The sequence below is a fragment of the Mytilus californianus genome, unplaced genomic scaffold (genome assembly GCF_021869535.1).
Source record: "Mytilus californianus isolate M0D057914Y unplaced genomic scaffold, xbMytCali1.0.p SCAF_11, whole genome shotgun sequence".
Lineage (NCBI taxonomy): Eukaryota > Metazoa > Mollusca > Bivalvia > Mytilida > Mytilidae > Mytilus > Mytilus californianus.
The window spans coordinates 20,824,450-21,112,807 of NW_026262593.1; the positions used below are offsets into that span (position 1 = coordinate 20,824,450).

A 288,358-nucleotide genomic window follows, 5' to 3' on the forward strand; every position below is an offset into this window, starting at 1 on the left:
TGGGTACAGGAGAACGACAAATTATAACGTTCAACAAAATACAAAATTCCTATAGGCTTGCATACAGAATAATTGAAAACCACGAAATTAAGTATCGACGAAAATGCATTTTTTTCTTATAACCACGAAAATTGGTACCCACGAAATTAAATGAATCCACAGCAAAGCCAATAAAGTGTACTACTGTTTCAAACACTTAATATTGGCATTTTGTTCAACAAATGCGTTCTTTTGAATGCTGTGCTACATGTACGAATATGTGAACAAAAGGAGATATATGATATATTAGTTTTTCTTTCTTTAGATTTAATTTAAGTGCATATGTTTAATGATAAATGATAACTTTTATTGTCTCTACACTAAATCCGTTGTATGTGTACTGATTGATATTTTATTCTGGGAAAACATGATTTATTGATAAGTTGTAATTTGCTTTAAACTAGCTTTCAGTAACTGCGAGTACTCTTACATCTGTAATTTGTGGGTAGCTTTTTTTTTCTTTTTTTTTTTTTATATTTTTATCTTTTTGTTAAAAGAAAGGCGAAAGATGCCAAAGAGACATTCAAACTCATAAGTCGAAAATAAACTAACAACGCCACGATAAAAAATAAAAGGACCAAAAAACAAACAACAGTATACAAAACACAACATAAAAAACTAAAGACTGAGTAACACAAAGCCCAACAAAAACCGGGGTGATCTCAGATGCTCAGATCCTGCTACACATGTGGCACCCGTCGAAATTGTAGAAATGGAATGGATAGTAAATAATTGATGTCATAATTTTATAAGACCAAATCTTTTGACTAATTTTACAGCCAGACAAATGTCATTATATGGACTGCAAACATGTATTTTGCACTCTGCTTCACTTTTGGTTATTTTAAACAATATAAAGGATATACATGTTATAATTCAACAATTATGAGCATGCAACAATAAAATTAAAGTAAGAAATTGACCGAAACAATAATAAATAAATAGATAAATAAATGAATAAAACAACTTTATGCACATAAGATGACATTGTCTATTACAAGCTTTTTGTAATAGGGTTGCTGTTTCATTAACATATATCCCAAATAATAAATTCATTCACATGCAAACAAGAATTTTGGACAATAAAAAACGCAAAAAATATAGAAAGTTTTTAAAGTTGAAAAGTGCATAAACGCTTTTAAGAACACAGTTATTCTACTGCGTAACATACTTTTTGTAGCTTTACCATTTTTAACCATTGGTTTGCGGTTTTTCTCATCACGCCAGCTTGCGATAACGGCAGGTCTATTATCAGGGACGTCTTTTATCATCGCAAGTCTAGCCAATTCAGTTAAGGTACTGATCTTAACATATGGGGTAATATTAGGTAAGATACCGTAAGTTATAATATGCATGACAATACTATTCAAAACACATATAATTGCAAATAACAAAAGAAAAAAAGGATTAATATTTTTATTTTATTCAACAACAATATTGCACACGCTGTTAACAATTACTCCACTGACACAGCTATCTCAGTGAAGGTCCCCTTTTCATTATACCAGAAGTTCAGGGATTCTTCAGGTAGATAAAACTGTATATTGTAAGTCGTTTACAAACATCAATAAGTAAATAATGTCATTATTTTCATGTATTTAAATCATCTGTGTTACTATTTTAATTATTATGGAGTAATAAAATGATAAATATATTCTTAGATCCACACAAACAGCCTTATTCCATATTGGTATTATTGAAGTAGGTTTTTCTATATGAATATGATTTGGATTTTGAATAAAACAGCATATTTACCTGTGGAAAAAGTATTTTAACCGCGCTAAAACAATTACTATCTTTTGTTTCGGTAAATATGTGCTTTAATTGACTTTTGAAAACTGATATTCACTTCGTCCTCGGTCAATATAATCTAAACAGGTTCATTTACAACGTATTTACCTCGTCAAAAGTCCATAATTGATAAATATTTACCTCATCGAAAGACAGTAATTGTGTACTATTTCACATACTAATAACTCATGAAGGTTCATGTACTTGTTTTTATATGAATACAAGATATGTATTTACCTGTAAACATTTACTGAATAAAAAAGAAAACTTTATAAAAGAAATAAGAAGCTTACGGGCGCATTCAAAGCCCATTATTTGTAGAACGACTGACAACTTCGAGGCCGAAAACGAAAAAGATGAAAAGACAACAGTACACATAACACAAAACCGTAAAACTAAAGTTTGAGTAACACAAACCCCTTCAAAAATTGAAAATGAACTAAGGTGGTCTGGGGAGAGGGCCCCGGGGCAGTCCTTGTTCATTTGTGGCAACCGTCGTAAAACTTACTTTGTCACAATATATTGGTCCTGATTTATTCTTTTTGGAAATAGCATTTATGTATAATACATATACAAAGCAACAGCGTATAGTGTATAAGGTACAAAAATTTACAATAAAGAAAATATTTTCTATGTTCAAAAGGGTTACAGTAGTTTTACCCTCTGAGAGGTCATAAATTTGGGTTGAATATTTAAAAAAAACAATTACTACTGGGACTGTGTTATCAAATTTCCCTTTAGTTGCTTTAGACAGATGAGTTTTCCTTCAAATACATCATCGCTTCATGAAAGAAAGCTACCAGGTGTATGACTTTTTACGCCAAACACGTGGTTAGTCTACATAAGACTCATCAGTTGAGCTCGAATATACAAAAAGTTATAGCGTTGATACGCGTACCATGAAATGTATCATGTGTAGTAAGGACATATTTCAAACTTGAAGTACGATCACACGAAATTCATTGGATTCATCCACTTTGCATAAAATATGTTAGGATAATTTTCTTATGAATATATCAGTACTTAAAATCAGTATGCAAATATCAGTTTTGTTTCAGGCATTGCATTTGCTCTATTACATGGACCAGTTTCATACTTGATTGGAGTTTATTTTGTTAAAAGGAGAAATTTAGCTCAAGCAATATCTGGAGCAGGATTTGGATTAGGAGGGCTGATTTTTCCACCTATTTATACCTATCTAATAGAAAAGTATGGACTGAGAGGTGGTTTATTAATAACAGGGGGAGTTCAGTTGAATATTGTTGCATTTGCTTTACTTCTGAGACCACTATCTAATAATTGCTTCAAGGAAAGGGAAACAAAATGTAAAAATCAAGAAAATAATGAAGATATAACAGCTTATAAATCTGAACCAGAAACTCCAGTGTCTCCTGAAGAACTGCAGCATTTTTTGGACAAAAAGCAGAATATTGAGGAGAACTTTGATTTTAAAGTGAAAAATGAAAAGTCAAAATATCGCAGAAGTAATATGTCAAATCAAGTTTATGAACATGAAGATACTGAAACATGTAAAAGTTCATATCTTAAAAACACATCCAAGGATCCCAATTCACCAAACTCAGAGAGTAAAGTTTGTTCTGGTATAAGAAAGTCCTTCTCGTACAGGCTATTACACTGGTTGACTATCATAGTGGATTACACCCTATTCAAGCATTGGTTTATGCGTGTTTACATAGGAGTCTTTTGTATTGGTTCTATTGGAGTAATATATAATGTTATTTATATAGCACCATTTGCAAAAGATAATAATATTAGTGTGAACGAAGTTGCAATTCTCGTCTCAATAGTCAACACATGTGACTTTATTGGACGTATTATAAATGGTATTATAACAGATCGTCAACTTCTGAAGAATTATCAATCCGTTATCTTAACAAGTTCTATAACAGCATTGTGTATGGCATTAGCTCCTTTATACACAAAATATTGGCACTTTGTAGTTTATGGAGTAATAAGTGGACTAAGTGCAGGTTCTCTATTTGCATTGAATCCGGCAATTATTGGAGATTTTCTTGGAATGGAAAATTTTAGATCAGCAATGGGGATACTTTTGTTTGGTGAAGGAATAACTTCCGGTCTAGCAGCTCCATTTATAGGTAAGACAATAGATTAAAACTCTTAATTGATTTAATTATCTAAAAGTCGTGGTGTTGACGTCAATAACAAAGCAACAAAATGACACAGTTTAACCAAAGTTGACATCTACAGACAACATTAATTTAGATGCGTAAAGTTTTGAACATGGGCGAAGATTATTTTTTAGAATTGTTTCGCAATTTGATATCTGATTCTAAATACCACCATTAAGGACAATGACAGTCAGTGTTCACTCTCCATAAATATTTATTGTTTGCATATGTGTGTGAGGTACTAAAGAGGCGAGGATTAAGACCCGCATGACGAAAATATTTTATTATTCTTTTTGTTGTTGCAGGCTTTTTAAGGGATGTAACTGGAAGTTATGTAGCTTCGTTATATTTCATGGCAGCATGCAGCTTGATTTCTGTGATAATTTTTGTTGGAGGTCTTTTAGGGAAACGCCGCTGGACATTAAGCAACAAACAATCAATTAATCCTGGGAAACGAACATCACTGTGAAAAACATATAAATATTAGTAAAGGTTTTATGGAGTATACACCAACCCAACAACAAAAAATGAGGTCAGCATTCTGTTATCAGCAAAAGACAAGTGTTTATGCAATATTTCAAGCTCTTAATCGTTTTGAGTCTGCGATATTTGTGAAGTAATCAATCTTGTGAAGGGGTCAACTTGCTTAATTCTTGATAGTCCTTTAGCAATTTGCAAGATTAAAAAGAACAACAAAAGTAAAGTAGTTTTTAATATTGATAATTTCATTGTATTTAACATTACATAAATAAATAAATGTGTGGATTGTAAATTAGTCAACATGAACCAAAGACCAAAGAACCCGGATGTGAACAACTACAGGTCAACATACGACCTTCATCTATCAGAAAACCCCATACCGTATAATAAGCTTTAAACGACCACGGAATGATAAAATGTAAACCACTCAATAAAGAAAACCAACTTAATTTGTGCTAAAACAATTTTGGCAGGCAACAATCAACGATAACACCTTTTCAACATGCACCTAACTTTGGAGAGACACATAATTGATATAGCGGAGTTGAACTTATTTCTTTCAGCACTCACCTCTCTCACTGGCCTTGGACAGTGGTGTAACATCACTACATTAAAAAACATTTAAAAGTCAGCAAAGATACTAGGCATATAATATAGTCCGCGAAACGCGCGTTTCGTCTACATAAGACTGATCAGAAGCGCTCGATTGAAAACAATTAGAAGGACAAATCAAATACGAAGTTGAAGAGCCTCGAAAATCGTTAATTCCGAAAACCAGGTGAAAAGGGGCTTTATGTTTCTTTTTTCCGTTTAAACTTATTATATTTACATGTATTACGTAAGGTAGTTTTCATTATTGTCCATTTATCGATCTCTACATTATATATATATTATCACTAAAACCAAACATTTCTATGCTGTTACTACCAATACATTATATCTTCTATTCTAAGTTTCAACTGACTAAGGATAATGAAAATCCGAGCACATCGAATTTTTGACTGGGGTATCATAATTAGCATCAACCATATATTTGTCCGTGTTTCAGATAGATCAGCTTTGTAGCTAGTCAGAGTTCCTCTTTCATATTGTCACAATATTTAATTGAATATAATATTCATTGTTATAAAGTTTCAATTACACTTGAGAATTTCATTTTTGAGTGAAAAATTTGATAATTTAATGTCATTCTTATTCAAGAACTCATTTTCACTTTGCATTTAATGTTATTATTTTTGTACAATTATTATTTGCAAGCATTATATAACAGAAGATGACCAACTGTAGCATTACTGTGCTAAAGGGTTGGGTTTTTTTTTGTTTTTTGTTTTTTTTTTTTTTTTTTTTTTTGTTGTTGTATTTTGTTTTTGCTGTTTTTTTATTGTGCCTTTACTTTCGTTATATTATCTAGATACATATAAGCAAACGCGGCCAAACGAGCTGTTTAATGGCGTCCGTAGTCTGCCCGGTAGCTTCCACAGTTTAACCTCTTTGAGATTTACTCAACCGAATAAAATGAACCAGTCCAAGGTGTCAACTTCTCTCCCCCCCCCCCCAAAAAAAAAATCATAAAATACCAAAACAATAAAACTGTCATGGTCTATTCTTAATGATTATCTGACATTACCAAGGGAAACTTCCAAGGAGCGACCACACAGATATGATAATACGTTCCTGTGAAGGTCCTTAACTAGTGTTGTTACTACCTTGATGACGTTTCGAAGTCCGAAATGGCTACCAACTGAAGTCAAATTTTTGCATTAAAAACTATATTGGAAATTAACATTTTGCTTTTCCCTTCAACAAAAAAAGTAGTAACTAAAATACCGAACTCCGAGGTAAATTCAAAAAGGAGAAGTCCATAAAACCTGACAAAATCAAATGTTTGACTATATCAACCAATGGAACGGATGGCAAACAACTGTCCGAAGGTAATGGTGAGTTAAACTTGGTTTTATAGCTTTTTAGTGAAATGAAAGCAACAATACAGTATTGCTCTATAGAAAATATTAACCACCTGACGTTACCTTGAACCTAATGAAAAGACCAATATGACTTCCTGGGCCAAATCTGAACCAATTATTCTAATTTTCAAAAATACTCTTTTCAAGAACCACTGAACCGATTGAAACCAAATTTACCAGAAATTTTTGTGAGAGCCTTAAAATTTCGTTACTTTGATTTCTTTCAAAATAGCTGCAGGTATACTTTAAAATTGTTCAACTGGTCAGAAATTTTAACAAACTGCTGTAGAAAAAGACAGTCAAGTGATGTATAGTGCAAGGTGATAATATAAAGCATACTTACAATCCTATAAGACTTTTCTTCCACATCATTGATATTATGAAAAATCAGTCTTACATTTTCTATTCAAATTTTATTATAATTGCTACGAAATGTTCATACAAATTTTTTTTCGAAAAGTCTTCTATATTCATAAGAATCAGACATCGTTTGAATTAATACATCTTATACTAGTATTCTGTAAAATATATGTAAAACTACAATACGTTGTTGATAAGTTTCCATGGGGGATAATCTAAAATCATTATTTTTTTGAAATATTGATCTTATCTCCCCTTAAAACTTCAAGAGAACATATTTAAGCCTCGATTATATTTCACCAAGTATTATAGAGATTAATTCAAAGAAAGCTTTGTAGCATGCATGGAAAGACACCATTTTATTAGAAATAATTCAAAAGCTTAAATTTGGACATTTTTTTAGCAATTCAAAAAATACTACCTATCACCTTTTGCATGACAATTACAATAAAATTTGTATAGAAAATGTTAGACAGATTTTTCGTAATGTGGAAGTGAAATTAAAGTCTTATAGGATTGTAAGAATGCTTTATCTTATCACCTTGCACATTCACCACTTGACTGTGTTTTTCTACAGCAGTTTGTTAAAATTTCTGACCAGTTGAACAATTTGGTTTAATTTAACAAATTGCAATTTGGTCAGAATTTTGAATAAACTGTAATAGTTGGAGAGCAACACTTACAGTCAAGTCATAGTAATTTGGTCCAGACGAAAAAAATAAATATAACTTCAAGGACCAAAAGGTATTCAATCAGTCAAAAATTTTCTCATCTTAAATCAATAAACCAATTCAAACCTCACTTCAAAGATACGTTCCTGGTAAGGTTCTTCACGAATGTTATTACTTTATTGCTGTTTAAAAATAATCAAAATGACGACTAGATGATGTCAAAGATTATGTTCATGAAGTGACATTTTGCTTTTCCTTTTTAAGAGCAGATGAAGAGAAATGAAAGTAGTCCTACAGCAACTAGAACATTCTGATACATAGCAATGCAACATTTAAATAATGATACTCAAGTACATCCTATATATCGTTTATAACATTCTGTTTTCTGCTCTTTGGTCGGGTTGTTGTCTCTTTGACATATTCCCCATTTCCATTTTTCATTTTATTTTGATATAAAGAATGCTAAGACCAAAGGACAAAGATATTAGGAACAATTACATGTCACCAACCATGAGCAAAATCCATATCATATAATAAACTATAAAATGGTGGCGACGAAAATAATTAAAACTATTTAAAAGTGAAAACCAACTGCCTGATTTATACTGTAACATAAAACAACGAAAAATAATTATGTGGTCACCATTTTCTACCATATTGAAAGAGGAATCTAGTTTTAGGTTATACGACCAGGTTACATAATTTAAGAATGTATTTGAATGACTTGATTTCATGAAATCATAAAAACTTTTACAAGAAAAAATATATATATATATATAAATAATAGGTAAATGTTTTACTAAATCGATGTATCTGCTTAAGATAAGTTAAGTGTATGCACAACTACTCTTACATTCAGTCATTGTTCCTAAGATGCCTACAGTTGTAAAAAGTGCTTATTTTCTCATTAAGAAACTATAACCACATCTGACAACAATGTCGACGAGATGTTTGATCGTGTGCTCGAATTGTTAAATCGTGTACGCAAATGTTCAGTTGTGATCTCGAAATGTTAAATCATGTAGTGGAAATATTCATTCCTTTGCTGGAAATGGTACATCGTGTGCTCGAAATATTAAATCATTTGCTTGAAATGTTTATTCGTGAACTCTAAATATCAAAACGTGTGCTCGAACTGTTCAATCGTGTGCTCGTAATGTCAAATTCTCCATTTCAGTTTTTTTCTATCCATGAAACGGTTCCTTCTCCTAATGTTCTATCTAAGATTGAAAAAGTTTTTTAACCTTTTTTGTGCAGAAATTGCAGAAGTTTAAAAGTGTTGTTGAGCAAATTACATGAATTATTGTTAAAAGAAAATTGTTGTACTCGATTTTCATGTTTACTTTTATCTTTATCTGCATTAAATGTTGATAAATAGCCAAAATTTGGGCTGAAAATTATTAATAAATATACGACAAGCTTTGTTTAAAGGGACTTAAAAGAATAACAAAAAACATTATTAGTTTAAAAGGATATTTCACGCGTTTGTAAACTATATTTCTGTTACATTGCTCTTTTAATGAACAGATATATCATGTTATGGAGGGGTATTTGCAAAAAAAAAAACAGTCAAAGGACTGTGAAATTTCCCAAGCCGCTAGGCGAGGGAAATTTGATCCCTAGACTGGCATTTTTCGCAAATACTCCTCCATAACATGATATATCTGTTTAATTACACCGAATAGATTTTGGTTGAAACTGTCTGTACAGGTGAAGGGAAATCGTAGTATCGCGGGAATAATCACATGTACTTATATACGCGTTAGTGCAGTCTTTTTGTAACGTCATGGTATCTATGTATAAACGTCATTGTTATTCCATCATTTGTATAGGCATCTTTTTTCCTCTTTATATGTATATCTCTGACATTTTTGTTTACAGTTTTCGGTTTAATTCAATCAATAGTGCTTAACCATGTTGTCTTAATAATCGGGATAAAGTGGGAAATGTTCCGAATAATTTTTGCGGGAAGAGGCTCGCGAGGGTAAAAAAGGAATATCCAAAATGGCAAATACCACGGCAGAGAGGTGAATTTGAGGCAAATTCACCGGCAGTGGTGAAAAACAGTCAACTTCGTTTTAAATAAGGAAAAAAGGTAAGAGTTCCATATGGCACCCCCACCATACTAAAAGAACACAATAATGTATTACAGTTTATTCCGTGGGGGTGCCATATGGAACTCTTTCCGGAAAAAATGTTAGAATATGCGAAAATAACACTAGCTAACAACCAATCAAAATCCAGCATTCTTATATAAGGTGTAATTAGGTTTTAAAGCTTATCACTGCTGAAAATAGTTAAACTAGTGGCAGAAAATTTGATACATTTCTGTTTTCAAAACCGTGTCGTTCTAAAGAACATCTAAAATTCTTCACTTTCAATGTCATTTTAACAGGTTTTTGCTAAAAAAAAATACCTTATTAGAAATGACAAATGATCATGCAAAAGTCGACAAAATTTAATTATAAACAAGTATATTTGATCTCGACTACATTTAAATGATTCCCTCACGTCTATATCTGTTTCTAGAATTTTGTAAAAATAAGAAATTTAACGGTAGAAACTATTTCATTCGAATTGCATTTTACCTGGGACAAAATATATTGTATAATAGTCGCAGATTTTACATAGATTGACAGCAACAAAATGGTAAATTAAAGATTACGTGATAGCTTGTGAATACAATTATGGATTTATTTTTGTTAACATTGTGTGTGTTCATTTCAAGCATCACTTTATAGTAAACGGTTTAAAGTGAGATTTGAGTGATTATGGTCACGCATCCAAATGGACAGGCGTGTATATACATGTAAATACTTTGATTGTTGTTTTTATGTGTTTTAAAGATTTTACTTATACCCAAAATAAACTAACATTTGTGTTTGTAATTCGGGAGGCTGAAGGTTTAATACGTTATAAAGATTGTATTTATATCTAGAATTTACCAACATTTTTGATTAATATTCAAGAGGTTGTAGAGAATGTAGATTTTGTTGAATAAAGATTTGGAAATAGCACTTTATAGCATTTTATCAAGGGTTTTACTGCCGGACTTGAGAAGTCAAGGGATGACCCCAGTCAACCTGTGGGAATTTCTGTACACACTTTATAGTTGTTTTCATGTTTCTGTATGATTTGTGTTGCATTAATTGACATTCTACACAAAAACGACATTTCCCATCTGTTTAGAATTTTGATGTTATGTCGGTGAATAAATATTTTCGGAAGACTAATTTCTTTATGACTTTCCCTAACCTTGAACAGTGATGTAACACTACGACATGAGAACAAACTATAAAAATCATTTGGAAAGAGATAGACTCATCAGATCGACATGAACAACGAAAAAAGAACAACCAAGAAAAAGACAAAAGGTACACAGTACCGATCAACCAGTACTCACAGTCACTGAAAGCTAGTTCAAAACCAAATTCAATTTATATTTACAATAATCCATGTTTTTCCCGACTAGAATATCAATCAATATACATCGAGCGGATTTAGTGTAGGTTTATTCAAATGGTTAATAAGTTTATACGGATCGTTTCTAAATTTAAATACTCTATAAACAACATCAACAATACAGTTGGCATGCAATTATCCGTTTGTGATAAGGTGTCTACAGATACAACAAAACTTTCCAACCAAACTTTAAGAAATATGTCTTATTTGTAGGGGAGATTACTATTAAAATATTCATCAAAACGTTTTTAAATTTTAAGAGTACGGGTAGATGAAGAATTAGAATCACGAGGATATAGCTCATCCCGAATGTTCTGTCCGACAAAGAATGCAAAAAATTATATATCAATTCACAAGGCTTGGGTATATAGATTTGGAGATGATAGGCCTTACTGGGATAGATAATTGATGCAACAATACAGGTTGTCCCACTGTGAACCCATGTGGAATGTCCGACTTGCAGCGAAACAAGTGTTTTCCTTAATATGGAAAACTGATAAATTGTTGACCAGTATGGACGGTTTTGCCATTGGTGAACCTCATGAATTAGGTTAGAACAAATATAAAACATGAACTGATTCTATAATAAGAATTATGAGATCTGAATTTTGCCTCAATGAAAACAATAAATAAATTTGGGAGTTTAAAACTCACGTGCATGTATCAAAAATAAAAAGATTCCCTGTGCATCCCCGTCCTCATTCCGTGTGTCCCACATGAGTGAATCAGATTATGGAAACAGGACAAATGTCATAAATAATTGCTCAGCAATAACAAAATTCAGCATTCTGCTATAGCGGATATACGACAATTAATAGATCTTATAAAGGAACTTATCCCAAAACTCAAGTACAAACAAACAAAGAACATTTTTTAAGAATTAATTTTTATAGCTAAAATGTCCAGTCGCAAAAAGTTCATGCATATCAGACCAGAACTAATATAGTGGGTAGAAGATAAATTTAATCTACCACTTGAAAACTAATGGTACATTGAATAGGATAAAACATTGGCCTACATATATCATCTTTGAAAACTTCCATAGTGTTGTTACTTATGTTCCTTCACATGCAAAGAGATAACATCCTCTCGAAGACACGCTTCTTGAATTTATCATCGCAATGACTACCGTGACTGTATTCAAAAATCAAGCACAGCCACAGAATGCCCCACTCAGGGGCTTAAATTCAGACGAAAGTATAGATAACCATATTTCACATCACAAGATTGAAGTAAGCATACATCAGTTTTTAAACACACCCCTTGGGAAATACGAATTCTAAAACGATATCAGATGTTTGTCACATTTCTTCTTTGGTTTCGGATCTTTTAGAGTGTCTAACTCAAAGTCGATGAGTAATATAGTTTGGTCGAAAATCACTATATTTATATATTAATAATTATCATCGTTCGATTTAGTTCTCTCACTTTTCAGCGTCTTTGATTTTTAAATGTAGGAAAAACTAACTTTGGTGATCCTGAATCCTATTGGTTTCACATGGACCAGGGTAGCTGGCAAGAAGGTCTTCACGTGTATCAAGGAGCTGTTTACTTAGAGGAAACAACAGAAACCGAATATTGCGTCCGAGTTCTTGAAAATTCCGATCAGTTTCATAAAGAATTCTATGAGAATTTTCCAAAGGCTGTTGAAGAGGCTGCAGGTGAAGACTTTTATTGTTTCTCAACGGAGCATTTTGATTGGTATTTATCTAAAGTTTGTAAAATCAAGAAAGTTCCTGTTCCGAAAGTCGGCATTTTTTTGTGGTATTCCAAAACGATCCATGACAACAAAGGCACCTTTAGCTGGTAGACCAAATTCAGACCGATGACGATTCGTTGCTTTTGTTTGCATGGCACCTGCGATCTGGGCAACGGAACAGAATACTGAAATGAAAAAGAAAGCTTATACTGAAATGGTTGCTACTCCCTGAAGTAGCTCAAACTAAAGAAGTTTTACAAATGGTAGGAATTGAAAAATACAACTTTGACGATGGACAACCTAATGATCCAGGTTGGAATCCAAAATGGTTAGTAGACCCAACTTCACACAAAGTTAGAATCAGTGACTATTTTGCTTGAAATGAAAATAAAGGCGTATTTTCAACATATAAATATAAAGCAGAATATTAAACAGTATAGAAACACTGGTGTCAGCTTAGTACATATAACCCGGTGTGTGCTGTAAACTTATTGTTATTAAACATGTATTGTTGAATAACAGACAGTGATTCGCAGTTTCGATTTAAAATTTCACTACATTGGTATATAATGATTAGAGCCACTACTACTACTGAGGTGTTTCCGACCTTGACCACCAATTTAGCACGTTCTGTTTTTACAATTTGGGTTCTCTAATCCAATGATATATATACATTTGACTGCATTTCGGTGAGTTTAGGTAACTAACAATTTAAAGTTATACAATTTTGCTGATTGTCTCATGTGAATTACTAATATTTGTAATCCAATTATTGATTAACAACAGATCAATATAGCACTGATTTTACAAGTTTAATATATTCCACTCTCATTCTGTTATATATAGAGATTCTATTTTTCATCTTTTCTTTAAAAAACCATTCGATTAATCCATAAAAAAAATCTTCTTTGAGACAAAATTTACCGAATAATTGCATGCAGTGCAGATAGAAAGTTACAAGTGTTATATAAGTAGCAACATGACATCAACTTATTGCTGATTCCTGCTGTAAGTTTAAAGTCCTTTCATGTAATAGTCACATCTCTGTATCAGATTATTTTTTAAGATTTTATCATGTTAACTAATTATATTTACGCATGCTCATCTCCAAAATATAAACTAAATTCAGAAAAAAATTTCAATATCTTTATTTTGTCAAAAAATGCAACAGGATAGGTATCTCATAAAAGTCACACTTTGGATTTCATAGCATTATTTGTATGCAGCATTTCCAGTCTTTTGTTCAACAATTGCAACAATGAATGCCAGCAAAAATTCCAGAATTTATAGTACTTGCTGCTTTGGCTTCTTTAATTGATAGCGACCTTTTTAGTGTAGATCCAGCGAAATTAAATTGACGTTCTTCGATTGTTATGAAGTGGACCAAATTATTTCATTTCACTTAGCATGACTAATACGTCGTTGTTTTCCCAATTAACTTGTGTATTTTCATTCCAAATGAAACAACTTACAATGCATTGACTCCTTATAATAGATAAGAATTTCGTGTGTATTTTAGACTAGACGCCATCTAATATCGCATCTAATTAACCATCAAGATGGCCATCGAAGAATGCCGATTGTCATACGACTCTATATAAAAATAAATATTAAAAAAAATAATTTTTAACCCAAATGGATGTACATTGCATTAATATGAACTCGCAAATTAGTATTCTATTCCAATTGCACGCACTAAATATTGTGTTACTTTCCGTCAATTTAGTTCAAAACTCGGAAATATAATTGGATTATATAAATTATGAAGTAACATTAGTCAGTAAAGATGCCATCTACATCTGTCCACTGTAGAAAACTGCATACTAAGCTCTCATATCTTTCGGTTTTTCTTTTTTTTTCTCTTACTGCAATGCTATCATTAACGTATACCAAACATCTCCTTGTATTCGCAATTGATTTTTACTTAAAACATTCAGGAACCTGATATCACTTCTTGATATCTTCAAATCCCATTAAAAACTAAATGGGTACTAACTTTGAATAAATTAATATTTACGCTATACTGATCCTTTTAGAATATAAATATTCATTTCATGATATTACCTGCTGCAAGAAATGATATCAAGTATCTGTTTTATTTCCTGCTTATTTGTCTTCTTATTTGTTAGAAAATATTTAACAAAACACATGTTCAACATTACAACTTTACTCTAATACACTACAAAGATTCAAACAATTTCGCACACGGCAACTTTCCCAGTTTTATAGCATGTGGCAAAGAACTGGTTGCTATTTTTCTTGAAACGTATAACCCACGGTTGTTGTATTCCGATACTTTTGGCTTGAATAATTCTTACCAGGTTGCCGTCGTTACTTAGCTGATGTATATTTTCTGAATTATATGCACAAATATACACATTCCCATTACAGTCTGTGTCTATTCCTCTCGGGTTTTTAAGTTTATCATGTGTGTAAGTAAAGACTTTTGTATTATTTACCATTCTGGACACCTTACTTGTTCCATCTGCACAAATGTAATTTTTGCGGTCTTGCGCATCGATAAAAAAAGTGTCCCCGTTTGTTGTAGCTTGTTCATTTCTGACACCAGTTGATGAGCTAATCCAGGTTAAAGTATTGTTAAATGCAAGAATAAATTCACCATTGACATGACAGAATCCATGAACTTGCCATGTGTTATCAATTTTACAGCACAGTGTCATATCATGTGTATTGATTATATAAAAAATCTTAGAATTTGATGAAACCGCTGCTGTTGTGCCATTCATTTGATCTATATCGTATGGTTGATTTGGAAGCTTAAGTTCAGTGAGACGGTCTCCGTTGGGATTATACTTTAAGACTTTCGATGAATTATCATGAGTAAAGACATATTTATCTTCCATAAAAAGACCACTGATACGGACATTCCGTCCAGTAAGGTCAATAACTTTAATAACATTTATTTTCCCCGTGCGAAAATTTACGTTGTTACCGAAAGAAAACTTCGGACAACTTGCGTTGATTTCAACAAGTTTAACAACTCCAATAACTGCGACTCGTTCTGCAAATTCCTCTGCTATATTATTAGTCTCTAGATGCATGGAAACATTCTTCATTTCACTTATACCTTTTGTAAATACATCACCAAATGTAATCTTATTTTCGTTAATTCTATTCATTTCAAGTAAACACTGCAGTTCGGATCCATGTTGTAAACAGGTATCAAATATAGTAGTCCAGTTATCAACCGTATTCTTCAGACTCTCAAGTTTTGTTGACTTTTCGGAAAGTTTCAAACCTGCTTCCTTCTTCAATGTGTTTATTTCTTCCTTAACTTGACTTTCAATTTTGTTTAAATGTTTAACAATGTTATTCTTTATGGTACTTACTTTTGTAAGAATAGCTTCAGCCTCTTTTTCTAAATCGGTCGTAAGGTCTTTCCTGTTTTGTATTAAATCGGACAGCTGTTTGCTGGTTTGTTCTAGTTCTGTAGACAACCTCAATGCTTTTTCGGATTTTTTTATACCTGAAGCTGCCTTCTCGATTGTTATGACATCTTCGCATTTTCTATGCAATAAAGTGGCACATAATGTACATAATGGTTTAGAATGATCAACACAGTAAGCCTTTACTATCTCTCCTGAATGTTCTTCGAAATATATCAAAGAAGAAATGCTTACCGTTTCTTTGTTAGTAACAATATCCTTCAGCAACATGATCGGATGTTTTGCAGACATCTTAAATGATTTATGGCATTTTTCACAAGATTCACAAAACGCCTCTTCGCATACAATACACCAAGATAACGCATTTTTCGATTCATTGTTCGCTTTACAAGAGTCGCATGTTTTTACGTTTCTTCTTATTGCTTGTCTATCCATCATTGAAACAACAAAATGATTACCTGGTAATTTTTCAGCCCAGGTCTCCGGGTTACCGGTTGACTCTGCCATCAAAACATTCTGTCGACAAATCGGACACTTAAACGTTGTTTTAATTTTCTCCTTCCCCACGGTCGACAGAATGTAAGTGTTAATGCATGCCGTGCAGAACGTGTGGAGACATGGTAAATATTTTGGACCTTTAAAGGTCTCCAAACAGATTGTACACGTCAATAAATCATCAAAATTATCTGTTTTGTCTGGTGCAATCGCCATTTTGACTGACTTGACTTTAAACTTCCTTCTCAACTGTTAGATTGATATGTAAATTATCTGAGATACATTTAACTACACCAGATAAACTAAGATACACCTAATCGCAGTCTTACCTGCATATAAAGTTTTATAGCTATAAATACGTTACCATCATAAATTCTGAGTTGACCCCATTTGCGTCATTAGGTCAGATGGAATATCCCCGATAAAAATAAACGTACTATCACTGGTCCGGACATAAATTAACCCCTGTGAACCCATATTCTCCCATTCAATTTCCATCTGCGACATTGGTCACACGTATATTTACAGATCTAACAGAGAAGTTTTTGTTGTTGTAAAGTTTTTTTTTGAATTGCTTAGTTGCTTTTCAAATTGAAATTGTGTATTATTGGAAAATTATTCCCTTGTTTATATCTAATTTCTAGACAAAAATATTTGTTTTTTGACTAAATTTAATTATGGACTATAATTTGAATAGTCCTTTCGTCACTACTCCTGGTTCGGACTATCTCCTGGATGGGTCACTACCTTTAAGTCCCACCTAACTACCAGTACATTAACCGGAGTTTCGACAACGGTGTCTGGTAATGCTACCTATCCGATTCTTTCACAAGGTTCGGCCATGCATTTGGGGGGTCCCTACGTCAACTTAAGTGACTCATACCTTATCTAGGCCTGTTAATTCATCGGGTACTATTCGTTCTGTCCCAGGTACAGCTATGGGCTTGAAGTTGCCAGGTTCTAGACCCCAGTATCCTCTTGTGGGTATTTGCTTTCCAACTCGGGTACCCAACCTTTATCCTCATGGTCTCAGCCATCTTGGCCACAGTCTTACCCTTATGGTAGGTTTATGCCAAACCAACCTAATTTTTGGCCTTATAGGGACAATATCTATGGTAGTAGATTGGATTGTTGGATATACTATCCACCAGTAGCAGTATCTTTGACTCCTGCAGTAGCTTCTTCTAACCCTGTACCTGACTCTCGAGCTCAGTCTTCTAGCTCTTCTCGTGGTAATCAGGGTTCTGAGTCTGCACCATCCTTAGATGGTTTTCAGGAGTTACTTTTGGACTTTAATGAGTCTTTCAAGGCTGATTTTAGTACTCTATCCATTCGTATGTCTCTACTGGAGAATATAGTTTCTTCTCATCAACCTTCTCCAGCTGAGTCTGTAGAATATGATGAGAAGGAGGTTGACGAGCTTTCTGTTTCCCCTGGGAGTCAAGAAAGGGCTTTCATCACTGATGAGGATGTTGATAGTTCTTCTTCTCCCAAGTTATCGAAGATGGTCCCTGAGCCTACTTCTAAGTTGGCTCACCAACCTTCCACCAAGGAGACTGAGGATCCGACTTATTCCTTGAAGGATCTTAGGGATAAGGTGTATACCCTGGTGAGGGATGAAGCACATATCCCTTTTGCCTCTCCTTCCAAGCCGAAGAGACCTTCTTCAACTTTTGAAGCTTCCTGTGGTATTTCCCAGGATACTGTGACTTCTCACAATTTTTTTCCTGAATCTGGCCGTATGGCATCTGCTTTACAAATTATCAATGAAGGTATTGCTAATTCGGCTAGTGAAAAGGTTGCTAGAACAATATCTCTGGTTTTGGTATGTCTTCCTTTTCTGATCACTTCAAGTACAAAGATTTTGATATCTCTGATTCTTCGCTGGGTAGACTTGTTCCCATTTGTGACAAATCTTTTTCATCTTTATTGGGAACAAAGCCAGTAGATGGTCTTCGTCTCACTCAAACTGTCTGGGCAAAGACTGAGAGTCTCCTTCGTAGTGCTTCTCAAGTTCTTGGCACAGCCGAACATTTTCTAGCTGCAACCGGACATTTTCTTAACAGCGAAGATTCGGTTGTTCCAGCAGAAGTACGATCTTTCTTACTTCAACTGGATAAAGCTCTAGGTTCATCTCAGTTGCTTTTAATGGGTTCTATTGCTAATTGCGTCCTATCTAAAAGAGCAGAGTTTCTTGAAAAAACTTCTGTTGCTGAATCTTTGAAAGATTCTTTACTGAAATCTCCACTTTCTGACAAGATGTTTGGATTACCCTTAGTTCTACTAGTACTTATGCTTCTGGTGGTCCTCCTTCTTCTGCTAAGAAAAGGAAGAATAACTACGGCAAACCTCAGAACAAATCCCATAACTCCGGTAAAAGCTCAGGTAAGCCTTCTGGTGGTTTTAAGGGCCCCAAGAAATCTGGGTCTAGTACCTACGTTCTTGCCCCCTCGTACGTTATTGACAGCTTCCCCAGGGAAAAATTTACAACAAGTTCCTCAAAAATCAATACCAGTAGGGTGAAGTTAAGTTTGTTTCCTAAATCAGTGGAAGAAAATTACCTCAGACTGTTATGTGCTGTCAATAATTCGAGGGGGATTAACACTTCAGTTCAAGAACCTACCTCCTCTGACCTATCTATTCTGAACAACTTTCTTATTGTTCCCCATTTCAAAATGGAAACCAAAAGATCAATCAGGGCTTCAATCCTTCCAGGAATGTGGACTACCTCTCTGGATCTTTCAGATGCTTACTTCCACATTCCCATTTCCCATACTTAAAGGAAATACCTTCGCTTCGTTTGGAACAACAAAGTTTTCCGGTTCAAGGCTCTCCCTTTTAGCCTATCTACAGCCCCTTTGGCTTTAACCAAAATCATGCAGGCAGCTATAGCTCACCTACATTCCCTGTCTATTAAGATTCATTCCTACCTGGACAATTCCCTTCTCAAGGAATTTTGCCCAATCAAATTGAAGGTTCAGACAGATTTGGTCATCAATTGCTTTCTGTCCCTAGGCTTCCTAATTTCCTGGAAAAAGTCAGAGATAGTTCCTTCTCAAGACTTAGTTTTCCTGGGAGAACATTTCCTAACCAATCTAGGCCTAGTTCTCCCCCCAGAGGAAAATTTACAAAACTATGTCAGAAAATACATTTATGCCTGACTGTTTTATCAGTCACAGCACGTCAATTCTTGCAACTTCTGGGTCTATTGAATTCTCTGGCAGATGTAATTCCATTGGGACGCCTTCACATTCGTCCGCTTCAGTTTTATCTGCACAAGTTTTCGATTCCAGCTTCACAAGAATGGGAAGCATTGATTCCTATTACTCAGCCTCTATTTTCGCATCTTCAATGGTGGTTAGTATGGGTAAATGTAATGAGGGGCCTATCTCTGTCCCCTCAAGTTCCCAGTCTAACTATATTCACAGATGCCTCCACCCTCGGTTTGGGAGCATATCTGGAAGGGCTTACAATCTCGGGAGTTTGGAATCCAGATCTTTTGGAAAAGCATATCAATGTATTGGAAATGAAAGCAGTTCTGTTTGCACTGAATCATTTCCAACTGTCTCTAAAGAATCAGTCTGTCATTCTGGCCACGGACAACACAACAGTTGTAGCTTATCTCAAGAATCAGGGAGGAACTCACTCGCCTTCTCTTTATCAGATAGCAAGAGACATTCTCCTTCTGTGTTTTTAACTCCAGGTTCATCTAGTCACTACAAAAGTCAAAAAGTCTGAAAAGACCAGTTTTTGTCTGAATTTGCATGATTTTTACTCGACATTCTTAATTTGTCTGAATAATTTTTAAAAATTCTTGACATAGTATGAATTTGTCTAATAAGGTTCTTGATTTTTCTTGACAAGTGTCTTGACAGTATGAACATTGTCTTAAAATTTCTCGACACTTCCTGTATCATCTGATAAGAGTCTGGATTAGTCTCGACCAATTCTTGACTGTCTTAAATTTGTCTCGATCTGTCTTGACATATTCTTGACATTCTTAATAATGTCTGAATATGTCTCGACATATTCTTGACATTCTAAATAATGTCTGAATATGTCTCGACACATTCTTGACAGTCTTAAATATGTCTTGACACTATCTCAACAGTATAAATTTCGCCTGAAATGTGAACAGACTTATTCTGCACTGTTTATGACATTCTATTGCTGTTATATACTCCTTTTTATTATGGCTAAACTAAACTTTGAAGAATCAAGGATTAATTTGGTATAGTAAGATACCCTTTTGGTGCAACTAAGTAGTGGCATGGTCGGTCAACTGATAAGTTGTATGGCTGATTACAGGTAAAGCAATAACTTCTATTTGACAGTTGCGTGTACTCTGGGGTGTGGAATACCTTAATTTTATGGGGAACATCCTGTCCATGTGTAATACTTAATATGTTCCAACAGATGACATTACACAAATGTTTCTTCTGTTAAATGAATGATTTGTATATCATCATAATTTGCTATTTATATAAACCATATTTTGGTATAATAATTATTTACCATGATATCAACATTGAATATTATGAATGTAGAATGAAATATGTTTACAGTATGATTGGTTTGAATCATTTAATTTATAAGATTTAGGAATCAAAATTTGTAATTATTAAAAAACCCACATTGAAATTGTTTTATATCAACACACCCACATTTGAATTATTTTATACTTTAGATTTCATAGCCATATTTGCATTTGTAAAAATATTTATATACCCAAATTTTCAATTATTTTACATGCCCAACTTTTATTTTTGTTGTAAAGAAGTGTAACTTGAAACAACAGTATATCATATAAAGAGAAATAAAGATTAAAGTTATATCATGAATATTGGTCATGATTTGTAAAACTCAGAACTGTCAAGTAAATTTAAGACACCATTCAAAATGTTCAGAATATGTCGAGCCATACTGAGAAAAAATAAGAATGTCGAGAATATGTCGAGAAATTTCAAGACAGTATTCAAATGTCAAGAATTTGTCAAGAAATTTTAAGACCATATTCAGAATGTCGAGAATATGTCGAGTAAATTTCATACAAATTTAATATAAATGAGAATTTGTCAAGAAAAATTAAGACACAAGTCATACTTTTGGAGAATGTCGAGTAAAAGTTCATGCAAATTAAGACAAAAACTGGTCTTTTCAGACTTTTAGACTTTTGTAGTGAGTGGTGAGACATATTACGGGGCATCTCGATATTCTAGCCGACACTCTATCCAGATCCCTTGCTCCAGTAAACACGGAGTGGGAACTACTTCAAGTAGTTTTCAAAGCTGTGGCTCTTCATTGGGGGTCACCTCAGATTGATCTGTTTGCGACCAGTCTCAATCACAAATTTGTGTCTCCGGTTTCAGATCCGAAATAGACGCAATGAGCCTATCTTGGAAAGGAATGTTCGGGTACGCCTTCCCACCTTTCAGGTTTCTCGCCCCCAGTACTTCAGAAAATAGCAGGAGAGAATTGCAAGATCATAGTTATTGTTCCAGCATGGCCCAAACAGTCTTGGTTTCCAGACCTTCTGCGCCTATCGTGTGCTTATCCTCTAGTTCTTCCTCTGAGACCAGACCTTCTGTCTCAAATCAAGGGCAAGGTTCTTTATCAAAATCCAGAAAAACTTCATCTACACGCCTGGCTTCTCTCAGGGTTAGCCTCAGAAAGAGAGGGTTTTCTGAAGGAGCAACAAAGCATCTCACAAAGTCTGTCAGAGACTCCACTAGCCTTGTCTATGATGCAAAATGGTCAATCTTCTCAGATTGGTGTAGTGAGCGGGAAATCGATCCTTTCCAAGTCACTATACAAAAATTAGCAGACTTTCTAGTTTTTCTTTTTGAATTCAAAGGATTGTGTCCCTCTACTATTAAGGGATATAGATCAGCTATTTCAAGAACTATTCATATTTCTGGTGGTCCAGATTTTGGAAACAATGCGCATATTTCTCTTTTGGTTCGTAGTTTTAGTCTTGAAAGACCAAGACAAAAAACTTTGGTTCCTAAGTGGGACCTTGGACTAGTTTTATCTTTTTTTAAAACTTTCTCCTTTTGAACCAGCAGAAAAAATAGATTTAAGGTTTCTTTCCTATAAATGCTGTTTTCTTTTAGCTTTGGAATGAGAAGGAGTGAAATCCATAACTTCTCTATTTCTGGTGCTTGCCTACGATTTAACAGGGATAAATCTTCTGTTACTCTTTTAACTGATCCTGCTTTTTTGGCAAAGAATCAGATTCCAGATAAGGGTGCAGTACCAGTCGTGATTCCTGCACTCCCTAGCGATTCTATTTCTGTACTTTTATGTCCAGTAAGAATCCTTTCTATTTATCTGGATAGAACAAAGAGTTTACGTTCTGTTTCTAACTCAAAACTCTTTATTCCTATTAAAAAAGGAATCTCAGATCTTTCTATTACAACTATTTCTACTTGGATATGCAAATGCATATCTTTAGCTTATGGTTCTTCTAGGGCAGAACTTTTGGATATTTTTAATGTTAAAGCTCATGATGTTAGGGGTATCTCTACATTCTGGGCTCTGTTTAACAATGCATCTTTAGAAGAGGTACTGTCTGCAGGTTTCTGGAGAAATTAGAACTCTTTTATCTCTCATTACCTCCAATCTATGGCTACTTTTGCCGAGAGTTTATACTCTCTTGGACCTATAGTTTCAGCACAAAGATTGAACTTTCCTCCTGTTTCTTCTGTTTCAGGGGATTCAGCTTTACGTTAGATTCTGTTACTCAGAATTTATGATGGTAACGTATTTATAGCTATAAAATAATCAAATTTTAAAGTAAATTTGGATTTTATTAGATAAATACTTACCATCATAAATTATGGGTCCCACCCGCCTCCCCTTCATCCCCTTTCCTTACGTTTCTGTCTTGAGGAAATTGAATGGGAGATAATGGGTACACAGGGGTTTATGTCCGGACCAGTGATAGTACGTTTATTTTTAGTCGGGGATATTCCATCTGACCTAATGACGCAGTTGGGGTCAACTCAGAATTTTTGATGGTATGTATTTATCTAATAAAATCCAAATTTACTTTAAAATTTGATTATTTTTAAACTTAAGCACCCCACCGCACTGTGTAAATATCCGTGTAAATATTTGATCAAGCATTAAACTCGTATATCCCAAGTGGGAGTGCTCCGATATATAACGGAGGAAACTACCTGTACAGAACAGAACATTGTCATTTGAACTCTTAATATTTTCAACAATACACGATTTTAATTTTATTTTTTCAAAAGTTATTCCTCTTTAATATATATAATCTGGGAAGATTATATATTATGTCCCAGCAGAGACATATGTATATATGTCTCTGGTCCCAGTTATAATTTAAAAATAATGCGAATAATCATTTCATTTAAGTATATCTTGTTTTATATGTCTCTGATTATATTCTTCATGGAGAAATTTAAAGTGACTGCCATATTAAATATCGAAACGTGTGCAAAATGTTTTTTTGAAACTTATTTAGATACCAAAACGATGTCCCTCAACACCCAGCCATCATTTGATATTAAATTTTTGAACTAAAAAAACTCACTGAAAAAGATATAATCATAAGCAAGTCTCATCTTAAATTGATTTTGATAAACATTATATGATATTGAAGATACTGAAATGATTGTAGCATGATAGGGTAATTTTCATTTCCATAATTTCATTAAGTTGTTATTTTGATGTCCAAAGTTAGCGAATTGTTCATTTTCAAGGCAAATTACATAAATTTAGAAGGTGCATCTTTTTTTTCATCTTTCCTTCCCTGACTAATGATTTTTATATGACTGAAAAGAGGACGTTCCATTGTGTGGCATAGTGTTTTCTTTTCTAATTTTATATATAGTTTTCAGAAAAAAATCATTGAAAAATGCATTGTTTCAAAGAATTCAAGTTTATATTTTATTAAAACGGGGTTTATTGTATTTTACAAACATACATTTTCGGTACCTTGATATACAAATACGTATTATTTACCATTAAAGACAACAAAATGGGGAATAAATATTTATTAATATTATTGCATTTTTATGAGTTTAGTTAACTAACAAGTTAAAATTATGTATATATTTTGTTTATTGCCTCATGTGAATCCTGATAATTGTTACCCAATTATTGATTAATTTCAGATCAATACAGCACTATGTTGAATAGATCTCAATTGAACCATTCTTTTATTCTATATGGATTCTATTTTTCATTTTTGAAAGAAAATTACATTTGATTCATTCATAAAATTCTTCTTTGAGACACAATTTTCATTATAACTTTATGTAGTGTAGATAAAAAGTATAAAAGTAGCTCCGGAACAATGAAAATCAATTATTGTTGAATTCTACTTGACTCTTCAAGTCTTTTTATGTAATTATAAATTAAAAGTCTCAGCTCTATATCAGTTATTTTTTCAAGATGTTATCCAAAACTGCCAAACATTCAAAGTATTAGAAAACAGAAAATAAGTGCCCTGATAATTAAATCTGAAAAATACTTAAACATACAACTCATTACCGCCAAGTTGGCCAGCTATGAAGTCATTTTGTTCAGTAGTACTGGAGAAATTTGTTACAAAAATAATAAGTGATTCAACACATTCGAAAATTAAAAACATCAGTAAAGGTGTCACAAGCTACAGCTCATAGCTATCAAGCTGCTGACTTAAAATCTGAAGTTGTTCTGTTCAAAAGTACCAATGAAAAGTGTGTTTAATATATTTGTTGTAACCAACAGAATAGACATGGTGAATGCAATATAGCCCCAACTCCTAGAGGTGGGGTACAGTTTTTGTTTGTTTGAAATAGAGACAGATTTTGACATTTTGAGATTAGCTATATAGTGGCGTTCAGTTTTTATTGGTGGAGGATGCTGGAGTGCCTGGATAGCACTACCGACCTTTGGCAGGAAATGGGAAACATGTTATTATGTTCTACTGAATACAATATCATCAGAGCTGGGAATTCGAGCCAACACTCATTAAAGTTTATTCATTTATCCATTGACAAGTAACATGTTTTAAATTTGTTTTGCATTATCAGTCTAGACTTACTGGTCATTTAATTATTAAGAATGTTTTCCTAGTCATATTTACTTTAATATGCTCATCCTCACAATTAAATACTGTAAGTTCAGATTTTTTTCCATGATATTTTCATTATTGATAAAGATGTGAAGGGATAGGTGTCACAATAATAAAAATTTGTAAGGGTTCTGCGGAACCCATTGTCTCGCCTACTTTTGCTGTTGTCTATGTTTTCAGTGTGATAGGGGAATGCACATAATAGATTTACAGTTAATGAAATAAAACGTTTGAAATGTATGAAAAAAGTTATGTTGGTAAAAAATGAATACAGTATGCAATCAAATCTATAGATTGTCTGGAAGACAAAAGTCGCAGGCTCAACAAAAATGGGGAAAAAATTATTAAAAATTTTCCTCTAGATACTATCTTTTGATTGTAAGAAGCATCTGTCCAAGTTTGGTAGAAATCCAGGATATTTTAAGAAAGTTATTAAAATTTTAAAAACTTTAACCACAGAGTAAAATGTTGTGTTAACTGGCAGAAAAACTAAGTCCATTTATAAGTAAAATACGGATAAACAGGATTTTTTTTTTTACAAAATTTACTTCTGGATACTATCTTATGATCATAAACAAGCTTCTGTCCAAGTTTGGTAGAAATCCAGGACAGTTTAAGAAAGATATTAAAATTTCAAAAACTTGAACCACCGAGTGAATATTTGTGGACCCCGCAGACAACGACGAAATGTAGGATCGCTATGTCTCGCTTTTGCGACAAAAGTCGCAGAATCAACAAAAACTCAAGATTAGTATGAAATATGTTATAATGTGGCTATATATTAATTTTTCTTATGTTGTGTTGGTGTTTTTACACCACTGTCCAAGATTAGGGGAGGGTTGAGTGCTCATAAATATGTTTAACCCTTAAACATTCTGCATGGGCCTGTATAAAGCCAGGAGCCTAAAATTCAGTTGTTGTGGGTTGCTATCAGCGACAATTATTTTTTTATATTTATTGTAGTATAAATTAGGCTGTTTTCTCTTTTGATTTATTTCACGTATTTTTTATCCCCAGCATTTCTTAGTTTACTATACAGTAAGGGTTTTGCTCATTGTTGGAAGGCCATGGTGGTATGTTATTTTCACATCTTTGTCCTAAGGTCTTCATGAATAGTTTGTCTGCAATCAAAATACATCTCCATTTTTTTTTTATTCCTTTTCTTAATTCTACACAACTAGCAGTCAAAACATTGTTCAGATGTCATTACCCATCATGTTTGATTGATTGGTGTTTAACGCCCCTCTCAACACTATTGTGCTATTTCGTGGCTGTCAGTTTTTATTGGTGGAGGAAGCTGGAGTCCCCTGAAAGAATCATCGACCTTCGGTAGGAAAACTGACAATCCTAGTCAATTAAGATTGGAGTCGAGTGCGCCTGCCCTGTGCGGGATTCGAACTCACAACCTCAGTGTTGACTGGCTAGTGATACTAGACCACCCGGCCACTGAGGCCATCATGAAGAAATAAAAAGAGTTAATTTCATGAAGAAATAAAAAGAGTTAATTTTTTTTTAAAGTTTATTAGACAAGGTCAGAAAAATAGTAAAGTTTTATTTATACTAAAAAGTATAAAATGTATCACAGTCCTATTTTTTTTAATTTCTGAACCATACATTAAAAAATAATTATATAAAAATATATCTATGTAAAATTGTATTTTGCTGTAGTACATGTATATGAAAATTAAATTAATTTTGTTCATAAAACATTAAATATATATATATACAAAATATATCAAATAACTTAATTGAATTTGTGGACAGATATTCATCACATAAAAATACCCAACTGGACGGATTTCGTTTATCTCAAAATATAAAATGTCATTTTCAGGAAAAATAAAAGTCAAAATATCATAATATCCTATCAAGAAAAGAAAATTTTAAACAGAAATTTAGATAATAGACAGAAATAATAAATAAATAATATTTGTCCATGTTCAGTTTCCATTGTCCATTAAAATGAATCAGTTGTGATGAAATTCCTCAAAGTATTGGTGTCATTGTTCCGTCATATACTGATATTTTACCAGGGTCTGCCGTGGACGTCTGACTGTCACTGACACGATATGGAGATTTACTTCCAGATGACCGATCATCCTCAGATCCATTAGAGGGAGGTGTATTTTGGCCTGATGGACCTGGGGATCCTCCATTGGATGCTGGAGCCCATCGGGCAGCATTCTTGGACATGGGTTGTGGTGTGGAAGTACCAGATCCTGAGGACCCTGGTTTAGGTCCATTATTTGACATGGCATCAAGGTCTGCTGACAGATTGGGCTCAACAACTTCAGATGGATGTGGAGCAATTTTTGGACCAGAACTAGCTATCAAAGGATCAAATGAAGACATCATATGACGTTTCTCAATTTTCCAATCATCTTTTGGAGGGAAGTCCTGAAATGGAAAAATAATATTTTTAATTTTTAGTTGCAGAGATTATTTGGTATATAAAGATTTAAAGCCCAAATAAAAATAATAACAAACATAAAATAGATCTTTAATACAAGTCTGATACATCAATCATCTGTAATCTTAAGAATGTCAAAAATCCTACTTATCTTTAAGATTATTTAATGTGAAAAGTTATCATAATATACTAAACTATTCTTGCAACATTATTACAAAAGATTCATGTTAAACAAGTATATCACATAAATCTTGATAAAAAAAGTGCCAGCAGAGTAATTCACTGACTATCAATCCTAATCATTTGTGAAAGTTTATAGAAAAGCTATTAATGTATATAAAACTGACAACTTTATCGTAAATCATTATTATACATTCTTCCATTTGTCGAAATTAGAAACTTATTATTGAGCTGATCCCAGGAGTTTTGCCTTTTTACTATACAAATGAGCCAAATCATTTTTTTCAAGCTGTAGTTTGAATTCTATTATTTTTTCTATGGATATGATACTTATAAATCAATTAAGTGCAAGAATTGTCCTTCAAATCCCTTTTCGTTTGATAGGCTTAGTGATAAAGTTATAACTAGTCTAATTTATTGATCATTTATCTATGTATCTTGTGATCCCACTGAAAGTTGGGTATTTAAAAAACACCTGAACACTGCCATATATTAAGTTTCACATTTCAGAAACTTCTTTTAGTGATTGATTTTTTTATTTGACTATGTTTTGGTTGTACATCAGGAAATTTGATTTTGATAGAGCTTTGGTAGCATCTTTCAAGTTAAATTTATTCACATCTTGCACACTCAGGGTGATTAAGAGCTTGATAGAATACAGAATGGAAATGGAGAATGTGTCAAAGAGACAACAACCTAACCAAAGAGCAGAAAACAGCCCAAGTCCTACAATGGGTCTCCACAGCAGTGAGAAAATTCAGCACCTAGAGGCGGGCTTCAGCTGGCCCCTAAACAATAATGTATGATTGTTCAGTGAAATGGACGCCACACTAAACTATGTTATATCTAAATGTATTATGAAAAGTGATTTGTACATCTGAATGCTTTATGAAAAGTGACTTGTACATCTGAATGCTTTATGAAAAGTGACTTGTACATCTGAATACTTTATGAAAAGTGACTTGTATATCGGAATGCTTTATGAAAAGTGACTTGTACGTCTGAATGCTTTATGAAAAGTGACTTGTACATCTGAATGCTTTATGAAAAGTGACTTGTATATCGGAATGCATTATGAAAAGTGACTTGTACATCTGAATGCTTTATGAAAAGTGACTTGTAGACAATGTAGGTTAGAAAAATAATAGAGAAACTGAACATGGACAGTGGCCGAAACATCTTACTGTAAAAAAAATATATTCAACCTGGAGAGAACACTGCCCCAAAACCCACTTTTATTTATACTTATGCCACTTTGTCATTAGATATTGCTTGTGGTAAAATCTCTCAAAACACAGGCTTTAATAATAAATGATCATAAACATACAAATATAATACAAAACAAAACAACAACTTACCGTTTTATCTGGATTGTTAAAATCTGCAAATAAAATTGAAAAAATGTTAAAATAAACTAATTTATAAATCTATTTCCTTCTGAACTACTGCATGAAACAAGTAAATAAATTCTAGCTGTGTTTATTTGTGACTTCCAATCAATATAGTATACCAATAATATATTTTAATGTTCCAGCAAAGTTCTGAAACTTATATACAGAGAAGTAATGTAACAATTGTGATAAAAGAACAAATTGTGATTAAAAAAAACAAAATTCCATGATTCTACATTTTCAATATAAAATACACAATAAACTATGTATACTTGTAACACCATATCCAGCTTTTTAAAAACTTATTGCATGAGACTCAGATATTCAACCATGTCTCAATTTTAATGTGTTTCATTTTTCATGCCATATCAAAGGAAATCCTAAAGAAATTATGCAAATGGTACATTTATTTGCATTTCAATAAACCAAATATGGAGCACTTTTTACACATATAATACACATACCAAATGAAGGGTTGTCAGCTGACATTCGATCCGAATCACCCATGAAATCCCCAAGAGAGGCTTGTGATCCATACGAGTTGGCGGTGTCACCACCTTGACATAAGATGTACTTCTCAACCCATGGTATATGACTCCTGAAAGTTAATTAATGTATCATTTATTAATTTTCAGCCATAAAAAGCAGATGCACCTTATGTGCAATAAATGAAAACTTCACAATAAAAAAATGAAAGAACAGTTTTAGATATATAATAAGGTGTATATGATATGGCTCTTTGAATATCACACACAGTAACAACTCTCAACCAATATAATCCCTGGAGCAGAGCTCTTGGATTATATGGGTATCTCAGGTTGATACAGGTGAGATATTTAAAAAAGCTTTATGATATTCTCTAAATAGCGCAATATTTTACTTTTTAAATAATCATTTCAAGTTCGTGTATTTAAATTTCAAGAAAATTCTTTCATCATTTTGTGATGATGTTTCTCACAACTTTGACATCAGTATTTTGTATTTGTATTGTCAAATTAACAGAATCGTATAAAACAACTTTTGTCATAATTTGACTGATCTAACCAATAGTATCGGTAATCAGCTGTTGCCCAAAAAAAAAAAAAAATTCTAAACAGGCAATGAACATGAAAAAGATTATCTTTCTTTGAAAAAATCTGTTTGAGTAATGAATGCACTTTGTTGTTTCTCTTAAAATGTTTGCTATTTTTTTTACTATTTATGGAAATACTATGCTCATATACCATATGCATGTAACAAGAATGATTAGGATCCACATTTGACAATCAGATATAGAAATAGATTCACTTTCATTATAGATGTTGAAGATTTGAAGACATATCAAATACCGTATAGTGGGTTATTTTCGTGGGGTGTTAATTTTCGCTGAAAGAACAAAATCGCCAAAATAAATTCCGCAAATTTAAAAGTCCACATGCAATGGTATTGTATAAAAGTTTTGAATCCGCCAAAATATTTTGTATACCTTATTCTATGAAAATTGCGAAATATTACACCCGCGAAAATAACCGCCTATACCGTAGTTATAAAACAGAGTTAGTTCTAATAACAAAACTCCTTTTCCAGAACAACTTCATATTTAAAAAAAAACCAATAAAACAAAATCTCATTAGTTGTGTTACTGTCACATTGACCTATAACCCACATCTCTTTTTATTTACATTTATTCTCATACTAGGAAGTCTTAATGCAGTATTATTGTTTTTTTAGACAGATCGAAGATTATGTTGAAGAAAAATATTTCCCCAAACCACACCTCTTGCTATCACTGGTAGTGGAATAAAAATTTCTTTACAAACTAACTGAAATCACAAACAAATAATGGGAGATAACTCCCACAAACTATAATAAAGAGGCGATACTTACTCTCTTCTCTTCCATCTGTAAACTATTAACAGTACGATCACTACAATTAGTAATATGCCAATGATGATCAGGGCAATCATCCATGGACGCAACAAACAGTTTGGATTATCTTCAGGACATGCACACTCGTAATAATCAATGTAGTCATAACATGCAAATGGGTCTGGACAAGGGGAGCTAATACACTCGTTGATATTCTCTTCACAATGGATACCAGTCCAACCAGAGGCACATATGCAGTTGTAGTTGATATCAAAACTTTCTGAAGCCCTACGGTAGTGTTCACATGGATATGATATACTGCGATTCTTTGCTGAAACATAAACATTTGCATTTGAAAATATGCAGTGTTATCATACAGAAACAAACATGTTCAAGAATGGATTTAAGAAAATTAAATTAAAAAGAACCATCTTTTGAAATCATTTAAAACTTTATCATATAATATTTACAGTAGGTGTTCAATTAATAACAATGCTGATCTTTTATTGGCAGAAAATAAGAATACTTTGAATTCCCCCATTTTTCTTTCATATAAATATTTTGGTAAACCTACGTTCACATTCTCCTTCATTGCGACATGGTGACTCCATCACCGTGAACTGTATGGTAACTAGACGTGACAAGGCACCATTAGAGTCTGAGAAGTAAACTTTAGCCTCATCATAGCCTGAGAAGGAATAGTTCTGTACGTATGCCAATTTCATGTAGTTCCATTCATGCTCGTTTACTGGCTTCAATAGTGAGAGGTCACATGGGAACATCAAATTATCCTGTAAATGTAGAACATGTTGAAATGAACAATTTATTATGTATACATTTAGGGAGCTACCATTTGATTTTTATGGGGAGCTAGGATGAAATTTGAAAAAAAAGGCAGGACAGGAGTTTTGAGTAAAAAAAAAAAGGCAGGATGAGCAACTTTGCAAAAAAAAAAAGGCAGGATAACAATTTATGTCAAAAAAAGGCAGGATAAACTAATAAAAAAAAAGGCATGACCAAATAGAGTGAAAAATAAAAAGGCAGGACAGAGATTACACAAAAAAAAAAATGCAGGACAAAATTTTTCATCCTAGCCCCCCCATAGAAATCAAATGGTAGCTCCCTTATATACTGTACATTCACATTTCTTTTGCATGCATTTATTATTGTGATTATTGAACAAAGGACACAAATTCAAGGTCAATAATCCTTGTCATTTCAAGAAAACTGCATACAAATATCGCTATAAAATTTTAACATAAAAGTTTTTATTTCAGTGACACCTTATCCTGTGGCAATTTTCGCAATTATAAAAACATTGCAAACATTTGTGAATTTACAGTATGTTAATCTTCAATGACTGAAATAAATGCAAGGTAAATTCATTGGTCTATGTATATGTTCTAGAAATTCACTAGCAAAACTGCAAACCTACTTTTCCACACGTATAATCCTTTTAATTAAAGCGTAAGCAAACTAGGATTTGGCATTTTTTTCAATGTATTCAGACAAAATGTTTTTGTAATGTAAAATCTTAAGGTCTGTGTTTCACAAAAAATTTTGAAATAAAAACCCTTACAAATCATGAAGAATTTCAATCAAAACTTTTATGAAACCATAGCTATTATTACTGAGGGTGGTAAAGGGGGGTGCTTGCACGGAAAAAACGTGAAATAAGACATAATTTCACGTTGAACGTGAAATAATTTCTGTCATGAACGTTGCACGAAAAATAAAGACTGTTGTGAACCTTTTGTCACTGAGTCACTGTCTTCTTGTATATATAAACTCTCTGTTTTACTTGTTATTCCCGATTTAGTATACACATTGATGATGTAAATGGTTTACGGCTTTTAACTTGAAAAGTATTTCTTGACGATCCCTGCCAAGTATTTGAATTTTATTTGAAAAATACCGAGCACGCAAAATAAGCATTTGAAAATCACGATGCACGTAAAATTAAATAAGCAGAACACGTTGAACGAGGCACCTGTCTTGCACGACTGAACGTTGAATAAAAAAGTAAAAACACGTTGAACGTGAAATAAAAAACGGCGATCACGTTGCACGAAAATAACCCTTTACCACCCTCATTACTGAGAGTACATAATTAAGAGTTTCAATATTTATTTAATCTCTACTAAAATGAACTTACAGTCCTTTCTGTTACATTTGGACATGGATTTGCAATGGTGGGTATACTTGTTGAATTGTCTGTGATATTCATAACTCCACCGACTGGTTCCTGGACATTAAGCAGTAGTGTATCCCCTGATTCAACATCATAAGCTCCTAGTAATGCATACCATGATGGTGACCAGACATGTTCATTCCAATCATTCTTCTGTTCCAGATAAACCTGTAATTGATAAATAAGACTTAATCTATACTTAAACCACAATCACATCCTTTTTTCCACATATGTAACCTACCAAATTAAGACTTATTACAGGGTTTGTACTTACATGAGCAACACGACAGGTGACACATGGAGAGCAGGGTCTTCTTACCGTTTCAGAGATTCTGAGATCACCTCTGGTTTTTGGAGGGGTTCTATTTGCTAAGTCTTTGGTTTTCTTTGTTGTGTTTTGTATAATGTTGTTTGTCGTTTTTAGTTTTTTGCCATGGAATTGTCAGTTTGAGTTCGACTAATGAGTTTGAATGTCCATTTGGTATCTTTCCCCTCCCTTTTAAAGTCCAATAATTAATTCTGACATTAGGTCAATATTTAAGTCTTACAGAATTAATCTTGTAACTTTCAATACATCAAATCAATGAAATGACCAAGTTAAACCACTGATTTTCAAGATGTTTTCTGTTCGTTTTTATTTTTTTACTTTTCTGTTGCGCAATAATGAGTAAATCGGTTTGCAAAATTATATATTATTTTACATGCCTTTATAATTTTTGTTTCTATATATGGTAACAATGACCTTGATTTTTGACCTGTTGACCCCAAAAACTATAGTCTTAATTCCCATTTGTTTCATACACAAGGCCAGATAAAAAGATAACTATTCTTAATAACAATTTTTTTTCTGGGGAGAATATTTATAAAATAAATCAATAAATGATTTGCAGCATTTTTAAAGAAACTGGTTCTTCCTTCTAGAGTTGATTCAAAACAAAAGGGCACTACAGTTACCTGGCAACCACACTGGGTTACTCAGGGGAGACAACTTACCAAAACTGGTTCCGTAGGATCTGCTGGTAGTTGTGATTCTCCTAATAAAGTGAGGAAGATAGTTGGTGGATCTGCTATATCTGTTACATTAACAGTCAGCCATACTGTTACATTATTTGGTGGAATAACTGGATCAGTTTGAACTTCCTGTAAGATGACTGGGAATGTCTGAATACCCTGACAGTTATCACAAGGTGTGAACAGCAGTCTGAAAAGAGAAAAACAAATCAATACACAAAAAGTTCTCACAAATGTGTACAGCAGGCTACAGAGATAAACAAAATACAAGTATTGATTATTTTAGAAATGGAGTTACTTTAAAATTATTTTTTGGTATACCATATACCAATAATGTAAAATCTTTGATTCCTAGAACTTCAATTCAGCATTGGGAGATCAAATGTCAAAAACTGTATTTTACAATATTATGCTGCCAGTATCATGATAACTTACATTCCATCAACAGACAGGATTGGTGTTCCCATGGTATAGTTAGTGTAGTTACCAACCAGATAGAACTCAATTGTATCCCCCTCATCATCTGTAGCTTCCAACTGGTACTGTATTGTACCTGAAAATATACAAATAAATGTACAAATCATACATAGCTTTAGTAGCTACCAACTGGTACTGTATTGTATCTAAAATTATACAAATCACAGATAGCAATAGTTTATTTGAACAATTTAATAATTTTATGTCATTATAATACATCTTTTTATATCAAGGTAAACATTTTTTTTAAACTACCATAATGAGCCAAGGCTTCATGTTGAAGGCTGTATTTTTACCTATAATTGTTAACTTTTTATACATTGTGACTTGGATGGAGAGTTGTCTCATTGCACTCATCGATACCACATCTTCTTATTTATATTGACAAAACTAATGAAAGCGTTTCAATTTTCTTAAGTTCAAGTGTTTGCTTGTTTGTTAGTATTTAAAGCTGGTTTCAGTGAACTTGGCAGTATTATGGTTGCCAGTTTTTATTGTTGGAGATACTGGAGTACATGAAGATAACCACATCATTTTGGCAGGAAAACTGGCAATCCCTGTCAATTAAGAGTTGAACACACCTTGCCACAAGAACTAATAACATCAGAGTTGAACGCACCTTGCCACAAGAACTAATAACATCAGAGTTGAACGCACCTTGCCACAAGAACTAATAACATCAGAGTTGAACACACCTTGCCACAAGAACTAATAACATCAGAGTTGAACGCACCTTGCCACAAGAACTAATAACATCAGAGTTGAACACACCTTGCCACAAGAACTACCTTGCCACAAGAACTAATAACATCAGAGTTGAACACACCTTGCCACAATAACTAATAACATCAGAGTTGAACACACCTTTCCACAAATACTAATAACATCAAAGTTGAACACACCTTGCCACAAGAACTAATAACATCAGAGCTGAACACACCTTACCACAAGAACTAATAACATCCAAGTTGACAGGCTAGAGATCACTGCAGATCAATTACTTAGACCACTATTCAACTGGTTCATGTAAAACAGAAAGTTGCATTGGATTTTGATGGCCTCTATAAGAATATTTTCATTATACTCCACTTGTGTTAAGCTCACATATGGACTATTAAGGGACAATAAGTGAGAGAAAAAAAAACCTTTTCAAGTTTGGATTTAAAAGTTGAAAAACTTAAATGGCACTATCAGAGAGAAGGGGCTCCAAAAGCTGTCTAGAAATTTTTTCTAAAGACTTTTTTGTTTCCCATTTCTTACCTGCATCTTCTGACATATAGATTACATCTGGTACTGTAAGTTGGGGTTCTGAATTTGTAATGGATGCTTTGGCACTTGCCAGAGAAAACATTGTCTCATGTTTGAAGTATGGATCATTGACTGCACCTTCTGTTAAATCTCTCCAAGTGTTGCATACCTGTGAACATAGCAGAAAATATACAAAATTACACCTTTGCTGAAGTTCAGGAATATATTTTATTAGCATAAGTCAAATGAAACCTTAAGTATATAATGGAAGGAAAATGTACCCTGAAATAAAAAAGTAACACACAGAGATAACCATTGAAATGGTACTTGCTTTTGGCAGTGTAAAAATGAAGATATATGTTATGATAGTCAATGTGATAATAATAAAACAGAGATCAAAAGGACGAAAAAAGTACATAACAACATTCACAAAGCACATTATTGCCTGCAGCAATTAACAAAACCTAACGCATCTTGCAAATCAGAAAAAGATGACCTAAGAAGAATATGGCTATCATTTTTGAGACCCCTTTTCCTAATATAAGTCTTCACATATATCTGTAAATATACATCATTGGCTTTAAAAAATTTGGCTTTGAGCCTTCTTGATGAAGGTAAATATAGGAAAACGCATTAAATTAAGAAAGTTTAATTTTCATTGGAAGGCAATAACAAGCCTGAACATATCAACTTGTCTAGAAGTAATAAATCAATACAAATATAAACCAAGAATGTTGATGATAAATCTGGCTAATTGGATAATAAATCAATACAAATATAAACCAAGAATGTTGATTTTAAATCTGGCTAACAGGATAATAAATCAATACAAATATAAACCAAGAATGCTGATGATAAATCTGGCTAACTGGCTAATAAATCAATACAAATATTAACCAAGAATGTTGATGATAAATTTGGCTAACTGGATAATAAATCAATACAAATATTAACCAAGAATGTTGATGATAAATCTGGCTAACTGGCTAAATTTCAATAATCAGCTAAAGAGAATAATATTACAAAATAGTAAAAAGTTTTAGAAAATATCCTTTAATAGAGATCGTAAAGAGCAGAAAAAACAATCAAAAGCACAAACTCAACAGCCAAAAATTAATAGGACTGAACTTCTCAAGAGATCAGATACATAGACAAACTCTACAAATATGACAGAAATAAAATAAATATATAAATACCTTGACAGTGACAGTACCATCATTATTGAAGACCTCAGTATCTGTTTCATTACATGTTCTACTAGACTCCTCCCACACTTGTCTCACTGAAACATATAATATAAACTATTTCTAAGAAAGGAGGATAGTTTAAGACCATATATTTTTCAATGTTGTTTATTTTTGTTTGTAAATCTATTTTCTTAAAAGTTGCTGTAATCTGCTGTACTGTCTAATATTTTTGGTATTTCTGTAATACTTTTTATACTTAATTTCATCATGCACAATTGTTTTACTCATCTTGCTGTTGTATTTTAGCTTCTTAGATATCATATTCTTTAATGCAATTTTCAAGTGAAGTTATATGTATAATATTTCTAAGGAAGTAAATTTTCATTGAATGGATATTTTTATGCCACATCTGACGTCAAACAAACAAAGGCAATTTTTTCAGAACATAACAAATATGGATAATGTACTAAGGAGAGCTCAAAATTAAATGCCTAAATCTTTTCCCTAAACCAAATGGTTGATTGACTGTTGTCTGCATAATGTCCAGTGGTAAATATTTCAGGATGAGATTTAAATGAACTTAAGTTGAAGTATCTAAAGTAAAAGAAAAGTGAGCCACAATTCTAATTTTACCTGGATTCCAGTGTGTCAATATTGTCCTATTGCCAGAATCATGGGGTCCTGGTCCAGCAACATCACTGTATGTCATCAGAATAGGTCCAGGCATCATAATATGTCCCACAGATACAAAGGCAAAGGCAAATTCACTTCCATAGAATCTAGAACAGAAAATATCGACATAATTAAAAGGCAAAAAAAAAAACCTTCTCCGTAAATGATAAAAGCTGGTTGAGACATGTTTAACTGATAATTATACCATCAGTACAACACAACCATATAGGCTTTCAAATCATATAAAATTTACAATGTATACTAAAAGACAAAAGGAACACACCATCACCATTAAGTGATTGAAATGAGTCAAAATTTTGACAAAACATTTCTGAAGTCAGAAACACCAAAGTCTGTGAAATGAGAATTTTCAGTTTTAATTTCCAACATCCCAATAAACGCATTTTTAACTTTTAGTCTCACAATCATACCTTCCAAGCAGAGTTCTATCCACTAAATCAGTTGTAGTAGATGGATCAACAATATAAGGAACAAAATCTGTTGATGCTGCAGAGTCATAGGTTGCTGTTAACTCGTTTTGTGTAAGGATTGTAAAGGTTGTACTGTGTCCAGAAGTCAAATCTAAAATAAAACAAGAAATCATATGTGGTGATTATCTAAAAATACTGTCTATAACAAAATGTACAAGCAAAACTTTCTGACATGTACATTTATGTATGATTGATTGATTGTTAGTGTTTAAAGCCTCTTTCAGAAGTCTGGTTGAGGGGAAGATTTGAACATGTCTGTTCTTAGCTATTTTGAATTTACATTTTTAATTGAGCACAATAATTGTATTTCAAGAAAATATTTAAGAGTGCAAAAACATATTTTTTTAAGTCAACTTAGTGGATTGACTTTTTATACTTGCTATGCATATTAGAGGTGGCAATTGTTACATCAAAAAATTGTTTTGTCCTTTTTTTATCTTGCTAATACTTACTACTTGGTGTAACAATGACTAAATCATCTCCTACAGCTCTCTTCTTCCTTCTACCAGAACTTGAGGAGACTGATATCGTAATGGCCAATCCATTGAGTGATGTTTCTAGATCAGTATTGGCATTGGTTATAATGACACTTCCCATTGTCTTGTTAATACATCTCATGGCTGCATTACATAACCTCATCATCATAAACACAGTACGTCCTGGCTCCATGTTGAATACATTATTGGCACTGGAGAGACGGTCTGCTTCAGACAAACTTGTATTTTGCACAGGGTTTAATTCAGATAATCGTCTTATATTTACACCATTAATTCTCACGTATCCATCTTCAATCATGATTGTACCAGAAACATTGTATCCTACCCAAGTACATGGGAAAATGTCCTCTTTTTCTTCATCTGTTCCACAGCACAAATCTGAAAAATTTTTGTCAACCATTACAGTACAAGTAATATTCAACATCAGCCAGAGCTGAGCAAACTTACAACAAGTGTTTTCAATAAAAATTTATGGAAGTTGAAGTCTTAGAAGAAATCTTTACCTTGTTCTTACGATATGAGTTTTTCAATCATCAATTATGCAACAGACAATTCAAACTCAATAATTATACAAAAATGAACCTAAAATGGTTCACAGGTCATAAATGATAATAACTTTGGTTAAAAATAAAAATTAATAATAATTTCTTGATAACGAGCATGTATGTAAGGGTTGGAAGGCATCTTGACACAAATCTAACATAAAAAAATTGATTGGTACATAATGTAATTTTTTGTTTTATAAGTGATCATGGCTACCATTATCAATACAAGCCTTCTCATTACAATTCAATTTTCAGGCAAAAGGCCACAATTTTTTTCCTAAAAATTAACATATGCTCAAAATCTAAATTGAAAAAAAAACATAATATTCAACCGTGAGCTGCAACTGCAGTAAAATGTTCAGAATTTTTAAACATCAAAAACTAGATGATGTGCCTGAAAGAAATTCATGATGGGGCTCAAAAGGAGGAGAAAAAACCTCACTAACAGTACATCGTAAAAGCCTTAATTTTGTTTGAAGTCAAATGCCAGTAAAGACCGGGAAATATCAGGTTATATAATCACATTAATATACATACCATATCTATTGACTGCATCGTCATGACTAAGACTAAATTCAACACCTAGTTTGGTTGGATCAGTACTCTGCAGAGAATCTTTTGGAGTGACATCAGCTGATAACTGGGTAGCACCAGGTATAGTGGTATTTACATCATCTATTGGATCCTCCAAAAGTACAATTACACCTGTGAAGTAAGTCAAAGAGGTGTAATATTTGTAGTTTCCATTTATCATAAGTACAAAGCTTGATCTGAAAATTTGGCCTTCTTGGACAGCCAATAGTACATTAGAGCATCTGACGTTCTTCTTTTTATCTTTAAATATTTTACTAGAATATTTTTGCAATTCAACATAGTTTTTTTTTTAATTTAAATTGGCCACTTTTTGATATCAACATTTTGTCATCTTTAACCTTTTTCCATAAAAATGCCAATTTTTCAGTATCTGACCTTTAATCTTCTTCTACAACTATGACTTCCTAAACCATTACGATTTTATCTAGAATTGTGACTTTTATTCACATAAATCAATATTTGTCCTTAATACTAATATTTACTGAACGTTTTAAAGAAACTAGCTTGTTTGGCAAAGTGAATTGAACTGCCAGAGTCCATTAGATGAAAAGCAACGTTATATACCTTTAGTATCATTGTAGCTCACAACATGTCCAGCACCGTTCTCACAGATCAGAGATACATAGTATGTGGTATTGTGTTCCAAGATGCCTTCAAATGTACTGTTAATGGCAGTTTGATTGGTGCCTATAGACTCATATTCCTGTAGCTCTTGTCCGCCAACTGTTGTTCCTATGGCCCACTGATTTTCCTTAAAATAAAAGAACGAAATATAGCAGAGACATATAATATTTACAAATTTAATAACTTTAGTTCAAAAACAGCCATTGTAATCATAACAACATAAAAAAAGGCAAAAACATAAAATTGATTAGTCTTGTTGAGAGTAGAATATTTAAAAATATTATCCTTGCAGTAAATCCAGTACTTTCAAGCCATTTTGTATGCAGTCAATCCTGTACTGTTCAGTGTTTTATGTCATTGACAATATAAGGTTTTGTAACCAAATGTAGGTTTAATTTGAATCAAGTGCACCTTTTGCATTTATATATGCTTCACATAATGGTTGGAAAATAAATCAAGCACACCTTCTTTAAAGCAGGTATCGGTAAGACATTTTGTACTAACCACAATATCACTCTCTTCATCAAAACATCTCCAGAATGCCTTTATGGTGCTGTTGGATCCCTGATATCTGACAGGAGTGAACTCCCCTTGATCTACATCAATATAAATATCACTGCCCATCACATCAGGATCATATATTGGTGGTGTATCGTCAATGTAAAATCCATCTGAAGACACAACAGTTGTAACACCAGAACCAAGCACAGCTTTCACTGAAACAAATTCATTCAAGTTATAAAAAAAAACAAACACTTTTTTTTCTTTTTTCAATGAGAGTCAATAAATCAAGGTAAAACTTCCATTTTTTTTAATCCTATTAATGGATTGCATGTTTTATTCCTTCGGATTCAACACTTTTTTTTGGAAAACACAAAAATGTGCCCCTCAAGAAGGATGATCATATAATACAAACCAATGAACTATATAAGTATATATACTGATCTGATAACTGATCGACACATTATCAGTTGACCTTTAAAACACTGATAAAAAATACATATTGTCTTCTAAAATTAAAATGATCTAATTACTTCTCTATCCTAGAACAACTTAATCTCTCTTCAAGCAAACTGTTGTCATCTGTGCTTGTACACATGTTTTAATCTGTGAGATATTGTTTTACTGGCATAAGTTTCTAATTATAAAAGGAGTACTGCATTATTTAAGAACAGTGAATAAAAGATAAGAATATTAAAGAAATCATATGCATGGACTGAAAGAGGTTTTTACCTGTGAAATAATAATCTATTGTTTTAGTCTCATTGTCCTCCATTCTTGTAGCTGGCAGAGTAAAGTTGTCAAGCATAAACTGGTATAACACATGTTCCTCAGCATCACACGTTGAATTACAATTGTAACGTGAACAATAGTTATAACATGGGAGACACGGTGATATCATTTCTTTATAAGGAACAATCTCTGTGCCTAATATCGTAGTTCCGATACCAATTTCGTACTTAACTATTGGGTTTGTCCCGCCACGGAATGGAGCACCATATCTGCAATGTGCTCCTGGTTCAGGAGGTAAAACAACATTTCGGAAGAATGCCTTGGTGGAGTAGGGATTAAAACTGTCAACAACTGGTGGTAAATAATTGTTTTTAGGGAAAACATGGAAGATTAGGTCTGTGTCTGTACTCAGATCCCGTATGCCACATATTTTACTCCATAATACACCATCCACATACAAATAGAAGCACAATGATGGCTGCAAAATAAAAAGGAAGTAATTAAAATCCTGTGAAACATTAGAGTCAATAATGATAAGGGAAAAGGCCAAGCATTTAATGTGGTGGAAAATACATTATACACATTAAAATAATTGAGAACAAATTGATTTTATTAAAATTCATGCAAAAGATTGTTTATGCTTAGTAAATTCCTTCAACAATGTACTATTTTATAATAATTGAACTAGATTTCACATAATTTTTCTGCATCAAATCCTATCAACTTCCTGGATTCTTTTTATTTTACCCATCATACATAAAATGTTATTTCCTTTCCCAGTCAGATGTACAAAATCAATTTCCATCTATCAACTTTACATACAAAACATTGGGATTCCGGATGTCATAAACAATAAGAAGAATCTTAAACCAAAGAAAATAACTGCTCATTAACATTAATTATTCCCAGATTTTTTGTTTACAAACTTACATTCACAGCTTCGTCAGCTTCAAAGTCAACAGCAATCTTGTAAGTATGGAAATCCACTGATGGGTCAAAAGTTAGGACATCTTCTACCACTTGTGGGGGTAATGTATCATTGAAGATTCTACACCATGTTACAACATGTGGATCATCACCTATAAACAGAATGAACTCAAGTTGTTATATCAATATAAAAATAAGAAGATGTGGTATGATTGCCAATGAGACAACTCTCCACAAGAGACCAAATGACACAGAAATTAACAACTATAGGTCACCGTACGGCCAGGTTCTTTTTAAAAAAATCAAACAGTAATGAAATGGCACATGTCCTATAAAATTTTAATATAGCAGTCTATTTGCAGGTTGAAATAGATCAATATTTTGACAAGCCAAAATGGGAAACAATAAGATATTTATATATAACAAAAAAATCACATAAAATTACAGGCTAACACCATCATATTTTAAGACTTAAATAATCAGATTGTATGATTGTTTATCAAACAATGGTGGACGCTGTATAGTAAAGCACTCATAACTATGAAGCTAAAACCAAAGTGTTAAAAAATTAAACAAGAATATGTGTCCACAGGACCTATCATGTGTCCATGTTCAATGAACTGTGAAATCAGGGTCAAAATTTGACATACAATTAAAAGTTTGACTTACAATGAACATGTGTTTTATGTTTTCAACAACTTCATGGTATTAAAACTACCTTAACCAAAAACTTTAACCAGATATCCAATGGACTAACAGATGGAAGGACACACAGACCAGAAATTAGAATAGTTCCAATGGCTGTAAGCAGGGCATAAAATTAAGTATATCCTACCTGCAAAGATTTCAATACCACATGACGCTCGGGCAGGCTGTGTTGATAAATCAATAGGTGAGGTGACAGCCCCACCTGTAGGGTTTTCTACTACATGGTATGGAGATGAGGTGCCATTATTAACAACAGGAGCAGCTTCAGTTGTTGGTGCGACTACTGTACCGTTACCAAACTTTGCAGCTAAATATGCTGTACAGTTACAGGCAGTGCATGTCTATAATAGAGAATAATGTCAAACACTAAGTTATTTGGTTATGGACATTGTTTTGTCTTACATGTTGAGAGTTAAATCAAATGATAATTTATTTGGCTTAGGAAATTTCCTCTAAATAATGTAAACTGTTCATTTACTTTGCCAGAATTATGTCAAATATGCATACTTTGCTGATGATATTGATTTTTGTCTGAAAAATAATGAATTAATTAAGGTTTGCCAGAATTATGTTAAATATGCATATTTTGCTGAGGATATTAATTTTGTCTGAAAAATGATAAGTTAGTCAAGGTCAAATTACTAAGCTACAGGTATTTCAAATCATTTCAAGAACATATTTCTCATTTTCTATTAATGAAGGTCAATTTGTACAGTATTTCCCCTGAAGCCTTGCACTGTACACATGTTTAAAGGTATTTCTACTTACTGGTGGAATAGGATTCTCAAAACAGCAATAACAGGCTGTGGAAGCCCAGTCAGCCTCTGGAACATGATCGTATGGCATAATTTCCCCTTCTGGTCCATCCCATAACATCACAGACGTTGCAGCCATACCTTCACCACTGGCAGCCTTTATTTCAAACTGTAATTTAAATAGTTTCTAGTAAAACTGTTTGTTGTTGACATGAAGATATTGAAGCTACCTATACTATTTTAAAAAATTCTGGCTGAAATTTTACTAGTAAATTTATTCTATAACGAAGTTTTGTATTTATATCTTATGTCATTTATTAGTTACTAGAATAATTTGTTTTATCTCAGTTCTGAAAAAGAAAAAAAAAATGGTATTTATCATTCTATTGTACTTTACTAATCCATACACAAATCAAAAGAACTTATTTAGTTTTGAACTAACCTCCCATTCTCCTCCTCTTTCATAGTCAGCTTTTCTGTAGTATCCTCCCGAATACATAGTGTTCAAATTTGTATCTCTTGCCAACTTGATCCAAAGCTCATCATCAAAGATTTCCTTTCCAAGATTTTCTGTACGCATCTTAATGGGCCAATCCTGTCCTTTAGGATCTCTGAAGCCTATTTGCTGAAGCATCTTCCAGTTGGTATCGTTTACAATTGATACTGGACGTGTAGGACACGCTACTCCAAATGGAGTTGCCATATGCAGAATAGATCCTGAAATTTTTATTGAGAATATGCAATATTTAACTAATACCAATAAAGTAATCTTTTTTGTCTCCTGCAAAATTTATAGTTTTTTGTTCTTATAGCCAGAAATTATAATTATAAATTTGTGCATTTTAAGGGTGTAAAGTTTTTCAAATGATTAATACAATCCATTGAAGATGTCAACATTTCTTGGAATAAATAAAATATCAAATACAACCAGTTAAGTTGACATTTTGGATGGGGATCTTTGTTGAACCTTTAAGTTTTGTTGTCTGACATAGAGCAATAACAAATGATTTTTTTTTATTTTGTATTAACCAGTTTTTCAGTGGAGAATTGTCTTACAATGTTCAAACAAATTGTAATTCCGTAATGCCTCAAAGATAATTCTCTTTTTTTTTTTTAACAAACTAACCTTTGGCACTGTTGGGAGAATTAAACCAAACACGATCCTTCTTAAAATCCCAGCCATCAACAACTTTTCCAGGAGTTGGTTTGGTCATGTCTAATAGTATTGGTACTGATTCATCTGTTATGGAGAGGCCTGCTCCGTTTGTGATGATAAACTTCACACTTAGTGGTTCTGATTTCTAAAAAAACATAAATGTCATAAAATTAACTTTTTACTTAAAGACTTGAAATTCTCACATACACAATCCCATTAGTTAAAAAACAAGTGTTTGCACATCTTGTATGTTAACCAATGTTTCAGAAATAACAATTTTTATTAAATTACAAGTGTTTGCACATCTTGTATGTTAACCAATGTTTCAGAAATAACAATTTTTTTTTCAAATTACAAGTGTTTGCACATCTTGTATGTTTACCAATGTTTCAGAAATAACAATTTTTTTTCAAATTACAAGTGTTAGCACATCTTGTATGTTAACCAATGTTTCAGAAATAACAATTTTTTTTCAAATTACAAGTGTTTGCACATCTTGTATGTTTACCAATGTTTCAGAAATAGCATTTTTTTTTAAATTACAAGTGTTTGCACATCTTGTATGTTTAACCACTGTTTCAGAAATAGCAATTTTATTTACAAATAAGCAAAAATCTCAATCTGTTTATCATAATCATAAAAATACAGGTGTGATTGCAAATGAGAAAACTATCAAACAAAGATCTGAGGACAAGGTTGTGAACAACTATACGTGACCATGTCTAAACAATCTCTCCACCTCAATATCAGGAAGTAAGTTGTTCCCAAAATATACAGTATAATATTGGTAAAAAAATATTTAATTGTACTGTACAATTTATGATCAATAGAATAAAACTGAAGATACAATTTATTCTTACATGGAGGTGGGTAGGAGGGGTCTCATCCTTGATTCCCGAGAAAATAAATGCCAAATCCCGAATTCCTGTGAAAAAAAATGTGTTTGTTCCAGCATCACAATATAGTCAAATTCCAAATTCCTGAATTCCCAACAAAATATCTAGCTATTTCCGAATTCCCGCAAATAAAACGGCTCAATCCCATATTGCAAAAGGTCTTTCCGCCTCTCTTACAACACTAAGAACTTACATTAAGAGTTAGATCTATGAAACTATAATCTGTATAATTATTTGACAAGGTAATCCAGCTAACGACCATTTCAGACTCAGCAACTTCTGAACATGATTTATTTCTCCAGATTGATACTTGATATGTGGCTATATCAGAAACATCGTCAACATATCCCTCCCAATACACATATACTGATGTATTGGCTTGAGTGTATGTCACAACCTGAAATGTAAACAAAAACATTTTTTTTTTAGAAACAGTTCAAAAGTTATGTATAAAAATTAGTTTTTACTGAGCACATTGGAATGAAAGATCATCTTTTAAGGGGAATTAACTTTTCTAAGAACTGATCAAATTCAGAACATCAAGTCACTAATTTTCATTTTTACCTTAACTCTTTTAACATAATAAACATAATAAAAAGAAGATGTTTTTATTATTAAAGTGCAATATATGTCTATGGACCCTCCATAAATATTTTTAGAAACCAACCTTAATTCTATTGTAATAGACCTTCTGATTATTGATCCATATTTCTCTTTTAACAAAATGATGGTTGAATAATAACGGGTAAATGTTTAGCATAGAGTCAGTCATGTTTATCAATTCCCTTTGTCGACACAATATTCTGATTTTAATAACACTAGATGGCAATACAAAACATATTTAGCAGTAAATCTAGACCCAATTTCTATTAAGTAGTGGCATTCTGGTCTGAAAAGCATTTAGCTGTGTTACTTACTCCTTTAAAAGGCAATGTCTTGTGGTATTTTGCAATGTAAGTGATGTAACCTTACACGATTCATAATTAATTTGAAATCACAAATGTCCCTATTGTTAAATTAAAGTACAGCCATAAAAATACAAACCATATCATAATAGGGTCCAGTTTTTATCCTGCCCATGTCTGGTGGTGTTGAGTCCACAATAAATTCATGCATGACCATTCCACAAGCTCCAGATTTATCAGCACCTTTTAAAGAGAAAATAAGAATGGAGATTGAAATAATTGTTGACACAGAGATATGTCTTGTCTGTGTGATCTAATTCTCAAACTTTATCAATTTTTGGCACTGTTGATGCCATGAAAGGTGAGACAACAATGAATATACCAAGGTATTAGGAGAAATTTTCAGGTCTTCCACTCCATTTTCCTTTGAAATATGACAGTTGTTTTCTATTCGTTCTGTTTGTTGATAAAGTCTAATGTTTGATTTTGTCAGTTTTTATGGACTCCACCTTTTTGAATTTACCTTGAAGTTTGGTATTTTTATTATACCTTTTTCACCTTACAATAGACTATTGTTGATTATCAGTATAATGGACTGCAATATGCACTAACCAATGAAATCCATCAACAACCGCGTCAGATTGAGACTTACCCATAGCATACACATAATAGGTAGCTCCCTGTGTCAGATTGAGACCTCTGATTGTTGTAACAGTGTACTTGTTTATATTGGTGACATCATAATCTGTAAATAATTGTTTCTTCTCTTCAACTGTAGCTGAACCACCATCAATCTGTGCAAAATGGAAGATATTTAAAAATCATGCCTTAAAAAGGATGAGATAATGATCACACTTAATATTTCAAATTAAGGACAGAATTCACCTAGAGAAGAAGACTATGGATAGTGCTTTATGGCAATTTGTATGCTAATCACCGTTGTTGATTTTAATAAGATTTGATAAATATATGAAATTTTGGGTCAACATAACTTGCAAAAATGCTAGGTATTGTTCTTTAAATGTTTCCGCCAATTTTCTATATTTTTGATAACCTTTTTGACTTGAAAAATATTTGATAGTCTTAAATAATTTTATTCATTAATTTTCTAGACTCAAGACAGTTTAGGGCTTGACACATTGCAAAGAAACTTCTCTTTTTGAAGACTGAATGTTGATCTTAAGGTGTCATTTGATTTGGTGTGAATGTTGATCTTCATGTGTCATTTGATTTGGTGTGAATATTGATCTTTAGGTGTCATTTGATTTGATGTGAATGTTGATCTTTAGGTGTCATTTGATTTGGTGTGAATGTTGATCTTTAGGTGTCATTTGATTTGGTGTGAATGTTGATCTTTAGGTGTCATTTGATTAGGAGTATGTCCCACATCTCCATTTAAAGTTATAAAACAGATAATAATGAATAACTTACATATGCTTTACAGTTAGTGTTATTGGCATCAGAGTTGTTTGACAAAGCTACGTAGTACATCAAGATATCTAACTTGGAAGTAAATCCTTCAAACTGAATATCTAAATATGTGTCTGTAGCAATGAATTTCTCCATCACAAAAGCTCCACCTGTAATTCAAAACCATTAAAATTTACATTAGAAATTATTGTCGTTCAAAATAATTTATCATAAAAATAAATTAACTCTGCTATGCATGGTTGGGTAAATAAAAAGTGGTGTGCCAACCATTTTCCTCTCACTTTATCACATTTCCATGTTCAGTCAACAGCAAAATTCAGGTCAAAACTCTGATTTGGCATATATTTTTAAAAAGTTCACAGCACAATGATCATGTGCTCTAATTTTGTAGTTGTGATGAAAACTTCATGGTACCTTACAAAAAAAGCAAATTAACTGATATGGGAAAAATGAATGCAGGAAACATAATGCTCCTACAATTTCAAGGAGGAACAAAAATACATTCATGTGTAAATCATCAGGAACACAAAACATTAATCTTATAAACCTTCATAGATATTTTTCTGATTTTTTTGTCATTAGGGCATATTCTACACTCACAATCTCAGATCTTGATCTCTCTTGACTATAATACTATTGTATAGACTTACCGGTGACTCCTCCATCAAATCCGACCCTGAAACCATTTGACGTGACTGTTGCCACAGAGTATGAGGCACTGTATGCCTTCACTGTAAAATAGTAGATACCAGTAATTGGGGTCAACTCAAGGTCATAGAAAATGGTAGTTTTGTTTAGTCCCACATTTGTATATGGAACAACATCATCCCTGGTCTTGGGGAATCTTCTGTCTGTCCCCACAGCAACCTCATAGAACACTACTTCCTGATTAGGATCTTGTGAATCCAACTGTGCCTGGTCCACTTGCAATCCAGGGTTTCCTGTAAAATTTTCAGTTAAATTAAATTCTTCCTTCAAAATCATGTACTAGAAGAAATGTCAAAGATTTATTCTTTCATCCATATAAGTAAGTTTCAATACAGCTCTTCAAAACAATTCAGGGGCCTCGGTGGCCAAGTGGTCTAAGTAGTTGAACAACTGTATCACTAGCCTGTCAACAGTGAGGTTGTGAGTTTGAATCCTGCATTTAACAGGTGCACTCGACTCCAATTTTAACTGACTAGGATTGTCAGTTTTCATACCTAAGGTCTGTTGTTCTCTCCTGCCACACTGGCTTCCTCCACCAATAAAAACTGACCGCAAGGTGATTGACTTCTTTAATTTAAGGTACTAATTTTGTAAAATATAACACACTTCCAAAAGCTGATGGGAATAACTAAGTTGTTTCAATAAATTTTGTATTTCAGGTTGTTTTTTTTTTGTTTGCTTCATGATATTTCAAATCATATATTCTATCACTAGTATTGTTGCATTTCGTTCATTTTATCAATTCACTCAATATTTGTCTCCAACAAATCTAAAGTATTAATCATTCAGCAAATAGCAACTGATTTATTAAATTGTTATATAACATTACCTGATAACACATCCACTTGTTTCATGGCATCAGCAGGTAAACCAAATCCATCCCAGTTTGCATAAACAATTTTATTTGATGGTAAGTAGTTAATATCATAGCCAGTTACATCTCCATCAAACACCTTTCCTGGTAATAGTGGATTTTTCTCAATAGTGACACCATCTGATCTTAGAATGTAAGTGTAATTCAATTTATTGGTCACCTGTACTAAAGAGTAGTACATTTTTCCATTTTCCAAAGACAACCCATCTGTCATGCCATCAGTATTCACTTAAAAAGAAATAACAGAAAGTTTCATAACTTAAATATGTCATGTGATAACAACTAACATCCATTGGAAAAAACTCATCATAGACTTGATACGTCAAAAAATTATTTTTACTTCTTAGATGCTGCCTTCATAATATGCAATCAGTGAGAACAAATCATAACTGACTTATAAATATGTAGACCATACATAATTTTTCATTATATATTTTCAGTAACCATTAAAAAACAACTTACAATTCATTTGAAGCCAGTCTTGAATAACAAGACCATCAAGTCTTTGGATCTTCCATTCGTAGTTTGTAACTGGACATGGGTCACCTGACATATCCCATGATGCTCTGTAAGTATCATCACCAGACTGGAACTGACTATAAAAAAATAAATGATTTTAGAGATTATTAAACTTCATGTTAAAATGTCAGGTTTTGATTGGTTACTAAGAGGGAGATAATTTACTCATCCCATGGATGATACTCTATTACCCTTCACACAGACGCTTGATCATTGTCTGCTTTATTAAATACATATGGTTGTTATGTACAATTAGAAATTCAATAGACAGTAATAGCTGAGACAGTGATAGAGCAGATTGTTTCACTTACACATCTCCTACAGAATTCTCCAATACATCATTGACTCCCACATGACTAAGAGGGGCCATTCCCTGACTGAGGTATGACATATAGAGTCCATTGGCTGTTGCAACACTTGTCAGACTAGCTCCATTGATTCCTTTCACAGAAACATAAACCTGAAATAAATTAATTAGGAAAATCATCAATAAATAATATAAAGATCATCAGTAAATTCTCTACCTGGCTATAAATATAAATCTTTATCTTAAATCTATTAGATGAGACAGAAAGGCACTCTTTTTTTCATTCAAATTTAAAACAATTATAGCTGTAACTGAAACCAGTAAATTTTTCTCAAACTTATCTGTATTTCATTATAATAGATAATAAATTTCTGTAAGAGGGTCTTTATAATAGATAATACATTTCTATAAGAGGGTCTGGATGGGGGTCTTTCAATTTTGCATTCTTAAAACAATTTTTTTTGACCATTATTCTACATATTCTTTATATTTCAGCACCCAATTATTTTCTAATCTTTATTTTTTTGGCCTATTTTTCCTTTATTCTGCACTTTTGGCCCATTACTCTCTATTCTGATAAACCCCATCCAGACCTTCTTGCAAGGCAGCTGCCTTGGAAAGGGAATGTTAATTTCTAATCTCCATTCACACTCAACTGTAAACATTATGCATGCGTCATAAATTTGAACTAAACCTAAAATATTTTGGGGAAAATTTCAAACTTACCACTCTATAACCAACAAGATTGAGACCACCAATTGTATACGATCTGACACCATCTTCTAAATCTATGTCAAAGAAAGGTTTGATTTGTCCACCACCAGGTGTTGTTCCCAGAGCTATCTGGTACCTATGAAGCATTACAAAGACTTGTCAATATGCATAATACACAAGTGAAGAAACTATTGCATTCTGGGTAATATTTTCAAAAGCATAGTAAATGCAGAACAACAAAATTGATATGGCTTTATACCTAGTAATGTGAAATTATTTTCATTTTAATGCACTAGAAATAAATTACCCAAAATCTGTTAGATCATTAAACAGCAAACTGAGAACTTGGTATGTACATTTTGCATGCATTCATGCATCCATACATATGCTATGTCAGCCCTATGGAACATTTGTTGTATGGAGATGAGCTTAAATTTTGACAATTTAATTTCAGAGAATCAAACGATTTAGAATAAAACATTTTAGGCCTTCTGGTAATCATCTGCTCAGAACATTTCAAAAATCTCCCAAAAGCAGACATGTATATATTGCATTAGATTTGTATTTCAAAATTAACCCATGTCTGTAAATATGGGTGTGTACTCCCATCTAGGCATTGTTAAGACATAGTTTACTATATTTCAAGTTGGTTTTCTGAGCACATCCATAATTCCTGCAAATTTATATCAAGTTCTCAGGGGATCCCAGTGCAAAATGGAATTGTTTCCTTTGCTTTCTTTATATTCAGTAAGTTAGCAGACTATGAGAGGAATGGAACACATCACTGATTCTATTGCTAATCATTAAATAAGGTGTCATTTGCTAGGACCCTGAATCCTATTTTAAGTTTTTCAAGGTTTGTCTTTTAACTGATTATTATTGAAATTAACAATGAGTTTTTAGTATCTTCAACTGACCTTTGTACTCCAGATTCTGGATCTTGGAATGCTTGCCACGTGGCTGACACTGAAGTCATAGACTCAGAACAAGTGGCATCCAGCAAATCACATTCTGCAAAAAAGATATAAAAACATTTTTAAATACATCAGAAATACCAGTAACATCTTACTGACCATTTCACAAGAATGTGTCCATAGTACATGGATGCCCCACTCACACTATCATTTTCTATGTTCAGTGGACTGTGAAATTGGGGTCAAAACTCTAATTTGGCATTAAAATTAGAAAGATCTTATCATAGGGAATAGGTGTACTAAGTTTCAAGTTGATAGGACTTCAATTTCATCAAAAACTACCTTGACCAAAATCTCTAACCTGAAGCGGGCACAATCATTTTCTATGTTCAGTGGACCGTGAAATTGGGGTCAAAACTCTAATTTGGCATTAAAATTAGAAAGATCATATCATAGGGAACATGTATACTAAGTTTCAAGTTGATTAGACTTCAACTTCATAAAAAACTACCTTGACCAAAAACTTTAACCTGAAGCGGGACAGACGGACGAACGAACTAACGAACGAACAAACGGACGGACGCACAGACTGAAAAACATAATGCCCCTAGGTGGGGCATAAAAAGATGTGTAGCTACTCAGAATGTTCAAGCTTGAAGATTGTGAGATTGTATGGATAGGAAAAAATAAAATAAAATATTAGACCATAAGAAAAAAAAACACCTGAACAGAATCCCAAAATCTATATCAACTTTTATTTATATTCTTAAATTTAACCTTTTTAAAACAAATAAAATCTTCAGCATTACACAGATTTATTTTTAGACAGGTTTCCAAAATTCCAAAAAATATGTTCTTACCATCATCTGTGTCACATTTCTTTGCATTCATAGCTAATGTCATCTCAGTGTTGGTGACATCTACCCTGTATGTGGTGTGTAAGTCAATCACTTTACCGTAGGTTGGTGGAGTCGAGTCTATACCAATCTCAGAAGAGAAAGCATAAGCCTCCATATCAACAAAGTTTACTGCAGTCACTGTCACATAGTATTTATCACCATGATGTAACTTGTTACCAAGACCTAATTAAATAAACAAGATTTCTTATTCCTATGTAAGGTTAAATCATATATTTCCAAATTATGAATAAATTGTAACTCTAAGATGTCAAGACATATTAAAGCAATAACATGTCTCTAAAATTGCTATTTATTTCCTGAATATGCATGAAATACTTGCCATTGAACTTTGAGAAAACATCAAATATATTTTTCCAAACTTATCTTACCAAAAGATTTATCAATGATACTATTTGTTGTTTCAAAGTATTTGCTTTAATCTACCATTCTTAATTTATTACCACATTAGTTAAAACATTCAATTTGTAATTCATTTTGGTATGACATTTTAGACTTAGTTTATTCAAACCTGTTGTATGTAGTCAGTCTGTATAATAGTCTCATATTGTAATTTTCTTGTAGTCTCTAATCTTTTCTGAAATCTCGTTAGGTGTAAATATTTTCTGTAGTTTAATAAGGTGGTTGTTTATTATTTGTGTCTGAGTGGTATGCAAAGACTTTTATAAATGTATAGTGTCAGTGAACAAAACATTGTAGGTCACCAATGGCAGGCTTACTAAAAATTTTGAGTTATATTTATTTACCTATTCCAAAGAGCAAAGTTTCATAATGTAAGCCTTCCATTGATGAAATAAAAAGTTTAATGATCACATCAACCTGTATTTTACAGCTGCAATTTAGGTAAATTATTTTCTGTGTGTATCGATAAGAAGTCCTGATTATTTCCTGTGTGTATTGATGAGAAGTCCTAATGTCCAATATTTAGTTCAAGTAAACTCTCCTGATTGAGCAAATCTCAATTAAAGTCAAGACAGCAACCCACATATTTAAGCATTGTACACCAATTACCAGCTTCAAACACAAATAAACCAAATTTTACATAAGGGATATCTGTGTGTTAACCAAAACATAATACTTGCAAGTCACACTGGCTTAAAGCAGGAAGATATGTTAGAATAATAATTTTATTATAAACAATCAAATCAGTTTGGCCCTTGAGAAACACTCAGCATACAAAATAAAATTTTGAGTTCCTGCCTGAGCAGGTCAGCTTGCAACCTTCAGTGTAAGGAAGAACCTGCCTGCCCGACAATGCGCCAGCCAGGAAGTGGAGTGTCTCCACAGAGAGGATGAGAATAGACATCTCATCTGCAGCCGGGTTGTGCAAGGTCTGCATCAGGGGATAGCCCATGTGGTGCTATTACAAGTAGTAAGTAGCAGGGTCTATCAAACTGGCGCTGGAATAATTTTGATCAAATTTGTCCCCGAAATGCTTGGGGATGAATGAAATTTTAGAAATGACCAGTGATAAAATTCCATCAAGGAAATATAATAAGAAAAGAAAAATAAATATATCACTAGTAAAATTGCTGAAATGTTTCTCTTGTCATGAAACATTATTGAAGGTGTTAGGAAGGTGGATGGTGGGTGGTAAATTAAATAATAGCACTGTAAACTATATCAACTAGTCAGACTGCTATGAACCTAGAAAGTGATTATACAAAGACCATGCATATGGCTTCACACACAGATTGGGTACATCAATCATATAGGGGGAGGAGACTGACCTCACTTGGCCTTCAGAATGATATACTAATTGCTGTGCAATAAATTTTATAAGATCTGTTATCATAATCTGCATTTCCTCACCAAGAGTAATTGCTTGTGACATATATCTGATTAGGAAAAGATTAATGTTTTTCCTGTTGAGACTCCATAACCTCAAAATGTCAAATACCATAGAAATTATTCTCAAGCTAACACAGGTGGTCAATGATGTTAAATGTATCAATGATGTCAGCATCTTTCACCAGATATTAATTGTACTCTTGTTTGTATAAACAAAACTTATATTACATATAAGTAAAATATTTATTCAAACCTGTTGTATGTAGTCAGTCTGTATAATAGTCTCATATTGTAATTTTCTTGTAGTCTCTAATCTTTTCTGAAATCTCGTTAGGTGTAAATATTTTCTGTAGTTTAATAAGGTGGTTGTTTATTATTTGTGTCTGAGTGGTATGCAAAGACTTTTATAAATGTATAGTGTCAGTGAACAAAACATTGTAGGTCACCAATGGCAGGCTTACTAAAAATTTTGAGTTATATTTATTTACCTATTCCAAAGAGCAAAGTTTCATAATGTAAGCCTTCCATTGATGAAATAAAAAGTTTAATGATCACATCAACCTGTATTTTACAGCTGCAATTTAGGTAAATTATTTTCTGTGTGTATCGATAAGAAGTCCTGATTATTTCCTGTGTGTATTGATGAGAAGTCCTAATGTCCAATATTTAGTTCAAGTAAACTCTCCTGATTGAGCAAATCTCAATTAAAGTCAAGACAGCAACCCACATATTTAAGCATTGTACACCAATTACCAGCTTCAAACACAAATAAACCAAATTTTACATAAGGGATATCTGTGTGTTAACCAAAACATAATACTTGCAAGTCACACTGGCTTAAAGCAGGAAGATATGTTAGAATAATAATTTTATTATAAACAATCAAATCAGTTTGGCCCTTGAGAAACACTCAGCATACAAAATAAAATTTTGAGTTCCTGCCTGAGCAGGTCAGCTTGCAACCTTCAGTGTAAGGAAGAACCTGCCTGCCCGACAATGCGCCAGCCAGGAAGTGGAGTGTCTCCACAGAGAGGATGAGAATAGACATCTCATCTGCAGCCGGGTTGTGCAAGGTCTGCATCAGGGGATAGCCCATGTGGTGCTATTACAAGTAGTAAGTAGCAGGGTCTATCAAACTGGCGCTGGAATAATTTTGATCAAATTTGTCCCCGAAATGCTTGGGGATGAATGAAATTTTAGAAATGACCAGTGATAAAATTCCATCAAGGTCCAAAAACACAGATGGAACAGCTGCGTGCCCCCAAGGATTTAGGAGTGTGGACTTATTCACCTTCAATAAAGTCATGAGAAAAGAAAAAAAAAAAAAAAAAAATAATATAATAATAAAATACACCTGTTGACATATAAAATCAAAATAATAAAAATACATTTTGTAATGATAGATCAAATATCATGATGCTTTGTGTTAAGAATTACCTAACAAATCTTGTGCATACTTAATTGAAGAAGATGACACTCTTATATACCTGCAGTAACTATCAGAGGACCAGCGTCCTAGTACTTTGACCAAATGGTCTTCAATATGTGCTTTACCTGCAGTTGTGGCAGCTCCAATGCGTAGGCTATGACCATTATAGTGATCGGGATTGAAGCCACATAAACTAAGTACATGTTTAATGCAATTAATGAAATAATTTCTTTCTAAGGCTAAAGAATTTTGTGAGATAAAAAATGGATCAGATGGGAGATTAGGAATTAGATTTTTTCGAATTTGAAAATATTTGATTAAGATTTTATAAGGACAAATCTGATTTTGTACTTTATGAAGTTGAATATCTATACCCTTCCTAAAAGGATCTGTTTTTGACTGTTTCAGTTTCAAAACGGTCATATCTTTATGAAATGTAATATCTCCAATACATAAATTTACAGATGAGTCATATTGGTTGGCATTCAAAACTGTGAATTCTCCACATCTCATAAAGCCATAAAAACCTACTGTACAGGCTGTTTCTAGCATTAAATCAATAAAAGGGGTAAACACCCCATGTCTAAGACGAAATATGATTTTTTCTAAAATCTCAAAAGTAATAGGTAATCTCTTATGGTTCCTAGGTTTTTGAAGTTTTTTGACAGAGTTCAAAATGTAAGTGAGTCTATCTAAAGGTGTGTTGTTGTCAGATTCTAAAGGGTCTTTACAACTATTCTGCAAATACCTGTATCTTATTCCACATAAATACAATTTAATGGTAGAATACTGTAGTTTTAAGAAATGGAAACAATATGCTATAAAGAAAATTAAAATGTCTTCTGAAATAGGAGGTAAGAAATCATATTTGAAATTGTTCAGCAACATAAATCTCTCAAAATGTTTGAAACCAGTTTCATATGCACTCTTTGTTTTGCTTGCAATAGCAACGTCCCAAAGTTGATTAACTATTTTGTTCAGGACCACATTACTTCTGAATTGGGTGGGCACTGATGAGGTTTTAGTGCTGCATTTGGAGCCAGTCTGCGGAAACGGTTTATCTGTAAACGAGACAAAGCGTCACTTATTTCATTTTCATATCCTGGTACATGTTTCGCACTAAAATGAAAGTTATATTTACAGGCACACCATGTTAATTGTCGCATTAATTTCATGATCTGCAAGCATTTAGAGCGACCTTTTTTCACTATTGCAACTGTTGCCTCATTATCACACCAGAAAAGTATTCGGTTTTTTGACCATCTGGAATCCCATAGAATAGCTGCCACTACTATTGGGTAAAGTTCAAGGAAAGCCATGGAATAGTTTTTTTTCATATGGTAATTCCAAATTTCCTGACCATGAAGAATAAAACCAGTCTCCTTTATGATAACCTCCAAAACCTTTAGTTGATGATGCATCTGTATAAAGTTCCATGTCGAAACTTGAAATATAATATTTGTTGTAAAACATATTTACTCCATTCCAATTACTGAGAAAACGCAACCAAAAGTCTAAATCTGTTCGGCACTCCATACTTAGGTAAACATAATGGTGCAGATCATTGACGGTAGTTGAAAGATTAATTAGATATGAAACAAAAGAGCGGCCAGGAAGAACCACCCTTGAGGCAAAATTTAAATGACCTAAAAGCTGTAAAAGTTCCCTTTTTGTGCATTTCCTTTTCCTATATATTTTAGATATAAACTCACAAATGCGATCAACTTTATTAGTAGGCAGACGAGCTTCCATTTTTTCGGTGTCTAAAATAATACCTAGATATTCCAAACATTTTACTGGACCTAATGTTTTATGACTAGCTACCGGTATGTTAAGTCTCTTAAAAATCATCATCATTATAGCCATTGTTCTTTCACCATCTTCTGATGGTGAATCAATAGTTAAAAAATCATCAAGCAAATGTAATATGTTTGAAATTTTGTAGTTATGTTTTGCAATGTGGCAAACAGCTTGTGACACATGATCAAAAATTTTTGGACTGGAACGACAACCAAAAGTTAACCTAACAAAGAAATAATACATCTCGCACCATTTTATACAGAAAAGTGGCCATTGACTAGGAGAAATAGGACAAATTTTAAACGCGTCGGATATATCGTATTTACAAAGCCATGAATTTCTTCCTAGACGCAAAATGATATCTATAGCATCATCAATCTTGACATAAGACATTGAACAATCATTTTTATCAATTAAATCATTTATGCTTTTATGTTCATCATCATTGTGAGGGGAAGACAAATCTAATATTAATCGTTTTTTGTTTGAGTATTTCCCCTCTGCTACACCAATTGGACTTACCCTGTAATACTGAAAAGGGGGGGTGTTAAAAGGCCCATACAGGTATCCTCTTTCTACCTCAATTGATATTAAATCATTTGTAGCTTCGGGTTGAGACCTTGCTGAAAAACTATTTCTGCATTCCTTTGTTGGTAAGTTTGTTTCAGATATCATTGTATCAAAACCATACCGTAGACCATTGCATAGGTAACTAACAAAATCTTTGTCCGGATAACTAAACAATTCAAATTCAAGCTTATTTACATTAACCGGGGAAGTAGCATCCTTTGGAAAATCCTCTAAAACTAGTCATTCATTTTTTAACAGGTTTCACATTACTGTGGGAGGAACTTGGTAAATGGGATGTAGGAATTTTATTCTGCTCTCCACTTTTGTTGAAGGATGCAGGGGATGCAACTCTGCAATTTTGTTGGGAATGGGTATACGAGTTGCACTTAGAACAAATATGCTTAAAAGGGCATCTAGATCTAAAACAACCCCTGACACCATTAAAATGATTGCAGATCTCTTCACCCTTGGAATATAAACGGTTTCTGCCAACTCTGTCCGTATTGTCAGAAATAGGACCTGAATCAATGGAAGCTTCAAACTGCCTTGAAATTTTGTTAGATTGAGGCTGGTATTTGCCCGATGTTTGTAGTGAACAGAAAGCTGTTGTATGATCTGCCATATTACAGATTTTACAGATGTTTATACTAGCCCCAGCTGTAACCAAATTTAATATATCGCGATCCCTCTTGCTCCAATCTACTTTTACAAATTTTTCTCTCAACAAAGTTGCAGCTTTTGCAGAGAACATGTTATGGTAATCATAAAATTTATCTCCAAAAAAGTTGCAGATATCAATGATGTCATCTTGATAGGCGTCCAATTCGGCAAGCCTATCTGGAAAGGCGGTTGTCATGACCCTTTTATATTTTCCAAAAGCCCTAATGAATTCCTGCAAAGACAACTTTCTGTTCAAACGTGGATCGGGCCTACCTGAAACATTTAATTCTATACCATTTGCCAAAATATTATTTGTTTGGGGACATTCATATTTTGGTATTAACAGAGATGCCAAGTTAATATCCTTACCCTCAATGATCTGTTTTTGAAGCATAGGAGAAATAATATCCACATTAGAAAAAGAATCTGAACGCACTCCTTGGGATCCATGTTGAAAAGATGAGGCTCGCGAATCAAATTGCTGTACGCTGGAAGATGGATACACTGAATCCTGTTGTGATCCTGTTTGAAACATGGGATTAATATTCCGAACTTGATCCATAGGATTAGTTGTAGAACTTTGTGCTTTATACCACTGTTGAAGGTTGAAACCACTGCTGTCAGTATTAGTCCCTTTGTTCAAATTCTGGTTATGCTGATTTAAACTTTGTTGAAAACCACTAAAACAATGTGCCAACATGGTGGACATTGTATTCATACTGTTAAAGTTGGAGTTTTGCATTGGAATTGCACTGTGAAGTTCACCTGGATTACTGCTTCTTGCTTGTTGATCAACATTGATATTGTCCTGTTCTGTAGAGGAAATATTGTTTATATCCACTGAAGATGAGGGTTGTCCATTCATTGTACTCTGTGAAGGAACATCAGGTTCAGCACTCAAAGGACCTGATGTATCAATACTGTCAGAATTAGTCCTGTTTCGAGGAATCTGTGGTATAGCTATTCCACTTGTACTCGAATTTTCAATATACAACTGTTTTAGCACCGATTTTGATAAAGAACTTGGTGTCTTTATCCCTTGTTTCTCTAACTCTTCTCTCAATTTTTGCACAGTCCAGTTGGAAGGATTGTGTAAGTCCCATTGTCTATCAACATTACTTGAAATTTCATATGGAGAAGCTCGAGTCCTTCTTGGGCGAACACCTTTTCCTCTGCCAGGCATAATGTTGAAGATATTAAGTAATCCAAGTATAATTTAAATTAAATAATAGCACTGTAAACTATATCAACTAGTCAGACTGCTATGAACCTAGAAAGTGATTATACAAAGACCATGCATATGGCTTCACACACAGATTGGGTACATCAATCATATAGGGGGAGGAGACTGACCTCACTTGGCCTTCAGAATGATATACTAATTGCTGTGCAATAAATTTTATAAGATCTGTTATCATAATCTGCATTTCCTCACCAAGAGTAATTGCTTGTGACATATATCTGATTAGGAAAAGATTAATGTTTTTCCTGTTGAGACTCCATAACCTCAAAATGTCAAATACCATAGAAATTATTCTCAAGCTAACACAGGTGGTCAATGATGTTAAATGTATCAATGATGTCAGCATCTTTCACCAGATATTAATTGTACTCTTGTTTGTATAAACAAAACTTATATTACATATAAGTAAAATATGTATGTTTGAATCAAATCAAAGTAACAATGTTTGGATGCATAAATACTTTCTGAATTCTTGTTTGCATTTGGAAAATAACTTGTGAAGCACATCTCCTTATTTTGTAAAACTTAACTTATATGTCCTGGGTCTTCAGTTCTGATATTGAAATATAACTCATTTTAAATTGCATATAGTGAAATAGAAATATTTTTAAATTGATTACTGACTCCTACATCCTAGCTAGTCAGTTTCAGTATGAGTTAAAGCTCACCTTGAATTGAATATTGACTTATATATCCTGGGACCTCTGTTCCATTGTAGATATTATTTGAACCTTGCTGGCTTCCCATTGTAATGATGTATTTCTGGATAGGACTCTGTTTGTCCAGGAAGCCATGCCATGTACACAATATAGGAGCATTCAACTATAAATAACAAAGATAAAAACATTACATTTTTTAATAGAATGATTTTTACAATCTTTTACTTTTATTTTATATAAAAATAAGAAGATGTGGTATGATTGCCAATGAGACAACTCTCCACCAGAGACCAAATGACATAGAAGTAAAAAACTAGTCTCATTTTTGCATACAATACATCTTGCATCTTATATTCAAATAAAAAAAATTGTTGTTTTCTTTTCTGTTTTTTTTTTTTAAATTGATATCTTTTAACTTATGGCAAAGAAATTTAAAATTTATATGACTTGATGCAATCTTTAATAACTGATAAAAATTACATTTAAGCAATAAAACAACTAGAGTTATACGTACCCCAACATAATCAGGACAGGAGACAAAGCCTTCTCCTGGTGGAGTTTTGTCAATGATAACTGATCCTGTAGCTACTTCAGATACTAGTCCAGCTTTGTTCTCTGCCCAGATACTGATGATATTAGGTTTTCCTAAAACAAACACATATAATGAGCATTCAATATCATTTGTAGGGTGCCAATTTTTGTGGACTTTGTGGATTAAAGTTAAACTTGAATTTAGAAACACAAATTTCTATAATCTTGTATAGAAAATGTTGAAAGCATGAAATAAAATATTTAGGCAGAAACAATTAAATAAATAAATCCACAGTATATATTATATTTCACATCTTAAATAAGGCCAATCAATTACAGAATTATATGCATTGCGTAACTTGCAAGACGTTAAAAATTAGCAACTTCAATGCCTGAACTGTGTGCAGCACTCTTGATCAATCAGCCAACTAGGCTTTATATAGTTCAGGAGAGGAAAAGAATTTTTTTGTTTATATATGCTTCGTTTCTTCTAGTCACAAACCTTCTGTTAGAATTATACATGTAAGTATATCAAATGTTTAAAACAGTCATATACCAGACAACTTTTTAAATCACTAGGAGGGATTTTAAGGGCAAGAGGACCTAGTGCTCCTCTTATATTGTCATAAATTTTTTTAACCTACAACTATATTGTTTGAATGAGTATGTATGAGCTTAAATACCCTTTTAATTCATGTGAATGGCTGTGTTGAGGTGATTAGTTAATACAATAAAGTATTTCAAAATTCAACACCTCTAATGGGGGAAATCCAACATAAATCGTCAAGAATGGCTGGTCTGCAGTCACATAAGGGGTTAAATACTCTACTCTTATCACTATTCATCTGCCATTAGAGAATATCAAAAATTATTTATGTGTCTTAACATACCTGTATCAACAGCAGTAACGTAAGCCAATGGTAAAGTACTAAAATCCATGGATGAAATCTCTACCTCAACCATTGAGGCTATGTCCTGAGCAAATGGATAGGTTCCTACAGAATACCATCCACGTTCTATACCACTTTCTGTGTCATTGTATGTCCACTGGGCTGTCAGTGAGTCAGTTGTTGTCTGGTACAAAGAATTACCGCTAGTGATGTCCTGATCTGATGATGTCTTGTCTGTTAACCTATCAAAATACAATTATATAGTGTCAAAATAAAAATATGTATAGATAACAAAAGTTTCAATCCAGTGGAATCCCATTTTTTTCTACTAGAATTCAGTTGAACACAGCTTTCCACTGTATTTTCTTGAATAATATTTTACTGAATGACTTGAATAACTAGTATCTTTCAAAGACTCACCCTTTATTTTAGTATCTAAGACTTTTATTACAGGATGACATATGTAGAAACAGGATTAAATCTAAACAGATAATGATGTGTTGCTTTGGAAAATGTAGTGTTGAAACTTGAGTGTAAATACCATCACTCAATAAGTTATTAAAATTACCTGTCAATTATGACCGAAGGTGGTGAAACATCAACCATAAAACCATCAGAAGATGACTGCACAACATTTCCACCATTAGTGATTCCCCTGACAGAGGTGTAATACATGGTCTCAGGTTTCAATGGTAATGTGGCATGGGCATGTCCAGAGCTTGTTACTCCTAGTAGAGATGAGAATGAATATAATGCTTTCTAGTGTTAACATATACTGTCAATTATTGTGTGCACTTATTATTGCGATTTTCGAAGAATAGACAAAAATACGAGATTAGTTATTGCGATTTCAGGAAAAAGTACAAATAGATATATGTATCATATACCAGAATGCAAGATCTTATCATTACTCACTCGGTCGCATTATTCGCATTAATAAAAAACCTCGCAATAAATTCTGAATTTACAGTAGATAATGGGAAATGGAAACAATCGATGTGATAAAAATCTAAAACAAAAGGTGCAAAACTGTTTTGTCTGAAGGTACATTACTAAGTTTGGCTTGTTTCTGTCAAAGGATCTCTATAGATATTATGAATAAATGTGGAGACAATGATACACAATAAAAGTAATTCTTGTCCGTCAAGATTCTACTTACTAAGAATATTTGGAACTGTCAATGGAAGATTAATATGACTCAAAATGAGCAAATAACAAACGACACTTACCATCTCCTGCTACATTTTCTTCCTCTGAATGTATAATACCCTCACTCATGAATGGCTGTACCTCTTCCCCACCAGGTGTGGTACCCACGGCCCACTCATACATCATCACACCATGAAGGTGACTTTCAAATCCATCAAACTGTATAGTAACAGTGGTGGTATCCACTGTGTAGTCTACATCCACACCTAATTCTGATGAGCTTCCATCTGTTCCATCAGCACCATCAACAATAAGACCTGTGTATAATGTTCTAGGCGTTAGATTAACTCTATCATTACTTAAGACTTTACTGTTTAATCTATACCTATGATAAAGGTTTTACTTTTGTGATAAGGTCTGCATTATACTTTTAAAATAAAGATTTGTTTTCATTAAATTTATACATATATATATATATAATATTCATCTATGTTAAACTGACAAGAAGCTTGCCCTTTTTGTCAAGAAAATTTTGTCTACAATTCTATGGAAATTTGCTTGCCTAATAAATAACACTTGAAATTTAAGATTTCATTGAGGTAATTTAGCTATGGAAAATGTAGTGAAGAAAGTTAACAGTACTGGCAGCTTTAGATTGTATTTTACATCAGGATTGATAAATTTGTTTCTTTTTTTCCATTTGTGACTATAAAATTACCTGCTCTGTCCTCTTCAACAACAACAATAGGAGTAGACGTAATTGATGAGCTGAGTAATTGTGCTCCATTCTGGGCCTTTAGACTGACGTAATACACAGGCTCGTAGGTAGTAAGGTTGGTGATATCTAGACTAAGACCATTTATATATACATCATTCTCTGCACCATATAATGTCCATCCTAGTTTGTCTGTTCCACCTATAATAAAGAGACAAAATATGTTAATACAGTGTATACTATATAATATATGGAAACTTTCACACAATATTAGCATTATATGTGGACCTGGTTATCATTTCACAAAAAAGTATTTCGACAAAAATTTCAACAGCAAAACTGATTTGACAGGCTTGGTAAACATTTGAATAGATCATTTGTTGCATAGTTAAGGAAATAATTATTTTATTTAAATTCAATCTAAAAATATTTACCAGGAGTAGTTCCGACAGCGACTTCATACCCAATAATACCAGACTCAGGGTCAACAGCCAACCAGGCTGCCTTGATCCCTTTTGTATTGGCTTGCCACACATATCCATCAACTTTCTCCTCTACACCAGAGACTAGTGTTCCTACTTTCAACCACATGACCTAAAACAAATAATAAATGCACACAATAATTGTTGAATTCAAACTTTTTCAATAATGTTGACATTAATTAAATGAGTAAAACAGAAAATTAAAAAATATATAAGATTTCCATAAAAAAACATGTATGTAAAGTTTCTACAACATTTGAAAGTTTTCTTAGTGAACCAGAGGTTTATTTTTAGTAAACGTATCATTTTAAAAGTATTAACTTACAGAAGGTGATGAGGTATCCACTCTAACACTATCAGTTTCAAATACTGACATATGTCCTGCTTTGTTAAGGGATCCAACTCTGACACTGTAAGCGGCCCCAAGGTTCAGGGACATTCCTGTGTGAGTGTAGGATGTCCTTGTTGGGTTTCCCAATAGATCCATCCAGTCACCATTGGTTACTGAAACATACACAATATATACATTTCTTCATTTCAATTACACATTGATTAGAACATATTAGGTTAGAACTTTTCTTATTTCACATGGATTTAAATAAAACTTAAAAGAAAAAAGGCCTCACCTGAGCCTGTATCATTCACCTGGCAAAACTGGGTCAGTCTGTTAATTAGAAACATTAAATTCCACATACTAGTTATTTTTGTATTTGCTGACCATTTTTGCAATTTACAATTTTAGTATAGTTTTTGAGACAACAGCCAAAAGGTGCATTTACTCACTTTGGACAGCTTACCTCCAGATATTAGCTATATGATTGAAACAAGATTTATAGGAGTTAAATTAATTGGTATTATTTATATCCTGTTACCCAGGCATATTACTTATGTAGATTTGAACTTATTTTTTCATTTCAACTATGTGTCTTCTAGTGCCCTGGCATATATATTATTATGGTTTTGTACTAGTAATATTACCTGGGACAATTTGTCTTCTGGTACCCTGGTACTTCTCATAAATCTGTATTCTATAGTAATCCAGTCCAGATTCATTGTCTTCAAATTTGAAATTTGTACTTAAGGAAGTGGCATCAGACTACAAAAATTAATGTTAAACATTCATGAAAAACAAATATATATCAAAAATGTTTAAAAAAACTCTGGAAATTGAAACTTGAATTGTTTGTTAATTAAAAGACCAGATTCATTGTGATGAGAAACATACAACCTTCCCTGAAATGAAAAAATTCAAACTTATCAGAAAAATTATATAGACCAAGGTTGTCAAATATAGGTGATGATCTGCCATAACTGCTTCTTATTATTTATAATACTTATACATAATTATGATGGCTTGATAGATTCAAATGGAATTCCCCTTTCTAAAATTAACCACTTACCTGGAAGTCTATATCATCACCCTGTGTCAATCCATCTCCAAGGTAACTCAGGGCTGGAGGAGTTAAGTCCACAACATATGTATCAGTTTCATTTACGATGGAATTCAAAGCTCCGTTTGTTGTTTTCAGTTCTATCTTGATTCTATCTCTGTGTGCCAAGTGGAAATTAAGCCACCTAGCACTGGTGGAATCGTTACTGAATGTCACCCATTCTCTAATCACTGTGAAGTCGTTAGACATGTTTCTGAAATAAGGTTTTACATATCATCCTAATAGTTTGTTCTTACTATACAATTCATATATATAATAAAACCTACTAATATAAAAAATTATCTAGGTCAAATGCATGAAATGGCCTCACTTAGTACAAAAAAATGTTCCTAATACTAAGCAAAATGAAGATTTAGTACATTATAACACTGCGGTATAGTATTAAGAATGAAATTGTAAGAATTGATAAACATAACAACACATATACACTTACTGAGCACTGGACACTTGTACATCATACTGTTTGATAGTTGACTCTGGGTCATAGTAATCCTTCCACTGGGCTTCCACTTTAGCCTGACTTGATGTGAAGTCTAAGTCACCAAAATTATCCATCAATCCATCAACAACTTCCCCAGGCACCGGAGCAGATAAATCAACCAGAACTAGTAATCAAAATATTGAGTATGCATTTGAAAAGTGATATTTATACTGAGTATTTTGAGTGTCTTACATCTTTTAATACCCCTTTCTCAATACAAATCAAATATTTTTGGCAAAAACCTTACTGAAGGAGTAATCCGCCCAGCTGGCAGTTCTGTGTCATTGACTTGATTTATAAAATTTCTTGAATTCTGTTGATAAATTTATAAAGAAAAAAGAAATTTAGGTTCCAACTCCCTCAGGACAAACCCTTAGATGGTTTTGGTCCCTTTGGTCACTTTTAAAGTATTTCTACATCCCCAGATTTCAAATTTTTAGTTTCTGAAGTCATCTGCACAGGGTACATACTGTTGATTAATTTTTTTACATATTTTGGTGGATTCAGGAAAAATTGTAATTTTAAAATTAAAAAAAAAAACATTAACCTACTACTTTTTCCCTTTATGTGTATACAACATATTTTTAATTACCAACCCAAGTCGTTTTAAAAGTACCTGTACATTTGTTAATTGTAATTTTAATTACCTCCATTTGAAATAGATGAAATATTTAGTTGTCTTGCTGCTCCATTATAAGCCCAGACTGATGTATAGTAAGTCTTGCCATGTTCAAGATAAAACCCTGGTTGTAGAAGAACGCAGGCCTCATGTGACTTCTTGTTGACCTGTGTCAAGTTAGAAATGTCTGTTACATTTTCTAATGGTTCAGATCCTACACTAACCATGTAGAATGAAATTCCAGATTCAGGATCAAAGAAGCCTTGCCAGTTGGCACATATCTGTCAAAGTAAACAATAACAAATGAATGAAATACATTCACTTCATTGGGTAAATATTTTACGTTTTGATGAACCTGTTTAATAAATACAAAATGGTAGTTATACAATACATAGCTTTTCTTATAATACATTGTAAAACTAGTATTCATTGTATAAACTTTTTGATTTCAAAATATCATTCATCTTGCTTTAAATTGTCTTTGAAAAAAAATTAACCAAAGAAAACAGGCTTATAATTTTATATGTCAGACACATGTTGCGTCTACAAAAGACTCATCAGTGAAGCTCGAATAAACAAAGCTAAATAAACAGAAAAATCTCAAAGCTTACCACATCAGGATCTTTTGTGAATGCAAGATCAACTCCATATGTCTGTCCATCATAAACTTTGCCTGCAATTGGAGGGGTTGGGTCAACAATGATTGGTTGGTCTGCTGCTCTAATTGTTCTCAGATCCACTGTAATTAGAATTCAACTTCATATATAATTTATATTGAGGACAATTCCAGGGAAAGTAGTATTGGGGTTTGGACAGCACTTTATGTAATTTGTGTTGCTCCTCTTTTCGCCCCCATTACCTCAATATATCCAGAACAGTGCTTGTGACTTATTGATATCTTCTCTGGTAATATATCATCACATCAATAAGGGTAACAACATACTATAAAATGATGAAAAACTTAAAACAGATTTAAACTTGTGTATATGCCCATAACAAAAGTAATCTTTGACACACACAAGATAAAATCTTAATCAAGTATCTTTTAAATCAACAGCACTTACCATTATTAATAGCTTTGTTTTTGACCCATATTGGTATACCAGCTGTAATGGACACAGTAAGCGAAACAAAATCACTGTAATCCAGACGTGTCCACGAAAGTTCATAACAGTCTCTTTGGGTTAGTCCAAGACAGCAATCATTATATAATATACCAGATTCTGGATCACTGAAAACAAAGATATATAAAAATTAACACATACCAGTCTCTTTGGACAAGACAAACCCAGAAATCATTACTTTTATTTCACGTTGATAGCATGCCAAAGTCAAATTAATAACCCTGTTCTCTAATAGATAGAATTGCTGAGTCCAATTTCAAATGTGCAAGGTAACGGTCTGCAAAATAAACCCTTTCTGACCCCAAACCAGCTAGTCATTGCTCACAATTCTAAATGCTTTGCTGGGATTAGAACGTTTATTGTCTGATCTAGCTGCAGATAAACCCACAATTTTCATACTAGAGGAGAGTATGCTACAATAAGACTTACAAAGTTTTCTAATACTTACGATGAATTGTGTCTGAAGGTCAGGTTATACTGGAATTCATCATACCCAATATTATATAGCTCATATATAATTGGAGGTGAATTGTCAACGATGTAAGGGGTTGTGTGGCACACAGTTGTTGCTAAGGGACCTCCATATTTCACTGCATTCATAGATCTGACTGTAATGAAATACTGGTCATCTGCAAATATAACAGGCCTCAATTAGAATTGATTCTATCATTTAATATTCCTCTGGACCATTTAAAACTTACTCTAAAGTATGATGACCTACTCATATTTTTTTTTTATAAACAAGGCAAACTCCACTGGAGAGATATTCAACTATTTAATGGTGTAATAGGAGAACCCAATTATTTATATGTTGTAACCATGTCCTTTCTGAACCCTAAACTGTGCTTCTGAAAAATATATACTACATAAATTTTTCACAAAAGAAGACACAATTCAAGAATTTTTCTTTCCTATATTTTAGCTTTTTTGTATTGTTTGGTTGCTGTCTCATTGGCATAAACCCCAAAAACTCCCTGTCTGTATGATTTTGATATCTAAATTACACCATGCTTTCACATTCAAGAAGTCAAAAGAAAAATTATTGAAATTTCTCTGTTTATATACGGATAGTGGAAGTATGGTAATAAATCTAGTTAAGGTATCAATTGATAAAAAAATAAGTTTTTATATTTGTGAATAACTAGAAGTGCCTAACCCTGTATATAGACATGGGAGTTCCTTAAACATTCTGAATTATACTTATCAAACATTGTGTCCATTGTCCAAACCATGTTCATACATAAAGGATACTTATAACATTTTTTGGTCATTGATTTATCATAGCACAGTATCTCCTTTATGCTTTGTCAAACCATTTACATACCTGGGAGCTGTGTATAAGGTTCTGGTATAGGACTTATCATAGCACTATGTGTCCACTGAGATATGTCAAACAAATGAGCATGTGGATCATGATGTTCGTGGATTGTTTCTTCACAGATTTCAGTTCCAACAGTTATAGTGATAAAGAGAAGACCACTTTCCCTGTCTTCAAATCCATCCCAGTTTGCTAAAACAACAAAATAAATAACCATCAATAATAATAAAAAAAAGTCACCACTTTTCTTTGTTTACGACTGTCAGACTATGTGTGGAAAGGCATTCTATAAATAACATAATACATGTATGTTTCTGGCATAAAACAGCAGTGATCTTTTTTTTTCAACATAATTTTTTGAAAAGTTAAAAAAACCTCCTTTTTCCCTGACATAACAAGTCATAAAAATAAAAATTAACTGCTTGATATTAGAGTAAATATGAAGTATAATAAACTGTTGACACAGAGATATGTCTGGCCTGTCAGCATAAAATTCAGAAAAAGACAATCTGATGGACAACACTGCTAATTAATTCAAAGTCGCTGGACAAAATAGTGGGCAGAGCCTCGAAATGGTTGACAAACTGAGATCAGCAGCAATGTAACTTTATAGAAAATATTGTTGTCTATTGTAAGCAGTTCCATTCAAACAAACTTAAGCTGAAAACTTAACATTAAAAATTGTTAATTGAAAGTCACTGGACCATGACCTAGGGGGTAGGGGCTTAAAATAGTCGTCATTCTGATATGTACTGATAGTAATGCAACTTTATAGAAAATATCAGCGATCTTTCACAAAAAGTTCCTATCAAACAAACTGAAGCAGAAAACTTGACATTGAAAATTGCTTATTAACTGAAAGTCACTGAACCATGGCCTCAAAAAAGTCTTCAAACTGATATGTACTGATCGCAATGTAACTTCATACAAAATATCATTGATCTATCACAAGTAGTTCCTATCAATCTTAACTTCAGCAGAAAACATAACATTTAAAATTGCTAATTAATTCAGTCACTGGACCATGGCATAGGGGGCAGGGCCTCAAAATTGTCGTCAAACTGATATGTAACGATAGTAATGCAACTGCATACAAAATATCATTGATTTATCACAAAGAGTTCATACCAAACTAACTTAAACAGAAACCTTAACAATTGTTAACCCCATTGTGATTGTCATCATCGTAGTCGTCGTCGGAAAAGCATTCCCTATGCCTTACTTTCTGCGAGTTTTGCCGCAGGCGAGACTAAAACAAAATTTTTTTTTCTTGTTAAATTTTCATATATTTCTAAGGTAAAAATGTTTTTTCATCTTTATCTTCTTCAATATCTTTCACATTTAGGAATTTCTAATTAATGTTTCAAAGTTTTTGGTCTTGATAGTACCTTATAAAGGTTACAGTGAACTTGTGCAAGTAACTTGTGCAAATAAGTTAATTACTTGATTAGGTCAAACATAAATCTTCTCTGATTAAATACACCAGCAAAATTAGAAAATTTTAAAAATTAATCAGAAAAGGTTTTACATAAAAAAAAAAAAGTATTTGTAAAAATTGGTTGCTTTACAGTATTCCAGAAACATGTGTTGGCATACCAAATCAAACATCATTTTACCTGAGATATAATTATTCGCTCTCGTATACATCATGTCATTCATAAATATTGGTCCATTGAAAACAGCCAATGATTCTGGTCCATCTTGTATCACTCTACAAAATAAAGATAAAATGATAGTGTTCAAACTGTACGCTTAAAATCCTTAGGTTTAACAAATTTCCTTTAACAACACACTTTGAAGATATAAGAGTATAACTTTTTTTTAAAAAGTATTAAGAATAAGAGGCAGTAACCAAACAACACAAAAACTTCACCAAGTCTACACATAGTCTGCAAAACTAGATAAGCATAAGCCAATAACAAACAAGAATTCCCACATGATGTCATGCAAGTAAAGCCCAAATTGCTTCGTTGACCAACAAATTCATGCTTAGTTCTGGTCACCTGCCAATAAATTCCTGTTGATCTGATAATCTGAGCAAACTGACCCACTGTCCAAACCAGCCTCTGAACTTTCATAATCTCATAGCTGGCCAGTTTATAGAGATTCTACTGTAGTAAACATAAGTTTTATTGAAAAAATGAAGAAAGAATTGGTGGAAAATGTGGGACCACCGTAAACCATGTCTAGAACAAAGTATCCTGTGGTCACATAGACTGTAGAATCAAAGAGGTTTTACAGACCAACACCCAAATTAAAATTTTTAAAAGCTTGCATATTAACTTTTTTCTTTTTCTTTCACACAATTTCTTGCAATCTTTATCAATATAGAGTACATTGTTTTATATATATTTTACATATACCACTGGGACAGACAGAACAAATATATATACCTATGATTTTTAACTGCTGAATTTTCACCTCTACACCAAATTTGGAAGTCTGGTCTATCGGTTGGTACTATTTTTGTACTGCAATCTACCAGTTCCAAGTAATCAATGGTGCTGTTGTATATAGGACCTTAAATACAATATAATGCATGATTAATTTACTATTGAATCTGTTGTTGAAATCCTATTAAATCCATGAACTATAAATTGTTAGATAAATATTTAATTTTTTATCATGGTAATCATTACTACCATTTTTTATTTCAATAAAACGATAACTCACCTGTTGTTGGAGGAGTAATGTCCACCATTACAGCAGGGGTAGAAATAATACTCTCAAATCCTAAAGTGTTTATGATACGGAAGTTGAAGTAATGTGTCTTATTGTGGGTCAGCCATAAAGTATCATAATCAAAACTCAAGATCTGTCCAATACCAAGTCTTTCATAGTGCTGGAACAATCCGGACTGTGCGAGCTTGTAGTGATGACCTTCTATTCCTTCAAGCAGCTCACATGTAGCATTCAAAAAGTCATAATTGAAGCTCATACATTTGGTTTTTGGCAAATCTGCGCATCGTTTCGCACAATCCCCATGTGTAGCTTCCCTGGAGACCTCCCCTCCAAATGGTGCAATCAGTCGACCTATTCTGAAGTCTGTGAACATTTCCATAACTATATGGTTATGTGGATCATTACCTAAATGATAAATATTCAAAAATCAATATGGTACCGTATAATTATTATTTATTTCCATCAAAATTTTATAGCATATAAATTAAACTTAATTGGAAATGTTTTTCATTCTTAAAATAATATGTGTCAAAGTGAAAATATTTTATTTGATTGCGTTCCCATAAGGAGCTTACTATTTTTCAGGTGTCTTTTAATAAGAACAAATGATACTAACTGGAAACATTGTCTTACTGTTTGTTAAGCAAGCACATGTATACAATGCTATAGGATTACTAAACTTTTATTTTTAAATGTGTCTGATTTCATCGTTTGATATATATGTGTCTATAATTTAGTTTTAAATCATTTAAAATCTATAGTTTTATTCAACTGACCCTTTTGATGTTGAACATTTATAAAACTATGTCTTGTAAAAACACCCAAGTCCAAAAACCACATCAAAAGCTCAAATTTCTAAGTATCTATTTTTTTCTAATTCATTTATTGATCAAAAATCATGCATGTAATCTCCAATAATTTTTTTAGCCACCTTGTGGTTAAATCTGAATTTTGATCTTACTCCAAAATACAATCTGAACCTTGATCTTATTCCAAAAGACAAACATCTGAACCTTGATCTCACTCCAAAAGACAAACAATCTGAATCTTGATCTTACTCCAAAAGACAAACAATCTGAACCTTGATCTTACTCCAAAAGACAAACAATCTGAATCTTGATCTTACTCCAAAAGACAAACAATCTGAATCTTGATCTTACTCCAAAAGACAAACAATCTGAATCTTGATCTTACTCCAAAAGACAAACAATCTGAACCTTGATCTTACTCCAAAAGACAAACAATTTGAACCTTGATCTTACTCCAAAAGACAAACAATCTGAATCTTGATCTTACTCCAAAAGACAAACAATCTGAACCTTGATTTTACTCCAAAAGACAAACAATTTGAACCTTGATCTTACTCCAAAAGACAAACAATCTGAATCTTGATCTTACTCCAAAAGACAAACAATCTGAATCTTGATCTTACTCAAAGGACAATAAATATAAAACAATAATTTGATTCAAAACTAAAAAATTAACCCTTGTGATTATTCAATTAATCTAGACTATGTCTCATATACTTGGGATTTATTATTATTCATAGAGTACCTTGTATGGATGTTGTGAACAACAAATTTGAGTGTTCAATAAAGTACAAATTTTCTATAGGCTTGTATGCAAACAATAAAGTACAAATTTTCTATAGGCTTGTATGCAAACATTGACAAAACCATGAAATCAAGTATTGAAGAAATACAATCTTTCCTCCATCCACAAAAATACTTCATTCCACAGTATTTCTGAAGTGTGACTAAAAACTTACTTAGATCTGGTGGTACAAAGGCATCAGCATTTACATTGACAGTGTTCCATGGAATTACTTGATCCCCCCACACATCTTTTCCATATCCCAATCCAACTTGTGTCAACACTATATCAGAGTCTTCATATACAACAACAGATGCCTTCATCACTGCTGGATTACTGGTTGATAAAAAGTCTTCTGTGAATCGACCACCAGGAAGAGTTACATCATATGTGTTTAAAGAACATGTTGCCATGGAGCGCTCACCAGCATCATTTTGTGCATACATTGTAAAATACAGAGGGACCCCAGTAGCACTAAGTCTCTGAAAATACAACATCAGAAATTAACAAGACCTATACATGTAAGTATCAATTGGACTTGATGTACCACCTAATTACCTTGCTCATTGAACTTCAATCATTCTTCATTACATCTTGACCCTTATACATATTAACTGGAAACTTTCTTCTCTAAAATATATTCTGGATTTATTTCAAATTTATGGAGCATTCTTTTTTTGAGGATTTCATTGGTATAAAAAACTACCTTGTCTGCAGAATTTTCTAAAACCACAAAATCGTGTATCAAAGAAAATACTTTTTTTCTGAATCATTAAAAATTGGTACCCATGAAAATACATGAATCCACAGATGATCCAAGGTGGCAGTGATCTTCTTTCTGTATAGATTTTCATTATTATTTATGATGTAACTGACATAATTCATTTATTTAGATGCTCTGATCTGCCACTCTTTTCACAAAAAATCTTACGATTAAAATTGATCATAAATTATACTGAAATGAGTATGACTTACAAGTATTTTTATTCTTAAGATTTTTTGTGAAAAGAGCCGCTGAACCGGGACTTAAAACTAAGGAATGCATAAAAGTAGGTTTTCTTTGATATAATAGAAAAGAAAGAGTATGGGGTATACATCCATGACACAAAATCAGTACATCACTGCAAAATAAAAAATAAGCTGTCATCTGAATACTAGATGCAAGCATTTTATAAAAACTTGCCTCATCAACTGATGTCTTTGGTCCACCAAGAGTATGCTGGTTCATTACATCTTTTCCTCCTGGTACTATTCCGACATCAAGGAAGTAAGCCACATCACTTCTGTCATCCTCAGCACGAACAGCGATTTCAAACATTGGCTCTACATAGTCTCTACCTGCTATCTGGTCTACTTCACAACTTGCTGTTGCCTAAATATTTAAAAACTAGAATCTTACTTGTTGTAAGTGATTGGAATTTTGTATCATTTAAGACTATGGTGAAGTTCAGAATTTTGAAAGGTATAATGTGTTGCTCAATTAGATTTTCAATTTTCTTTTCCGTTTTATTTTTTGGTTTTTTTTTTATCATAAATTTCTCCACTTTTCTATACACTTTTTGTTACACAACTTTTGAATACCTTCTGAAACACCACGTATCTATGAAATGTATTCAAAAGTTTTATTTTATTTTCAGTTATGAAAATAAACAGAAAATAAAGTTTTCTAATAACTTTCAAGGTCATCTGCTATAAAATATAGAACATTTTTAAAGGACCTAAACAGAAAGTTCTATCCAAAAACATATATTACCCTTCTCTTTCTTCCTGGAATCTCATCATCGGTAAATGGTGATATATCTGGAGGAGTTTTGTCTTCTTCATCTTTCCTGTTGTCGATCAGTTTCTTGGTAATTGTTGGAGCCTTGTATGACCATAATTCAGCTTTAAACAAAGTTTTCTTAAACTTAGTTAAACCAAGATTGACCTCTAGGGTCACCAGGGCAAACAGTTTCAGTTCAATTGGGGTCAGTTTCAAGTACATAACCAGACTGTAAAAAACAATTCAGATATTTCAAAAATATTCATCAGCATGACAAAAAGGGATCAAGTTATGAGGCACTAGCCACATTAATTGAACACATATATCTAAGGCATTGGCAAAGTCAATAAAGCTTCTACAAAATTATTTTTTCAGGTCTCATTATAAAAATAATTATAAAAGTCCTTTATAAAAAATTGTGGTATGATGTCCAATGAGACAACTTTCCACCCAAGTTCAAATGATGTGGATGTAAGCAATTATAGGCAATCATCGTTTATTTCAAATATTAATTAGTCATCCACAAATTATTACACAATTGATTTAAAAAAGTATTTAAATATCCCCACACCAAACATCCAAATTTATGGTAAAACTGTAAGTGAAACCATTTTAAATATATTTCCTACTTACCCAACATCTAGAGGAAACTTATTGAATGTAATCTCAGCTGTTGTTGGGAAACGCAAGTCCATAATTCTTCCCTCTAAACGGAGTTTTCCATACAATAAAAATCCAATACCAAGTTCACCATAGACTGTCACTCCAGCATAAGGTTCTACACCACATATAGCTTTCATTTCTAACACCTTGGCTGCAATTTCAAACTTCATTCCGTAGTATGCTCCAGCACCAAATGCTAAAATTTTATTAATACTTATCTCAAAGTTTATTCTTACACTCAAAATAACAACTAATTTTCCTGTATGCAACTCTTATTTCCCCTATTCTGATCCTACTTTGACACATAGCTACAGTAAACATAATGTAATAATCATTGTTATTCTATAGTTTATGGAAAAAAGTCTTTGAGCGGATGGTGGCCTCAACACACATAATTTTTTATTATCACATAAGATCCTATGTAGAAATTATGTTCTTAGGGTCATGACCTTACAGAATGGATAGATGAACCAATAAACCATTTACATGTCAATTTGAAATTTAATCTTCAAAGAAATATTTCTACCAAAAGTACTCAAAACAGGCTTTTTCTATAATTAAATCAAAATTAAAAAAAAAAAAAAATTTAAATTCTATTTATAGTAAAGGCAGCCATATTGGTTGTACAAACAATTCTATTATAGGAAGGGCAGCCATTATGGTAGTACACAGTACAAAACAATTCAACAAACAGTGAATATCAAAGGATGACAATTCCTATCACTGGTGCTTTAACAAAGTTGTCTAAAGACAGGAGGAAACTTAGGTATGTTTGTAATGTTGAACAAGGTCAAGCAGAAAGATGTATAAATTTCAATTGTTTTAATAGCTCTGGCAAGTGTTATTATTTACTTTGAATTGTTTAAACATGCTCAGATGAATAACATTAAATGGATAAAAATATTAAACTGTTAGCATTCATATTGAAGATATCTTGATGGAAATAGGCAGTATAATTTGGTTGAAAAAAACATGTTTTTGGACTGAACATACAAATAAATGTATGATTACTTACAGAACTGCATTGGTATAATTCCTCCAACCAACATGTTAATACTATAGCTAAACAGTGTTATATCCTGTTTAGGGAAACTAAAGTCTCCCCCCAGTGTAAAGTCAAAAGATTTGAACACCTCATCTCCATTGGTCAGTAGCTTGGTAAGGAACTCGGAATACTAAAATTAGAAAATTGAAAAACAATAATGAATACCAAAGATCACCTTTTTTCATTAAATAACATTTTCTTTTTTTATCATTAAATCTACTTCATTCCATAATTTAACTATTTACCAAAAAAAATAAAAGAATGTGTCGGAGGACACGAATACCCCTGTTCAAGCTTTGCAACAAAAATGGGACAGACTGAAAGACAGATGGTCAAGGGTAACACTTAATGCCCCAGTAGCCTACAGCACATCATATTATAATTATATAACTAAGATTTACAGGTATCGTGTAAACAATTATATTACTTGTAATACCTATAGATCAAACAATATATAACTGGAGTTCAAAAATTTAATGGAGTCTTTGGACTTTTTGAAGACTTCAAGGCCTGAAAAATTTACAATGTTCAAGTCCATAACAAGATAAAGGGGAAATACTCAGGCTGCACTTACTTCAAACTCAACAGAGATATTGGGACCATATATTTTTCTTATAAATTTCAATGTAAACTTTAAAAGAAATGAGAGTAGGTTTACTTTTCATAAAGTTAATATTTCTAAGGATAATAATTCCCCAAAAAAGTCTTATTTTCAAAATTGAATAAGATATTGGTATTACAAATCTTTCATATCAAGTTTATTGAAAACCTCAATAATTACAAGGATTAGTGCTATCACAATGCATGTCTATTTTTCATGTAGTTTACTTCTCCAAGGGCCATAACTTCAATGAAAATTATCCAGTGGTACTCTTTCTAGTACTTAACTTATATTGATAATATTATCTTAATTTTATTGAAACCCATAATCAAATACAAGTAATCCAAAACTCCTTCATTCAACTTCAAAAGTGGAACAGATATATGGACACAGAGTCTAATGCTGACCCATTATCAAAAACATACCAGTGCTTTTGCTAAGTCTCTCAGATCTTTCATAAGCTGAGCCACCAATATTGGATCAACATTCTTGAAGTCCATTAAAGTTTCAATGTCACCAACTGTCATATTAGCTAACTTCTCTCCTAAAAGTTTGGCTCCAACTTCTGACAATCCTTGTCCAATAGCATAAGCATCCTTTATACCACTAACAGCAAAATCTAGTTCCTTAAAAATTTCTTCACCTAAAAAAAATAAAAGTGAGATTATGAAGACAACAAATAGTAAAAAATATAATTGTGTGGAATAAAATATTTCAGATCCTTGAAAAAAAATGGGGAATTGCAGTCCTTAACCTTTAGTTTTAAACCTTTTTTAGGTCTTTCCACTTTTCCGTGGAAAGACCTATTGGTTTTGTTCTGATTTTTTTTTTTTTTTCTTCCTCCAAATTTTTTTCTTACGCTGTATTTTTATTTCAAAAGATGTCGCTTAGTTTTTTTATATATGACATCATACAGTCTATATGCTTTTGAAACTGACCCTGTTTAACCAAAAACTTTTCTTTCTAAGAGTTATGTCCCCAAAAACTGTTTTTCTTGTTATGAGATCTCCTTCGCAATCGTAAAAGAAAGCGACAAAAATTTATTTTTCCAAATTGCTCGTTATATCCTCAGAATGTTATGTTTTATTTTGACCGAAGCATTATGAAGACTCCATATGAGAGTTATTCCCCCTTATGTATTTGAAATAAGTGATATGTTTTTGTAACTTGTAAACCATTAGTGATAGAGACCTAGGGTGTTTTGATTTGAGGTCCTTGGTCCACAAAAAGAAAAATTAGGCCAAAGTCAAAGGTCAAGGTCATGTTGTAAATTTTGATTTTGGCTTGTTATTACTTATTATCAGAAGCCGTTTAAGATATCAACAAAATATTTTTAAAAAATTGTTATATGCGACATGTCGTTACACATATATTTTGGTTGAAAGGGTATGTTGACATAAAAGTTTTTCCCCCCTCATATTTAAAACTAGCTGTATGGTGATATAACTCATTAACCATATATAGTAGAGACTTAGGGTCTTTTGATTTGAGGTCCTTACTTTATGACCTTGAAATTAAGGTCAAGGTCATAGGTAAATTTGACGTTCTATATTTTGACCTTTGCTTTAACTTTATGTCTGTAAATGATAGAGCCATGGGACTTCTTGCATTAAGTTGCAAGCCATATGACCTTGAAAAAGCCAACCAGAAGTGACCTTGTGTGAACTGGAAGTAGCTATTTATTTGATGTAAAAGTATATAGAACCATATATTTTTGGAATCAGTGTCAAGTAAACTATCATATTATACTGGCAGTGACATTTTTCTAACCGGAAGTAACAAAGTATCTCCCTTATTTCAAACAAAAGTGTATAGAATACTATATATATTTGGAATCAGTGCACAGTTAGCTATCATCTGACACTGGAAATGACATTTAAAACTCGATTTTTATATTTTCGTATCAAAATACATGGTTTTTTTTTTTTGTGGAAAGACCTTCAATTGTTCTCTGAACAATTGGTTTTTAATTATTTTATTTTTGGTTTTCTTGATTTTGGTGTTCCCAATGGTGAATCCAATTTCTCAATGCTAAAATAAACTAAATACAATGAATCATTTATTAACAGTTCACAATTTACCTCCCTTCAATGTGTAACTGAAGATCTTGATTCTTATTAGAAAATCACATTGTCTCCTCCAGGACTCAAACCAGAGACCCCTGTGTTACAAGTAAGCACTCTAACCAATTGAGCTGAAGAAGTACTTCTACTACTCAAGGGAAGCAATCCCATCACAACTGTAATATTTACCTCCCTGTACTGTAAAGGTTCCACTGAATGTTTCTCCACTCACACCAACAGTGGTGGGCATACCACTACCAAGAGCTTTAAGAGCAGACTTCCCACCAGTTTTTTCATCACCATCGTCAATATTTGTTACAGAATAATCTTTACTATTTTTCTAAAAAACCATTAAAAACAATCAACATATGTTACTATTAAAAGTATAAAATGATTTCAAATGAAAGAGATGCATAACATTCTATGGAATTATATAATGGAAAATTGTGTTTTAAGAAGTCAGTTGAAAAAGATCTGAGATTCCCAAAACTTAAATGTATATTTCATCTATAGGTCAAGAAGGTTTTTGGATGCTTTTGTCATTGGGTTGCTGTCGAATTAATGTATACCTTAAATCTTCCTTCATTTATTCAACTAATTATAAGTACAATTTCAAAATAAATCAGTTCAATACATTTTCTTTCTTCTAACACAGTAATAAAAGTACTCCAAAACCCTAATATTTGTTGTGAAAGATAATTGGTACAACAGTCATCTCTTTTTAGGCTTCTTTCTAGAGATGTCTCTACTTTTGTATGAACATTTTCACTTTACACAAGAGTAGTAGTTTCATTGTAAATTAAATATCACATTTTTAAGGGAGCATGTCTATGGCTCTAAAATTGTGAGAGAGATATGTCTCACCTTTTTTTTATGTTGATAGTAAAATACAAATATTGAAATAATAATAGCAATACTTTAACATGTAAGTTATGCAAAATATTCATGGTCAACAATCTCCATGGAAATGAAATGTGCCAATGCTATTAATACATATGCATACCAAATATCACTGACGTACCACTAGACAAGTGGTTCTCCATTAAAAAAGAGCTGTTGAAGGTTGGGACTATTGTGTTATACTTACACTGTAGTCCATACACGCAGCAATGAAAAAGTTCTTCTCTGCTTCAGTTGCATTTCTATCTGTCAATATTTGTAGGCCTCCTTTCATGTCTTTAACGTCAACCCTGATAAAAGCAATAAAAACAGCATTAGAATAGAGAAATACATACACTTTAACTTTTAATAATCTTTAGCAAAAGTACAATATCAGTAAATTTACAATATTTCCAAGATTTGTTGCAAAAAATAATATTCTTTATTCTAGTGATTGCTCATTGTTGAATCCATTTAGTGACCTGAATAGATCATTTGGTCGCCAATAGATAGTTGTCAAATTAGCAGTCATACCACAGCTCCTAATTTTCTATGGATAGGATCGAAAGAATGTTCATCTCACTGCTCTATGTTGTTCGTACTCTATAGAAATGGGGCCTGAAATAAAGCTAACTTAAGCTATCAAATCAATGTTAATAGGGATTTGATTGCACCTTATACAATCTATACCCCAAAAATTAGCTCCAGATCTGCAGGTATTACAAACATGACAGGATACTACAATCATGAAATAATCTAAATGAGCCAAAAAAAAATTAAATATTTTCACTACATACAGTGCTGCTGCACGTCTTCGTCTCCTACGGCCTGTGCATGTTCCCTTTTTAAGGTCAGATGCTGTCAGTAACTGATAATCTTCACATGTTCCAGGAGAAATGTAGCATGCGGTCAAACCTATAGTGGTCTTGTAAGCTGTAGCTGAAGTTGTTGTGTCCAGAGTAAAGTTTAACATGAATGAGCTAGACAACGATTCAACCTGTTCAATTCCTGTAAAAATTAAATTTTAAAAACTTGATTAATTTAAAAAATAAGTATTTCCATAGTTCATGAAAAAAAATTTCCTGTTTACAGTTAATTTTCATCATGGTATTAACTGTCTAATTGATTATTTCTATATATACTATTTAGTTATTTCAAAATGGTTTTTTGAATAACCTTGGAAAATCGATGGAAGGAAAAAGAATAAATCCGTGTTTTTTAAATATGGAAAATCTCCCAATTTTGGAATTTCTAAAATATATGAAACAAATACAGTATTTAACAATGATTCATTATCTTTTCAACCCTTTTAATATTTAAAATATCCCTATTACGGTACTAAAGTAATACCATTAATTGAAGCCAGTCCTGTTCTTGTCCATGTGTGCCTCTCTAGAGTGTAGTCAATTTGATCAGCACATGAATCCAAAGCAAATGTCAGCTGGGTGTTACGAGTACCAGGTACAAAGTCCAAATCTAAGCAACATGTAACACTAAAACAGTCAGCAGCCATCTGACATCTGGTCTGAGCATAGGTTGTAAAGGTAACACCAGGACAGCCTATAAAGAAATACAATATAAAATTGAGAATGGAAATGGGGAATATTTCAAAGAGACAACAACCTGACCAAAGAGCAGACAACAGCCGAAGGCCACCAATGGGTCTTCAATGCAGCGAGAAAATCCCGCACCCAGAGGTGGTCCTCAGCTGGCCCCTAAATAAAATAAACACAATTGTCTCCCTTTTTTTCTAATAATGTTAAGATGAAAGAAAGATTTATTTTCATTTGGTCAACATCCAGTTGAAATAATTGTACAATATTTTCATGCTTAGCATCTCATGGCAAATATTCCTGCATATTCAAGTAAACAAATAAATAATATCCAATATGTAGGTTCTGCAACGCAGATTGACCAAAATGAAATTAGGAAAGTTGGTATATTGGTTAGGGGAACTATTTTGTAAAAATAGATAATTAAGACACACTTCTTTGTTTTTATAAATTGTTTTTATGACTTGATGGTGGTAACCACTTCAATTTTATTTTTCAACACATTTAATCATTAATTAATTAATAACAATGAAAAATAATTCATATAATTTTACCTTGAGCATATGTTCCTGTAGAAAACTGGGAACAAACTGTTGGCTTCCAATAGTCAAATGTTATGCCTGTCAAAATGTAGAATAATGAAATTGTTGCATAAACTTTCTCATAAGTTTCAAATTTCTTAATATTCTGTAAACCAACTTATTTTCGCTGACACTTTATTTTGCATTTAGACCTTTTTAGTACACTTCGCAGCGATTTAAATTTGCAATTTTCAAATTTTCTTGATGTGGTTGAATCAGGAAAGATCCAAATTTTACATATTCTTGATTATTTATATTTTTCTACTCGCAAACGTCACAAAAATAAATCTCTCACAAATATTACTTGGTTTACAGTAATGACTGTAATCATTCTTGTCAATCTTAGAAATCTGCCTATGAAAATATTGAATTTTCACAATAAGAGAGAATAAAAATAGAACTGATTAATCATGAATACCGATAGAACTGATTAATCATGGATACCTATAGAACTGATTAATCATGAATACCTATAGAACTGATTAATCATGAATACCTATAGAACATAATAATCTTAAATTTCCCCTAACTAATTTAACTTCGTGGCTTTGTTCTTCAATTCACAGTTGTGGCGTGATAAGTCAGTTTGCAAATAATATCGCTCAAACTGGTGCTAGTAAATTTTTCATACATACCATAGAAAGGTAAGTTAGGCTGTGTACACTCAGGATAGTAAAGTTTATTACTGGTAAATATGGTATATTCTTGTAAACAAGACCCTGCTCCAGATTCAAAACATAATTTGATAGTTAAATCAACATTGAAGTATTTCATTGATGCAACATGGTTTACACGGTACATGACTCTCAAAACTCCATAGAGGTTCATGTTCTCTGTTGTTCCTGTAAAGAAAATTAAATGTTTTGTCATTAAAACTGATGTTAGAAAGTACATTAAAACTGATGTTAGAAAGTACATTAAAATCCAGACAAGATAACAAAAAAATATAAAAAAACATCTCAATAGTTCGAGGAAATATACCTTTGATTCAACAAGTAACTATCAAAAGTGTGGTATTTATACAAATGCCTGTCTAGAAAAAATTATAAATGTATTCATTGACATTAAACATGACATGATTAGATTGTTTTTGCTTAACATCTACTGATCTAAACATATTTCATGAATTTTCAGGAAAAGAACATATTTTTTAAAGAATAAACAAAAATATGACAATATTTTAGTAAATTGTAAAGAATACAAATATAAAATAATTCTCTTTTAAAGGTTAAGGTCATTATATAATTCTGAATGTAAAATTCTCCAGTGAAGAGATCAGTTCAAATAGAAGAACTGATTTCCTGCCATTCATTTCACAAATAATCATGATAATCTAGATTAGAATTAATAATAATTTATATTGAAATATTATTAGAAATTATGAATATTTTTACTCGTAAGATTTTTTGTGAAAAAAGCCACTTGTGCTCAGTAACTTACCCCATGCATAATTGAGTAAATCCTTGTCAATTATCAGATTTTCCAACTGTATATTCAGTGTGTAGCTACAAGTGTTCATGGTCACGGCAACATAAAAATCTCGTTTCAGAACATCAGACTTGGCACAACAGGAAACAGCATTACAATCAGCAGCAATATGACAAAGTAATTCCGATGAAGGTAGAAGAGTCAAATCCCCTGATGACACATTGTTACATTCTGTAATAGAATATGTTTATTATGTTATGTATTAGAAAAAAAAGAGCTATAATGTTATTATCGAAGAAAGAAAGAAAAAGAATCTAATGGAATTAAGACTCCTTCAAGCAAAAAGGTACATTTTATCAATTATTTTCAAATACAACTGTTTTATCAAGAAACATATGATTAATCATTTTTGTGACTATTATCATTGAAAATTATTCTTTTTAGGTCAAATTTTTTTAAGATTAACTTTTCGTCAGTAAGATATGTAATTTCATTACTGGCTAAACAAGTTTCTTATGGAGAAACAAATTTTTTTCCTGTTAATAACTGAAAAAAACAACATTAATTTATGAAACAATGAATTGGAAAAGATAGGATATTGGGTAGTTGTACAAGAGAAAAAAACTTTCATGAAACAATAGAACAGTCAACCATAGTAATAGCACTTACATTAAAGTTTTCAAACTTGACTGTTGATGTACACGTATGATCTACATTTTTGAGAAAAAAATTTAAACATAATAAATTGAAGCCAAAACGTTCACCACTTCACTCTCCCTATCTAATTCATGATACAAACCATTATTCCATCCATCTACAGCACCAACAAATGGTGATCCAGTAAAGTTACAAATGTTGGAATACTCCATAAAATCATTTATCTGCAGTAACTGTAATAAATCATCAGCATCCACTATTGACATATTTGTTAATCCTAGACTTTTATCTGCTAACCATGTGGATAGAGAGAATCCTGCAAAGAAAATACAGATATATTAATAAATATCAATTCAACCTGTTTTAATACTGATGACAATGATTGGCATGTTGGTTTTCCTACTGCATTCAAATTTATTTTCTCATATTAACAATTTTGCCTTTTAAAAATATCCATCAGGACATTATTTTTTTAGTTTAATCTCATTTTCAATTTAACTGGTTTAGAAAACCAATCTTTAACTTTTTTTAAATTCTTCGTGGATAAATTTATAGATTATTATAAAACTAAGGTTACAACTCCCTCAAGGAAATTTAACCTTAGACCTATTTGGCTATTTTTCTAAGATCCCTTTTTAGTCATACAGCTCTTCATGTGTTTCAGTACTTATACATCCTTGGCTTTCAATTTTTTGCTTTGAGTGTTCCTGATGAGGGTAAATTCAGGAAAGCGGTTTAGGACACATATAATTTATAGAGTATTCTAACTTTTTCAGCCTATCTACTTTTTACCTGAATCATTGAAGCCTGTATTGTAATCACAGCTTTCTTTATCAATGATCGTCTTATTAAAGATGGTATATTCCTGGTCACACACCAATGAAGACAACTTAAACCAGTCTATTTCTTACCTGAATCTTTGAAGCCTGTATTGTAATCACAACTTTCTTTATCAATGATCGTCTTATTAAAGATGGTATATTCCTGGTCACACACCAATGAAGACAACTTAAACCAGTCTATTTCTTACCTGAATCTTTGAAGCCTGTATTGTAATCACAGCTTTCTTTATCAATGATTGTCTTATTAAAGATAGTGTATTCCTGGTCACACGCCAATGAAGTATCACCATTTAGACAGAATTTTATTGACATTGTAACTTCATACTGGTTACTTAGCAACAGATTGCTTACAAGGTAACTATAATAGAGAAATATGAAAGTAGTATAAATAAGGTAAGTTACATATTCAAGATTGATTCCATAACCATCTATGTGTTCTCTATAAAGGCAACAGTAGTATACCGGTGTTCAAGTGAAATGTTTTTAGTTAAAAAATCAGAAAAGAAGCCAGAATTGAATGGAGAAAATTTGATATAAAACAAGAGATATTACACCCCCCCCCCCCCCCCCCCCCCCTTTATCACTATCACATTTCTATGTTCAGTGAAACATGAAAACCCTAATTTTGCGTAAGCAGTTTACAAGTTTATGTCACCACAAACAACCTTAAATCAAAACTTTAACCTGATACACAGGTGGACAGGCATGAAAATATAATGCCCCTCTCCTATCCTATCATAAACTTACTCTATTTCAGCCAAGCCATATATAGAGAATTTGGCACTAGATCCAAAGTCATAATCATGCAATGATATGTCAGTTTCCAGTTTATCTACTTTAAGACGTAGTCTGTTGCCACATGTGTCCACAATCAATTTATATTCCAGAGATGTGGCTAGCTGTGGCACATCAACACAGCATCGTACTCCATTACAGTCTGTTGGGACACTACATACTATGGTATCAGCTGGTGTAAATGTATTGTGTGCAATTGATGAACCACAATCTGAATAACAAACAAATAAAATATGTATATGTTTACAGTTTGCAAATATATGTTAATGAAATCTTATCATAATTATTATTAGAGAAACAAAACTTTACATTTTACACAATACAATTTTCTTTCGTGATTGTGTTGTTCCAGAGACAGAAAGAGGTACATACATTTGCATCCCTCTTAAACCTCTCCATTTCCTTCTTCAGTGTATGATCTATTTACACTGTAACAGAAGCTTTAAAAAAATTGACAGAAGATAAAAATCCAAAAATGTAAGCGAAGAAACCAGATTCAAGAAACTTTACTTACAACAAGATTTAAACGTTCCAGTTCAGCGAATTCAATTTTAAACTTAAACCTAATGATTGAATTCAATTACTTACCGTCTTCAATATCATGTTATCTGCAAACTCAATTTAAACCATTGCATTTTTATATCCCTCCAAATTTTAATATACATCACAATTTATTTTTCTTCTACATAATGGCTAAAAAATTCAAAATAACATTTAAACTACTTACCATTGTTGAAACCATTTGTTGCAGTTGCTGTCATAAAAGGAGTCATCACATTGTAACACTTGTCATCAAGGCTGAAGTAATTATTCACATCAAGGTCATTGATCAGTTGTAGTCTGGCCCATTCTGGTAAGGGTGAAGTATTGGCTGGTAGACCAACTGATGACAGCCAGGAACTATAGGAAACTGTAATAAGATATGTTTTGCTATTATTACATGGTAAGGTATTAGCAAAATACTTAGTTGAAAATTTTATTTTCTTACTCTTTAGGAAAATGAAAACCACATCTTTTTTGAGAAGCCAATTAAAATTTCTGATATTATAAAGCAGACGCTATACATGTAGAAACAAATTGCATAAAAATTTATCAACTAATTTTATATCCTTAAAATCGTTCTTTTTCATAAAAAGAAAAGAAAGAAAAAGGTTAAAAATGAAAGGTGTATAAATAAAAACTCACACTGTTGATTAACAAATCCTGCTGCCCTATCACAAACTTGTTTCAATAGTTCAAAGTTAGTTAGGATGGTTTCTTGTAAAGTACAGGCACCATTAGCCTCATAACATGCCATCAGGTCCATGTTTACCATGTATTTATTACTTGTCACAAGATTATTCACAGTAAACCTACAAAAACATGTATAATTTTATACACACAAACTCATACACTAGCCAGTCAACACTGAGGTTGGGAGTTCGAACCCCGCTCGTGCGGGTGCACTCGACTCCAATCTTAATTGACTAGGATTGTCAGTTTTCCTATCGAAGGTCGGTGGTTTTCTCCGGGCGCTCCGGCTTCCTCCACCAATAAAAACTGGCCGCCACGAAATAGCCCAAAAGCGGTGCTTAAAAGTGGCGTTAAAACACCAATAATCAAAAAATCAAATCTAATACAAGTGTTTAGTTTTGTGAGTGTATTAAGACAAAAAATATCTGTTAAATCATTTTTGCAATGTTTAGAAAAGCAGTAGTTCTAAATTTTATAATTGTCAGTGCTTTCATAAGTATTTCACTTACCTAAGGCCATAAACTCCATTTAACTTGTAAACTTCCTCTGTTCCTAAAATATCAATCAATTAATCATTTTTAACAGAATAAGTAAAATAATATATCCAATATTAGTTAGTAGATTCTCATTATTCAATACAAAGTATAATCAATGTTTTGAGATCTTGGCTCTTTGTTTACTTTAGGGGACCAAGCATATACTAAACTAGCCGTTGCTTTAAGTCCTACCCTTATCCATACCTAACCTTAACACTAGCCTTCAAAATAAAACAACCCCTATTCTTTAACTAAACCTCAGCTCTAAGTATCAGGTCCACTAAAGTAAATGGGGACAAGAACTTTTACTAATGTTGAAAACCTATATATTCCTAAATTTCAATAAAAAAAACATATTTTGAATATTTCCTTAAATAATTTTATTTTATTATCTGCCCTTAAATTTACTATCACATATTTTTCAATTTTTCAAGGCTTGTTAAAAAAATCTTTGAATAATTACCCCAAACATATCCAACCAATGATATAGTTCTGGTCATTCTCTCAAGTGTGACAATCAGCTCTCCTTTACATGAATCTATCTGAACACTGGCCTCAATACTTCGACCTACTTCTGATTCCTCAAAACAGCATGTAAACTTTTCACAGGTGTTGTCAACGTTACATGATACTGTATTGGCGAGCGCTGGCAAGGTACTCACAGGAACAACAGAACAAGCTGAAAAAATTAAAGTTATATTAAAAGTGCTGCCTTCATAATTGGTAAGTGAAATTTTTGTAAATTCAAGAAACTACAATTAAAGGAATACCACAATCAGTTTTAATTAAATGTTTATTACAATGTAACTTTTATTGATTATGAGATGTTACATGTACATCACGTTAGAGATTAACAAGTAGCTTCAATGGAGGTTTGCTTGCATAGTTATTTTCATCCACATCCTTCGATCTCTTTGATAGATGGTAGTCTTAATGGCAGTCATACTACATCTCCTTATTTTCATATTGCTGATTAAGCAGCCTGATATTGATATTTAAAGTATAATCGAAATAAGAAACTTATATTCTCAATCTTGCAACTGTATAGATATTGCAAGGTCCATATTTTAATGCATAATTACCTTAAAAATTTTTAGCAGCTAAATTTAATAGCAAAGAATTTATGACTGTTTCATTGAAATATGGCTGTTGTGTTAAGAATTGCAGATACAAGGTGTCTACATGATACAGGTTGTCCAATTCTTTTGTTGATAAGGGAAGGTTCATGTTAAGCTATTGGAAACCCCAATTATCATTTCTATCAAAAAGATAAATAAAGATGAACAATGCCATGAGATACTTAAGATCAAGTGAAAGTTTTGTTTAAATCAAGTCTATAATATAGTTCAAAAATACACTTTTAAATGTATCTTATGAGACAAGCAGCCAGCTGTATATTCCACAACCCCCTATAACTCTATATTAACTAACCTGTTGTCCATCCATTGGTGCTAGAAGAATACAAGTCACTACTTCGATCACATGGTGTGGCTAATAGATAAAATGATACAAAGGCCTCATCCAAAAACCGAGAGGCATCATAGCTTTCCAAGTTCCCAGATATTTTATTATCGGCCTTAAACTGGGTTAAAGAAAAGTCTGAAAAAAATGAACAATGAACAGTAATAAAATTTTTTGAAAATCATCACCATATTTTGTGCTTGTATATGATATGTGTATTTCTTGGATGAGCATGCACTTATTATTCAAAAGGTTTGAAAGGTTTTACCCATTATTACAGTAAATATAAAGAGCATGAATAAAAGATCAATTCTCTTGAAATAAGGTAAAACTTGCACATTTTATGTGAAATTTGTTTTTGTGCTTCCATTATACAATAAATAAGAATTCTATGTAAAAAAATAATAATCGACTTACTCTGATGAACAAATCCTGCATCCCATGTGCATTGTTTTTTGGGTAATAGGACATTTTCTGCTATCACAAAATCTTGCTCACATGCCTGGGCACTCTCCGTACACACAGAAATGTTCATATCTATTAGGTAGGCATTTTCTGACTCTATATCATACACAGTAAACCTATAATACAGAAATTGAATAAATCAAAATAAAATAAAGAGTAAAAGGAATAATATTACTAAACATACAGAAATGTCAATTCTTTTTACAGACACGATCATTGGTGGTCCTTTTTTCTTTCTTTCAAAATAGAATCCTCTGTAATGTAATGCATGTAGAATGTTCTTGCATTTCCTCTTACATACAGTTTTATTCATTAGTATTTCCATAAGAATAATATCTTAAATCTCCTTACACAAAATTAACAGTCACAAACCTTAAAACTACATTTTTTAACTCAAAAACATGAAACTACATTTTTAAGCCCTTGAACATGAAACTATATTTCTGAACTACAACCAATGTGGATTTATATTGTAAGTTCTTAAAAAGGAAAAAGACCATGATGGCTAAAATATCTTAAAAGATGAAAGATTATCACACAATAGCCACAACACGAAAAAAATTTAATCTATAGTTTCATGTTTCACAGAGTATTTTCTTTGTATATGACTTACTGTGTTTTGACTATTCCTCCCAAGGAGAAGTTCCTCTGTTCACCTAAAATAGAAGATTTTATAATGGAAATTAATTCAAATGAATAACACAACTTCAATATATACAACATTTAACAAATACGATTCTGTTACTTTTAATTTTTTTGTAGATGAGAATTATTCACTACCATAAAAAATCTAATAATACAACAACTATTGGTTGCTTTTTTATTGGTCATATCATAACAGAAAAAGTATAATACTGCCTTATGGGATGAGATGTCTGTGCTAATGAACAGTACACAGAAAAAAATGGATGGGGTTAATTAATTCATCATATTAACTTTAACTATGTTATAAATGGAGCTCTATGTTCAACTTGCACATGCAATGCATACCAGCAAAAAAAGGAGAAAATTGCTACAAATTCATTTTGCTTAAACTTTCAGTCACATTTAGCCCCTAAAAGCTGACTTCCCCACAATCTATTTTATGATTTCATAACATTCCAAACTTACCAAATGTATAGTCTGCCATGGCCAGTTTGTACTGGAAGTTCTCAATTCCAACATTAATGACAAAATCACATGGATCTAATTTGACAACCACATGGAAAGGTCTACGAAGCTTGGTAGAGTCAACACAACACTCGATTTCCGTACAGCTTGATGTCACATGACATGTTATATCATTGTAGCTGCTAGATAGATCCTGTATGGTGGTATTCAGGCTACATTCTAAATAATATAAACACAATCATTTTAATCATATTTCAGATAAACTTGCCAGATATTTAATTCAAAACAATAATATATAAAATCAGTATGGTTTTTGTTTCATTTCTATTTTCCTTGTTCTTGCAGTACTGGTATGGTTTGTAAAATCAGAAATCAATGTCATCTATTTATTAATGCAAAAAAGTGGCAGGTACTATGAACATCCCATTAATCAAACTTTTCAACTTAATTTATAGGCTGCTGATCTTCAACCACAGCATACACAGGAATCAAACAATCTGATCCATCAATATTGTGTTTTTGAATTTTCAAATTAATACAATGAAATACACACATTGTTTTCTCAAACATCAAGGGAACAATTAATTTTTCTTTTATAATGAGGATGTACTATAAAAAAATTACCATACACTTATATCTACTGACTGGACTAAAAATATGTTTTACTATCAACACTTACCATCAATCCATCCACCAGCAATAGATGAGTTAAACTTGGCACTGCTTCTACTACACTGCGACTGACTATCTTGTAAATAAGGAGATAGACCAGTTTGTTCATACAACAAATATTCTGCCCACATTGGCAGGGGGTCACCTATAGTCAATCCTTGATCTCCTTGCCATGTCTCAAACGAGAAACCTGTAAAGAAATGAAACAGTAAAAGGTCAAAAGAATTATGTGAACTATTAACAACCAGAAATTGCTATTACCTAGTCAAAGGTTTAGTTTGAAAATACTAATTTGAATACCTCAGTATATTCTAAGTTAATAATTTACCAAAGACTTCGTAGGATCATGAGATACTTTAAATTGATTGGCATGATTTGGCATGTGGACATTTTATAAAGGTTTTCAATTAATGATATTTTTATACTCTAAAGTCTGAAAACTTGACTTACTTGGAATATGGTAGTCAGTTTTCCATTCACATATATCTTTAGGTAATCTGGTATTGTCAAACACTGTAGTGACCATATAACATGGCTGTCCATCCTCGTAACAGTAGGATATATTCATACTGACCAAGTACATACTCTCTCCTGGTATATCTTCTATCATGTAACTATAAAAGACATAAAATGTAAAATGAGACGTCAAGTATTTATGCTTATGATTAAGATTTTGTAGGCAAAGGTTACATTAAATGATATCTGAAGGTAAATTTTTCTATTTTCTATAAAATGAAACTGTTGTAAGAATCAGGAAAAGTGAAATGGTTGAAAAATCAAAAAAGAAAAACAGATTTTTAAGAAAAGAAGAAAAGTATTTATAGAAACACAACAAAACATACTTTAACTAAAGTAGTAAAAAACAAAGATTGTCATAATTTAACAATTTAACTCACTCAATCATAACTGATCCAACAAGTGCAAACTGTTTCTTTGTTCCTAAAAACACATGTCAGAGGTTATTAATCATTATTTACAATTACTCTTACAAGATTCACTGCATTAAACTTAGGTAAGTTAAAGCTGAAATGTCTAATTCAAAGCTGGTAATCACTAGCAGTGAACTTGTAAGTGATAAAGTTCAAAACAAATATGACATTAAAGGATGTATTTTCTTTTTAATCATTTCTATCACCATCAATTGTATTGAAAAAAAAAATAATATGAAATGAACAATTCAATTTGAAATTTGAAAAAAAATAAGCAAAAATAAAGTTAAATGGTTTGTAAATATAGAGACTATCTCCATTCTTTTATTAAACAATCTACACAACTGTATAGCCAGCTGCTTATTGTTCTTATCAGATAAAAATCTGGTACTTACCCTCCATGTAATCAATCAAAGAAATATTTCTATTGAAACGTTCAATGCCAAGATACAGTATTTGTTTACAGGGGTCAATATGTAGGTACGTCCTGAATGACCTTGAGAGGAAGTCGATTTCAGTACAACATTCTACTGCAGTGCAAGCTGAGGTCAGGTGACATTTTGTGGAATCTGTGATGTTGGGTAGACTGACAGTTTTTGTACAACCTGCAAAATTTATGTATATTAATATATTTTGTTTGTCTCATTAGTTCTAAATATTTTTTTCAAGCAACAAGATAAAGAGGTTATTTCATACTGAATACAAGAATCATGTAGATTGCAGTACTTTATAGATCGAAGGAAACTAAATAAGAAGACATAGATGTTTTTACTAGTCTTTGGATGTTTTCTTTTTATGTTTTTCTTCTTTTACTTTAGGGTTGCAACCCATATAAAATATAACTTAACTAACACTTATCCTTACCCAAACCTTACCCTAACACTTTTCATACTCATAACCTCTACCAAACTGTTATCTAACCCAAAGTACAGATACCCCTGAAGTTTAAGAAGGATGATCTTTTTTAAGAATTAACAATTTTTTTTTCAGATTAAAAATAGATTTAGATTTAAACCCTCACCTAGATTCCATCCATTTGTATATTGTAGACCAGTCTGTCCACATTGATCTGTCTGTAAATAAGCAGCAATGTGAAGGTCATCCAGGAAAGATGATGCTGCCCAGTCAGGCAGAACTTGTCCGTCTGGTATTCCATTGTCAGCATACCACTGGGTCTTGGAGAAACCTGAAAAATGTAGAAAAAAATTAGTATATCATACAAATTGATCATATGTAGTTGTCGGCTTTTGGATTACATATCAGAGATGAATTATTTCACAAGTTTCTGTCTGAAATTCTTTGTTATATAGTGAACAAAAAGTAATCAAAAGTTAATCAGAATAGTTGAAAATGATGCATCCATACCTGAGGTTTTGAATCCTTGATTGTAGCTACACACTCTTTTGGGTAACTTTGTGTTCTCAAATATTGTAAAGGTGTTCTCCAGTGTACAGGCAATACCTGATGTCTCATAGCAAAAATAGGCGACCACATTCAACAGATAATAACGTTCTGTGTGCAGATCCTCTATATTATATCTGAAATACAAGTTTTAAAGTGAGCATGGTACAGAGAATCTAAAAAGAGCTCAACAACTAGTCATCCCTGATTCATCTTAAGTAAAAAACATTGCAGTATTTTGTCATTCAGAATATTTCTCTGTAGTTGAAACAGAAATAATTTGGCAACTTGTGTAGTTCTATGACAATGTATTTAATTTTATTTAATTTATTTCTTTTTTCACCCTCACTTTATTTGAATTTATCTTTCAGACTAACATTATTTAATGAGATATTGCCCATATTGAATAAAATGCTTTTCTGACCTGATTTTTATAGTATGTTCTATGCACTTTTTGTTATTCAGCTGAGCATATGTAAGCTGTTTTTTATAAAAAAAAAAAAATCATCAAAATATGACACTTACTTGAGACGGACGATTCCTTGTAAATTGTAGTAATGATCCTCTCCTGCAAATAGAAAAAAAATGGAACATAATATTTCAAATCACAAAAAAGGTAACAGCTAAAAGACAGGTTTTTTAATTGATGCATGATAGTTTTCACTGTATCTTTTGCAAAAAAACTATGGGATATTTACATTGGTAAAAAAGACAATTTCATTATCATATACATATTTCTAATACTCGTATAATTCAAAAGTAACTTACCATATTCAAAATCACTGAGTGTTCTATTATATCTAGCTCTCTCTATGCTGATACTAAGCCTGTTTGAACAGGGATCCAGTAGTAGGGAGAATTCAATTGACCTCTGAATCAAATCATTCTCTATACAACCTTGAACACCTGTACACATAGTAGTTATATGGCCATTGACTTTGTCTGATAAAGTAGGCAATGTTAGGTTAGCAGCACAATCTGAAAAAAGAAAAAAAAATGCTTAAAAAACCTAATTGCTATTTTGAAATCTGCTACATTTCACAGGAAAAATTGCGACATTTGAACAATTGATTTCATATAACAACAAATTTAGCTAATTAACTTGTTCAAAATGGTTGGGTTCAATTAAATGTTTATTGCACTTTTTAAACAGTAATAATTTATTGAAAAATAAGATAAAATGTCTTTATGTTCTACTACAAAGCTCCCATTGAAAATTTTTCTGCAGAAGGAGATCTCAAATATTAAGGTTTCAACAGCTGACAGCTATGAAATAAGATTAATATTTGTTCAATACCTTGTGTCCATGATTCATTGTTATACAGGGCACCAGTTCGGTTACACATTTCATCCTGCATGAATGGTGCCAGGTTTGTGTCTTCCATAAACTGTAGTAACAAGTTTGGTGTCAAAGGATCAGTAGGTCCGTGGTTTCTGTTTATCAAATATGTGTACAGTGAAAAACCTGAAATATTAAAAATATTATTTTTCATGCATTATTATCATAATTCATTGTATTCATATTGACATAAACAAGTTTAATTTAGAGCATTGCAGTGTAAAGAGAATCACCATACATTGTCTCAGATATAAAATGAATTTATACTTGGTACTGTTTCTAAGTCTTAACTAAATAAATTTCAAGACAATGTATGATTATTATATATATATATCTAATACTTTTTAAAAAAAAGAGAGAAATAAATGATTTATCAAATACTTCATGGAATGAAAATTTTTGATTAAACAATATTTATCTAATGTTGTTGATATACATGTATAAATACTTACCAGAAATATGGAAATCTGAGCTCCAATCACATTGTTTCTTAGATAGAAGGACCTTATCCATAAGTATGTTGGCTGCTTCAACCGGTCCAGCTGATTCATAGGATAATGTCAGATTCATGGAAATTAAGAACTGTCTGGCCTCATATAGATTCTCTATTACAAAGCTGTAGAATAAAAAATCATTGTTTTTCTTGACTTTATATTTGTCTACTCAAACAGTACTATAAAAGAAGTACTTATTCTTTTGAATTTTGTGTCGTCATGTTGCTTTCTCATAGATATTTACCTCATTCATATGGAGTACTTAAAACTGTTATTCTACTTAAACAAACCATACAACTATAATAAGTTACAGCCAATTTCAATGAGTGTGTAGGCAAAGGTAATATCTTTGGTTAGCTTGCTTGCTAGCTGAACCGTGAAGTCATTGTTAGGTAAGGTATACTACCCTCCTTTCAAAGTAGCCTAGTCATACAGACAGATTGGTTATCTGGCGGACTAGTCTACTCTTAAAGGAGGGTAGTTTACCTAACCTAACAATGACTTCAGGGTTCAGCTAGCAAGCAAGCTAACCAAAGATATTACCTTTGCCTACACACTCATTGAAATCGGCTGTAAAAGGTTAATGTTGTCATTACCAGTCCTTATCTCTGACCACTAAATGTGATGTTTATGTGATAACAAATAAGTTATTATAAAAAGTCTAAAATAGCTAACAACATTTTTCTTTTAACAATAATACTTTTAATCCATTATGATTTTTGCGATCATACTTCACAAGGGTCCTATTAAAGAAATATAACATTTTACCCTTTGATCTAAATGTGTTGAATACTTACTCCATTGTCAACAAACCAAACAGGTCCATACTTTTTACAACTCCTGTAAATTGATGAAAATATTGTTAGGTCAACTTAGCAATATAGCAGAAATAGTAATATTCATATCTATAAATATTCAGAATATCAAATTTCACAGATTTTTAAAAACATAAAGATAAATTGCATGTTAACAGCAAGAAAAAAGAAGAAACTGGAAAGAATAGGGCAATGACAAAATTTTTTTAAAACATAATAAAAATCTTATAATAAATTCTAAATAAGCCAAAATGGAACTTACCCCATTGATAGTCATGGAAAGGAACTTTGAACTCAAGTTTTTCAATCCTGACAGACAGTTCAAAGTTACACGAGTCAATTTCAAGCTCTGTCTCCATCGGTGTACCAAGTAGACCAACTTCATGACAACACTTGACAATGCTACAGGTTGGAGGTATGTAACACTTCATCTTATCTGATGGCAAGTTCTCCAAGTTAGAAACTGAGCATTCTGTAATGTAGATAGTATATCATGGAATGTTTAGAAATCAAACTTTTAACATTTAAGCTAGTCTACTCTGATCAAGCAGAATCTGTTTTACAGCAATCAGAGATAATTTTGAAGTCAATATTTTCTCAGTTACCATGACAGTCAAATATCAAAACACTTCACATATTTTTAAGATCATTTGCCTTGAAAATTGAAAACCATGATTTTTTAATAAAACAATTCATTTTATGCATGAAACATACCATCTTTCCATCCATTGATGGCTCCTATATACGGTGAATTGTATCCCTGACACGGAGTGTCGGACTGGTAAGGTCCAACATATAGAGCCTCAGTTAGTCTTGCTATGTCTACTGGGAACAGCTGGGCATCAGATGTAATGTTCATCTCATTTCTCCATCCAGACTCAGAGAAATCTGTAACATATTCATTTAAGTTTAAAGTTTGATTCCAAATATATTAGGTCATACATGTATTTCTCATTTCAAACTTTGGCACTAGATGTTCGCACTACCAAACTTTCAAGTTCTTATCTCATCAAAAGTATTATCAAGACTTCACATCTACAGTTATATCTGTATATGAATTTAAGGTCATCATCAGGACCAGAAAAAACTGACCTTATAAGAAAGGTGACCTTTGAATTGAGGTTCAAAGTGCAAAGGTATTACTATAGGACAAGATAAGGGTGACCTGAAAAGGCAAATTTTTGCTTATTAGAGGTGACCTTTATAGCAGCTTGCCTGTATCTTTATATATTTCTTTTGACAAGCATATAAAATAATAATAAGTAGGATGATTGCATTAAATTACAAATTATCAAGATGCATGAACATTCCTGTAGCAATATCATTAATAAAAAATTAAACACAAATTTTGAACTATTTTCAGCACTTGATAATACTTATTGGCATTGATGAATTAAAAAAGTGTTTTTTAAAGCCTATTTCTTATATTAAGCATGCATTAAAAACTTAAGTAAAACATGCTTTTAAGATTTAAGGCAATTTGGAGTTTTACATTGTATGGACACCTGTCAATTGTTGAAGACATAATTATGTTAACATTTTAATAACTTTTGGTTTTGAGTGTAATTAAGTTGCTATCTCACTGACTTAGACCTAATATATAAATAAATTGGCAAAAAACCAATCTGACATATCATAGAAATGCCAGTATCTTACTTGGATCTCTGAAGCCTGTTTTCCACTGACAAGGCTTTTTATGCAAAACAGAACTATGGAACACCATTGATTCTAATTCACATGGCGCTGATGACTCATAGCAAATACTGACATTCATGTCAACAAGGTATTGGAATTCGTTGGTCAGATCGTATATCACATAACTGAAATAAAGATTAAAAATACACAGAATCTCATAATGAAATATACATTTTTAATATCTTTACAAGAGAATTAAATAATAGTGAACAATCAATAAATAAATAAAAACAAAATAATAATTAAATTGTAAATTCAATAAAAAATCTGATTTTTAAAAAAATTACTTCTTTAAATAACTAACAGTTATCTTTATTTTATAATAAACTTTTGCAAAAAACTGTTTATTTTTAAAGGTCAGCCACTTTGGTTATAAAAAAAATGTTATTTTAATTTTTGATACTCACTCTACTCTTACAACATTTTCCATGTAAAACTGCTGTAAACTTCCTGCAATGGACGAAAAACCTTATATAGAATATATACATTGTTTACTTAAGATAAAATTGAGAATGGAAATGGGGAATGTGTCAAAGAGACAACAACCCGACCACAGAAAGATGCATTAAAGTAAAATCACTTTCATCCTGGTCAAGTCACTTTTTAGAAGCTTATTAATTTATTATCCAATCTGTTTATGTCTACAATGTGCATGCATGACAATTTTTCAATTAAAAGTAAAGCAATCAATTATAATATAACTTATTAGAACTAAAAATATTAAGGTCTTTTGCAAAATTTCATTTTATTTACACAAATTTACAGATTGAGTTCTATATTACATATAAATTTCATTTTCATTATGGTTCTTTTATCTCAATATTAAAGCAAAAATTTACTTACCAAAGCTGAAGTCATACAAACTTCTATTGTACTCCAGATAATCAATGGTTAGAGATAAACTTTGGTCACATGGGTTCAGAAGAAGGTGCACATCTATGTTACGGTTCAGTTCCTCTGTGTACAAACAACACTTAACACCAGTACAACTACTGGTAACTTGGCAGGTTACATTGTCATGGAGCATTGGCTTGTCCACATTCAACAGACAACCTGTAATTATATTTTAGAAAGTGTTTTTTTTCTCTACCATTGTTTAGAAGTCAGCAATGCCAAACTGTATAGCTGAGCATAACACAAAAAAAACCTGTTAACCTGAAGCTTTCCTTAAACTATTTATCATAAAACAATTTCCAATATAGAATAAACATTTGTTTTAGCATCTTATCATCAATATAGACGTTTTTACCCTTTTGGGTATTAAGCTGAATTGTCTCTGTATGACCCTAGATCCGACTCAGAATAACCTTCTGATGTAATGCAACAATCACTTTTTCTTTATGACATCAAATATTTTGAATTGTGATGAAATATTTTGCTGGGAACTTGTGTAATTTAAATAATGGCAGACACATTTGTATACAAGTGTAAATATGTCTATTCAAAATAAGGAGCATTGTTTTTTATCCTTAATCACAGCATAAACATTTCTGTTCAATAATGTATGCAAGATTTATTTTGCGAAAGTATAAATTTAAAATATATCTATGCTAAGGAGCCAGCAAAAACTACTGGTTTTGTGAACAATTAGTATAAACATATATGGAATATATAAACACAATGAAACATCAATGAATCAAAATTTTAAATTGCTGTTCTTCATCCTAAGGTTATTATAATACCTCCTGATTGCCAGCCTGGTGCTGCAATGGTACACTGTGGTTCCTTCATGTACTTGGCTATCTTCAGATCACTCATGAGGAGAGATGCAGCATATTCTGGTAGTGAGTTTGATGAACTTAATCCTTTACTAGCCTTCCAGTCTGTCAGTGAAAATCCTGGAAAAATGAACAAAAGGAGATTTAGTCACATATAATGATGACATCATCAGAGAGAAAGAAGCCTTCAACATAGAGCAAAACTCTCACCTTTTTGCAAGTTCCTAAGTTTAATGAGTTCTATTAAGTATTTGAAGGCAATTTAGAAAATGGCAGCCAATGGATAAAATAAAAAATTTTGTCTGATTTCAAAAATGAACTCACCCCTCTAAAATTTAACATCAATAAATTAATCTTACCTGAAATAACAAACTTGCCAGTAAATTAAGATACATGTTCAAATAATCACTTCCGCTGTTATAAATGAATTAATCACTTACAAAATTCATTCTCTATAAATTATAATATTACCTGGAATGGCAAACTGTCCAGTAGATGTACATGTAGGTTTGTCTATCTTGAGACTACTGGCTACTACTCTCTGTACAGCACAATCAGCATTAGCCTCTAAACAAACACTCAGTGTTACTGTCAACAAGTATGAACCATCTATCGGTAATTCCTCTATCTGGTAGCTGAAATATACACAAATCCATAATGTATCCACACTTTATTAAATCCATTTTGCAAAATTTTGCAATTTTTTCTTCTAACTTGAACAATCCTGGAAATACTTTCAAGTATAGTATCCATTTTGAAACAGTAATATTTCATAGATTACTTTTTTATGAAAACCTGCATAGTTATTGATATAACTTGAAAAGATTTTAAGGTGGAAAGTTAAGTTTTATGCTTTTATGATTTTATAACTGTATTTGCGTTATGTCAAAAAGTTTGCTGCAGTTTAATTCCCTTTTGCAGATATTTAATTTGATATTTTACTAAAAGTAGTGCTTACTCCATCTTGAAAACACCGTTTATGTAGAACTTGTCTTGAGTACCTGAAATATATCAAGAAACAACATTTATATATACAGGAGAAATTATCCGTATACATAACTGAAACAAGAAACTGCAATTATAAAAGGAATAGTATCATTGTTAATAAAAAATAGATGTTCTCTAAAAATAGCTCGTTAAACAAAGAGTGTATGGATAGAATGTTTTATAATGAAACACACCACAACTTCCGAATTATTTAATAACAGAAACTTTTTGATAATTCATTTGCAAATATTTTTTTCACTTTATTTTTCAATTATCCATCAATTCTATTCTCAACAATAATACCTTCAAACATTTGAACTCACCAAACTTGTAAGTCAAGAGATTCTGTTCATATTCAAGACCTTCAATGGCGACAGTCAATTTGTATTTACAAGCATCAACAGATATTTTGTACAAGAAGGACCTTCCAATGACAGAGGCATCTACACAACACTGGAACCCTGTACAATCTGGTAACGTATAACAGGTTGTCTCTGTTGGTTTGATATATTCCAGTGTCAAGGACTGAGTGGTACAACCTATAGACAAAATAAAGCAAAATTTACAATCCACAGTCTCACAGTGTCCAGTTTTGTTTCATAATCTAAAGGATTATGGGTAATTTCCTTGAACATGCATCAAAAGAGAAAATAATGATATCCCATTGGCTGGATAGCCATTAATGAGGACATTGTTAACCAATCAAAACATTTTGGTGTACAGTTTTGAAAATATAACACAAAATTCATTAGATTTTGAAATGGTAAACTCAATATTAAACTTACTATCTCCCTTTTTTCTCATTCCCATATTGATTATATAGATTTTTTCCTATTTTACCTCATTTTAAGACTTTATTCATCTTTTGTCATATTAAAGAACAAACAGGAAAAACATCGAAATATGTTTTTCTTTGTTCACTTCAAAAATAAATTGCATAAAGAAATATTTTCTACTTGCCTTAATATTTGATGAAATTAGATTGCCCTTACCTTTCATCCATCCATCATATGTCGTACCAAATGGTGAAGTCAATCTGTTACATGATTGCTCTAGTAGATATTGTGACACACTGGCTGTATTCAAAACCTGCTGTACAAAGTAGCTAGGTAGTGTGGTCACTCCAGTTAAATGATAAGTCTGTCTCATTGCTTCCAAGGAGAACCCTAAAAAATAACAACGGAATTTACTGCATACAAATAGCTCATGTACTTCATTACAGAATGATATTAGCTGATTACTCCCTGGATCCTTGTTCTGTACCAATAATAAAGGGACATGAAGTGTACAATAGGATACCACAAAAACATGTCAACCATGAAACAAAAACCTGGCCTTTCGGTCATAAAAATTAGTAGGATTATCTTACTCAAGACTTGGAATTCAACCAAATAAAATACTGGATTTAGTGTTTCAAGTGCAAATTTTACACTCCTCAGTACTGAGTAAAGTTTTATGACCATAAGCCCTGTAAAAGTAAATGTAAACATTCTACTAGGCTTAACCAAATGTAAACATTCTACTAGGCTTAACCAAATGTAAACATTCTACTAGACTTAACCAAATGTAAACATTCTACTAGGCTTAACCAAATGTAAACATTCTACTAGGCTTAACCAAACAAATGGTACTGCAGTGTAAGTAGTAGTGCTTGCAGATGAAGAACACTGATGTTTCAGCAACATAAATCTGGGGGGGGTAAATTGTTGACCGACTTTAAGAATATAATGTATATAAAATGGATCAAGTTACACAAAAACATTTTCAAACAATTTAAAAAAGAGTTACTATCTTTTTTTTAAATTTTGCTGGAAAATGACCAAGATCTTTCAATTTAGTTGTAAGAAGATGCCTTTTTTGCTGTTGATAAATTAAAGGCAGGATTGATTAACTAGAAAACATTTATATAAACTCATTGTGTACACTAAAGCATGTTTTCATCAACATACCTGTAACTACAAAGTCACTGGAGAAGTCACAACTTTTCTTGTGCAGTAAAGTGTTGACGAAAATGTTCACAGGTCCAACTTCACATGCTCCTGATGACTCGAAACATACACTCAAGTTCAAGTTTACTAAGTACATGTTTTCACTTGGTAAGTTATTGATGGTGAAGCTATAAATGTTCAAAAAGTCAAATTATACACATACTTTAATAGAACAACACTTAATCCAATGATTAATATAAAAAAATGATAATCTTTTGGAAATCTTTGCTCATCTTTTAAATGATCTAGAAAGTATATGAGTGATAAATTTAATGTACTGAAAAAATTTCAGATCTTCAATAAGAAAGAAAAAAATTCAGGTTTTTAATATCATATCAGCAAGTTTATCTATTTGGTATCACAAATATTGAATCAAATACATTCTGATATAATTACAACATGGGGATGAAAAGAACAACTTACTCTATTCTTACAACTCCTCTAAGCCAAACCTGCCACAAATCACCTGAAATTAAACAGGAAGAGCATATCAAAACTATGTCATAAAACACCTTTGGTACACCTATGGTACACTTATGGTACACATATGGTACACCTTTGGTACACCTATAGTACACATTTGGTACACATATGGTACACCTATGGTACACATTTGGAACACCTTGGTACACCTTTTTTACATTTAACTCATAAAATAAGCCTCTGCACAATAATCATTTAGGTTTTAGTAAAAGTACATGATATATATTGTTTGCTGTATTTTTTGGGTATAATATTAATTCCTAAAACTAACAGCACAAATTATTAACTATAGGTTAGCTAAACTAACTGCAGGTATATTTACTTTGTAAATCTAATTTTTTTAGACTTTACTCCATACAATGATACAATTTCACAGATTACAATATCATTGGAAAAAAGGTGCAATTAAATCAAAACAAAACTAGTTCATTTATTTAAGAATTGAATGCTTCTTTTTATAATTTTATTGAGATGTAAAAGCATTAACCTAAGCACATTTTGTATGAAGCATGAAAGCACTTCATTCTAAAAATGTGTGCACAATTTTTACATATTTATGCTACAACCATGAAATTAAGAGTAATATCAAGCTTTTCATTTATTTTTCTATGCGTTGTTTTAACATTATCATGGATAGCACTAGTCATAGCTTTTGTATTTTATACGGAAATCAAATTTGATTTTGGAGTGCCTCTGGATTGTTGTCAACTAATCAAAATTATGAATTTTAATGAAACATACATGTAATGTAATTATAAGGTTATATTTATAAGAAGACTAGGAAACACTGTTAAGATTTATCCCATCTCAAAAAAAGAATTTCCCTTAATTAATACATTCCCAGTCAGCTGAAATTAATGAAGTAATAATAGCTCTACATTTCTTACCATATTGTTTTTCCAGAAGTCCCACATTGAAGTTCATTTTTTCTATCTGCACCATCATACGTGCATGACAAGGATCGATATCTACAGCAGCATGGAAACTCCTGCCAAGTCTTGGTGAGAAAATACTACAGTCTATAGCAGTACAATGTGGCTGAAGAGTACAATTTGCTGCAGGAGAAATGTCTGGTAGCTCTACCATGCCCAATGCACATTCTGAAAATAATACTATGGATTTTAACATTTTTTTATTACATTATTTGAACATAATTGATTAAAGTTATACCTTAAGTAAGAAAACTATTTGATGTATTCTCTAGATTATAGGCCTGTATCCATGATGTCAAACCTACAAAGTGATCTTTCCATGTCTTGATTTGGGCAGCAGTTGTTATATTTCATTATATTCTTATATTCATGGTTAAATCCATCCACAAAAACCACGAAAATTGGTACCCCATGAATAAAAGTACTTTTGCAGTGTGAAAGAGAAGCTCTTGATACATTTCAAACCTGGTGACTTATTAGTACAGGGGACCTAACTTTTATATACCATGTCATATTCCTATGGAAACATATGTGTATGTACTTACCATTATTCCAGCCATTACTACTGGCATTAACTACAGTATAACCAGTAGGTTCATAGAACTTGACAATGTCAAGGACTTCTTCAAGGTCGTCTAGGGCATCACCTGTGAGGGGTGTGGCATCTGTATATCCTGTAGTGGTAAGCCAGCTGGTATAACTAAATCCTGAAAGATAGCACCAATTGGTTTCATATTTTGGCATCAGGACTATTTAATGAATTTTGACTTACCTGCACAAATTTAATCTATTTAGCAAGTAATAAATTCAAATTTTAAAAATCAAAAATTACCTCTGCTTGTGTCAGAAATTAAAATATTCAACGGTTTAATGTGACAGCCTATTTTATGTCAAGCAAAATACTCAATATCCTTTCTTATCCATTAAATAAAACTTATCATTTACCTGACTGAGCAAAATCTGTCTGTGTATCACATGTATGTTTAGGTAGCAGTGTATTCTGGAAAACTTGTGACACAAACTGACAATCTTGTCCACTACTCCAACAGATACTGACTGTCATGTTGACCACATACATTCCACTGTATATCAGATCATCCACAGAGAAGCTAAAATAAAACAAATTAATTATAAATTCAATACCCCAAAACTATAAATATCAGAAAATATACATGAAATTAAAACACTTCAGTTTGACCGAAATTTTACAATATTTCATATCTATACTACAATAATATGACATTGTTCATGTTAGAATGGGACACCCCCAAATATCATTCTGAATTCAATTTTGTTCATTTACATGTTGTACAATCATTTATCAATTTTGAAGACTTAGTGTAGAATTCCAGATGTCTGTTGGGTTGTTTTTGTCGTTGTCACTGGGTTGCTACCTGATAGGTGTATACCACACATCTCTTTTTATCCATACCCTCATCTCACAATTTTTTTTTTTTTTTCTTATGATAAACAGTATAAGGGTTAAAGTGGCCTTGAAGGTGGAGTTCAATTAAATGATTATTTTCTGTGAAAGATGATAAAAAAATAGATAAAAAAGTTTTGGGTAATAAAAAATAATAATACAAAGTTGTGATAAGCATGTTTACATGGATTCAAAGCCTTTAGTACAATACACTTAATGCCTCAATTAGAGAAAGTAGTGTATTAAATTTCTCCAATTATAGTTGTAACTAATGAAATATTAAGTGTTTGAAGCTATTATAAAACTAATTATTGACAAGAAAGTATCTAAAAACAGCAGACGGTAAACTAATATAGATGTAGGTTTCAAGTGCTATTTTGTTATTTTTCTTCACAAAGTTTTATAAAATGAGCTTGAACAATGACGTCTTTCACTAAAAGGTTACTAATTCTATTTGTGTTGGTGTACATAGTTCCATTATCAAATTCTATTCAAAATGACAGTGATGTCGAAGGTAGGATAGAATTCTTGCAAAGCTCTATGGCCAGAATGGAGCAAAGGATTTTAACTTTAACAAAGACTGTAAACAAACTTTCAAGAAGTAAGTTTGGTATATTCATTGATATTAAATATGCCTGTATTAAAGTAAAATTAAATCAGTTCAAAACAGTAGCCTACAAGTTTTCATGAAACATTATTTTGATTGATTGATTGTTGGTTGCTTAAAGCCCTAGTGGCAAATATTTCATACATTGTAAAACAAATAACAAAATCTCTATCCTAGAAAATATTCACCCAGCAATTAAATTAATTTAGATAATTTTCAAAATACTAAATTGTAGATTTCATATTTTTTTCTCCAAAATTCAATGTCTTGTAATTTGCCGTATGCAAAAGTAGTCATAAAAAAATAATTCAGTTCAATTATCACTTAAAATGGTACATTTATAAGGTTTTTTTTGTATTCTTTGCTTCTATAAATCATATTTTTGTTTTTATTTTTTCAGGAAAGAATGAAGAACACGTAATGTTTTATGCGACTTTGTCATCTGATACTGTACTGAACATAAATTCTATCGTGAAATTCAACGAGATACAGTTTGATGAAGGAGCCGATTTCAACTCTGGAGATGGTGTGTTTGTATCCCCTGTATCAGGTGTCTTCATGTTTGCTTGGACAACACTCACACATGGCGGAAAAAGTATAGATACAGAACTTAGAGTTGATAATGTTGTAAAAGCTCAGCAAATTATCTCCCTTGGGTCATCAGCTGGAAGTATTCAAACTACCCAGTTTGTGATTTGCAGGGTAAAGGAAAAGGATCATGTCTGGATTGAAACAGGAGCTGGTTTTACCACTGAAAATTTCTTTGATCACCTATTTAAAGGTTCTAAAAGTTCATTTATGGGCATATTAATTCATGTGGTTTGAACTAATGACAAAAGTTGTGCAAATTAAAATATTATCAAGACCTTATTGAAACTTGTAATTAAATGGCTGGATTTTAGGATTAACTTATAGCCTTGTATATTTTTCAAACAGTTACGAAATATTTGGAAGTCATTTTAATAATTAACAGTCTTTCATAAAAAATACACTAGTGAAACAAGAATGTATGTCTATAGGACATCATGACCTGCTCACACTATCATATTTCCATGTTCAGTTAATGGGAGCACAACTTCATATGGTACCAATTATTTTTACCTTATACTGAATGGTCAAAAGGACTGACCAGAAAACATAATGCCGCCACTAATGTCATAGGCTTTGGCATTAAAGGTGATCAGTTACTTAAATGATATAATTACCTGACTTTGTATATACCACCAAGGTCTATCTCATAACTCCTCTCTGAAAATATAACACATAAATATTTCTTATAAATAATTTGTCTATACAGTGAATTAACCTTCTTTTCTAGTCAAGTTTCAGCCTTAACAGATTTATTTAGTTACAGGAAAAAAAAAACATTATTATGAAAAAGGTTGACAATCTTCTCTAAAATTACCAAAAATAATTAGTTGTCTTCTGTTATATCTAAAGGATTTTGTCATTTTGGTATTGCTGGCAGATCTTTCATAGTTTCATTCAAATCTAGTAACACATTTTATAGACTCAAGGTAATTTAATGTTTGACACTTGTTCATTCTTAAAGAATATATGTTGACCAAGAGATGTCTATCAGTTTTTTGTGTCATTGGGTTGCTGAGTATTTCACAAAAATCTTTTTAATCAAACAAAAGATAATTATCAAAAGTACAAAAAAATGACAACACAAAAAATATTATTCCATACTCACCAAAGTCAAAGCCAATTAGAGAGACTTCGAAGCTGTATTTCTCTACTCCAATCAGTAAGGTGAATTCACATGGATCCAGACTTAGGTAGGCATTGAAGTCACTCATGGTCTCAGGGTCATTGACACAACAGGACACCTCAGAACATTTACTACCAATCAAACAAACAATATCTCCATCCAAGACACCAGGGGATACTCCTAGTGTACAGTCTGTAAAAAAACATAGATATAAGGTTTTAAACAAACAATATCTCCATCCAAGACACCAGGGGATACTCCTAATGTACAGTCTGTAAACAAACATAGATATAAGGTTTTAAACAAACAATATCTCCATCCAAGACACCAGGGGATACTCCTAGTGTACAGTCTGTAAAAAACAATTAATATATTTGTTTTTAAAACAAAAGAATCTGAAAATTCAACTTATACGTCAATTTTCAAATTTCTGATTATTTGCAACTAATCTGGCTGGTTGATGATTTCTTGATGAATTTCAACTCATGCTTTTTTTTGCTTTATTTTACATCATTTCCAATATAAGGTAGGTGCTAGCTGAAATACACTTGCACTGAGTTGTGTCTTTCCAGTATGTAATTTTAATATTAAAATGCAAATATTGAAGTTAAAATGGCAATACTTTTATATGTAAACTATTCAAAACATTCCATAACAATGAACCAAGCCTGAAGGTGCAGGGCCAAGAAATGCTAATACAAAAGCATATCAATTATCATTGACTTATCAGAAGTAGTTCCCCTTACACTATTCTAAACACAAAAACTTTAACATGTAAACCACACAAAAGTTTCAAATCAATGAAGCATGACAAGGAGGACAGGGTTATACGATCTCATACATGACTGAGATGTGCAAGTGCTCATACAACTGCAACCAAAAACCATTGACTTACCAATAGTGGTTCCATTTTAAACCGACCTAATTACAAACTTTATCATGTAAACAAACATTGGGGCAATAATTCAGTAGTTTTGATCTAATTAATGGCACAGTTGAGATGGAAAAGGTCACATTTTATTCTATATGCAGCCTGATTTATGAGATTATCTTCATTTTATGCTTTGATTCAATTCTTTTTGGAAGAATTTTGCTTTTTTTAAGACTTCTGTCGATGTTTATTTTCCAAAACCTCAAGAATTTTTACTTACTGTTAACCCAGCCATCTACAGATCCTTGGTAGTCACCAATTGTATGATTACAGCGAGGTTTGTTCTGGTAAAGAGCAACTTCTGTTTCTTCCAATAACTTGGCAATCTGCCAGGAGTTCAGTGTAGCATCATCTTCAAGACCTCGACTTGTCTTCCATTGTTCTTTTGTAAAACCTGAAATAAATGAATAGAATTTTTGTTAGGTCAGCAACTTATTTACATAAAAGATATGAAATGATTGCATTCCATGTTATGTTCAGTCTCTAGGTGCTTTGGTAGGCATTTATTATTATTATTATTGACTTAAGGGCTGTTCCATAAAAACATTCACAGGACTAAGGGAAGATCCTTTGAAATTTCCACTATGGGTGGTGGTCAAGTTCAATGAAAATCTAGTGAAATAAATTTGCGTCTATATGTGGTAACCCATTTTTGAAAGCGCATTCCCTGTGTCTTTTGTTGAAGACTGTTTTTGACCTCTAGATGCCTTTTGTTTATTTGTGTTGTCGGGTTGTTGCTTCATTAATGCTTACCCCAAATCTAGTTTTATTCATACCCTGTGATAATAACTGAAAAAAAGATTAAAGTAAACCTACCAACTTCAGCATATCCATAACCCCACTCTGGAAGACATGATGACCTTGGTAGTTCAACACTGTCCATTACTGTGAGGCTGTACTCACATGGTGCACCATTGGTGGTACACACCTCAAACATAACAGATACCCTGTACAGATTCTGGTCCTGCAAATCATCTATTGTGTACCTGGATAGAAAAATAATAAAAGCAGGTAATCCTGTGTGAAGGAGTTATATAGTTATCCTTTATAAATTGATCCTTTGAATTAAATTCTTACTGGTTTTACTGCCAGTTGAAAGAAGCCCAAGGTGACCTTATTACTTAACCCCCTTTTTCTTATTTCATATAAAAAGAAAAAACAATTTTTCATTAATTTATTTACACATCTGTGTTATAATGTAAAAAAGGAGATGTGGTATGATTGCCAATGAGACAACTATTTACAAAAGTTAAAATGAAGTGGATGTAAGAAATTATAGGCAACAGTATAAGTTTTTCCAGTGTTCATAATATCACTTCATGTACAGGTAATAATATAATGTTGTATTTATTAAAATGAAACTAGCTCAAAATTTGATTTTTATATATTTTGGGAAATTTTCTTAGCAAAATGAAAGATTCGCAAACAAAAACAAAAATTCAATCTGAGCATATCAATATATTTCCTTTAATGTACAATCTATCTAATTATGGTATAGAGACAAACAAAGTCAAAATTTTGTCAAAAAAGGTTGTTTTGAAATAAGAAGATAACTTAAAAACAACACCTACTTGAGTCTGAATACTCCTTTAATCCACAAATAATCTTCTTGTCCAAAGGTATAGTCCCTCAACATGAATTGTTCCTTGTAATTCTCCAAACTAATCTCCATGTACTGTGTACATCCATCCAAATTAAGTGAGAAATCAAATGTATGGTTACCCAATAATGGTACGGAAACACAGCATCGTACATTTGTACATACATCAGATATATAACATGAAGTACCACTGGATAACATGGGTAAGTTGTTAATGGTTGAACTACAAGCTGAAACAAAATATATTTGTTATGAATAATCATATAATAATGGAAGAATACTCCTTAAAATTTCCACAATTTTTATTTTTTCTAAATAAAACTTTTCTAATAAATAGACATCGGAATGAGGTAGAGAGACCAACAAAAAAGTTTGTTAAACTTATTTTGGTCTCCATTCTTTAACTATATCTGACCACTAGTTATAAATGCAAAGTCTACTTTTATAATGTAACTTACTATTATTCCATCCATTAGCTATAAAGGGTGACATTTCATAGTCACATGTGTTCTTCAGATACCAAGCAACGTCCAGTTCATCATAGAGTCGTGTGAGATCTGTTTCATTCATGGCATCCTTGTCAATGCTGTTACTAGTAGCCCAAGTTGTGAGAGAGAAGCCTGAAATAAAATGGCATTTATTTATATATGTATCTGGTATTACGTTGTATTTTCTGAAATGCCTATAAGATTACTAGATATCATGTCTGGGTCCATTAAGAATCTTGTATTGTTTAAAATTTATCTTAGAAATAACAAAACATTCAATTTGTGGCAAAGAAATCTTTTACATCACCAGAAATTATTCACAAACTAAAAATATAATGAATGACAGGCATAACTTTTCTTGATGCACACGTAGTGTTTAACATTTATGTAAAGTTTCTTCAATATCTCTCAGACTATTGAGGAGTTGTGCTTACAAGAGACTATTACCACATATTGCAATATTGAACCAAGTAAACTTGATTATCTCCCCTTTAACATATATATAAAAATAAGGACATGTGGTATGATCACCAATGAGACAACTATTCACAAGTTTACCACGATAAGATATTCCTATATGTACATCCAGAAGCAGTGTTTTACAACTTTGTAAAATTTCATCAATATTCATCTAGCCATGTAGCACATGGACAGTTGGACTGACACAGACAGATAGATGGATAGGTGAACTGATAGGGTGATTCATATATACTTCCAAATAAATTTGTTTGTGGAAGGTATAAAAAATCCAAATTCACATACAATGCTTTTTTTCCTAATACTGAAACATTTTTCACTTCATAATAACATAGATGAATCAATTTTCAAGACATAAAATGCTCATTTCAAAATACTGAAACATTTTTCACTTCATTATAACATTGTTGAATTACTTTTCAAGATATAAATACCTGCATTCTGGTATGCCATCTGTGAGGCACATGTCTGCTTCTTAAATCTGGCATAGTCCAGTACAGATTGGGTCCATGCACAACTACTATACATCTCCCAGCAGGAAGATATCTCCAAAGATACCATGTATACTCCTTCACTCCATAGGTCATATATATTGTACCTAAATGAATAGTTAACCTAATGTTAGAATTCAAAATTCTTCATTTACATATTTTTTGTCTTACATAAACAACGGTTCTGATTCTAAAATGAAATGGTCAAATTATTATTTTCAATTCGAAAAAATTTGTTTCAAAAATGTAAATGAGAGAATGAAAATTAAACAAATCCCCAATATCTTATTTTCTTATACAATTTATTTATTTCTGCCATCTTTTTATTCATCAATGACAAAATATCCATAAAAGATTTGAGGCTAATATCAATGAGACAACAACCTAACAACATTAGCAAACTTTCTATATCTCACCTTATACGGATTGTCTTTACTAAACTGAATTCATGCCATTTATCTGAAAGAAAATATATACACATGTATTAAAATCTGTATGTTTTGGAGATTATAGACTATAATGCTTGGATAGGATTATATCTGAAAGTCTGATGATAATCTATAACATGTTAAAAGCTTGGTTGGATTATCAAATTATTGTTTTTGCTTAAAACCTTGAATTTGTAGGACCGAAATTTGACTTCATGGACAGGTACTTTTACAATTAATTCATCAAACATCTTACAAAAGTGAATCAAATAAGAATGGCAGAAAAACATTTAGAATAATGCAAAAATTCAAAAAGTATATCTCCTTTTATTCACACGATCTTACCAAATTCAAAGTCATGTAGAGGAATATAGAACTTCAGTTTTTCTATTCCAATGTATATCTTTCTCTCACAGTCATCTATCTCAAAGACCACTTCAAATGTCTTGCTGATAAAATCTTCATCCAAACAACAGCTGATAGCAGCACAGTCTGACTTCAGCCGACAAGTCAGTGGATTGGTAGAGATAGCTACAACTTCTGTGTCAGAGCATTCTGAAATTAGATAGTGAATTTTACATACATGTGAACCACCAGTCTTGAGATTTTATCTTAAGTTTAAAAGAATTTTCCATCTGAATTGACTTTCTGGAAAATTATACTATATTTTCATTAACAAGTATTTCAGACATATTCAGGGCTTTTTTAAGAAATCTTTTCAAAATTAACTTTTTCTTAGCTCAACATTATTACAAATCTTTCATTTAAAAAAAAAGCAATACCGGGTAACATAATAAACCTCTAAGAATAAGGTTCTGTAGTTTTTGACTGATCTAATGAAATCAGCTTACCTTTTTTCCATCCATTGGTTGGTGAATCATATGGAGACGATGATCGGCTACATTGTGCTGATTGAAAGTATCTGGTTAAGTCCAAGTTCTGTAGAAGTTCTGAGATGTAATAAGCTGCATACACTTGTGTTGTGTCAATAGATCTCTCCCTACTCCACTGATCCAGTGAAAAGTCTGAAATCAAATATCAGATTTACACAATAAATAAATGGATTGATTGATTCATTGTTGGTTTCTTAATGTCAAATAAGGCAAATAGTCAGCTGGTAGATGTCAACATTTTTGCCACTGTCAGATTTCTCTATTCATAGCGGTTTTCAAGATATTAAACCCATTGGTGGCCTTCAGCTGTTTTCTGCACTTTGGTCGGGTTGTTGTCTCTTTGACACATTCCCCATTTCCATTCTCAATTTTAAAACTTGCAGTTTAATGTTATTATACCCCTATGTTCTATTTTTGGCCATGTTGGCCATCTTGGTTAACAAGCAGTCATAGGACGCATTTTTATACCCCAATAATGATTGTGGCAAAGTTTGGTTATATTTTGCCATTTAGTTTCAAGAGAACATTTTATTAAAAGGTAACAAAAAATGATGACAAGACGCATGACGACGGATGCCGGACTCCAAGTGATGAGAAATGCTCACTTGGCCTTTCATCAAGGTGAGCTAAAAATAGAGAAATAATTTTAAATTAAAACTTTTGTTGACAGGCTAGTGATACAGTAGATAAACTACTAGGACCACTTGGCCACTGTCATGCTCCCACAGAAAGACAGTCTGATATTTCGCACACAACTATAAATTATTTTTACCTTTCACCCTAAATGTATCATCCCATGTACATTTCTTTTTAGGGAACTTGACACCCTGGATGATAGTCTCTGTAAATTATTTTTACCTTTCACTCTATATGTATCATCCCATGTACATTTCTTTTTAGGGAACTTGACACCCTGGATGATAGTCTCTGTAAATTCACAACTTCCTGTCTCTAAACAGAAGGAAAAGCTTATATCCATCAAGTAAGCTCCCTCACCAATGAAATCTTCTATTTTGTATCTGGAAATTAAATAAGAAATTTGATCCACTATCCTACAGAACTAAATTACACAGGTTGACACATTTTTAACATTGCCTTAATATTTTGTAGCTTCTATGGATTTTCCCCAGTCAATGCAATATAAAAAAATCAATTAATATTCCAAAAAAAATACATTTGAAATACACCTCTGACATAAATTTTTTTAATTCATGTTATTTTTACTAGGTTTACATTTACTTCTCTCTATATATTTCATATGAAAAGGCTAAAAATACTCTTTCATGCCAAAAAAATCTTATCTTTCAATTGCATTTACAATGCTGAAATGCACGATCAAGAATCTATTTATATTTTTTCCATAATTTTAATGTATGGCAGATTCTCTATGTATGTTTTTCTTTTGAATTTCAGCAGAATACATCCTGGTAACAAAATAGTGAGCAAAATTTCCCATGACATGACTCCATTTCAAGATATATTATCGACAGTAAGTTTTTGATAACAATGTATGCAGGATTTTCTTGCTGTGATGGCCTTTGGCTGTTTTCTGCTCTTTGGTCGGGTTGTTGTCTCTTTGACGCATTCCACGTTTCCATTCTCAATTTTAAATTATTTTAACAGTGTTTTCTCTAAACCTCTGCAAACTTCAGGTTAAGTATATAATACATAGCTTCAATAAAACATTGGAAAAGAATCTGGAGAAGCACCGTATTATTTATTTGTGGAAAAAACAATTGTTATATTTGATTAACTTTCAATTGGTTTTTTTTTCTTGTAAAGGTAGACAATTCAAATGAAAATCCTGTTCCATCTTCTACTAAATTTATGTCTTACAAGTCCAATACTTAAATTGCAACTTAGCAAGATGCCTCTATCACACATCTGATTAGTCATATCATGTTGGTATTCTACATAATTTATTTTATTATCAAAATCTGGATATGGAAAAGATATCCTACTTCAGGGCTACAAAAATCCTAGCATTCATAAGAAAAACTTACTCCATTTTTCCAACTCCTATGAGGTTGAAATTTTCCAAAGTTCCAAATGTGTAATCCAGTAATTTGTATTGTCTGTACATTGATTCCAATCCTACAGTAATGTCCTGGTAACAATGGTTTATGTTAATACGGAAGTTCATCGTCTTGTTTGTTAGTGGAATGGTGATACAGCAGTCCAAACCAGTACATGTATCAGCCGAAACAGTACAGACAACTCCTGTTGGTAATACAGGAACAGACACAGGCATTCCACAATCTGTAAATAATTAATAATATGCAGATAGGTAATAATTTTTTTTTAAATGCAAAAAGATATTTAAAATATCATGTTCACACATAAAGAATTTTTCAATAGGTAATGTATAATACACAAAAACAATGGAGAAAACAAAAAGATAAGTATGTATTCCTTTCTTTAAGATACATTAGAATAAAATGAATTTTCTAGGGGGTGGGAAAATACCATTAACATAAAGGGAAGCATTTCAGAGTCCAAAATATACAACAGACAACTAATACAAAGACCTTACCATTCTTGACACCTCCCACATTTCCAGAGTAAGTACCACCCTGTTGATCACATGGAGGCTCATACAGATAAGCTGCTATGCCAGCGTCAGACATTAACTTGGATGTTTCTGGTCCCCGCAGTGGTTCTGTCTTAGTTACACTGTTGTCTGTCAGCCATGTTGTCAATCCTTGGAATCCTAGGAAACAAAATGGAAATGATATATTTGGTCTTATTAGATCTTGGTGATTCATTAAATTAAGACTTATCTCTAAAAAAACTTTGATTTTTAATCATCCTTCACTCCCGTCATTATGTATCAGGTCTTTTTTACTGTTTTCTTCCCTTGTTTCTAATGCTATCAATTTTTTTCTCTGACAATTATCTGCTTATTTCCCATTACAAACATAACTTTGTAGTGTTATATGATGCATTCCTAGACAAATTTGACAGGATTAAATTTTCAAATCAAAAATCACCACAGGCCCTTATCTCTCTTTTATAAATTGTCACCAAAGGGCAGTTATGTAAATATTCATGATATATCAAAAATATTACTCTTTAAACTTTTCTCAAACTCAAAGATAATTTTTAAGTTAAAAGATTTTGTTAAAGATACTAATATTTACCTGTATCTAGTCCTGAATTCCAGTCACATGACAATTTTGGAAGTCTGTATTTGTCAAAGATCACAATATCAACTCCACATGGTGTTGTGTCTGTATCTGACTCACGACAAATCTGAAGTTTCATGTCAATCAAATAATCACCCTCAATCTCCAAGTCCCTCACTGTAAACCTGTTTAAAAATAACTTTCAATCAATTCAGGTGTTTGATCTTATATTAGTATAAACATTTTTCTGAAACTCAAATATATTCAGAAGAGATAACTGCAAAATACATATCCTGTGTAATTATCTTTCAGGCAGAGAATTGAGGTACAAAGATTTAACATTCTTTTCTACAAATTTACAATCTATATATACATTTGACTTTAAACAGTTTTAAGAGCAAGTTTTTTTTTCTTTTATCTAAAACATCATTATACAAAAAATATTTTGACTGAATAGGACAGGTGTCAAATATTAAATTAATGAATTAAATGATATAAAACAGTTAAATTTTATGGTTCAAAAACATGTTATTGTGAAAGAAATGAAACCTTTCCACAAAATAAGTTCCTCTTTGTCAAGGTATTTAAATTTTTGCAAGTTCACCTGCCCATTGTATAAATACAATAGCTATTGTTTTCTCTGTGGCGTTTTTTCAATGGGACCAATAAATATCTTCTTGAAAAGCCAATACCAATATTGCATTGATTAATCTAGCTCGACAAAAAATTCAATTCTTAGTGATAAAAATACATATACCAGTACCAGTTTTACTGCACAATGTTTTCTTTTAGTGAAGACAATACTTACTCCATTCTGACGTATCCAAACAACCAAACTTCAGTCAGCTGACCCCATTCATAATCAAACAAGAGTGTGCTGAATGTTAATTTGTCTATTCCAACAGACAGTGTGAAAAGACATGGTTCAAACTTAACAAAGGTCTCAAAACTTTTGCTGATTCTGGTGTCTGGCAAACAACAGTATACAGTTGTACAATCACTACCAACATTACATACAGCACCTGATATAGTGGGGAGAGTTGCCATAGACTGTCCACATGCTGTTAATATAAAAAAAAAAAGCTTTTTCAATCATTATGATAATGAATATATGTTTATCAGGACTGATTCAGTGTGATTATTTTATTATTAAAAATGTCATTATTAGATTAGAAGGTAGAGTTTTGATTACTGATTACAATCAGTTATTGGTATCTTTTATAGGTTTCAAATTTCAAAAAATAAATAAAAAGATAAGGGTTCTCAACTTTTGGATTTGATCAATTGCCATAATTTAAGGCAAACAAGAAATCATACAAAATTAGAATGCCTTGTATAAAGAAGTGTATTTCATCATCATTTTTTTTGCAAGCAGATTTCAATATCTATCTACTTTGTTTAAAAGTAATCTTTTTTATATATTCAAATTTTCCAGTAACAAAAATTATATTTTAAATTTTATGTTTGATATAACCCATACTTTATAATGTTTGTCAGGCTTAAACAAATCATCAACACAACATTTTATTTTAGGAAAAAAGTTAGTATTTTAGTTGATAAAAACATATTTTACAAACACCTGCAAAAAAATAACTTACAATTAGTCCATCCATTTGAGTGTCCGCTGTAGGGAGACGCAGAACTACTACATTGTGTGTCCTTCAAGAAATCTCCAATGGCTAACCTCTCTATCAAGGCAGACAGTTGATTGGTATCCAGATTATCATTCACACCTATACCTTTCTCATTCAGGAAACCAAGGAATGAAAAATCTGAAATAAAAACGTTTCATCCTTCAACAATTTAGTTACAAGAAATTTCCAACATCAGATATAAATTTAAGACCAAAAAAAAATTTGGTTTGTAATTGTGCTGCTTTTTCAATCTTTTTATTATTTTTCTTTGGACTGTAACACTAAGAGTTATAAATATTACAAGTTGTTTTGAGAATCTTTCAACTCTACTTTGGTAGACTTATTGCACATAAAAGACTTTAAACATTTGGATCCTTAAAAATGTCCTTGGGTTGAGTGTTTGAATAACTAAGTTACCATATTTGACTGTGAATAGTATGCATGTGTATAATACACACCCTTTTCATCCCCCCCCTAAAAATCATAAGAATAGTCTAGTCCATTGTAAAACACCTTTGATAGGTTAATTACAAACCATGTATTTAAACTTCACTAAAGTCTATTAAAAGATAATAATAATATAAAAATTAGTTTGTTCAATACAATTTCTTTTGTAATATTTTTTGTATTGGATATTGTGCTTAAGCCCTTTTGGTTTTCATGCTCTAAAGCATTTTGTATTGTTTGCTTTCCAAAAATTTGACCTTGAGCTAAAATTGATATCATTTGTGTTTTTACTTTCTAAGCTAAATCATCCTGATTTTTAAATACCTGCTTGAACATAATCATTCTTCCATTCACATGGTGCCTTTGGTAGGGCTGTACTTATCAAGACAGGGACTGTTATTTCACATGTTCCATTTGTCTCCATACATATACTCATCTCTAGGTCCACCATAAACTTCCTTTCTGCTTCAAGATTTGAAATTTTGAACCTGAAAATATATTTTTGAAACCTTAACTCATTTGAAATGAATGGTCCTTATGCTGTTTTGATCACTAAAAACCTAATATATTCCTAAATTTTACTTGTAAGGTTTTTACAGATAATTTGTTTTAGCCAAGCTTGAAGATGAACTTTTTAAATTCACAATTTTTACTGTGAGGTTCAGTGAACTTTCAATTTTCTTTGACTTCAACAGGCTGCCTTATCTTCAAGCCAAAGCCTTTTATATCTAAGTAACAGGTTATGAGTAAACCAAAAATTGTATATTTTTAAATTGATTTACTTAAAATGATACATATAAAATTATAAGCTAGCCTGAATTTAGTAGTCTTTTTCCAATTATTCTTTAAATACTAGTACTTACTCAAGACCAATCACTCCATGTAGTTTTACTTTTTTCACTTCCCCATATACATATCCAAACAAACTGATGGTAATCTCAAGCTTTTCAATGCCAATGATCATCTTACGGTTACAGGGATCCAGTCTTAACTGTGTGTTAACATTCCTATTAATCCTTGGGAAACTGCTACAACAAGTGACACCAGTACAAGAACTGTACAGATGACAGATAGTTCCAGATTGCAGCACGGGTAATTCTACATATTCTTCACAAGCTGAAGACAGAAAAAAAACAGAAATTTATTTATGTTTAAAACTGACTGATGTATAAAATAAAAATGTCATTTTGTAACAGGGTTGTAAATGAATATATATTTTTTTGGCTTTGTATCCGTTTGGCCTCTGAAAATGGTTAATAAAATAAAACATTTAGAATGCATGTGATAACTAAAAACTGTATTCTTACCTCTGTTCCATCCTTTATCATTGGGATAATATGGTATTACAGTTTGGTCACAAACATCGTCCATCATGTATGGTGCGAGAGCTGTATCGTGCAGCAATTGGGCAATAGTATGGACATCCAGGGGTATAGTGTTAGTAGATACACTCTTGTCATCCAAGTATTCATTCAGACTGAATCCTGAAAACAAATACAGTTTTTAAGCATCTTGTTGTGTACCAAGCAAAAAAATTTCATAAATGGAAAACATTATTTCTTAAATGTTTTCTGTGTAGGATTTAAAAAAGTGTATGCAAATTATTTATGAAATAAAGTTTTTTTGGGGGGACAAACTGTGAATCTGTGGTACAAAACAACTGCATTGGTCAAAATAAAGACATACCATTTGGTGTTGAGAGTAAACTTTAAGAGTTGACAAGATCTACTTACCAGGAATGACAAACTGTGAATCATAGTCACATTCTGCTTTGGGTAACCTATGATCCTGGAATACATTAGTAAACACTTCACACGCCCCTCCTGATTCTAGACAAACTGATATATTCATTGTAACAACATATACTTTATCTGCTGTTAGATCATCTACCACAAAACTGAAATTAAAAATAAATATAATATGGATTGGATGTACACCTGGGCTCTTCATCAAAAAACCTAATTAAGTACTCAGAGTACAAAATTTGTGCTAGAAACACAAAATCCAGTATTTTCATTGGTTAAGTTCTGAGTCTGAGAATAATAATCATACTCGAAATTTTTATGACCGCAAGGCCAGATAAATGTGACTCAACTATGACATCAACAAAGGTTGTTTCATCTTTTATTCAAAGGCCCTGAAACTTTACAAAATGTCACAATTAGCAGGATTAATTTAAAAACAAAATCATAATAATTCCCAAAGGCTGGAATGCCAATTCATAAACATTTTCAATTTTATTGGAGTATGCTCTTTTTGTTTCTTAAGATGATTTTCAATGAGAACAAACATTATTTCCAATACTTACTCTAGATTAAAAACTTCATTCATGGCATAATGTTGCACTGTACCAAAACTGAAGTCAATGAGTGTATAGTCTAAGTCAATACCCTCCAGTCCGATATATATTTTGTAGTTACAAGGATCCAGTCTAACATATCCGTTGAAGGTCAGTCCGAGGCTTGTAGAATCCAAACAACAATCGACAGCTGTACATGATGAGTCAATGTGACATGTGGTATCACTACCCAAAGGCAATAAAGAACCAACAGGATCAGCACAATCTAAAATAACAAAAAAATTGCGTTTGTGTCACATTGTTAGTGTACACTTTATGTAGTTGCTTCACAATCAAGTGTAGGTTATAAGGTCAATTAAGGATGTGTTTTTTTTATTGACCTTTTGTTGTCACATTGACAATTACTGGTTTTGTTAACAAATAAAAATTCGTAAAATTTTTCAATGGCTGCATACATAAAAATATATTGATTCTATCATCACAATATTCAAGTAATTATCCAAGATTAGTAAAAACATCCTCTTACTTTCAATACAAGGAAAATATTTCAAGGTTTATTATTGAAAATTGAAACTAAATATTTTTTTTATTACTTTTTTTTTCTGAGCTCTTGTTCTGTTTTAAAATTTTGTCTTTTGATATTTCTTTTCAAAATTGCTTAAAATATCCTGTAGTTTTCTCCATATATTCCAAACTAATATTATCACTCACCATTTTTCCAGTTGTTTCCATCAGCCCCAGTGTAAGGAGCTGCAGTCCTACTACATGGGTTCCTCTTCATGTACTGTGAAATACCAGTTAAGCGTAGAATATCTGACACGTGATGTTCATCCAGGGTAGAAATACCATTGTCTGTTTTATATTGATTCAGTGAAAAGTCTGAAATGAAAATAGAATTCTATCTAAAAGTCAATTAAAGAAGCTGTCAACAGGTAAAATCAAATATACCTGTGTTTCCAGTTATCTTAATCCACTTTTACTCCCTTATTTTCAGTTATCTAAATCCACTTTTACTCCCTTATTTCCAGTTATCTAAATCCACTTTTACTCCCTTATCCTTTAATTTCATTTCTGCAACCATTTTTTAAAGCAAACATGTTTCCATTATTTGATTAAGTCAATTGTTTCAAAATTCAAAGTTTGGTCTCATTCCTTTGTTGGAAAGTTTGCGTTAAAACATTAGTAATGAACAGGCACTAATGTGGGAGACATCAATCACTTATACCTTCTTTGTCAGTCTCATTGAATTCATTTCAGATGATAGGAGGATTATATGAGACTGACATTAAGAAATTCCATTCTATATTCTTTCTTACCCATTTTCCTGAGTACATACCATTTTGAAGGAACTTCTTGTCCCAGTCGCACACTTTCTTTGGTAGTCTGACTTTATCAAAGATATTGTAAACAGTTCCACATGGCTGGTTAGCTTCCCAACACAAACTCAGCTTCATAGAAATCAGGAATGCAGGCTCAGCATACAAGTCATGGAGAACAAAACTGGAAAAATAATTCATCTATTTCAAAAAAACAAAGCCTGAAAGTAATGCCTTCCAAAGTCACCTTCATAGATCCAAATTAAAACAAAACAAAAGATTTGGTTGTGTATTTTGCACACTTTTTTCACCCAAGAAATATAGTTAATAGAGGTGATGCGTATTATACACAGCTGTAAGACGGTTTTTACTTTTTTCATCATTTTCCTTTTTATATAAATAATTACTATGGCTTAGTTTTACATGCAATGAATAAAAAATAAAGGAAGCTTGTACCATGTCAAAGCAACATAATTCTAACATTCTAAATCTTTCATAATTGTCATAGTTTGATGGACATTACTGTGGAACCATTATCATACATCAGGTACTAATTGTCATGGTTTGATGGACATTACTGTGGAACCATTATCATACATCAGGTACTAATTGTCATGGTTTGATGGACATTACTGTGGAACCATTGTCATACATCGGGTACTAATTGTCATGGTTTGATGGACATTACTGTGGAACCATTGTCATACATCGGGTACTAATTGTCATGGTTTGATATTTAATATTTACCACAAATCAAAGTGGTCAACAAAGTACTAATTTTTATCGGTTATGATTTTTTCCTCAAACCACAAAATATAAGTCATTATTTTAATTTGCCTTAGTTAAACAACCCCTTAAATGAATGGTTTAACACTTATACAATTTTTAAATCACCTCATTTTCAAAATTCCATTTAGGTCAACATGTGTCCATTCTCCCCATTCATATCCTTTAAGTGTTCTTTCATATTGCTGACGTTCAATTCCAACTTTCAACATATAGTCGCACTGCTCTAGTCTCATATAGAATTCAAATGTTTTACTGATGAATGGTACGTCTAATGCACAACTCAATCCACGACAGGTGCTCTCTAGATTACAGGATATTACAGTCTGGTCCATTTGAAGGAGAGTTACAGGCGCCTCAGTACACTCTGAAAGTTAATGTTGTATGTTAACATTGATAGATTGGTGGTTGGATGTGAAATATAACATGTTCTTATTTCTAAATATAAGCATCAGTAGATATAACAACCTCTCTCTCTAGTCTTTTTTTTGTTGGCTTAGATATTTTTTTTTAATTATTCTTGTAATTTATTTTTCACCAACTTTCCAATCAAATCTGGTAATTTTCTTCTTCTAATTTTTCATTTTTTTCTTTTTATTTCTATTCTATCTTCTTTAAACTAAGTTCAATAATCCCCCAAATCAATTCACTTAGGGTATGGATACAAATTTTGCAAACTCAAATAAATTGAGTGATATATAAAATTGTAGTTGGTTGAACCATATCTTCTCATAGCCAAACCTCACAAGGATACCCAACATTTCTTATATTTTTATTCTTCTCATAGCCAAACCTCACAAGGATACCCAACATTTCTTATATTTTTACTCTAATCTTCCTCTTAAACATTTCCAAATAAGTGTATTTTTTAACAGCACTAACTCAAGTCAGTTCTATTTTTTAAAGGGGTTCAATTTTTTTTTAAACCTACCTGAACTCCAACCAAGATAGGCCGCAGCATAAGTTCCAAAGGGATCATCTCTTGATACCATAGGACTGAGTAAATATTCTCCAATCTCTGATGCCTCCATCAGGGAAGAAACTGCAGATGAGTCCAAGTTAGACCCTGGTGTCAAAGAATTGTCCAAATACCACTGATTAAGGGACCAACCTAAAAGATAATGGTACATTTGTATTAAAACTTCTTCTGCAATCTCCTTAAAAATGTTCTTGAAAACAATATTATAAATAACTAGTAAGTAATTTTCATATTCAAATTATTATCTTTATATATAACATCTAACCACTGATTCTGATTAAAGTTTGGGTTTTTAACTCTAAATGGTCAATCTTTCAAAGATGAATTTATAATGTTTGGACTCATAACACCTAATGGTCAATATTTCAAACATATTCATAAGGCAAGAGAAGAATTGTTTCATACTTGGATTTGGATATCCTCTAAACCATGGACACACCATCTTTGGTAATTTGGTATTCAGTACTATTGTATCTTGCAAGTCACATGGTGTAGGGTCATTGAAGCAAATCTTGACTTTCATATCCACAAGATAGACCATTTCACCAACCAAATCTGTTATTTTGTACCTATTAAGAAATTAATAGAGAACATCAATATAAAAACAAGGAGATGTGGTATGATTGTCAATGAGACAACTATCCACCAAAGTTCAAATGAAGTGGATGTAAGCAATTATAGGCAACCGTATGTCAAGTCTTTTTTCTTATGTTTCATATTCATATTTATTTTTTTCAGCCATTATTCTCTATTCTGTCCTATCCAGACCCTGTTATTTTGTTTTCATGGAGCAAAGAAGAAAAAGATTGTTTTATTGCTTCATGTGCATGAAATCCAAACTTAAGAAAAATGAAATAATAACACAAAGAAAAATAAGAAATGACATATACATGAATATTATTCAAAGATGAAAAATATGCAAAGAAGTCTTATAAAATGTTCAAAACAATACATTTCAATCGAAAGAGTGTAGACTCATTGATAATTTTTCTATTTAAGCTTAATTAACTATCCATCAGTATCTTACATATCTAAATAAATTGCCAATATGCAAAAAATCAATACACAATATAATCTAAAGAAAAATTGTACATGCAAAAAATATTTGACTTAGCCATAACTGAAAGAAAGAACAAATGTACTCACTCAATTTCAATTACTCTGTCAATATGGAAATACTGTGTAGTCTCAAATGTGAAGGTGTAGAGTGAAAAGTCAAACTGGTACTTTTCTATACCAATGTCCAGTTTCTGTGTACAGGGATCCAGTTTTAGGAAGACATTGAAGTTTCTATCAACAGTTGTAGAATGTAAACAACATGATATACCAGTACAGGTATCATATAAGTGACAAACACTATTACTTCCTAGAGTTGGTAGATCTACTGCTGATGTGCAACCTGAAATATATAAAACACTATTACTTCCTAGAGTTGGTAGATCTACGGCTGATGTACAACCTGAAATATATAAAACACTATTACTTCCTCTCTTGTAACTTTGTAATGCAAGAAATATGTTTAGTTGACCTACATAATTAAACTCCTTTCAGTTTACTTTAATTACCTGCGTCTTTTGTCCAGCCATTAGTTGGAGATGTATAGAGAGGATCTGACATCTGACACTGCTGTGTTGGTGTATTCAGCAAACTGGCTACTCCGAGGTATTCCAAGAGTTGAGAGGACACTAATGAGTTCAGGGGTGTACTTGTGGAATATCCTAATCCAGTCAGGTAGGAATTCAAATTGAACCCTAAATAAAATTCAAATGCATATTTTTGATTTAAACAGTTTTAGGAATTGATGTAGATATATTGAACTGAATTAATCTCAAACATTTAAAATGAGAACTTAAAATTGAGGTTTAGTTGTTAATTGCACTTTTCTTGAGGGATGTGGAGCATTGATTACACACTTTTTCATTACCATTTTGCTCAAGTATAAAAAAAAAACACCTGGTGTTGTCAAAAAGTAACAGTATATCAAAATTCTTGCGTTGTTTTAATGAATATCCAAAATTAAAGTTTCCTTTACATATTTAAGCTTGAATTTAGTTTTACAAAAGCAAGTCATAAAAGAACTTGTAATGTGTCAGGTGTACTTTTCTACACATCATTATACAGACCTGGTATAGCATACCCTCCAGTCCAGTCACATGGTTGTTTGGGAATCTTTACACCATCAAATACAGTGTAAGAATAACGGCAATCTCCAACTGTTTCAAAACATATACTGATTGTCATGTACAACAAATAAACTTTCTCAGCTGTCAACTCCTCTGCTTTGTATCTATAATATATAAAATCACAAGATTGCACATGATGTCCTGCTAAGCATACCACCACTCATAATTCAAAGTATTTGAAAAGCATTGAACTCATCACTACCAAGCTGCTGACTAAATAGTATGTAGTTGAGAAAAGAGATATGTCTTGCCTTTTGCATAACAATCGACAACTATTTATGCTGCATACCCTGACTGCCTAAGTAGTAGACAAGATCCAAACTACTGTCACAAAACAGCTTTCTGTAGATGATTTGACCTTATGTTAATAGCACCTGATAACAGCAATGTACATACAATGGTTGTATATGTATCTTTGACACACACAAAATCTAGCCTACCTTCATTTATATCAATGTGTTTTTGAGCTAAAAGATTAGGTATAGTTTTCAACTGCACAAACTGTCAATATCCAACAAAAATACAACTTTTGTTTTAATTTTCTAATTTTCTGCATTTGACTGAATAAAAATAACATCTGTGAAAACTTACTGAAGTCTGAGCAGATTGCCTAAATTGACCGTCTGCCAACTGCCTTGTGTTTTTACTGTAGCTGAGTAGATTGCCTAAAGTGACCATCTACCAGATTCCTTGTGTACTTACTGAAGTCTGAGCAGTTTGCCTAAAGTGACCGTCTGCCAACTGCCTCGTGTACTTACTGTAGTCTGAGTAGATTGCCTAAAGTGACTGTCTGCCAACTTCCTTGTGTAAATTCCAATAATGTTACATTGATATTTCTTTTCTCCAGTCCAATACTGACAGAGTAACTACATGGATCCACTAGTACAAAGGCTTCCAACTTTCTCCCAAGATAACCAATGTTGGAACAGCACTGGGCACCAGTACAGTAACTTGGTAACCTACACCGTGTGTAGGCTGGTAAATGTGGTAGTGTTATAAGTTCTCCACAAGCTGTAAAATAATTTATTGAAAATATACTTACAAAATAATATTTTGATGATGATGTATTGATAAGTAACATCAAGTGACAAATATTACATGCATATCAGACCCATGAAATATGAATATGAATCCTTCTATGAACAAGATTGACATTCTGAGTCAAATTTTTAAAGTACTAGTTCACAAGGTAAATGTCCACAAGAATGCCTGTCACCCTACCTGGACACATTATTATGACTCTTAAGTAGACCAGTCTTTGCTTCAATATATCCTGAAATGATGTGTGCTAGCTTAGAAAGCAGCAAATACAACCATTTCAATTGGCCTTATGAACCCACCATCTTCCCCACTTGAATTTAGCACACTAACAAGAAACCAAAGAGGCAGTTACAATATTCATATTGAAATGAGATCTCTGTCTAATATTTACAAAGGTCACCCTGTAACTATTCAATGAATCAGGACTTCATATTTTTTGGACAAAATTTCCTAGTGCCAAATTTAAGATACATATAACATGCATTTGGATATATCTTTGGGTTGTACTCCAAACTTTATTTTCTTACTCTTGGAATTTATTTATTTTTCAATATGTCAATTAACTTTTTGTATTCAAACATGTGGTCTCTTATTGCTGCAACTGCTGCTTTTCAAGTCTTCAATGTTTCTGTCAAAAGATAACTATAATTTGTAGCTGAATTATTTCTTGTTGTCGATTACAAAACTCCATGTTTAGGTATAACGGGATGAAAAAACCTTACCTGTTGAATCCCATCCATTGGATAGAGCTCCAGAATAGCTTGACAATTCACACTGAGGATCTTGTTGAAAACCTGCTATTCCTAATTCTTCCATCAGTAAGTCAACAGCCCAACTTGGCAACTGATTAACATTTGTGTTAACATCCAACTCGCTCATGTAAGACACCAATGAGAAATCTGTAAGTTCATCAATAAATCAGTATAAATACTACAATTTAGATTTAGGTATATGCATATAAATATTCAAATATGTTTTAAAATCCGATATCTTGTACCAACAGAAAAAATAATTTGAAATTATTTCAAGGTCTCCAGCTTCTTGAATGAAGTAGCCTTATAAAAGAAGGAAATGAATAACTTTTAGTAAAGTACAAAACTGTCAGAATCATTTAAAATTCTCCAAAGTTCTCCCTTTTAATTTTTTCTAAATTAGGGCTATTCCAGGTAAAAAGTGTATGAGGGGGTTGAACAACTTTTTTATACCCCACAACCCACAATTTTAATTTGTAACAGAATTGTATTAATGCGGCCACCCCTTTCACATACAGAAAGAAATATCATGTGGTGTCCAAACCTCCCATCCATTTTTTTCTGGAATAGCCTTAAGCCCAAACCTTGCAAGTTTATCTTCAATTTTTTTACCTAGACCACAAATTTTTTAAAGTACTTACCAGGAATGGCATATGGCTCGCTGAAGTTACATGAAGATTTGGGTAACTTTACATCAGTCAATACTGTGTGTTGTACTTACCAGGAATGGCATATGGCTCGCTGAAGTTACATGAAGATTTAGGTAACTTTACATCAGTCAATACTGTGTGTTGTACTTACCAGGAATGGCATATGGCTCGCTGAAGTTACATGAAGATTTGGGTAACTTTACATCAGTCAATACTGTGTGTTGTACTTACCAGGAATGGCATATGGCTCGCTGAAGTTACATGAAGATTTAGGTAACTTTACATCAGTCAATACTGTGTGTTGTACTTACCAGGAATGGCATATGGCTTGCTGAAGTTACATGAAGATTTGGGTAACTTTACATCAGTCAATACTGTGTGTTGTACTGCACATGGCCCAGCAGCAGAATAACATACTTCAATGTCCATGTTAACTACAAACACTCTCTCACTCTGGTAGTTCACTACTTTGTATCTGAAGAACAGTGTAAAAAATTTTGAAAACTGCTGGATTTTTGGAAGGAAGGAAGGAAAAGCAGACATGGTAACATTATATGCCAAGTCATTGAGTGAATGGGCACATAAAAAATATCTTGTCTTTTTCAGATTTATTTCAAATTCAGTCAATATCTCTTTCACTAAGTATGCATGGATAAATTTTTGCAGTTATTTGCCTTTTTACCAGAAATATGAGCTACCAAAATTAATAAAGTTGCAGCTAACTAAAAATATAATTTCACTGTGTCTTAAAAGTGGGGTTGGTAGTAGCATTTCATCATCAATTGATAATACCCCCCAAAAATATAAAATGACAGTTTTACAAATAAAATTTTTTAAGAAGATGAAATGAAATCTCAAATTCAATGTAAATATAGTTCTTACTTAATATTAACAAGTCCTCCAAAGGAGAAAGTATCCTCTTGTGCATACTGGAAACTATACAGGGATATAGTTCTGTTGAAATTCTCTACACCAACTGTAAACTCCTTACTACAGACATCAAGGTCAGCATAAACTCTGAAGGTCGTATCTAACTTGGCAATGTCTACACAGCAGTCAATTTGAGTACAACTGTCACCAAGGTTACATTTAATTCCAGAACCAGGCAGTGTAGTGAGTGTTGGTGCATTCTGACATCCTGTAGGAAAAATACATATATAATTACAGAAAATAGTTCAGAGGACATTCTGGAAGACCCAACAAGGTTAAAAATTTCAATTTCTTAAACTATTTATACAATATAAGAAATCTAAACACAAAAATAAGAAGAAAGTTGAATTATGACAATCTTCTCATGAAATACCATCAAGTACTGTACATATTTACTGATGTAGGTAAAATTGTGAACAAACAATGCATGACTACTAAATTTAACAATTTACATTTGTCCACCATTTTTTATTTAGAAAGTGAGTGTGTTGAAATATTTCTCACCTGAACTAATAGTCCAGTTTTCAAAGTTGACTGGTTTATAAGGTTTAGAAGATGCTACACAATGGCTAGGTTGTATATAATCTTACCTGAACTAACAGCCCAACCTTCAGAGTTGACAGGTGTATAAGGTGCAGAAGATGCCACACAGTGGCTAGGCTGTAGATAATCTTCAAACTGTAAGAATCTTTCAAGTTCAATGACGACAAGTTCTGACAAAGGATTTGAGTCTGTATAACTGTTAGTTGATAGCCAGGTTGACAAGTCAAAACCTAAAATAATGAAAAACACAGTCGGATTTCTTAAAAAGAAGAATGTGTCTAAAAAATCAAACATGAAACTTGAATAATTTAAGAAAAAAATATCTTGCAGTTCTTTCTGCTTGACAAAAAATTATTAAAAATTGGAATTCTGTTTTACATTTCACATATGTTTACTTCAAATGTTTATATATCCAAATGACTTTCAACAAGCTATGCTGGGTACTACTGACAAACTAATGGCCATTATTAAGATGAAAGGACATGTAAACATAAAGAAATCTTTATATAATATATTATGGTTGAAAAATTATACAATTAAAAAATTGAAAATTGTAATTAAATAGCAAGGTGAAGAAAACATTTATATCAAAACTTTGACTGTTCTTACTTGGATTGCCAGAGAATGCAAATCCACTGTTCCAGTTACAGGACTTCTTTGCCAGTTTGACATTATCTAACACTGTATGTTTAACATCACAACTGTATCTGTCTGAAGTCTCCATACACAAACCCATGTCAACAGATACCAGGTACATTCCTTCACTAGTTAAATCATGGATCACATAGCTGGAAAATAGTTTAAAAAAAGGAATATTAGTAAGGACAAAATAGAAAAAAATCAGAACTGTAGTACAAAAGACTCTAAAGTTAGTTTAGACAGGTTTAAAAAATAATATAGTGTACAATTAGTAGCAAGTTTTGATTTTGTTGAATTCAAGTTACTTTTGGTAGATTACAAAATCCTCATAAAATATATAAACACAGATATATGGCTCTCCTTTTAAAACCTTATCACTAGATACAACAACTGTTTATGCCACCAATTCTGCCGGGGACCAAAAATAACACGAAAGAGATTCAATTTCATGACCATTGTCACAGGTGACACAAAAAATATTTCCAAATAAACAAATATTCTTATAGCATTTCTTAAAATGTATTTTGATACAGATTAAACTCACTCCATTCTAAGTCCTCCTTGTAAGGCAAAAGATTGTGGTTTCCCCCACTGGAAATGTAACAAGGATACAGTAGCTTCCATTGTCTCAATGCCAAGAGTTATTTCATATGTACAGGGATCCAGTTTCACTGTAGACTGGATTTTCTTATCAATATACCCAATGTCAGAACACATAGTAACTGATGTACAGTCTGATTGGATGTTTAATGATACGTCTGCTGGTAGAGTAATGGATTTTTCAAGTTTACCACACTCTGAAAAACAAATATGTACAAATTTTCTTGCATTCTAAGAATTGCATTTAAAAGTGTTGCCTTTTCTCCCTGTCTACATATTTCCCATTACATTTGATTAAACACAGCAAATAATTTTTTTTTAATTTCTTATTTTTCTTTCTTAGTGTTAAAATTAAATCTGTAAAAGCAGGTCCCTATAGTCCACATAAGAAAAACTTTTCATTGTTTTTTAATTATCTTGTTCAATTTTGTCATTTTCATTTTTTTTTCATATCATTCAACAAGTAACTACATACTTGAAACTATGCACATAAATCTGTGCCAAACATTTTTGCTTTGATTACTTTACAATATTTACATACTTTCACATGAAGGATTGAATTCACACATATTTAAACCAGGCCATGAAAACTGAAGTCGAAAACTAAAGAACAATTGATAATAGAAACAAATATTCTGATAAAACCATGTGAACTGTAAGCCATGTTCTTACCATCATTCAGTCTGCCATTAGCTGTGGTGAAAGGTGACACAGAGTGATCACGCAGTTACTTGCCATCATTCAGTCTTCCATTAGCTGCGGTGAAAGATGACACAGAGTGATCACATATAGTTACTTACCATCATTCAGTCTGCCATTAGCTGTGGTGAAAGGTGACACAGAGTGATCACATAAAGTTACTAACCATCATTCAGTCTGCTATTAGCTGTGGTGAAAGTTGAGACAGAGTGGTCACATGCAGTTACTTACCATCATTCAGTCTGCCATTAGCTGTAGTGAAAGGTGACACAGAGTGATCACGCAGTTACTTGCCATCATTCAGTCTTCCATTAGCTGTGGTGAAAGATGACACAGAGTGATAACATATAGTTACTTACGATCATTCAGTCTGCCATTAGCTGTGGTGAAAGGTGACACAGAGTGATCACATAAAGTTACTTACCATCATTCAGTCTGCTATTAGCTGTGATGAAAGTTGAGACAGAGTGGTCATATGTAGTTACTTACCATCATTCAGTCTGCCATTAGCTGTAGTGAAAGGTGACACAGAGTGATCACATGCAGTTACTTGAAGGTAGTCACTGATTCCAGTATCTTGTAACAGTTTGGTTGTTGTCGCTGACGGCAGTGGATCAACTTTAGCTTGATTCTCAGCCAGTAAAAAGTTGTTTAATGAAAATGCTGCAAGAAAAATATTTTTTTTGCATATAAGATTTGTAATTTATGTACAAATACAAGTACATGTACATCAGCTTCAATTTTTGGCAAATGAGATTTGTAATAAATTAATGTACAAGTACATCAGCTAGAATCTGTTCACAGTTTGAAGTGTACTCCTATACCACATATCTCATGCTGGTGCTCCTCAGAAAGGAGGCATATACAGAGCATACATACTGTAAATTCAGAAATTATTGCGATGTTTTTATTATTGCAAAAAATGCGACAGGGTTATAATCGCAATAACCTAAACTCACATTTTGATTTTTTTTATATGAATTAAACAGGATTTTTCTCAATATCGCAAAAATTAAAATCGCATTTTAGTCTAAAAAAAAACAAAATCGCAATAATAAATGCATGCAATAATTTCTGAATTTACAGTACATAAATACATGTATACATTACATGTTTTTCAGCAATGAAGAGTGTTTTGTTTATAGTAAAAAGGACCACTCTTATTCAAATTCCAGATATTGCATTAATGTTTAAACCCATAATTATATTTAGCATGGTGAATTTGTTTTACAGGTTTCTCAATTACTGATGTGTAAAAAGTTAAAATCAAAGTCTTCAAGCAAAAATTATCTGATCTGGTATGCAGATTTCATACATACTTAACAACCTAACTTACGAAGCAATGGAAAAAACAGCAGATCACACATTCCAAAAGACACAATTCAATTTCTAAACATACCGGAATCAAAGAAAGTTGAACCAGTGAAGCAATACTGTTTAGGAAGCTGTGTACCACTGAACACAGTCATTTCAAAGTCACAAGACCCTGATGTTTCAAAGCAAATCTTCATGGTCATATCCAGTTGGTATTTTCCTGCAGACTGCAGGTTTGTGATTGTATATCTGAAAATAAACATATAAAATCACATCAATTCTTTATCCTAGTATTTTAATGTAAAAATAGATCTAAATGTTTTAATGGTTATTTTGATGACAAGGCTGGGTGCTTCAAGAAGGTTTTTTCTATTTACTTCCTATAGTACATATATTTCAAGTCCTTTATTGATGATTCCAGTCAATTAAAAACATAAGCAATACCATCCAAATCTATTTTAAAATTAATTTTTTCAGATTTTTTTCTTCAAATAATTATCCTATTTAACTTTCAAATATGTATCTAAAACTGCAAACTGTTTTAGTGAAATTATTGAAATATAAAATGCTTTTCCTCTTTGGTGTAGGTGTTGTATGATGTAAACTCTTTGACCTTCCAGAAACTGTCACATAAAATAAACATCTACTTCAATTATCTTACGTAAGTCTGACAACATTCATCAACGTCTTTGTCTCTTCAACTCCTACAAATAAAATGATTTTTTTAAAGAGATCAGAAATATTAACAGGATTTCCTTTTAAATACATGCATCAAATATATTTTTTAATTATTCTTAGTGATCAAACAGCAACATACAACCTAATAAATTAGTCATACACCTTCTAGGGTAGCAAGTTTTCAGATATCAAATTTACATGGGCAAACAAAAAAGCCTTCAGACCCTGTACATTTTTTTCTAAACTAGTCCTTAGATTGGAAAGGAATAGGGATCAAGTATGAATGTTGTTGAACCACCTTTTTTCAACAGATACTAATTTTACTGGATTTTGGCGACAGAGACACTGAACCCATAAATTCAAAGTTTCATTGTAATAAAAATTTCTGTCACTTAATTGGCATCAAGTTTGTAAAACAATATCAGAATAATAACTTTTCTAAACATGATTCTTCAGCATACAGTCAGAAATTTAGGAAAACATTTGAAATCTATATCACATATTAGCAACTTCGTAAAAAATTACTAACACAAAAAAGGAACTTACCAAATGCATATCCATTGAGATCTACTGTTTCGTATACCCTCTCTATACCAAACTGTAGTTTGTGGTTACATGGATCCAGTTCAACAAAGGAATGGAAACCTTGTTGCAGGAAGTCAGTGTACATACAACAATCTACAGCAGTACACTTATCATGGATGTTACATGCTGCATTGGCTGGAAGTGTTGGCAAAGTGACATCTACTGCACAATCTGTCAAGTGGATAAAATAAGAATTAATAAAATTTTAAAAACTACTGCATGCACTGATTCATTAAAACTTATCAAGTTTAAATTTGATGTATTAGCAAAGAATATCAATGTATTACAATAACTATGAAGAACCTTAAATATGATGCAAAAAAAAAATACAAACAAACTGCTTTATTTTTCAAAATTAAAAAAAAAAAATATTAGCATTAATAACTATTATCTATGTGATCAACCGTACCAATGTACCAGAGAAAAAAGGAAACAGTCCTTCAACATAGCATTAAAACTTTACCTTTTTGCCATCTCTCTGCACCGATTGGTGAATAATCAGCCAATGCACAAGGTGTTCCCAAAATATAGGAGTTGATTCCAAGTAAGTTAAACAGATCAGTCTTTTCCTGTGAAGTGAATGTCTGTCCTGAAGTTTTACCAATACTGGTCAAGTGACTAGCCAATGAAAATCCTGAAAATATAACAATAATTCAATTTTTAAAAGTGACACTCAAGTATGATAAAGAATGTTATTGTTTTGGTGACTAATTAATGATTACAGGAATATGTGTAGTCTGTTAACAAAAATTGTATTTATCCCACTGATGATTTTAAGGTGCCCATAGCATATTGTAAACTTATGAAAAAAATCATTTGTAACTGGGAAAAAGTAAGATGTTTTTTTTTTGCTTGAGTACTTTTAAAACTTTATGCTGTTCTTCCATCTCATTGACCTTGTCTATCTGTGTACACTACTTACAATAAGAACTCATTTTTAATTCCATTCCCTCGAAGTGCATGTTAACTTAAATCAATTTGTTTACATTCATCAATGGACTTCCCGTGAGGTCATAATAGCAAGACACCATAAGTTTTGACCAGACGATATAAGAGCTCGATATAATAGCAACATCAGAAATTTTAGTGGATGGAAAAAAATGGTCTTGTATGGCATGTTTTTCATCAAATGAAACAGCAAGATTTTTGACAGAAGCAGAATTATATTTTATATCTCACTTCCTTCCAATAAGTTATATTTTACAGAACCTTTTACCAAAGACTTCGTTGGTAAATCAAATCAAAGACACATAAAATATAAGTCAATTTACCTGATGTTGAATATGGCAGATCCCAAGCACATTGTCTCCATGGTATCATAGCATCAGAAAAGGCATCCATTTCTATCTCACATACTGAGGTACTGTTGAAACATATCTGGACTTTAAGGTTGACTCGGTACTGACGTTCTACTGGGAATTTCTCTATTTTGTATCTGTAAGAAAAATAATCATAATACAGATAATTCAATGACCAATGAGATTACAAAGTCAGAATATCAATTGTATCATTTCTAAAAATGGTGTAAAATACCAACATTTTTTTGCAAACACATTAAAAAAACTATGCTAAATTCAATATTTTTTCCTATTTAAAAGGTTTTGATGATTGCATAAATTAAAATTCTACTTACGTCAACTTTACCACTCCTTTCAAATTAAACTTTTTCTCCACACCTGCAACAAAAACAGAATTCTAAAATCAGCCAAAAAACTTTAAAAAAAAATTCTAATCATTTAGTTTTGCAAATAATAACAAATGTTCAATTACTTTGCTTGACAAGTATTTGCAACAGGATAAGAAACACAGAAAATTTTACAATTTATTTTTTATGATTTGTTAACAAACTAATAGCAGAAAATAACATGAGACAAAGTTTCATAATAAAATTTAACAAACAATCTACAATATCAAAAGGATTATAAGTAAAATATTCCCTCTATATAAATTTTGATCAAATAAAAATGTAGCTAGGGATTAAGTGAATTTTTTGGTGGAGGACAAGGAGGGAACAAAGATTAAAAAGTATTGTCCGCTTAAAAATGTACAAATTTCCTTATAAAAGTTATAATTACCAAAAATGGTGGCATCAGTCAAATCTAACTTTAGACTAAATCTTTCAATGCCAATTTTGCCGATGTTTGTACATGGATCTAGGTCAATGTATGTGTGGAATGGACGTCCCAGGAAATCAACATCAGAACAGAAATCTACAGCTGTACACACTTCAGCAATGGATCCTACTGAGGATGAATGTAGTGCTACCATGGGAACATCAAGGGGACACACTAGAAAAATATTTCAAAAACATGAAAATATTAAAATCATATAACAGTTTTTTGGTATTTTTTTCTTTTTCCAATTCAATTTACAAACTGAAATTTCAATGCTTATATTATGCTTAACATCTGACATAAAATGAAGGTTCTTTCCAATGCAATTCATTGAAGAAATACATTTAAAATAAGCTTTTCCCGTTTTATCATAAACTATCCACAATTTTTTGTTTGCCTTTTAAACATAGTTCATAAGTGATAGGTGCCATTAGTGGAGCAGAAACTACTTACTCTTCCAGAGCACCTGAGTTAATCCAGTTTTGGGTAGAATTTGTGCTAACCAATCTTTCTGTAGAGTTTTGTAGAATCTTGTTGGGTTTTTTTTTTAACTTAATTTGTTAATTGTGTCTGTACTTTTTTTACATTAGGATATTGATTGCCACTTTGTATCTTCTTACTTTTCTATTTTATATATTCATATATATCATACAAAATGCAGGGAGAAATAATTTTTACCATTTTTCCATCCAGCAACAGATGGACTGTACTTCATTCCTGAAGGTTGACATTGTGTAGGAGACATCATTTCTCCAATTGTTAGGAATTCTAGAAGTTTTGATGCCATGGCAGGGTTCAGTAGTGATCCTTGTGGTAGGTTATGATATGTATACCAACTGTTTAAGTTGAATCCTAAAACAAAATCATGCAGCAGATTTTTAATTTGTTAGAATATTATTTTATCATTAAATAAGATTTTCAAGTTGCATTCTAATCCACATTGGTAAAAGAAATGATACAAGTAATTATATACTGTAAATTCAGAAATTATTGCGAGGTTTTTATTAATGCCATTTTATTTGTCAATACATTTAATAATATGAAGCTATTGAAATGTAAATAGTTTTATCATTCCTCATCTACGATTTTTTTAAATTCTATAAGAATTACCTGGTACTCCATAACTTGTATCATAGTCGCAGACAGGAATTGGTAGAACTTGTCTGTTGAAGAGTTCAAAGGTCACATACTGTTGACTTCTGTCCAAGTACATACTCATGTTCAGGTCTATACGGAAATATTCATCTACTTCATTGTAGTCCACCAGAAAACTGTAATACAAACCGACCACTATTTAATAGAATTCTAGAAAAGGGTAAAAATATTTCCTTCTAACATAACTTCCTTTTTTGTTTATACTTCTTTTTGCTTCCCTCTTGTAATATAGGGGTTTTGCAGCATTTGTACTTTACCATATAACCACAATAAAAATCTAAATTATCTTTTTCTAATGTATTTATTTCAATTTTTCCAATTTAAAGCAAGACTCAGATATGAAGAATTTTAAAATAAACATGTATTGTTATTTGAGTTTTTGGCTTTAAGCTTATTTATCAAATTTTATTTTATTTATGCACAACATAAAAATGTTATAAGCTTGATTCATAATTAGATGCGTTAGGTTGGAAGGCATTTTAATAAAACCAAAACTACAGAATGTTTTTTTTTTAAGTTCAAAATTCTGCATAAATCTTAAAATTGTCTTTAGCAAAAATACAGATATTCATTCTCTTCTTTTTTTTGACAGCGGCTCAACCCAACAAACAATTATTCTATGGACAGTACTTATTATCAATGTGTAAAACTTACTCAAATATATAGGCATCTAACAAATCTTTGGTATCTTTCTGTCCTGTAAAATTAGATTTTTCAAAATAAATAAAATGTTTCTAAATGTTCATCAGGTTGTAAATAAAACTATAGAAAAAAAAATAACATTGAAAATAAAAAAAAAAAAATTATCAGTATTGTTTTCATTTTAAATTGTACAAGTACATAATCAAACATGACTTATTAAATTTAAACTTGACATATGTAATGTTTAAACTTACCCCAGGCATAAGTGAGGAAGTCCAAATCAATGACCAGTTTTTCTATTCCAATCTTGAATGACCTTTCACACATATTGAGGTCAAAGTAAGCATGCAATGATGTCCTCAGTAGTGGTATATATAAACAGAAGTCAATGTAAGTACAGCGTGATGCGACATATCCCTTAGGTGTGGCTAGAGATAATGGAGTCAGTGCTGTTAAGTTACCTAGTCCTCCAGGACATTCTGAAGTAAAGAACAAAGCCTTAATATCAAATAACATTGTTCAGATGTTTATAAAACATTTTTTTGTCAGGTTAGTATTAATATGTTCAAATTTTGTCACAAATATTTGCTGTAACCCTTCAAACTCCTTAAATTGAGGAGAGGAGAAAAGGCCAAAATAATAAAATTGCCTCATTTTGAAATCTTCCCATTTATGTTTAGATATGAGCAATAGCCTAAACAAATAAGATCTATTACCACATGAAGTCTTATTCTCATACATAGATGTTAATGTGAGTTAGAAAACTTTGAACATGGCTATTGGTCATATCTAATTTACTTAATATTAAATGTATAAGTGTCCTTACTGGTAAAAAAAAAAAGATCAAACTACCTGTATTTGGCTGTGTATGGTCCGCATTTGTGTATAATTCGCATCCCCTTTTAATCCCCCAAATCTAATACAATATTATTCATTTATCAATTAAATTTAAATAATTTGGAAATGATTGACGAAAATTACTATTTTACCATTTAAGGACAAAGCAATGGTTCTTTTCACATCTACTCCTTTGTAGGCTTATCTGGTACCATATTAGTACTAGTCAAAGTATCTATTACTAAATAACAACTACAGTACTCTCTAATTACAACTCTCTAATTGAACACATCAAAACATGCAAATATACTTACCATCTCTCCAACCAACAGAATCTGTTGGCTGTGATTGGTACATTTGACTGCTTATGTCACACTGTGGATCTTGTAGGTATTCAGCTATACCAAGTTTCTCTAAAATCTGCTTAACTACAATGTCTGTCAATTGGCTCTGGAGAGAAAGCCCTTGCTCAGTCAAGAAATCTGAGGCTGAGAAATTATTAAAACTGATGCTCCAGTCACAAGCAATTTTCGGAAGATACAGATCCTTAACAATTTCTAGGGTTATATCACAAGCTTTTCCTTCTTCTAAACAGACACTGGCATTCATACTAACAATGAACTTCTTTTCAGCATGTAGATCAATTACCATAAAACTACAAGAGAATTATCAAAAATGATATTGCAAATAGAATTACAAAAAAAAACAAACAAGTGTTGACTTGTCAACAAAAAGAATCATAAAATTACATTTATAAACAAAATAAAATCATATAGTTACCAGTGAAAACAAACAGCATTACATGAATAAAATGGTTTATCAGAATGGTTCATTCATGGTATTATCAAAATAAAATATATAGTGGTTTTAATCAGCCATTTTAAATACTATAAAATCTATAATACTCACTCTAAAAACATGATGTTGCCCAACTTAAGGTTTTTCACCATACCTGAAAAATGAAAATGCAATAAATTTAACATATAAACTATCATATGTAAGGCCAAAAAAATAGTATAAATACCTAAACCAAAGCAGCATGTTCCCAATGCATGCTGTGTCAAATGTTCTAGCAATTTTTTAAATCATCAAATTTTCCACTTTCCTGGTTCTGTTTATAATTTGATGTCCAATGCAAAAAAAGAAGAAAATTGACAACTGCAACTACATGGCATCTTCTTTAGTGTCATGTCAGGTAATTTTTATGGAAAAATTTTATTCAAGGGGGAAATTCATCGAAAAATATTTTACACATATTTTGGGATTTTTTGCATTCAAAAAATGAAAACTATAAAGCTCCTGCATTATTGATGCTGGCCCCAATAAGGCAAAACACTTACCACTATCAAATGAAAAGAAGGCTTCATCAACCCCAAAATGATCTATTCCAGCCTTGATTCGGTACTGACATCCATCTAACAGTATGTAGAAGTGGAAGGACTTCTTTATAAACTCAATTTCGACACAACATTCTACACCTGTGCAGTAATCTGGTATGTGGCATGTTACAGGAACATTGTTAGGTATCTTTGGTAATGTAATGTCTAAAGGACATTCTGGAAAAAAAGGCAAATTTGTATAAGACAAATATCTACATAAAAACTATAACCAATTATATACATGTCAAATTTTTCCCCCTTATCCAAGTTATTTGGAGAAGGACATCCAACACTACTTTTGGACAATTCACTGCCTAATAATTTAGGAGGCTGAAATAATTTTCAAAACAATCTTTCCTTCCAGGCTTGTCACGGTAAAAGCATAGTGGAATTTCTATCTTTTATTTTTATAGTCCTGTTTTGACATGAAAAATGAAGAACAGAAATAATTTCAATGTTTCTTTGCTTTGGGTTTTGTCATGTGTGTAAGGATTCACCATACCCCTTTTTGTCCACTATAATAGCAAAATAGTCCCGTTGTTATAGGGCCAGAAAAGCATATAAAACGTTTAAAGATTTAACTTGAAGCTTTCTCCTTTTTGAGTAAAAAACATGTTATTTCAACCTCTTTCAAGCTACAAAAACAGCTTGTCTTCTGACTGAGCACAGTCTTCAAGATCATAAAAAGAACTGACCTTTATTCCATCCGTCTGTTGACGGAGAGTAAGGGGCACTGCTCCTGCTACAGGATGGATCTTCCATGTATTGTTTAACTCCAGTTGCTTCTATGAATAGATCTGAGACATATTCTGGCATAGCATCAAGAGCTTGGTCTACTTGATTTTTTAAGAAGTCAGTTGCTGATATGTCTGAAAAAGAATATCGATTATTAATTAAAAAGGTGAAGTGAACAGACTGCATTATATTTTGAAATTTTCATAAAAGTTATATTAAAATAAATGTTTTTCACTTGCAAGTTCATAATAATAAATTCTTTGAGTAATGGATTTAGATATCTATAGTTTCTATTTTATGTTGAATACTTGTAAATTGTCAAAATGCATAGTGTGGATTCAGTATTATTAGTGAGGTATCCTAGATTCCATTGGTACAGGTAAACTACGAAATTAAATGTTCAACGAAGTATAATTTTCTATAGGATTGTATGCAGACTGTAGCAAACATCTTCTCTTGGATTTGGTCATATAGAGCCATAGGATTGTATGCAGACTGCAGCAAACATCTTCTTTTGGATTTGGCCATACAGAGCCATAGGATTGTATGCAGACTGCAGCAAACATCTTCTTTTGGATTTGGCCATATAGAGCCAAAGGATTGTATGCAGACTGCAGCAAACATCTTCTTTTGGATTTGGTCATATAGAACCATAGGATTGTATGCAGACTGCAGCAAACATCTTCTTTTGGATTTGGCCATATAGAGTCATATGATTGTATGCAGACTGCAGAAAACATCTTCTTTTGGATTTGGCCATATAGAGCAAAAGTATTGTCAACAGATTTACTTACTAGCTAAAGAGATTTTAGTCTCTAGATTACATATAGGTTATATATTGTCAACAGATTTACTTACTGGCTAAAGAGATTTTAGTCTCTAGATTACATAAAGGTTTTGGCAGCAGTATATCTTTCATAAGCTCCACTGTATAAAGACATGACTGTTTATTATCCACACATAATGAGACTCCAGCATTTAATAAAAACATCTTTTCTGTCTTCAGATCATCAATCTTAAACCTGTAAATGAAAGAAATCAATAATTTTCAGAAAAAAACAGATACAGTGACAGGTAGTAAATACCCTGATAAAATACTACCATACATAAGATGTACTAGAAAAAGTACTCATTCTCTGAATATTACTTTTACATCATTTATATTCTTTTCTAGAGAGCCTTTAAATGAGGATGTGTAAGGATGAATATGAGCAATATGTTGACAACTTTATGGTAAAAAAAACAAAAGAAATAAAAAACTGTAAATGAAATAAGGAATATCAAACAAAAGAGATTAAGGATCTCTTTATATGATTTGTACTTTGACAAAGTGACCAATCATACTACGTCTTATTTTTATATATATATGTTCTTTTTCCAAACTGAACCAATACTAACCAATTTTAAAACTTTTAAAAGTATGAAAAAACAGACAGATAAATTAACATATAAAGAAAAAATCAAATCTTTTTTACCATAAAAAATTTAAGCTACAAAATAAAAAACTCACGTCAATCGAACAACATCAGACAGACTTATAATTTCCTCTGTTCCAAAATCATAATTCAACAATTTCTTGTTGTATGGTAAATTTTCTATTCCAACTGAAAACTCATAATTACAAGCATCCAAACTGATATAAAAATTAACAGCAAGATCAAAGTCAGTTATATCTAAACAGCATGTAACCCCAGTACATGTGTCCATGATGCTACAAGTCAGTGGTATACTGGAACTTATTGCTTGTAACTGTATTGGCAAGGTCACATTGCACTCTGAAAATAGAAATGAAACACGATTGATGATTGAATTTGTATAGACAAAAAACATGAAAAAACATAAAAAAACATAAAAAACCCACTGTGAACGAATTGTTTCCTTTGGAACAGATATTATACTGTATTAAGAGGAGGTATTAAGGCTAAATAAAAAGGAAAATCAAGGAAAAATTATTGTTGAGAAAAAAAATACTATGTTAGATTTGCCTTGATATTATGAAACATTCTGGAATGCATTGTGAAGTGATAGTGTCATCCTCTCTGCATGTTAAAGAACCCTTACAATAACTTCTTAAGAAATCCATAGGTATCCTGTTATAAGGCAAACATACCCTCTTTTCAAGTGGCATTTAAAATTCCAGCTATTTATTAAAAACAACTTTGAGATCACCCCCAGTTTTTGGTGGGTTTTATTTTGCTCAGTCTTTAGTTTTCAATTGTGTTTTATATACTGTTGTTCGTCTTTTCATCGTTTTCTTCTTTTTTAGCCATGGCGTTGTCCGTTTTTCTTTGACTTAGGAGTTTGAATGTTCCTTTGGTCCCACCTCTCTTTTATAAGTATATTTCATTTTGTTTGCATCAAATGATATTTTAAATGTATACATACTGTTGGTCCATCCGTTTACAGATCCAGCAAATGGAGCGACTGTCCTGCTACAAGATGGATTCTTCAAATATGGTGTTAATCCCAGAGCTTCTAGCATTTTGTCACGAACTAGGCCCTTAACAGCTCCAACAATACCATTCTGAGCTTTAAAGTCACTTAATGAGAAATCTGAAAAATAATAAGAGAGTTTAAACATTTTCTTTAATTTCAAACCAGTATTATCATATGTTCAGAAAAAAATCATAAAAAGGAGATGTGGGGTATACCTTAATGAAATAGGAACCCAACATCACAAAAAATTCAAAAGACATATGCATCTAGAGGTCAACATATGGTCTTCAACAATAAAAAAAAAGTCTCTATACTGTATGTCAAACAAGTTGCTGTGTCTAGAAAAGTTGTGAACAAATTTAACAGAGAATATCAGACATCTGAAATCAACACAATAACATTTTTAAATGAGTTTTAGTCAGACTATTACATAAGGAACAAGAATATTTTCACCACTTCACAGTGTACTATTTGACCATGAATATCTTTTTTGTAACTTACCAAGGCTTGTTTGTGTCCAATCACAACCCAGTTTAGGGAGTTTGGTGTTTTCAAATACTGGTACAGAAACCAAACATGGTCCACTCTCCTCAAAACATACACTTAAGTTCATGTTTAACATGTATTTCTTCTCAGCCTGCAAGTCATGAATTGTGTACCTGTAAAGTATAACGATTATTAGTTATCTTTTAACAACACTGTGTTAACCACAAAAGCATATAGTTTAAAATATCCCCTTTGATATAATATAACCATCCATACATAATTTCAGAGTCAAATCTTTCAGTCACCCTTATTTCAATATCCTCAGGAAAATCTGATTATTATTTCATCCATCTTCTCAGGAAAACCCTTAAAGCAGAATCCTATAATAGTTTCTTGTTAGACAACCCTTATTTATGGCAAGTTCATATTTATGACTGACATCTACAAAATTTCCAATATACCAATAAAATACAGAAATCTTTGACATCTGGAGAAGCTTAAGTATGATTGAGGAAACAGTCAGTTATATCAAAAATTTCACCTAATGCTCAAAGACAGTATGTATTCTATAAATTATGAAAAATATTAAAACCAGCAGAAAAATTAACAAAGTAAGTTATGGCATGTCAAAGGATGTAAAGTCATTAGTCAGTCTAACACAAGGCACAATTACTGCCTGTAGCATACCAAATTTTCCAACTCTTCATTAATCTTAACAAAATTTACATACCTATTGGGTTTATTGTTAATTTGTTTTCGGCCTGAATATGCATGAAATATTTGCCACTGGCAGTTCAAGCAAATAAAAATGAATTAATCAATCCAAATTTGGTTGAGAAATAGAGTACCTATTTATAAAAACAATTGACTATTGGTCTTGAGTATGGATCATAAAGTATACTTACTCCATTTTGAGGACTTGTAATATTGACATTGTCTTTTTCTCTCCTGAAAATATACAATGTATGTAAAATATAAATAATAACTTTATTAAAGTCTCTATGAACCTGCTTGGTGGTATCACAAAGTTGCAAAATATAATTAGCAATTCTTTGATATAAATATTTCAACCCAAACTAGCATCTGTTAGTTTAAAATAAAAATATTTAAAATAGCCCCAAAACATTGGTGTATTTTTTCAAGGAAATTAAAAGATTTTAATTAATGATTATTATATTTTATTACATGTATATTTCTAATAATGAAAGTCTCATTTAGCATAACATTCTCTGCTTTACTTAATATTACAATTGATCAAACCAATAATGTTTTCCAAATTTAAATCACAATATGTGAAATTTCCTAAAATGACAATTCTTTAACATAACAAATGGAAAAGAATTCATTGATTCTACTGTGAAACAATGAATCTGAAATACTACTATTCAATCTTGACTATTAAACAATTCAATTATTCTAATTTTCTTTCCGAACATACATACCCCATTCGTAATCTATAATGGTGAAATTAAAGGCTCGTTTCTCTATACCGATACTCAGCTTCCAGTTACAAGCATCTAACAAGGCGTAAATACGGAACGATTTGCCGATCTTTCCTACATCCACACAACAATCAATACCCGTACAATAATCTGGTACATAACAACTGACTGTTCCTCTGATCTTTGGTAAAGTCATATCGGCAGATTTTGGGCAAGCTATAAATAAAAGAATATCATGTGTTGCTTGGTTACTGTCTCAATGACTCTTACTATTCATAGTTACCAATAATTCCATTTCTTTTGATTTTTAAATATTTCATGTAACTTATATGGTGTGAATGAAATTATAACAAATGTCATTTAAATATATGCTTGTTACTCAATTAGTTTAAATTACTGCAATTCATTTAACACCTCAATACATGATAAGCATTTTACTAACTTTCACTACCTAAGAAATTTTCTGTTCAAACAGTGACATCTTTTTAAAGAAGACCAAATGCTTCTTTTGGTAACACATTTCTGTTTTCTGCAATATTTTTACCAGATACAAATATTTTATATGTTTTCTTTTTGTATTGAGACTGATGTGTTCATTGAGTGACAGTTATTAATAAGATTATAAGACTTCATTGTATTTTAAGATTCACTCAATCATACAAACACATTTTTTCTAAAATTCAATATTTTTTTTCATCCTACCATCAGCCTTCCAGCCATCCACTGCTCCAGAATAAATTCCTTCAAATCTGTCACAAGAAGGGTTGTACAAGAACTGGGTCAGTCCAAAATCATCAAATAATTTGTTGGCGAGAGCTGTGGATAAAGACTGCCCTGCTTCTAAACCTTTGTCCTTGACCCAGTCAACCAGAGAGTCTAAAATGAAAAATATATTTTTTAATCTTTAAGTAGTTCATGTAATCATGTAGTCTATGTGCACAGACATGCAGAAACAATTCTCTACTGTAAAGACATTTAATACTTATATGTAATAGTGCTTGCCTACATCAACTGCACAGATTGAGTACTTCTTTTGCTCAGTTGGTATAAATGTAAATTACAATGCCAGGGCATCATGGTTTGATCAAAGTTTAATGTTCATCTCCAAAAGGAAGACCTAACCTCTAATGTTTAAGATGCATCAACAAACAACAAAACTCAAGTCTAATACTGTCTGAATATTTTATAATAATGTTCCCAACTTCAAAATAAAATGAATTATGCTATTTGTGTGTCTTTCGGTTTCTGTCCCATTGATGAATACCTCATATCTCTCTTTATTCATAGCATCATCTTCCATTTTGAAAAGAAAGAAAAAAAAGTTTTTGCTAGGGTCTTTGCATTGTTATACAATGTCTTAAGTGTGAGCTCGTATTGTAAGGAATGTTTTACTGGCACAATTATCATACATAGCTCCATGTCAACCACAAAATTATACAACTGTTGTTCCAGCTTTTTGTATTGTAAATATACCCTGTGTATGTGTATTATGGGAAATTATATCGAATAATAAACATACTCGTATCGCCTGTCCATCCACTCATGTCCAGATCACAAAGCGGTTGTGGAAATTTCTGTTGTACCAAGATGTCAAAGTTGAATTGACACTCTGTGTTCACATCCAAACAAATAGACATGGACATATCCACAATTAACTTCTTCTCGAACAATAACTGGTCAACCGTAAATCTATTAACAGAATGTTTTAATATCTTATAAAGAAAGATTACATTGTATTTTCATAAAATCTCATGTTATTAAGTGTCCACTTATTTTATTTCCTTCTGTTGTTTATTTTTGCTTTTTTTTTCATCATTCTAAATTACTTGAAACATATTTTGTGAGATTTTTTTGGATGTACATATAAATACTTGTTCTTGATATATGTCATCAAAGTATTCTAATATCAATTCTGATTGGACAATTTTGGCTTCAATTCCATCATGTTTGTCATCAGAGTACTCTTCTCATTTAGAGTCATATCCAGCTCACAATTATTAGAACCTTGTTTTCTATTTTCAGTGTCTTTATATTTCTTTCAAATATTTTAGCCCAGCTATCTCTGTTTAACCAACTTTAGAAAAACCTTTTGTTCTTCCACTGAATAGGATAAAAGAGAAGGGTTGTGTCATCACAAAACAAGTGAACTCCATCAGATTTTGATGTGATTTTCCCACATCATAAATCTTGCCAGTGTGTTTGTTGTCTCTGAATTTATTCACAACATGTCTATACTCAGGGTCATTTAAAAGTTGTTACTGATTGGGGGGAGGGCTGGGTTCATCCATTAGAATATATAGTAAGCTTTATATGTATTTCATGGGTAACATGTGCTGTTGTCAACCGAACATTTGTTTTTCAAATTAAAAAAATTTTGCTATGACATAAAATAAAAAATGACAACTTACCTTATTTTGATCACATTCTGCAGTGGAACAACAATTTCTTTGCCTGTTGTAATAAGAAAAAGCTAGTTATGTATTGAAAATAAGGTTAATATTTGACCACTAATAAAAATATTGCCAAATTATACTTACCTTTAACAGAAGATCAGAATTTTACAATTTTATTTCATAATTTTAATTCACGTCACACAAAATAAATTGCTAGCTTATATTTAATTTTTGTCTGCAACCTTTTTAAATGGCAAATGACCAAACAAAATTGACAATTGACAAGCTTATCTTTTATCAAACTTAAAATATAATCGCTGCAGTATACGTAACTTACCCCATAAATCACCAAAATCTAAGATTTTATATTCAAAGGTAAGTTTCTCGATTCCACCTCGAATGATGTAACTACAGGTATCAATATACAGGTAAGCATGTAACGAGATATCCAGGTAGTCGTAATAGAAACAACAATCTAGTCCAGTACAATAGTCTGGTATATAACAGTTCATAGGTACCGTTATGTTAGGAGGACTTATTATGTCCAAGGGACAGGCTAAAACAAAAACATAGTTTTATTAATTTCATCACAAGAAATTATTATTTTAACCTTTATTCTATTTTTTTTCTTTTTTAATACATTTAATTTTTTTTTAAATCATTTTCTCATTACCTGTATAATGTGAGTTTGTAAATTTTCATACAAAAGAAAAATAGCTGTATATAATAAAAAAAAACAATTCTAAAAAAGTCTAAATTTCTGAGTTAAATTTGCAAAACAAATTGAATAAATTTGCCTCTCTTGTAAAAAAGAATGGCTCCCTATAATGTTTCAATATTTAAGTAAAAATATTAAGTATCTGTAAACTAGACTTACTGTTTTTCCATCCATATACTGCAGGTTGATATTGATCAGCATTACGGGAGCATCCTGGATCATCCATCATCTCATCCAGGCCAAGCTGTTGTAGCAATAGCTGGGCAACATTCTTAGCCAATATTCCAGCGAAGTCTGTCAGGTTTATTCCTAACTGAGCTCCCCAGTTAATGGCTGAGAAATCTGCAGAAAAATATTAATGTTTTCTTCAATTTTTTTTTAAATTTCAAATTTATTTCCAACAACAAATATGCAGCTTAATTTAACAGTAAATCATAGAGAAGTATACTTAGTATTCTTAACTAAGTGGATGTAAATCATGTGATATACTGTCACAAATTGAGTATACCTAGTGGTAACATTTCATGCTCTAAATGTATTCAGTGAAGTTATAAAAACACAAATCATTACACAGAAACATAAATAACTATTCTGGAGTCGGTTTCACAAAAACACTTACGACTAAGATACCACGTATGTCATGAACAATTCAGTATACTTACAATTAATCTTGTAAGTTTTTTTTGTGAAACCGACTCCTGTAATTTAGGCTTATGACTTACTGGACAAACTCATTGTAGCTGTCATGTCACAGAATGGTTGAGGAATTTCACTTCCACTCATCATTGGAAAGGTTAAGCATTGGTCTGGTGCGGTGTCATCAAAACATACACTGGCAGTTAAATCCACAATAAATTTCTTCTCATTAGGTGGTTTCTTCATTATAAGTCTGTAAAAATGTCATTGAATTCTTGATAAACTTATAATTCTTTTGCAATGTTTATGTATCAACTTTTTTCATTGTCTAAAATTCACCATTTAATCCACAACTGTCTTGGGCAGCCATTTTGAATTGCTGGGATTCATAAATGTTTAATTCATACAATATAATTGAAAACATAACCCCCCTCAAAAACTTATACACACTATATATTTACCTAACCAATGAAGGACAATTGTAGTCCACATAAGGTAACATCCAGTAACTTTTTGTTTTAATCAAGTTCTGGAATCCTTTATACATGCTTATATATATCAATAAATTGAAAACAAAATTGAAAACAAAATGGATCACTTTATGACAACCAATTAAATGCTTTTGAAAAGAAAACATCTCTATTGGATAATTGTTATTCCAGACAGTATATATTGCAAGTATTGGTGATCTTGACTGACCAGGATTAGATCATGAAATATTTATAAGATATACATGTTGGTCTCAATATTGCATTGGACTGTATAATTCAATATTCTACGCAGGATATAAACCTCATAAAAAAACCTTAATGTCTTTTAAAATGCATAAAATAGAGTTATATTTATCTTATCTTTGCAATACTTACGTTATCTTGACAATATCTTCAATATTTAGCACCCAAGGTTTTCCTGAAAGTAAATATTAGCAATTCATAATATGATATAAATACAAGAAAACAGATCAAAGGTAATGAAATTTATAAAAGGCCTACTGATCATGATTTTAATTAAGTTTTTATGATTTAAATTGATTAAAAAAATCAAAGCAATTAATGAAATCTAATTTTTATAAGTGATAACAATTTTCTTAAAAACTGTAGAATTCCATAACAATTTGTTTTAATGGGTTAAAAAAATGACTAAAATATAATGACATGTTATTAAATAATTCATCTTGCAGATACATACCCCATTCGTAACTGTCAATTCCACCTTCGAACAAAGACAGATTCACACCCATATTGTTGATACCAAATGATATACTATATTCACATGTGTTGATCAGGAAATAAGGGTGAATGGTCAGCCCAATGAATGGTATCTCAGCACAACACTCTATACCACTACAGGTTTCGGTAATCATACATGTCATTGGCCCATCAATTTCAGGCAGCTTGGAAATACTTAATGGACACACTGTAAAGAAAATGTTAACCAATTATAAATATCATCCATCAAAAGCTTAAAAAGGTACAACGAAAAATCTATTTCAGAATCTGAAGCATTCTGGGTAATATTTTAAATGCGACCAAACCACTGTTTTTGGTTAAAAATCTAGTAGACAAACATGATGTTCTGTGGGACACTAATGGTACTCTTTTATTGTTTCATGGAACAGACAGACGAACAAAGGTAAACCAGAATACCCTTTCCTTCCATAAGGAATAAGGAAATTCAACCAATGACCTGGCATTATTTCATTTTTAAGTATGAACAATGAAATTAACCCCAAAGTCCTTCTGATTCTGATTAGGTGAATTGTTTAAGAGGTTGTATTGATATTTTATCAATATAATGGAATTTTAAACAACTGTCATACAAGTGGGAGGTTTAGCTAGCTAAATTATTCACATAGTAAAAGACAAATGCAAAATAACTATTAAAGCATTCATAAAAAGTTTTTATTTGGTCTCTGATGGAAATTTGTTTCATTGGCAATCACACCACATCTCCTTATTTTATATCTATAAATAAATTGATTTAACTTACTATTATTCCATCCCACTACACTAGGGTCATAGATACCACGTTTACGATCACATTTTGTTTTGAAGAAATCTGTTAGCCCAACCTGTTCTAGAAGATATTGTACAGCGCCCTGGGCCAGCTGTTGTCCTGCCTCATACCCAATATCCTTTGCCAATTGAGAGAACGAAACATCTAAAAAAAAGAAGAATGAAAATCATGGAATTTAACATATCTTCAATCTTGATATGCTTATTAAACACAGAAAGTTAATTTCTTTAAGAATTTCTTTATTTTTCTAAATCAATTTAATAGACAAAACTTTTGGTATATCACCTCTGAGAAAAGTGTGATGAAAATTATGGTATGGGCAAACAGGAATAAGGACTCTGAAAGATCCAAAAAGTGATCACATGTTACAACTCATCACTGTCAAGATGCTAACCAACAATGAAATCATTCTGTTGATTAAAAGCGTAACAGAATTGCTTGTTGGACGATTTCAATATATCCAATTCTTTTAGAGTGGGGTAAAATAATGATTAAGATCATGATGAATTATATACTGTAAACCATTGTCAGGTCTATCCCTTTTCAGCCGACTTCACAGCGATTTATTTTCATGGTTTTCTTATTTTTTTCATGTCTCTATATACGGGAAGACCCAATTGTTATATATTTAAATGTATCCAATTTAGTTTTCTTCTCACGAATGATGAAAAATTAAATCGCTTGCGAAAACTATTTGGTTATCAGTATATGAATATAAATGAAAAAGAGGTGACAATGGATTCTAAATTGATTATAAACTAAAATACCAATCAAATCTATGATAACTTACTACTGAGGATATTGGTTAAGTTTCTGGAACAGAGAGGAACTTGTTGGCTCTTCAGTAAGTGGAATCCATCAGGTGTGGGTGCACAGAATGGCTCGTTGTCATCAAATGGAATGCAGATTGTCACTATAGTATCAACGATGAATCCTTCTCCTCCTCCCATTTTACTTATGGTGTACCTGACAATAGATAGATATGTTGGTTTAAAATAAACCAAGATAGCCACAGAGAAGCTAATATCATCCACTGATATACTTTTTTTTCTCCATATCACTATTATTTCAAAGGAGCATAACTCTCCGAAAAATATAATGGATACATGCTTACTTTCTATCTCAACTGAGATATTGCTGATGCAACCCTCTCACATAATTTGTTCATGAAACATCAGAACATGAGCATTCATAATGTTGATTTTCCAAATTTGTTCTACATTTTCAAGGGCACAACTCTCCCAAAAATATTCATTTAGCTCTATGGTATAGCTGATGACACTTGAAATTATGTCTGGGCTGTTTCATGAACAAACCTTCAAAAAACCCTATTACAGGTAAAGTATGCAAAATGTACAAATACTAAAATGTCATGCTGTGATTTACTTTAATGGTACATTTTTACTAATCATAGTGTTTTATACAAAGTACTTACAGAATTTTAACAGGTGCTGGATCACCACCACCAATGGTAAGTTCTTTCTGTGTACCTATGAAACATTATGAAATATTTATATTAATCTACATATTTTGAACAAGTATATAAAACTGTGATGATTTTTTACATATGAAAAAATAAAGACAGAATAATAACATAAGTTTATATCAAAAACATCAAACAGATCATCATTTTGATTTGTAGAAAGGACAAGCTCACTCACAATATAACATGGTTCTTGCCCAGAGTTTAGATATATGTTTTTTCTTAGTCTAGTTATGTACTTATCCTTAGTCTAGACATGTTCTTGCCCTATGTCTTGATATGATCTTGCCCTAAGTCTAGACATGTTCTTGCCCTAAGTCTTGATATGATCTTGCCCTAATCTAGATATGATCTTGCCCTAAGTCTAGATATGTTCTTGCCTAAAGTCTAAACATGTTTTTTCCCTGAGTAAGGCATAATATTTTTTCACTATAAACACATACACATTTTCAATACCATAGTAAGGAAATAAGCTAGCTGAATAAATCTTACCCCAAGCATATTCAAAGAGAGTCTTCTTGTAGGTCCAGGTTCCAAATCCAACATCAATGGTGAAGTCACAAGGACTCATTTTGAACCAGAAACGAACAGAATAAGCTATCACTCTGCCTCCCAAAGCTGGTGGTAATGTAAACTTAACATCTATACAACAGTCCAATCCAAAACAGTTATCGGGCATCTCACAGGTTACAAGATGTTTCACAGAAGCTGGTAGATATGATTTTACATCAATATTCCATGGACAGTCTAGATCAATGGAAAATTGTTTTTACAATTTAAAGAAACCCTAAAGTTGAGCAATAATGTAACATATATGTATATGTATTCAAAAGAAGGTTCAATGAAAACTTGGTAGGTAACTTAAGGTGGTACCCAACACCTTGACTAATATTAATCTGGCTCATTTAATTTTCATAAAATTTTGACAAAATGTTTACTTTGACCCTTTGACAAAAATATAAAAATTTCAAAAAATTTGAACCAACCACTTTATCAGAAAAATTTCATTGGTTATATAGCAGTTTGACAAACACTAACTTTGATCATTGAGAAGCTTAATATTTCCTTAACAATACAACGTGATTAAAACGTTTAGCTAATTTTTACAGAGTTATCTCCCTGTAGTGTTAGGTACCACCTTAAACTAAAAGTTACTACCTTCCCCCCATTCTGTTGTTAGTCAACTATTAAATTGTTACAGTATATTAAGAATTTTTTGTACAAGCCATGAACATCCTTATTTTGTTTCAATTCCCATAAAACACCTTTATCTTAATTTCAGTCAATGTGACATAAAAATTAGAAAAAAATAGTGTTGAATTATTTTTTAATGCCAATCAAAATCATGATTCTGCCAAAAGTCAATTGACCTGATCGATCAGCAAACTCAATCAGAAAGTCATAATTATTCATAAATTTACCAAAAAATCAGAAATAGCACCAGGCAGAATGAAAAAAAACCTGCTTGATTTCAAAATGACAGGAGGATGGTATGAAGAACATTGGTGACATTTTATGTCCCAGCCATTTACTTGTATGGCATTTAATGTTGTAAAACATCAACAAAACAAAATGGTTACTATGCCTACTTGTTGGTCCTGGAGGTACTGTACAGCTTCCTTTCTGGAATATCGTCTAAAACAAAAAATGGAAAAAAAAAGTTGCTTCAAATTTCATCAGAAGCTATACTGTGGATTCATTATTATTCTTGGGGAACCAATTTTCATGGATCTTGTGGGTAAATATTAATTTAAAAGTTTTACGTAGTACACAATTTTATAGGCTTATATTCAGATTTTGGCAAAACCATAAAAATACAAATTTTCCTCAATCCATGAAAATTGGTAACCACAAAATAATTGAATCCACAGTAATACACTTGTATTTCTAAATATATAAAGCTTATTGATAAGATATCTTTAGAGTTAAAAATTCGTAAGGGTTCCATGGAACCCAGTGTCTCGCCTACTTTTGCTGTTAGTCGCAGGCTCAACAAAAATGGGGAAAAATTTATTGAAAATTTTCCTCTAGATACTATCTTTTGATTGTATGAAGCTTCTGTCCAAGTTTGGTAAAAATCCAAGATGGTTTATGAATCTAATAAATGTTTTAAAAACTTTAACTGCAGACTGTATGTAATGTTAACTGGAAGAAAAACTAAGTCCATTTTTAAGTAATATACAGAAAAACAGGAAATAAATTTTTACAAAATTTTCTTATAGATACTAGCTTTTGATCATAAACAAGCTTCTGTCCAAGTTTGGTACAAATCCAGGATAGTTTAAGAAAGTTATTAAAATTTTAAAAACTTTAACCACAAAGTGAATGTAATGTTAACTGGCAGAAAAACTAAGTCTATTTATAAGTAAAATACGGATAAACAATTTTTTTTTTTACAAAATTTACTTCTGGATACTATCTTATGATCATAAACAAGCTCCTGTCCAAGTTTGGTAGAAATCCAGGATAGTTTAAGAAAGTTATTAAAATTTCAAAAACTTTAACCACAGAGAGAATATTTGTGGACCCAACCGCCGCCGCCGTCGACAAAATGTAGGATCGCTATGTCTCGCTTTTGCAACAAAAGTCGCAGGCTCGACAAACATGAATCTAAAAGGCAATTTAATATCCATAAAGACAAATTTTATGTTTTTATAGCACATTTCATTTTTTATTGATGTAAAAGATCACCTATGTTTACCCGTATAGATTTTGCTGCTATCAATTCAATGGAATGATGAAATGACCAAATGACCAAAGCCAAAAAAAACTGCTTTTGCTCCATGATGTCAAACATATAAGTTCTTTCGTGATGCTAAAAAGTTATAGGAAAATGTTCTATTTCTTTCAATACAGGACATAGTTGGTGTATACTACTTACATCTAATTTTAACAACCTGAGAATGAGGTCAAATGCCTCAGCTGTAATAGCTCCTCCCAAAGTTTTAGCAAAGTCTGCCAATGCTCCACCACCTAAAAAACAAAAACAAAACATGAAAACAAATGATAAAATGTCTGAAGGTTTTCATATTTAATGATGTAGTGTCACATTTTCTTACTTCTTATCTAATTACAAACTGAGTAAAAGTTCCCTTATATAAAATATCTTCGAAATCTATTGATGTTTTACTGTTATGGTTAATAAATTAACTTTCTTTTAATTTTTTCTCCCTTTTCTGTTGTATATGAAATAAATTGTATTTACTCCCATGTCCCATCTGTCATTGTGATCATGTGACTAACCTGGTAATGTGAAATTCTCATTACAAAGAGGAATGGGAACTTCATAATCTTGTACGAAATACTCGTCAATGACACAGTCTCCTGCAATACAAATCCTGAGTCCAAAGTTCACAATGAATACTTTCTTTACGTCAGCGTCACGATCTATCTTTATCCTGCAACAGAAATGTCATTACTTTTCACTTCTATTTTTTTTAAATACATTAAAAATATTCTATGAAAACTAAATACTAAAAAGCACATGCTAATTATTACATTGAACTTAAACTACTTGGGAAGGGATTTTTGAACAAATCAAACATACCAACTTTTAAAATTGTTTTGGGGAACAATGTATCTCCAAATGTGTTCTGGAGACAGGGAGTACTAGTGCTCTTAAAAAACGTTTTATCTAAAATGTGTGAATTTTTAAAAGAAAATGGGTGTCGCCTACCATCTTTAAATAAATAAGGAGAAGTGCATGTTTTAGAATTTATAAACCCCAAAAGCACACAGAAAATAAATTGAATAAATACTTACATCACCTTTATCTCAGGTGTTATTTCAAGTACTTCTTCTTTTCCTGAAAAAAATAAATTATTATATTAAAATTTTTGATGTGTAAATAAATTGTTAATTATTGTATATGCACGAGCATCTTAAATCATATAATAAAAATTATCTGAAATCAAATTGTAAAAATCTGAAATTTTAAGAGAATACTAGATATAATAAAAAATTAAACTGGATTTTATCTAGTCTCAATCTTCTTAGTATACAAATATTGTTACTGACCATTAACAGTTTTAAATTAAGCTTACTCCAGCAAACCATCCTGTTAATGTTCAAAAAAACACTTTTGTGTTGTCCTTAAATACAGACATTCCCTTAGTTAAGAAAATAAGGGATGAGTGTGTGGTGCATCACGCTCTGAAAAAGCCATGGTCTAAAAAAAAACATTTTCGTAAATTTCTTTGAAGTATATTTCTTCACTGTGTATCAATACAACATTATCACAACATACCCCATTCATAAGAAATCAGAATAAACTGCCGTTCCCATTTCTCAAAACCAGCATAAAGGATGAAGTGACAGGGATCCAGTTCTACGTAGGCTTTCAATGCTTTGGTGTAGTCTATGGCCTTGATGGTAACATCAGCACAGGCATCAAATCGCATACAGTTTGGAGACATTTGGTAGTACAGATGTTTCTTCAGTGTGGGGTTAGTTATAGCAGGAAGAGTCAGGGTTTTGTTGATAAGTGCTATGTAACAGCCTGAAAAAATAAAGAAACATTGCATTTTGGTATGGAGCATTGATTTTTATCAGACATGATAAGGAAAAAATATACAACTTCAAATTCAACTTTTATGCACAGCTAAAATATCCATTTGAAGAGGATGTATGAAAAATTCATTGAAATCTAGTAACTGGTTTAAGAATTGAAAAAAACAAAGTGTGGACAGACAAAATATTATGACAAACAAATAAACTGTCACAACAATCAGTATATCAAGGAATTAATATTCAGATTTTCTTACTTCTATCATACAGTTCATATCTGTCATTCAGAGCAAGTCTTGTACCAGTGGTGCTTAGATCTGCTTCAATCATCTTTCCTTTCAGTATAGCCAATGTCATATTTTCTGGTCTGGGACAAGGTCCTGTCGCAGAAAGTAAATCCTAAAAAAAAGATATATACGTATATTATACTGGAGAGAAATAGCCTAGCTAATCCTGAAATTTGATTGAGGAAAACAAAATTGCTTACACATAACTGTGGTATATTTAAGTTTAGGTCAACTGAGTTGTAATATCTATGAAATTCCATTTTAAACATTGATAACTTTTTATGAAGGTTCACTTCACATTTTTTTTAACTTTTTACCAGCAATAAACTCTAGCTATTCTTATAAAGTCTTGTATCTCTATTATAAGCACATCTACTTATTTCAATTTTCTATAATTTGGATGAATTACAGGAAATTTACAGATAAAAAAATCTATCTTAAACAATATAGAAAAAGTTGGCATATCAAACTGAAATATTTTTTTCTTTAAAAAAATACTTACTGCAGGTAAACCAAGAGCAGCCAATGCTTCTTCAGCTAGATTGCCTGCCAACTGCTTAGCTGCCTTTTTGCCAGCCTGTTTCAGTCTTTCCAGGACAGCTTCCTTACTAAAGTATGTTGCCCAGTTTACTGCAATTATAAAATAGTACAATATATAAGTCTGAAAAAGGACACATGACTGAACTGTTAATGCACTGGTTCAGTGTAAAATAAGTTGACCATTTATTCTTGTAACTCAAAATAAAATTTCAATCCCAAATTTTACGAGGTATTATCCACAAGAGCGATATTTCATTATCCACATATTTTTACTTTCTCGTTAACATTTACTTAAAGGTCACTTACTTTCAGGCCACGAGTAACTTCCTTTAAGATAACATATTAAGGTCACTTACTGTCAGGCCATGAGTAACTTCCATTAGGATAACATATTGGCAATGGTAAAACAGCTTGATCCAGGAGGTTGACTGTAACCAAACAATTTTCTTCGTCAGGGTAAGATCCTGGTTCACAGAGACCACCTCCAAATGTTGCAACAGTTTCCAAGTCTGTCTTCTCTATCTTTAAGCTACATATATATGAAAATTACATTGTAATTATACTTCTTTTTACTTCATCAAAACAAAGTATTTCTAATTCTTTACTATTACAAAAAAATATCTACCATAGATATCAATCTGTTATTGTACTCTAGTGGGTAATGATCTAACATTCAGGATCAAATGTAAGGTCATAGGGCAAAACATCGTTTTCTTGGTTATTTAGGCTTCATTTTATGACAATTTTCATATAAATCATTCCTCTCCTTCGTAAAAAAATCAAATCAATTTAGGCAAAAACAAAAACATATTTCCACATTTTCCGGCCTTTAGATTCCATGGTATATCTGTCTGAGTTCCAAAGCTTAATTTTTATTATCGTTATTTTTAATTTTAAATATGAATAAAAAAATACTTACAAGACTACAATTTCCAGATCACCAATAACTGGTATGGGGAAGATAATACCAGTATTTATTATTTTCTCTATACCTGTCAATTTAATTGTCATATATTAGAGAAAACTGCAAAACTTCTGCTATTTACCAGTTTATTTTAAAATATTTCAACTTTAATTTTTTTCTACCACCTATGCTTGCAGAACTGCAACCATTTTTCAAACTTTTTAATGGGTATTGTTTTACGTGTACATGTATTTTTTTAATATATGATATTGATCAACTGTAGAAAGACAACAACATCCTAGTTACCAAATGGTACATGTTTTATTCCATTGAATTGTTTTGTGGCTAATGAGGTGTCAACAAATACAGTTTTATATACTGTAAATTCAGAAATTATTGCGAGGTTTTTATTAATGCGAATAATGTGCCTGGGTGTGTATCGCAATAATAAGAACTCGCATTATGATACCTGATAATATATCTGTGTGCAGATTTTCCTAAAATCGCAATTATTAAATTCGCATTTTTGTCCATTCTTCAAAAATTGCAATAATATATGCACGCAATAATTTCTGAATTTACAGTAATGTGAGCTTGTTGAAGTACAATTATTGTTTTTTTTTATTATTATGACATTATTCAAGTATTCACACTTAAATTACTTTCCTTGACACTGTAGTCAAATAGGACATTGTAACCTCATGCCTTGATGGAACTAGAATACATTGCCCAGGAATACATCCAAATCCATTCTATGAAGTGTTTAAAACAACACAATTATAACTTTAATTTCAATAAACATTCATCATTCAACACTGATAATAAATAGTAAGTAAATTTATTGTCCATAATAAAAAAATTATCAACGGTTAAAACCAGATCTTTGGTAGTCTCAGTTGACTTTATCGAACTAAGTGTGTTTTAAAGATTTAAATATGGTATAGACACTTGTTTATTGTTTAAAACTTAAACTTTGACCTCTAGATGAAGATTTGGTTTTATGGTGCTGTTACATTGCTGTCTCATTGACATACTACAAATATTCTTTTGATATGACAAAGAGCTATGTGAAGTGACAAAACATAATTAGTGGCTCAACTGCCTCTGTCACAGGATTAACATACCATCAAAATCTAGTTTAGGAAGCTGTATTTCTCCCTTAAACACATCAAATCCGTAGCTGAACTTGAAAGTACATGGGTTAAAATTAGCATAAGCTTTAACCACTCTGAGAAACATGGATATTTTGACATTCATGCAGCATTCTACAGCCATACAATCACTGGAGAAGATACAGTATACTTTCTTTGGCAATGTGAAAGACATCAATGGACATTCTGCAAAAAAAAAATAATAAAGTTATAAGACCATTATATAAAATTGCAAATATAAAATAGATGAAAAAGGGTTAACTGGTCAAATCAACACTAAGTCACTAACATCTAAGACTTTTTTTTCTTACATTTGGTTTTTCTAAAATATAACATAAAATACATTAAAAATTATAGGTTCGGTGCTTCTTTATTTTAGATGTTTGTGTCTGAGGAATTACTTCCAGTACAAAGCATTGAATAAAGGTAAACATAAAATTAATGATTTGTCAATTGCATTTTGAATACATAGTTATGTCAAATGAATCTCTTTTGTCTTTAAGGAAATACTACAACAATAGACTTGCTACAAGTCCTTTAAACTGTTCTCAATCAACAACTTGTTAAAACATTTCCTATTATGGAATTGTAATACTGTGGATTCATTTATAAGATAAGATAAGACCAGAAAAAATTATCTTAATCGGCATAAGTCAAATATACAACACAAGCTCTAAGGAGCTTTCTCATGGATTTAGGGAAAATAGTATTTCCATGGATATTTAATTTTGTGATTTTGATGAAGTCTGCATATACATCAATAGAACATTTGTACTTAGTTTAACATTTAAATTTGTGGTTTATCTTTACCCATGAAATCACAAATAAATAAATCCCCAGTACCTTTACTAATAATTCTTTTATAATGATTGCCCTGGAATTCTTATATGTTTTGAGCTCTTGCCTTAATAAGTATAAAGGCAATCATTTCTTATTGCAGTATGTTTGTAGATGGAGTAAAGAAAGGTAAATTAGCAATGGACATGTAGCAATTCTATAAACAACAGTTACATACGGTTATCCTGGTCCATAATTCTTTTAATCATTTGGGCTCTAGTTCCATTGATTGGTTTCCCTCTTTCCTGTAGTGTCTGTTTGATTTGTTCATCTGTCAGTTCATGTGGGTTGAAACATGGCTTGTTGTCAATTATTGCCTGCAAAAACAGAATTTACACAATTTTTAAAAAAGATGCTACTTATATCTATATATCATGGTATTTCAATCATATGTCAACTTTTACACCTGATCAAATTTACAATTTGCCATTTCAGAATTCTAATGCATTCTGGGTAATGTTTTCAAAAGTGTAGACCAAAACGTTGTGATTGGCTAACAACTTCCAAAACAATTGAAATTCAACCAATGAGGTGATGTAGTTTTCATTTTGGGGTCCTTTAGATTCTGAAACAGCGAATTACCTTACCATAAAATAGTACTTACTGGCAGGGTATATATTTTAATGGACTTCTTGGGTCCCCTTCATCATAAATCTAAATACAAGATGATATGGGACTGTGCAAGAATTGGTTTCATGCCATGTATTCTCAAATCTTTTTTTATTTTATGTACATGTATTTCTTTGCTGTGTTTGCTATTGGATGGTAAGAAAACAGCAATCATGTACAAACGAGTTTAAAAAAATATAGAAAACTTCTAATATAATGATATTTTATAACTTCTAGACAACCAAACCAGCACAAATAAAATTAAGATAAAACAAATCACAATCCATGTATTAAATTTGGAATTTTGAAATTTCATATAATCACTAACCTGCAAAGTTTTGAGAGCTTGAACAAACTTTGCTCTGCTGTCGGTCATGCCCAATTTGGTTAAAAACTCAATTATTGTCCCCATTTTCAGTCTACGTAAAGAAAACTTCTTCATAAAGCTGTCTGCTTTCGCCATCAGGGATGCAAATGGACCTAAGAAATACATTCAAATAATTAATCAATGATGAACAAATTGATAATAAAATAATACTCAAAATTTAAATCCAATAAATTCCAATAGCGACTTTTGTTGAAAACAATAATGTTTCCTTTCAGCAAGAACTAGTTCTGTATAAAAAAAATTCTTGAAAGAGGTAAAATTTAAACAGCTGCTAGCTAGTTTTCTTCTAACAGGATATTCCTTTTTTTTCAAATAAGTGCTATAACACTTTAATGTACAAATTTAATTCGGACATTCAAAATTAAAAAAAAAACTAAAAGACAATGTGTGATAAAAGTAATCGAATCCACAATTATAAATCAGTTTCCTAACTTAAATTGTCTCCATAGATTAAAGAATTACTTAAAGAGTTGCATAAATATATATCTTCATGTCAATTATTCTTAATACAAATGATGAAAACATCACTATGTACTACCTAACATTGCATATTCAATTGAATTGTACCATAAAATATCGAATGTGTCATAGAGACAGCAACCCATCCAAAGCGCAGATAACAGCCCAAAGCCTTCAATGCAGCAAAACAATCCAGCACCCAGAGGCGGGGTTCAGCTGGCCCCTAAACAATTAAACATACCTTTCTTCCCGTTTTTGGAGTCATCAGGTAAGTTGTTTGCATTAGCCTTAGTTTTGGAATACATTCCATCTGGGTTACCTATAACAAAATATTATTACATCTAAGTTTATAATGTGTGTAAATATACATCTTTTTTATTTATTATGATTGTAAAAACTGTTTATGCATGTGTACTCAAAACAGCACCAAAAAAAAAACAAATTTGAATACAAACGTAACATAATTTCTTCAAAGATTCTGGAAATCTATTTCTTTTATCTTTAAAATAGCAAACATTATGTAGACATCTTGGGAACTTTGTCACTCATAAATATTCTTTGCAATCATCAATAATGATTGTCAGAAATTAAATGTCAGAAGCCCAAAATTCTAATTTTGTATTTCTAAGATTTCAAATGACATGACTGTTGCTTGTTTAATGTTCACTGGCATAAATTACAATGTAAAGTTCACACTGCTGCTTATACTGCAATTTTTTATTTTGTTTTTTTCCTAAATTCAAAAAATGATAAAAGCAGTGGAAACATACTTTTAATGGTGTCTGCTTCTGCCCCTGGGTCTTGACTAGGTGCCGGTGCAGCAGGTGCTGTAACTTTACTTGTGTCTAACTTTGGACTGGTGTTATTTTGAGCCTGTCCACCAAGTCCCACAATTACTCCAGCAGCTATAGTCTCAAACTGAAAATGAACATCAAGTGTTATTAATGTTAACTTGTGTCTTCAGAAGGTGTCAACCCTATTCCTACACAAATCCAAATGTTGTCATCTCACAGAAGCCTCTACCAGTATGTAATTAACTTGACCTTTACAGCTTGTCAATAGAGTTTTACAATAACTTCACCTTTTTAGGTCTTAATCAATTCATTGATAATAAGGGTTCATTTCATTTTATCTGTTCCAAAAGATGCAAGTTCTCATCTGAATAACGGAATTGAAATAAATCTTGCCATGTTATAATGCCTCTAACTGTTGTGAATAAATAACTTAATGCCATCCATTTTTTAGATTAAATTTTTTCAATATGTCCATGCTTTTCATGAGTTTCTCACTCAATACATTGTCACCCTTGTTTATTGTTAAAAAGTAAGTTTGGTCCAAATGGTGGAATCAAAAGGAGAGTGCACTGTATTTACTTACCTTATAAACTAATTTGTAGTCATCACATGTTTGTATCCACTTTGGAACTTCAAAGAATCTTGGAGACAGGAACTTAGTAGGATCGACAGTTCCATTGCCTTTCATCATGGCAAAGTGGATACTGTTGAACGGATAACAAGGTGACTGTTTTGCAGTACCAATGGGAGCTCCTGCAGCAATCTATTAATAACAAAAACATCATGTTATTTGGGTTCAACAGATGACATATGGGGTCATTAATGGACAAACTTATAGCATGTAGACTCAAACCTGAACATTAACTGAAAACTGTAGAGGAATCTTTACTATAATTTATCTTGTAATTTTTTCAGGTAGTTTGAGAAATGAAACTAAAACAATTAAACAAAAAATATTTTGTTTAATGCAGTTTCAATCATACTATTATCAAAAACATAATATAAAGTAGAGGTTACCATGCTTTTTTTTTCAAGCTACATGTTTTGCAGAATTCTGCATATTCTGTAAGGATTATATTTCTAATCTTAAGCACTACTAAGGGCCTTGGTGACCAAGTGGTCTAAGTAGTTCAACTACTGTATCAATATCCTGTCAGCACTGAGGTTGTGAGTTTGAATCTCGCACATGGCAGGTGTGATCAACTTCAATCTTCGTTGACTAAGATCGAAAATTATCCTACAGAAGGTCGATGGGTTTTTCCAACCTCCTCTACCATATAAAAATTGATCGCCACAAAAAAGCCAACAGTGCTGAAAGTGGCGTTAAACACCAATCATTCAATCCATCAATCAAAAGGACTTGTATGTATTCAGATAAAAATTCAAATGATGGAATTTTGAAATACATTTGAGAAGATTGCTCTTAGAAAATGCTTTGAGAAAATATAAGGAATTAAGAATTCATGAGGATGTGTCCCCTTCTATTGTAGGTGGGGGCATATAAATTGTCACCATATTATTTTTTCAGTTTTTCTTAATAACAAAAATACAGTTAAATCTATCATAAAGCTGTATAGCAAAGTTATTTCCTTAAGTAAACTTACCCTGTTCTCAATGTAAAGTTGGTTTGTTTTATGCAGAATAGTTGTATTGACTTTAACACCATTTATAATAATCTTTATTCCCTTTAAGGCAGCTGTGTTTGCCTCAATGATGACCTCATCAGGATTGTCTCCCTTATAAACAAGTCCAGGAAATGGAGCAATCACCTGTAACAAATATTTATAACTGTTAGTTTCAATAATTTACATATTTCACATTAAAACATATTAAATATAATTTCAAGATCACATATATGTTGAGACTATAATATCTGAAACAAACAAAATAATAAAGCATAGCCATAGTGTCTGATGCTATAACTTTTCACTTTTATATACACTCCCCCATAAGTCAAGCACCACCCATATTTTTAATCATAAGAAATTTTCATACCCAAAAATTAAATATATTTGAATAAGAGTCAATTGTGTTGACATTGGTTGAAAAAAATGTAAATCTTGTGCAATATAAAAAATATAAAAATAGGGTTCTTTATGCTTTCTTCGTTGTAAAGGGAACTTTCCATTTTACGTTAAAAACAACATTTAAAATCACAATAAAAAGTTTTAATTTGTTCATCATTTTCATTAATTTCAAATAATGATACAATTTTCAACTTTTCAGAAAAAAAAACAAGTATACATTTAGTGTCAAATAAGGTTAATTATCATCATCAATTAAACATCAAAGGACATACATTATATAAGTTTCTTTCCTATCCTCCAACATTTATTTAAATAGATTATACTTACTATCTTTCCAACATCAATTTCAAGGTCCACCCCTTCTACAGCATATTCTGCTTGGCCACCTTTTTCCATCGTTGAAGGATAAAAACCCTTTCCGCTGCAAGGCCCTGCATCTAATCTGTACAGTCTTGGAAAGTCCTTGTGGCATTTGGGTCCAAAAATTGTGTTAATGATAGACTGTCCAAATTCATATCTGAAATAATGTTAAATTGTGTCATTAATATATGTATTTTATGAAATATTCATATGTGACTTCAGAAAAATACATAAAAATCTAAATATGAGCATATCCTTATTTTATTAAAATATTATTAAACAACCTTATGGAAGATAATGATGTAGTTCAATGATCTTTTGGATTATTTATGTATTATTTTGTATAATATGGTAATTATGACATGTTATGATATCAACCTGACAATTTAGTACAGAAATAGTTAGATTATATAACTGCATTTATTCAATAATTTACAAAATTTTATGAGGATAACAAAATTTGTCTTACTTAATGGTTTAAATGTCAGGTCTTAAACTGAAAACTTCAATTAAAAAGAAATTTTCAAGTACAATTTTTCTGAAACTTCCTATCTTTAATAACAGTGAAAATAATGCCAATAGCTACAGACATTTATATGATAATTCGAAAGATAACTACCACCAGACTATTTCCCATCAATCATCAGTCCTTGCAAGCTTGAAGACCAGTATAGCTGTTTTATCCCTATGCTTTGTTTTCAGATAATGGCAACCATATTAGTTGGCTAACACCCTAAGCTTGTTAGTCAAATCCCTACCTATAAATGTTTCTCCAAAAAGTTAAAACAAAAGTGTTTTAAACAGAACTGACTTAAAACATACCCTTCCTTCAGTATTGAATATGCCTCTTTCACTTTTTTCACTAGACTAAAGAAATCTCCATATTTTTTCATGAATTTATCTGCCATTCCTCTCAGATCATCAAACGGTTCCAAAAGTTCATCGATAATGTTAGTTAAATTATCAATGATCTGTTCTTTTATTTGTTGCTGTAAATAAAAGAATAAAAATATTAAATAAGCTATATGATAATAAAAGCTTCTAAATACAGATGGACATATATAGATGATGATGATGGATGGCTATTAAACGTCCAGCGGCTAATTAAATGCATATTCAGGACGAGAACATGTTTACGCAATATGAATATAAGCTCTCCTTTAATATAGACTGTCATGCTGAGCCAGATTTGTTACATGCTAGTTCACAAGGTGACAGTTCATAGGAAGATATTTCAACCTATGCCAACACATTACTGATAATTCTGAAATTATTGCATGAATTTAGTATTACGATTGCTGAACAATTTACACTAATGTGATTTAAATTATTCCAATTTCAGGAAAAACTGCATATAAATGATGCTATCAAAATTTAAAATACAAAGTTTTGTTTTTATGACACCCATCTTGTCACAATTTTTCAATAATCAAACCATTGCAAAAATTTCTGAATTTACTGTATTCTGACTCGGGGTCGACCAGTCTTTGCTCTTTCTCCATTTAAATGAGCTTGTTCACAAGGTTAGTGTGAAGGAAGTCATGTCTTGGCTTAACTACTAAATGTAATGTGCTTTTACAGAGATAATGCAAATATCAATTTTCAAGTCTCCATTTTTCTCCCACTCTTGAGGCAAGCACTATTATGAGACCATTGAGACAGTCAACAGTATTGCAAATACAATTTCTTTGATATCAGCTTTATTGCTGACTCAAAATATACCAAACCCCAGAAAATCACTTCATAGGACTGATAGGTCTAACTTACCTGCGAAACTTTGCCTTTAGTGAATTTTGCAACAGGATCGTCTCCTTCAATAACAGTAGTTGCTATCCAGTTTGGTCCACCTTGAGCCAAGGCTTTTACGGCTTGTTGTGAAAGAGCCCAAATTTCCTCAAAAACTGTTGTAATATCCCACCAGTATGGTTTTTCATCTGCAAAATAAAACATATTTTAGTCACAAATGACATCTGATTCAACCAACAACTGTATTTGACTCACAGACCTTTTAATAATCTCCCAGTTCCAAAAACTGGATTCACCTGAGCCATGCTGCTAAAAGTTAACAGGAAGTAATATGACCCAGAAAAGCAAATTTGGTTATTTTTATGTTTTCAGTGTCTTCAACATTGTTACAAACCTTGACCTTAGTTACAAACCTTGACCTTAGTTACAAACCTTGACCTTAGTTTAACTGTGAATAAAGATAAAAGGAGGATAGACTAAATTATTTTATTCTCATTCTGTATTTTACAGGAACTTTTTTTGTATATAAACTTACCTTTCAAAAAGAAGCAGGCTTCTTGCGTTTTATTCTTGGCATCAAGTAAGGCCTTTATAGACATAAAAATTCTGAAAAAAAAAAAATGCAAATGAGGAGCAGAAACGTTATTATGGTCTTTTATTTAAAAACAACATTTGACACAATTTAAATGTCTTCACCAATATTGCAATTTTTTAAAAGGTCAACTAATAAAAGTATGATAAGAATCTAGCCAAATCCCTTTTTTTACTTGTATCAATATTTCATAGAACTTTATGTATCAATATTTCTTAGAACTTTATGCATTGCATTACTTTCATGACTTGTTAAGATAGTTCTACAGCCACACAATTATTAGCAGTTATGTATTGAATTTGAGTATACTCACTGTACAACGCCTTTGCCAATCTTAACTAAAGCTGTCTTAGGATCTTTCATTATGACCTTGAAACCATCAATGATATCAACGATACTTTCATAGATTAATTTGGCATTCTGTGGAATTATAACAGTGATAGTCTGCACCAATGTCTGAAAGATAAAAATATATCATAAAAAAAACATTTCAGGCTTTAAATATATTTATTTGTAGAAATGACACGGGTAAACAATTCTGTTTCTTTTAAAAAATTAATCAAATAGTAAATAAAACGAAGTTACTGCAACTATCTTTCCTCACCTTGACATTGCTTCTGGTTTCAAGTAGGATCATCTATATATAACTTAAAATCAACTTACATTATAAAAGTTCATGATATCTGTTTTAACATCATTAAAGACTGTTGTTACTTTCACAATCAGATTTCTGAGTGGTCTTAAAAATGGAGGTAACTCTTCCTCATCGAGCTGTCCTAACATTTTCATCACATTGGCTGCTTTGTCTCTAAGACCCCAAACCTGTTAAAAATAATTAAGACAAACATAAGAATTCTCCAATACAATCAAATAAACTAGACATAATGTAAGAAAGACTTGAATTTAAGATGAAGATATAGTACCTAATATCTGTATGGTCTATCGTTATCATCATAAACCATATTGACCAAATTTTCTAAAGATACAATCTCTGAAATCTGGACCTTAAAAAAAACTAAATCAGTCATTGATAATTGAGATCAGAGTGCCCTAATTTTTAAATGAGTCTGTTTTATTTTAACACTTGCCCACTGACAAAATATCATTTCTATATGGCAATGATCTAAACCTTTAATCAAAACTTTTAAAAAAATCAGTAATTTATAAAATGTAGGTCATTGCGACTTAATTTACATACATTCCTTCATTGATATCAAAACCATATGCAAAAAACAAAACATCCTTCTCCCTATTTCTACAAGACTGTAGCAAACATCCTTCCCCCTTTCTACCCAACTCTGCAGCAATCATCCTTCCCCCTTTCTACCCAACTCTGCAGCAATCAATTTTTCCCGATTTCGTTGATGTATTTATATAGGGGGAGACAAGTTAGACATATTAAGGTCAAATTATATTCCCTTAATTTTTGTACTTGAGAAAGTAAATAAATATCTTGCACAATTACAGTATTTTTGTTTTTTAGTTAACTCCATTTTGAATATTTACCTTGCCAGGTAACTCCTTCAAGGCATCTATGAATTCATTAACAATGTCTTTGATGCTTATTTGACCACCAATGAGGTCTTTAAACAACCTCACTCCTGTTTCGATACCATCAACAATCTCTTTCACTTTCTTGTCAAACTGAGTGGCCAATTGAGCTATCTTCTTCATGTCATTTTCCTAAAAGTAAAACAACAATAAAATCTCCTTGACAAGTCATGCTTATACCAATATATAATATTAGGGGACAATAATTATTGTTGTTCTGAACATTTTAAATTGGAAAAAAACATAATAACCAAATTGCACAAAATACTATAGAATAGAAATTGAATATCTGAATATATCCATTCAGTTTTATACACGTTTTTTTCAATGAATACTGTAAATTCAGAAATTATTGCGATGTTTTTATTATTGCGAAAAATGCGACAGGGTTATCATCGCAATAATTAAAACTCGCAGTTTGAAATTTTTAGATGAATCAAACAGGATTTTTCTAAATATTGCAAAAATTAAAATCGCATTTTAGTCTAAAATGACAAAATCGCAATAATAAATGCACGCAATAATTTCTGAATTTACAGTATACAAGTTTTTCAGGGAAAATATTAAACTGTTGTCAAAGTTAACATGTTTTAAAATAACTGAGGTCAAACTTAACACGTTTAAGCAATTTGCATAAAAAAAAATGAAAAGATGACATCAAAACAGTGTGAATACAGATGCCTACATATAACTCTATAAAGTACAATGTCCAACAAATCCCTTGTATATGTTTCACAGATGAACTTTAAAAAAAAAATGCCTCTTATCCTTTTCAATTTGATTCTCTTTCAAATATTTATCATATTTATAACTACCGGTGATAAAATATACATTTTGTTAACCTTAAAATAAACAATTGTTTAACTGACAATGTTTGATAAACCATCAAAATACTGGGGTTTTTTTTTATCCAACATACTTGTAAAATATTCAGATTGTACTGGGTGCCTCCTTTAAAACAAAGTCTGGCTACAAAGAAGTCCAAGTTGAAGTCCAAAATTCCAAGTAGTACTCTGGCATAGGCCTCATCGTGAACATTTATTCTCAAATGACCACTTAACGGCTCTACAAAAGATATTACATTAATGTTTAAAAAATACATATTTTCTATGAAATCTGACCTAAACTTTGTATAGAACAACTATTTCTTCATTAAAAAAAAACTTTAGAAACCTATAAATTGAATATTTTAGGTGGGTAAAATTCAAATTTCCCAAACCAATATTTTCCCCTAACAATGCGGCCTTTTCGTTTTTTTAAATTACACCTAGTGAACATGAGGATGAAAATAACTAATTCAATACAAATCTAATTAATTTGTTGCTCTTTGACCTTGCTTGCTCCTAAAATTCCATAAAAAAAATTAATTATAATTATATCACCTTTTTTTCAAAACTGGAAATTCTAATATAGATTTAGAAGATGTTATAATATTTCAAGCTGTTTATCATTCATCTTAAATTGAGGGAAAAAACTTTAATACTGCTCACTCACCATGCTCACAACCATTTTATGTAGAAAAAAACAAAATATTAAGAACAACAAATTTTTTGGTATGACTATTCAATGTCATTTGATGTGATGCACATTTCAAATGGATAAGCATATCTCACAAATACATTTGTATTGTTTATATGAGAGAGAGGGAGAGAGAGAGAGAGAGAGAGAGAGAGAGAGAGAGAGAGAGAGAGAGAGAGAGAGAGAGAGAAAACAGAAGATGTTTGGAGTTTCAGTAGTTGGAAAAACTTTACAACAAGAAAAACTTCACCAAAAATTGTTGCTCACTAAATTCATTTTTTAAAAATCATTTTTAATGTTTAAAGAAATTGATTAGCAGCCTTCAATATGCAAATGTGCATGCAGGTACAATAATTTATAAATTTTGTCAGTCATTTTGTTTACTTTCTTGTAAAGAATGAAAAAAAATTCTTGCTATTACAATAATGATTATAACTTTGGCTTCATTCATTTTCAAACATTCAAAATGCCCAATTGGCTTGTTTTCAGGTATTTATTAGATCATGATATAATTGAGTATTTCCATATATTTTAAGTCATCCCTCAATGTCAAATACTCCTAAGAGTATGTGATATCTGCAGTACCAGAGGTCTTTAAACAAAGAGGTGTGTAAATGCTATATTTCTAGCCAAAATAAAAATGGTGAGAACTTACCAATTTTCAGATCCAGCATGTTATACATGATAATACCAAATGCAGCACCTATAGATTCAGATCCCAACATTTTTCTCCAATCAACACTTGGAGCCTCAAGTCTAAAGTTTATCTTAGGAAACTTTTCCAGAAAACCCAAGTCTCGTTTTTCTCTGCGATGAGGTGCTATTTCCATAATTCCAGACTCATATGGATCAATAATACCAGTTCCATTAACTTCTTCTCGCCTGGATAAAAATATAATTTTTTTTTTAAAAAACACTGAAATTCAGTAATCTATATAGGCACTTTTTGATTTAATTGGACAATTTCAGTAATAAACCAACTAATTTTAATGCCAGTACCAAGTCAGGAATATGGCAGTTGTTTTTTCACTTGTTCCGTTGATTGATGGACAGTCTTAATGGACTTCCCCTTTTTTTAACTTGCCTGGAGGTCAGCACTTTTGCTATACTTTTTTTCAAAGTCCTTCTTTCTTAAACTTACGCTTTTAAAGGTGTTATAATCCTTGCTTGAGGATGTGCCTGATACTGCAATAAAGCCTCGTAACGGACCTCATCATTTTCATCATACATGGCAGCTTTATACATCTCATCAGCAGCCTGAAAAGAAAATGTGATGACTTATTGCCGTACTTTTTTATGTATGTCAAGGTAATGACAAAAACAGTTTTATATGTCCATAACATAGATGGAATTTAGTTTGTTACACTTTGTTAAACTTTTATAAGTTTGAAAATCATCTTAAAAATAATTTGGATCATGACTTTAGAACTGTTTCTAAAAAGAGAGACAACTAAAATTTATTATTAGTGAATGTTAAGACTTAAAATAATTCAATTCGTTCTGTACAGGAAGTAACTCTTGATATCCATTTTTTATGAAAAGCATAGGTTTCATAGAAAAAAACTTTGACACTGAAACAAATGAAAACTTAAATTAAACAATATATTGATGTTTTCTTCAACATTTTCTTGACCATTTAAGCTAAGTTTACGCAAATTACAGTATATGTACAAAATTGGAGATTTTTTTAATGTCTTTTTGTAAAACCTGCATAAAACTCACCATTTCATGTTCATATTTCCTAAGAGCATGAACTCCAGCTCTTTTGATCCAAGCTGAGTTAGTTGAGTTGATATGTGATACAATATATTCAAAAGAGAAGTCCATTCTGGCATTTCCAAGTGTTTCTAACAGAATCACTCTCCAATGGTCGTAATCAATCTGCTCCTGTTCACTCTGAATTGCTCTTTTCTTTCTGTATTCAAATGGATCTAACAAAATATACAAAAAATATTTATGTGAAAAAATTGAAGCAGATTTAATCAATTTAACCCCTATTGTAGGGATATCCTCTGAAAAAGGGATGGTTGTTATGAAAGAACTCAGGAATTATCATTTCTTGCATTTAAGAAAAAACAAATATAGATAGGTTCAAAACACAAAATAAAGATATTACCATGTATTCCTAGCCATTGATGAACTCGTACAGTTATGCTGATAGCTTCCTCTTCTCGACCCACTTTTGATAACTTATGTGACACTGAGCCAAGACAGAGCAAGACCCTTTCATGGAGATCCTCTTTGTACATTTCTTCTGGGTGGTTATCTTTGTTAAATACAAGGTCTTCCATTGCAGCTATGATATTCTAAAATAAGAATGAATCAAGCTACAATTTATACTTTTCTAAAATAAATAAAATCATATCTGGGGTATATGTCAATGAGACAGCAGCCCAACGACACAAGAAAACAAAAGAAATCTAGAGGTCAATATAGTTTTTAAATAATAGACAGGTGCCTATTCAATATTTGTAACTCTTAATCACCTCTAGTCTTAAAGGTCATGAATAACTTTACAGCAATTACTGTGGATTCATTATTATTTGTGGATTTGGTGGAAAAATGTGAAACACAAATTTAAATGTTCAACGAAGCACAAATTTTCTATAGGCTTGTATGCAAAATTTTATTAAACCGTGAAATCAAATATCCACAAAAAGACAATGTTTTCTTAATCCATGAAACTTCGTACCCACGAAATATACGATTCCAACATATCAAAGACCATCCATCAACACAAAGTTTTCACAATAGTACAAGAAATATAGCGTATATCATAACACAACTTTTATGTAAAGTATTTTTTTCAGAAATTATATAAGAATGATAATAAACAATGTCCATGCATTTTCTGTAAATCCTGTCTAAAAATAAATATTTATGAATTCATTTTATTGTTAGACTGAGGTTTGATATAATCAGATTAATATTCACTAATTGCATTTAAAGCAGTCAATCTACAGGTTTAGTTTCGACAGATTTCAGCTTTACACAACATTTTTATCACTTTAATGTTATGAATAGTTTTTTACAGTTCTTTAAAATATAGCTAATTTATTATAAACTTTGTGTATTAAGTTCAATACATACATCATGTGGTGGATTGTCTTTTCCTACAATGTGTGTCAGCAGCCTTAAGATAAGTGTAGGCTTAGGATCAGGACTCTTTAGAATATAATCTGCCAGGAGGTTCTCACTGAAGTTTGTATAGATGACTCCAAAGGCATCCAACATGATGTTCATTGCTCCTACATACCTTGAACGACTGAAAAATAAGCCAATTTAAATAAAACAAAAGCAAATAATTCATTTGAACCAAACTTATGTTGGTAAGGACAATTCTCAGTTTCATGCTTAAATGGGTTTTTAAATAGTTATTTCTTCTGGTTGTAATTCAAAAACTAATCACAACAGTAAAGCACAGGAAAATTCATCAAAACTAATTCTACATTAATATTTTGAAGTAAAACTGTTTTAATGAAAATTTTTAATAAACTTAAAATTTACACTGCTATCTCTATATCACAATACAATTAACTTTGAGGAGGAATGTGACTTACTCTGATTTCAGTTCTACGAAGTAGTAGTTAGCAAGCTTCACAAGTTCGTCTTCAGGTATTGATTTCAGTACATCGACTATCTTGAAGAAACAAGCATTTGCTACCAATGTACGACCTGTAAATAAATAGAACATTTTTACATCTAATCTGTTGGAGGTTTACTAGCTGATATCTTTGCCTGGGAGAACATGATTCATTTATTAGTTGAATTTGACATTGTTTAAATGAGATTTATTATGATTATTTTTTCTGTCGTTATGATATATTTACCATTTTCAGGCTGGGTCCACATACAGGTTATATTCCCTTTGATGTACTGCCAAGCTTTAGCCCTGTCAAGCATGGGTATTTTTCTTGTCATCTGAAAAAAGATAAGATAAAATTCCAATACATGTATTAGACCATTGGAGCTGATTTTTTTTTTAAATTAAAGTATCACTGTATTACTTGTTCAATGATTTCCTTAAATTAATTGATTGATTGTTGTCAATACCAAGTAACAAATATTTCAAGCATTTTCAGAGAAAAAACAAAAAAAAAGCTAGACTGCAAAAAGCTGATGTTTAACCTTGCAACCATCAACCTGAGTCAATCTAGAGTCAATGAAAAGGTTGTTAATTTGCAGAGAAGGGTACGCTTAAAACTCTAGGGATTATATTTTATGTCCCTATTCAAACCATATGATGAGCATCTCCAAAAATAGTTTATATTTCTCAAATATCATGTGACTCTACAACATTGTTGTTGCTATTTCCATATTTGTGTCCATATATATCATTTCAGTATTGATCATCTTTCTTGAATTATTTAGCATCAAAGGCTCAGGTGATAAAGAACTTGCCATATGAGTTGATTGCTAATACTCTTTGAATGTTGTATGACCTCCAGATATATACATCTTAGAAAAACTTATGATGTTGGGTTGCTGTCTTACAGAAGTTAACTTATATCTCTCTTCAGTCATACTGTGGATTCATTTATTTTCATTGAGAAGCAAGAGCTACACTATCCAGACATTCGTTGAACGTTTTATGATAAATAAGCATGATATACAATATAAGGTTCTGACCTTGGTTACATGGATTGTTGATTCTTCTAATCCAAGCATTGGTTTAGTGACAGCATCTCTTTCAAACCTTCTTGTCAGATATGATAGACTTCCTTTACTGATGGCTTTCATCTCAGGAAATTCTACAAAATCGAATTATTTACACATATTAAGAATTTCACCTCTGAACTTAAAAAGTTAATTGAAATTTAAGTAGTTCTCTTTTTTCGCTCTTTTTTTAAATATTACATAACTTATTTTAAGTGAATGATAAAACAAAGAAAATCATATCTTTCAATCAACAGAAATAAAAATAGATTATTGAAGGAACTTCGATAAACTGGTTAAAATGTATAAATTCTCAGAGAAGTTTATTAAACTTTCTCTAATTCTTCGTCAATATATCCCTTTCTGCACCCATTGTATAAAAAAAATTTAATCAATGTATGGTTCCTTTGATCTCAGTTCTTCATTGGTTAAAATCAAATTATGACTTCGAATTTTCTTGCTTTCCTCTGAATTTCCTATTGTGACGGCATGAAAAAAGGCAACCATGCCTGATGACGTCACATAGAAAGAGCACATCTTTTTGCAGATCAGTCGAAAAAATGAATAAATTTGCCTGCGTATTGTTTGAAAATCATTAGAGAAACAGATTCCACCACCAAATCTCGTGTAATCGATATTTATCCACTCTCGACAGTTAAATTTTAAATATTTGAAAAATTTAACTGTCTTGAGTGGATAAATATCGTATCACACTCGATGCAGTGGTAGAATCTATATATAAAGCTTATGACAACAAATATGTATATGCATTAGTGAGGCAAGAAAAATATATCTTGAGACTCCCTTTTCATAATTTTGTTTGCCAGACAAGTTTTACATAAAAAAAAAAATTATCAATCTAAAAAGACTTGCTTTTTACCATATTTTGTAGATTTCTCTGAAAGGATGAAATAATTTGAATATAATATATATGCAAAATTGAATAAATGAAGCTCACAAAAGAATATTTTAAAATGAGGAGAGCAAATGTGTGAGGGGAGAAAATGTTCTTATATTTTGTACATATGTATATAAAAACTTTGGCAAGGCAACAATGTGTAACCTTAACCAAATTATTTCAACTAAACTACAATTCATTAATGTATAGGTAAACCCTAATTGTAAGTAGGTTTTTTAAATAATAATTCATAACAGTCATCTCTTAATTTTTAATTTCAATACATACCCATGGAACTGAATTCATTGACTGCTTTAATTTTCCTCATTCCATGCAATGCATTAAACCTAGAAGTGAAAAAATAGATCTTATACTTTTTTCTTGTAATTCTGTTAGTAATATATATTTGGTTTGCCATATTTAAACCTATTCACTAGTTTAATTTGATGGTTTGCCTCATTTCCAGTGGCAAGTATTTCAATCATTTTCAGAATAACTCATTGGATTCATTATTATTTGTGGAGTTACAAATTTTATGGACTTCATGGACATAGGTAAACCAGGAATTAAAATGCTCAATAAAGTATTAATCTATATAGGCTTTAAAGGTATTTTTGGCAAATCCACAAAATGAAAATGGGGTTATAATGATATGAAAAAGACCATGTCTTAATCTGTATCTAAATTAAATCATGAAGACCGAAGGCTCAGAAAGAAATGAATCCATACTACCATAATTCTAACTTATTTTCTGACTTAAGACATCCCATGATTTATAAAACAAGTACTTACTTTGCAGAAGGTCTAGTAGGTGATACGAAATCTTCTTCTATTAAGACACTGTGTATAACTTCAAGGTCTTTGTGGTAATGCATCACCTGTAACAACCAACAATATTTTTTTCAAAGGTATGTTTAAAGCCTATGGTAAATTGCTGAGATTTCCAAGATGTTAGGAACAGGATACTATTTTCCCCTATGCCAGGATGCTTATCTTGATGCAATAAGTGACAGAAACAAGATGTAGTTTTACCTACCCTTTGCCAGGAAGCTTTTTGAATTATTTAGAAAGATCATTGAAAATGTCATTCAAACTACTGCAAAATGCAAATACATGTATTTACAAAATACTGTAAATTCAGAAATTATTGCGAGTTTTTTATTATTTCGAATAATGCGACTGGGTGAATATCGCAATAATAAGAACTCTCATTTTGATATCTGATACATATATATGTATGGAGATTTTCCTGAAATCGCAATAATTAATCTCGTATTTCTGTCCATTCTCCAATAATCGCACTAATAAATGCATGCAATAATTTCTGAATTTACAGTATTTATATTTCAGTTGAATGCTGCAACTTTCCTGTTATATATTTTATAATTCTTATCTCCAGACCACTTTGATATGACTATGTGGTTGAATCTTAGTAAGTTAGTAAATCAGGGCATTCAATCATCTGACCTGAACAATATTACTAGTATCTGAGGTCTATTGGTATTTCTTAACCAACACAAACCCTTGCCGTAGTGCCAAACAAAATTACTTAACTACAGTCTTTGAACAAGTGCTGTTAAAGCAAAGATTTCTTTAAAACTTCTCCAAAAATGACTTTTCCCTTTATTTACCTACTTAATTTTTTTCTGAGTATGAAATGGGAACAATATTATATGTGCACATGTATCTTCTTTTTGTCTAAGCTTAAAAGTTCTAAAATGACACTCACCTTTTGGTATTTTCCACCAGCGTTTTTAACCAGTGGCTCGTGTCGTACTTTAGTAAACTGCAGTCCTGTACTTGTTTCTTTAACAGTGTATGTGGCATTGTGAGGTCCTATAAATAGAACATAACAACATAATCATATTTTATCAAAATAAAGAATAAAGTCAGTAAATATTTCACTGTATGTACAATGAAAAATAAAATGATCTTTACAAACTTCACTAGCAAGTCTAGTGAACAATACATCCAAAATCTATTTTTGATCTCTAAGGTTTTACGCAATTATGTAAAGCATTGTATGTAAAAAATCAACAAGAAGTAGGTTTTCTAATTCTTTTTGACAGTTAAAAGACAATCTTGATGATCACAGGACTCAGCAAACATAATAAGGATGTTTAGGCAGACACATGGATTCATGAAATGACACATCCCGACAGAAAATTGTGCATCTGGAGCTTGTGTAGTCACCTTTAATAACAAGAACCCCAATGATTAGGATATCAGCAGAATAAATCTGCCTTTGAAGATCAGAACTGGTTGTAAAATGATGAATTCATCAATCAGAACTGGTTGTAAAATGATGAATTCATCAATCAGAACTGGTCGTAAAATGATGAATTACACATCAATATTCAATTTTCAGAACTTATTGTAGTATTTGATCATTATTATTTACCTTCATGGCCAAGTTCTTGTGTTTGGTAAGTAAAACCTGCATGTGACTGACTTCCAGATATCTGTAAACAACATAATAGCATATTCAAATGTTTCAAAATTAGACAGATCATACATCTTACTCAAGAAATGTCTATAGATTGACTTCAACATAGAAAACATACTGAGTATATACAGTGTAAAGAAATGAAAGCAGATTTTAAACTCAGTCTCAGATCAACATACACAGTCCTCACTACAGAGCTGTTTATATGACTCTGAAGACTTGATGTCATTTGTTTTTAGGAAAATGTTTAAAATAACTTAAATTTTTGTGGTCAGTTCATGACAAAATTAAAAAGATTCAACATTTTATTTTCTATCCTAAACTTTTGTAATAAAATAATAGCAAAACAATATGGCGGATAAACATGATTAAGGGTTCCATCTTAGAATTCACCAATTTGAACAAGGAGCAACACAGAAATGAGTCCATAAATTTATCCTTTCATGTCATAGTGAGTGGTGGAGAAAATAAGATCAATTCCTCATATTATTATGTTATCCTTCAAAAATTATAATTAATGCATCAGATTAATAGACCATCTTGGAATTCATCAACCAAGAAGATGAGTTCAGCTTGAATTTCATGAGTACAGGAATCTTAGACTTGACATAGTAAGAATGTTAATTACACGTGGCATAAATATTCCAAGATGAAAGCCTTGTAAGCTTCCTGACAAGGTCAAAGGGGGTCAAAAATATATAACATTTATAATTACTTCTCCTTCTTCATGAAGTCTTGATGCCAGAAGAGCAGCAAATCCTTTCTTAGTTGCCAAGACAAAATCATCACCTTCTTCTGGATGGTACACACGTAAAATTTTTCCGTCAGATGTAATCTCAAAAGAGAACCTAAAAAGAAAAGCAATTAGAATTACTGGCTAAGGTTTAGAGCAAAAGGTGTTTTATTTTACTCTACATGTAGCCTGAGTCTAGGGCACTAAGGACACATACATGTATTCCCCCATCAACATGTTCAAGGTTAATCAACATGTTCAAGGTTACAGGAACTTAACATCATGTAATGTATTGTATTAAGCAATAGAACATATTCAGGCAATATTTAGAATTGGAGTTATCTTCCTTTGTTCATAATTGTAGAGAGAATGAATAGATCCCTACTTTCTGCAACTGTTAAATGTAATTTTCAATAAAATAGTACAAACTTACAAATATACATCATTTTGGAGAAATAATATTTATAAATTGCCTAAAATGGTCACGGATATAATCTCAAGAATTATAAAAGGGGGGTTCCTAACCCAGGATAATGGGGGGGGTTTCCAACTATATGTCCCCATTCAAATGCATTGGTCGTCATAAAAAAGGGGGGGTTCCAACCACCAGAACCCCCCCCTCCTGGATCCACCACTGAAAAATGTATCTTAACAGACAATATTTGTATTCACACAAACCCATATATATAACAATCAGAAAAGGTTCAATACAAAGTACATTGCATTATAATACATAAAATATATATATATGACTGTCATATTCCACACACATGATCAAGTAATCAGTTCTCTGTCATTTTGGGTCTCACAAAGGAGGGGATAAATCAGCAAATTAATCTGAATCGACACAGAAATTCCCGGTTCTCAACTGAACATAATATGCATGTCAGCATCGTACTTGATTAGCCTAAATACAAATAATGGAGATGCACAAATATAAAAGTACCAATTTCGTATGAGGAAGAGATATTACAGAAAATATAGCAATTGAAATCTTCTTCAACTGTGTTGCACTTCTGCAGAAGAAAACAAATTTAAAACTGCCTCCTCATCTTCTGTTTATGATGCTAAACTAAATTTAGACTTTTTTAACGAAACGAAACAAAGCGTGTCACCCCTTCTTTTAAGTATACGCAGGAACATATAGACATACTGTTCCAAGGTATACGCGAAATAAAAAAAAATAATTAAAGGATCAAATCTTTCGAGGATTGTGTACTTCAGAGGGTGCAAAGAGCTTACGACTAATATAATCGGTAAAATGGGGTTTTTCTTTTTCTCTCTCTGTATCTGTACTTAAGGTGGATAGGGGGGGGGGGGGGGGGGTCTTCATTGATATCCATAGATTTTTTTAATAATTTGTGAAAATGTAGTTTGCAAAGTTGAAAAATAATGAATCAAACAAAAATATTCTGTTTTTTGTAAAATACAGCCGTAAATATGATAAAATACATAATTTTCTATAGCCTTACACGGAAAGTCTTGCACGTGAATTACATACTACTCTCGAAATTTGCACATATCATTAAAGATTAGGACCAATTGTTATCTGCTATTTCAAAATCCAAGATGGAGGAAGACACCCTAGCTACGTTCTTAACATAACTCACCATTTACTCAAGTCCATATCATGTCCAGGCGCATCTGCAATAGGAATATACATATAAGTGCGTATGGCAAGCGGTCTGAATGGTTTTAAATCTTTCAATACGTGCACAATCAGCATTTTCGATAAAAAATTTTATGGAGACATGAACAGAATGCAGTGCTACCTAACTGAATGTAACTTATTGAAAACATCGAATGTAAAACAAATATTGTTTTGTCAAAGATGTATTTTTATGTTAAGGTCTCTTTTATTTCATCTTTTTATTTATATTTTGTTGTTTTGCGGGTTTTGCGTGTTTGTTTGTTTTTGTTTTTTTAATTCCAAGAAGGAGAGGCCTTACAATATCTTACCTGGATCATTTGCATAAAAGGTAAACGAATAAATTCGTAACAGAATCTCCTGGTAGCCATACTTTTCATCAATATTAGTAAAACTGATCTGTAAGTAAAAGAAAACAAATGATAAAACATCTCAAATCATACACTTTATTCAGAGACATATAATACAATTATCTACTAGTATTATATGTCTCTGCTTTAATCTTTTATCTTGTAGAACGGTTTCTATGTAAAATGATGTTAGGCCTATACATAGCGCCGGTCGCTGATTATGTGAATGTCATGACGTCATTAGTAGAGATTAAGAGTATAAAAAAAGTTTGAACACCAATCAGAAACCATAAAGAAAGAAAGACCAGCAACACCACAGCAAAATAAAAAAACAAACAAAGAAAAGCAAAATTATAGAAAATGTTTTTATAATACTAAGATTTTGATAATTAAGAACTTATTTCCAATTTTCCAATTCAATTCTTCGTTTTAACAACTATTTTTGTGGCAAAACCATTCTGAGGTTGATAATGATAGCGATGAATTTGTTTGTAAACGCCCAGTGGCAAATATAACACGCATATTAGGACGTGAACATGTTACTGTTAAGTGCTATGAAAATGAACCATTCTTTGAATCTGCCGGGGAATAATAACATATATTATGTCCCAGTTTGAATGTACTAGACCGACAAACTGAGTCGGGTTTTAACGAGCTAGTTCACAAAGCACTTGACGATTCGCAAGAAGACATGTCACCCTATATAGACATATTACTCTGTCTCAGAGTTCATTAGTCTATGCTCTAACTCAAAAGTACCGCGTGCTAAGCTAGAAAGTAACAAATACCCATTTATAGTGTGGTTTGTCCGGGTCGGGGATCGAACCCACGACTTCCTGCACTCGAGAGGGACACACTACTCGATAACACCGAGACAACAACAAATATAAAGGTCTGAATTTGGGATTCCCTTTATCTCGCCTTCTATTGACATCTGTCACATGCTAGACAACACAATCGTCTTACAACGTTCAGCGGTCAATATTACAGTGTAATGGGATTTTCATGACAATATATTCAACCCTTCATCAATGTTAATTTTTATTCTATTTATATTGTCACTTTTTTCTTTTTCTTTTATCCTTTACGCTATTCTTCAGTGAAGATACTAGTTATGAGGTTTATCAGTTTCAGCCATTTGTTTACACACCACCACAGCATATATTAAAAAATACTATCTGCATTATATGTTAATTTCCATTACATTTGATTTCTTTTTCTATGATATTATGTTATATGATTGTACATTTCTGTCCATTGTAATTAATTTTGCCGTTCAAAAGGAGAGGAATTTGTATAAGTGACCTGTCACTTGTTTTCCAATCCATGTATTGTATTGATGTACGTATTTATTTATCTGTTTCTAAATAAAATATTGTTTACACTACCAGCACAGCACCTAAAACTATAAATCAGACTTAGATCTAATTTGTTTAGATGGCATTGGCAACTATTTTACATGATCATCCAATCCTCTTAGGACATTACTACAGTATCTTTAAATGCTTATAACATATTTATTTATTTATTCTTTACGTAAAATCAGTCATGTGTTAACATCTTATTTAACAATATTCACGACTGAATAGATTGAACATTTTAACATAAAAAAAACAAATTTAATACTTTCTTGTTGTGATTTGTATTTCAAAATGACACTATATATTTATGATCTATATGCGTAATATAAATGCATTTAAAATACATCAATTAATTGGAGTACACACGTACTAAAAACAATATTCTGAATAAACGTAGGATGCGTTTCAATAGATTTGATGGAAATGACGAAGGAAAACCCAAACCTATATAGTATACTAAAAAAAATCGAATAGATATGTAAGTAAAATCATAATATGGTCCACTGGTTAAAGGCTCAATAAATAGAAATATACATGTTAATCATTTTATTGCGTTACGCAGACATAAATTTACGAGTCAACGATTTCAAATAAATAAATGATTTTTTACACAGTCCTCGAATAAAATATTTGATTCAAGACGTTGATCACTCAGTGCATTGTTCAAATTTAATAATTATAGATCGGGAAATTCCAGATACAATGAACCAAATTTAGGACGTTAACTATTTTTTTTTTAAGATGAATCTCATATATTTTCGGGTAAGTTTCAATGTCTTTAAATCACGATACAACCATTAGGCGATAGGCCGTGATTAATTTCAGATCGACACTGAAAACTACACGTAGCCCACGGTTACCCGCCCTATTGCCAGACTGTAAACCGGGAGATATTGATGACAAAATTATGTTGACAAAAGTTATCATTTTTTTGAGACCAGTATTACTGTCATGAACTCTATTAGCGACAACATATAAATCCTCTTGTATATACAGCGGCTAACATATGGGTATAAAAACACAACTTCACTAAACTGTTAGAGCTCAAGTCTGAGATACGGATCTTCACCAGAAGTGCGTTGGAATAAGCTAATTTATCAGAATTAAGGACGAACCAATTATTTCTAGATGCAACGTATTTAAAAAAAAATACAATACAAATACTAATTTCTGGTTGAACGGTCAGGAAATGACACCATGACTGCGTGCACACTGTCTAATACCACCAGAAATACATTAACATTAATATTTATTATTAACTCTCGAGGCAATCCTTGTGGCATTAAAAATATGTATTAAACTGTTTCTCATGTCCGGTTTCGACTTTAATGTTTGAAATATTTTCGACATAACAGTTTCATTAAAAAAGAAAAATAGTTTAATTGGTTTTCGTTCATTTTTTTTTACTTCGATTTAAATGAGGAGATCTGGTATGATTACCAACGAGTCAACTATACGACAGAGTTCAAATGACGTGGGTGGAAGCAACTATATAGGTCATCGTAAGGCCTTCAACAATGAGCAATCCCATACCGTATAGTCACACGGCAAAATGTGAAACAATTCAAATGAATTCGGTGTAATGTTGCCTCAAATTTGTATAGAACACTAATTATCATGGATTAACAAGTAGAAAATTTAGATGTAGTAGATGGTATGGACATCAATCCTTCATATTGTTTACCCCCTATGCTCCTGTTCGTTCGTTAACGATACTGACAACGTGCTTAATTGTATATACCTGTTATCCTTTAACCCATCTTTTGAAAAAGAACATCTTGGAAATAATTCTTAAAAACAATTTGGATTATTCCGTGACTACCCTCAACTAATACCCTATGTCCCCCTCTCCCCCAAACAAAAAGAGTGAACACACATATAATGTCGTCAGTTCTGGTGGATATTTTAACAGTAGTATATGTTAGCGATTCAGACAGGTCACTGGCGATCCTTGCTTTTGGCTTTGACAAATGGAAAATGTCATGTGTCACATGCGACAGATGTTTTATATTTTAACCAAATTATAGGGTTATTCATTTAGGAGTTGCCGCTGTAGAAACCATGTCATTTATTTCTTTTAATTTTATATTCAAATTAATTAATTAAGAAACCAAATATACGTTTTTGAAACTGTATATGTTCTTCAAATTACATATTCATTGACACGATGAAATTTATCAATTCAGGTGAATTGAGAGGTAGTGAAGTACTACTAAACGTCGTTTTGAAAAAGTTAATTGACGAAACGCATGTTACATAATATTCCGCAATTTGTATACTACAAAGAACTCATTTAACTTGACAGGTGACATTGTTAATATATACCATACAGATAAAGATCCCCACGGCGTATTGTTTCAATTCAATCTTATGCATTGTTTGGTGCAAATTGATATTAGTTATATTTTATGATTTTTTATGATAAAAAAGGAAATCGGTGAAGTGACGATATTTTCCCGAAATTGTTTAACTTTTAATTACCACGTACACTTTTTAGTCACCCAATTACTTGACGATCCGGTTGTCGAAGACTGATTTATCTATTTCTGTTAATTTATATTATTAAGGAGAAAGTTTTTTTTATATAATCTACCTTTAGCTTAGCATATTTAGGTGACATATTCACATTGAAGAACTTTAGTAAGCAAGCTCACAATACACCCCTATCAATAAACTTAATTTCTAGCACGTAGCAGCTTATTGATGGAATGAAAGTTTTCCTAAACAAAAGAGGGTAAGAAAACGACCATTTGACTAATTTTTTTTTTTACGATTTGACTAATTTTTTTCTTTTGCGGGGGGGGGGGGGGATGCAGGAGGATTTGTTTTTCAGATTGACTGTTGACCAAAAGGACACAAAGAGTTTGTCCAACTTTCTTTAAATTCCAGAAAGTTTGACAGATTTTATGGTGTCTAAAAAATGTAGCCCGACTCTGTATCTCAAATTATCCTGCAATTGAGTGTCTTATCATACACTAACAGCCCAACAGATATCGCTAGCCTGTATTTGTATACTATACAGATATCGCTTAATGCTCCGCCAACTGCCGGACTATTTTTGTGTATTGCTGTTGATGAGTGTTGTATGAACTTTCGTGACCTCAGAATGTGTATTGCAATCGCATTCCAATGACGTATTGCTCCCTCTGTGAATGTTCCAGTCTCCCATCCGCAAACGTTTTCTGCTCATAGACAAACATGAACAGTAGGATTAACTCTATTTTCTACGGCGCCAATCTTCAAGTTCAAAACTTGAATGTGTAAATGTGTAACTAACACTCAAAATCAACCATGCAACAATGTCTTAATTCAGAAGCGTAGGATAAATCAAACAATTTTGTCTTATACCGGACAATGTTTTGTTAATTCTTTTTACTGTTGAAATTAGTTGTTATGTTATAATAAATACTAATTAACTTTGAGCTGGGAACAGTATATCTTATATCTATGTCAATATATATGTTCCTGCTTTGAGCGATGTATTACTGTCGACCATGCGAGATTCTTTCCGGCGTACTGGTCATCAGCTGATTGTGTGATTTTTTTTTTATATTACTACGCAGGCCTCAAAGGATTTTAAATCGAAAATAAATGCAATAAATGTGAGTTTTTCTGTCTTTCAAAGCAAAAACAATGTACAAAATTAATTGCAGGACAATAACTGTTAAGTGTCTTTAAATATCAGCTAAAGCTCCCATTACACCTGTTTCTTAGCCTCGTACAAATACAGCTGATATTTAAAGACACTAAACAGTTAATGTCTATGTTAACTGCATTTCAGACTGAAATATGTAAATATGCACGTGTGTGAACAGAAAACTTTCTTAACTTGAGGACTAACTTTCACCAGTATTATTTTTATACACTCGTTTACGGGACGTATTATGGTATACCGTTGTCCGTCTGTCCGTCCGTCGTCAACATGTGTAGCACAATAAATCAAAAAGACTTAAAACAATTTCCATGAAACTTTGGTGAATTGTTTTTATCTATTGACAAAAGCTCCCTTTCGATTTTTATAAATTTTAGATTTTACTGTGACGTTTCCGAGTTATGGGATTTTATTCATATAAAGGGGGAATTTTCTAGTTTTTGAACGATAACTCAAAAATGCTTTGAGCAGTTTTCATGAAAATTTGGTGACTGGTTTATATCTATTGAAATAAGCTCCCTTAAGTTTTTTTTTATAAATTTCTGATATGAAACGGAGGAGTTATGGAACTTTATTATAAACTTGCATATTTTTTTTTCTAAAATGATAAATATTCATTTGTCTGAATTAAACAAACCATTAAATTCGTATGTATTTGTATTTTTTACGGCAATATTCCGGTATTTCTCTCTATGTACAAAGTCATCCAAAGCTTTACAGGTCATGATATTATGATGATATTCGTCACCGATATCACTTGAGTTGTCATGCAATAGATTAATTGATTCATTTGTGTTTAACGCCACTTTCAACACTTTCATCACTTTTGTGCTTTTTCGTGGCGGTCAGTTTTTATTGGTGAAGGAAGCCTGAGTGCCCGGAGAGAACAACCGACCTTCGGTAGGAAAACTAACAATCCTAGTCAATTAAGACTGGAGTCGAGTGCGCCTGTCCCGTGCGAGGTTCGAACTCACAACCTCAGTGTTGACTGGCTAGTGATACAGTAGTTCGACTACTTTTCTCTTGATAAAACTACTTAGACCTTTCGGCCACCGAGGTCCCGTCAGGCAATAGAAGTTCCTTTATAGTATTTGTTCCAAATGGTAGAAATATTATGCAACATTATTTCAACTTGAAGAAATATTACAGTTATAGTTTTAAAAGGAATAAAGAGAATAAAGATCTATCTATCTATAGACTATTTGTTCCAATAGAAACAGACATTATAGTATTATTTATAACAAAGTTTCCAAAAGGAACTTCAATCAGGGGGGACAAATATACGTTGACAGAGTCGCAATAAACTCACAGCATAAAAAGCTTATGAAATATATCAAAACGATAACATTAGAGGCAACCACTTGTATAAACAACTTTTCTTAATAATCTTATTGTTTATTAATGATTGATCCCTCAGAAATTGGTGGTTTTCGTTAGGATCAAACAAGCAACTTATTTAGTTTCTGGAAAAGTCACTAACCAAGAGTTGCCTCTAATGATCTTAATAAATGCAATTTTGAGTATCTTAACTAAAATACAAAAATAACATGTCTTTGCAATGTTATTGTATATCCCATTTGGGCTATTAAAACCAAACAGGATATAATGACTGCATGGTTAACTTATCATGTAAAACTAAAATCGACAATTTATAGCAATATATAAACCATATTATGGACAGTTTTGAGTTATGTGTCACTTCAATTTTCAAACAGACATAAAAGTTTATCTTAAATAAATTTAAGACGTTAAAATTTCGGTGAAAAAATTAAGGCAAATATTATAAGACCCTTATTGCATCCTGTACACATGTAAACAAACATATGATTAAGAACACTTACCTTTGCTTTTATGTTAAAATTTCCGTAATCTGTTAATTGTGCATTGGACTCAAATTTATATTCATATTCATATCCAGGCTTAAATCTGATAAATTTGGCTTCAGATGGAACAAAAAACCACAATATTACACAAACTAATCCATACAAGGACCACTGGTGGTCCATCTCTTTTTGTTGGACCCAAATATTTTTTTTTCTTCAATTTCTGTAATGTTCTTCTTTTTTTTTCAATAAATTTCTGAAATGTTCTCACGTCTTGTTCTTACGGGTTAAGACCCGGTTTCAGACTGTCATTGGCGTGAACATTATTATATAGCCTTTTAACTTCGTTAAATCTAGTCATGCATGCATTTGTTTTCTTTTATTGTGTATTGGGTATAGGTATAGTAATTGATAAGATAAGTTAAGCGTAACAACTTTTAATCCATATCTATTGATGTTTTCACCTACAGGCACATTATGTGTTGATTAATAGTTTTTACCGCTTTTTTGCAAAGTGTAATTCAAATCCTATTAAAAGCATGGATTTTTAGGAATTGGAAAGTCATTCATTTATGAAGGCAATTATACTTGAATTAAAACCTTTTTTTAATCTATTTATTTATGTAATTAAAAAAGATAAATTGTTATGAACCGTATATTGTGTGGAGCAAGAGAAATATAACAACAAACAAACAAATGAATCAATTTTTTTTTAACTCTACAGCAAAACAAACTCGACACCACTACATAATTTTGAATTAGGACAAAAGTAAGAAAATTGGTTGACCCCCAAAAAACCTTTAGTAACTATTTTCGAGTATAAAATCAATTTGGAGAAGGTTTATTTTTAACGTTGTTGTATTTTGGTCTTGAACTGCATCAACAGGAAAATTACCCTCTTAGCGAAAACTGAAAATTAGAAATGAACTGTGGTAAAAGTTTGGTTTTTTGTGACATCTTCAATATGTAATTTCTAGTAGTTTTTTTGTAACATCTTTAATATGTAATTTCTAGTAGGTTTTTTGTTACATCTTTAATATGTAATTTCTAGTAGGTTTTTTGTGACATCTTTAATATGTAATTTCTAGTAGTTTTTTTTGTAACATCTTTAATATGTAATTTCTAGTAGGTTTTTTGTAACATCTTTAATATGTAATTTCTAGTAGGTTTTTTGTAACATCTTTAATATGTAATTTCTAGTAGGTTTTTTGTAACATCTTTAATATGTAATTTCTAGTAGGTTTTAGTGTAACGTCTTTAATATGTAATTTCTAGTAGGTTTTTTGTAACGTCTTTAATATGTAATTTCTTGTAGGTTTTTTGTAACGTCTTTAATATGTAATTTCTAGTAGGTTTTTTGTAACGTCTTTAATATGTAATTTCTAGTAGGTTTTTTGTAACGTCTTTAATATGTAATTTCTAGTAGGTTTTTTGTAGCATCTTTAATATTTTGATCCGGTGAGTGAAACAAATATAAAGGAATCGGCCATACGCCTTTTATGATTCGAAATTTCGATTTTAAATTTTGAATCCATTGTGTTTTCAATTGAGTTACATTAGATTTATTTATTTTAGAGAGGCGAAAGATACCAAAGGGACATTCGAACTCATAAGTCGAAAATAAACTGACAACGCCATGGCTAAAAAAGAAAAAGACTAACAGATAAACAACAGTACACAAAACACAACATAAAAAACCAAAGACCGAGCAACACGAACCCCACCAAAAACTAAAGACTGAGCAACAAGAAACCCATCAAAAACTTACGACTGAGCAACACGAACCCAACCAAACACTGAGGGTGATTTTAGGTGCTCCGGAAGGGTAAGCAGATCCTGCTTAACATGTGTCATCCGTCGTGTTGCTCGTGTAAACACAAACCCTGTGATAAGTCTAATTCGGTAGGTTACATTCTGAGAAATGTTGAGAAGTTGAGAATGACAGAATATCCTGTTGCTTTATCTTCTTTTTAAGTGTGTACAGAAGTGATCGTCAAACCATCTGGCTTTATGTATTCTGTGTTAAGGAAGCTTCCATTCAAATTTATGCTTACATGAAAAAATGCACACTTATTGAAGGTTTGAGAGCAAATTTCCTCCTGTGTACTGCATTAAAATGCAAATATATAATTTAACATTTACCAAACTTGAAGCTTTAATCATATTTAACACAATACTTTTTCTTAAAACTTCATTTTACTCTTTCGTTAAATTGCACTATTCTATAGTTATTTAAATCATGAGTGGATACCTATTATTCTATTTAAAAAAAAACAGAAAAAATATTTTTTATTAAACTGCTTCATATGTGAAATTAATGTTTTTTTTTTAATTTATCGTTAAACTTTTATCTTTTTAATGTTCTTAATCCGTAGGGGAAATATTTGTCTATAATTATGTCCTATATAGTCTCTCATAATTCTTAATAGAATGGCGCTTGTATATGTTTTAGTATTTAAGCTAAGGATATTTTACTGTTAGTTTTAATATATTATATGTTTTATATATGTTTTCCAATATTTTATGTTATACGCAATGTTTTATATATATATTGGAATGTATAATGTTATGCAAGTGGTGAGACTTTAATAAAATATTGAATCTGAATCTGTCCTGCCATATTATATGTCTTACTTACACAAACACAATTAAAATGGAAACTTGACAATGTTCTGACAAAAATAAATCATTTAATTAATACTTACGTAATAATTAAATAATCTATTAGACAGTCACTTAGAACATGAGTGTTTTACACGACTTAATTGTCATAATCTTGGACAAAGGAGCGGATTTCAATCTTAACTCTGTTTATTCAATTACTTATTCTGTATGACAGTTTGGACAATAACTTACTAATAAGTGTCGGTCACTGATTACTCTTTTAACTATAATTTGTTATTTCTATATTTGGCATCTGTTTATCTGCTTAATTGCTTGTGCTTATATATATTGTTATCGTTGTTATGTTACACAACATTTAGTTTGGAGTTTGTTGTTCGTTTTGTCGGACTGCAAATGTTATGCAGGTAAATGGGAGAGGGATCGCTACTTTATCGAGTTGTCTCCCCTTTCCCTCCAAAACGTTAAAAACTAGACCAGGAACATATATATATATATATATATATTAGATATATTGTTCCCAGACTAGACTAAATAACGGGGGACGGACATCTTTTCTCTTGAGGACTATTCTCGCTTTCGTGCATTTGGGGATTCTAGCATCTTTCTGGGAATCTGGGGAATTTTAGCTTCTTTCGGTGACTCTGGGGAATCTAGCATTTGTTCGGTTATTCGATCTGTGACCAGTGGAATTCTAGCTAACTCCTATCTTGTCTAAGTAATTTCTTCTGTAAACGTGTCCATCTTCTCGGACATTTGTACTTTCGAGGCCTGGCGCTGGTGAATAAAATACAATGTTGTTTTAATGAGTTATTCCAAACAGCAATCTAAATTGAAGTGTGATATGTGATCTAATTTATTTAATAGAAAACTTTATTTTAACTTATTTATGTTAATGAAATCTCTATTATAAATTTAAGCTAAGTTTTAAATATCAAACTTATATTACTAAATCAGATGATAAGGTATAAGGACATCATTCGTAAATATAGCTCAACATGCAGACTTCTTATACGTTCAGGTATTTCACATCCAATTTTTTATGGAAATATTCTTTATAAAGCACAAAAACGTCAGTATTCACCTCTGAAACTAACAAAACCTTTAAATAGACTTATTAAGAAGGGATATAGTTACGATACTGTTGTCAGGTCATTAAAGATTGCATATTTTGGCGTTAATATTGATTCACTTATAGGGTCTTTGCATCGGCACTAAACACATTTATTTAAAAACCAGTTGTTGGCATGACACAGGTTATGTTCTTCTCATATATGTTATGATGGTATGATACTAAACCCCTAACGGGAAGGATTGTGCCTGATATTCATATGATGAAGACATAATCTTTCAATCAGTTTAATTGAAGTCTGGAGCTGGCATGTCAGTTAACTGCTAGTAGTCTGTTGTTATTTATGTATTATTGTCATTTTGTTTATTTTCTTTGGTTACATCTTCTGACATCAGACTCGGACTTCTCTTGAACTGAATTTTAATGTGCGTATTGTTATGCGTTTACTTTTCTACATTGGCTAGAGGTATAGGGGGAGGGTTGAGATCTCATAAACATGTTTAACCCTGCCGCATTTTTGCGCCTGTCCCAAGTCAGGAGCCTCTAGCCTTTGTTAGTCTTGTATTATTTTTAATTTTAGTTTCTTGTGTACAATTTGGAGTTTAGTGTGGCGTTCATTGTCGCTGAACTAGTGTATATATTTGTTTGGGGGCCAGCTGGGGGACGCCTCCGGGTGCGGGAATTTCTCGCTGCATTGAAGACCTGTTGGTGGCCTTCTGCTGTTGTCTGTTCTGTGGTCGGGTTGTTGTCTCTTTGACACATTCCCCATTTCCATTCTCAATTTTACTTTAAAATTCAATTGAAAATAGTTTACACTTACAATTTACATACCTGGTGAATAAAATACAATGATGTTTTAATGATTTATTCCAAACAACAATCTAAATTGAAGTGTGATATGTGATGTTGGGAGTTTGCGGTCTTCCCTTTTTAAACCCAACATCACATGCTGATTGGAATTGTTTTATTCACCTATGAAATCCGGCGAGGGACGTTTGCGCTTTTTCATAGAACATTTGCGCTTTTTTTAATGGACATTTGCGCTTCAATTCATAGGACATTTGCGATTTTTAAATATGGACATTTGCGCTTTTTGTATAGGACATTTGCGCTTTTACAATATATAGTATATATCATGGAAGTATTATATTGACATATACATTTCTTTTCCTTTGCTTTTCTCTATAACTTTCAACTCTATGTTTAAGACTGTGTCAATGTGAACTAACTAACGACAAATATAAGTTGAATTTATAATTATATACGTATCTCATTAGAATTACAGGTAGACAACTAAAGATAAGAAGCGCAAATGTCCGGTCAATTTACTACAGGTGTAGATTCAGATTCAGATTCAATAGTTTATTAAAGTCTCACCACATACATACAAGTATAAACACATTATAATATCAAGTACACAATATAAAAATTTAGAATGCATCAGCCATTCTTAAAAGAACTATGAGAGACTGTTATGTACAATTATAAAACAACAGAATTAAAACATAATTTTGTTATTTACACAAAACATAAAAGTGCAATATCACCATGTACATTCAAGGATAAAACCTGTTACATGTACATAAAAAAATAACAATGATTTTTTTAATAGTATAAGATACTATTTCGTCGCAATAAAATATTATGGCAGGTTTTGGCAACAGAACTACAAACATTTTCATTTTTGAACAAAAATATAAATTTTTCATCATCTGACAAAGTTAAAAACATATTATTATGTTGAATTATATCAATAAATAAAGACTGCCTTAAATCTTCATATAATGGACATGTTAACAGTACATGTTTTTCATCTTCTATATCATCACAATTGAAACATAATCTTTTATCTAAATCTAATCTTTCGTAACGACCAGTTTCAATTTTTAAAGGTGCTACTCCACATCTAAATTTCGCATATGCACTGCGATATCGAATAGGTATATTTTGCAACAAATATTGTTCAGTAGTGTATGAAAATTTAAACAATTTATAAGTTCTCAACTTATTTCCTTGACCATAAGAATCAAGCCTTGTACTCCATTCAGTTTTATAATTATCAAAAATATTAACTTCTAACTGATAAATTATATTTTTATCCAGTATATAATCATCTACATTACAAAATCTGTCCATATTGTAAAGTTTCAACATATCTATAACTTTATAACTCCAATTTTTAATTTTATAACTGCTTTTTCTAATTGACCATATAAATACTTTATAATTTATCCTGTTTTTATCCATTTTTGTACATCTTTGTGTATCAAAATTTAAAGCGCAAATGTCCATAGTGTTTGGAGCGTAAATGTCCTATCGTGTTACAGGTAAAAAAGCGCAAACGTCCTGTGTCCGAAATTTTAGCGTCAATTTTGAATTTTCTTAAGTTATTTTTTATTGGTCAAATGTTCTTTTTTTTATGTAAAAGATTTATATGATTGACATATATTTTATTTAGTTATGTAAAAGCAATTAATGGATTATCAAAATCTTTAGTTAATTTACACAAGGATTTGTATACTATACATCCTTGATTTACAGGATTATTTTAGTGGACAATAGAGAAACACTTTAGTATTATTTTCCTACGGCAAATTATACAAACATTTTTATTCTTTAAGAAGATGACGGTTTATTTAATTGATTTCTCAACGTCACATTAATAGCTATGATCAAAAGAACTCTAGAAATGAGATTAACTACATTATTACCAAAAAGTAGAAACTATTTATTACTTAATCTTACATCACCTATTTTGTTTCAAAACTTTAGCAATGCAATATAATTCAATTTTATTTGTTTATTCGTTTATTTATCTAAGTTTACTTTATGTTACTTTCATTTTCCAGCATACAATTTTCCATCATTATACTAAGATAAAAGTTTTACGGAGCGAAACATTCCTTCTTGATTCCATATAGTCAGAACCCCATCTTACCTGGTCATATCGCTATTTTTTGTGGGGAAACTTTATTTGTTGTTGCTGAAGTCAAAAATATCGTGTGTATACGAAACAATTGCAACCGTATCTCTCCGTTAATACACTTATTTTGGATTTAAGTTGAAAGTTGAAAACATGATGTTAAAATGTCAAAGATCTGCATAAGGACAACCCATATGAATCTTCAATAATTATGAACACCGCCAAATATTGGTACAAAAAAATCAACGAAATAACTTGTTTTGGAACATAATTACAAATACTAAGAATAAAAACCAAAAAATATGCAATAAAGACACGAAGAGTCTTATTTTTTATCTTTGGTAAAAAAAACACAATTAATTTCAAATCAAAACAAATTTACTAAATTGAAAGAAATTAAAGACTTCTCCACTAAATCCAAGAATTCAGACCTCCCCACAGGAACATGCAATTCAATGGAAAGGGGAAACATCAAGATTTAAGTAAGTGAGTAAGACTCAGCAAGTACGAAATCAGTATTTATATATACACAAAACAAAAAGTAACATGACTGAGCTCTAATGAGTTCTCACACTGACCGACTATAAGTGTCGGTTAGTGTATGGAAAGGTATATACTATGAAATTTAGAGCGAGGGGCTCATTCATGCGTAGTTACTTAGTACACGGAAAAAGTATGTACTATGAAAATTAGAAGGCAAATTCAAGCAATTTGATTGGACGAGAAGTTGTAAATATGTGCTAATTCACGACAAAGTCCAGTATAACAATTGAATTAATATATATATATATATCTTTATTCTCGTAACCCAAAGTACAATGGTGTATAGATATATATATATATATAAATACATTACATAAATATTATAACATTTAAGTACAAACGTAAAGTAGAGACATAAAGTGGTTACCCAGGAGAATCTAGCCATTCATTGATAAGTGCCGAACATTCTAATATATAATGAAACTCGTCGCCAATATCTCCGGAATAACATAAAGGGCAAATACGGTTTTCTCTCTGAATATTTTGCTATCTACCAATTTTAATAGGTATTTTGGTGTACAAAGTTCTAAATCTACAAAAAGAAGCAATATTTTTGCCATTTAAAATATTGAAGTAGGTTTCCAAATTTAGACTGTTTTTGAATGATCTATATACTTTAGAGCTTTTTGAGAGTTCTGTAGAGTAGCATACACTGTCTGTCTAAACTGGTCAGTTAATCTTAATTCAACAGTATTATACAACCAGTTGTTAATAATAACATATTTAGTGTTCCATATATTTGATAGTCCACAATTATCAAGCACAGATTTTACATTCTTACAACAGGCTATATAGAAATAAGATATGAGTGCCAATGAGACAACTCTCCACCCAAGTCACAATGTGTAAAAAGTAAACAATTATAGGTACGGACTTCAACACGGAGCCTTGGCTCACACAGAACAGCAAGCTATAAAGGGTCCCAAAATGACTAGTATAAAACAATTCAAACAGGAAAACCAACGGTCTAATCTACATAAAAAACGAGAAACGAGAAACATGTTTCCATTGCAACTACCAGTAATAAGATTGTATAAAATAACAGGAAGTTTTTTTTTCTTCTCCGGTTACAAGTCTTGTCCAATAATTAATAGTGCGTAATTTGATAAAAATATTCAGTGGGCATCGACCAAGTTCCCCATATATAGATCATGAAGTCAGGTGTAGATTTTTTTTTAGATTAAGCAGTAGTTTACAAAATTTAAGATGAACAAGTTCTATAACAGAGGTGTTACCCATTCCACAGACTTCACACTCGTACAGTAACATCGGCTAAACTACTTTGTCAAAAAATTCTAGTTGACATTTGATATTCAAATCATGTTATCTCGCCTGTTTTGAATATCGTACATAGTCCTTGTTGCTTTCTCAGCTTGTGTGCTTTTTTCGCTCTTGTTCTTCCTGTTCTCGAAAATAATACACCAAGATATGAATATCTTATATATCACAATATCTAACCCAATATCATCATAGTTGAACATAACATTCTGTAATGGTCTCAGTATCATAGAAAAAAAATTACTATTTTGCTTTTTTATATATTGACTTTCAATTTTCATTTATAACAATATTCTTTTAAAGCGTCTTATTGTTTTTGTAGATCTGCTTGTGTTTCTGAATTACGTACAGTGTCGTCTGAGTACAGTACAATAAACAGTTTTAAATATATATTTACCTGACTCTATTTAATCTGATAAAGATTTCAAACCATTCATATTTTTGTTCAGAAAAAAAACTTTCCAAATCATTTAAATAAATAGAGAAAAGTATAGGAGATACATTCTCTCCTTGTCGTACACCATCATTACATGGAAAGTAATACGAATAGCCACCAACACGGAAAATTCGTGATTTGACATTTTTATACATATCAAATATAGTTAATACATCTTCTCATTCACTGTATGTAAAATGAGTTTTTACCAAAGACTAGATCTCCAACTGTACTTTAGCAAATTCTATAAAAGCACATAAAAAGGTTTTTTTTTTGTTTTTTTTGTTTCACTGGTTCCAATAAAATATTCAGAGTAAATATGCTGTCTATAGTGGAATAACCCTTTCCGAAATCTTACTGGGGCCTGTATATCGAGGCTGTCCTAGGGTTTGTCCTAAGACCTATCTTAGGAATAAATAAGGATAAAGTTAGGACCGACTCATGACATGTCTCAGCATGCATATCGAAGCTATCTTAGGACTATCCTAGCTAGGATGTCCTAACCACTGTCCTTAGTCCTTAGTGTTACGTAAAGGAAAATATGATATTAAAAATAAAAGATATATAAAAATGCATCGAATTTCGCCAGTAGTAAACATTTTAAGATTAAAAATTAGAATTATCATTAGTATTAAAATACAGACAATAAATAATATTTAGCTAATAACTGTACACTCAAACTTTATAAAACAAAAACAAAAAAACACAAAAAAATGTAAATACGTTTTATACTGTTTATATAAGAATTGAACAACATATTTGGAAATCGTGAGAACTAAATATATATGTTGAGTGAGTTTAATTCGAAGTGTCACGGTTTTATACTTTACATAGTTCAAAGGCAAATCTCGTGCATCTTTCATGTAAATTCGGAGTTCATAAATTATTTAATTACGGATCACAGGTCTTTTTTTGAAACTTTAGTTCTTTTTGGTTTTTTTAAACTTTTTTAAAAGCAAATATTCTTTCATATTTTAAACTTTTTCTTCATTTATTTAATATGATTTATTCATATATTATGTGTACTGCTACTTAGATAAACATATATAGGCGGTGGTCGATTTCAGTATATATTTACTATAAAAGAATATATCCTTAAGTTAGGACTATCCTAAGACCATCTTAAGACACCTAAATAGGTGTCCTAAACTAAGGACAATTCCTATGACTTTTCCTAAGTTACGACATGTTTGATAAACCCATTTAGGATAAAGATATGTCCTAAGAGAGCTTCGATAAACAGGCCCCTGGTTTTCATTTAACAATAGATATTTTTCTAAAAATGTACTAAGTCTTAAATTCAGAATTGACGTGAAAAGTTTACTCATACAGCTTAATATAGTTATTAGTCTGTAATTGGACCTGGTTTTCGAAAGTATCATATGACTATAAGACATGTCTTATGATGGTCTTAGGACATGTCATAGTCGTATGATATGTTTTCGAAAGTGTCTCAAGTTACGATATGTCATAACTTTTGTCGTAAACTTAAGACTCCTTGCGATATGACTTATCATAGTCTTAAGATTATCAACTAAAATTTTAATAACTTTCCATGTATAATTTCATGTTAATTACAATAAAAATAATAGTTGTGTTGCTCAGTCGGCTAAATAGTAATCATTTATTCTTCTCCACTTCGTGAATTAAAATTTAAATCTCCGGCGACGTAAAATGTGGCCTCCTTTTCTTACTCATGATTTTGTATAATAACTATACATATTATTTCTTTCCTTATATAGTACTTTATTAACGTACTTATTTATTTGCACGGGCATTTCGTTAAGAGGGTACTCGATGTACCGAATCTTAAAATTATTCACAATCAAATAACAATCGAAGTTCAAGATTTATTATATATACAAACTAAATTTAAACAAATTATCAACTTAAATTTTAATTCCTTTTCATATATAATTTTATGTTCATTATGATGAAAATAATAAAATATTCGTAAATAATAAGAATGGTAATAATCATTATGTTCATACTTATTATTTTTATCTTTTTATCTTTTCATCATTTTTTAATCATTATCTAAAATAATAGAAAATATATGTTTATGCACTTATGACAGTCATAAGAGCATCATAGGTATGACTATCTTAGGACAGCTTTGATTTACATTCTATGACATATCATATGATAGTCATAAGATGGTCATAAAATTTGTCCTAAGATATATCTTATGACATATCTTAGGATACTTTCGAAAACCAGGGGCCAGTTTCACAAAGCTGTCTTAAGACTAAGACATGTCTTAGGATGGTCTTACGACATATCTTAGTCCTAAGTTGGTCACAAAGTGGTCCTAACTTAGGACATCTCTTTAACTTGGTCATAAAGTTAGGACTACACGAGAGGTGTCTTATGATGGTCTTAGGATAGCCATCAGTTAAAAAGCAGATATAAATTACACTTATTTTTTATATTAATTTTGCAAATTATCTAATCATTATCACTGTGTCTAAACTACTCCGGCAAAAAATGTTTGGACTCGATGGTATCTAATATCCGGCACGGTGACGGAACATCAATAGACAAAGAAAAGGTAGTTTTCTGATTTTTTATTTGTTATTTTTATGATATCGAAGAATATATATACATATATAACTATTTTCTATTTTAAGATGTAATATTTTCTACAACCGGTCTAGATTAATGCAGAAATAAGTAAAAATGCACGTCAAAATGACGAATTGAGTGAACCTTGCCTCGAATTTGTTTAATTTCTCGTTAAATTGTTCACACGGCACGGAAAGAAAGGTACGGAAAGAAAGATATTGACATGGAGATGGCAAAACTAGTCACTTTGAGCACCTCAATACTTGTATTTCTGTGTATGGAACGAAAGGAATGGGTCATGTCAAAATGGAAGCACCCGGTTTTGTCAATGTTGTTTACTACACAATGACCCGGTTTTGTCTATGTATAGAACCCGGTTTTGTTTATTTGATGAAAAGCAACGTTAACACTGGTACCCTGAAACAAAAAAATAAATTTACAAATGGCTGATCATGTTGGTTTTTAAACCAGATACCTCAATAAAGCGTGTGGTTAAGTTTAATTAAATTGTTAAAGAGGAGAAGATTTTTGTAAGATAATTGGCAAAAACGCAAAGAAATAGTAAAAATTTTAATTGAAGGTCAATAATTCTTATAAGGATATCGACCAAGTCGACTTATTCGTATATATTGTCTTGCTGATCATTTTTGCTATAATAACTTTTATGCATTGCAAATGGATAAAAAATGAAAAATTTGTCATTTAAGGACAATAACTTCTATAAGAATTCGTGTGAGAGTTTTGATGTATATGGACAAAAGGTAGAGCTCAACATTATGTACATATCTGCCCCTGTTAAAATTTCTCTATCTATAGCTGTTTTCAAATAATAGACAAAACTTGCATCCCCTATGTTCTATTTTTAGCCATGTCGGTCATCTTTGTTGACAAGCGGGGTCATCAATTTTTTTTTAAATAGATACCCTAATGATCATGATGAAAAACAGTTAAACATAAGTTCGTTAGACCTTTTAAAACCGACATAAGATTGTGGATAAGTTTTGTTAAATGTATTGTAGCCCAGTAATTACAGAGGAGAAGATTTCTGTAAAAAATTAACGGAAGACGACGGACGACGGGGGCCAAGTGATGAAAAAAAGCTAATTTTTCCCTTTGGGTCAGGTGAGCTAAAACCAACCAAGAATTCAAAACAAGATTGCACCGTTCTTGAATTAAAAAAATGTCTAACAATTCATAATTAAGGCTTACACGTACGAGATTAACTAATCGGACATGGCAAAACAACTTAAATTGCGTTTTTTTTTTTAACAAAAATAAATATTTCATATTATTTATACAAGAGTGTAGGCACTGACATGTTGCGACTGCTTGAATGATCGTTATTGAATTTATTTTGAAGGTCTGTAAGATAATTAATTTAATAAAAGTATCACATAAAATTAACACTGTTCATGGAACAATAAAAAAAAGTCAAGGTCTGATCATGGAAGTATTATATTGTCAATATAATACTTCCATGGTCTGATGAAACCTGCCAGACGCACATCAACACATTACAATCATTAAAACAAAACAAAACTTAACATTTACCAATTAATAAAAAAAATAAGTTCAAGGTCACACAAATAGTCATGTGCGCCATACGAGCAAATATAGTTGACCCATTATTTATGGTGTTAGAGATACGGACTTGAACACGAAATGTTAACCTTGATCATAGATATCAACCATTATCAGCTATTCATTTTGTTAGGAAATTGCTGAACCATGAAAATGAGGTCAAGGGCAATGGACATATGACAGATAGAAACATCGTTACATAAAACATCTGTGTGCGAGGTATGTTGCACTCAGGCCTTCTAACTTCTGACTTTTGAAGCTTCATACAAATAGTTCAAGCCGCCACGAATTTGCATCCCTTGGTCGCGCATTCCGAAAATTCCAAAATATCAACGTGAACTTTTAGAATAAACATGATAATCCTACTCGCTCACATCAAATTTCACGGGTGTCCCTGCTTTCCTTTTTTTAATAAATTTAAAGTTGGTATACGATTTAGTTATATAACATCAGTGGCGAATCCAGGTGGCGTATAGGTCGCACGCCCCCACCCCCACCTTTGATGGCCCAAAAAATACTAAATCTTTTTTTTACGATTCTTTTTAGCATAACTTCGTCCAAAACATTGTTCGCTTCGCTACGCTCTGCGGTATGTATTACTAAGCTGTTTGAATTACGCCCACTTTGAAAAAAACCTGAATCCGTCCCTATATATAGTCAATAATATATTGACCAACGTCAATGTACGATAATCATAACACAATGGAGAGATAACAGAACCGTTTATTTGTACAACTACTAGTATTAATAAAATTATCATTATTGCATTTTCTCGATGGCCTGTGACTATCATACTAATTTATACTTAGTATTATAGTTACAATTAGGGATAAATAGATTTGATTTGTAATGCATGATTATTGTAATCCTTTTCTCACCATAAACATTCATTTTCTTTTGCGATTCTGTATGCATATATACATTTATCTGATTATCATGCCTTATAATGAACATTTAGCCTTAAGAAGATTTATTTTAAACGTTCATAGGAAAGGTTACACCACTAGGTAGATTGTATTAGAAAATCACATATCAAATGTGCGTCCTTCAATTTTAAGGACCATAAACTCTAATTTTAAGTTTAAACACTCAAATTTACATTATTCGTATAAAAAAACAAACGTATAGAGTGCTTAAACCTCAATTTGCGTTTTAACCGTTATTTCTATCTGTTTCGCAGTTAAAGTTTTTTTTTAAATGCAAAGCAAAATTATAATTATTTTTGTTCCAATAAAGTAAGAACTGACGTGTTTACAGATTCAAATAAATAATAAGTTGTCCTCTGTAAGAAATCGCTTTCCAACGAGCCACCAAACTCCTTTTAAACGCTGAAGTTCAATTATGTTATGCGATTATGCATTTTCTTTCTTTGACAAAACCGGGTTCTGCCTTGTGAAATCTAGGACAAAACCGGGTTGTACACATTGACAAAACCGGGTGCTTCTATTTTGAAATGACCCATTCCTTTCGTTCCATACACAGAAATACAAGTATTGAGGTGCTCAAAGTGACTAGTTTTGCCATCTCCCGTTTCTTTCCGTACCTTTCTTTCCGTGCCGTGGGAACAATTTATCGAGAAATTAAACAAATTCGAGGCAAGGTTCACTCAATTCGTCATTTTGACGTGCATTTTTACTTATTTCTGCGTTAATCTAGAACGGTTGTAGAAAATATTACATCTCACAATAGAAAATAGTTATATATGTATATGTATTCTTCGATATCATAAAAATAACAAATAGATAAACAAAAAACTACCTTTTCTCTGTCTATTGATGTTCCGTCACCGTGCCGGATATTAGATACCATCGAGTCAAAAACATTTTTTGCCGCGGTAGTTTAGACAGTGATTATCTATCTCCTTTTCCTGCTCATAACTAAATCTTTATAGGTTGACGGATTATCAAACTGATTTTTCAACAATGAATGTTCGATTTATTTATAACAAGAATGCACGATTTTATCCTTTTACTTTATTATAACCGAAACAGTGACAAATTGAATTCAACTCACTTGTACGAAAAAAAAGTCATAATTTTATTTTATTTTTTTCAATTTTGTATTTGAATTTATATATTGGTGTATTATTAATAGATTATTTATATAAATTACAGTTACTTTTTATATTAATTGTGCAAATTATCTAATTATGGAATATTAATCAATACGGTTTAGTAATTTATGGATAACATATACTATATTTACATGAATTTTTCCATAAATCCATGTTAATATTTCAAAACTTAAAGAACTTGCGACAGGTTTAGGATATTTTTGCTATGATCATCCTAAAACACCTTAGGCGAGGTCTGAGATATATCCTAAGATAGTCATAAGAGGATCATAAGACATGTCTTAGGATAGCTTCGTGAAACTGGTCCCTAATGATCTAACTGATCACATTTGTTTTTATAAAATAGTATTAATTATAACATTTCCAACAAGCCAAAGTTCAGGCACTTTTCCAGTATCAAATACAATATTGAACAGTTTTACATATGTTATATTAAAAAAAGAATTGCCAAAGACAAAATTTTAATATAACACATAGATTGGCATGAAAATCTGGGTGGTGCTCTTAAAGAATATATTCTCTATTAATGGCGGAAGTCATCACCACAAGCCTTGCCATTTTAAAGGTTTTTAATGCATATAAAAACTTTATTTTCAGTAAATGATAATCAAAATAAATAAATAATCTTTATTTCAAGAGGATAATCCCATTAGTTAAAAACTAATCTTCCTGAGAGTCCTCAAAATAATAATAACATATCTATAAGTACATACAATATTATAATGATATATTATACACAATATACAATTGTATCTAGATAATAATGAAAAAGTATATTAATTTGCACAATTGATGAAAAATTTGTAACATTTTGTTTTAAAAGATACAAGTGTATTACTCATTTTTATTTCATTTGGTAAACTGTTCCATATTTGAGAACCTGAATATGTAAATGTTTTCTTTAAAAAGTTTGTTTTTGGTTTCGGAAGATTTAATAGTTTTTCATCAGCCGAACGTAAATTATAATTCTGATTACCAATAAAATGAAAGTTTTCTTGTAAATAGTTAGGAACCATATCATTTAATGATTTAAATACAAGTATTGCCTTTTGATATTGAATGCGTTTTTCCACATTTAACCAGTTTAAATTAACTATTAAACAACAAACTGGATGATGTCATTATGTCAGCTTCTACTATAACCCTAGCAGATTTCTTTAATAACTTATTAAGTTTATTTATTCTACTTTCATAGCAACTTCCCCATATATTGCAACAATAATCAAACAATGGCAGAATATAATAAGTAATAGGACTGTTTAACAATGAATTAATTCGTGATTCTCACCTGAAATAGTTACTCCACTAGATCGTCAGAATCTGACGATTTTAAATATTTGAAAAATTCAAAAAGTACTGTATATCGACAAAAATATTTTTGTCGAGCCTTCGACTTTTGTCGAAAAAGCGAGACATAGCGATCATACATTCCGTCGGCGTCGTCGTTGTCGTCGTCGTTGTCGTCGGCGGCGTCCACAAATATTCACTCTGTGGTTAAAGTTTTTTAAATTTTAATAACTTTCTTAAACTACCCTGGATTTCTACCAAACTTGGACAGAAGCTTGTTTATGATCATAAGATAATATTCAAAAGTAAATTTTGTAAAAAAAAAATTCCATTTTTTTCGTATTTTACTTATAAATGGACTTAGTTTTTTCTGCCAGTTAACATTACATTCACTCTGTGGTTAAAGTTTTTAAAATTTTAACAACTTTCTTAAACTATCCTGGATTTGTACCAAACTTGGAGAGAAGTTTGTTTATGATTAAAAGCTAGTATCTAAAAGGAAATTTTGTTAAAATTTTGTTACATTTTTTCCGTATTTTACTTATAAATGGACTTAGTTTTTCTTCCAGTTAACATTACATAACAGTCTGCAGTTTAAGTTTTTATTTTAAAACATTTATTAGATTCATAAACTATCATGGATTTTTACCAAACTTGGACAGAAGCTACTTACAATCAAAAGATAGTATAGAGAGGAATATTTTTTTTTATTTTTTTCCTCATTTTTGTTGAGCCTGTGATTAACAGCAGAAGTAGGCGAGACACTGGGTTCCGCGGAACCCTTACGAATTTTTCCTTTTTTCTCTGTATACGAGTTCAATATCTATTTTTTAAAACGTTCATCATTTTTCTCATGGCGTTTTTATGCTTATTTAAAGAAATATTTATTTGCCTCTTATATTCAAGTTCTGTTTTCTTCGTCTCTTCTCTTTTTAAACATGTTTTTAACTTTTTTAACTTTTTTTTTACTCATTTTTACTTTTACAAATTGTGACTTGGATGGAGAGTTGTCTCATTAGCACTCATACCACATCTTCTTATATCTATCTATTGTATATTTATATCTTGTTTGCTAATCGAAAGCACCGTCTTTTTCCCTTACATATTTGGTCAAACCGAGATTAATAACTAACTGATAAAATGTGGTTTAAAAACTAATTTTACACTGCACAGTCCAAATAATCCGGTCATGCAGTCAATGAAATATAATATAAATAAGTTTTTATTGAAATTTGTATCCATCATCCGGGCCATCGGGTATTAAAATGAAGCTACAAAGCAGGAGAGGCATAATACTGAAGTACTGAACATCGGATGACCGCAAGTTCTAGTGGATTGTCAAAAGAACTTGTCACAGAAAAAAATCACATCTCTATACCTGAAAACTGAGGTTAATGTACAGAGATATATTTTTCTGAGACAAGTTCGTGCGTGGATGATGAATAAATGACAGGAAATTCACCGTAATAACTATTATATTGTAGTGATACAAATCAGTATACACTGGTTTGTTGTTATATATTATATTAATATAACAGTTACATGTATATATAATTTTCATTCATTTGCATATCATTCTATTCTACTATTCTAATAATAGTGCAGTGCAGGTGCATGGTGGACACTCTTCTCTAAAAGATTGGATATGAGTAGGCATTCATATTTTCCCGCAAAAACAGTCTTCCATGCAGAGTTTCCGGTCCTTGCCGAGATTGTCGCAAAATGTCCTTGAGATATTCTTCCGTATGCTTTACCATATCAATGATTTTTTATTTATATATATATATATATATATATATAGATATATCTAACGACAAAACATTTTCATATTATTAATTTATGTTCTAAACAAAAATATTGTAATCGGTATTCATTGAAGAGATGTATTTATAACAAACGATAAGGAATGTTATTTTGCACTCGTTAATATCCGCGTATTTATCATATTTCTAGATCGGTTACAAACCCAAAACGAAAGTTACGTAATGAAAATCTAGGCGATAGCAATACATCGGAATGCCCTCACGGTCATCGCGATGTAAAAATCAGTACCTGCATTGCTTCATGTTGAAGTATAACTGCTGTGACATTGAAATTAAACTGAACAGCGTTCCTTCGCTGTAGGTTTTTTCATATGCATTGAGTGATTTTGTGTCATGAATCGATACACAATATTCTTTCTTTCTAATTGAAATTTAGCCATTGATTTATGACACACGAAAAATACTCTTATTGAAAGTTAGCCACCGGTTCCTAAGGCAAACTTAGAAATGCACCGGTATTGAAACTTAGCAAAACAGTACACGAGGCACAACATAAATTGGTACCACTACTAAAATTTAGCCACTAGTTGATGAGGCATATTAAAGTTATATGGTTTCCCAACACCTCACGAGTCCACAGAGGGGTAATAAAATCCATAGGGAGTAATGCCGAAGTCCGAAGCCCGTATGTATTTTACCAACCCTCTATGGATCCTTATCAAATATCGGGTAAATTAGTGACGTTGTGATTGGTTTAACGCCGTCACGTGGTGACCCCATTACCATAATTTGGTAAGTAAAACAAAACACTAATAATTAAAGAGATAAGATGCCCATTAAATATACAGCCTATATATATTGGAATGTCATGCAGTTTATTTTGTTTGTATTATTAGGATATCAGAACTTATATTGTTTTGCTCCGTGTTAAAGGCCTTACTGTAACTTTGAGATGAAGAACAGCACTAAAAGCGCTGTTCCCTTGCTTTTTGAGTGTTTTTGCTGTGCAAATAATTATTTTGTGTCATGGATGGATACCCCATATCCTTTGTTTTTCGATTATAGTATTGTCAAACTTGTCAAAATAACGATCAGGTACCAGTCTAGTTTGAGCTTTGCTCATTGTTGAAGACCGCACGGTTTACATCCACGTCATTTGAATGTTGGTGGATTGTTGTCTTATTGGCAATCGTATCGCATATCCTTTATATATAAACAAGTCTAAATAGAAAACAACGTTCAAACCTATGATTGCGTTGGATAAAAACCGCAATTTTTATACGAGTGCATGCAAAACAAATTTCTTGGTAGAGCGGTCTAAATACAGCACAAACAACATTTTCCAAAAGACCAAAAAAGTGAAAAAGTATATTTAAACAAAACGCATTTGACTAACAGGTTGAACAACAAATGTTCTTAAACCCTGCTGACTGCCATCGGCGACTGCCAAATAAACGGATCACAAGATGTAACAAATGGATCTTTATAATAATTTAATACCAAACAGAAACAATAAACTTGCGGAAATATATATATATATATATATATATATATAGCTATCATATATAACAAGGCAACATAAACAAAATAGTTTTAAAATGTTGCCGTCAATGAAGAAAAAGACGGTTGACTTTTGAACACAAAGTGTGATGTGACATTTTTATTTCAGGACTTTTCTGCTTGTACTTCCCAAAAGGGAAACCAGTGGTTTGTTTGTTTATCTCGTGTAACTTCTAAAAGGCAATTCTAAGAAAATACATATATTTGTTAAAAAATGTTTATTTTCTGTACTTTTATTATCACTACAAGTTCAACAAATTAATTAAAGGCTTGGATGTCTTCAGTTTGATTCCTTTGGTACTTGTTATCCATGTCTGACCATTTTACCTACAAGTGAATAAAATACAGTACAAAAATGTAAAATTATATCTTGCATATGTATGTTCAAAATAAAAACTGTCCCTGTCTGTAGTATCTGATACCAAAATAAATAAATGACTATCACACAAGTTTTTTAAAGAGTTTAATACGGGTTGGAAATTCAAATTGAAAGAAATACAAAAATAATGGTGTATAATTGTACGACAAAATAGCAACATAAGTATTATTAAACCATGCTTGACGTAAAGAATGCTAAAACAAAATTCAATATCGAAGTACAAATCCAACAAAATCATGTCAAATATATATAACATGGTTTATTTTTTTAAGACATACTAATTAATATATGTTTCATATGTAAGCAATCATATTTTTTTTCATTCCTAGCCCAAATTCCCCTCCCCAATTCAACAAAAACTATAAAATTATGCTAATTATAAGGAACAATGCATATATTTCCTGGAAATATCAATTAATTTATCCTGATATAAATCATTCCTTATCTATTGCGTGACCAATTACCCTGCCCACAACAAAAATTAAAAGAACAAAAACAAAAACAATGGCCGATCAAAGAAATATAAATAATAAGAAAATCAAAATTATGTACTAAAATAAAGCACAACACGAACAGTAGTTTGTCCAAAACATGAACCAATGTTTATCTTTTCGGGAAATAACAAATTGATTTGTCATGTTAAAAACCGTTTCTCCCCCCATTTTGGGACCAAATTGCTTGAGTAATATTTTCATATATCCGAGACGAAGGTCGGGAACTTGGATTGCCACTGGATAATGAGGGTTCATATATGTTGGATCGAGACAAACATTTTGTTTTGCATTAGGCCACCTACGGACCCCTCAGAGTTATTGCAAAGGGTCTTAATTGTGTAGATATTGATATATTCGCCATACACGAAGCATTGAATTAAACATCCCAATTTCATCCGGATGTGGCTGTGTATTTGTCCATCCCACACAACCGAACACATGTCCAACCTTTAGCAAGGGGTTTACAGCCGTACGTTATAAGTTTAGGGATGACAATATATCTATGGAGTTACTTATAATATAAACTATTCTAATAATATAAAATATTAATTATGTCATCTCTAAACAATATGAATCTTGTAAATATCAAACGCAGAATTGCGCAGACTAGAATAATTGTACAGACATCCTGTCTATTGTTGGTGACTGTATGTTGTCCTCTAGATGATTTTGGGTTGCTGTCTCACCTCCTTCTATTCATAGAGATCATCAAATTAACACCATTTAGGTATTTTAAATGTTATACAAAAGTTTTAAACTCACAATTTGGCGAAACAAGATCACTTTTATCTTGTGAAATATTCAGAATCAGGAAAAATCCTGAACTTTTGACCATACAAAAAGCTCTTCTATTTATATCTCATATATCAAGCCTCTCCTTGCCAAAAATCAGACTTTTATCATCATTTTCTGTCTGCATGTTACACATATATTAACATCATGTACCTGATGGCATTTAAATCTTAAGATAATAGAATATATACTCGAACTTAACTTTGCATTTGCATGATTTTCTTTCTGGATAATTGAGACATAGTTAAAATGTATTTTAAAAGGCGGTAACAGACTTACAAATTAAATATCCAACACATTCTAAAGAATGAAAAGTGGGTGTTTGGTATACGAAAAAAACCTTATAATTAATATATGAATTCTAAGGAAAGCAAACGAAACGCAATGACACATGTAAATGTCACAGCAAGAATTATAAACAATGTCGTCTTGATTTACCAAGTACCATACTGGTCCGACTGCAAAACTTTAAATTGACAAAGGAAATGATACGTCATAACTTATTGACCAAAAAAGGTTAGTTTAGTTAAACAATATTCATATTAAATTGAGTTCGATTTGACAGTAGGCTAACCCTATGTATTAGCCCTTTCTTTACAACAAGGTACAATATGGTAAATCTATACAAACAAAAAACACGTACACAAACATATTGAAATGATAACTTATTTCGTTTTAAAAACTACTGATATTCTTATAGAGGGTCTGGATACGGGATCCTTCGTTCCTGTATTCGTTATCTTTTAAAACATTTTTCTTTATTTTTATTCATTTTGAACCTATTCTCTATTCTTTATATTTTAGCACTCCATTATTCTCTATAATTTTCTATTTTGCCCTTTATTCAGCACTTTTTGACCATTATACTCTATTCTGTAAACACAATCTAGACCATCATATATTGCTGGAGGTATATCCTTCAATAAAACTTATAGCGCGATAATTGAAAAGAATCCATGATTATGTTTTATCTTAAAACTTTAGCCGTCTGATAAAAATATTATTCAACGTTTGAAATAATTTGAATTTATACATATTGATAAATAAATGCATGACTTTCTTATTACTCAAAGATGGAAATATGTGATTTTACATAATTTATTTTGACTTAAATAGCGGAATTTTTTTTATGACTCACAATATTATACATTCGAAAGGAAAATATTCTATGCATGCACTTCGGCAAGCCGTTTTACTATTTATTCTAACTTCAAAATATATCATATAATATATAAGATATCTCATTTAATATCTAATCTAGTTTCTATAAGATATCTTATATACTTTATAAGATATCTTATAAAGTTTATAAGGTATCTTATAAATTTATAAGGTATAAGGTATCTTATAAAGTTTATAAGATATCTTATAAAGTTTAAGAATTGGGGATTTGCACATGTGCAATCAGGAGGATTGGAATTAAGTTGTCAATGTTGAGAATCTGCAACTCAGTCATGTTTGTAGCTGAAAATCTTGTTTGCAATAGGTATGGCATGTGCATAAGAGATAACTAGGACTAAGTGATCTTAAAGGAATTTTAAAGTGGATTCAATAATATAATGATAAAGTATCATAGATATAAGAAGATGTGGTATGAGTGCCAACGAGACAACTCTCCATCCAAGTCAAAATTTATAAAAGTAAACCATTATAGGTCAAAGTACGGTCTTCAACAATGAGCCTTGGCTCACACCGAACAGCAAGTGTATAAAGGGCCCCAAAAATTACTAATGTAAAACCATTCAAACGGGAAAACCAACGGTCTAATCTATATAAAAAACGAGAAACGAGAAACACTTATGAACCACATCAACAAACGACAACTACTGAACATCAGATTCCTGCCTATAAATGAATGGCAACAATACCTGTTGGCAATGAAGGTTTAAGAAAAAAGCATTCCTCCTCTGTTTTGTCTTTTTAAAACTTTTTAAAACTTGACAAATTTTCATAATTGGATACACTATCATAATCTCTAGGGAGATTTTTACAATTGCTTGTATTTTAGTATGAACAAATTGTGTTTGCTCAGTTTACGCAATAACACAAAAACGATAGACACAAGTAAAATATATACTTATGAAATCGTCTCCATAAATTGCTTGTGTTGTGGCGGGGTGACTGTCTTGTTGAATTGAATTGTATCATATAACTTTGTACCTAGTGTTTCCTTCTTTCTATGATATCTTTACAGCAAAGTATACACGATAATCTGAAAAAAAGTTTTTATTTCCCTGCAAAAATAAACCCCCCAATTTAAACGGATTCTATTTTCCAGTCTTAAACCTTCAATGCATCCAGATTTTGAACTGATTATTTAAATTTGCTTATAGAAAGTCAATACCAAAGGCATTATAACCTAATTATTACTTTCTAAATATATTCAAATTCAAAAACCATACATTTCATTTTCTTCACCCACTATTAGGTTGGATAATGCAGGATATTACATAAAATCATGACAGAGCATTTTCTATTAAATCACATTTGTTCTCAATGAAATTCAATGTTGAATTAAATTATCTTTCATTAAATAATGATGAATCGATTCCTTAGTGCAACTCGAAGTTTAATTCTTTTTCTTCTTTAAATGGCAAATGAATAAAAGTATATCATATCTGTTCAGCATCAATTAACGTAGTCGTTGCTTCGCTAACATACTTTTCTTTAATTCCCCGTTGATAAATTAAGAAATTAATATGAAACAAAGGTTCCAACTCCCTCAGGCAAAATTGGCCTTAGATGGATTTGGCAAAATTGGCCTTAGCTGGATTTGACAAAATTGGCCTTTGATGAATTTGGCAAATTTGGCCTTAGATGGATTTGACAAAATTGGCCTTAGATGAATTTGGCAAATTTGGCCTTAGATGGATTTGACAAAATTGGCCTTAGATGAATTTGGCAAATTTGGCCTTAGATGGATTTGGCAAAATTGGCCTTAGATGGATTTGACAAAATTAGCCTTAGATGGATTTGGCAAAATTGGCCTTAGTTGGATTTGACAAAATTGGCCTTAGATGAATTTGGCAAATTTGGCCTTAGATGGATTTAGCAAAATTGGCCTTAGATGGATTTGACAAAAAATGGCCTTAGATGAATTTGGCAAATTTGGCATTAGATGGATTTGGCAAAATTGGCCTTAGATGGATTTGGCTATTATTTTTTTTTCTTTTTTGGTAAAAAAAATGTGCAGCTCTTCACAAGTTTCGGGTCTTATACATCCTTGACTTTCAATATTTTGGCTTTGAGTGTTTCTGCTGAAGGTAAATCCAGAAAGCGCTCCGGACTCATAAAATGTATTAAATGTTATAATCATTTGCAAAATGAAATCGTTGTTGGACTATTCTTATGTTTCTTCATAACGTCCTTCACAAATATATTATATATAAATAAAATTAAGGAGATGTTGTATGATTGCCAACGAGACGTTCAAATGACGTGGATGTAAGAAAGTATAGGTCACTGTACGGCCTTCGATATATTATATATGTATGTATTGTAACGTTTGAAGTTTTCAAACAATAGCTGCTAAATGCTTTATTTAAAGTCAATATTTGAAATATAACAATTGCATTTTCATTCTGTTTCGAATGTCCACTATATTTATGAAAATAAAGAAAACACAGATGTATTTAAAACAATACGAATATGGGAATATTTATGAAAAATTGATATGGATTATTTAACCTATAGTTTTGGCAGCTACTCGAAAATTGAAAATCTATATATTTTCTCATGACACAGTAAGAAAATTATGTAAATATCTCAGAACGACGAACGTAAATACCAGTGTATGAAAAAAAGCAACCGAGGACAAATTAATCAACAAGTACTAACCGGACCTGATTATACATTCAACATATAATTGTGCAAGTAAATATAAGTTAAAATGTATTCATATAATTATGCATTGGAGAAACTCAACTCAAGGGGGGTAAATGGTTTCTTTTATGTTGATATACTGGAAACTCCGCCTTTTAAGAAAAGAAATCGGATTTCAAAATTTCACTTTTACATAAACCTTTGTTACTTAGCAAATAGTCAAATTTAATGGGTAGAGCCTATAACATTTAATTAAATCGTGTACCGTTATCAATTTAAACTAACTATTTGAAACCGAAGTTAAAATTTTATAAACGTATTGACCGAATTTTACAATTTGTTTATTAAAGGAATATGGGGATAAAGGCCTAAGATTGTGAAACAATATACACTGTTCTAAAGAATGTTCAAAGCAAAGAAAAAAAAATAAATAAAGCTGAGTTCAATTTAATGGACCAGTCATTCAAAAAAATATTTATCTCTTTTTCTATTAGGGAAAAAAAACTCCGTGCATTGCGAGCAAAGTAAAATGATTAAAAATTAAGTGTTTGATGATTTGCTACAACTTACTTAAAGTATACAGGTCTATCACATTACAAACAGTGTATTTATGTATCTTGATAAGGTCACCTTTAGTCAGAAAACGGAGTATAATATTATAATGTGTATGCGATATATTTTTGTCATTTTTCTGAAAGATTGTTAATGTGTACGTTGAAATTTTTAGAGGTAGGGCCATCTTCCCCTGTCTTTTGAATCACAGTATTATAATCTAAAAGTTGTCAATTACTAATAGAACTGAATGATAAAGAGTCTATCGCATATAATTCAAATATTTTTTTTAACAACTGTACATATTTCCATAAACTCAAAATGCTATCTATATATATTAAGCGCTACATGAAATTGATGTTGAAGGTGTTTTAATACAAATGCATATTTTACATGTTTTTGTCAAATTTTTTTATCGAAGGACATCGCTAACCGAAACGATTTAATTTGTATCTAAAAAAAAATACATAGTTTAACTTCCGATGTAATTTTTGTTTTGTTTGACAATGTCCTTCTTATACATTTTTTTGGATAATGCTAAAATGTTGCCAAATTTTTTTTAAATCTCGGCTTTTGACATTCTTCAGGCGTTTATAATATGTAACCTTTTTAGAAATAAGCTGGAATGTTGTTAGAAACTTAAACTACACACATTGGGCTACGATACCATAAAATTAAGTAAAGATTGCAAGACTTTTTGGAAATGGCCCTGTGTGAGATAAATGACCCTGCTCCTTAAATGCCAATGAGACAGAAACCCAACAACTAATCAAATCAAAACGACATCCAGAGGTTAACATGCAATCTTCCACAATAAATAACTTTTATAGCACATGTCAAGCTCTAAATCGTCCTGATTATAGAAAAGTTATGAATAAATTAAACAGAGATTACTAAAGATCTGCTATCCAACACTTACAAATCCTTAAAGGACAGAAATGACAGTACATAGACAGAGATACTGTAGAGATATCTAGATTCTACCATCCAACCCTCAACATAGACAGAAATACTGTAGAGATATCTAGATTCTACCATCCAACCCTCAACATAGACAGAAATACTGTAGAGATATCTAGATTCTACCATCCAACCCTCGACATAGACAGAAATACTGTACAGATATCTAGATTCTACCATCCAACCCTCAACATAGACAGAAATACTGTAGAGATATCTAGATTCTACCATCCAACCCTCAACATAGACAGAAATACTGTAGTGATATCTAGATTCTAACATCCAACCCTCAACATAGACAGAAATACTATACAGATATCTAGATTCTACCATCCAACCCTCGACATAGACAGAACTACTGTAGAGATATCTAGATTCTACCATCCAACCCTCAACATAGACAGAGATACTGTAGATATATCTAGATTCTACCATCCAACCCTCGACATAGACAGAAATACTGTAGAGATATCTAGTTTCTACCATCCAACCCTCAATATAGACAGAAATACTGTAGAGATATCTAGATTCTACCACCCAACCCTCAACATAGACAGAAATACTGTACAGATATCTAGATTCTACCATCTAACCCTCAACATAGACAGAAATACTGTACAGATATCTAGATTCTACCATCCAACCCTCAACATAGACAGAAATACTGTACAGATATCTAGATTCTTCCATCCAACCCTCAACATAGACAGAGATACTGTAGAGATATCTAGATTCTACCATCCAACCCTCGACATAGACAGAAATACTGTAGAGATATCTAGATTCTACCATCCAACCCTCGACATAGACAGAAATACTGTAGAGATATCTAGATTCTACCATCCAACCCTCGACATAGACAGAAATACTGTAGAGATATCTAGATTCTACCATCCAACCCTCGACATAGACAGAAATACTGTAGAGATATCTAGATTCTACCATCCAACCCTCGACATAGACAGAAATACTGTAGAGATATCTAGATTCTACCATCCAATCCTTTTGATTACGATATTTATCTACTAGAGATTGTTTTTTTTTTTAATTTTAAATTTAACAATCGAGAGTGGATAAATATTGCAGTCAACGGGGTAGAATGGTAGAATCTGTTAAATGGATATGGCGGAAAATTACACCAGACATGTTAAGCAACGTGTCGTTTATCAATCAAACTGGGGTGAAACATAAAGAGAGAAAGACATAAGAATAACTGGCGAAGTGAAGCTTGTCCTTTGGTGCTCAACTCTCAAACCTCAATTAGAGCTAATTTCCCAATGCTTGTAGATTAAGACTTTGGTTGGCTTGTTTGCTTTGTTTGTATAAACCTTTATTCAAGCACTGTAATTAAGATTGACATCTGCAAACAATATAAGTACATGTTAGCGGAGTTAAACCTGTATATAGATAAATTTGATTATTTGATAATGTCATATGATGTATACAGGTTTGACTCCGCCTATTTATATTGTTTGCAGATGTCCGATCTTAATTACAATGCTTGAGCAAACGTTTATACAAACAACGCAAATAAGCAAACCAAAGTCTCAATAGACAAGCATTAGAAAATTATCTCTAAAGGAATAACAAAAGTACAGAGACGTATAATCATGATAACAGAAATCATTTCTAAAGAAAACACTTTCTCTATCATATCAATATTGTCAATATAACGGAACTATAAACAACTGTCATGCAAGTGGGAGGTTTAGCTAGCTATAAAATCAGGTTTAATCCACCAGTTTCTTCGAAAATGCTTTTTCATGTCAGGAATATGACAGTCGTTTTCCATTCGTTCCGTTGGTTGATAACGTTTGATGATTTGTTAGTTTTTATGGACTTCCCCTTTTTGAATTTATTCAGTATTTTTGTTAATACTTTTTTATAGCTTTAAAACAAAAGACACTCACACGCATTACAAACATGTTTGAATATTTTATATAAACAAAAATAAATGAACAATACAATTATGAAATGGACCCGCTGCATTTGTTTGCACCTGTCCTAAGTCAGGAACCTGATGTTCAGTGGTTGTCGTTTGTTGATGTGGTTCTTAAGTGTTTCTCGTTTCTCGTTTTTTATATAGATTAGACCGTTGGTTTTCCTGTTTGAATTGTTTTACACTAGTCATTTTTGGGACCCTTTATAGCTTGCTTTTCGGTGTGAGCCAAGTCTCCGTGTTGAAGGCCGTACTTTGACCTATAATGGTTTACTTTTACAAATTGGATGGAGAGTTGTCTCATTGGCACTCATACCACATCTTCTTATTTCTATGTATTTAAAGTAAAAGACAAAAGATTACACGCGATTATGATTTATTTGCTCCTTTCTATCATCTGACGGTGTTATCCCTTACCTTCATTACTTTATTTATGTATTCATCTTCTGAACCATGTTAAATTCGAGACATATTATTTAATTAATTTTCAATGATGGCTTTGTACCCATGCATGTTGAGATACCTCACGTAACATCATAAAATTCTTATGAAAAGCAACAAAATCTCCTTTATTAAAAAAAAGTAAAAGAGAAAATATTTAGCTTGTATCCATAGAAAAAAAGTACTTTAAAGCTACGTAAGGCGACACAAGATGAGTTCACATCCTATTTGGGTAAATTGGTTTTTAAGCACACGAATACATGTTGAACATATCCAATTAAAATTTCATGATATTTAAACTTTCTCAAACGACATCGCTATACATGTAGTAATTATTTTCTATGTAATTGAAAAATCATAAATTATTTTGCAGTAAACAATTTGAATTGTCAGCCAACATAATCACATAAGTCCATGTCAATGGATTTTGATTTTAAATAAGTTTCCAAGTCAGATTTTTATGTCAAATAACTTTCCAGGTCACAAATCAATAAGATAAAATTATCATTTACAGTAGACAGACAGACGTGTTAATTGGAAACATGAATTTAACACGGTCAATGGAAAACTAGTGAATCGAGAACAATACAACAGTAACTCGTCAAGCGATGAAGGACACAAAATCAATAGTTTGTGTTCATTGGTAACCATACTGAGTATTTTTTTTTTGAAAACCACAAATTATATATATATCTTTATTATCTGTTTAACTGTGTTATTTGAAATATACATACAAATTCATTATGTCTTGTTTACATTATAGATCTAAAACAAAAATCCGTTAGGAGCTTGTTACACTGATGCTTTAAAGATGTAAATATTTTGCTGGATTATGATATGAAAAATAGACAAATTGGTTCATGCAAAATCTAAACTCTTTTCATATTCTAAATAATCAGTGTGTTTCTCATAGTTCTTAGCATTATAGAATTTCATGAAAGCTTCCTTTTTCTAGATCTAACTGTTCGAGCACGATGACCTACTGAATATGAGGGTCTATTTGGTCTCCATTTCTGTATTCTTTAATTTTTTCTGCCATTTTTCTCTATTTTTATACTTTTTGCCCATTATTCTCTGTCCTTTATATTCTAGCACCTAATTTTTCTCTATTTTTTTGTCCATTTTTCTCTATTTTTTGCCCATCATTCTCTATTCTGTAAACCCCCATCCACACCCTCCAATATGGATGTCAATCTGGCGGTTTAGTTAAATTTGTGACCATTTGAATGATTTGATGAAGCAAATTGCCATTGGATCATAATTTTGAATGAGCTGCAATAGGTAGAGAAAAACACTTCCACTCAAGTCACTGTGATTTGTTTTCGTCATTTCTATTTACCATAAAAAATAAGGAGATGTGGTATAATTGCCAATGAGACAACTATCCACCCAAGTTCAAATGAAGTGGACGTAAGCAATTATAGGCAACCGTATACGGCCTTCAACAATGAGAAAAATCCATACCGTATAGTCGGCTATAAAAGGCCCCGACATGATAAATATGAAACAATTCAACTGCGAAAACTAACGGCCTAATTTATAACAAAACAATTTACGAAACAAATATGACAGACATGAACCTACGACAACCACTGAACTACAGGCTCCTGACTTGGGACAGGCACATAAAGAATGTAGTGGGGTTAAACATGTTTGTGAGCGCTCAACCTTCCCCCTAACCTGAAACCAGAACGTTTTGTTCCGAACTAATAAACAATAGCGTCCTCTTTAAGAACTTGCCAAACTGTAGAATAGAATGGGGAATGGAATGGAATGGAATGGAATGGAATGGAGAGGAAGACGAGACGAGACCACACCACACCACACCAAACCACACCACACCACACCACAACCCAACACAACACAACACAACACAACACAACATAGAACAGAATAGAAAATTTTCTTTTAAGTCGGGTTTACATGAATTACAAACATAAGCTATGTAGAGCTGTTTGCCACTTTAACATTGAAAAGTTCCATTCGGTAGTGATTTCAAAGCGATGTTTTTTTTTGTCACTGGATTTTACAATTTTTTCTTTAACTTACAATAAAGGGAAGTCGTTATTATGCTCTATTGGCGATTGGCATTTCCGATTAGGAATTTGCACGGGAGTTGACTTAGAAGTCTTGTTATTATGTCCCTAAGGTTTACTTTGGTTAAACTTTGTCTTGCGTTTTTGCATTAATCATTGGTTGGTTATTCCTTCTTAAATGCAGTGCTTGTAGCTTACTTTTGATTGATCATCTGACTGTGTATACAGTGGACAGATGTTCTGAAACTTGATCGGAAGGGGAGATAATTTGAACTTCTTTTCTTATTTTTTCTTGAAAGGGAAATATGTTTTGTTTGAACTGAACTTACCACTGACCTTAATTATTGAATTTTTGATAAAAAGGTTTAACTTAATTGTATTTTATTTTGTGGTGTAAAACGTAGATACAAGTATCTTGTCGTAGGGAGGGATAATCGTACGTTTAAATAAAACATTCTCTGAAACTGACATTATCAAGATGATTGGTTTCTTCAGTTACAACATATTTGCTACGTTTGGAGGACGTGCTTTTCAACAAACAATCGGCATTCCCATGGGAACCAATTGTGCTGCTCTTCTTGCCGACTTCTTCCTTTATTCATATGAGGCTTTAAGTTACTTCATACAGGAACTTTTTTTAGGAAGTTAGCAGTATCCTTTAACTTCACTTCCCGCTATATAAATGATGCTTTTCGCTAAATAATTCCAAATTTGGTGACTATGGTGAACGCATCTATCCCATCAAACTTGAGATAAAGGATACAACAGATACAGTTAAGTCTACCTCATATCTTGACTTACATCTAGAAATAAATTGACAATGAGGGTCGGTTGAAACAAAGCTTTACGACAAAAGAGATGAATTCAGCTTCCCAATTGTGAACTTTGTGAACTTTCCATTTCTGTGTAGCAACATTCCAGCAGTGGTACATATATATATATAGATACATATATAAGTCTAAATTGAAAACAACGTTCAAACCTATGATTGCGTTGGATAAAAACTGCAATTTTTATACGTGTGCATGCAAAACAAATTTCTTGGCAGAGGGATCTAAATACAGCACAAACAACATTTTCCAAAAAAACAAAAAAGTGAAAAAAAGTATATTTAAACAAAACGCATTTGACTAACAGGTCGAACAACGGATGTTCTTAAATATATATATATATCTCCCAGTTGATACGATATTCCAGGGCTAGTATTTTCTATCACGATTTCCTTGATAGAGGGTCGCTGCTCACAAGGAAGCTATTAAACTAAGAGTTCCAAGTGGTTAAGCTGAATTCATACCATCGTAAATTTAATGGACGCCATCACGAGTTGGTTGACTGTTATATATGTTTCACAGATGACGACAGATATGTACCAATTGTCGTAACTACAATCCCGTCTCTTTTCCCCCTGATTTGACCTACCGAATTAGACTTTTCACCGGGTTATACTTGATCATACTTACATGAGCAACACGACGGTGCCACATGTAGAGCAGGATCTGCTTACCCTTTTGGAGCAACTAAGATCACCCCCAGTTTTTGGTGGGATTCGTGTTGCTCAGTCTTAAGTTTTCTATTTTGTGTTTTGTTTACTGTTGTTTGTCTTTTCTTTTTTAGCTATGGCGTTGTCAGTTTATTTTCGACTTATGGGTTTGAATGTCCCTTCGGTATCTTTCGTCTCTCTTTTATAACGGTCATTAATTGTCTTTTCAATGTATGTACATGTATTTAATTTTACCAGTTGGTACTAGATGCGCAATCAGCAACGATAACTCTAGTTGAACTAGCTTAGGTAATTTATTTCAGAGAGATGAATTCGCATTGCATATATGTTTAATCATCTCAGTTCCTTCCTGAAATCTTAATACTTTGAGATACGTGACTACTAGACATGCTTTCATTTATTGCAGACAACTGATACTTTGGAACCTACCATGTATCCATCCACTATGGATTAAAAAAATGAGAACAACTCCATATTGAGTAACAGTATGTTTCATTTGTTCACGCAGAGCAGACGACGACATCGACGGAGCGGGAGTCGCAGGCAACATCCTTACTGTAATGATGGAATTGAGAATGGAAATGGGGAATGTGTCAAAGAGACAACAACCCGACCAAAGAGCAGAAAACAGCCGAAGGCCACCAATGAGTCATCAACACAGCGAGAAAAACTCGCACCGGAAGCAGGCTTCAGCTGGCCCCTAATCAAATGATGACTACAGCCAACCAGCCAGCAGAATCTACATACTAGTACCAACCTACTCCGACTCCTACACAGCAAATTAGAAAACATATCAACTGTTACCGATGCGTTAAAGCCGGCCATCCAGTACATACCATTTGCATTAGACTTTAACATTCAAGATAAGTCTACGATAAAAAATAATTGCACAAGGTAAGAAACTGTCTGGCCATCATCAAATTCAGAGAAGGCAAGACTAGAACCATCACTATTTCACCAAACATCATCTTGATTGAAGAACAACATCAAAATTCAGATGCCAACAAACACTATGTACGGTATGTACTGTACTGACTAGCAGCAGATCTACTGGACGATGAGCAGTTATAACAGAGAAAGCAACTACCTCGTTAGTTTAGAGATGTCTTCAGTATTTCAGACATCGACATCATTGACCACACTAATATATTTTAACTCGTTACAGAATAGAATTGAGGGTTGACAGGCCATTTAAAGAGAGACAGCGACTCATACTACATGCAATATTTGAGGAACAATCTTAAACAACTTCTGGCAGTCTGAATATACCTAAATAGTGCTTGCAGAATGGCATAAATAGACAACTCATCGTAGAACCCTTTGATTCTACACATTCAAACGTCTTACATTTGTACTTGCCAACATCCCAACAACATACCAGAGGTTAATGGAAGAGATACTAAACGATTTTCATCTCAATATTTTTTTTCTTTTATCTAGACTACGTCACCATATCCTCATACAGCTCTTTACCTAGACTAACTCATCATATCCTCAGACAGCTCTTTATGGATTGAGTGTGAGTCAGATGACTCTATCTGAATGAATCACAACTGTTCGGTCATATATTCAGAAGTGCATTCAAAAACTACGATGTATCATGACCACGCGGGTATTTAACCTTTAAAAAACCCGAGGTTGTGGAGGCTTTATTCATTCTTTACAACATATATGTTGTTTTTCTCCAGTAGGCAATACCTTATACTAAATTGTTTTATATGCAAAAGTCATTATTTGGAATGTCTTATTGATGATCTGGAAATTCACTGAAAATTTGGAAATTCGACACATACCTTTACATCATTAACGAAATGGGAGATTTTAAAAATCACAAATCACTCCTTTTCTTTTGTATTTACATAAAATGGGACGATGAAAATCTCGAGTTTTTATACTGAATGCCATAAGAACGACATATAGCCGCGTCATTTAGATATTCGACTAAACATCTTTCCAAAGTTCTCAATATCATTCTTTCTACAACTAAAGATGACTATCAGAAATATTGTGTTGATGTTTATTCAACAAGTTGTGTCAATCAGATGTGTCTTAAAAATTCGAAAGATCTGCTACAAAATCTTCAATCACAAGCATTACATTAATTGCAGTTATATCAAAACTTTTGATTTTTACATCGCGATGACCGTGAGGGCATTCCGATGTATTGTTGCCGACGAGATTTCTACTTACGTCACTTTCGTGTTTGACTGGTAACCGATCTATAAATACGCGGACATTATCGAGTGCAAAGTAACATTCCTTATCGCTTGTTATAAATTCATTTCTTAAATAAATACTCATAAAATATTTTTGTTTAATAATATGAAAATGTTTTTTTGTTGTTGGAAATATATATATAAGTAAAAAAAATCATTGATAATATCTATGCACACGTACAGAAAAATTGTGATAACGCATGCGGAAGAATATCTCAAGAACGTTTTGCGGGAAAATATGAATGCCTGCTCAAATCCAATCTATTCGAAAAATCATTTTACTACAGAAGAGTGTCCACCATGCACTTGCTGCACTATTATTAGAATAGCAAAATAGAATGATATACAAATGGATGAAAAATATATTTTATACATGTAACTGTTATATACAAACATTAATATAATATATAACAACAAACCAGAGTATACCGATTTGTATCACTACAAAATAATAGTTATTACGTTGAATTCCCTGTCATTTATTCATTATCCACACACGATCTTGTCTCAGAAAAAAAATCTCTGTACATTAACCTCATTTTCAGGTATACAGATGTGATTTTTTTAGAGACAAGTGCTTGTGACCATCCTCAAGAACTTGCGGTCATCCGATGTTCAGTACTTCAGTACTTTGATTCTACTCTGTACAATACTATTTCTCATGCTCAATTTTAAAGATCGACTGCATCTCCCCATTTAACAGTGTTTTTTTCAACACAAATTGGAATCGTCGATACATATAAATTTCTTGTTTAAGGTCATGAACAGTCTTATTTGTGAAGAACCACACTGTTTTCAGCTACAGATACACCGATGATGACGTCATGAAAATGCTGGACTTTTTGATCGACAACTTATTTAATGGATGTGAACCCCAACTTGTCTTTAATTCATGTTAAGCAAAATTTATACAGACCCTTCTCAAAGGCAAAAAACATCTTGCCAAGTTCTTCAATTTCATTTTCAGGTATATTGATGATGCCCTGTCACTTGAGCTGTGTCGGATAGAAATCGACCTTATTCCAATGAATATTAATATATCTGTTAACCTATTTCGGGTTGAAAAAATTTCTACAGAAATGTCTGTAGCTTTCTGAAAATTGAGTTGCTATAAGATCCCTACAAAACAGACCAAAATTCATCTTTTATTTCGTATTTGAATGTTTCAAAATCAATCAATGACTTATAGATGTACATATTTACGTGCACTTGCATAAGGTCGATTTCTATCCGATGCAGCTCACTTAATAATTCCCATTTCAGTGAGTGCTTAGATTTCATATCTCACAGTGAACTTGAGATTAAGGATAGTTTTACTATTTAAAAAAAAGAAGGCCTGTTTTTTTGATATTGACACAAACGGACACTTGAAACTAGAATGTTTGACAAACGAGAAAATTTCAGATTTCCTGTCAACGTTCATTTCTCAGCAGTAACGACCCTTCGTATGTCGTTTTGCATCTCGATAATTTCAAACGTTGCGATCGTGCATGTTTACAGTATAAGGACTTTTTTAACAGGATGTGCTTCTGACACCAAAAAATGCTCCAACATAGTGTTGAAGAAGAACGACTGAAATCAACACTATATGAATATGACGGTTACCGTTGACCCATGCGATGTTTAATTTTGCAAAAGATACAGATAAAATGTCAACTTTTCGTCAACTATATCAATTGTTTATTATCTCACAGTGACATCACAATTACCATTTTTTGCACTTAAATGAACAAGTTATATCACCCTATTTATTTATTAATAAAATAATATGATTTTCAAATGGTTTAAGAGAACGACAGTTTTAATACAAAAGAAAAGAGGGGGACATGAATTCGATTGTTTCTTTGTCAACTTTAAAATTCGCATATAGGTGTTTATAGTTTAAACAAGTTAAAACGTCTTTGAATGTTAAACGTATAATAGTGTTTTCCTTACAAGACAATGAATAATTATGAAATAGCCTTTTAATTTATTAATATTTAGACAGTACAATTTTTAAATGTTTGAACAATAATAATCATTAGATATTGAAATAATATGACCCGTATTATAGTCGTACCATTATTTTCACAAATAGTTTAATTAATACAAATAGTTAAGGCATCAAATAAATATTGTGTAATATAATATACCATATCCATTAAGGTAACTATTTTATGTTCATAACTTTCCATTCATAATGAAAATATTCGTATTTAAAAAAATCTCTCACCATATTTAAATGAGTGCTTTTTAATTACCATGAACAATTGAAAGATATGAAAAAAAATTAAGTGAAGTGGAAATGCACTCTGTCTTGGTACATTCCTGGGACTATTATACTAATATTGTAGTATAATAGTCCCAGCACATACTATTATAGTAGTTATTATTCGCCTACTAGTTCAAATTCTAGAGGATTTTCCAGCTTTTTTTTCCAGTTTTCTTGTTATTTTTAGTGATACATTTTTTTCTGAGTTTGATTAAAACTAAAACATCAAAATCCACACATACATATTTGAGGGGCCTGATGGGTTATATTTTCGTTCTTCGTGATCGGCGCATTTTCGCTATCGTGATCCGTTTTTCTACAGATTTTTTTTTTTTTATATTTTCGTGATCCGTGATCATGGAAATTTATTTTCTGTGAATCGTGATTGACAAAAAAATCAACTCGTGAATCGTGATGAGACCCCCCATCAGGCCCCTCATATTTTTGTACACATACTTGTTGTATTATTAGTAATACACATTCTGTATTCTTTCTACAATTTGTATTGTTGGTTTTTCAGCGCAAGTAGTCCGTTTATTAACAAGATAGTATCATGCTTTCTTAATTAAATATTATTCATTTATTAAACGAATTTAACTATACTTTATTATTTTATTTTTGGATGGTTAAAACAGCATATTTTTTCCGTTCTTGTTTATGTAAAACACCATGGATTAAACAATAATATTGTTTATTGCATCTTATAGTGAATTTGTGACGGAAATATAGTTCTCTTCGTGATCGTAATTCCCTCAATTATTTGTGCATTTTTATTCACTAATTTGAGGTAGGATAATTCTGTTCATAGCCTAGATCTGTCCGAGTCGAACCAAAGAGTTAAAATCAATTGACATTTACCGTTTCTCCGTTAAACACGTGGCATTCAGGAGTAAGAAAAAGACTTGTCGACTCGGAGGTCAGAATGAAAGGTGTCCGTAAAAAAATTAAACTAGCACGTTAAAAAAAAACCCGTCTTCTACAAAGCAGGGTTCATATTCATATAGCATTAGGCCCGATAACACAATTATCGCCCTTTGATTATCACGAATCTAGTTCCTAGTTTGACCGTGTATTATTCATTCACTTTCTCAAATTTATTTCTTCATGTTTTATGCTTAAAATAGCAAGTACGGGAATGAAACTGCACTGTAAAAAAGCTGGGTCATTAATTTAAGGTACAGAAGTGATTTGGTCCAGTTGAAAGTACTGTTAGATTGATTTAAAGATCACATAACAAAAACTTGTCCTTATTTAGAGTTAAAACCGATGAATTTTTCTATTATTTTAATATAATTTGTCCGAAAAAAAGTGCACTGCACTGTAAAAATCTTATTGAGAAAACACAGGTTGATTTTTTTAATTTGCGTTGTTCTAAAGAAATTAATTGTGTTATCTGATCATTAGATTAGCAAGACCGTGAAACATATAATTTCTCTATACCTTTGTAATTTGGTTTGTGAGAATAAAGATATATATATTAATGATCACACTGGTTTGAACTAGAATTTATTAGTATGCTCTTGAATTTAAATCTACTCACTAGTTATTATCATTCTTTTTATTGGACATGTAAATTTCCTTTGTTTCTTACTTTTTGATTTGATATTGTCTTGAAATTACTCACCCTCCCGCCTCTTTCTAAATTCCTTCGTTTGTTTTAGTTTACAGTTCAGTGGCGGAATTTTGCCCAAAATTGCTTATATTTATGTTATGTATAACCATTTGTGTATTGATATGTTAATTGTGTTTGTATTGTTGAAAATATATGTGTTATTGTATACGATATGCATAAAAAGATTTTAGTACACTATAACTACATTAAAGAATATTCTAATAAATGATTCAGTTTACTGCTCTTGGTCGACTCAAGATATGGAATAAGTAACTATACTTTCTTGCTGTATATAACGCTTGGGCGGAGGTAAATATAACAATTAGACTACATCAACTCTAGACTGGTTATTAACATGCAAGTTTGAAAACGGAAAATTTATATATTTAATAGTGATTATTTACAAAGCAAGATAATATTTATAATTAATATTGAAGATTGATTTTCATGACAATGCATAAAGTGAAAATCGTTTTAAATTTCTTTAAATTTTTCATTTTGGCAACATTAATTTCAAATCAAACACAAAGTTATGTTATTAACCTGAGTTTAAATTAATATTCATTTATCCGTAAACACAATATCTTTCAGGGGTTTGGGAAAACCCATCTTGAAACTGGTCCAAAAACTAAGGTCGATATTTAACGCCATCCTCCTGAATAATTATCTTGATTATAAGTAACATGCAGGTGCGCCTTCAGTACAAATTTAAAAACAGGGTATTTCACAATACAGTAAATGATATATGGAGATATAAAAACTACTTGTTTTTTTCATATTCATTTTTTACATTTAATTTTCTATTACGTTTTTCTTTCCTATTTCAAGTAAGCAATCTTACTAATGTACATTTACGATCATTTACTTTTTTTGGGTCGTCTTATATTGGATATGGCATTTGATGTCATTTTTGTTGTTGTTGTAACTATCATGTTATAGGGGTACTGTTCCGTTGACCAGTACCATACAGCTCCTACATACTAGACATTATTCGAAACTGTTTTGATAAAGACGTGACATAAACTCATCACCATAATAAATAAAGGATATATGTATCAATGAAATTATAACATCATAATATACGATGGCTACATTAAGAGAGATCGATTACAGGAGGGACTGAATTATTCGAATTCATGATGCATACGTGTTCCCGCCGCCACCACTCGGTCGGTACCGATTCTAGTTGACTATCAGTCCCGAAGATACCAACCGCCTAGTACTGAGTCGGCACTTTGATACGACTATAATGTAAATGATAAACTTTCTCTGTTATTTTAACTTCATAAATTATGTTATAACTAGAACTTCCACAGGCAAAGTTTACCGTAGGTTTTTGTGTAATTTGATTTTTTTTTTTTTCTTAGGCTCGAAAATTTTTATATTTTGACTTTCTAAACTTTTTGTTATAGGCAAACCTGATGAAGGTTATTCCAAAACACCACTCGTAGGCTCAGATATCGGTGTCATACGTTTTTATATAAATCAGTATTTATGTCATTTTGAAATTGTCGTAAAAATAAAGATACCGAACGGAATGGCTTCAGAAATCATAACTTGATTTGACTTCACCAGGAATTTTGAAAAACAAAGAAAAACAAAAAGTATAACAGAGGCAGTGAAACAAAAGTTTCTTAATTAGGTAGTAAACTTAAAACTAAAAAGCTCAACCAAATGGGATTAGAACTATAGTTTTAGATAGAAAAATAACACAGAAATATCTAAAACTTTGACTAAAATGTATTAGTGCATAAGCACTGCAAATCTAACCCATTGCCTTTCATATTCAGATTATACCCAAAGGTAAAATGTTCCGAGTGAAGGTACAAATACAAACAACTATTTAAAACTGTTGTTAGGATTATCCCTATCTGGCATGTCTAGATAAAACAATCTTTTCATATAATTTCTATATTAAACATAAATAATTTTAAAATAAAACTGAATTTGATTGAAAAATTAAAATTTACCCGAACAAAAGAACAAGCTTACTGCATTATATAGATAATTCAAAAGTTTTGAATATGTTATAATCTAATATATAAATATTATGATAATGAATATCGGCATTGATTATGTTAAAAATGAACTCATTTAAGCATACTTATATGACACTTATACAACCTTGAAAACCCCACTGTGGGGTTCAAGGCATTAATTATTCAGACGCAATGTCACGCCATATGAATATATTCAAACGATGTGAGATGTTGTATTCTTAACTAAAATATATCATTTGAAACAAACAGAGCAGTTCATGTATATTTAAAGCGATTAAATTTTTAGAAAAAATGAAGCAAAATTTCAATTCATTTAGGTACATATCCTTCATGGATGTTTAATTTAAAAACAAGCACTGAAAAGATTACTGATGTAAGACTCCGATTTCGGATAGATAAACAAATACCTAAGCAATTTTTAACTGGGTTTTCCAACAAGATACTAAGTACTCAGTTATTAATTTGGGGTAGTACAGTTGTTTCCGTGCAATAACTTAAGAATTACCGTTCAACCAATGCTTTTCAAAATATAATATGTTGTTACTGTTGACAAAATTGAGGTCAAGTGCAATATTGACGATTTCTACTTTTGCTGTTTGGGATTTTTTGTCCGCCATTAATTAGGAAATGGCACTTCATGTCATTTCCTTTCAATTACTTGTGAACCATTTGACCAATGCTTTTCAAATTTTAATATGTTGTTTCTCATGCCAAAATAGAACTTCGATATTTATATGATTTTATTTTTGCCGTTTATGGCCTATGATTTATCGATTCTGTTATTCAGCGCTACATGTTGCTGTTGAAGGCATTTGATTAAACAAAATCCTACTTTTGCATGTTTTTGTAAAATTGTGCTTGGAGGACGTCACTTACCAAAATGAATTAATTTGTACCAAATTACAGTATACAGCTTTTCTTCTTACATAATTTTGGTTTTGGCTAATGATAACATTCTTAAACATTTTTTGGGATAAATACTGAGAATTTGCCAACTTCGGGCGTTTATAATTAAATGATATGTTTCGATGGATGAATGGCTGCTTAACGTCCAGTGGCAAATTAAATACATATTCAGGATCTGTTTCGAAATGGCCATTGATATTGTTCAAACCTTAAAGTACATAAATAAAAATATTGCATAAACGATTTATCTAAAATTGGGTACATAAATAAAAATATAGCATAAACGATTTATCTAAAATTGGGTATACATATAACAATACAACATAACCTCTTTAGAGATTTTAACCGACATAAATACAAAAAACACAAGATTAACCATATAATACAGAAAGCACATCATGCATAGCATAAATATTACTAGCAAAGCACAGCCAATTATAGCAAATAATTAGTGAAGCATGGCATCTAAAAACAAACATACAATGCAGATAAACTAACATTCATACAGTAACTAAAAGCACTAAAAGAATGTGAATCATTTACATCAAGTTTATGTATGCAAAAAATATACAAGCCAGAGTAAACGGAGGTTAATTTATTTCTGCACCTCACTAAGATCTGCAGGAGGAGTACTGACACGATCTGTCCTCCAAATTCTCAACCAAACTTTTAAATTGACTCAAAGACATTTCTTTCCTCATCTCATTCGGCAGCTCGTTCCAGAGTTTTGCTCATGCATATTTGAATGAGTGCAGCCCATGAGTAGTTGTCCTTACACAGGGACATCAGCTATATTGTCATTTCTGAAAGATTTTGATTTCGATAAGGTCGTGTAAATACAGTGGACATTGCTTATTAACAATTGTGTATACCTCTATTGCTATCAGTCTAATTCTTTTTCACAATGTGTATTTATTACCTTCTGAATTAGATTTGTTATACATGGAGCAATGATACTAGATTGAAAAACTTTTGGAAAATGGTCCTGTTGTTAAAAAAATACAGCGGAAATAGGTCCTACATAGGTCTTTATAAAAGAATAACAATTCATCTTTATTCTCTATATGTATTTAACATTATTTTCACAAATGAAAGGAGATCACTGCTGTACACAAGACAGTAACCGAAGGATAAAAATAACCAGCTAACATCTAGAGGGTGACACATCGCTTTTGATAAAAGATAGGTGCCTATTGTCACAGGCTGATATCCAGTTGAAATTAAACAAAAGAAATTGAACTCTTTATTAGAGAAGGTAAAACAGGCCAAGTTGGTATAATTGAATCGTTTACATCTGTTTCTATGGGCTTTAAAAGTTTAATGTAGGTGCATAATTTAGGATTTGATGCATCTTATGTACGTGTTTTTACTTAAATTATAGTATAGAGTTTCGAAATATTTGTTAACTTTTGAACTAAAGACAAATTTTCACAAAACAGTCGATTGTGGAAAGTGCAAATACATTTGGATCTTTTTGGTGCATATGTGAGCCAAAATTTGTTCCTGTGAAAAAAGTTCCAGTGGAACTAATATCACAGGAAATATGTTCTGGGAGAACTTTTTTCACAGATGATTTCTATATAATTTGTTCCATCTCTATAAAATAAGTTCCACACTTTAACTGGTGAAATAAGTACAGGATTGGTGAAATTTGTTCCTTACCTGCTGAAATAAGTTCCGGGTTTATGAGATTTGTTCCTTATCTGGTGAAATAAGTTCTGGGTTAGTGAGATTTGTTCCTCACCTGGTGAAATAAGTTCCTTGTCTGTGAAATACGTTCCACTGGTGAAACAAATTATCTTATATACTGAGCATTTGTCATCAGTGAGTTTAAAGTTATCATTCAAGTGCATTATAAAAATAAGTATTATATCAATAATAAAAAAAGTAAAAAGTGTAAATCATCCAATTCTCATCCTGTGGAGTATAGCAAATGTTTAATTATATACTCCGTAAAACACTTTTCAGCCAGAAAAGAGTAGAATAAGAAAAATCAATCATTCAGAAAAAAAAGTATAGTTAATTTAAAAGATGAACATATGTACTTATTTGAAAAGGACAAAATGACTGATCAGTTATATCAAAAGACATGTAGAAACAAAAGACACGCTCTTTTGAAACTGTGCTATGACATAAGTAATGTATGACTAGAACACTGGGCCATGACAGTTAACAAAAACCAAGGAGGAATACCACATAAAACATGAATACAAATTATGATACATTAACATCGCTTTTATTTCTTATTTTCATCCTTTAGTTACAGTCATGCCTTCAATTGCAAATGTATTCCATGCAAGCACACTCAGTACAGCACTCAGCTTGCATTATAATTTAAATGTAACAAGAAAATGTTTCGCTTGCAATTTGTTGCAAAGGTACTTATTTTCTGTGAAAATAGGTTTGAGCGGAACTTATTCATTGATTTCTATGAAATATGTACATGTTCGTTTAAAACAAATATCACAGGAACTTATTTAACTTTTTAAAACTCTTAATATTAATTGGAACAAAATTCATGTAGCTATGATTTTTGTTCCGGAACTTATTTCACATTTGGTCATAAAATTAGTTCCGGAACAAATTTTACAATGCTGGAACATATTTTCTGTGATATAAAGTCTGGTGGAACATATTTCCTATGAAATTTGTTCCGGCGGAACAAATGTCACGCCGGAACAAATTTTTTGTTACACATACAGTCAGGATTCTACTTCGTCAAAATTAACTACCATTACGCCACCTAATTTTTTCAATCGTAAAAATGGAAGCTATTGTAGAATTCTGACTGGTCATGTTGTAAAAATGCTTGAAATTGTAAATTATTGCATTGCCACTTTTTATGTCGTGTTTGGGTATTAAGTCATTATTTCTCATGCGTAATTTAATTTTAACATTTTTTTAAGCAAAAGTCCATTTTGAGTTTGACACTCTTTTTCAATTAAGTTGATTTAAGAAATTTTTTAGTCGTGCTAACAGAATTATAAACGGTAAAGAGTGTAAAATTTCTCATGTTCTTTATAAATTATTACATATAAATTTAAATAACTATGGTTTTGAAAGTAAATGGTTGATTTATATAAAAAATGTTTTAGATAATTGTGGAATGTCTAATATTTGGAATATGCAGTTTGCTGACAAATGGGTATCAAAAAGTGTGGAACAAAAACTTAAAGATCAGTTCACACAATTATGTTTGTCACATATAGATAGCTTACCTAAATGCCTATGTTATAGAATTTTTAAGACTAATTTGAAATTTGAGAATTATCTCAACATATTGCCTAATAATTTATTATTTGTATACTGCAAATTTAGATGTGGAAGTCACCGGTTACCAATTGAGACGGGAAGATGGCGAGGCTTGTCACGAAACGACAGACTTTGTCATCTCTGCGATTCAAGTGGTATTGGTGACGAATATCATTACATCATGACTTGTAAATCTTTGGATGTAGAGAGAAAGAAATTTTTGCCTGAATATTGCTGTAAAAATCCAAATACATACAAATTTAATGGTTTATTTAATTCAGACAATACTATCATTTTAGAAAAATTATGTAAGTTTATAAAAATAATACAGGTGAAAGTCAGTCCTCCAAGTTAAGTTACGTTTGTTCACTCATGTGCATGCTTATATATACATATATGTAATTGTAGATATATATTTTCTCTGTAACTATGACATGTAGTTTTGTGAGAATAAAGTTCATTCATTCATGAAATATCTATGGATTAAGATTAAGATTAATTTCATGAGAATACTGTTTGACCACAATGGTCATCAATTTAATTTACTTGTCAACACTTCCATCAATATAGAGTGAATGTCAATTAAGCACTTAATTTAATCTGTTTTCGATACATTTCTTTGTTTGGAAAGAAACAGCTGTTTTATTTACCTTTTGATCTATTTTCATTGGTCCAAACATGTTTAGGGTCATATGTCTTATAAAGGTTTATTTTGCGAAAGAAGAGTTGAAAAAGAAAGAAATAGAACCATGTCACGCACCGGTTCGCCTCGCTCTCGATGTACGAGTAGCGGCGGGTTTATGTATGTTGCTATGATAACTGTTCTGTAAATATATTTTGTGCACTGACTGTATATATGTTAGATGGAAAAATAAAGTATGTGAACGTTCATGTATTCAGTCTCCTGTATTGATAAACAACAACTTCCCGGTATGAACCCTTTGTGATCTGAAATTGGACTCGGGTTGTTGGAGTGTACAACACTGCTTCATTATCTTATCTATATGATGGACTGTACAAAAGCGAAACAAACAATCAAAACAAGCAATATTTACATACAACGATTTCTAATGACGTTAAATAGGTGTCATGTTGTAACAAGAGTGCACACGCTGAACTATCCGCTTGCTTTACTAACCATTGATTTTATGTTGAAAGTCTAAAAGATAAAGGTTTGCCTACAAGTATCACATAAACCTAATATTTTCAAAGATCCATGACAATGAGGTTAAAGTCAGATAAATCCCATCAGACAGACCTGTACACCTTAAAATTATTTCATACACCAAATAAAGTTGACCTATTGCTTATGGAACCAAAACAAAAAAACTTAACATTGCCGATGAACCATGAAAATGAGGTCAAGGTCAAATGAAAGTAGCCAGACAGACGTGAACACCTTACAATTATTCCATACACCAACTATAGCTGACCTATTGCTATAAGTGTTTGAAAAACAGACCAAAACACAAAAACTTAACATCACCCATGAACCATGAAAATGAGGTCAAGGTCAGAGGTCAGATGATACCGACTAAACTGATATGTACCCTTTACAATCATTCCATACACCGCATATAGCTGACATACTGCTTATAGTATCTGAGAAACAGACATAATCACGTAACTTTAACCTTGATCACTGATCCATGAAATGATGTCGAGGTCAGGTGAACCCTGTATGACGGACATGAAGATGTTGCAAGGAACCCATATACCAAATATAGTTATACTATTACTCATAATAAGTCAGAAATTCACATGACAAAAAAACTCAAGCAGTCGCTGAAACATGAAAATGAGGTCAAGGACGATGGCCATATGACAGACGGCAACTTCGTAACATAAGGTATCTGCATACAAGGTATGAAGCACCCAGGTCTTCTACCTTCTGAAATATAAAGCTTTATACAAATTGTTTACGCTGCCGCCGCTGCTGCTGGAAAGTATTACCTAAAACAAAAATGACACTATACCTCATGTCAAGCCTTAAATCCTGTTACCGGTATATTGAGCCTATAAAAGTTGGGAATAAATTGAACACAAACAATAAAAGATTTGCCATGGATACCAGATTCTCCCAAAAGAAAAAAAACCCAATAAGACATGACATAAGACGACGACTGCTGGTTCCTAACTTGGGAGATCACATGGATATCTGGAGGGGTTTGACTTGTGTTTTGAGATTTCAAACCTCACACTTTTATCTCGACAAGTGGAATAACGGTCCGTGTAATACTTATCAATTCAAAATTTTAAAAAGTTTTCAAATTTTAGTTTCTTTGATTTTTGATCAAAGTTTTAAAATATCAAAATTCAAAATTTTTTATTTTTTTTGAAATTATGAAAATTTCACCAAATAATTAAAATTTTAGAATTATAAACTTCGTGTAAAAATTAAATAGTTTCGATATTTAAGCAAACTTTAATACTAAACTGAACGTACAGTTTTGATCATTTCGATTTTTGAAAGTTTGAATGTTTTGATTTTTTAATAAAATATAGGAATGGGGAAAGGACTAAAATGCGGATACCTGTTACAAGTGCGAAACGGAATAAGAACGGAACGAAACGAAATGATATTTACAAAACCAAATCAAAACGAAAACAATATTTTCTGAAAAACTAGATATAATATAAAACAAGAGGCTAACGTGTTTGATCTACAGGATGAAAATGAGAAATATGATTCTTTAAGTCGAAAAATTAATTAATTAGACCTGATTTTGACACACTTTGATTTTCTAAATAAATGAACAGCAGGCAGACATTTTTTGTCAACTTTGTGATAACTGTTCTAAATGTGGTTATTAATAGTATAGGGGTATGTCTGTATATTTGACATGGATACCTCCACGAAAGGCTTCAATAATGGTACATTTTTCAGGTGCGAATCCAGAAATTTAAAAAGTTGGAGGCCTAGTAGGCAACGTTTAGACGGATGCTTGTAAAAGTGTATGCATTTATCAAATATGTAGCACCATTAGGGATTGGCGGCTCACTGTCCCCTAAATCCACTCCTGTTTTTAAATAGCGAATAAAAGGAAACGGGATATTGGATTTTTTTATTAAGGGATAGTTCCGTATTTGTTATTTGCGCATTTGTAACTTCTTGTACGACAATCAACTTTGAGCAAAGTACAAGTATGCAGCTACGTCCAGTCAGAATGGGGCGTGTAGAGAGAGTGCCACGTTCTCTGCAAGTTAAGAACTCCTGCAACAACTCGTTGGTTGCCTGTTGAAAGGGAAAATTTCTGTCCCTATCCAATATACCCTCATTTTCCAGTGACGATCTTAAGTTTGCCGACCTTCATCCTGAACGGATTCTATTACAAGACCTTCCTTTTGTATTTATTGTTAAATTGATATCGTCCTGAACGTGTATGAAATATTTGCCACTGAACGTTAAGCAGCCAATAATCTATCATTTAAAATAAGCCGTTTATAAATAAATTACAAAGAAACTTAGACTCCCCATAAAAAATTAAATTACAGTAACAAAAACATTAATCCGCCCATGTACTACTAGTATTTCCCGTTGACAATACCATTTGAAGTGAATGGAATATCCAATAAAAAAATTAAAATAACCCTTGACGGCATACTTTCGAAGCGCTTTTCTGTATTTACCTACTTCCGGAACGATCAAAGCTGAATATTTGAAAGTATATATAAGAACCGAAACAATTGAAGAGGTGTATGGCCAAAAGGGACATTAAAAATAGCAAAATTCATCTAAGGTCAACTTTGCCTGAAGGAGTTGAAACCTTAGTTTCTTTATAATTTATATATAAATGGCCTATTTTAAATGATTGATAGTTGGTTGCTAACATCCAGTTGCAAATATTTCATGCATGTTCAGGATGATATCAAATTAACAATAAATACAATAGGAAGGTCACGTAATAGAATTCGTTCAGGACGAAGGTCGGCAAACTTAAAATCGCCACTGGAAAATGAGGATATATTGGATAGGGACAGAAATTTTGCCTTTCAACAGGCAACCAACGAGTTGTTGCAGGGGTTCTTAACGTGCAGAGAGCGTGGCACTCTCACTACACGCCCCATTCTGACTGGACGTAGCTGCATACTTGTATTTTGCTCAAAGTTGATTGTCGTACAATAAGTTACAAATGCGCAAATAACAAAATTTTATACGGAACTATCCCTTAATAAAAAAATCAAATATCCCGTTTCCTTTTATTCGCTATTTAAAAACAGAGGTGGATTTAGGGGACAGGGATCCCGCCAACCCATAATGGAGCTAATATTTGATAAATGCATATACTTTTTACAAGCATCAGTCCAAACGTTGGCTATCTAGGCCCTCACCTTTTCCTGGATCCGCACCAGAAAAATGTGCCATTATTGAAGCTCCTCGTGGAGGTATCCAAGTCAAATATACAGACAAATACTATTAATAACAACATTTAGAGCAGAAATCACAAAGTTGACAAAGTTGACAAATGATTTCTGCTTGCTGTTCATTTATTTAGAGAATCAATTAAAGTGTGTCAAAATCAGGTCTAACTAATTAATTTTTCGACTTAAAGAATCATATTTATCTTTTTCATCCTGTAGATATCAGATGATTTATTCGTGATTGCAACTCTTTGTTGTCTCCCAAAGTAATTTGATAAATTACCTTACCTTTAACTCCATATGCTTTTATTTTTTAAGAAGACCCCTATGCCAACTTTATAAAATGTCCTAGAAAAGTCACAAAAACGAAGCAGCTAGTTGCTTTCTTTTCGAATGCATTAAGACAGTTATATACTGAGTTCTATAAGCATTTTGGAAGAAATCCCGTCTGATATTCATAAATGAATTTGTTTCTCATTAAATGATTATGAACATTTTTATAATCAACTTTTTTGCATTACTTTATCAAAAAAACTTTTAAGAGATATCGGTCTTTAATTGAAAGGTAATGCTGAATCCTCATGTTAAAAAATGCAATAGCATGCAACTTTTGCCATGTCGTTGTCAGTTTCTCTCGACTTGTGAGTTTTGAATAATCCCTTGGTATCTTCAGTCTCTTTTTTCTAAACATATGACCTAATTATAGATCCCTAAAAATAAAATCTTTCATTTTGATAGATTTAACAAATTTTTAATATATATATTGGTATTGTGTACTAACCAAATGCTCGAGGTTATGGGTAACATCCCAAGCTGGGTCAAAACAAAGACTTCAAAATTTTATGCTTTTTTTCAATGCATGTGACTAATAAAGAAAAATACTTATGTAATTGAAGTCAGAAATAAGTGTCTGAGTATGGTAAAACATCTTCCTGCGAGCTGTTGGTTACATTGTGGGCTACCACGTAAGAAATGCAAGTCAATATAGAACAAGCAAATGTGGTATGATTGCAACCGGATTTAAGCAAATATGGCGCAACGTACGGCCTTCAACAATGAGTAAAATCCATACCGTATAGTCAGCTATATAAGGCCCTGACATGACAAAATTTAAACAATTCAATCGAAGCCTGATTTATGACAAAACAATAAAGAAAAAACAAATATGACAGACAGCAACCAACGACAACCACAAAATCACAGGCTCCTAAACTGGTACAGACACATATAGAATGTGGCAGGGATAAACATGTTTGTGAGCGGCCAACCTTCGCCCTAACCTGTGACTGTAGTATAACATAAGAACAAATTGTAAATAAAACGGTTGAAAATGGCTTGACTCGTCACATTGGAACGGCTCACAAAAAAAAAACAAAAAAACAAACAAACCCAAACAAAACAAAACAACTAACACAATGAAAAAAAATCTAAGAATACTAGTAGTTACAGTTTACTAAAAGCTAGTTTAAAGCCAATAATAACACACAAATAAATCATGTTCTACAAGACTAAAGCAATGTTGGTTCAGTAATAAAGCAGGGTATATTTAAAACTCCTTATCATGATGTCGTCGTGAATATGCGTATAATATTTTGAGATCAAATTGACATATGCGTAAATACCATTTTAGCTATTTAATGTAGAACACAAATATTTGTTTATAACATTTTTTATTTAAATCTGGTCACATTTGTTTCTCATTTTTCATGTCGGGGCCTTTTATAGCTGTACGGTATGGTCTTTTCTCATTGCTGAAGGCCATATGGTTGCCTATAATTGCTTGCAATCACTTTATTTAAACTTTGGCGGATAGTTGTTTCATTGGCAATCATACCACATTTCCGTATTTTTATATACAGTATTAAAAGACGGATGACCGGGTTAGAGGACACACAAAGTCTCTGAATATGTGGGCTTTTGTGCATTATATTTACATGATCATCTATATCACTGTTTGCATGTGTAACTTGCGAAGTATTGTGTAAGTCTTATTAGAAAAATGGTTATTGTAGGTATCTGTTCATTAGATATTCTTCCTCTGCAGTCTTCTTTTAAGATCAAAATTCATACTCTTCTATCATCTTCTCTATTTCAGTCTCTTTTACTCTTTGTTTTTAGATTATCTCGACTGTTTCAAGGTACATTCACAGCTCCCATGGATCATATATCAAGCTAAAAAGAAATAAAAGTATAATTTTAATTATTTTTCTCAGTGCTATTTCTCTATTTTAACACAAAAATAAAAAAGAATCGTAGAAGATATCAGTAAGTTATTTTTTTTTGTGGGTTAGATTTAGCTATATCCCTCTATCTATGGCTTCATGTCTAAATATTTGGTTGATCATAGTTGTTTGTTCAACTTTCAGTAGTACATATTTTATATCTATTTAGGAAGAAAAACTAATTAACTTTAAATTCATGGTTGAATAACTCAGTACCAAAGAGATATAAAATGAACTATTATTTTAATTGGCAAAATAAAGGCCATGGCTCACAATTTTATCGGCAGCAGTCCTATTGCGCCAATTGCTATTTTCAAGATGCATCATTTGCGCCAAATATTTATTTTTCAAAGGTAATTTATCTGTACTTATATCTATTGATGATCCTGATGAAGTACATGATGATCTTTAATAAAATGTGGTACTATAAAAATAATAATTTATAGTGTAAGTACTTGCATTAAATTCGGCAATACTAATGCAACAGCAGTTAGATGATGGCAAAACCCAGAAAAGGAAACATTTGCCGTTGAAAAATACCAAAAATTGTACAAGAGGAAAACTCAGTCGTAAAGGTTATGTTTCTGTCTTAAATTGCAAATTTCAGCCATTAATATACTATGTTATTTGACTGTAAAAAGTTTAAGATTTTGTTTGCATACTTTTAAAAAAAGTTTTAGTAAACCTCTCTAATCTCTAAATGACTTTTAACTCGTTCAATGTAAAATGCCTGTTCATTGCTTTTTATTTCGAAAATGATACTAGTGGTGCAAACGTAGCATTGGCACAAACGATTAAGAATACTGTTCAGGAGAACAGGAGTTCAGTAATTCGGAAATTATAGTTCATTATTGTTATCTGAACATGGTGCAAGATTTCTGGCGTTGTGTCGCTTTCCCGCCGATCTGCCTAATATGGTCCTTCAAACTATTAGTTGTATTCCAAGAGAATGAAAACAGATCCAACGCTTCTGTGTCATAATGTTTAAGATGGATCATCGGTATAGATTTCCTCAGATAAAATTTTCTTATACTTTGCCAAAATGTAGATTTTACCATGCTTTTTTAAAAAACATACTAAGAAGTATGGGTCAACGTGCTATTTTTTAAGCTGCAAGTCGTGATAAATTGCCAAAATTTGCAAACATTATTCATGAAAAAACACTTTTTTTGTGAATTATAAGAAATCTATGGGATAGAATTTTGATATAAAATATGAGAAGATAAGTTTTATAATATGCTTTAAGAAAATAGAAAGAAAAAATGGTGTCATTGAACTTGTTTTTTTGCTACCAATAAAAATAAAAATTTCTTTAACATTCCAGTATAAAAGAATTACTGTTTGGATTATCTCCCCTTAAATGGCTACGTTGAAAAACTAATTCGAACAAACACATATATTTAGTTTTTGTTAAAACAGTCAAAATAATGCAATAAATCACGTATTTCTACTTATTTAAATAAAAGTTTTACACATTGATTGCCAATCTGCCTCAAAATTTGCAGATTTAAACAAAAAACTAGACCGATGTACTGCTTTTTCCAATCTAAGATGGCGGTATACAGTTAATCTACCTTCTCTAATTCTTCGTCAATTTATCACTTTCTGCACCCATTGTATAAAAAAAATTTAATCAACGTGTGGTTCGTTTGATCTCAGCTCTTCATAAGTTTAAATCCGATTATGACGTAGAATTTTCTTGCTTTCCTCTGAATTTCCTATTGTGACGGCATGAAAAAAGGCGACCATGCCTGATGACGTCACATAGAAAGAACACATCTTTTTGCAGATCATTCAAAAAGAAGGAAGAAGTTTGCCTGCATATTGTTTGAAAATCATTAGAGAAACAGATTCCACCACCAAATCTCGTATACTACGATATTTATCCACTCTCGACAGTTAAATTTTGAATATTTAAAACGCTCGGCGAGCCTCGCGTTTTAAATTTGAAAATTTAACTGTCTCGAGTGGATAAATATCGTATCACACTCGATGCAGTGGTAGAATCTATATTTAAACGATTTATAGTCCATTAGATAAAATGTAGAAAGTTCAATTAAAGAATAACGCTCAAAATTTGAACAGAATATTTCAAATAAGTCTCTTCTTGATTCGTCGTGGAATTACTACACACTTGGTGAGCAATAAAGAATCAGCAAACAGCATTGGGTACAACGGAAATATTGTTGGCGTTCAGAGAGTTGAAGAAGAATCAAGCAGACATTTTTTGGCAGAGCAAAATTCCAGGTTTTGTGTTAACATTTTCATGTAATGTGAGAAAAAAATAGGTGGGAGGGTGGTTTTTTTCTCTCACATTACATAGAAACACCTAGATACAAAATCCAGAACTCTGCTCTGCCGAAAAATGGTTGCTCGATTCTTCTTCAACTCGCTGAACGCTAACGCAGACTGAAGACTAACGTCGCAAACGCCACCATTTTTTACATCAGGAAATGCCTGTACCAAGGTAGGAATATGACAGTTGTTTTCTATTCGTTTGATGTGTTTGAGCTTTTGATTTTGCTATTTTATAAAGGACTTTCCGTTTTAAATTTCCCTTGGAGTTCTGTATTTTTGTTATTTTACTGTTTTGGTTCACTGGGCCACATGACCTTTTTCCGAGAAGCGAAGTTTGATATTCTGAACATCGCACACCTATCTATGAGAATACTATATCAAGAAAGATAACTCGAATACCAACTGCGAATGCAATTTCACAAAGTTAACGCAATCTATCCTATATTAGGATATCTATCCTATATTAGGATTCTGCAAAATTGGTAACATGGACAGCTACTGAGAAAGGGGTAATTATGTTGGGTAAGGGAGGAAATTTACCTTGTGTCATGCTATAAGACTGTACCAAGAGTCATGCTATAAGAATGTAATAAGAATATGTATAATGTATACGAATTTATAAGTATATACCTAGTGTCATGCTATAAGACTCTATCTAGTGACATGATACACGACTGAATCTTGTGGCATGCTATACGACTGTATCTAGTGTGATAATATAAGACTTTACCTTGTGTCGTGCTATAAGACTCTACATATAAGACTGTATCTTGCGTCATTGTTAAGACTGTAACTAGTGACATGCAGTAAGAAAGTACTTAGAGGAATGCTATAAGACTGTGCTTAGTTTCATGCTATAATAATGTACTTAGTGAAATGCTGAAAGACTCTAACTAGTGACATGCAGTATGAAGGTAATTAGTGCTATGCTATATGGCTGTACCTAGTGTCATGCTATAATAATACACCTAGTAAAATAATATAAGAATGAACATAAAGTATGGCTGAAAGATAATAGTAGTACCTAATACAATGTTAAAGAAGTATTTCTAGTGTCAAGCTATAAAAATGAACCTTGTATTTTGCTATAAGAATGTACCTTGTGTAATTTTAAAGAAAGTACCTATTTATATGCTAAATGAATGGAGCTTGTGCTATGCTATAAGAATAAAATAAAGTATGGCTGAACAATTATACCTTATACAATGCTAAGGGAGTATTCCTAGTGTCTTGCTATAAAAAGGAACCTAGTGTCATGCTACAAGAATCAACCTAGTGAGATGCTATAAAATATACCTAGTGCTATGCTATAAGAATGTACCTGGTGTTATGCTATAGGAATATACCTAGTGTAATGCTATAAGAATGTACTTTGTGTAATGCTATACGAATATGCCTAGTGTATTGCTATAAGATTATACCTAATGTACTGCTATAAGGATGTTCCATTTGTAATACTATAAGACTATACCTTGTGTAATGCAATGACGATGTACCTAACATAATGTAAAACGAATGTACCTGATTTTTGGCAGAAAGATTGTACCACAAACAATGCTAAGCGAAGATTCCTTATGTCATGCTATGAAAACCAAGTGTCCTGTTACAAGCATGTACCTAGTGCTATGCTATAATAATGAACCATTTGTTATGCTTTAAGAATGTACCTAGTGTTATGCTGTAAGAATATATCTAGTTGTTATGCTGTAAGAATGTAACTAGTGTTACGCTAAGTATGCCTAAAAGATTGAACCTAGTACAATGCTAAGGGACGATTCCGAGTCTCTTACTATAAAAGTGAACCTCGTGTATCGCTATCAGAAAATAGCTAGTGATATGCTATAAAACGAACCTAGTGTACTGCTATAAAAATGTACCTAGTGGAATGCTATAAGAATGTACCTAGTGCTATGATATTAGAATACACCTAGTGTAATTATATAAGAATAAGTAAAAATATGACTGAAAGATTGTACCTCATACAATGCTAAGGGAGTATTCCTAGTGACGTGCTATAAAAAGGAACATAGTGTAATGCTATAAGAATGTACCTAGTGCTATTCTAAAAAAAAATGACCCTTGTGTTATGCTATAAAAATGCACTTGTGTCATGCTATAATGATATACCAAGTGTAATGCTTTAATAATATACTTATACCTTAAACAATGCTAAGGGAGTATTCCTAGTGTCAGGCTTTACAAATGAACCTAGTGTACTACCATAAGAATGTACCTACGTTATTCTATGAGAATGAACCTATCGTAATGATATTAGAATGTACCTAAAATAAGGCTGCAAGAATATACCTTATACAATGCTATGGGAGTTTTCCTAGTGTTATCTATGAACAAGGGACGTAGTGTCATGCTGTAAGAATGTACCTAGTGCTACGCTATAAGAATATACATAGAGCTGTACTATAAGAATGAACCTTGTGTTATGCTATAAAATGTACCTGAAGTATGGCTTAAATATTGTACATTATGCAATGCTAAGGGATTCCTATTGTCATGCTATAAAAATTAACCTAGTGTACTGCTATAAGAATGAACCTAGTGCTATGCTATCAGAATGAACCTAGTGTTATTCTATAAGAATGTACCTAGTGTTATGCTATACAAATAAACCTTAAGCTATATTGTATTAATATACCTAGTGCTATGCTATAAGAATATACCTATTGTAATGCCAAAGGAATGTAACTAAAGTATGGCTGCAACAATTTACCTTATACAATGCTATGGAAGTTTTCCTAGTGTCATGCTATAAAAAAGGAAAGTGATGTCATACTGTAAGAATGTGCCTAGTGCTAAGCTATAAGAATGTACCTAGTGCTATGCTATAAGAATGAACCTAAAGTATGCATAAAAGATTGTACCTAATACAATGCTAAATGATTACTCCTAATGTCATGCTTTAAAAAAGAACCTAGTGTCATGCTATAAGAAAGAACCTCGTGGCATGCTGTAAGAATGTGCCTAGTGCTATGCTATAATAATGAACCATTTGTTATGCTTTAAGAATGTACCTAGTGTTATGCTATAAGAATATATCTAGTGCTCAGCTGTAAGGATGTAACTAGTGTTACGCTATAAAGATATACCTATTGTAATACTATGTAGAAGAATGTACCTTAAGTATGGCTAAAAGATTGTACCTTATACAATGGTTAGGAAGGATTCCTAGTGTCATGCTATTAAAGTGAATCAAGTGTATCGCTTTAAAAATGTTCCTAGTGAAATACTATAAGAATGTTTCTAGTGATATGCAATAAGAATATACTTAGTGCTATGCTTTAAGAATTTGCCCAGTGTTATGCCATAAGAATATACCTAGTTTAATGCTATAAGAGTGTACATAAATAAGGCTGAAAGATTGTATCTTATAAAATAGTAAGAGAGTATTCCTATAAAAAAGAACCTAGATATGCTATCGGAATCCATTCTCAATTTTATTAGTGTTATGCTATAAAAATATACCTAGTGCTATGCTTTAAGAATTTGCCTAGTGTTATGCCATAAGAATATACCTAGTTTAATGCTATAAGAATGTACATAAATAAGGCTGAAAGATTGTATCTTATAAAATAGTAAGGGAGTATTCCTATAAAAAAGAACCTAGATATGCTATCGGAATGTACCTATTGTAATGCTAAAATCATGTACCTATGGTTGAAAAATTGTACCTTATACAATGCTTAGTAAGAATTCCTAGTGTCATGCTATAAAGATAAACCTAGTGTACTGCTATAAAAATGTACCTAGTGGAATGCTGTAAGTATGTACCTGGTGCTATGCTATACTTATGTACTTATTTTAAATGTATAAGAATGTACCTAGTTTAATGGTATACGAATGTACCTAGTTTAATGGTATAAGAATGTACCTAGCTTAATGGTATACGAATGTACATAGTTTAATGGTATAAGAATGTACCTAGTGTTATGCAATAAGAACCTAGCGTTATGCTGTAAGAATATTCCTACTGCCATGCTATAAAAGTGAACCTAGTTGATCGCTATAAGAATGTACCTAGTGCTATGCTATAAGAATTAATCTAGTGTACTGCTCTAAAAATGTACCTATTGAAATGCTATAAGAATGTACTAAGTGCTATGCTATAAAAATGAACCTAGTGTCATGCTATAAGAATGAACATAGTGCTATGCTATAAGAATATACATAGTGTTATGCTATCAAAATATACTTAGTTTAATGCTATAAGAATGAACCTAAGGTATGGCTGAAAAATTGTATCTTTTACAATGGTAAGTATCCTAGTGTCATACTATGAAAAGAACTTAGTGTCATTCTATAAGAACGAACCTAGTGTTTTGCTGTAAGAATATTCCTATTGTCATGCAAAAAAAAAAATCTTAGTGTCATAAGAATGAACCTAGTGTTATGTTATAATAATATACCTAGTGCTATGCTATAGAATGTACCTATATTATGGCTGAAAGATTGTACATCAAACATTGCTAAGGGAGGATTCCTAGTGTCATGCTATAAAAATGTACCTAGTGTTATGCTATAAAAATATACTTAGTGTTTTGCTATAAGAATGTACCTAAAGTATACCTGAAAGATTTTACCTTATACAATTTTAAGGGAGTATTCCTAGTGTCCGGCTACAAAGAAGGAACCTAGTGTAATGCTATAAAAATATACCTAGTGTTATGCTATAAGAATGAACCTAATGTATGACTGAAAGATTTTACCTTATACATTGCTAAGGGAGTATTCTTTGTGCCATGCTATAAAAATGAATTAGTGTCATGCTATAGGAACGAACCTAGTGTTGTTCTACGAGGATATACCTAGTGCGATGCTAAAGGAATGTACCTAGCGTTATGTTATAATAATATACTTAGTGTAATGCTATTAACATGTACCAATATTATGGCTGAAAGATTGACCTTCAAACAATGCTAAGGGAGGATTCCTAGTCTCATGCTATTAAAATGTACCTAGTGTTATGCTATAAGAATAAGCCTAGTGTTATTCTGTAAGAAAATACCCAGTGTTATTCTAAAAAAATGAACCTAGCGCTATGCTGTAAGAATATACCTAGTGCTATGCTAAAAAATGAACCTAGTGTTATGCTGTAAGAATATACCTAGTGTAATGCTATAAGAATGTACCTAAAGTATTGCTGAAAGATTGTACCTTATACAAAGCTAATGGAGTATTCCTAGTGTCATGCTATAAAAAAGAACCCAGTGTCATGCTATAAGAAAGAACCTAGTGTTATGCTATAATATACCTGGTGCTATGCTATAAGAATGAACATAGTGTAATGTTATAATAATATACCTAGTGTAATGCTATAAAAAAAGTACCAAAAGTATGGCTGAAAGATTGTTCCTTATACAATGCTATGGGAGTATTCCTAGCGTCATGCTATAAAAGTGAACCTAGTGTATCGCTATAAGAATGTACCTTTTGCTATGGTATAAAAATGAACATAGTGTATTGCTATTAGAATGTTCCTTGTGTAATGCTATAAGAATATACCAAGTGTATTGCTATAAGAATAACCTAAAATATGTACTTGATACAATACTAAGGCAGTATTCCTAGTGTCATGCTATTAAAAGGAACCTAGTGCTATGCTATAAGAATGTACGTAGTGTTACTCTATGATAATGTACCAAATGTAATGATTTAAGAATGTACCTAAAGTATGACTGAAAGATTGTACCTCAAACAATGCTAAGGGAGAAATCCTAGTGTCATGCTATAAAAATTAACCTATTGTAAAGTGTAATGGTACTGTAAATGTGAGCCAAAATTTGTTCCTGTGAAAAAATATGGATCTAATATCACAGGAAATATGTTCGGGGAGAACTTTTTTCACAGATGATTTCTATATAATTTGTTCCATCTGTATAAAATAAGTTCCACACTTTACCTGGTGAAATAAGTACCAGGTTGGTGAAATTTGTTCCTTACCTGGTGAAATAAGTTCCGGGTTTATGAGATTTGTTCCTTACCTGATGAAATAAGTTCTGGGTTTGTGAGATTTGTTCCTCACCTGGTGAAATAAGTTCATTGTCTATGAAATATGTTCCACTGGTTAAACAAGTTATCTTAAGTACTGAGCATTCGTCATCAGTGAGTTTAAAGTTATCATTCAAGTGCATTATAAAATAAGTATTATATCAATAATAAAATAAGTAAAAAGTGTAAATCATCCAATTCGAATCCTGTGGAGTAAAGCAAATGTTTAATTACTAGTATATACATTTGTACTCTGTAAAAATATCAAAATGACACTTTTGAGCCAGAAAAGAGTAGAATAAGAAAAATCATTCAGAAAAAAGTATAGTAAAAAGATGAACATATGTACTTATTTGAAAAGGACAAAGTGACTGATCAATTATATCAAAAGACATGTATAAACAAAAAAAAACTCTTTTGAAACTGTGCCATGATATTTTTTATCTTCATCCTATAGTTACAGAGTTGCATTCAATTGCAAATGTATCCCATGCAAGCACACTCAGTACAGCATTAAGCTTGCATTATAATTTTAGTGTAACAAGAAAATGTTTCGCTGTGCAATATGTTGCAAAGGTACTTAAAATAGGTTTCAGCGGAACTAATTCATTGACTTCTATGAAATATGTACATGTTCGTATAAAACAAATATAACAGGAACTTATTTAACTTTTTTAAATCTCTTAATATCAATTGGAACAAAATTCATGGAGCTATGAATTTTGTTCCGGAACTTATTTCACATTTGGTCATAAAATTAGTTCAGGAACAAATATTACAGTGCTGGAACATATTTTCTGTGATATAAATTCCGGCGGAACATATTTCCTATGAAATTTGTTCCGGCGAAACTAATGTCGCGCTGGAACAAGTTTTTTGTTACATAAACAGGGGAATTTTTAGCTGTAAGGCCATAAATGAATAAATACTATCCAAAAAACGCGAATTCAAAATGACGCGAATTTAGATTCAATCTCCAATGAACCTAAAATATAGCTATTATAATGTTATAAGAATGAACCTACTATTTAACACAACTGGAGTGTCATATTGGTATTGAAAAACAAAGTTGGGATTATTAAATAAAAAGTTTATTTCTTCTTACTCTTTTTTTTTCGAAAACATTGGACAAATAAGTCATTTCAAAAATCAATTTATTCATTCATACACAATTTAATTTATTGCACAATTTTTAAATTTTTTTTTACATTTAAACGTACATAAAAAAAACCAGTCTATTGCTATATTAAGGGAAAGTCATTCTAATCAAAAAAATATATTACCAAATTATACAGGTCAACATGCAAGTTGTTCCATTTGCACTTGCTTACAGGTCGGGTCTGTTTATCGAAGCGATCTTAGGACTAGGACATGTCAGTGGGTTTATGAAACATGTCGTAACTTAGGAAAATTCATAGGAATCGTCCTAAGTTTAGATCATCTATTTTGGTGTCTTTAGGTGGTCTTAGGATGGTCCTAACTTTAGGATATATTCTAGTATGATGGTCAATTAGTAGTTAAATACGACTGTCGCCTGTATATGTTTATATACAAATATTTTTTGTAGAAATAGACTATAAAACCACTGAACTTTTCGGGTGACATTGGTATTATACGCAAGTATAGATTATGTCGTCTGTAACACAGGCGCTTGGGGAGGGCGCATTTTGGGATTAAAATATTTTACGTTTGCGCGCAGCTTTCGATTACATTTGCGCGCATTCATATACATGTAACACAGGTAAAAATAAAGATAACTCATCGTAAATATGTTTATAGTTGTTATGAATTTTGAAAATATTTTTAATTTTAAATTATATATTTAACAAATTGACTTCTAAAAATATATAGTGATCATGATAAAATCCCGTAATATCTTAAGACATACATGTAACTTAATTTTCGAATATTTCAGAGTAATTTGTATTCTTTTTCCTGATTTTATCGAATAGTGATCGATTCAGTAAATGATTTAAGTCAGTTTATGAAGTTGCGTGAAGACACAAACATGGAGTTTCGTTTGTCAGAAACAAATTGGGGGTGGGGATTCATTAATGAACGGATGATTTACTTTCCGTATCGAGAGAACACTTAATTCCTGGGATATTTCATGGCGACCAAACCGTAAATAATTGCAAAGATAGTTCATCAGATTCCCTGTTTCCTTCTTGGGCATTACTACCGTCAGAAGAATCCGGGCGTACTACAAACGGCCCGGAATTATTCCATGCTCACAACAATGAGTATTTTTTTTCAGCACATCCACGTAGTTTTGTGTTTCATAAAGCAGTGGGCTTCAAATATTCAGCACGTTACGACATGTACAATCAGTACTTTTAATCGTTAGATTTGCTATGTTTTTACATTTTTATCATACTGTATATATTTCCAGGACTAAGGACCAGGAATAAAACGGACTTATCCTGCTCGAAAATAATAGTTAAATAAATGAGTATAATCTACCTGTATTTACCTGAGTTTACCTGTGAAACAAATGCGCGCAAGTGTAATTAAAAGCTGCGCGCAAACGTAATCATTTTTGCGCGCAAATGTAATGGTAATGCGTGCAAACGTAATGCACCGCTTGGGGAGTGGACCCCCTTTTTCTATTTTTTTTTGTGTATTTCAATTTTTATTACGTAAACATTCCTTAATATTTTAACATATTTTCACTTATTTAATTTGTTCTTTATCTTATCCAAAAGTAATTACAATTTACAAATAAGTTGTTCACTTCTTACATAAAACGTATGTACAATTATTAGATCAATATTATTTATTATCTTTAAAATAATACTAATGGTTAAAATTTTTAATCTTTAAATATTTACTACTGGCGAAATTCGATGCATTTTTATATATCTTTAATATTTCAAAATATCCTATTTTTCTTTACTCTAACACTTAGGACAGCGGTTATGACATCCTTGCTAAGATACTCACAAGATAGCTTCGATGTACATGCTGAGAAATGTCGCAAGTTGGTCCTTACATTATCCTAATTCATTCCTAAGATAGGTCTTAGGACATATACTAGGACAGATTCGACAAACAGGCCCCAGGTCAAACCCGTTACCGTTTCATTGCATTTCTGAAAAGAAGGTATATTGTACCCCAACTATCCAACGCTCAAAAATTTGTATGCAGGCGTTGGATAGTAAGGGTGCACATTTTTTAAAGCATGAATATGGTCTTTAATGGACCTTTATATCTGACCTGTGGTCAAGTCCCGATGATTTCTAAACAATTTTATCGGATAAAATTATTTATTTTATTCCGAAGTTTCTACAGATTATTCGCTTCCGACGAAGTCCGGCCATTTAGTTTTTTACTCTGACCACTTTCAGATAAGCTCAAACATTCGCAATGAGTATTGTTTAGTCTTTAGTCTTTAGTAGGGATGTAAACTCGGTGAAGATGAACTAATCGAGTACTCGTTGGATTTACCGAGCGATACTCGAGTACTCGCTCGGTAAAACATTAACAAAATGGAAACTCAAAATCATGCCCATTTTAGGCATCGTTGGTCATTGTCTTATGAACGGAAAACCCTCAAAATTATTACCTTGGACTAGATAATAGTCCATGGAATTTTATACCATAATTAGTAGCTCATTAACTACATGGACTAATTATGCAAACTGGCATTAATCTAATCAAGTAATTAATTAATATCTATAGAATTTTTTTTACTCGAAACAGTATTTAGCACATACTTACAACTTCTCGTCCAATCATATTGCTTATATTTGCCTTCTAATTTTCATAGTACATACTTTTCCTGTGTACTAAGTAACTACGCATGAATGACCACAAGGGTAAGATTTCATTGTATCGTAATCAAGATATTTAAAACAAAAATTGCCACTGGCTATTTTGAAATAAAATGCTGTGTTCCAAATTAAATTAAATAGTTTGTAATTAGTTTTCACATTGATTTTTAAATATCCTGCTATTAAAATCTTTGGATCTAAAAAATGTTTTTGACAATTGCAAATTTTATCATTTAAATAAAGGGTAATACATATGGTTCTTTATACCTTGATTATAGTACAACGATATCTTAAAATTATGATAATGTATCATCCATGCAATTACTTTGTACACAGAAAAATGTGTACTATGAAACCTTGTAAAGGAAAATTAAAGCAACTTGGTGATAATTTTTCAAACTTTCTTAAGGAAAGTGATCTATTTCGTCATGAATTGATTGATTTATTGATTATTGGTTGCTTAATGTCCAGTGGCAAATATTTCATGCATGTTCAGGACGATGTCATGAATTGAAAAACTGTGATTATGTCTGAAGATAATGTGCCACCTATATATATATATATATAAACATATTCTGATAAATCTTTTAGTTTTTACTTTGAACTTATGAAAAAAAAAACACAAAACCTATAATCTCTGATCTATTTGTAGTTGCTTTTTAATGCCTATCTGCTAGACTATATCTATGGGGACAAACTATCTATATGTTTCCAATTTATTATAGCTTTAGTTTTACTGTGAAATTAAAAAATGTTTTCAAAACATGTAAAGCTTCCACTGCAATTTAATTATTGCCAGCTTTTGGTCAATTTATTTTGTCATCTTACCATGTTAGAAGAACATGTATAGTAAAACACCGCTTTATATCAGTATACATACTTACACCAGCAGCTACCATCTCATCATTCTGGAGTGAAGGGCCTTTTGAAATCACATATTTTACAATGATACTAGTGAGTAGATTTACAAAATTCGATAATGAGCTCTGTTTTACAAACACCTGTGATACAAGTAGTCAGCCAAAATAAACTACCAATAGACCAATTAAAAGATTACTCGAGTTGTAAATATGTGCTAAATTGGATAGTCTATGGAAAGGTATATACTATGAAATTAAGAGCTCGGGGCAAGCCCCTCGCTCTAAATTTCATAGTATATACCTTTCCATAGACTAACCTAGACTTGGGAACCGTAAAAAAACAAATTCAATAATCAACAAAGGGGTGGTGATTAGAACTTATAAAAATAATCTTTATTTTACTGATGCCTTTAATCAATTACCGAGGATCGAGACGGGGCACATCGAATTAGTTCTTATTTTACAGTTTCATCTAGTCAACTTTTTCTGGGACGAGGCGATTTCGTACGGAAGCCGATAAGGGTCATTAAAAAAAAAAATTATGTCGTAATTACGACATAGTATGTCGAAATAACGACATCGCTATGTCGTAATAACGACATATTATGTGGAAATAACGACATCGCTATGTCGTAATAACGACATATTATGTGGAAATGACGACATCGCTTTGTCGTAATAACGACATATTATGTGGAAATAACGACATTGCTATATCTTAATTACGACATATCATCTATATCATCTATATCAAGTATAACAACAACCTTAACATTGCTACTTTGTGAGCATCGAAACACTATGGGAAACAACATTTTCATCTTTATTTTAGGAACTACTTATCAAAATTGAATCAAACTTGATATACGTGTGCACTATAAGGTCCTATTCAAGTGTTATTACTTAGTTACACATTGGTTAAAACACATGACCGCCAAGGGACTTTGAAAAAATCAATGTTCAAAATCTATTTCTCAAGATCGCTGAAATGACTGAGTATAAATAACTTAGTATAAATATACAATGTGTAAATAGTATCCAGGTCCTTAAAAAGAGTTTTTATACGTTTTGAGCTGATCCGAAGTTAAAAAGGGCCGCCAGTGAGGGCAAAGTTTGTATCAAAACCCTATCGTAAACATATTCATTTTTGAGAATGATAAACACTGAATTTAATCAAGCTTAATTAATATTAAAGTTAGTTACGCTAGACCATATATCACAGAGAAACGCACAAACATTTATAGAATAACTAATCGAAGAATTCAAATAGAGAAAAATATTCAACGAGTGACCGAACAACACATTAATTCACGAATGCGCGTAGCGCATGAGTTAATTATCAATGTTGTTCGGTCACGAGTTGAATATTTTTCGATATTTGAATTCTTTGATTAGTTATTCTTTTTATTACATTGGCAAATGGCTTTTTTTTAATGAAATTAATGTAGAAAATGTAAGGAACTATATCTTTTTTCTACGCATTCACAATTTGTTTTGATCCGAAGTTATCGACGTCTTGACAACGCCTATTGTTGTATGACGTCAGAGAGTGAAATAACCACGTTTATTTCACATGTGAAATTATCGGTTTTTATTTGAATGGGAAATCAATGTAATTCATTGCTACCAATGTAATAAATTAATATACTTCAGTGAAGTAATAGTCGCAAAACATGTAAACTGCAGAACAACAGCGAACATATTTCATCAACGACAAACACCACAGGATATAAAAAACAGTTAAGCGCTTACATAACTCACATGCAATCTCGAACTGTATGCAATTATTTCCACAATACTATACAAAAAGACCACATAGCGAAATAGCAGATTTTTACCTCGCCTGCGACGAACGTCATAAATAGCGAAACTTTAGGAATTGATGGCGGCTAAACTTTTATCAACATTTTGTGATTTTTGTAATCTTTAATAAAAATTTAACGGTAAATACAGACGACGACGGACGACAAGCGATTGCAATCGCACACATAATCCTTCTGGTACTTAACACATCTTCTTGATATGATCTACATAAATGCCAAATATAAATATAGAGCCTCCAACAAGCCTGAACCATTCACCATTTCAATGGGTCCCATTAGACTTGATTATGAAATAAAGTTCTATTATGTGCAGACATATAGCGTAACTAACTTTAATATTAATTAAGCTTGATTAAATTCAGTGTTTATCATTCTCAAAAATGAATATGTTTACGATAGGGTTTTGATACAAACTTTGTCCTCACTGGCGGCCATTTTTAACTTCGGATCAGCTCAAACGTAAAAACTCTTTTTAAGGACCTGGATACTATTTTGCACATTATATATTTATACTAAGTTATTTATACTCAGTCATTTCAGCGATCTTGAGAAACAGATTTTGAACATTGATTTTTTCAAAGTCCCTTGGCGGTCATGTGTTTTAACCAATGTGTAACTAAGTAATAACACTTGAATAAGACCTTATAGTGCACACGTATATCAAGTTTGATTCAATTCTGATAAGTAGTTCTTAAGTTTCCCATAGTGTTTCGATGCTCACAAAGTAGCAATGTTAAGGTTGTTGTTATAGATGATATAGATGATATGTCGTAATTACGATATAGCGATGTCGTTATTTCCACATAATATGTCGTTATTACGACATAGCGATGTCGTTATTTCTACATAATATGTCGTTATTACGACATAGCGATGTTGTTATTTCCACATAATATGTCGTTATAACGACATAGCGATGTCGTTATTACGACATACTATGTCGTAATAACGACATACTATGTCGTAATTACGACATAAATTATTTTTTTTGAATGACCCTTATCGGCTTCCGTAATTTCGCAATTTTTTTAGGTAACTAATAGTCTGGCTGTTGAAAATATATGTTCTGACGGTATAGAGACAGGGGAATGACTAAGATTAGCTAAAAGTGCTCTTGTTCATAGCCTACCTCTGTTTGGGAGAATTTTATACGACAGTTAAAAGCAAACTTTGAATCCTATTTTTATTTTAATTTTATTGATTTTGATTAACATCTAATATCCCAGGAAGCGTTCTAAAAAATGTTTGGTTTAAGCTTAAGAAAGCAACAACATTCTAACAGGAGACCGATTAGTCGAGTATCATTTTGGTATTCGATACTCGGTTCTACCGAGCGATACTCGAGTACTTGAGTACTCGTTGACATCCCTAGTCTTTAGGTATCTCTTTGGTGCAGACCTAATGTGTAAACGCAGAAATTAACACCATGGAATAAATAGCCTTCCAAGGCGTCTGATTGTTTGACTACCAAGAGCCAAGAATGTAAATTAACAAAAACGTTTATTTTTCATTTTTTTTTATTATCAGCTTCTTTCATGCAATACCTTTTCAGTTACTATTTATGAGTTACGTCTATTCATAATTTGGATCACTTCATAGTGACCAACAGGTTGAACATATCCTTCTCAATAAAAAGAAGACAATACCTCGAAACAATACCAGATAATATGACATTCCATCTTATAAATGAAAACTTAGACTTGATGGTTTCAGTTCAAGGTACAGAAAATTCATTGAAACATTTAAAAAAAAAGACAAATATTTCATTAGAACATTGGCTAACTTGCTGTTGAGAAGAATACCTTTGAAAATTAGACCAATGGATCCTTGCGGCCATGTTGAATGTCCGATCATCAGCAAAATCGCAAGTATGAAATTCAATCATCTAATGAACAATTCAGTGAAAGTTTTGTTTCATTCGGCACAGTGTTTCAGAAGAAAAATGGATGATTGAATGGTACATTTCTATAATCACTGATTCGGGAAATATGTAATGACAGCTTACTCTTTTCAGGGGTCAATTGACAATTTCAGTCATTTGGCTTTCTTGTCTTCCTGATTCTTTTTTTGTTTATATTTTTCTCTATCTATTAAAATTTTCAAGAAAAGAGGTAAAAAAAACCGAACAAAATAGATAAACATGATAATCTAAGGGCAATAACTCCTATAAGAGATCCATTGACGATTTCGGATTAATATAAAGAATTATAGATCAGAGTGTGTTAATCATTTTGAGTTAGTTTTTTTTCTCTATCGGTTATTATTTTTGAGATATGAAACAAAAACACTTGTTGGTCCCTATTTTCTAGTTTAGTCAGCATGTTGGTTGGTCTGTACAGTAAAAGTTCACAAACTATATTTATGAAACCCTAAAGATCATGCACCCCAACTTTGGTTGAAATAGGTTCTGCAGTTTTCAAATGTTTACGACGGATGGATGGACGGACGACGACGGACGCCACGTGATGACAAAAGCTCGCATAGCCGGATTGCTGTTGTCAGTGTGAAAGTGTATTGTTCACTGTAAAGAGTCCATTTATCAGTAAAATAAAGAATTTAAAAAAATTATCACACTTTTTATCTAAATTATATTTCTTCATCTTGAAGATTAGCTTCTGTCCAAGTTTCATAATAATCCATGCCGGTTTACAAATTTATTATGTTAAAACAATTTAATCCAAGATTGTCTGTAACTGTAAACTGCAATAAACTAAGTTCATCTATCAGTTAAATTCTATGAAGGTCTGACAAATTAATTGATGTGCAACAAACTTTAACCCCAAACTGAATCTACTTGTTTAACTGCAAAAAAAAAAAAATCTTTTTATCAGTGAATATTGAAAAATAAAAAAAAATAATTCAAAGTAATTGATGTCTAAAAAAAAACTTTAACCCACGCTATAACACACAGACTGAACCTTAATGTTGACCCCGACGATGAAGACGATACCGACGACGACGCCGACGGAATATAAGATCACTATGTCTCGCTTTCGCGACACAAATGTCGGAGGCTCGACAAAAAGATACAATTATGGATGCATAACCGTGAAGTATTTCTTATATAAGTTGTTAACACTTTCCCACTAATAAAGCTTATACTTGCCCGTACTTCTGCGGGTTCTGTCAGCAAGAAATCACCCAGGCATGTTTAGATAAAATCCACAGCACCGGCATAAGTGTATTGGACTGTATTCTTTCACGGACTGTTACCAACGCTACCTGTGTAATTAACTCTACCTTTGTAACGTTAACGCGTTTATTACGTATCGTAGGTCATATGATCAAGTATAACGATGAGCCTCCTCATGCATGGGGTTTTTGATTATGTGATTACTTGGCCGTATTTATAGTGATTATTTGATTACCAGACCAAATATTTCATGATTATTTGATTATTTGATTATCTAGGACTGTATTTTTGATTATTTGATTATCTTGTTTAAAAAATAATTAATAATTATGTGATTATATGGGCAAAACATTTGTGATTATGTGATCACTTGGACACCCCCACGAGGGGCCTCAATGATAGTCATTACTGAAACATAAATGTGATCTCTTGTATGATCTTGTATAATCAGATTATAAAGAAGTGTATATTAGTGTTATTATTGAAAATTTGAATGTGTGTTTCAAACGTGCTAGTTGCGGAATTTTCAATGATCTAAAATGTTAAAAAAGACAACTCCTTTCTTAAAATTAAATGAGAACAAAACATGGAAATTACTCATAACTTTATTGAAAGGTCGGTGACATATACTTTATTGGGGCTTTAAAAGAGTACTCAAAGCACTTTCTTACTGTAAATTTTTATGAAGAAATCAGTGGTAGATATTTTTAATACTGAAAACGTTTTTTCATTCTTATGTGATCTGATTTTTGGCGGGAATGAAATTAATCATCCTTTTAAAGATCATAATACTAAGAATATTTAACTCTAATTTAATTGATAGATACCAATCTTCTGTCTTATGTGAAAAAAGAATTATGGTTGTAGCTTCCCTTGTTTAAAAAAAAATCAGTAACTTATTGTTTTTGGAGAAAACGTGCCTATTTCTTGAAAACTATGAAATCGAATTTCAATTAAAAGGACACTATGCCGGACAACGCTACCCTTTTACAAATGTTTACAAACCAACATGCAACACATTTTTCTACAATTTCAGTTTCTTCATTATTTTTATTATTACCAATTTATTTTTATTATTACTATCATTGTCAGGAATGAAATCGGTTACTTGGAAATAAGATGAAAACTTTTATTTTAATTTACTTACGTCAACATGTCCCTTTGTCTATCTCCTTGGTAGCAGACAATTGTCTACAATGAAATGATGTTGATTCTACTTCACTAATGTCATGTACAGAAAACTATTTAAATTCCATATACATCCCAATATAACAAACACTATTTTTCTGATTAAAATGTCAATTTGTAACAGTTTCCTTGTCTTACAAATCTAGAACCGCCATAAACTTTTATATATAAAATTAATTATTTCTTTGTCTATTGTACATCATTTTCCCGTATCTAATCGCATCAAAGATCGTGATTACAATTCCTTACTTGATCAAGTTGAAAAAGGACTAACACTAGGGTGTTAGGATTATATTTTTTACTTCGGACTATATTTCTTCTCAAAATATAGCACGAGTTATTTCGCATTAGACAACAAAAAGTAGAAACAATTTGATACCCCCTTCTATTAATTTATATATTATTGTGGTGACAAAAGAGCACAATATTAAAATGTGATATTCATTTAAATGCAGCACTGACATTTTCTGAACTAGTACACATTTTTGTTTAGGGGCCAGCTGAAGCACGCCTCCGGGTGTAAACTGTTGAAGACCCATTGGTGGTCTTGGGCTGTTTTCTGCTCTTTGTTCGGGTTGTTGTCTCTTTGACACATTCCCCGTTTCCATTCTCAGTTTTATTAAATACTTTGCACATTCCTTTAGTTAAAAACAATATTTATCACGTCTAGTTATGTTTTAAAGAGATTCGTGTTGGTCTTGCTTTAGTTCTAAGCGTTGTTCTTGGTGCTTTTTATTTAAGGAATGTATACTTTATGTTTATAGTATACCGGTAACAGTCCTATCTATCCTTCGTCAATAAAAAAAAATGTTTTAATTTCAAAATTTCACATCCGGTTATGTTTAAGTCTTAGAAAATATACATTGTGATGTTACACTATTGTTTCAGAAAAAGGGTGAAGGTTTGGTACCATTAAAACGTTTAAACCCGCTGCATTTGTTTGTACCTGTCCTAAGTCAGGAATCTGATGTTCAGTAGTTGTCGTTTGTTGATGTGGTTCATAAGTGTTTCTCGTTTCTCGTTTTTTATATAGATTAGACCGTTGGTTTTTCCCATTTGAATGGTTTTACACTAGTAATTTTTGGGGCCCTTTATAGCTTACGGTTCGGTGTGAGCCAAGGCTCCGTGTTGAAGACCGTACTGTGACCTATAATGGTTTACTTTTATAAATTTTGACTTGGATGGAGAGTTGTCTCATTGGCACTCATACCACATCTTCTTATATCTAATGACCGATGGTTTATGAATTTGGTGATGTCTTAGATTTTAGATAACGAATCAATTATCAACCGCCTATTGCGAGATGTCTAAACACTTGATATAACGTATCAACATATTTATAGGAGTAACACAAAGGGTTTCACAAGTGGAACAGGATCTGCTTACCTTTCCGGGAAACATGCGATCGCCCCCAGTTTTTGGTGGGGTTCGTGTTGCTCAGTCTTTAGTTTTCTATGTTGTGTTTTATGTACTGTTGTTTGTCTGCTTGTCTGTTGGTCTTTTTCTATTTTAGACATGGCATTGTCAGTTTACATTCGACTTATGAGTATGAATGTCCCTTTGATATCTTTCGCCTCTCTTTTATTCAGATAAATCATCACATAATAATGTAAATTGAAAACCATTTATTGATGACGAGTATACAAGCTGATGCTAAATTAAAATGAAATTAAGTTGTTTAGCAAATTATAGATAAATATAGGATATCATTATTTGACACTTCGCGGTTAAGAAAAACAGTATACTGAATTTTGAATCAACATAAAGGTATGTATATGTATAAGTTTCTAGAATTCACTCGTAAATTAAATGAAGGAAAACCTTGGTTGAGTTAAAATTGTTATTAAAGCTTTGCCGTTTACTGGTGCACATAGCGGCAATTTCGTCAATCAATAGATTTTGTCACTTGTACCAATAATTGCTCAAAGTCAGGATTCTACTTCGTAAAAAATATCTCCCCATTACGTTATCATTTTTTTGCAATCGTGAAAATAAAAACCATTGTAGGTGGAACGGTAGCCTAATATTTCCTGGGCCATAGGGATAATGATAGCCTTTTTAGAATTTTCTCCACTTTCTATTACTGACACAGAACCTACACACACATTGACTGACTGAAGTACTTTCATTATAAATGTATGATGAGACCGCTTTCTTTTTCTGCGATCTTTATAAACCTAAGTCCACTAGTGAATAAATTCTCAAAAAATAATTTTCGACTATACGTAAAATTATTTACATTTTTGCACCCCTGTTTCATCCCTCAGCTTGGAAAAATGTGTTCAGTAGTTGCTGTATTGTTTGTCCAGTCACAGTGTTCAGATATATAGACCTACATGTAAGTAGGGTCCACAAAAGAGCAACCTAGTTCCCGAAAAATAAATACTACGCTCTGTTCCACCTGTAGAGATGACGCGCTGTCAATTTAGCTTTTGAAAAATGATTAATTTAATCTACATGTCATCATTACGATCCTCACACGACAGTTGTATCTTAAAATGTATCTACTAGCTATACAGCATCATTTAATGTACTTTTAGACTTTTTGTCAACTTGGTGGTGAGGGGGAATTTAAAAAGATATTTTGTGGAAGGGAAGACTAAAAGTTTTGAGATGTTGAAGGCTAATTATCATTAATAACACACAAGTTATGTATAAAAAAGATTCACAAGTAAAGTCTGTCGTCAAGGGCTTTCAGTAACAATATAATGGGTGTAAGTGAACGATGTGTACGATTTTTGTTCTTCTTTTGTTTTTTTATTTCATGAATAAAATAATTAATATGCCTAAATTTTAATTGAAAAATGAGTGAATGAAAATTGAAAAAAAATACCTGTAAGTTTTAAAATTTGTAGTACCACGAAGCCTCTTTTTACTCTTTTGTTATACCTCATTTCTTGTTACTTTGAAATTTTAATGTTATTATATCAATATGTAGCTTAAACATGTAAAAATAATGGAATCAGAAGCCAGATGATGTATCAAATATATTTGTTTGATACGTTTTCAAGACAAAACTCAAACAAACTCAAACACGTTTGAACGTAAAAGGGAGTACCCGACTTTGTCTTATCGATTCTATTATTGCCCATTTTGCAACAAAAAAAACCCATCTTATTTATGCACCTACATTAAACTTTCAAAGGTCATATAAACAGATGTAGATAATTCAAATATACCAACTTGACCATTTTTTCCTTCTCTAATAAAGAGTTCTATTTCCTTTGTTTAATTTAAACTGGATATCAGCATGCCTTAATAATGGTCTACTCAATGTGCTGATCCCAAATGAATTTGACAAAATATTCACGCATAAGTAAAACGTAAAATACCAATTTCATTACGCACACCAAGTTTTTCAGGAATTAAGTTTGCTCAACACAAAAGGCCTGGGCAGTCACACATAAACCCACTGTGATCAACAAAATCACACAAGCCTAAAGTGAACAGATAACCCCGTCTATAATCACCCTTACCTGAGTGAGCAACAGCTAAACTGGTCTAAAGTCATCACTGCCTGAGTTAGCTACAGCTAATCTAGTCTATAGTCACTATTGCTTGAGCAAGCTGCAATGTTTGTAAAATCAAAGTGCTGGATAGCACTGATAGAAAGATTGCAACAGTAGTTGTGTATTATTTCAAATATGAATTTGATCATATTTGATTTTGGTGTTTGTTACTTAAAGATAATGGTCTCATCAGCAATCAGAGCAAATCACCTCTTGATATCATGTATATTTTTGATATTTTGTATTGCAACCTTGCTGGAGATTTAGTAATTCAGTACTCAGAAAGCTCTGCCACATGTTATATGTTTTCTCATGTCAGGAGCCTGTGATTAAGTGGTTGTCATTGGGTCCTGTCCGTCATATTTGTTTTTCGTAAATTGAATTGTAACTCATATACAGTTATTGATTAAGCCTCAGTTTTCTTGTTTGAATAGTTTCACATTTTTCGTATCGGGGCCTTTTATAGCTGACTATATGGTATGGGGTTTTCTAAGTGTTTAATGTCGTATGGGAACCTTTAATTGCTTATATCTTCCTCCTTTGAACTCCGTATGATAGTTGTTTCATTGGCAATAATACCTCATCTCCATACTTTTATATTATGGTTCTGCAATGAATCTTATTTACACACATTTTAATGCAACAACATCATGTTCTATTTAGAACTTGATAAAAAGATCTGGTGATTTCTGCTGTATGATGCAGCAAGCCTGGTAAAATATCCCTTCATAGAATCATATTGTGCCTGACAGGAAAGCTGTAGTTGCTCATTTTCATGGCTGTATTACCAATGAATGACAGGATTTGTTTTAAATACTATTTATTTAAGGGCAGAATTTGATAAAAACTATACCTTTCTTTACACTTAAGTATCATAATCTTCTTTTACAATGGGGATCTATTATATTGACTACCGTTTTATTGCTATCTATAATTTAAACCTGCCAAAATAAATGTTTACGTACACAATTTAACCAAGCATAGAAATATTATGTTATGGGAAACTAATGTTTCAACAGTTTGAAATATACGAATATTTTTACTGTGACTTGACTGTAAGTGTTGCTCTCCACCTATTGCAATTTATTCAAAATTCTGACCAAAACTGTTCAACTGGTCAGAAATTTGAACAAACTGCTGTAGAAAACCACAGTCAAGTCGCGAAAGCGCAAGGTGATAAAATAAAGCATACTTACAATCCTATAAGACTTTAATTCCACTTCAATGATATTATGAAAAATCAGTCTAACAATTTGTATACAATTTTTTTGGGGAATTGTCATGCTAAAGGTGATGGGTATTAATTTTGAATTGCTATAAAAATGTCCAAACTAAGCTTTCATACAATTTTTCTTTCAAAAAGTCTTCTATATTCATATTCAGTAAAATACATGTTGGCTAGAGGTATAGGGGGAGGGTTGAGATCTCATAAACATGTTTAACCCCGCCGCATTTTTGCGCCTGTCCCAAGTCAGGAGCCTCTAGCCTTTGTTAGTCTTGTATTATTTTTAATTTTAGTTTCTTGTGTACAATTTGGAGTTTAGTATGGCGTTCATTATCACTGAACTAGTATATATATTTGTTTAGGGGCCAGCTGAAGGACGCCTCCGGGTGCGGGAATTTCTCGCTGCATTGAAGACCTGTTGGTGACCTTCTGCTTTTGTCTGTTCTATGATCGGGTTGTTGTCTCTTTGACACATTCCCCATTTCCATTCTCAATTTTATGTGACATTACAATACGTTGTTAATAAGTTTCCATGGGAGATAACCTAAAATCATTATTCTTTTGAATATAGAAGACTTTTCGAAAGAAAAATTGATTATCTCACATAGAAACTTCCTTATCACGTATTGTAATTTCACACATATTTAACTGAATATAAGATATTTTACTTCAAATGATGTCTGATTCTTATGAATATAGAAGACTTTTCAAAAGAAAATCTATACGAATGCTTAGTTTGGACATTTTTATAGCAATTCAAAATAACTATCTATCACCTTTAGCATGACAATTCCCCCCAAAAATTGTATACAAATTGTTAGACTGATTTTTCATAATATAATTGTAGTGAAATTAAAGTCTTATAGGATTGTAAGTATGCTTTATTTTATCACCTTGCGCTTTCACGACTTGACTGTGGTGTTCTACAGCAGTTTGTTCAAATTTCTGATCAGTTGAAAAGTTTGGTTTTATAAAACAAATTGAAATTTGGTCAGAATTTTGAATAAATTGCAATAGGTGGAGAGCAACACTAACAGTCAAGTCACAGTAATAAAATAGCAAAATTAACACCAAGAATAATACCATTGATAGAAAATTAACGTTAGATAAATTTTCTTCTTGTCTCTTCTAACTCTAACAATGATATATCTATAGAAATGATGAAATAAATTTATTTTCATTACACTCTTTTTTGCCAAAACTCAACAAAAAGCACCACTCCGTAATTAGTTTTTATGTTAAAGTTGAGTAAAACCGTTTCATACTATGTAGCTATCTAAAACACATAATGTTTACAGCTATCGTGGTGTTTTCTTAGCTCAAACTCTGAAACTCCAAGTTCCTAATTTGTTAGCAATTAACTTGCTAGATACCACATTTTTGTAAAATTCTCAGTAAAAACATTTCTAAGTCATACTAAGCCGCAAGTTCATTCACAGTCCAGTGATTTCATATACTCTGTAATAATTTTTAAGCTTTATTGCATATTCAATGTGTGCAAGATTATGATCCGGTTGAGGCCGATGCCTTAGGAAAAATTTGAAATCATATTACAATCTTTCCAAAAACCGAGGGCGGCAGACCCATGAAAGACATGTCCATTATTTTGATTATTTCAAAACGGCTCGCCTCAAGGTCAGTCTACACAATTTTATGCAACTTTATATCATTCCTCGGGAAAACTGTGGTTTTTAATGTGGTTTGTGATATATTTTGCTAACCGAAATATTTATTGATTTTTCGCTCGCCTCGACAAAGTCGAAAAACTAGACTTAAGCGTGCTGTTTCCGACGACAGCGTCAGCGGCGTCAACAATGTATGTGTTTCTGAAAAAGGTCAATTTATGGGGAACCACAAGTGTTAGGTCAATGATATATGATGTACTGTAGTATTAGAATATGCACATTTCATTTCCATGGAGATTATGTTTTCCCGTCATCTCAGTCATGGTCTATTGGCTTCAAAACGTTTGCACAGTTTACAATAAAGTTTGTGATAAGGTCTGTTCAAGGTGAACCACTAATTGTAAGTCAATGAAATTGGATATACAGTTGTATTAGCATTTGTCATCTCATTTCAATTGACATAATATGACCTTGTCCCCTCCTCATGGTTCGTTGATTTTATATAGTTAACATTTTTTGTTATTTGATATATATTTGTAAATTAAATTTTATATAGTTAACATGTTTTAGTTAGTGTCAGTTTAAAGGAAATTTTTTGATAAGACAATGGTATTTGGCATTTCTCATTTTCACCTTCATTCAGGGTTCATTGAATTTAAATGATTTGCAAAGTTTACATGATATTGCAATTTTTATTTGAACATTTGCTTATACTATCGAAATGATGTAAAGGCGAGACATATCTCTGTATCAACAGTTTATACAAAACAATACAATACAACACAACAATTTTATTGTTATTTAAAGATCCCCAAATGGGCAGTATAATTACAAACAATTTATTACAATGATTATCTTTTTAATTCTTGATGATTGGTAAAACAAAATAAAGTAAAAAAATAAATGAAATATAACAGTGCACAAAGTAGTGACAAAAAAGACATGTGTAATACCTTATACGCCGGTCTAGGGATGATTCGCTAGGTCAGTAAACTAACATTAAATCAAGTTACAGTCATATTGTTTAACTTAAACTCGAGTCTTGTTCAGTACGGAGACTGATTATTCAATTGAAATAAGTTTTTTCAGAACTTCTGCATTGTCACAGCCTATTAGCCATATAAAACGTGTTTTCTGGATTAAATTTTTTAAGTAGGATAATTTTATGTCTTACAAAGCGCTTTGATGTATAGTTTTCTTTAAGTTTATAATTTTGTTTAATTAGGGAGAAAGTGAACCTCATCTTCCAGTTCCAACTCGACATGTTCTCGCGGTCTAAGATATTTGATAGTGATAAAACAGTCAACGTCCCCATATTGGTACTGTGATAGAAAATTCGCATAATTTTACCTTGTACCATTAACAATATTTAAAAATTAAATTTGGCATTTTAAGCAAAGCTGACACAACTGTGTGGTTTATGGGTTTTACAGAGATTGGATTTTTCTTCCTTTGCGATTTCAGACTAGAAGAATTAATATTGTTAAAGTTTAATTCTAATTATAGGTAAAAACAGTTAATCAGTAGAAAATCTACTGGCAGACACTCAGAAATTGAACTCTTTTCAATCGTTTTGCTACTAGATTTCCCACTGACTAACTGTATTTTACCTAAATTGTTCATTGTAACAACATTAGTGTATTTTGTTTGTTGGCATAGATTTAATATATATATATCAAATTGTTGGCTTAGATTGAGTACACCACTGTAAATATATATACTATATTATTGGTCATTGACCTGGAAAGGCATTTAAAATAAAAATCAAACCGCATGTTATTATCTAATTGTTTGGAAAAATTTAGAAAAATGTTCATATGAATATAATTAGTGTTATTTGAATTCAAAACAATAATTACTATACCAGTATTTTTTGTGAAGTTTCAAAAATATCATAATAGACATGTTTAACACATTAGTTGGCCATCACACGGCGATCTTTTTAGCAAAAGAGTAACTTTATTTATTTCACATGATATTTCGTAATAACAATATTCAATGGTTCGAAAAATAATGTTTCTTCAATGGTGATCGAGACCAACTTATTTGAAAATTAAAAACTAATACAAATGTAGAAGAGATTACATATCGAAAAGCGTATAGTCAAACCCGGAAAAGGAATAGCTATGTTTGAGGGAGATTCATTCCGTAATTATTTTCTAAGTGCAGACCCAGTGGCAAGAATAACATTGAGAGGTAACACAATTTGAGAAGATAAGGTTCCAACTCTCTCAGCGAAAGGTAACCTTATGGTAATTTGGTTATTCTATCTATGTACCCTTTGATGATAACAAAATAAAATAACCAAAATACCGAACTCTAAGGGAAATTCAAAACGGAAAGTCCTTCATAAAATAGAAAAATGAAAAGCTGAAACACATCTAACGAATGGAAAACAACTGTCATATTAACATATTGTTAACTTATCAAACATTTATATATCATATCCGTAGCTTTAAAACTTTTGGGTTTGAGTGTCCTGATGAAGGTGAATTCAGAAAAGCGATTCAGAAACATCACATTTATAAAGTGCTATTTTCATTTACAGACTTGAATGTTAACTTTAGTTTGGTACTTTTCAAACATCTTCAATACAAAGTAAATTGTTTCAACCTTTATTTCTATTACTTAAATTAGCATATATTTGCTAATATCTTTTAAGTTAACCCCCATACAAGTCTTAAGTCATTTGTTATATTTCCGATTTTCATATTCATTATATATATTTTTTTCTTTTTCTGAACTAGTTTTACGCTCAGCACCACGAACTGGTTGTCTCAACTTACCAGAGAAACTAAATCTTTAAATACTAGAAGATTCGTCAAATCTGTAAATTTACCGATTATGTCCTAATCCCTATTTATATTTTGACTGAATGCGAATTCACAAGGCGAGTGGTGCATGCATCCCATCTCGATCCTGTTTTGGTGTTCATGCAATAACCTCAGTGTTATTTTTTTATTTACCTTGGTTTGTATTTAGATTTATGAGATTTGGACATCGGTAAACTACTATTGCCTCTAGTATAGTCTTATGTAGACGAAACATATGCCTGGCGTACAAACTGATTAACCTTGTATCTTTGGTGAGTTTGTACTACCACTGGGTCGAAACCACGTATGGTAAAGGTACTTGTAGCTATATTTTATTTTTTAAACGGAATTACACGTGAAATTCGACATGATGTAAACCAACTAATTTTCACGAGCAATTTATTTTCGCGACTTTCACGAGTAGAAAAATAACGCGAATATAAATCGTCGCGAATATGTAATACTTGGATCTTTCCTTATTTAACTACATCAAGCAAATTTGAAAATCGCAAAATTAAATCGCCGCGAAATTGGGTAGTAAGGGCTAAACGCGAAATAAAGTATCCGCGAAAATAAATTGGTTTACAGTATATCATAGTTGATTTAATTGTCTTATGTAGATTATTAGAAATGGGACTTCAAATTTATGTAGAACCTCCATATTCTTGATAATAAAAAACATCCGTTAAAAGATACTGCGTTATATTCGCTCAAAACAAACCAGGTGGAATCAAAGTAGAAGAGGATTGATCCAAATATTCCAAAAAGTTGTTTTTCAAATATTGCTGAGAGCATCTCTATCTGGGGGCCAGAAAACCTTTAGAGATTCGAGTAATTTAACATTTTGTAAGCCGTTATAACATATACAGTACCAATTTTATTGCATCAGATGCGCATTTCAATTAGTAATGGGTTCAGTGATGATAGAAGTCAAAATAGTCAAAAAAGCCAAATCCTAATGCAAAATTTGTAGAGCTGATAAACTCGAAAAGGACCTAAAGTATAGCTAAAACTGTACAATGAAACATACAGTTGCATGATGGAGATGTAGCCATAAATTAAAAGATTTTCAAATTTTATAACAACAAATTTTAATTAAACATATCCTCATGTTCATTCCAGTACCCAAGTACTGGATACATTTGCAGAAAATTACCATATCAATGATATTTCATGTCAACACAGGAGTGCTGGCTACTGGGATTATGATATTCTAAGGGGGACGAAACTCCACCGGTAGTGGAATAGACCATGTGGTTGTCATCAAAGATACCAGGCTTATCATTTGGTATCCCATTTTGATCTATGTAACAACCCAAAAGAAGTGGACGGGACAGCTGAGAGATATATACTACATATACAGAAGTTTCTGCAATCTTGCTTAATGGAAGCGGGAATTTCACAAAAGGAATATTAAAAAAAAACCTTTTGTCGTAAAGTTTTGTTCTTAAATTCAATGGGATACATGCTATTAACAAATTTTGAATTGTTCAGTGAGATGACATCATCTGTATTGCAGTTAGAAATAATACTAGATTCTTTTCATTCGCCCTTAAGAAGTATGCCGCATACGAATAAATGAACAATTCGGCAAGAAGAGGAGCACAGTTGGTTCCCATTGGAATGCAGGTTGTTTGTTGAATAACACTTCATAACGTAACAAATGGCTGCTCGTTTATATTGTCTTGCCATAAGAACTGAGAGAAAAAATAAATTAATAGAATGCTTTACCGGCAATTATGGTAGTAGCAAGTGTCATGCTTTTGTAACTATGCTATGGCAACAAAATGGGTAATAACATGAATAGTATGCAACAAAGATGATTACAAACAATATTATCCTTGTTTAAATAGTATATCCAATATTTTCTTCTTATATAGGTTATCATGTCCGAATTTAAATGAACGTAAGTGAAGTCTATAAATTGTGGAACTTTAAATCAATTGTATTCTGGAAATATGATATGCTTATATGTGTTGCAAATGTTTCTAATATTTTAACCTAGCATGACCTGAATCGTGTGTAAGTAAGTAGCCTTTGACTGGTTTTCAGATAATTTTTCGACCTACCTATAAATTGCTGATTCATTTAATGTAAAATATTCTCGATTGTGTAAAAACTTGTCTCAATATAAATATATGTAACATAACTATTCTCAAAGGATATATCGTAAACTTTTATACAGATATACTATGTTTAGACCGTGTCATGTCAGGGCAAGTTAAACGTGGATGCTATTCAGTTCAATTAAGTATTTTATATTGGATACCTAAAATTCATAAAAATCCTTATAAAGTAAAGTAAAGTTCTAACCACCATAGAAGATGGCCTTCTACTATTGTGATGATGTATATTCAGCCAGCGGTATCAATCAGATGTTGTTTTTTTTAAAGTCCTAACATATACTGCAAAATCTTCAATTACGTTCTTAACAATTTTGCAGATACATCAAAACTTTTAATTTTTCTATACTTTACACTTCTATTCCCCATACTCAATTGAAATATCGAATCCACCTTCACATAAAACAGACCTTTTCTACAAAAATTGGAACCGTAAATACACATTTCTCGTTTAATGACATGAAATATTTTACTTCGTGAAGAACTGCACTGGTATCATCAAAATGCTGGAACTTTTAATCAACCGCATGTTTGTTGATTTTAATGGATTGATATTACAACAGACAGTCGGTATTCCACTGGATACTAATTGTGCACCCCTTATGGTCGATTTTTTTTGTGCTCATATGGAACAGAATTATATTGATGATGTCCTGTCACTCAATAACCCACATTTCACTAAGTTTTTGCATCTCATATAACCCAGTGAATTTGATATTGTGAAGGTCTGCTTCATATCTAGATCTTTTTCTTGATATTGACATATATGAACGAGTTCCTATTTCTATGCAGTAACATACCCTATTCCCCGTATACAATTTACATATCTTAGTTGATACGTTAGGCTCGTGTATGTTGATTTCACACGGATGGCATTGGCAGGGGTATGGTCATTGCACAAAAAATGCTTCAACAGAGGTATGAAGAAGAACGACTGAAATCGACACTATATCAGTTGGCAAAACTTTCAGGAATTTTTGGTCCCCAATGCTCTTCAACTTCGTACTTTATTTTGCCTTTTTAACTTTTTTGATTCGAGCGTCACTGATGAATCTTTTGTAGACGAAACGCGCGTCTGGCGAAAATACAAAATTTCAATCCTGGTATCTATGATGAGTTTATTTATATGGTACCATCACGAATTGGTTGACCGATATGATACGTCAAGTGTCTAAACTTACTAGCGACATGTCTTCCCATCTTAAATCTTAAAGTCACCAGAAAAGTCTTCCAATCCGTAATTTTAACGATTGTCACATTTTGACTGAGGGTGAATTCGCATGGCGGATGATGAATACATAGCTGGAGACGCTTACCCTGTTGACGCACCCAGTCTAGCGACTTTTGGAGTACATGCGATTCCCTCAGTTTCGGTTTATTATTGATTTGTCTTCTATATTAGATATAAACATCGGTAAGCTACTGTTGCCTATATTTATTATGTAGTTTCAGTAAACTTATGGTTGGGGTGACATGGTGACAAATTATCGGTAATAATTTAGTGCTTTCAGTTTACATATGTGTCCCGAAACAAAGACTATCATGAAAATTATCCAATGGTATGAATCAGGTAGAGCGATATATCAACAATTAATTTTATAAGCTGCAGTATTAAAAATAAAAGTTATCATTCCAGTCATTGATATGGCGAATCAATGGCTTCTCTGCGGATTGTTTCCACGTGGAATCATAGTCCTACAACAGCGGTACTGACAAAGGGGTTGTAAAAACGTGCACAGATGAAAATTAACTTTGAAAAAAAAGATAAAACGAAGCAGATCTATCTGATGCATGCAAAGTGGTGAATTTTTTTTCTATAACCGTCCATAAATGGAAAACTGAACAAAATTTAAAAATTGAAATATTGTCTTCAAACGCAATATTATAAGAGAGGCAAAAGATACCAAAGGGACATTGTAACTCATATGTCAAAAATAGACTGACAACGCAATGGCAAAATAGGGAAAAAAGACAAACAGATAAACAACAGTTCATAAAACACAACATAGAAAACTAAAGACTGAGCAACACGAACCCACCAAAAACTTGGGGTGATCTTAGGTGCTCCGGAAGGGTAAGCAGATCCTGCTCCACATGTGGCACCTGTCGTGTTGCTCATGTTAGTACAAACTCGGTGATAAGTCTAATTCGGAAGGTCATATTCGAGGCGGGGAAAAGGAGACGAGATTGTAGTCACGACAATTGGTATGGCTAAATAATTGTATTAATATTTGTAAAAATGTTGTACTCTTTCAGGCGTTTTATTTAAAAATTTAAATCATTATTTGGTCCCAAAAATGACTAAATAATAAAATTCTTCACACCTTTCAAAATTGGGTAAATTTTATTGATAAACATATATAAAAATATGGTGATATTATCTAGCCCCTTTAGTGCAGAAATGACTCGTGTGATGTCGCAAAAAAGAAACACAAAATGAACATTCTTGACCTGAAATAGCCATTTTATACTAACGTTTGGGTAGCATTTTAGATGACGAAGTATTACTTAAATAAGACATTTTACTCACATCAACATCTATGTGCGGTTAAATTAAGAAAAACCCTGTTTTCTGGAATCAATCCCAGTTGTTGAGAATTTTAGTCAACATTCGAATACATGTATCGAAAGGCTGCAGACATTGTGAACAAGAATCCCATCACCTCCCCACTCACCACTAAGAATGAAGAAAAGCTAATTCTGTTGCTGTGTTATTAATTTTTTCAGGTTTTGTGGTCAACAGATGCCGTAATTCTACAGAATACATAGACGTATACTGACATGGAACTTTCAAATCAGATGGAATATATCTGTATTTTTAGTGAATATGTACAGTATTATACTATCAGTGAAAGATCGATTATTTCATTGATACTTAAAGTCTATAGAATAACGTTTTCTATTTCACCCTTTAGACGTTAGTGTATCGATTTGAATATATGTTTGAATGATAGATTTTAAAGACTTAAGTAACATGTTTGATATATATGATTTACAAATTATTAATGCCATAATTTGTCTCAAATTTAAAATAAAATAGTTGTCACAGTGTAGTCAGCTGGAAAATGTAATATATTCCCATATTTTATGCTAGCTTATGCTAAGGATTCTCTTCGTCTGTGTTTTAGCAGAGATAAGATTGGATCTTTTTTTCAATGTACAAGAGAGACCGGTTCTTGAATTTGTCCCAGTTCTGAACTTTCTGTTTTCTTTCTGAATATTACAATAAATAAGTTGCAAATTAAACCAAAGAATTTATGGAGGATATTTGGGTCCGCAATGCTCGTACTTGATTTTACATTTTCAATATTTATTTTTATTCGAGCGTCATTGGTGATTATTTTGTAGATGAAATTGCGTCTGGCGTACACAATTTTCAACCTGGTATCTATGATGAGTTTATAACCTATATATAGCCCTAAGTTTCCATATAATCTCTCTGTTTACCAATGAACATATGAAATTGTAGCTTTCTTTGCCTACCAGCTAAACACCAGCTTTCTAACAATTATGATATTTTTTGTTTGTACGATACGGTCATCTTGATTATCTTGTCGCCCAAAGAATTCATTCTGTGACCATACACTTCGACAATCTTTGTTTTTTTAATTTACCTTTTACAAACAAAAATAGTTTAATTTTATGTTTTATACAAACTTTACTTAGATCAGAAACACGGTGATCGTTTATGAGGCATATGGTGAAAGCATGATTAACTAAATATCGACAAATTTTGAAAGTTGTAGTGATTTTCTTTTTGGTTCGGTATTAATCAATCATTTAAATTTTACACACATACACGTTGTAATTAAAACTGAAATTAAGTGAAACCAATATAAGGGCTGAATGACGCTCTTTATTTTTCATTTTGTATTTTAATTAAGTGTTACTGCAAAGGATAATTTGCAAGTTGCATGTCTATTTAATTTTCTTGACTTAGTAGTTACAAAAGATCAGGTATTTAAATTAAAGCATATACAATAGTACATTTCAGCCTTTCCCATTAATATAAAATTTTTCTGCTTTCAAGTTTAAAATTTTCGAAATTCTTTCATATGTATGCAAAATGTGGATAATGTTTTTGTTTAACTGTTTAGGAATAGGAATATAGAATTTGTCTCTCATTAGTTTTGGTACAATACGCTTGTTCTTCAATTCGCAGTTTTGGCGTGATCGTTAGTTTGCAAAGAAATCAGCTAAAACTGGTTCTATGGGCCGTCTTAAACTTGCAGTGAGAATCGAGTTTTTTTTTATCCGTGTTGAAGGCCTCACTGCGACATTGAGATGAAGAACAGAATTAAAAGTTCTGTTCTGTTGCTTTTTGTGCTATTTGCTCTACATATACTAATTTTGTGTCATGGATGGACACCCTATATCCTTTCTATTCTATTTTCATCTTGTTTGACATGAGAGTTTATTTAAATAAAACAATATATGTATCTTGTGTAACAAACTAAATTTGCCTTTGTTACTTCATTTTGTATACTTTTTTTTTTATAATTCACTTATATTATTATTTTCTCTTTTTTAAAAGAGTTGTATACAAGACTTTTTTCCATTTCTACTAGAAGAACTAAACTTAAAACACAGAAAAGAGTAGTAGGCAAGTTTTGTTGCAATATATTTTTTTTTCAAGCGTCGAATATGAAATGATAGACATTGGAGCGAATTATGATAAAAAGTATTCTTATTTTCTTATCTTATGAATAAGCATTTTTTTAAAGCATGAACTGTTCCCTGGAGAATGAAGATATAGATGAAAAATTAGTTTATCAATATTTTTGTTAGTATCAAGGAATGATCAAAGTTTCTAAAGTAAGCTCAAAATGTTGATAATACCTTGTTATTTTGCGAAAAGCAATTTTGTTGCTAATGCTACATCCTGTCGATATTATGTACTTATAATTTGGCATTTCATGAAATCATGCTTTTCTCCAACTGTGAGACGTCTTTACACTAAATCCGTTGGATGTTTACTGACTAATACTATAGTCTGGAAGAACATGATTTATATTTTGGTTGTAATTGGCTTTGATTTAGCTTACTGAAATTACTTTAACATTGATGCGCTGTGTCTTTTGTCGTTATGTTAGTTGTTTTTGTGCTTCCTGCTTTTCTGACGAGTCAAGCCATGTTCGACTGAGTTTAACAGTTTGTTCTACTGTTAAACCTTTGTCCTAGGTTAGGGGGTTTGAGCGATCAGAAACATGTGCAACTCCACCACATTCTTTTTGTGACTTTCCTAAAACAGGATCATATAATTCAGTGGTTGTCGATGGTTGCTTTTATAGCTGACTATTCGACATAGGTTTTGATCATTGTTAAAGGTCGTACGGTGACCTATGATTGCTTAAATTCAAGTTTTTTGGGGTTTGTTGGATAGTTGTCTCTTTGCCAATCATTCCACATTTTATATTCAATATAATTACAATTCAATTTCGATGTCTATAATTCTAAATGGATTTCACATAGTAACTTCAGTAATACTTAAACGAAAGTATAATAATATGCCACTCGGGAACAAATGCAAAAAATCTCAGTACATAAAAAAAAACTAAAAAACAACCCACTCACCCAATCAAACTAATTAAGATCAATTAAAATCTATTCCAATGTGTAAAGGAATTCGATTAGCAGTTGTCCTTAGATAAGACATGTGTTAACAATAATAGTATACAATATTCTTTATTAATAAATTTTCTAATCCAATAAGGACGTTTCGAACAACAACTCTTATTTACTTATTTTGCTTGTTATTGTAATTATCTTAAAAGACATAATGTGAAATAATGCCTTTTTTATTATTATTTTTTTTTCAACAAGTAGAATCTTTTCATACTGAATCCCTATATTCTTGTAAATTCTAGTAATTTTTCTCTGTTTACGATATTGATATCCTTGGTATAATCAGTATCAAAACTATATATTTAAAATTCAATTTAATTTAAATTTATATAATTCACTCGAATTCAAGATGTTTCTGCTAGCACGTGCATAATTATAAACGCTAAATGCACATAAACAAAATAATTGACAGTTCTTCTCTCGACCCTTTCAGAGTAAAATGGGTAAAACAATAGGAATATTTATTTATTCAAGGTCGTTAAACACCCCCGAAGTAGATATTATCAACTTAGTGTTTATCTGATGTGTGCATGACTAAATTCAACTTTTTAAAAGGCTCTGTACAGTTCAACGCAATGACATTTCGAAACGGGATTAAATACAGTATTAACAACACGTAAAATATATATTAGAAACAGAAAAAAATATCTATACCTTGGGTGAAACAGGACATAAAATGGACCAACTGCGGTCCTTGTATGGAATAGTTTGTGTAATATTGTGGACATTTGTTCTAAACGAAGCCAAATTCATCAGATTTAAGTCTGGATATGAATATGAATATAAATTTAATTCGAATTCCGAGTTAACAGATTACGGAAATTTCAACATTAAAGCAAAGGTTAGTATTCTTCAGTATCTTTAAAATGTTATCATAAGGGTGCGATAAGATTATTTGGCCTCATTTTTCACTGAAATTTTAACTTTTAAGATAAAAAACCCAACGTTTATGTCTATTAAAATTGGAGATGATACAACGCTAAATACATGTACATTATGATAATGACGTCACAATTAATGCAGTTATGAATTCATAGAATTACTTCTAAACATTGTTCTAATATTTAGATTTTTTCACTTTTCAAAATTGTGTTTGACCCGCACAATACATTGGATAAGTGCTAGTCAATGTGTCATAAATATTTACTTGGTTAAGTCGTGAGCTCGATATTATTACTCATAAATATGTTTCAAAACTAAGCTTTTTTTGGACAAAATCTCAATTTTTAAAAGAGACTATCTAAATGTAAAAAAAAATAATGACAAAAGACAGCTACTGAATAGGTCTCTGAGTGAAAGCGAAATCAAATGAAGATGTAGCGTAGTTAAACTATTCTTTTTATATCCAACCTACTCGATAAGCGGAAAAACAAAATGTAGATAAAAGTACGGACAATAAAAATTAGTACAAAAACCAAGTCAAATATTTGGTGGGGTTCGTGTTGCTTAGTCTTTGGTTTTCTTTGTTGTGTCATCTTTACTATTATTTGTCTGTTTGTCTTTTTATTTTTGGCCATGGCGTTGTCAGTTTGTTTTCGATCTATGAGTTTGACTGTCCCTCTGGTATCTTTCGTCCCTCTCTTATATATTCATGGACAAGATTTCACAGTTTAAACATCGCATATGATACGACACATAGTCATTAACTTTATGCAATAGCTTTCCAAAATAATCTTAGACTGAAATGCATTTAAGGCGTTAGAACAAAACACTTCTTTTGTTATGATACAAAAAAAAAATCAAAACATGCAATAGAATTAACAATAACGAAAACCAATTAAAAAAACGATAAATTTTTCAACAATTAAACAGGAGACGAATATATATATCTATTAAAAGAAAACAAGCAACAACTAAAATTAACAATAAAAACAAACCAAACAAACTAAAACAAAATAAATGCAAGACAGAACAAACTGACGGATAATGATTCATTGGCACGTCTTCTTTATTTCATAAAAGCAAAACGGAACTAAACTACGAAATGAAGTCAAATTGATTTGGTATGGAGTGAACGGATATCAGTGTAGGTATCTGAATCTTTGTCTTTTCTTGATAAAGGTATCTAAATCTTTGTCTTCTCTTGATATAGATATCTGAATCTGTCTTCTCGTGAAATAGGTATCTGAATATTTGTCTTCTCGTGATATAGGTATCTAAATTTTTGTCTTCTCTCGATATAGGTATCTGAATCTTTGTCTTCTCTTGATGTAGGTATCTGAATCTTTGTCTTCTCTTGATATAGGTATCTGAATATTTGTCTTCTGTCGATGTAGGTATCTGAATCTTTGTCTTCTCTTGATATATGTAACTAAATCTTTGTCTTCTCTTGATATTGGTATCTGAATCTTTGTCTTCTCTTGATATAGGAGTGTATAGAATAAAATAAGTGATCGTTTGCATAAAAGTAAAGTCTTATTCCCCATAAATATATGCTCAAATATTATAAAAGAGGGCGAAAGATACCAAAGGGATATTCAAACTCACAAGTTAAAAACAAACTGACAATGCCATGCAATATGTATCTGTTATAATCTAAAATCAATACGTCTCTTGCTTCATTATTCTTTTAAGGTATCCGGTATTCCTTCATTTAGGGTGTGTGCGACTCCACCAAATTTTGTTTTTGTTATCTTGATTTTTATATGCTAAATAGAGTAAAGAGACTTGTACATCGGTAAAATACGGTTGCTTTTAATTCATAAAAGAGTAGTTTCTCGAAAAAAATATAATTGATGCAGTTGTCAGAATATTTGAGTTTAGGGTTTGTTACAAAAGGAGTAAACATTCCCAATCTATTGGATATAATATACAACATGCAACCATAACATTTATTTTTTAACGCCAGAAATTTACATTCCATACAAAAACAATCATCACTTGAATGGTGTTTCTCTTATCTAAAGACCTTTTCATAATCTAAATCATCTATGAGATGAGCTTTAGCTGAACCTTATTATAATAAAACACATATATACGGGATATGCTGAAACATGCAAGTTAGTCGTTTTGAAATAGATAACCAGTAATGACTGGAAAAAAAAACATTTTTCGGTAACTGGATCGGAAATTTAATGTCAAATGAATTAACAAATCAGTATTATTTTCAGTTCGTGTAGTTTAAAAAATACGTTATCGGTGTTATGATTGAAGCCAAGCAGACCTTTAACCGAGATTTTAAATGTTTAATGAAAGAATGCCATCAAAGTTCATTATTTTTTGTATTCCTTCTAATTAAATCTTTTCGTTAGAATAAAGAAAATAATCGAATTAGTAGTCTAAGAACAATTTTGCAACAAACTATACAAACAAAACATTGAATTGATAGGCCGTTGAGATTTTTATCATTGTACGACTTAAAACACATGTGAAAAGCCGAAATATCAAACCTTTGTAACGCAAATGGAGTGAAGTATAATACAGTAATCTATTTGGTATTGTAATAGGACATCTAGTGTTACTTCCCTAGGTCAGGGTTCGGCTGAATTGATTAATTTGATCATTAGTCCTTTGATATATGTACTTGAATTGTTTCAATGCAAAAAATTGGTTACGGTACTCATTTTTATTGCACGCTCTTTTTGTTTTTCAACATAAAGAGTAGGTTGAATATAAAAAGACTCGTTTAACCTCCCCATATGTTTATTTGGCTGTCCAAAATCAAGGACATCGTCATTAGTTGTCTTAAGTAATATCTTAACTGCTGTTGACATTTAGGTAGTCTCTTTTACGTTCATTCACAACTTATTCTAGCATAGTTTGACATACTATATAGGCACATATCTACTATTCTCTAGAAGACATCTTTTATTTGTTGTCCATTGTTTATGTCTTTGACGTATACTCCACGTCTCCCTTTAACAATATTTCATGAATTAATTCGTCGTGAAAATGTATTTGCCTTTTGTGAACCCTAAGGACGAAGAAAAAAAAATCATTTTATATTTGTTAAATAGTTTCATGTTTTACATCAAATTCTTATTTATCTAGTAAAAAGTTTCACGGACATAACCTTGGCTTTGTTGACCAATACGGAATACATTTGTATGATGTGTCAAATGACATTTTTTCATTTGTTAGCTATGACAAAGATTAGCATTTGTAATAGACAAGATTTAGGCTACGGTATCTTACTTATATATATGTATCAATCTAATAAATCGACTAAAAAGAACATATGAAGGTAACAAGAAAAACTGAGCAATCACAAGGATAACAAAAGGAACGAGACCGATTTGGTCGACAATGTATGCGTCTCCTGCTATTGCATGTACCCCTGTCATGCGAATCATCACTAAGACTCTAAGCACGAAAACACGTTGCTTGCGAGTTGCGAAACAGACACATCGCATTAGTCAACAAATTCGTGATGGTGATTCTAAAACTTACTACTATATAAAAATAAGGAGATGAGATATGATTGCCATTGAGACAACTATCCACCAAATTTCAAATAAAGTGGATGTAAGCAATTATAGGCAACCATACGGCCTTCAACAATGAGAAAAACCCATACCGTATAGTCGGCTATAAAAGGCCCCGACATGAAAAATATGAAACAATTCAATTGAGAAAACTAACGGCCTAATTTATAACAAAACAATTAACGAAAAACAAATATGACAGACATGAACCAACGACAACCACAGAACTACAGGGTCCTGACCTGGGACAGGCACATAAAGAATGTGGCGGGGTTAAACATGTTTGTGAGCGCTCAACCCTCCCCCTAACCTGGGACAATGATGTAACAGCACAACATAAGAACAAACTATAAAAATCATTTGAAAAAGGCTTAACTCATCAGATCGATACAAAGCAGAAAAACATCAAACATAAACACAGACCGGACGTAGCAGGGTATTGTCGATTTCAGTCTATCTTCCTGATAAATTTAGACAACGATAGTTAACGATGTTCAAATATCATAAATCGATTAAGAAGACAAGCTGAAATCAAGGTAACAAATAAAAAACTGAGGGAATTGAATGAACTCCAAAAGGACGAGACCGGGTTCGTCGACAGGGTAAGCGTCCATTATGTTTCCCCCAACTCTGAAGTGATCTGGTTTGAAATGGCACACATTCATGAAATTTAATAACTTTTCCATAGGAATTGTCTCACATTTTTCGAAGTTAAATTCTAAATAAAAATGTGATTCTTAAAAGATATAGTCAATTCTCTGTAAATGTCTGTCATTTTATGTCACAATCTTGATTGGTTTTATGTAATTATATCGTTTCAAACAGATTTGTATCATCTTTGAAAGATTTTGGTATGCTGAGAGTTCATTGTGAACAGGATGGAAATAAACCAAAAATCATCGAGAGATTACCTCTCAAACGAAAGGCTATCCGTTATATATGCGGTAAATTTCAAGGGTTCATGATAGTTTTAACATTATGACTTTTCAATTAAAAAGAGTCCATATTTATCAAATTTAATTTTACTTTTTTAAAAGAAAACCATGTTTATCTTAACGAAGGCAATAGCTATCAATGGTATGCATGATTGAACGATTAAAACATACTTTTCATAAAAAGTAAACACCCATGTGATGAGTTAACCTTTATATAAGGAACTTTTCCAAATATGGGGAACAACATGTGAAAAGTATTTAGTTGTTTCGTATCTTTTTAATATATATTCGTGATATTGTGTCATGTGCAGTTGTTCAATGCTTCAAACGTTCAAATATACTGATTCATCGTTTGAAGACGAACATTTTTGAAATATTGTCATATAGACATTAACTGGACTAGAGGATCAATTTAAAAATATGATATTTAACAACATAAATGAGATTTGTGTAATCGATGTAAAAAAAAAAAGAATGGCCAGTTGCGTAATGTTTGCTTTATGTAAGCTCTGAAGGTTCACGTGAAGTATATATCTTATAATATGCAATTATAGTTGCAATGAATTAAAAAAAATTGAGAATGGAAATGGGGAATGTGTCAACGAGACAACAATCCAACCAAAGAGCAGAAAACAGCCCAAAGCCACCAATGGGTCTTCAACACAGCGAGAAAATCCCGCTGCCGCAGACGGGCTTCAGCTAGCCCCGAAACAAAAATGTGTACTAGTTCAGTGAAAATGGACGTCACACTTAACTCCGAAACATATAAATGAACTAAAATTAAATAAACATACAAGACTAACAAATGCCAGAGGCTTCTGACTTGGGACAGGCGCAAAAAATGCGGCGGGGTTAAACATGTTTTGTGAGATCTCAACCCCCCTCCTACCTCTAGGAGGGCCTCGGTGGCCGAGTGGTCTAAGTAGTTACTACTGTAATCACTAGCCAGTCAACACTGAGGTTGTGAGTTCGAACCCCGCTCGTGCGAGTGCACTCGACTCCAATCTTAATTGACTAGGATTGTCAGTTTTCCTATCGAAGGTCGGTGGTTTTATCCGGGCACTCCGGCTTCCTCCACCAATAAAAACTGGCCGCCACGAAATAGCCCAAAAGCGGTGCTTAAAAGTGGCGTTAAAACACCAAAAATCATAAATCAAATCCTACCTCTAGGGAATGTAGAATAAAAAAAAACACACCGCAATACGCACAGTAAAACTGAGTCCGATATCAAAAAGGTAACAGAAGAAACTAAGCAAAATGACAATGATACATAAATTAACAAAGGACTGCTAGCAGTTACTGACATGCCAACTCCAGACCTCAATTAAACTGATTGAAAGATTATGTCTTCATCATATGAAAATCAAGAACAATCCCTCCCGTTAGGGGTTTAGTAGCATACCATCATAAAATATATGAGAAGAACGTAACCAGTATCATGCCAAAGTATACGTTTCCTAAATCTAAATCTCATTACGGTATCTCCTTCTTTTCTGGACATTTTCGCTTTTAATCCTGCTTATATTTTCTGATTGTAGACATTTCACAACCTTGTTTACATATTTTTTGGATATGGAATATTCATTCTTACAATTGAGATATGGCATACTTGTATATAGTCATCATTCTTGGATGTTTTTTGGCAAAGAATATTCAGAGTTTCCAAACTTTTTTGTAAATGAAATATTTTTCGGAATATTTTAGGTATATTTGTTAAACATGTGAGGGATGTGTGAATAGCATTAACGGTGCCAATTTTACTGCACCAAATCTGCATTTCGAAAATTAATGTATCTTCAGTGAGAGATCAACATATTTGAAAATCTAAACCTGATATCAACTTTGATAGGCTTAAATAGTCGAAATTAAACAAACAATATAGCCAAACACGAACAAAGAAAAAGAGCTACACATAAAGGAGATACATTCCTTAATTGAAAATGATTATCTAAAATTTATAACAGCAAATTCCAATAAAACAATATCTTGATTTCATGCAAGTACACACGCACTGTGCTACTGGGCTAGTGATACCCTAGGGGGCTTATCGGCCCAGTGGTAATAATAACATTAAACATATTTAACTGCACTAGTTGCGCATTTCGACAATTATTGTCTATACAGTGATGCTCGAAGCCAATATATTTGAAAACCCAAAACCTAATACAAACGTCGAAGAGCTGATAAAACTAAAAAGATCAAATGTAAAGCCAAACACGGACAAAGAATCAGATGACCCTTTTGCATAATTTTTTTTTCTTGCATCAGGTTTATTGACAAACATTACTGATTTATTTGGAAATTGTTCAGTGTTTTAAAAGTTTTTTTGAATTGTCTCATCGTGCATTATGAGTCTTCTTTTATAGGGCTTGATTGTGGCCCACTATATATGTTTGTCTAAAGATGTATACTTAATTTCTTTCATCCTTCTGGTCTAGGGCATATGAATATTTGTCAAGCTTGGCTCAACTGAACTTAAACCACTTTTTAAATCTTAGATAGAAAACAGTGAATATGTGACTAAGAAATCATGGCTTACAGCTACATAGTTTTACACGTTAAAGTAAAAACTGTTCGAAAAATCATTTCAGAACACATTTAGAGGTTCCACGAATTTTGGTATTATTATTCATTTCAAGGGTTGGGGTAAGTATTAAGTTTAAGTACACTTGATGGCGTTGAATCCATACACTCAAAGAACAGTATAACGCGATCAGGAAAGCCTTTACATAAATGTATGATATGCTCTACACTGTGAAAGCAGGATTGATAAATGAGTTCAGATGGAATATTGTCGAATTGATAGAAATCTAGTTTGAAAGATACAATGATTAATGTAGAGAGGAAAAACCATGCATTGATCATATATGTAGATCCATAATCCCCGCCCTAAATCCGTCTCTCAGGCTATATATAATAGTTCCTTTATATATATGCACAGTACCAAATGCTATTATTTCCAAAATATAATATGATAGCTTTGTATTGCAATTAAATTTAATAAGATGTTGTTTGGAATTCACTTGTACACTATACCTTAATCAAAAATATAGTTGCTATAAAGGCGAACACGTGCGGTTCAATTATTTTGGGGTAGAATACTGATATAAGGGGAAAATGGTCGTTATGATTAGTGCTAACTAGCTCTTTATTTGCTTCGAATATAAAAAAAATAAAGTTTGATATTAATGAGACCTTCAAGTAATCCCAATATTTTACTTAATTTATGTATGTCATCTGTAAAGATTTTCAGTTAAAGGTATAGATAAAGACTTCCCTTCATAATATGAATTAACGGTAATAGATACTTCTCTCTTTTGTATTCCTAATAATGTAATATTTTCGTCGAAATGACGAGAACATAAATAATTACATCTATGATTACATTAACGGTAATTTACTTTGCACAAAACAATGCATAATAGGATTGAACTGACAGGCTGTTCGGATCTTAACCTCTGCATGACTTAACATTATACATGTGACCTGTCGAAATAACGGTTCTTTGTAACGCAAATATAGCAAAGTATTGCACGTTATTATCCATTGTTTTGTCAGTACAGGGTGTTCTCGCGATGATTTTTTTCAGCTTAAATTAAAAATTAAAAAAAGAAGAAATTTGCAAATAGTAAACTTGATCAAGCATTTTTCTAAAATCAAGATTGACCTTTAATACGATTTATCAATTAAAACAAACTTTTTTTCACGAAATTTAGACTCATTCTATACATTTTATAAAACTCAACCCTTCCAAGAAGATTGTTGCTTGATAAATGCTTTTCACTTTAACTTTCACGTCAGATTTATGTTAACCTAACCATGTGCTTGTCAGGGCAAGGAATCGGTCCCAGTACTTAAAATCTTTCAATCCTTTATTGGTGGATTTAACATAGATAAATAAAATCGTATAAAAAAAAAGCAATGAATGAGGTTGTTAAATTTGATATATGCTTTTTTGTGCTTCTTTGTTACATATTTGTTTGTTTTATAGTGATTAAGATTATAACACAATGTTGACTTCTGTACCCCTATTTTTGACATTTTTACCTATTATGTCTGTTTGTTTTGTTCACGCATCGTTGTCAATATAATGGAATTTGATGCATACAAGTGAGAGGTTTAGCTAGCTATAAAATCAGGTTCAATCCACCATTTTCTACATAAGAAAATGTCTGAACCAAGTCAGGAATATGACAGATATTCATTCGTTTGATGTGTTTGAGCTTTTGATTTTGCCATTTGATTAGGGACTTTCCGTTTTGAAGTTTCCTCGGGGTTCAGTATTTTTTGTGATTTTACTTTTTCTTTCCACTTTCTCTCGGTTCGCCTGAATTCATTGATAGTTGATTGTTACCATGAATATGTAATTTGACGAACAACCAATTTCCAAACGTATACATGGTATTTGAATTATTATCAGTTCAAAAATTGGTTTCTATAAATAACTCGTCATAAAAATTATTTCAGAAAATGTTTGGAAAATCAAATGCATGTACAAATGTAAAAATAAAATTGAGAATTGAAATGGGGAATATGTCAAAGAGACACCCAACAACCCGACCAAAGAGCAGACAACAGCCGAAGTCCACCAATGGGTCTTCAACGCAGCGAGAAAATCCCGCACCCGGAGGTGGTCTTCAGCTGGCCCTTAAATAAAATTGTGTACTATTTCAGTGAAAATGGACGTCACACTAAACTCCAAAACATATAAATGAACTAAAATTAAAAAAAACATACAAGACTAACAAAG

General features: G+C 31.8%; 3 protein-coding genes and 1 pseudogene across 3 annotated transcripts in view; 3 read left to right on the forward strand and 1 right to left on the reverse strand.

The window, feature by feature from the left end:
* Nucleotides 1-11,358: 11,358 nt before the first annotated feature.
* On the forward strand, nt 11,359-13,409 carry LOC127720819 (uncharacterized; annotated as a pseudogene).
* Nucleotides 13,410-27,145: 13,736 nt separating this feature from the next.
* On the reverse strand, nt 27,146-191,147 carry LOC127719723 (uncharacterized). Its single transcript, XM_052225961.1, has 212 exons — nt 190,829-191,147; nt 183,936-184,023; nt 183,587-183,620; nt 181,959-182,091; nt 181,199-181,259; nt 180,527-180,633; nt 179,590-179,675; nt 179,086-179,144; nt 177,873-177,994; nt 177,074-177,164; nt 176,804-176,918; nt 176,334-176,508; nt 175,360-175,549; nt 174,966-175,174; nt 174,385-174,500; nt 173,899-174,125; nt 172,645-172,790; nt 171,681-171,857; nt 170,838-170,996; nt 170,488-170,630; nt 170,118-170,188; nt 169,604-169,770; nt 168,659-168,825; nt 167,804-167,993; nt 167,054-167,218; nt 166,033-166,212; nt 165,426-165,573; nt 164,897-164,974; nt 164,137-164,288; nt 163,378-163,516; nt 162,336-162,548; nt 161,227-161,299; nt 160,664-160,836; nt 160,270-160,397; nt 159,738-159,879; nt 159,221-159,472; nt 158,737-158,779; nt 158,218-158,372; nt 157,856-157,947; nt 156,564-156,609; nt 155,467-155,721; nt 154,927-154,981; nt 154,282-154,457; nt 153,465-153,635; nt 152,664-152,891; nt 152,342-152,384; nt 151,562-151,728; nt 150,999-151,181; nt 150,459-150,677; nt 150,137-150,179; nt 149,248-149,417; nt 148,431-148,604; nt 147,729-147,944; nt 147,192-147,234; nt 146,302-146,459; nt 145,750-145,917; nt 144,875-145,139; nt 144,223-144,386; nt 143,325-143,498; nt 142,591-142,806; nt 142,160-142,202; nt 141,565-141,905; nt 140,668-140,892; nt 140,426-140,468; nt 139,727-139,887; nt 139,295-139,468; nt 138,578-138,790; nt 138,136-138,178; nt 137,774-137,937; nt 136,966-137,136; nt 136,464-136,673; nt 135,901-135,943; nt 135,325-135,488; nt 134,415-134,588; nt 133,171-133,423; nt 132,597-132,775; nt 132,035-132,217; nt 131,397-131,652; nt 130,826-130,989; nt 129,835-130,011; nt 128,830-129,082; nt 128,012-128,175; nt 127,454-127,639; nt 127,035-127,287; nt 126,294-126,457; nt 125,841-126,020; nt 125,018-125,276; nt 124,144-124,307; nt 123,519-123,686; nt 122,817-123,072; nt 122,242-122,405; nt 121,816-121,992; nt 121,372-121,624; nt 120,833-120,996; nt 120,026-120,199; nt 119,236-119,488; nt 118,443-118,612; nt 117,836-118,012; nt 117,306-117,561; nt 116,161-116,321; nt 115,261-115,434; nt 114,755-114,964; nt 114,398-114,440; nt 113,925-114,088; nt 112,984-113,145; nt 112,497-112,755; nt 111,742-111,911; nt 111,146-111,319; nt 109,977-110,186; nt 109,486-109,528; nt 107,196-107,359; nt 106,796-106,957; nt 106,206-106,418; nt 105,259-105,301; nt 104,797-104,963; nt 103,840-104,013; nt 103,171-103,386; nt 102,819-102,861; nt 102,332-102,495; nt 101,825-101,980; nt 100,986-101,195; nt 100,550-100,592; nt 100,104-100,267; nt 99,162-99,335; nt 98,710-98,919; nt 98,430-98,472; nt 97,591-97,754; nt 97,097-97,264; nt 96,568-96,777; nt 96,325-96,367; nt 95,764-95,936; nt 95,420-95,584; nt 94,794-95,003; nt 94,366-94,408; nt 93,920-94,083; nt 93,477-93,659; nt 92,798-93,016; nt 92,301-92,343; nt 91,640-91,803; nt 91,193-91,360; nt 90,225-90,440; nt 89,735-89,777; nt 89,178-89,344; nt 88,720-88,902; nt 87,945-88,203; nt 87,386-87,555; nt 86,498-86,671; nt 85,711-85,929; nt 84,906-85,112; nt 84,244-84,309; nt 83,487-83,696; nt 82,934-83,144; nt 82,345-82,447; nt 81,447-81,597; nt 79,620-79,837; nt 78,564-78,723; nt 77,519-77,744; nt 76,877-77,114; nt 76,307-76,495; nt 75,299-75,605; nt 73,522-73,935; nt 73,242-73,368; nt 72,465-72,559; nt 70,855-71,040; nt 69,979-70,159; nt 69,471-69,637; nt 69,018-69,145; nt 68,435-68,687; nt 67,740-67,911; nt 67,256-67,499; nt 66,834-66,951; nt 66,181-66,359; nt 65,808-65,967; nt 65,377-65,574; nt 64,739-64,975; nt 64,078-64,237; nt 63,510-63,751; nt 62,603-62,733; nt 62,098-62,251; nt 53,880-54,101; nt 53,023-53,116; nt 52,118-52,241; nt 51,396-51,544; nt 51,028-51,161; nt 50,521-50,793; nt 49,634-49,924; nt 48,984-49,132; nt 48,205-48,346; nt 47,692-47,795; nt 46,841-47,044; nt 45,722-45,896; nt 45,038-45,312; nt 44,609-44,764; nt 43,968-44,181; nt 43,136-43,284; nt 42,206-42,683; nt 41,477-41,688; nt 40,913-41,099; nt 40,292-40,459; nt 39,165-39,587; nt 38,653-38,803; nt 38,183-38,328; nt 37,559-37,644; nt 36,375-36,531; nt 35,073-35,190; nt 34,620-34,827; nt 33,591-33,794; nt 32,010-32,226; nt 31,454-31,766; nt 30,052-30,185; nt 29,555-29,577; nt 27,146-28,003 (listed from the first exon to the last, which is right to left on the reverse strand). The coding sequence occupies exons 1-212, from the start codon at nt 190,991-190,993 to the stop codon at nt 27,593-27,595; spliced, it is 35,868 nt and encodes an 11,955-aa protein (XP_052081921.1). The 5' UTR covers nt 190,994-191,147; the 3' UTR covers nt 27,146-27,592.
* LOC127719724 (uncharacterized) lies at nt 108,059-109,204 on the forward strand. The gene is made up of 2 exons (XM_052225962.1): nt 108,059-108,274; nt 108,681-109,204. Exons 1-2 carry the CDS (start codon nt 108,094-108,096, stop codon nt 109,103-109,105), a joined length of 606 nt encoding a protein of 201 aa, XP_052081922.1. The 5' UTR covers nt 108,059-108,093; the 3' UTR covers nt 109,106-109,204.
* An 87,689-nt stretch (nt 191,148-278,836) lies between the features above and the next one.
* LOC127720820 (uncharacterized) overlaps nt 278,837-288,358 on the forward strand; it is a 21,673-nt gene continuing 12,151 nt past the window's right edge. The window contains exon 1 of the mRNA XM_052227568.1: nt 278,837-279,090. Coding sequence (XP_052083528.1) covers nt 278,926-279,090 — 165 coding nt within the window. The 5' untranslated portion in view covers nt 278,837-278,925. The remainder of the gene's footprint in view (nt 279,091-288,358) is intronic.

Coding starts and splice junctions, on each gene's coding strand:
- LOC127719724 (XM_052225962.1), top strand. CDS start 108,094: ATGACGTCTTTCACTAAAAGGTTACTAATTCTATTTGTGTTGGTGTAC. Junction 108,275..108,680: donor TGTAAACAAACTTTCAAGAA/GTAAGTTTGGTA, acceptor TTATTTTTTCAG/GAAAGAATGAAGAACACGTA.
- LOC127719723 (XM_052225961.1), bottom strand. CDS start 190,993: ATGGACCACCAGTGGTCCTTGTATGGATTAGTTTGTGTAATATTGTGG. Junction 106,958..107,195: donor GACAGATTTTGCTCAGTCAG/GTAAATGATAAG, acceptor GCTATCTTTCAG/GATTTAGTTATACCAGCTGG. Junction 50,794..51,027: donor AGACTGGCTTCAAATGAATT/GTAAGTTGTTTT, acceptor TTTCTTTTTAAG/TGAATACTGATGGCATGACA.